This window comes from Neomonachus schauinslandi, chromosome 3 (genome assembly GCF_002201575.2).
Source record: "Neomonachus schauinslandi chromosome 3, ASM220157v2, whole genome shotgun sequence".
Classification (NCBI taxonomy): domain Eukaryota; kingdom Metazoa; phylum Chordata; class Mammalia; order Carnivora; family Phocidae; genus Neomonachus; species Neomonachus schauinslandi.
The window spans coordinates 57,939,955-58,228,312 of record NC_058405.1 but is presented as its reverse complement, the minus strand read 5'-3'; the positions used below and the strand labels follow the sequence as shown (position 1 = coordinate 58,228,312).

Sequence of the window (288,358 nt, the reverse complement as noted above, 5' to 3'; positions counted from 1 at the left end):
GAGAGAGCGCATGAGAGGGGGGAGGTCAGAGGGAGAAGCAGACTCCCCGCTGAGCAGGGAGCCGGATTCGGGACTCAATCCTGGGACTCCAGGATCACGACCTGAGCCGAAGGCAGTCGCTTAACCAACTGAGCCACCCAGGCACCCTGATTTCTTAATTTAGATAAAAATAGAGATATTCTATAAGCTTCTTCCCAACTGCTCTAGAGGTTAGATTTGTTACAGGAAATTTCCTCTTCTATATTTTGGGACTATACCTGTTGAATCCTCTGTTCTGATCATTCTTGCTATAATCACATCTTAACAAAAGTTCTCCATTAGCAATAGGATTTATGGTGGAAACTGGAGAAAGTCTATGCTAGGTCTTATTGTTTTTTATCATTTAGAAATCATCTAAGTACCTTTCAGAAGTCCTAAGGGAACTTCAGGACCTTTAAAAAGTATTTTAAAAGATATATATATATATATATATATTTTTTTTTTTTTTTAAAGATTTGATTTATTTATTTGACAGAGAGAGACACAGCGAGAGAGGGAACACAAGCAGGGCGCGTGGGAGAGGGAGAAGCAGGCTTCCCGCAGAACAGGGAACCTGATGCAGGGCTCAATCCCAGGACCCTGGGATCATGACCTGAGCCAAAGGCAGACACTTAATGACTGAGCCACCCAGGCGCCCCAAAAGGTATATTTAAGGTATTAAAGTTATTTTAAAAATACCTAAATCTTAAAATACTAATTTGTAAAGGAGTATTATACTTTTAGAGAAAGAATTACTATAGAAGTTGATTTGTAAATTATGCATTACATTCTGTATGAAAGTGGTTTTCTATAACTTTGCTCTTTAAATTGTGACTCTTAAAATGCCTTAAATACAAAATAGTCTGGATAAAGGAAAAAGGTGGCAGGAGAACTCGAGTGTTTGAATTAGAAACAGTTCCTGTCTAATGAACCGACTCTAAACTTGTTTAATGATGGATTTTAGCTTTGGTGGTGGTGATCAGAGGAAAAGCCTTTTCCTGAACAGAAAAATTAAGTCAGTGGATTTTTTATGCAGACTCAGTATTATGCAGCTTTACCACAAGGAGAGGAAGGAGACAGCTGATCAGGGTATAAGAAAAGGTGACTTAAAGCCTTTTTGGATTAGGCATCAACCGGTCTTAAGAGGTTGGTTTATCCAGACAGTCAAGCCCAGGAGAATTGGCACAAACAATCCAAAATGAGAGTAAACCAACCATGGATTAATGCTTATGTTTAGGTCTCTTAATGAAGTATGGAAGCATATTTGAGGAGCTAAAGGGCATGTAATCAGTGTAATTTGATTCCACCTTTATTAAGCATTTTATGGTACAGAAATAAGGCATGATCTGTGCTCTCAAGAGTTTCACAATCTAGTGAGATATAAAAATCACAAATAGTAAAAGGAAGGTATGTTTAGTAATAACCCCACCTTATCTCACTACCTTCCTTAGTCTGACCATCTTCTCCCTTAGATACTTTCAAAGGAGTTCCCTCTAATTAAACTTTTCAAATAAAAAACCCAAGCTGTCCTTTCAATTACGTTTACGTTACTTTTTATATTAAAAGGCCAAAGGGTAACTGTTTTAGGGGAAAAGCTTGTCTTAGGCAATGCCATGCATGTAAGACTCCTGCCCTGCTTATAACCTACAAAGTCAAGTAAATGCAAGCCTCTTTCTGGGTTTTAATGGACTATCCTGTGATAATAGACATAAATGTCTGCCAACTACAGCAACTGTAATAAAAACACCTAGACATTCTGGAAGGATGTTTTCCCAATGAATGACAAAGGCCAGACCAAACAACACCGACATGGTCCCTGTGGGTTGTCATCTCAGTCTATCTGGCGGTGCTACTTTTTGGCAAGTCACTTAAACGTTGAACCTGTGTCCTCATTTAAAAACCAATGTAAAAGCATTCAGCTTACCTCATAGGAACAGCTAGTAACAGTAGTTGTGAAGCATTTTACCAAAACCCACTCAGGTCAACGTTAAGTGTAGTGAAGTGGAATAAATTATTGCACATTATAAAGCCGTAGTGCATTTTACTAAAACCTACCAAGGCCAACAGAAGTGCAGTGTAATACAAAAAATTATTAAATTAGTAAAGGGATAGTGCGGTTGTTCCAAAAGACCTTGGTCCCAAGGTAACTCAGGACAAATCACTCATTATTTCAGCATTCGTATTAGGAGCGTATAGGACTTCGGCCCCACAGCAGTGAGGTGAAAAGCAGGGGGAAACCGTGTGAAGACCGGATTTGAGCTTCCTGATGGAGGGACCACCACAAGAATAAGCAGAGACAGGCGAGGGGACACGGACCGCAGAAAAGGTTGCCCACAGCACCATACACTCGCCTCACCCTTCCGAGTCAGGCATCTCCAAATTCTCAAGCCTCTGGGGCCCAGAATCCTGGAGAAAGTGGGGGTGTCCCACAGGACGGAGATGGGCCCAGCGGGCGAGGCGGGGCGCAGTCCTGGGGTTCGCTCCGAGAAGAGGGGGAGTCGGCGGGCAAGGGGCGGGGGCGGCAGTGGGCAGCCGGGCGAGAGGAGGAGGGGCGAGGCGCCGTCGCCGGCCCCCTCCCCTCGAGTGCGCTCCCCTCCCTTCCCATCCCCGGCCTGGCACCCGAGCGCAACCCGCTGAGACCGGGCGGCTTCAGGGGGAGGCGCCAACTCGTCGCTGCGCCGGGCCCCCGACCGAGCAGTAACGGCGACCTAGAGGGCGGAGCGGATGCGGCTCGGGCCTGCGCTGAGGTAAGGGTACAGGATGGCGTAGGAAGTCAGGAGGGGACGCCGGACTCGAAGCCGGCCACTCTCAGATTCCCCCCCCAACGGGCCATTTCTCCCCGCCCTCTCAGTCCGAGCTCCGGGACGCAGCGACGGCTGACGAGCAGCCCCCGGGGGTTACACCCCCGCCCCGGCCTAGGGCCGAGGCGTCGCCGCGCGTGCGCAAACCCGCTGGCGGGGGCTGGGCGCGCGACTCTGGGATTGTTTCCCCCCTCCCCCAAGGCCGCGGGCCCAGGCGGCGCTGCGCGTGCGCGAGCCTCCTGGCGGATGTGGTGCGTTGGACGAGGGTCGCGGCTCGCCTCGACACCCCGGAGGCTTCCGCGCCTCCCGCATGCGAGGCAGGGCGTCGCCCCGGGTTGCGGGGGTGGCGCCTGCCTCAGAGTTACTCTTTCTGTCTCCATTCTATGCTCCGCGTAGGCTGCTGCTGTTTTCATTTCGGCCGCCTCGACCCGAGGCTGGTGTCCTGAAAACCCACTCACCTAGCTCCCGGCCCCGAACCTGCTCGCTAGCTCAGTATGATGACATCGACCTTGGGTCCTGCTGTCGAGGGACAGCACAGAAAGTTTGGCTAAGCTAGGTGAAGCTGCTGTGGAGGGATGGGAGGAATCGCCGTAAACCTTTAAGCAGGAGGTATTGCTCTGCTCAGTCCCGGAAATGGAGGTTTTCAGACGCTGAAAACTTTCCAAGTGCTCCGCCTTGGCTTGCGTTGTAAGGCGAGTTCAGAGCGAACTTTTTGTTTTTGTTCTTTGGGAAGTTACATAAAATGTCGGAGCAGTGCGAGTCCAGGACTGTCACAAAATGCATGTCATGGAGTTGCCTCCTACCGCTCTTGGCGACTTAGCTTTAGAGCTGAATAAACGTGGTAGAGTTCACAAACTGCTTTGGGACGACGCTCTTTCCCCCAGACTTAGAATGGCCGTCACTGTTTAATGTTTATTGAGCCTCCTGGCTTTGCACCCTTCTAGTACCAAGTTCAAACTTGGCTTTACATCTTCCTGCGCAGTGGTACTTAGTTCAAGTCAGTTTGGTGACTCCTGAGGCTACTTGGAGCAGTTTTTAACAATGTCATTACTGTGCTTTGTAATCTTCTATGATGTGCTGATACAGACATTTGTGGGCTGGAATAGAAGAAGCACTTACTATCAGAAAATCTGAGTACTCTAGCTGAAAGGTAACCTCTATTTCCCGGGGCATTAGGCCGTATATATATATGTTATTAAGTAGCAGGTAAAGGCAATTGGAATGATACATTCTTGCACACCCCGCTTCCACCATGCTGGCCTCATTGGGCTTGCTGGGCTTACCAAGTGTTCCTACACCCTAGGGGCTAGACATTTGCTATTTCCTCTATGCTCAAAGTTCATTTCCCCCCTCCACCCATATATGTATGGCACCTACCTTAATCCAAGGCTCAAAACAATTGCCATCACTTCAGAGAGGTGACTCATGTCATTTAAAATAGCCACTGCTTTCTCTTTCCAACCTCTTACCCTGTTGTCTTTAGCTTTTTAGCACTTATCACTGTCTGATAATACGTATTTGTATGTGTATGCTCTGTCTCCCGCATATTCAGAGCACAGTAGATATTTGTTAACTGTATAAATGAAACTGAAATCTGACTCCAGAAATATTTTGTTCTGAATTCTCAATGTGGAGTCACTCATTCATTCAATAAATATTGAGTGATTACTTTCCATCAGGTTCTGTTCGGGTATTTAGGATATGTCAGTGAACAAGATAGACAGAGATCCCTTCCCTCTGGAGCTTACATTCTAGAAAAGAATGATTGACAGTAAACATATTTGTTTATCGTTTAGAAAATTATAAGAGCTATGAAAAATGAAAAAGAAGAGCAGAGAAAGAGGCCTGAGAGTACAGGTGTGGGTTGCAATGGTTATGGTTATGGTGCGTCTGAAGGATAAACTGAAGGTGATGTTCAAGACAGAGAACTTGGTTTTCAAATTATCTTTCTGGGAGAAAATGTTCCTTGCCATTCTCCACTATAAATTTGATGGGGGCCCACAGCATGACCATTGTGACAAATAAAACCTTATTTTGTAGTATATAGGTAAAACATTTTTTTTTCCAAATTGGGTTCAAATTATTCAGAATTTTACAGTTTAACCTCATACATCAAATGAAGAGACTGGGCTCTTAAGTGGAAGAGACTAACCAAATGAATACTACAGATGGGTTGAGAAAAAGTGTATATTTTCTGCATGTATTACTGTACTCTGCAATTGCTTCTTAATGTCTCTCTGACTGTGATTAGTGAATTTTTTTTTTTAAGATTTTATTTATTTGACAGAGAGAGAGAGTACAAGCAGGGGGAGCGGCACACAGAGGGAGAGGGAGAAGCAGGCTCAATCCCAGAACCCTGGGATCATGACCTGAGCTGAAGGCAGCGCTTAACCAACTGAGCCACCCAGGTGCCCCTTGAAGTTGTTTTCTAAGAGTGGTCAATTGCTTTTCTTTATTTGAAACTATGTTGAAAGTTCACCTGGTATGATGTCATGTGATAAGGTATTAAATTATTGCTGTTAGAGATTTCTGAATAAACCAGACAAGACTTAGAGAAAGAGGCTGATAGAGAGGAAGAGTTTTAGAAAGTAAAGTGTGTCTTTTGGGCCCTTTACTTAAGTAGATTACAAACACTATGTTTAAATATCAAAACTATTAATCTGGTACTATAAATATAAGGTACCTATGGGGTTTGCCTAAGCCTTTAGGAGTTTGTCATATTTAATTTTGGTTTTATCACTTGGTTAAAGTGAAATTAAAATGCCCCTAAGATGCCACTACTTTTGAGGTTTACTGGAGTTGAATTCGTATAAATCAAAATTGACCAGACAAGAGAGATTTGAGACCAGGAGTGGAATTATCAGGGTAGAAGAATGACATCAAAGACTCCTGTTTGAAGCTGAAAATAGAGGACTACATGGGGATATTTACTTCAAAGGAGCAGATAGTTTGCATCTCTGAAAGGGATATTTATAGTATCCTTCGGTGGAAGGCAGATATCCTTCTCACTTTCATTATCCTGAAGGAATATGTGTCTAGTTCACATGGTGATCCCATCTTAACAATATAAGAGTCTTTAGGAAATTTAAGGCATAATAGTTTTTTTCAACATATATCTGACACTGAAGTGTGTGTGTTATGTGTCATCAGGCTTGCTAATCTAACCTGAGCTAATATCTATTATGTATATCTCTCCTTGGAAGACATTTTGAGCTAACAAGTACCAGTGGATGACAGAAAGTAAGTAAATCATAAATAGTGGTCACATTATAATATGTTCTATATTACACTGAATGTTTATGATACTGAACAAAATGAATCCCAAATGGAAATGAGCCAAGGCTAAGAAAGCCTACCATGCTGAAGGAATGTTTATGTTGTGGGACAAAGATCTTTCACAATTAGGATTTTATTTCATAGGCATGTTAGGATTTTTTTTTTTAATTGTACTAGATCTATAAGGACCTAAATTTCAAATGGATTTACAAATTTCTCAAGTACTAACTCATTTTAGCTAGCTTAACAACATAAAAACATTCGTATAGTTTATGTTGATAATTTTTCATATTTGAAAAAGGTACTTTTGCTGTGTGTGTTTGAAAAGGCTAACTTTGATGAGCTCAGTAATCTCTTCAAACTAATACAAGTTTGCTTGGGACTGAAGATCTGCCTCATCTCTCTTGATGAAATTTGGAAACCTTTTTACGAACATAATTAAAATAGCAATGATGTTTCTGTGTTCTAAGTCAGTTTGATGCTTATCATAAACCTGGCAATATCATTTCCTTTGAGGTTGTACCTTTGTTTTAGTTGTGCTTTTAGTTTTTCAGTTTTGTCCATCCTGTTTATAATTGTGCCACATTAGTTAGCAGCTGTGTAGGTATTCTACTGTTATTTGTAGTAGGCTTATGACCTCTCATTCAAGTAGAGGTAAATTATGGCTATCATCCTTTTTCACAAGTGATAATTGGGATCATGTTTTCTTATATTTTTATCATTCATAACTTACAGATGACATACCACTTAATGGTTCAGCTAGCATATAGTTGGGAATCATCATTACCCCATTGACGGTTACTTGGTCTGGAGTTCATTAACACACTGGTGCTGCAAACTGTGCTGGCATCCTAAAAGACATTAGTTTTCTTTAATGTCCTATTTCTTTGTTTATAAAAGCATCATCAACTGTATTGCCCAGATCAGAGAATTTGTTAAAAGCAATGAGTTCTATATTGCAAGAAAACTTTTTTATATATTATATTTTTCAAGCATAGTTTTAGAGTTGACCTCATATTATTAAGTTGAATTAATTATATATATTTATATATAATAATGTATTTTTATATAATAATGTAATATAGTAATATAATGTATAATAATATAATAAAATAATATTTACATATACTATATTTATATACAATAATATAATATATATATAACACTGGGTTTTCTTTGCAGAAATTACTATTTTTTTCCACTTCAGGGATTACTTTTGAAGAATGGTTATTAGCATTTAGAAGTTCCTGGTTAATTGCAAAATATCAGTTTCCATGGAAAATGCTTTGTTCTCATAGATATAGGGTGTCTAACTTATTAGATCTTAAGGCCCACAAGTGCTGTTGTGTTGGGGTAATGTTGACACAAGCCCCTGGGAGATGGATATCTTTTTGCTCCACATTATTTTGTTTTCTCTTTTATGTAAATTTGCTTTCAGCTTAGTACCTACTGCAGGCACCAAATCAACATTTGTTGAATAAATTAGGCAAATGAATGTATGTCCTATAATCAGCTTAACTCTTTATTTGGGTCAGAGGTATTACCAAGTAATATGACACATTATCCTACTAGCAAACACACTGATTAACATTGATTACCAACAATAATATGTAGAGGCTGCTTATTATATACGTTGTGTAGGAAACTGAATTATTTGACTTGTTCTTTGAGAGGATTAAGAATTGATATGTTTATCATGTTCAGTTATCAAAAGACTGCTTCTTATCCACCAGTCTCCAACTGTGTAGCTATTAAGAGTGGAGGGGAAACTCTCAAAATACAATCTGTAAGATTAAGGAGTTATCTGTTCCAAACAGGGGAAATAAATTGCTGAACTGTGCAAGTTTAAGAAAACAGATACAATAGGAAATGTTGAGGGGGGGTGGTCAAATGGTGGTGTAGGAAGATCCTGAGCTGACCTCCTCCCACAGACCTACCAAATCTACAGCTACATATGGAAAAATTCCCTCTGAAAAAGACCTGAGAACTAGCTGAATAGCTACTTCACAACAGAACAGTGAAAGGGCCACATATGGATGGTTTCACCAAAAACCCAACTGCCAGAGCGGCAACCCACAGTTGGGAAGAATCTCACAAATCTGGAACTTCCTTGATGAATGAGGGGTTTATACTCCACATCAGGCACCCCAACCCCTGGGACGTGCAATGAAGAGATGAGCTCCCCAAACATCTAGCTTTGAAAACCAATCACATCCAGGAGACCCAAAAGGCTGTAGAGAACTGAGATATTTCTCTTAAAGGGCTTGTGTGCAGACTCACTTGCCCTGGGAACCAGCACAAAAGCAGCAGTTTGAAAAGTGCCTAGACTATATGTGAAGAAGATTTGTTTTCTAACCTTAAAGCATCTGCTGGATACAACAGGCAGGGGACTGTTGGGACTCTCCCTGGGGACAGAGGTGCTGGTGGGTGCCATTTTTGCACTCTTCTTCTACTGTGATACCATGGGTAGGCATGCTTGTGTTCCTGGGTTCCATAGGACTATAATGAATGGAGAAACAGTTCATGGTAGGCTGTTACCCTCAGGGCACTGTGCAGACAGCAGACTAAAACACACCGCCAGTCTATTTGTGAAAAAAGCCTATTTACTTGTCCTGGCACTTCAGCCCAAGGGGCAGACTTCAGGTCTGCCACACATCTAGAGGCTACAAAGGTGCTCTCAAGGAATATAGCCTGGGGGATGCCATCTTTCTGCCTTCCCTCAGCCTCTCTACAAATCGCAAGGACCTCTCAGAAAGGAGCTTATACACTGGTCTGAAGCCCCAATTTTTGCAACTGTCACCCAGGGGACACTGCCAGATTGCCTGTCTAGAGGTCAACAGGGTCTATGCTTGTGGTCTCAAAGTAATAGTCAAAAGATGTTCACCAAACTTGGAAGAAGAATGAATGAATACAGTGAGAACTTCAACAAAGAGAATATATAAGAAAGTACCAACTGAAGCCATGGAACTGAAGAATACAATAACTGAACTGAAAAATATTCTTGAGGGTGTTCAACAGCAGACTAGATGAAGCAGAAGAAATGATTGGTGGGTGATGAAGAAGACAGGGCAGTGGAACTCACTCAGAGCAATAAAAAGGAAAAAGAGAATTTTAAAAAAATGAAGCTAGCTTAAGGAACCTATGGGACAACATAAAGTGGAACAACAGTAGCATTGTAAGGGTCCCAGAAGGAGAAAAGAGAGAGAAAGGGTTAGAAAATCATACAGAGATTAAACAACATGCTATTGACCAATGGGTCAATCGAAAAAATCAAAGAAGAAATAAAAAAATACCTTGAGACAAATGAAAATGGAACTATAACTTACAGAATCTATATGATTCAGCAAAAGTAGTTGTAAGAGGGAAGTTTATAGGGATTCAGGCCTACCTAAAGAAATAAGAAAATTCTCAAATAATTTAACTTTATCCTTAAAAGAAGCTAGAAAAAGAGCAAACAAAACCAAAGGTAGTAGAAGGAAGGAAATGACAAAGATCAGAGTGGAAATGAAACAGACTAAAAAGGTAATAGAGGGGCGCCTGGGTGGCTCAGATGGTTAAGCGTCTGCCTTCGGCTCAGGTCATGATCCCAGAGTCCTGGGATCGAGTCCCGCATCAGGCTCCCTGCTCCTTGGGAGCCTGCTTCTCCCTCTGCCTCTCTCTCTCTCTCTCTCTCATGAATAAATAAATAAAAAATAAAATCTTTAAAAAAAAATATTAAAAAAAAAGATAATAGAAAAGATCAATGAAACTAAAAGCTAGTTCTTCGAAAAGATAAACAAAATTGACCAACCTTTAGCTAGACTCACCAAGGAAAAAAAATAGAGAGTTCAAATAAAATCAGAAATGAAAGAGCAGTTACATCCAAAAAGCATTGCCAAGACCAATGTCAGAAGGCTTACAGCGTATGTTTTCTTCTAGTTTTATGGTTTCAAGTCTTACATTCTAGTCTTTAATCCATTTTGAGTTGATTTTTGTGTATGCTTAAGATGAGTAGTCTAGTTTCATTCTTTCACATGTAGCTATTCAGTTTTCCCAACCCTGTTTATTAAAGAGGCTGTCCTAATTCCCATTGTATATTCTTGCATCCTGTGTTGTAAATTAGTTGAACATATATGCATAGGTTTATTTCTGGGCTCTCTATTCTCTTCCATTGATCGAGGTGTCTGTTCTTATACCAATAATCAGTTACAACTGACACCACAAATACAATGGATCATAAGAGACTACTATGTATCAGACTCTAAAAGCAAAAATAAACAAGTGGGACTACATCAAACTAAAAAGCAAAGGAAACCATCAACAAAACGAAAAGGCAGCCTACAGAATGGGAGAAAATATTTGCAAATCATATATCCAATAAGGAGTTAGTATTCAAAAAATATAAAGAACTCCTACGACTCAATAGCAAATAAACAAACAATCTAATTAAAAATGGGCAGAGGATCTGAATAGACATTTTTCCAAAGGAGACGTCCAGATGGCCAACAGGCATGGGAAAAGATGCTCAACATCACTAATCATCAGGGAAATGCAAGTCAAAACCACAATGAGATGTCATGTCACACCTGTTAGACTAGCTGTTATCAGTATGCCAAGAAATAACAGGTGTTGGCAAGGTTGTGAAGAAAAGGGAACCCTTGTGCATTATTTGTGGGAATGTCAGTTGGTGCAGCCACTATGGAAAACAGAGTTGTCTCAAAAAATTGCAATCACATATGATCCAGTAATTCCATCTCTGGGTATTTACTGAAAGGAAATAAAAACAGTAATCTGAAAAGATATATTCACCCCTATGTTCATTGCAGCATTATTTACAATAGGCAACATATAGAACAACCTAAATGTCCACAGATGGATGGATAAAGAAGGTGTGGTATATATACACAATGGAATATTACTCAGCTGTAAAAAAGAATGAGATCTTGCCATTTATGACAACATGGATGGACCTAGAGGTCACTATGCTAAGTGAAGTAAATCAGAGAAAGGCAACTACTGTATGATTTCACTTATATGTGGAATCTAAGAAACAAAAAAAACGAAAGTCATGGATATGGAGAATAGAATGGTGGTTGCCAAGAGTGAGCGGGTTGGGGGGGAAGGATGAAATGGGTGAAGGGGCTTGGGAGGTACAGACTTCAAGGTATGAAATGAATAGGTCAAGGAGATGTGGTGTGCTGCATGCTAACTATAGTCAACAGTATTGTAGGTGCATATTTGAATGTTGCCAGGAGAGTAGATCTTGAAAGTTCTCATCACAAGAAAGAAAAAGAAAAAAAATTTTTTTTAAGATTTTATCTATTTGTCAGAGAGAGAGAGAGCACAAGCAGGGGGAGGGGCAGAGGCAGAGGGAGAAGTAGGCTCCCTGCTGAGCAAGGACCCCAATGCAGGACTCGATCCCATGACCCTAGGATCATGACCTGAGCTGAAGGCAGACGCTTAACTGACTGAGCCACCCAGGTGTGCCTCCTTTTCAAGTTTTTGTTTAAATTCCAGTAGTTATCACAGTGTAATATTATTTTCAGGTGTAGAATTTAGTGATTCATCACTTACATATAACACCCGGTGCTCATCACAAGTGCCTTCCTTAATATCCAGCACCTATTTAACTGCATCCCACCGCCCATCTCCCCTCCAGCAACTCTCTCTGTTCTCTATAGTTAAGAATCTGTTTTCAGGGGCGCCTGAGTGGCTCAGTTGGTTAAGCGACTGCCTTCGGCTCGGGTCATGATCCTGGAGTCCCGGGATCGAGTCCCACATCGGGCTCCCTGCTCGGCAGGGAGTCTGCTTCTCCCTCTGACCTTCCCAACCCTCCCCCCTCTCATGCTCGCTCTCTGTCTCTCTCTCTCAAATAAATAAATAAAATCTTAAAAAAAAAAAGAATCTGTTTTTAGGTTTGCCTCTCCTTTTCTCCCCGCTGTGCTCATCTGTTTTGTTTCTTCAAATCTACATATGCGTGAAATCGTATTGGTATTTGTTTTTCTCTGACTGACTTATTTTGCTTAGCATAATACTCTCTAGCTCCATCCACATCATTGCAAATGGCAAGATTTCATCCTTTTTATGGCTGAGTCATATTCCATTGCATATATATACCACCCATTCTTTATTCTTTCATCAGTTGATGGACATTTGGACTCTTTCCATAGTTTGGCTATTGTAGATAATGCTGCTATAAACACTGGGGAGGATGTATCCCTTCGAATCAGTATTTTTGTATCTTTGGGTAAATACCTAGTAGTGCAATTGCTGGATTATTGTAAGCAATTTTAGACCAGAAGTAGAAAACACATTTTTGCCATTCTAATATGATAATAGTAAACTTTTTTCTATTATGGATATTCTTCCATGACATTTAAGATACTATGTCTATGTTATTTATTTGTTATTTTCTTTGGTATTGGTAAAATTTTATGTTTCTGATGGCAAAAGAAATTATGGTTTATGAGTTGTGATTATCAAGCCTTATTGAATTATTATGTCCATGGTCAAGGCAATATTAGAATGGATGTATTATGATTCCCAAATTGTGTTTTCTTTAACACTGGGTAACCTTGGGGCACCTGGGTGGCTCAGTTGGTTGAGCGTCTGCCTTTGGCTCAGGTCATGATCCCAGGGGCCTGGGATCCAGCCCCTTGTTGGGCTCCCTGCTCAGAGGGGAGTCTGCCTCCCCCTCTACCTCTGCCCCTACCCCTGCTTGTGCACGCATTCTCTCTCTCTCTCTCTCAAATAAATAAATAAAATCTTTTTAAAAAATTGGGTAACCTTATTCTCCTGTACTCAGATGATTAATATAATTTAAGCTTAACATTTTGAAAACTGTCTTGTCAGATGGAAAAGTGAAATCATACCAATTCATTAAAGAATTACATGGAAAATTTTATCTTTAGCATCGCCTTCATCCCAACTTTCCTAAAAGGGTGCCTGCGTGGCTCAGTTGGTTGAACGTCTGCCTTCGGCTCAGGTCATGATCCCCGGGTCCTGGGATCAAGTCCTGCATTGGGCTCCCTGCTCAATGGGGAACCCGCTTCTCCTCTCCCTCTGCCTGCAACTCTGCCTACTTGTGATCCCTCCCTCTCTCTCTCTTTTTCTCTCTCTCTCAAATAAATAAAATCTTAAAAAAAAAACCAGTTTGCTGTGGAAAAAAAGTCCCATCAAAGTCCAGCCATCTATATCTATATCTATATCTACATCTATATCTATATCTATCTATGTCAGTGTCCACAACACATTAAAATAGTATTGCTTTCTGCATGCTTTTAAACTTTACCCAATAGTATTGTTTTTTGCATGTTTTAAACTTTATCAAATTAGATCAAATAATTTATCAAATAGTGTATCATATGTATCATTCTGTGACTTAGTGATTTTTGGCTAAAATTATTTTGGAGATTTATCTGAGTTGATTCTGCATAATTTATTTTAATTGCTGTACGGTATGCACATACCACAGCTTATAAATTCTGTTGATGAATCCTGTTGATCAATTCTGTTTGCTATTTCTAGTTTTTTGCCATTGCAAACAATTGCATATATGCTCCAGAGTTCGTCTAGGCCAGCATTGTCCAAGCTATAAGGCATGACTTACTAGTGATCTTGAAATTATTTTAGTGGGTTGAGACCAACATTTTCTTTTAAAAATGAAATAGGAAAGGATAAAATAGGATAGAGTAGGGGGAGAATAGAATAGAGTAAGATAGAAAAAATAGAAAAGAAGATATCCCTAAGTACCTCATATAATAAGGGTAAGAATTATTTTGTGAGACTTTGTTTCAGGTACATATATGTATCAAAAAAAGATTGAGTGAAAGACACTGCTCTGGCCTAAATATTGTTAAGTTGCTCTTTAAAGTGATTATACCAGTTTACGTTTCTTACAGCAGTATGAGTGTGCTATTTGATCTGCATCCTCACTAACACTAGGAATTGTCCCCCTTTAATTTTGCAGAGGTGATGGGTGAGATCTATCTCACTGTGATTGCATTTCCATGGTGAATTTGAGCATCTTTTAATATGTTTATTAATTGTTTCTGTGAATTACCTTGTCTTTTGTCCATTTCTAAATTGGATTGTTTTTTCCTTACTGATTTTTAGGTATTCTTTATCTATTCTGGATGCAAATCCTTTGCAAGCCATCAGTTATATGTGTTGAAAATACCTTCTCCTGTTCTGTGGCATGTGTTTTCCTTTGTTCATTTCATCTTTTAGTATGCCATATTTTTAAAAAAGTTTTAATGTAGTAAATTTTCTTTGTGGTTTATGCTTTTGTGTCTTATTTAAGAAATCTTTCCCTGCCCTAAGAGTCGCAAAGATGTTTTCTATACTTTCTTCCAAAAGTTTTAAAGTTTTGCTTTTTTCACAGTCCAGATGGCTTCCCTTGCGTTTTCTATGTTGACATACTACAAATTAAACTTTTTTTAGTCTGTGTTTTTTCTCGTATGTTACAGTGTCCAAATTGTTGAAGCATGGTCTCAAAACTTACAAGTGTAATATCTAAAGGTTATATTTTACAATATTAACTTTTTAATAATTGAGCACCTCTACTGCTGACTTTTTAATAATAGAGCTAATACAATTTTTGAACTATATACTTCTCAGATAAATAATGGCTTGTTAAAGTTGCAAGATGGTATATTCTTTATCTTCTCTGTTTTTCTCTAATAGAATTCATGTATTTATGTTTTTCAGTCACATTAACTTTATCCTAGAAGACAATCTTACAAGGATCTAGAAGGAACAGGATTAAAGATGACTGAACACAGGGCTCCAGAAATTTAAAACAATCAGGTACAAAATTTTTGGATGAAACATTCCCAATCAGGCAGTACATAATAAAACTGGAACATGCACAGGAAAACTTAAAATATCCCTGCAATACAGGGGAGGGTCCAGGAGAGGAGTTTTGAAATCGTCCTGGGTTCAAATACTGGCCCTAACCCTGACTGGTTGGTGATGGTTGGTCAAGTTTTGGAAACATGTCCATAAAATGGAGGCAATGATTGTGTCTGTTTCTTTTGGCTATTATAAAGTTTAATAATATAAGGAACTTAATACCTGGTACAGGGTAACTCTTTATTTTAACTGTTATTATTGTTGCTACTGTTATTTAGAATTCATGGATGTGGTATTCTGTATGTATATTGTGGATTTTTAAGAAGTACAAACAGGGTTCTAGAGGGGAGGGGGGTGGGGGGATGGGTTAGCCTGGTGATGGGTATTAAGGAGGGCACGTATTGAATGGAGCACTGGGTGTTACACGCAAACAATGAATCATGGAACACTACATCAAAAACTAATGATGTAAAGGTGATTAATATAACATAATAAAAAAAAATAACACCTAAAAAAAAAAGAACTATATATTGATATACTACTATAACATTGATAATAGTAATAGCCTGGTGAGGGGCGCCTGGGTGGCTCAGTCAGTTAAACATCTGAGTCTTGATTTTGGCTCAGGTATGATCTCAAGTTTGTGAGATCGAGCCCCACATTGGGCTCCGTGCTCAGCACACACAGTCTGCTTAAGATTCTCTCCCTCTCCCTTTGCCCCTCCTACCTTCCCGCTGCTCACACACGCTCTCTCTCTCAAAATAATAGTAATAATAGTCTGGTGAAATCCATGTAGATCACAAGAGAAGCTAATTATAATCCTTACATATATTCCATAAACTATTCCTCAAGTGGTGCAAATTGGAGAAGCTAGTTTTCTCTATTATGTTTGATCACATTGAAATAATGTTAGAAAAAAAAAATCCAACTACTTTCCATAATGCTAGAGAATTCAACAATTTTTTTCATGGTACTGTACAATAGTAATTATTCTTGAATAATTTTTAAATCTTCAACAACATTCTGACCAATAAAAATGAAATTATGCTAATCTTATGTTTAGTCTTAATTGAATTTTATAAATGTTATTTTTTGAAATATGGTAATTTCAATATGCCATTCATGCAATTATGTCTTAACTTGATTAGTGAAATAGAATGGCCTATGTTCCACCATTCTAATTTTTAAAGAGTTACTGTACTTGAAATTGATCAAAGACACCAAAAAAAGCTATTTATTTTCCTCCTTAAAAAAACCAGGCTATTTAGCTGATTAAAAAAAAAAATCTCTGTTAACTGATAAGGAGTGATTTCCAGGAGATATTGTTAAGTGAAAAAAAAAAAAGCAAATTGCCAGAGTATATAAAATATGCTATTTTTCGTATAAGGAGGAATGGGGAAATAAAAACACAGACACGTATCTGCTTATTTTTGCAAAAAGAAACAGGAAGAATAAACCAGAAACCAGTAAAATTGGTTACCTACAATGGTAGAGGGATGGGATGGGGAACAACCCAGGATTGCTGTTCTAGGATCTCAGTGTATGAGCAGGATTTCCCTTCTCCTAGGAACAAAAGTGGCCTCCATTACAACGAGGGGCAGTGACATTTCCTCTTTGGTCCCTTTTCCTCCTCTTATTTATTTCCCTTTTTTTTCTTGCCTTTGACTTCCCTTCCTCTAATTTTTTTCCTCTCCTCTTCTTTCTCTTTTCCCTCTCTCCTCTTTTTATTTCTTGTTCTAGTAAACCTGAGGTAAATGTGGAAAATGTTCCAGTTAGGATGAAACAAAAAGAAAAGAACCTCGGTGCAGGCACTCTCCAATACACAAAAAGCTGTATTCAAAGAATGCTTTCAACCGATATATATAGTCTTGTGTTCTTCTCTGAGCCGTATCCTGCGGTGGTTATAACAGTGAATGAGTCATGGTTGCCTCTCTTAAACAGCTTGCAAATTAATAGAGAAGACAGATCGCGTAGGAATAAGTGTCACATGAAATTATTTTTCCATATTGGCAACTAGATCAAGTTTTGTAAGTTTATAAGTGAGAAAAGTCTGTTTCTTTTAAAAACAAGTATCTTTTCCAAACATTAGAAATAATGATTTTGGGGGTGCCTGGGTGGCTCAGTTGGTTAATTAACCGACTCTTGATTCTGGCTCAGGTCATGATCTTTGGTTGGTGAGATCGAGCCCCGCCTCAGGCTCCACACTCAGTGTGCAGTCTGGTTTTGAGATTCTGTCCCTCTCCCTCTTCCCTTCCCTCTGCTCACACTCTCTAAATAAATAAATAAATAATTAAAAAAAATAATGATTTGTATCAATTGCCATAGTTTGAGCTATAATTATTCTGAATATGTGATTATTCCTTGTATTCTGAGAGACCTTTTTATAGCTGAGGAGAACAAAATTTTACCAGTATCCTCAAGGGCATATAAAACATTGATAAGGAACACTGTTAAGACTTCACCTTATTTTGATTATTGTTTTTATCTGTCTATTATAAGGTTCTAACTGCTTGTAGATAACATCAGATAAAATGTTCTGATGTTAGCCCTTGAAATGTGGATTATATTTGAGTAAATAGAACCCAAACTAATAAGTCAGAAATATCAACATTATTAAATATAATTTCATTCAATTGCTTTTGGGAGGAGAGAGAATATTTATTTATATTTATTTTTAGTGATGAGATAGTTAACTATGTAATGATTGAACCACAGTGCAGATCTGCCCTGCGAGAAATATTAAAGGGGGTCCTTTGATCGAAGCGAGAGCCCATGCTACATATCTTTTGATAGAGTTGCTTCTGCTGTTACTTTTATGTGGTAGAAAGTAGTCATTGTGGAGATGGTTAATTAAGGCGAGAACACTGAGTACTATTGGTGCATACTTGGTGGCTGTTGTTGCAGGTTTGTTGCTAAGGTCTAGGATAAACAAAGCCATATTCATTCTTCATCCTTTCATTTTTTCATTCATTCCTCCTTATTTTTTCCCCCCAGCTTAGCAAATCATATACTCTTCAGTGGAGCTGAGAACTGCTAAGTCTGCTCTTCACAGTGATTTGGAACTTTCCAATCCCAGGGAAAATTTGACCAAGGTCTAAAATTTATTTTTTCTTACCTATGGTAGGTCAACTATAAAATGAAAATTTTCTACTTATTTCCTTACAGATTTAAGAATCTTCCTTTATCCTGGGATGACTTTTCCAGACCTTTGCAGGAGGAGTCCCATAGGAGACCATATGATAGTTCCAGAACAGTTAAAACACCTTTTGGGTTTTATAGCTATTAACTCTCAGGCCCAAACTTTAATTCCCTTATCTTCCCTTCACCATATTTGGGCTTAGCTTATTTTCTCTGTTAATTGGAAGTAAAATCATTTTAACCTGCCTAGTTGCATTAGACATACGGGATCCTGATTTTACCACATACTTTTTCCTTAGGGGACTGCACAGGACTGAGTCCATATGGAAGAAGAGCTTTCCCTTTCCTATGGAGAAAGTGGCAAGGTTAGAAAAAAAATCATGCCTTTGGGGCATGTGTTTTCTGTTGCATGAAATATGTATCAAACATCTACTGGTCACCCAACAGGAAGATCAGTGAGATAGTATCTGTCTTTGAGGGGCTCAAAATGTAGTGCCTCAGATGCAAACAGATAATTATTGTGGGTATATAGAATGCTAAAGGGGCCAGCAGAAAGCTGTGGTATTATCTGAGGGGTAGAGCAGGGTTCCAGAGATGGTGCTGTTGGAGCTGGATGAGGAGTACAGACCATCCCTACTTTCACAGATAATACCGTCCTGCAGAAGGGTCTGAGTTGATCAATGTTTATTTCATTCCCAGAGATTTAACAAAATTATAAAATACCTAATCTTAGATGACATATTCTTAAATCATCATTGATATTCTTTAACTTATTCCTTTTCCATCACAGCTCAACATTACAGTCAACCAGCTTAAGTCCGATGTGTCCAACTGTGTTAAAAGTTTCACATCTTTCAGCATGCACATTGATTTCCATCTTGTGTTAATTTTATTAAATTGACACACTATCTGTTCTTCATTACTAAGAGCTTAATATTAACTGCCACTATTAATTTTCATTTTTCTGTTTTCTGCTGTTTTTTAAATAAAGTATGGTCAAAACACAACAAAAGATGTAAATAATTATATGATCAAAGCACAATAAAAGATGTAAATAATTATACAAAGCCAGCATAATGTACAAAGATGCAAAACTTCTGAAACCAAACCATAGTATTACCATGTGAGCCCTTATAGGAAAATACAAAAGTAGCTTGCAAAAGTAATACATAGAACTTGAGAATCTTCTAAAATGTTAATAGAAAAATTCCTAATTTTTCCCGGAAAGAACAAATTTAGTAAAATAAAAGAAATAGACTAACAGAATTAGTGATGAAATGACTATTAGATATAAAGCGTTACATTGCCAGAAAGTCCTGCAAAGGCAAGGTGTTGGTGGGTTTCTTTAAATAGTTTTTTTGTTAGTCATTGTTGTTAGCCCAACAGGTAATTTTGTTACCTGTTGTTAGCCCAACAGGTAATTTTGGTTCTATTTCTACATGCTGTATTTTAAACTTAATTGTGACAACTTAGTTGTCTAGAGTTAAGTGAAGTATCATAATCTGTTCAATTCTTCCTTTGGCTGGAGAGACAGAGGTATATAGGCAGGACATACTCAAAGGAGTAATAAAATGCATCTTGGTCTCTAATTTTATGGAGCTGTGTTTCCTTAATTATATTTTCCTTGAGCTAATATTAAAATTTCACCACTTTGCATTTCGCAAACAGACGCCAGTGAAAGATGAGGGAGGGGGGCTGGATGGAAAGGAAAGGAAAGGAAAGCCGGCCAGGAATAGTTACCGCCTATATAGTAGGAGTACGTGCAGGAAGGAGGGCTACCTGGGCCAAATTAGGACTGAATTCTAGGGACACGATCTTGATGACTTCTCGTGTATGCTGTCAAGCTCTCACTCCCTGGTAGTGCTTTCCCCCCATGCAGATGTTTCTGTTGCCCGCCCTTGGCTCTTGCTCAGCCGGTCCCTTACGTAACAGTTGGGCACAAAGGTGGTTGGGCTCCTTCTGCAGAGTTGCTGTCATGCAGGGTGGATGCTTCACCTACAGGTGCTGTGTGTGAATTCTCTGCTACCTGCGCTCCTGTTATATAGACAAAGTATACATATGCGTACAGTGTATGTACGTGTTTACAATATATATAATGTGTACAGCTATACACACTCATGAGTGCATTGCAGAGAAACATTTTTCTTCTGAGAACAAAGATGCTACAATTCCTTGAGACTGATATGAAATATTTACCTCAGAAGAGTGTAAATGTGTGCCTTTCATAAATTAAGTCATAAGTTCCTCCATGAGATAACTCTCCCACAAGACTTAGAAAAGAAGAATTTTTGATGATTGACCTCCAGGAGCCAGCCTTCTGACAGACATTTAAGAGCAGTGTAGTCACACCTCCCTTGTACCCAAGGTTATATTGTAAGTATTTGTTTTTTATTAAATTGTGAGCTCCTTGAAGGGAGTGATTATGTTTCACTTTTATACCTTTAGTATCTTGCCCTCAATACATGTTCAATGATACTGTCACACCTGATGTTCTTTTGACTAGTGACATCCTTTAACAGATGTATGAATTCAGGTAACACTTCAACACACACACACACACACACACACACACACACGAATCCCAGGGGTTAGTAGAGTCCTGGGGTGGGTACTAGAGGTTTGGTACAGGTGAGCCAGGAAGAAAGTTCAGAACTAATGATTTGTAGACAGGTGTTTAGGAGCTTATTGGATTTACAACCTGATTCTAGGCATCTAAGAAACCACTTGATTTTTGTAGCAGGGCAGGTTGAAATCCAAAAATCTGCTTGAAAGGAAAAAATGAGATAGGAGTGCTTATTTTCTCTTTGTATATTGCTGTCCGCTCTGTTCGTGGAAGGTAACCCACAGTGTGTATTATTGCCCTGTTCGTCAAGGACTGGATGAGAACAGCAAAAGCCCTGCAATTGTAAATTAGATCTACCAGTGGTATAACTTTTTATGTGAACTTTTTTTCTCTGCAACATGTGATGTGTGGAAAGCAGGCTTTAGACGCAAGTGATCTTGGGGGATTACTTAGTCTTTCTGTGCCTCAGTTTTCTTGTAATTAAAATGAGGATAGCAATATCTATGCCCTACAATTGTGAAGATTAGAAATAATATGTAAGAATTCTTTTAACTAGCACATTAGCTCATCTATAAATATTTGATGCCACATCCCAAACATTGTTCTTTTTGAAATTTATAGACTTAAATAGGAAAAAAAATTAAAATGCAGACCCCAGAGAAGATAAGATTCCTTCAGGATAGAAGGAGGTACGTAATTTACAGTAGAAGCTTAGACTAAAAGCTAACATAACGAGAGATTCTGCCCTTAGCTCTGTAGTGGCCTTGAGTGCTGCCCCAAAGATAACAGAGGACTTCATTCTCCAGGCAGGGTCCTAAAACTTGAGTGGCATGCTGAGGGACGGTGACTGGCTTTGGCATCAGGGGAGCTCATCCTGGTTCAGGCGCTGACATTAACTCAGGATGATGCTGTGAGCAGTTACAAGCTGCCTACCCTCTGTATTACTTTCTTAGGGCTGCCTTTAAAAAGTACCACAAACTGTGTGGCTTAAAGCAATAGAAATTTATTCTTTTACAGTTCTGGAGACTAGAAGTCTGAAAGTAAGGTGTTAGCAGGGCCATGCTTTCTGAAGGATCTAGGGAAGAAGGCTTCCTTTCTTCTTCCCAACTTCTGGAGGCTCCTGTCAGTCCTTGGTGTTCATGGCCCTGGAGGTGGATTGCTCTAGTCTCTGCCTCCATGACCACATGGGCTCCTTCGCATGGTGTGTTGCTTAATATGATGTGTCAGCTTGAGTGGGCCACTGGTGCCAGATTACACACTGCTTCTGGGTGTGTCTGTGAGGGTGTTTCCAGATGAGAGGAGCTTTTGATTTGGGGAACTCAGTAAATGGTTTGCCCTCCCCAGTGTGGGTAGGCATCATCCAAGCTGTTAAGGAACTGAATAGAACAAAAGGTGGAGGAAGGAGGAATTCATCCCTTTTTTTCCTGTTTCACCGATTGATAGCGGTCATTTTACTTCATCTTTTCCTGCCCTCAGACTGAGATGTACATCACTGTCTCCCCTGGTTCTCAGGCCTTTAGACTCACTACATTATGCTACCAGCTCTCCTGGGTCTCCAGCTTGCAGATGCAGATCATGGGACTTCTGAGTCTCCATCATCTTGTGAGCCAAGTCATTATAGTGTGTGTGTGTGTGTGTGTGTGTGTGTGTGTACACACAGAGTTACTTGACTCCCAAAGTGGGTGCGACAAATATGCTTTCAGGTCTGTAGAAAATAAGTAGCTAGTCCAATCAGCTTTCTACCAGAACTCTTTCTTGGTAAGGTTGACTTAATAGCTGATAGGAAAGATAGGCCTTAGAAAATCCTTTGCTCCTTTAAATTAAGCAGGAGTATGGTGATTAAGAGAAAGGGCCAGACATGCCATTTGAAAGACATATTGGCTGTTTATGCATCTTATTTTAATCCTCACATTTTTGAAAGCTGGGAAGCACGTATGAAAAATGTTTCCAGGATAGCAAATAAATAAAAGCTCTCTTTAAAACAGCTTTACAGTGTCCACATTGCTTGCTCTTATGAGAGCACAGGTGCTTATGGTCTTAATGTTCACTCTTATGGGTTTAAATGTGTTCCCCCAGCCCCAATTTATATGTTGAAATCCTAACCCCCAAAGTTTGGGTTATTAGAAGGGGGGGGACTTTGGGAAGTGCTTAAGTCATGAGGGTGGAACCCTCATGAATGGGATCAGTGCTTTATAAAAGGGTCTCCAGAGAGATCCCTAGCCCCTCCCCCCGCCCCATGAGGACATGGTGAGAAGGCGATGGCTATGAAGCAGGAAGGGGGCCCTCATCAGAACACGAGCATATTGGTGCTTTGATCTTGGATTCCCAGTCTGCGGGACTGTGAGAAGTAAATTTTTGCTGTTTATAAGCCACCCAGTCTGGCATCTGTTAGAGCAGCCCAAATGCACTAAGATGCCCCAGTACCTCAGAAGGTGACCTTATTTGGAAATGGGGTCATTGCAGATGTGATTAGTTAAGATGGGGTTATTATGGTGAGTTCTAATCCAGTATGATTGGTGTCCTTATGAAAAGGGGCAATTTGGGCCCAGATGCAGACATGCATAGAGCGAGATGATGTGAAGACACAAGAAGACGGTACCTTGATTTTGAACTCCTAGCCTCCAGAACTGTGAGAAAATAAATTTCTTTGGTGTAAGCCACTCACCTTGTGGTACTTTGCTATGGCAGCCCTAGCAAACAAATACGTACTTTCTGGGTGTATATTCCTACCAATCCCCAAACCTGAGTGGGGGGCTGGTGGTGAGGGAAGCCACTAACTGCTCCACTGATGGTCAGAACAGACCCCAGAACCGGAACTCCTGGACCGGTTCCTTGGTGTCACCTTTAGCATTGTTCTTTTCCAAGAACGCATTTCATCAAGACTCAGGCGGCTGAGGAAATCGCAGTGCTCTCTCTCTCTCCGTTTTTCCTGCCTTTCCAACCAGCCTAGTTTCCAGAGCTACGTTTAAGACATAGCCAGCACTGAAAGTACAGAGGTCAGCCTTAGACGATTCTTGTGGCCCTGAGGAAAATGAGCAGGTGAGATCTGATCCCAGCCGGGGTCTCTGGCCCTTGGTTGCTGTGAGAGCAGGACTGAAGCAGTGGGCTTGTCAAGACAGTTCCCGTAGCTGTGAGGGGCCTCTCGAAAATAGAGCCGGCCCTCCCTGAGCCGGTGCTGACTTCCACAGAAGGAAAAGGGGAAGGAAAAAAGAAGCATTTTTTAATTAATAGTCTTAATGTATATATTTATATACACACACACACATATTTTTAAATTTTATTTATTTGTTTATTTATTTTTCCTTTTCAGCCAGTACAGGCTACTCTATCATCTTTGAAGATGTTAGATGTGGGAAAGTGGCCAATTTTCTCCCTTTGTTCTGAGGAAGAATTGCAGTTAATTCGTCAGGCCTGTGTCTTTGGCAGTGCTGGAAATGAAGTTTTGTATACTACAGTAAATGATGAGGTAAATTTTGAAGAAAAAATTCAGCCACTTACAGTAATGGATTTGCTAAGCTGAAGATCTTGGGGGGAACCAAGGAATTAAGATCTTAAGAAAAGCATGGAGGGTAGATTCTTATATGTTATATAATGTTACACAATGAAGCAATGATTATGGGTTTGTCAGAAATAGAAGTGCTCCAACTAACAGTGGTCTTTCCCACAGATTTTTGTGCTTGGCACAAACTGCTCTGGTTGTTTGGGATTAGGTGACGTCCAGAGTACCATCGAACCTCGGAGACTGGATTCTTTAAGTGGCAAAAAAATAGCCTGCCTCAGCTATGGGAGTGGCCCCCATATTGTCCTTGCAACAACAGGTAACTTAGGGACACAGGGTAGAATTTTAGCCACTGCCTTATTTATTGAGAAACAAGACTTAGGACCACCCCTTAAATCGAGAACATACTTTTTGATTGGGTAGGAGTCTCGCTCTGCCCTGTGAACTTGACTCTACTTTGGACAACAGGAAATATGAACCTATCTGGATATCAGAGTAAGATAATGGAGCGGATGGAATTTAGCAATTATTGGCACTTTTGATGTGAGAATGACAGGGCTGTAAGCCCCGTAAGCCCCTTTTATACTTTATACTTTAAAAGTTGAACTATTTTGCATTAAAATGCTGAATTCACTCTGGACTTTCTGAACCTGAGATCCCTGATCTATGAAATAAGACACTAGTGCTAAAGTCCAAGATGCCCTCTAACTCCTAGCACTCTGGGATTCTGACCATCAACAGTGACTGATGGCTATATTTGGTATTAGTAGTATAAGGAATTAAATACTTTCATGGCTATTTCATGAATTCACACTAATAGGATGTTATAATTAAATCATACCTTAGAGTTTTCCTTAAGCTGGGTATTCATTTTATTAGTATTCTTTGAACTGAAAATAAAGTTTATAAATGAAAATATAAATTTTCGGGAATTTTGGTTGCCAGTAATAGGCTAGATTTTTTTGGACCACTTCTTCACTGGAAAGAACTAAAAATTCTAGATAAAATATTTAATTTTTTTTTCATTGAGGCATCAAAGCACTGACAAGGCAGAGAGGAATTATTGGATCATATTTAAGAGAAAGTGTGAACTAAGGTTAAAGGGGAACTTAGAGCTAGTTTTGCCTTAAGGGCATCTCCCTCTCCAATTAAATGGAGTTGTGGTTTGATGTACTCATGAGGTAGAAGGGATCATGAGTCAGAGACCTAACATGTTATGCTAGGTCCACAAAGGGCTACAATCTAGGGGCAAGGATGGGCTAGCTCTCCCATCTCTAAAGCCCTGGAAAGAAAAATCCTTGGCTGTGAGCAAAGCAAGGAGGAACAAAGCAAGGAGGAACAAAGAAAACCTCTCCCCAAAGGGTTGTAATCATGGATTTGTATTACAGTTCACATCAGACTGGGCGGTCCAAGAAATCTCAAGCCTTGGATTTATTAAAGAAGTAACTTTAAGTGCCTTAATGGCATCACAGAAATTAATGCAGGTACTTTCTAGAGGAAGGTACCTTCACTTCATCCTAGGACCGAGGAAATATGATGCCAATGAAAAATGAGTGTTCAGTGACAATTAGTAGCACATAGTCAAAGATAACCAGGTACATGAGGAAACAAGGCACCATGAATAAGAACCAGCAAAAAAAAAAAAAAAAAAAAAAAGCAAAAACTGACTACTAAGTATCAGATATTAGAATTATCAGATACCAGTTACAAGATGACTATATTTACTGTGTTTGAAAAAGTACAAAATGAGCTTGAAGATACCTGCAGAGATCAAAGAAGATTTGAAAAAGAACCAAATAAACAATATGATTATCAAAATGAAAAACTCAGTGGGCAAGTTTTATAGCAGTTTAGACGCATCAAAAGAAAATTAATAAACTGGAAGATTAGAAGAAATTATCTGGAATGTAACACAAAGAGATAATATAGTAGAAAATACAGACAAAAGGAGTATATACTATATGATTCCATTTATTTAAAGTTCGAGAACAGGAAAAACTGAATTCTCTTATTCAAGATTATATATGGGGAACTTTTGGAGTGAGCATCAGGTTGTATTTCTTGACCTGAGTGGTAGTACATGGGTATGTGCTTTATAATTATTTATAAAACTGCATATATATTTATGAACTTTTCTGAATATGTATTATACTACACAATAAATAATATAATAACAATTTTAAAATTAACTTGATGATCATTTTATAGATAAGAAAATAGGCCCAGAGAAGTTAAATGATCTTACAGTCTTTTGACTTTCCATCTGATGTTTCTTCCTATTACTCTTAGTAGCATTTTTCTGCTCTTTATTAAAAACCTATCATCCAGCTATTATAATTGCATCCATTTAAATTTCATCTTGTTGCTTTGAGATAGAAAATAGTTTATATTTTCCAAATGTATTCTTTTGTAGAATGAGTTTGGTGCTTTTGCACGTGAATTTTTAGTTTTCATTCATGGAGGTGTGCAATATATATGTTCATATAATAAAGTAGCTGTTTTGAAAGCTGGTTGTATTTCTTTTTATTTTCAGAAGGAGAAGTCTTTACCTGGGGTCATAATGCTTATAGCCAGCTGGGCAATGGGACAACTAATCATGGTTTAGTGCCCTGTCATATTTCTACTAATCTGTCAAACAAACAAGTCACTGAAGTTGCCTGTGGGTCTTACCATTCTTTGGTGCTAACATCTGATGGAGAGGTGAGAATAATTAGCATAAATCTCATTGATTTTTTTCAGTAAGATTATATAAATTTTTATAGCAGTCTTAGAAATATGATCGTTTGATTAAAATAACCATCTTCCTCAAATTCAGTCTTATTCGTGTTAGCAATTCATAGACCTGGTGGTTATATCATGAAGTGTACCTTTATGTAGTAGGGATTTCTGTAACTGCAAGATTTAAAAGGCTGTAATGTTCCTTCTATATTGCTATACTCAAGGGTTTTATTTACAAAAAGAAAAATCCCAAAATGCTGGAAAACATGGCTAAGGTAAAGTTGATATTTTAATAATATTATGTGATATCTGAACAGAATTATTGCTATTTGTGTAGATAATACTGATAACCTAATTTTATCAAGTAATGCATTTTGTAGGAATGAATTTTATAAAAACTTCTCTGCCTGTGGTGTGAGAATTTATGCATATCCAGCACTTTGAGAGCAAAGATGAGACACTGTAAGTCAGTCCATGTTAGTGTCCATTTGAGACACTTTATAAGTTAGCGTGTTTCATTTTTTAATTCCCAGGTATTTGCCTGGGGTTATAACAACTCTGGGCAGGTAGGATCTGGATCAACAGCCAATCAGCCGATCCCTCGAAGAGTCACGGGCTGCTTACAGAATAAAGTAGTTGTGAACATAGCATGTGGGCAGATGTGTTCAATGGCAGTGGTGAACACTGGGGAGGTAAGAAAGTTGTTTCGTGGGCGCCTGGGTGGCTCAGTTGGTTGGGCGACTGCCTTCGGCTCAGGTCATGATCCTGGAGTCCCGGAATCGAGTCCCGCATTGGGCTTCCTGCTCGGCAGGGAGTCTGCTTCTCCCTCTGACCCTCCTCCCTCTCATGCTCTCTGTCTCTCATTCTCTCTGTCTCAAATAAATAAATAAAATCTTAAAAAAAAAATCTAAAAAAAGAAAGTGGTTTCGTATGTTGTTTAAAAAACCCGTTTGCCTTACCAGTGTGATACTGACATGTCATGTTTCTCAACAGAGAGCTCGCTTGCTTCTGTGTTTCATGGGCACTGAGTCTCTGGTTTTCCTTCAGATCTATGTCTGGGGTTACAATGGAAATGGGCAGCTTGGACTCGGCAGTAGTGGCAACCAGCCAACTCCCTGTAGAATAGCAGCTCTGCAAGGCATTCGTGTCCAGCGGGTATGTCCACAATCGTTTGTATGTGCCTGTTTTTAAGTCTTTAGTGGCAAAGATACCAATGGACGCAGTTTTCTTGGCAGATGAAAAGTTTAGCTGCTTGTTGTTTTCTTCACTGAAGTAAAGGCTAAAGCTCTATTTCCCTGAATTAAGTTGTAGATGTTCATCAGGAAATTTATGTTTCTAGGCCACTCTCATACATAGCTGTTGGAATGTAAATTGTTACGATCTTTTCCAGGGAAACTTTGGCAGTATATATCAAGAGCCTTGAAAATATTTATACCCTTTGTTCTATAATTTTATTCCTAGGGTATTATCCTAAGGAACCAAAATGGAAGACACTTACAGAACTATTGGAGAAGATATAACAAAAGAAGAAAGAGAGAAAGAAAAAAAAAATGCTAAAACTTCAATAAATAAATAATAGATGTAGCATAATTTATCTAATCAAATAAGTTAATGGTTAAATAAATTATACTAAATCTGTATGAATGGAAATGATGTTTACAAAAGATTTTTAATGATATGGAAATAGTGCTATGTGATGTCAAGTAAAAATAAAGATACAGACGTGGTGCATGGAGACATGATACATATCCCTATATCTATATAGAAGTGGAAAAATAATCCTGATCTTGAGATTACTTTCATATTTATACTTTTCTACATTTTTTCAACATTGAACATGTTTTACTTTTACAATAAAAAAGAAAAAAAATTCTTAAAAAGTGAAAGTGTGTTCCATATTCACTCCACACCCTTGATCTCTGTGAGCATGATGAATGCCATATTAAAGCTGAACAAACCAGACTCATGTCACCATGACTCATGTTGAAATTACTGCAGTTTTGGCCCCACATAGGCTAAGCTAGTTCTGGGCAAGTACTGGTTACCTTAATGTTTTGCCTCTCTGAGCAGGCTGCCTCTTCTTTTTTTTTTTTTGCATCTTTGATTCTTAACCTATCTTGTGAAAGCATATTTGCAGGCCTAAGTGGATTTGGTTTTTCTCTATCCAGGTTGCCTGTGGCTACGCACACACATTAGTGTTAACAGATGAAGGCCAAGTGTATGCTTGGGGTGCAAATTCTTATGGCCAGTTGGGCATTGGCAATAAAAGTAACCAGTCCTATCCTGCGCCTATCTTCATGGAAAAGGACAGGTAATATGTGCATTTTCAAAATAACTTGCATGTTCTTTAGTGATAAACAGAACGTAGACATGATATAGAATTGTGGGGAACTTGCTGCTAATATTAGAATATTCTTTCATGAGAACATTCATTTCTTTTTAAAATTGGCTTTTGGAGGCACCTGAGTGGCTCGGTTGAGCAGCCGACTCTTATTTTCAGCTTGGGTCATGATCTCAGGGTCCTGGGATCAAGCCCGTCATCGGGCTCCGCGCTCAGTGGGGAGTCTGCTTGAGGATTCTCTCTCCCTCTGCCCCTCCCCACACTCATGCTCGCTCTCTCTCTAAAATAAATAAATCAGTCTTTTAAAAATAAATAAAATAAAATTGGCTTTTGAACTGTTGGGGAGTTTGTATGTTAAATATTCTACTTTCACTTACTCATATTTCAGCTACTCTACACTAACCACAAGGACTAAACCTCCAACAACTATCCTACTTTATTCTTCTCCCTCACAAATTACCTTTTCCTCCTCCTTACTGTTTTCGGTTTTATATTCTTAAGAGGAAGTTGAATAACACTTGAGGTCAATCTTCTGTGGCTTAGGAAAATGAAATCTCAATAGGGGTAGGGTATAAAGCTATTCACTCAGCTACTTATAAAATGTGCCAGTTGAAAGGATAGGACTGTCTCATTATTTTAGCTCCTAAGCTATCACTATGGGGACATGTAAAATGGTTAGAAAATTAAGACTTAGTTTTGCCCACTTCTTTACAAGGTTGTGTTAAGTAATTTGCTAATTAAAAAAATCCAAAATTTTTCCCCAAATTATCCTACTATTTCTGAAAGCCTTTTGAGTGTCTCAAACATGGCTATATCACTGCCTTTTCATTCTACATTTTTAAAATTATTTCATTAGTCTTTCTGTTAAACCAGGGTTGTAATCATTGTAGAAATTACTATATTTCCTTTTTTATTGTGCATATTAATTTTTGTTAAATCTGATTTTAAAGTAAATATATGGACACATAGATTATCTTGCATTTTTATACAATTCTTTTATATTTTCCTGTTGGAATATTTAACAATGAAAGTGAAGAACAAGATTGTCAGTTTCAACCCACTTGTTTTCATTTGAGTGTTATAAGCTTGGCTAATTTTATTTAACCTGTGTCAAATAGGTTAAAAAAAAGACCTGTTTTTGGTTTCTTTCCCCAAAATCTTAGGATAAGACCCTGGACCTCTTAAGGCCTGGGGAGGAGGAGAGGGACTGGAGGCCAGAACCTGTGGGTGTGGATACATGCACACAGCCATGCTATTTGCATTTCCCTTCAAGGTAGCTCAGAGCTACTCAGTGGAAAGAGAAGGGACAGTCTTGAGGCTTTGAACAATCACAAAACTGCCTCAGTTTAGCAAATCCAGTCAGTAGGGACGTTTAGTATTTAGACACACAACAAAGAAGTGTTAAAGAATCAAGTAAAGGTGTCATGGAAATAAGAACAACATATTTGTATGGCACTTTACCATTTTTCTGGTGCTGTCACACTTCACATACATTTTAACTCATCTGCAACTGGACTTGCCAAATCCACTGCTATCTGCCCACCGGCAACTTGCCCCACGTTGCACTGCCAGTCCCCGATCACCCCAGAATGAGCGCCACGTCTTCTGACTCTAGTCACGCTGGGCCAATTATAGGGCAGCGTGGTGGGGGAGGCAGGAGATGCAGAAAAGCAGGGCATGGGAGTTATGGAGTGTCAGCTCCTTACCTGGTACTTGAGAGTACTGCTTTTTTGTCTATTTTAAAAACTCAATTTTTAAAAAAAATCTTTTTGACTTTTTTCAAGTTTTGAATTATAAATGTAAAAAAAAAACGTGGAAATAGCTACACACTTGCATGCTCACTGTAGTCCACATAATCATTATTTGGGCTCTAAATATCATGGATGAATGTTTTGAAGGAGATATTCCTGCTTTTCTCTTTTCCATGCCTGAATTCGCTGTGGTCATCCCTGAGTTTGCAGGCTCTCCACCACACGAATATTGCAAGGGAGGAATTTGTAAGTCTGCTGGGACTTGTTTTGCACGTACCCACCCTTTTCAGTGGCTGAAATTTGCAGATATGTTATGACTTATCTCTCAAGAACTCACTTCTGACTCTTTGGGACCCATTTCATGGAAGTCTGACTAATTAGAAACAAAAGGATTGAATTTAGGGTGGGGTGGATCTCCAGGTCCTGGTTACCTATTCACAGAAGTGGAAAGTGAAAATCTGTCTACATTGGATCCTTTGCTCAAATGACAGCCCAAGGAAAACCTTTTAAAATTTTTCCCACAGAGTTCTACTTCTGATGAAGAATGCTAATAACATTTGTTAGCAATTTATGTTCACATAAAAGTAATTTTAATGACTAAAGTGATTCTCTTCTCTCTAATCCAGTCGTTCCCAATCTTTCTGAAGTCTCAGTACTTGGATTTATCAGCATTTGTCTTTGTTCCTGAAGTTTCATAAAAGCATATTTGAAGTTAAACTGATTTAAAGCTAACTTTGCCTTGTGTTTCTGTGAATTTTGTGACACCTTGTGACAATTGGTAATATGTTGGCCTCTTACAAAGCCAGGCTTGGGAGTCACTGCTCTGGACCCTTATTACCATTCTTTGTTCTCCTCCCTTCTCGCTCACAAGTCACCTTTTGTCTCTCCTCATTGTTTTCTGTTTTACATGCTTCCTCACTCTCTGCATTTTCATTTCTAGTACCACACCCATTAAGCTGCGTTCGTTGGGGATCATTCTGGGGAGGTGACACAAAACTCATTTATTAGGAACGTGTAGTACCTTCTTGTCATTGCACGGGGCTGCAAACTAAAATGTGAAATATGCCAGACATCCTGCCAGTGAAGGTTAGCTCAGTTCACAGTCACCATCTGTTGCATATTAGACTGGAAAATCTGAGCTTCGGAATTTGCTTCTTGGTGTGAATCAGATTTAAGAACAGATGACCTTGGGCCACAGCAGGAAGCCTTGGCAGTTGGTTGGGTCCCACGCTTAGACCTGAAGGCTCCCTCTAAACTGTCTCCACTCTTGTTCCTGTAGCAGCTGCTGCCGTCAGCCAAGCCCGTGCCCCACCCCTGACTTCCCGTGTGCTGCTAGGTGCTCCAGGTAAACGTCACGAGGCCGTGTGTAGGGAAGGCCAGCGCTCCACAGCCTTCCGCATCCCAACCCCTTTGCCGGGTCTGTTCCACCCTTTCTCCACGAAGCCGTGTTCCTGCCTCTTGTAAGGGCAAAGGCCGCTCCCGTTCCATGGAGGCTCATAAAGATATTCCAGAAGCGAATGTAGGAATTAAATTATTCTGGTTTTCTGATGTTGGGTAGAAGGACACTGCTGTGTTTCCATCAGTTACATTTTTCATAGAACATTACCAGGGAAAAGAGATTTTAAGTGGTCTCCCAGAGTTCCTGCAGCCACTGGTAAACACTTGAGTCACCAGAAGAAACTGGTTTTGAATGTGCCCTGTGCTGGGTAGCTGATTTCATTTACTCTTCACCACAAGGCTGTGAAATGACTGCTACCTTGTCTTCTGCTCTCCTCACTTCTTTTTTTTTTTAAGATGATAAAATGATGATAAGAGTCTAAGTAACTTGGCCTCCACAGGCTGCTGTCTGACCCCCTGCCCATTGCATCAAGCCACGTAAAATGAAGTATGTTGCTGCCCTCACGTTTGGTGTAACATGTGAGGGTAGATGGTAATAGTAGATGCCCTTTCTTTGAATAAACATATTTACTCTATTTCCTTCCCCTTTTTTCTTTATTTGTTGAAAAGAGAAGCCAAATAGGATTGGCCATTTTCCCTGTGTGGGCAAGGAAGTTTCTTTTGTAAAGCCCATAGTGGAAGTTTGGGCCCATTCATTGACTTAACCATGCAGGTAGGAAAGGTGTCACTACCTGAACTGAACATTGGGAATGTGCAGTCTCTATATGAGGGAGGCTTTGCCACTGAAAACACTTAGCAGTAATTCTGTTAAGAAGCCTCTACTGGTAGCTGCTATTTGTACACCAGGCACTGTGCTGGGTGTTTGACATTTTATCATTTAATTCTCACGTACTAGCCTTGCAGTGTGATGAAACTGAGGCTCCTAGAGGCTCGGGAACATTCCCACGGTCACATGGCCTAGTGGTAGAGCTAGGATGAGCCCTTAGTTCTGTTTGACTCCGGCGTCCAGGCTCTTCACCGTGGCATATCGTACATAGCCTCGTTTCTAGTACTCCTGTTTTCAAGAGCTGGGAGCTGCCCTTGAATAAATCAGTGAAATTGCTTGGGCCACACATGAAAACAATACATTTGGAGGCAAGCCATCTCCAGCTTGTATGATGACCATCTTCCCTCCTTGGCTGGGAAACATCCAATTAAAACAGGTGGTGGAGGGATGTCTCCATCCTTCAATTGCTAGCCTGTCAGTGGGGTCTTACACCCCTCAGTTGCTCTGTGTTGTTGAGTCTTTCCCAATTAGTCAATAAAATGACCTATAAATTGCTTAGGAAGACACCATATTAAGGAGAGAAACACACTTAGAGAGAAATAAGCCAGTGATTCAGCCTGCCAACAACTTATAATCTAGCTGAAGAGGTAAGACATACATCCCAGAGAGGATAAGGGCCAGGCTGGAGTGGTGTAGACAGGATGTGCTTCAAGAGCTCAGGTGAATGAGAGACCTCTTAGTTTGGGGCTATTTGAGCTGGGCCTTGAAAGATGGGCAGGATTTCTAAGGCAGAGAGAAAGGAAAGAACATTCTTAAACAAGGGACTTTAACTGTGAGTAAGAATATTGAGGGGCAGTGAGTACATCTGTGTGTTGGAACACAGGGTATGTAGGCAAATGTGATTTGAAAGAGGGCTAGATTATGGAAGGTGTTAATGCCACATGTCTGGATTTTATCTTGTGGGAAGCCACTGAGAGTTTGAAAGTACTGATGAGAATGGTGTTTTCGGAGGATTGTTAACCTGCCAGCCTTGTGCAGTTTGGTTCAGAAAAGAGAGAGTCTAAGGCAGGGAGACAAAGGAGGCCGTTACTTTGGTCCAGATATGGGGTGTGCCTTACCTAGGGTGGTGGCAGATGGGAGAAATTACAAAGAGAGAATCTATATGATTTGTCAACTGGATATTCTGAAAAAAAGTGGTTAAGTGAGAAGGGAGAAGAAGTCAAAGATGACTGTGAAGTTCTGAGCCTAAGTCACTAAGGATGGTGGTATATAGTATGGTCTGCTATGACAAAATCAGGATGGCGACCTCACTTAGGGTAAACTAGTTCGCTATGTTTCCTGAATCTGTACAGTGGTTTATACTTAGAGAAAATTAATTAGTTCCAAATCAACAAAAACAGAGTTTTCCATTAGAGAAGTATACAGACAACTACCCCCGTGGCCATCATGAACTTACCGGGCTAGGGTCTAGCATATGTCAGTTTCTGAAATCTGCTCTCTTGGGCTCTTGAAGATAGAGTCCAGTGACTCAGGACTATTGACCTTACTGTTTGTAGTGCGAGTTGGGGTGGCCCACAGCATGTTCCATCTAACACTAAAATTGGTGAAATTTTGATGAAAATATTTCTCGATATTGGGTCAAGACCTGCATTAAGTAGCAAGTCTTTTTTACGTACTTAAGTCCTGTTTTAAGAAAAAAAAAAATTAGATCACTGTTTGGTTAATTTGTTCATTTTGGTCTCTCCCCTTGGATTGTACTTGCATTTCACAATGGGACGGTACTTATTTTTGGAGGCCTACTGGCTAGAAGTGGTAATAACAAGCAGATCTTCATGACTTGCGCCGTTGAAGGATAGCTAAAATGTAAAGAACTGATTGGTGCCTGAAAATTTAGGAGATTGTCTTCTGTTGTTTTTTTTAAATCAGTTAAGGCGAAGGGAAGGAGAAATCAACTTGTTTCTTCTCCCGTTTGCCGCGTTCACTTGGTCTTTCTTTGTGAACTTAGAATTATAGAGATCGCGGCCTGCCACTCGGTGCACACGTCAGCGGCCAAGACCCAGGGCGGGCACGTGTACATGTGGGGCCAGTGCCGGGGCCAGTCGGTGATCCTGCCCCACCTCACCCACTTCTCCGGCACCGACGACGTGTTCGCCTGCTTTGCCACGCCTGCCGTCTCGTGGCGCCTCCTGTCCGTGGGTGAGCAGTCTTCGTCCCTTTGGGTGTGGGCCTGATGCTAGGAAGGCAGGGCTGGTGCTTTCTGTTGTGATAGTAAGGACTTTTTTAGGTGCGGTATCATACAATTGATTTCTGTCTAATGGGCTCCTGTGAAAGGAAGCTAATTTGATGCATTAATTTTTCCTGAAAGAAAGCAACATCACATACTACATTAAAAGCAATTTTATTTGACTGCTTTTAATTTTCCTGGGAAACGATATCATTCATTTTTAGCCAGTCTGTTTACTGAAACATGCAAAGATTTCATTGAGTAGAGCCCTTTGGGGCTTTTTAGTTGTTGGGTTTGCCAGATTTACAAGCAGATGTGTGTGAGGCTCTTATCCTTGACGATAGAGATGTGAAAATCCGTATTTAGGGGAAAAAAGCATTGCTCCGTTGGTCATGTATTTCGGGTATTTTCATGAGAGTCCACAGAGCAGTGCTGTATTCTGGCCTGCTTTTCTCTGTGTCTGTAGTTAACCCTAGAAACATTTGGTGTTCCTCTCTCAGAACCCGACGACCACCTTACTGTGGCCGAGTCGCTCAAGAGGGAATTTGACAACCCCAACACGGCCGACCTGAAGTTCCTGGTGGATGGAAAGTACATTTATGCACATAAAGTCCTTCTCAAAATTAGGTAAGGAATCATTGATTTTGAGAATTGAAATAAATACATTCATATGTTCTAGGTGTTCACAGAACTATGCTAAGTAAGGCTGATTTTGCCCTACGAGCATACCGTGCAGCCAGGGAGACACGGTATGCGTGGCACGAGAAATGAGAACTAACGGGGGCCGGTGTAGTGAGAGCCCGTGGCGGGGGGGTGGAGGGGGCATCAGGGAATGAGAACTCTCAGCTTCCGTAGAGACCTTGCAGGTGGTCTGTGCACCTTGGTGTTGGGCAGCCAGCTGAAGCTCGGCGAGCGTGTTCTGGGCTTTGAGTACCGCGTGGGCTGCTTCCACAGAAGGGGCCTTCCCCGCCTAGGAACTGAGCTTTGTCACCCCCCTCATCAGTTGTGGGATAGTGAACTTTGAGATGCTCGGAAAAAAGAAGGTGAGGCTTTTGCAGGACAACAGAGTCTGGGGTAAAGTTAACACAGATGACAAAAATCAGATTTATTGATGTATTAATTTCTGAGCCAATGAGCTGCATCCATTTGAAGTGCGCAGTTTGAGGAGCTTTGACATATATATTTATGCCTGTGAAACCACTGCCCTAAATCAAGATACAGAATGTTTCTGTCACCCCTCAAAGGTCCCTCATGCCCCACGCCTGGGGCAAGCACTGATCTTTCAGTCACTCTAGATCAGTTAGCATTTTCTAAAACTTTGTTAATGGAATTCATTTCATTTAAATGGAAAAGTGTGATCTTTTGTGCCTGGCTTCTTTCTCCTAGCATAACGATTTTAAAAATCATGTTGTTGTGTACCAGATACTTAAATCCTGCTACAGTGAATCATAAACGCAGCACAGTATTTTAGTCTCGCCTCCCAGCATTTGTTCACTCTTGTGATAGCTCGAAAACCCACCTGGAAGGGGGGAGTGGTTAGTGTGCTAGGGCTCCTGTAACAAAGTGCCACACGCTGAGTGACCTCAACAACAGACACGTATTCTTCCCCAGTTCTGGAGGCCGAAGTCCACGGCCCAGCGGTTGTCAGGGTGCGTTTCTCCTAAGGGAGACTTCATGCCCGTCCTCCAACTTTGGAGGGTTTGCTGGCAGTCTTCGGCATTCCCCCGCTTGGGGCAGGGTCTCCCCAGTCTTTCCGTGGGGCCCTCCCTGTGTGCATGTCTGTGTCCAAATTCCCCATTTTTATAAGGACACCAGTCATACCGCATTAGGCTCACCCTAATGACCCTCATTTTAACTTGATGACTTCTGTAAAGGCCCTTCCTCCAAATACTGTTAGATTCTGAGGTTAGGGCATCAACCTATGAATCTGGGGGCGGGGGGGACACCACTCAACCTAGAGGAGGAGGTAAAGAAACGAAATTACTCAGCGTTCATGAAAATAACCCCACCTGATTGCCCTCAGTGCCACTCAGCGGCCGTGGCGCGGGAAAGTGGCCTGGGAGGCCGGCCCTGTGTTCGGCCTGCACGCGGGGAGGGGGGGGGCGCCCTGCTATGGCGGGTCCGCGCCTGCAGCCTCGTCCCGTAAGTGCTGGTGAGTGAGCTCTCCAGCCAGCAAAGGAAGCGAGGGGTCAGGACAGGGAGACGAAGGTGTGCAGCTGGAAGCTCATGCTGCGCGGTGCTTCTCGTTGTCCGTCCCCTCTGTGAGCCCCACGAGGACGTGTCTTGGGGGGGGCTCTGCTCCCGCCGGGAGCGAGGGCCCCACGGGCTTCTCTCTTCCTTCAGGTGTGAGCATTTTCGTTCTTCTCTGGGAGACAACGAGGATGATATCGTAGAAATGAGTGAATTTTCGTATCCTGTTTACCGGGCCTTCCTGGAATACCTGTACACGGACAGCATCAGCCTTTCCCCCGAGGAGGCAGTAGGTAATGGCCCCGGAGCTTTCCCGGCCGGCGGCAGCGTGCGCGGGAGCCGGCCGCGGAAGGGGCTGTGCGGGCGGCCACGGCCGTAGTTCTCTTGCTGGGCGTCAGACCCAGCCCTTTTCCCTTGTTACTGCTTCGTCCGCGGGGTGGCTGGGTAGCTGTCACCCCGCCAGCGCTGTGGAGGGGCTGCCATTCCCCCGGAACTAGTGTACGTCAGTAACGCCCGTGACTGTCCGGGACCTGCTGCCTTCCGGTGTTTGCAGCAGAGACCAGATAAAATGCACGCGGTAATAGTAAGCCCTGCTGCGCTCCAGAGCCAGGAATTTCCCTCCACACGGCTCTGGGGCCGAACGCTGTGGGCATTCTGGGGCCCCCTGTCCTGAAGCTGGTGTGGGGCATAAAAAGCAATACAGGTTATCAAACAGGCGCAGAGTGAAAACCGTCCTACGTCTCAGGTGACCGCCGTCAGCAGTATTGTTGGCCAGAGGCACAGAGAATTAAAGAATTACTTCTGTAAGGACTTAAAGAGTTCAGCCCTCAAATTTTTAAATGAAATACTCATTTCACGTGTATACATCCAGTATCACTTTGTACCTGAGATCAGCATTTAATTTTCCTCAGGTAAACAGAAATGTGACTTCTGAAGTTTTATAGTTTGCCGTCCTTTCTTCCACGAATGTTTTAGTGCCCAGGCCCTGTGCGTGCCACAGCTCTGGCCTTACCCTGGGGAGCTGGTATTCGGATGAGCGCCAGTCCTAAACGAATCAATCCAGGCGGTCAGTGAGGAGGGCTGGGAGGGCCTCCAAGAGGAAGTGTGGAGCAGAGAGCTGGGGCAAGCAAGAGCGAGCGAGCAGTACCCAAGGGAAGAGCCTTCCAAACACGGGAAGCAGTGAGTGCAGAGGTCTGAGACAGGAACGGATTGGGCATGTGGAGGAGGAGGGAGGGAGGCGGGGGCGTGAGGGAAGTCACGCTCACTGTGGTAAGTATTAGGTCAGGCAGCAGGATGTGGGCAAGAACACGCCCTTGGAGGCCATGGTGAAGTGCTTGTTTTTTTCTTGGTATGATGGAAAGCCTTGGAAGGTTTTGAGCATGAGGCTTCTGTTATTTAGGATTTGCTTTAACAGCAACATTTAAAAAAAATTTTGGTTTAAACAGGATAGTTTCTCATTCACACAGGGAGACAGTGCAGGGCATCCCTACGTGTGGCTCCTGCCCTCATGGTCCAAGACTGTGTTTGCATTACCTGCGGCAGGCTGGAGGAAGGGACCACGAGGAAGGGGCAACGGGTAAATCCCAGTGTCTCTTAAGGCAGGGTCCTGGAAGTTCCACTTATTCCAAACCATGGACCAGAGATGGCCAAGGACAGAACCCCAGCCGCATGAGAGGTTGGGGAAAGTGGTCCTGGAAAAAAAGGGAGAATGGATCTGTGTGGATATGGGGGGCGGGGGAAGCGAGGCAACTTCTACAGTAGGAGTGATGTGATGTGTTTTATTTTTTTATTTCAGTTTTTTAATTTAAATTCTAGTTAGTTAACATATATGGTAAGATTGGTTTCAGGTGTAGAATTTAGTGATTCATCACTTACGTGTAACACCCAGTGCTCGTCACAACAAATGTCCTCCTTAATGCCCATCACCCATTTAGCCCATTCCCCGCCCACCTCCCCTCCAGTAACCTTCAGTTTGTTCTCTAGAGTTAGGAGTCTTTTTTGGGATGCCTGGGTGGCTCAGTCAGTTAAGCATCTGCCTTCGGCTCAGGTCATGATCCCAAGGCCCTGGGCTCGAGCCCCGCATCAGGCTCCCTGCTCAGCGGGGAGCCTGCTTCTCCCTCTCCCACTCCCCCTGCTTGTGCTCTGTCTCTCTATCTCTCAAATAAATAAATTAAATCTTAGAGAGCATGGGGAGGGGCAGAGGGAGAGAGAGAATCCTCAAGGAGACTCCCCACTGAGCACATGCCTGACACAGGGCTCAATCCCAGGACCCTGAGATCATGACCTAAGTCAAAATCAAGAGTCGGCCACTTAACCAACTGAACCACCTAGTTGCCTATAGTTAAGAGTCTCTTATGGTTTGCTTCCCTCTTCTTTTTTCCCCTTCCCCTATTTGTTTTGTTTCTTAAATTTCACATATGAGTGAAATCATACGGTATTTGTCTTTTTCTGACTGACTTATTTCACTTAGCATGGTATGCTCTAGCTCTATCCACGTCATTGCAAATGGCTAGATTTCATTCTTTTTGATGGCTGAGCAATATTCTATCTTCTTTATCCATTCATCAGTTGAGGGACATTTGGGCTCACTCCATAGTTTGGCTATTGTGATAGTGCTGCTGTAAACATTGGGGTGCATGTACCCCTTTGAATCTGTATTTTTGTGTCCTTTGGGGTAAATACCTTGTAGTGCAATGGCTGGGTTATAGGGTAGCTCTATTTTTAACTTTTTGAGGAATCTCCGTATTGTTTCCACAGTGGCTGCACCAGTTTGCATTCCCACCAGCAGTGCAAGAATGTTCCCCTTTCTCTGCATCCTCGCCAACATCTGTTGTTACCTCTGTTAATTTTAGCCATTCTGACAAGTGTCAGGTGGTATCTCATTATGGTTTTGATTTGCATTTCCCTGATGCTGAGTGATGTTGAGCATCTTTTCATGTTAAAAGACCAGTAATTATGATGGTTCAGGTGCAAGGTGGCTATACCCTGGGTTAAGGTGGCGTAGCAATGGAGGTGTTGAGAAGAGATCACATTCTGGATATATTTTAAAGATGAAGCTGATGGGATTTGCTCACGGATGGCACGTGGGGTGTGAGGAAAAGAGAGAAGGATCACTGCTCTAAGGTATTTGGCCTGAGTAGCTGGGTTAATGGAAATATCATTCACTTAAGATGAGGAAGATGGAAAGCAACAGGTTTTGCCCTTGAGTTTGAAAAGTCAAAGGAGTTTGAGTTGCTTCTTAGACATCTGCATGGCAGTTCTTTTTATAGGCCCACTCCCAACATTTGCAGGGCCCTGGGTGGGAGTCCAGATAAAGGCCCTTGTACATTTGTATAAAAATTCAAAGTTATATGTTTCAGTTGAAATATGTTCAATCCTCATACTTTGAAAAATATACCTTTATTGAGAACTGAAAGGCCAGGCTGGAGTTTTAGTTGGAATTGAGGATTTTAGGACTCCTTAGAGTTCCTCGCAGGAATGCACAGGAAGCACAGACCTCAGGCCTCCAGCTTGCGGCCGGCCATCTTTCTTTACCCACTACCAGCTACACCCTGCATTGCAAGGGGTGTGTGGGCCTCCCAGCCGGCACATACAAGCTCCATCCACCCCCGTCCTGCTGGGGCTGGGCATCTGTGCATATCCACATATGTGGCCTCAGGGCCAATTAGATAGGGAATTCCAGAGTCCCCTGTGATCCCAGTGTGGTCTAGGAGTAGGTGCGTGGCTCCCTGGCCACTGTGGGGAGGGTTGTGCCTGGAGGAGGTGCAGATCCGGGCTGTTTTGAGCTGGGGCTCAGGACAGCGTCTTTTCTGAGGGCAGCATTTCTGTGATTCTGAAGCTCAGGAGGGTGTGGGGCTATAGATAGGAGTTTGGGAGTTTTGGAGAACTGACCAAAAACAATTGAGCCATCATAGCTCTCAAGATTTCAAAAGATTTCAATTCCTCCATGGGGTGATAGGCCCTTCTTCTATAATTTTGATAGTATTGGTCATGTTACAATGAAAACAAGCTTCCAGCCCAGGCCTCCCACATGCACACAACTTAGTAGCAGAGAGATGGAGAAACAGTTGATGTTGTCAGATTGATGAAATCCTGGCTCTTTGTGCTTTAGGCCTCTGTGAAGCACCTTGCACGAAAGGTTAGCCTGCAGTAGATGTGACCCTTTTCTATAGAGGATACAGCTAAGCTTTTGATCAGGCGGCAAGCCAGGCCTGAGTGTAGACCTAGCAAGTGTGGCTCTCTGAGAGCGGGCACTGCCGGTCTCCTGCTGCTTCGTCCCATTCACGCGGGGGCAGGAGGAGCCTCCAGTATTTCTGGCCAGGCCTCCTAGCCAAACACCACGCCTTTCATAATGACAAAGTATTTCTGGCGTTCTTTATACTGATTAACAAATGCTCTCATGGAGATTTAGAGAGCCATATCCCTGGCTTACATAGGTTTCTCTCTCTGCGGTGACTGATGTGAAAGTAGGCGACAGAGAATACAGCAGGAATCATCAGTATGTATTAGATGGCATTTTAAGCTGGGGGGCAGGGGGTTGGTGCTGGAGGTCACTGAGGATTGAACCCTGGGGCGCTCAAACATTGGGAAGTTAGGAAGAATGGCCCAGCCAAGAGACTGAAGAGAATTAGGGAGAGGAAAAACAGCAGCAAGTAACACAGTGTTTCAAGAAGATGAGTGTCACCAACCACATGGAACTGTGTGTAAATGTTGAGTGAGACGGAACTGGAGAACAACCCCTTGGGTCTGGCTCCATGGAAGCATTGATGGCATCGGGGCGTCGAGGGGATGGGATTCTGCTGGAATGGCTTCGGGGGAGAATGGGAAATGAGAACATGGAGGCAGCAGACAGAGAGGATGTTTCCCAGGTTTGCAGAGAAATGGGGGAGACGGATGGGAGGCACCCCATGTATCTATGAAAGGTTTCTCTTTTTTCTTCCGTAAAATTATGGGCACTGTTTAAGCATGTGCATGTGCTGAGGGAAATGACCCAGGAGGACAGGTCATAATGCAGGGGGAGGGACAATCCCAGCAGCCTTTCTAGGAAAAATATTCAGGCCATTTTCACTGTGCGCCTGCTTTTCCGCGGCTGCTCATTTGCGGGTTGTGTTTGCTCGGTTCGGCCGCATTCCCAGGTGGAGCCACGCTCAGGATGGAAGTCAGCGTGAGTCTGAACATACACGGCTCTTCCCCAAGGCTTATGTTCAAGTATGCTCTCTGAAGCGTGGAGCAAGTTGAAGCAGGATGCTTGAAATCACTCCCCCTAATAAACATCTCTTCCCACCAGGGTTGCTAGATTTGGCTACATTTTATAGAGAAAATCGTTTGAAAAAGCTCTGCCAGCAAACTATCAAGCAAGGAATCTGTGAGGAGAATGCCATCGCTCTGCTTTCAGCTGCCGTGAAGTACGATGCTCAGGTCAGCAAAGCATGCTTTCGACTAGCTGACCTTCTGGGAAAATGTTAGGTGTTTACCTCATACATTAAACTCGAATCAACTCTAAGAGATTAAAGATTTAATGTAAACAAGTGAAGTAACCAGAAGTACCAGAAAAAGTGAACATTTATATATTGTTAGGGTAGCTCTCCCAGGCAGAAGCCATAGAGGAAAGGATTGATAGATCTGATTTCAGAAAGAAAAAAAAAGTCTATACACCAAAAATGCCACCGAGAAAATTAGAAAGTAAATGATACACTGGGGAAAATATCTGCAACATATCATGAAGCACGTTTACCATAGTTAATGCAGAATTCTTGGAAAACAAAAAGAAAACATGACAGTTTGATGGAAATAAATGGACCAAGAACAAAATGGGCTTATGAATAAATGGAAAATATAAGTGAAAACAAGGTATAATTGTTCACCTGTGACACGGGGAAACATAATCTTAAGAGATAATGCAGGCTCAGCATGATGGATGTTCTCCTGAACAGCCGCTGAGGGTGTGAACTGGGGCAGTCGTGTCAGGGGTCATCGGTACCAAGTGTACTGAGAGCTTTAAAGGGGCAGTTCTTGGGCGCCTGGGTGGCTCAGTTGGTTAAGTGACTGCCTTCGGCTCAGGTCATGATCCTGGAGTCCCTGGATCGAGTCCCGCATCGGGCTCCCTGCTCGGCAGGGAGTCTGCTTCTCCCTCTGACCCTCCCCCCTCTCATGTGCTCTCTCTCATTCTCTCTCTCTCAAATAAATAAGTAAAATCTTTAAAAAAAAAAAAGGGGGGGGGGTGCAGTTCTTTAAGGAATTCCCTTGTAGGAATTTATCGTAAGGAAGTGATCATGGATTCGGACAGAGACTTAGCTTCAAAGATGTTTATTGCAGCACTGTTTATAATTTTGAAAAATTAGAAAAAGCCAACAGGAACAGTGGAGGATTGTTTCAACTGTAGAATGTTAATACTATGAAATTATACAGCTACTCACAATGTATTAATTGAAAAATGATGCCCCTATTTTTGTTTTTTATTATAAGTAGCTGAATTTAAAAAGACTGAGATTCATTATCGACATAGAGAAAAAAGACTGTCAAAGGCCATCTTTGAATGGTGGGATTATGGATGATTTTTATTTCCTATCTTTGCTTGTTTTTTTTCTGAACTTTCTACAGTGACCGTGTATTGTTTTGATAATAAAGAAAGGAAAACCTGTCTTAGAGCTAAATCTTTAGGAAGCAGGCCATACTTCTTGGAGTCGATTTCCTTCTGTTATTAGGATATCCTCTCCTTTGGTCAAAAAACAGGAACATTTAGTCGTGGGCAGAAAAAAGCTTATAACTTCTTTTCTGCTTATATAAATAAATATGCTTATTAAAGAAAATTTGGAAAACATAAAAAGGAGGAGGAAGAAGATGACTCATCAGCCAGAGAACATTAACATTTTCATACAGCTCCTTCTGTTCTTCCCTAGGTCACATGATGTAGATTTCTCTAAACTGGATTTTTTTCACTTAACATTTAAAAAAAATCTTAACCCACCTTGAAACCTTCACATTTAAAAGCATAGTGAATGTCTTTCATCAACCTAATCATACACTGGGCCCGAAAACATGCACAATGCTTCATGGCTAGGCATCGCCTCTGCAGTCTTTCCTCAAGTTTCTTGAAGTCACGGGGGGAGTCCTGGGGGCTGGCAGGCTCTCTCCCAAGTGATGAGGTAGTGGGCACACGGTGTTTCCACCTGAACTAGGCTTCATTTTCAAGACTTCCTCATAGTCCCTATTTATGTGAATTATCTGTGTGGTTACCTTCCGGCCCTCTGTCTTCTAGAAAGTGAGCTCCTTGAGGAATGGCAGGGACCTTGTTTCGCTCACAACCTTACGCCTAGTGCCGAGGGTATGCCTAACACAGAGTGGAAACCCTTTTCAGGCAGAAACCTTTCAGCTCCTCCAGGAGAATATAAAAGTGGAGTATTTTAACAAATACTGCAAACGGAATGAACAATGCAAATACTGTCTCAAGAGGAAGGTACAGAATTCATACACATCGTGCCTATCTCTGAGAAGAAAAAGATTCTTTGCGTGGGCTGGCATGGAGGAACTTGGATATTTTACTCTGTGTTATTTAAATTTTTACATGCATAGATTCACATTAGCTGCACAGTTTTAGAATTGTTCTTTAGGTATTGCTCTACCAACATTTCTTCCTCTTGGCTCTCAAATCCTTTTTCCTTCCTGTGTCTTAGGAGTTTTCATGCGATGTTGCATTGCATTGGGATATACAAATTTGTTAAAACATTTTTTGTTGTTATTCCTAGGATTTAGAAGAATTCTGCTTCAGGTTTTGCATAAACCATTTGACTGTAGTAACACAGACTTCAGGCTTTGCAGAAATGGACCATGATCTTCTCAAGAACTTTATCAGCAAAGCAAGCAGAGTTGGAGCCTTTAAAAATTGATCCTCACCTGCAAGAAATAATTTTTAGCATTTCCATTTTCCCCGCAAAAGCCAGAGGATAACTTCTCCTTAATAGTATTTATGACGAGCTACCCTTGGCTGAATACTTACGTTCTGTCAAAAGAAGGTGGTGGTCAGACGTCTGCCCCATCAGCTGAAGTCTGAAGTTGCCGGTAGAAAGCAGTCAGTGCTCTGATCAGATGTGACTAAGCCCAAGGGAAAAAAACTGAAACGTCTTATTTACCATTTCCTCTTTCGAGTCACTTAAGTCGGACACTTTTGGTACATTGGTCTAAGTATATGCTATTCTAGCCAAATTTTCATTCTTTCAAAAGCTGGTATCACACAGAGAGCTTGACAAGGAATGCTGTCATAACATATTGTCAGCATCCAGCATGGCGCCTTCCATACTCGGTAGGCACTCAGTTAATTTCTTAGAAATCTGAAGTATGCCCTTAGAACAGCTTTATTTGTGGGATACTGGATGAAGGGATAACTTGCACAAAAACAAATTTGAAATAGCCTGTAACTAGTGAGGTTCATATTCTTCTGGTAACTGGTTCTGAGTCATAGTGACTAACTATGAGCATTAATTAAAGTCCACAGACAGCCTTGGCAATTAACTGTCAGAGTCCCAAGGGCTAATTTTAATTTTCTGTTTACTCTGAGTCATTAATTTCTCATATGGGATTATTGAATATGAAGTCCTGTCTCTGAATGAATGTTATTTCTGGGCTCATCTGCTTTACATAATTGCATTATGTCTTTCCCTTTTGTGTTAAGAGAGATTTGCCTGTGTAAGTAAAAATGATTACGCGTTTCTCTTGTAGTTGACTTTTATGTCACTATAAAACAGTTCTCTTAACCTGGCACAGAATAATTATAAAGTGCTAGCTGAAAAGGATCTCACACTTAAATTTCATGGACAGCATTAACAAGAATGAGATAAATTTATACTTTTTAGATCAAAACAAGTTACCCAACTGTAAGAGAGAAACTGGAACGGGATGTAGGATGTAGTGTCAGATTCCTCTAATACGTGGTTTCACAATATGATACGTGTTTCACAATATATTATGTAAAGAAAACTCTTTTGGAATTAGAAACCTTGTTCTGATGCTGAACTATTTGATAATAAAGTGCTTATTTGCAGATAATAGGACAAATGTGTGGTTTTTTAATCCCTAAGCAGCAGCAAAATTATATCAACCTGACATCACTTACAAAAACCCATTTGATAAAAGCTTATTTTTGGAAGCAGCTACTCAGATAAGGTATCATAGCAAAGCCCACCCTAAAACATAAATGGCACATAACATAATTACTGTTCATATTATTAAACATGACTGCTCTTTATTGGTGAGGTCACTTTTGTTTCTGTTTTGTTTTATTTTTATTTTTTTATTTTTTTAAAGATTTTATTTATTTATTTGACAGAGAGACACAGCGAAAGAGGGAACACGAGCAGGGGGAGTGGGAGAGGGAGAAGCAGGCTTCCCGCGGAGCAGGGAGCCCGATGCGGGGCTCGATCCCAGGACCCTGGGATCATGATCTGAGCTGAAGGCAGACGCTCAGCGACTGAGCCACCCAGGCGTCCCTTGTTTTTGTTTTTTAAAGATTTTATTTGAAAGAGAGCACCCATGGACGCACAAGCGGGTGGAGAGGCAGAGGAGAGGGAGAAACAGACTCCCCACTAAGCAGGGAGCCTGACCACATGGGGCTCGAGCCCAGGACCCCAGGATCATGACCTGAGCCGAAGGCAGACACTTAACTGACTGGGCCACCCAGAACCCCCCGGTGAGGTCACTTTTGAATCCTTAGTTCCTTTTTATCTGTTTTTGCAGACCTTAGCTGGTAGGGGCAAAGTGGCCTGGATGTCTCTAGTTCTAAATCAGAATCCTGTTTTTAGAATTATGTAGTCTTATTCAGTTATTTGTTATTTTAAGTCAGCCATATATACCATTTGTTTTCATTATTTGCTAGATGTGCTATTTTATCTACCAGAGAAACATTCCGACGTGGGACTGGCCACAGCTATCCGCTCGGGCTGTTGGACAGCTGCAGGCTGCGTTGCTGACGCTGCCCTGCTCAGCCTCCTGTGCCACTGACTGATGCCTTTCCATCCTTATGAGCTCTTCCGAAACCTCTTCCTTTCTTGTCTATTTCTGACAGGGTCTTCTGAAGCTTCTTGATGCCTCTTTCTTTTATAAAATCATTTCACGTAAAAATTGGAACACTCGGGGCGTCTGGGTGGCTCAGTTAGTTAAGCATCTGCCTTCGGCTCAGGTCATGGTCCCAGGGTCCCGGGATCGAGTCCCGCATCGGGCTCCCTGCTCGGCGGGGAGTCTGCTTCTCCCTCTCCCCCTGCTCTTCCCCCTGCTCGTGCTCTCTGTCAAATAAATAAATAAAATTTTAGAAAAAAAATTGGAACACTCAAAGGGAACAGCTAAGGTTATTTAGGCATGAGAAATGGCCTGCCCTTTCCTGAACACCACAGAGTCAATAGCCATGCTTCCAGAGTACCAGTTCCTCAAAAGGGCTGGATGGACTTTTACCCAGATTTTCTAAGCTTTGCTATGTGTAGATTTGCACTGCTATATCTCTCCATTCTTATCTCTGTGTACAATAGAATGATCTATGGAACTTTTACAAAATACAGATTTAAGGATTCTAATTCAGTACATTTAAAAAACTCCCCAAGTAATTTTGATGTTTAGCCAAGTATGAAAGCCACTATTTAACCCTTAAAATCTGGGACTCCACACAAGAAAGGGCTAATTAGGCCAGCTGAGAGATGACAGATGAGTCCCATGGATACATCCCTGAAAAATACATTCCTTTCTCTCTGGTCTTTGAGGATAGGCTTGCCATCAGCACTCCTATATGAAGGATCACAACACTTTCTTTCTAACAGATGAGTGTTTGTAGAGCCCCAGAAACCTTGCTGTTCAGTTAGGGATACGTGAGGGAAAAGGTACATTTTTCATCATAATGACACTGCATCAGAGATTAACGAATTCTTTATCTTACATAAATTCATCTTAGGGTTTTCTATCCTCAAGTTCTGTTTCCTCTCTGCTCACACAAGGAAGTTCAATGATTTAGTGCTTCTGGTATAATTCCAATACAGCTTACACAGAGAAGGGTTAAGGTTTTATAGAAATACCGTCACCCGCTGATAGAGGTTTGTGAAGATATCATTTAATGCTTTTTAAAACTAAAGGTTAATGGGGGCGCCTGGGTGGCTCAGTCGTTGGGCGTCTGCCTTCGGCTCGGGTCATGATCTCAGGGTCCTGGGATCGAGCCCCACATCGGGCTCCCTGCTCCACGGAGAGCCTGCTTCTCCCTCTCCCACTCCCCCTGCTTGTGTTCCCTCTCTCGCTGTGTCTCTCTCTGTCAAATACATAAAATATTAAAAAAACAAAAAAACCCTAAAGGTTAATGTTCTTCAGCTGAGACCTGAAGAAATTGCCAGTCATTCTGGACCAAACATGGTTTCTATTTAGAGGCAGGATTCCTGAGCGGTGATAATGAAAAGAAACAACGATAAACTACATAGTCTTGTCTTTCTTGTTTTGGGTGTCTTTGGTCTATCTTATTAGCCCTCCCCATGATAATATTACAACAGACGGTGAGGGAAAATTGCCAAGAAAAATGAAAAATCATACCTGTTATTTTTAATTCAGTCTTTGCCAAAGCATAAACACATAAACCATACTGATTTCCTCTCACTCAATTCTGTTGAAATGACATTTTCTGTTGAGGAAATAAGTGAGATTGGTCTGTGGCATAAATTTAACTTTCATATTAAATTGTCATTATCTTATATGCCAGCGCTAGTATATAAGTATACCCCCAAAATAACAAACACAGAAGAAGATTCCCGAGAATACCCAGCTTCATATTAAAAGAGCTTGTTTTAATTCCGTTCAGACAGGATACTGCATTACCAAGATATATTTCTATCTTACATGCTATACTTGTGGTAGAAATTTGTTATTTCTAAAGGCAAAGTTTCCTGTTGTCCTGTAAAATACGTATTTAGTCCAAAGGAAAATTCTACTGAATGAATCATTACTAATGCCATGGACACCAGCCCAAAAATGAGGAACAAAAAGATGCTTTGACGGGCAAGTTTCTTTGAAATCATCCAGATGGCAATAGAACTAGTAGATAGGGTTTTTCTCCCATTTGCACCTGAAAACTGTAATGAGGAGTAAATAAATAAATGAATTTGAACTTGTCCTTTTTCCTATAAAGAGCTTTAACTGCTAGAATGCTAAATCTCTGGAAGTGATTAATTTTCTATCATCCAGACTAAAAACTGGTAGTGTCATAAAGGCTGCTTGATTTTGCCTTGCCCTAAGAGATGCATTTCATGTAAGATCCCCACCCAACAAAAATACAGTCTGCTGAGGTATGCTTGCTGCTTTTCCGGCCCTAAGCTCTTTGCTTTGCTTCCTTCAGAAACAAACAGGCTACCGTTCTGGGAGGAGACAATTTCACTTTCCACCCTGTTTTTGAGAAATCATATTACTTAAACTCGAGGTATTACCTTATCTGACACCCTTGGTACCAGATAGGTTTCATACTTTTTTTTGGAGTTTAGTACCTATGGTACATACCGCATAATATGTAATACCTGAGTAGGGCCTAGGTTAGATTCCCAAAATCAATGTATTAATATTTTTGTAGTGAAACAAGAATATTCCTACTAAATGGGATAAAGGCTGTAAACAGCTCTATGTCAGTTTAGATACGCTTTTGATGCACGTTGACTTTTGTCACCAAATACACAGACCACTTGGGTTTTTAAGCTTTTTAGATTTCAGAATTGCAGATAAAAGACTGTGGACTCATGATATCTATATCTATATGGGATGTTTGGGAGGAAACGCCTTTAATACATACGCTTTGCGGGGTGTCTGGGTGGCTCAGTCGTTGGGCGTCTGCCTTCTGCTCAGGTCATGATCCCAGGGTCCTGGGATCGAGCCCCACATCGGGCTCCCTGCTCTGCGGGAAGCCTGCTTCTCCCTCTCCCACTCCCCCTGCTTGTGTTCCCTCTCTCGCTGTCTCCCTCTCTGTCAAATAAATAAAATCTTTAAAAAAAAATATACACCACACACACACACACACACACTTTGCATGAGATGAACAGATTCTTGCTTCCCCACTCCTTGTCTCACAACTGTCTCTGTTTCTCGGACGTGCTATTATCGTTCCTCAAGCACACAGGCATATTGCTACCTCCAAGCACTGGCTTTTCTGCTCTGTGGACTGTTTTCCCGTCATTGTACGACTTACTCCCTGGCCTTTTCCAGGCTTTGCTCAAAGGTCATCTCAGGAAGTCTCTCCCTGACCACCCTATTTTACATTCTTAAATTCCTTTCCGATCAGCACTCCCTATCCTTCTTGATATGTTTTTCTGCACAGCGCTTAATACAATCAGACACACTATTGTTTATTCACTTGCTCCCTCCCTGTCCCTGAAACTACAATTAGATGGGAAGCTCCACAGAGATAGGGATCTTAGGTTTATTTACCCATTGCTGTATCCCTCGCATTTAGAGCTGTGCCTGGAACATGGTAGGTACTCAGTACATGACATATTAAAAGAGGAAGAGAATATTTATTATTTGTTTCCATATACTTGGAAAAATATGCAAAATACATTCTTTTTTTTTTTTTTTTTTGACTACATAGGGGCTTCTTCTAGGTGCTAGAGCTCTGAGATCAGCCAAACTGATGCTTCCCATCTGAGGAGGGAGGTTGATGCAGGGATGAGTAGACAGGCAATAGGCATATTAAGGCAGATCTAACATTAGCGGTAGCAGCTGGTTATGCCCATACCCAGTGTTCAAGAAAGATTAATGCCTAATATTGGCAAAAAGAATGAGCTATTTGGAAGTCTAATGTATGTTCATCTAAAATAATTACCATAGAGTATGTGCTCAAAAATTGTTGAATTAATCAATGAATGTGAAAGTCCTTTCTGCAGAATCATGAATGCAATTTCTGTTTTATGAATGTATCCTTTGAGACATATTTAATAAATAAGCCTTATAATTCTATCTGAAAAAAAAAAGAGGCATGTTAAGGCAATTTCTGATGGTGATAAACACTGTTACACTTTTGAAGGAGAGTAACATGATGATACAGAGTAAGGGTTTTAGCTTGTGTGGTCAAGGCAGGCCTCTGAGCTGATGAGCCCTGAAAGACTGGAAGGAACCACCTATGCAAACGTATGGGGGAAGAGCACTCCAGACAGAAGGAACAGCAAGTAGAAAAGCCTGAGGTAGGGAGAGGGTTGTGAGGAAAGGTCAGCATGGCGAACGCACAGTGAGCAGGGAGAAAGTAGCATGAGAGGAGGATGCAGAAGCAGAGAGAGGACACTTCCCAGGCCATGGTAAGGAGTATGAATACCTGAGTAGCAATGTGAATCCATTTATATTTTAAAGGGATCATTTTTGCTCTTAAGCTGAAAGGTAAAGAGGAAAGAGGGAACATGGAGACCAGTTAGACATCTAAAACACTGGTCTCAACAAAAGCAGGTAAATGACTAATCTTAGGGTTTGGGCTTGACCAAGTAAGTGGTTGGTAAAATTGGGAAAGACTAGGGCAGAAACAAGGTACTTTTGTTTGATTTTGGTTTCTATTTTGAGAATTCAGGGGGTGAGGGAAGAGAGTGAGACTCAAGAGTTCTCTTGGCTATGAGGGCTCTGACCTCCATGAAGAGGTCAGACTGGGAAATAAATTTGGGGATCATCAGCATATGAAGCCAATTAAAGGTTAAGAATGGATGAGACACCAGGAGAGAACTCAGATATAGAGGAGAATATTAAGGCACTTGATACAAAGAATACATCAGACCATTAAGACTCTTAGCAACTAATTTATTTTAAAATAGACAAACTATTAACTGTAGAAAATAGTTACATAGCAATTTTAAATGTACAGTTTTAACCAATACAAAAAAGCGATAAAGCAGTATCTGAAGCCTTATGTAAGAAATCTCAATACAGGATCTCTGAAGTTTCTAAAATTCTGGCACTAACTCTAACATGAGCTTTCATTAGCAAAAAATCCAGAAATATGGTAGCCCTTGACCTAAAAGCTAACTGATTTTTATGATATTCATGCAAAAATTAATGAGGAAATGGGAGAAAGCTTCCTAGTGCCTTGTTATAACTGCCAAAAATAAGTTTGAAACTTAACTGAGCACAAAATAAAATTTCATTTTCTAACAAGACCAGATTTCTTTTTAAAAAGAACTCTGAGTTTAGACAAAGTGATTTTCCTAAAAGCTAGCTGATGCTACCTTAAATATCACCTACTTTAAATTATACCATCTCTAAATAAGTTAATCACACAAGATAGTTTAAATACACCTTTAGGTGTCAGGGGAAAGCGCCTCTTTTTCTAACACCGCTGTTTTCATTTGAAGCTTTTGCACAAAACCAGATAGAAACATGAATGCCTAACCCAAAGACCTTTGATTACTTGCAATTTTCGAGTAGAAATGATGTGGCTTTGAATATGCCAGTGTTAGACCATACTGACTTAAAAAAATAAAAGATAAATAGACAACTGCCAGTTCAAAAGATACATGGAAGACATGTACAATTCCAGAGAAAACACCCCTTCCCAAATTTAGGAGGGCAGAATAATTGCTGAGATGCAATTAGACAAACCTCTAAGAAAGAAAAATTAAGGCTCCTATAGTTAACAGTCTGTTTGTAGAATAAAATTGTTTTGTATCTTGATTCTTCAGGACCCAGAAACATTAGAAAGTGCACTTGGGATATACTGTCTTAGGGCCCTCTCTAGCAAAGCTCTAGCTGAACACTTGATTTTCCAAGTACTAGATGGTTACTTCCTGAATTCAGTGATCTGAATGGTATAAAAACCAAGAGTACTATTAATAACCCTCATTTTTAAAGCATGAGTTGGATGAAGAAAAGAATCAATAAATTCTTACAAGTCCTGAGGTATGAAATCTGTATCAGTAGTATGACAACATCATTTGTTTATACTTTGTTTTCTGCTTGTGTTTAAAAACTAAAATTTATAAAACAAGCACACAGTACATCAGATTCCATTAGTAAACTAAAATCTAATGTGTAAAAATTAGTGATTTTTTTTTCTAGTTTCTAATATCTGTTTTAGCAGAAGAGTTCAGGATCATTTGGGTGAAGGGGGAGTAGTCAGCCAAATTGCATTTGGAAGACAGGACACATATTCTAAGGGCGTTCGTGTTAAATTAAAAAAAATATATAAATATAAATTAATAAAAATAATAGCAAACATCACATACATGCCACAAGAAAAGACAAAGTACTCAAATAGGCCTGGGTTGTTCGGACCGCCACTCCCAGGGCATCCTCCCCATTTGTAGAGCAGAGCAATTATACTTTGGAAATGGAAACATCCACTACAAATTTAAATGGCAGTATTTACACAAGATTTTTAATCTTGTGCAATAACAAGTATATTCTACTGACTACGACATTGCAAGTGGCTTAGGAATCCCCTGCACGCACACCACACGCAAGCCCGTGTGCACACTGGATATCCACCAGAAGAGCTGAAGATAGGTATTCAATGAGGCCGTAAACAGAACCTGGGAGAGTCACACAGTGGGATCTGTGAGAGACCATGAGGCCAGAGGTGTACTCGGTGCCCACGGGGGTCATAGGACCCTCATTTTTCTTCCCTGTTTGAGGTATCCATGCTATCGTTCATTTTCTGCTTCTGCATTCGTGTTCGGGTAGATGCTGGAAAGAGGATGAAGAAATGTCAATAGCACTGATGGCGCTAGGTAAGTTGACAAAGGGCTGCCATAAAGGTTACTCTTGTGCCAAATCGAAGGAGTTCAGGGCCTGGCAAAGCAGTGGCTTCCAAATTTTTCATCATGAATTCTTTTCCAAGCATGTACCACTAAACTTGTCTGTGTATATGCATACCATTTATGTTTGTGTCTAAATTATAAAACACACATAGCCCAAACAAACACGAACAACAGATGAGATAAAAATAGAGATTCTAGTATTTTCTCTATGTACCCAAAAGGCGGCCTCATATACTCCCAGGTGTGCCCAACTTTGCAGACCACTGCTGCAGAGATGCTGAGGTTGAGTTTGGCCCTGGGGCAGAGCAGAATGCCGGACTGGCCCAGAATGGTCCTCTGAAGGGAGTGGTACTCTTCCGAACGCAAGCAATCCCCTTGTGCTTGGGGATGCCTTGCAAAGCCATCAGTTCACGGCTCACTTAATTTCGACGGGAACATCGTATAAGTACAGTATTAATTACAACATAGACAAAATCAGAAAACTTCTTTTAAGTTATTTAAAAATTCTTAACTTGACTTTAGTGGTAGGCAGAAGCTCCTCATTTCAAAGTAGCACAAATTCACACTTGGAAAAGAAAGCAAAGACGAATTCTAAGTCTTCCCCCTCTGCCCAATCTAGCACTGTGGGACGGCCGTTTTTGAATGCCATCCTTTGAGGAAAAGTGAAGAATTCCTTAGCCCTAGGGGTTTAAACTCCTGCTGCTTCCCTCCAGTTTGCAGCCGCATCCAGGCCCTGAACTCCAGCCAGGCATCGGCATCGGGAATTCACCTTGCGGCCGGCCAAGTGCGATGCAAGCTGGAAAATGTACCCATCACAGCAACTGAACTCTTCTCTAAGAAAACATACATATTTCTACAGCTTTCTGCTCCTTGTAAAATGCATATTTGTGAGCTTCAAAATGCTTCCAAATGTTTTCAAGGCCTCATTCTGGTCAGAAACGTTCTATTTTCACGTTCTGAGCAGCAATGCCACAACTACTTCAGGGTTGAAACAGAAGTGGATCAGTTGGTGTAAAATCCAAACAGAGATTCGTTATAACCAAAACATGTAAACTCTTGGTATAGTTAGTGTTAATTGTTCTCTTCAAAATAATATACATAGGAATGGTTTAAAAAAATCAAAAGCATTCTTTTAAATACTTTATACTTTAAATACTTAGTATTTAGGGGCACATGTTTAGAGAAGCCCCTTTTTAAAAAGTCACATTTCAACTGGTATTGTTCTTACTGATAAGTCTTATGACCTAGGAATAACAGTTTTAAATCTTATTATCTCCAAAGTACTTGTCTTCTTTCCCAGGGCCAGCTATTTTTCCCGTCGGTGGGTCTGGCAGCAGATGATCAGGAAACATCAGGAAAAGTCACACTCGCTACCACAGCTCAGTCCCTGGGACAGCCCCGGGGGTGGTCAGTATATGTCTGCCTTCTTCTTAAAGTACTTTCCATCTATTCTACCTGGGTTAATCTTGTATCGTCTTGGAGTAGCTTGGGATAGAATCCCATTTTCTGCGTAACTTGGAAAATGATTTGGCAATGATCTGGAGCTCTTTATCAAAATTCTGATTTCCCGTAATGGAAAACTTTTGTTTGACATTGTTTTAAAACTTGCAAACAAGAGAAGTTCAATAACAGAATAAAAAATTATTCTTCAAATAAGGATGATGATGTTCCTATATGCTAATTTTATAAAACCTTTCCCTATATCCAACACTTCTAAAGAGTTCCTCATCATAGTTTTGCTCTACTGAGGTATTTCTAACCACAGCCATTCATGCTGAAAATGTGGTTTCACTTCTTAGTATTCCTGCACTAGAGATTTTAGAGAGGGTAAAGGTGACCTTCATTTTGCATGATACATTTAATCCACAAATGTCTGTGGGTAAAGAGTACATTCTTGATTGGATTACATTTTAAGTGCATAAACGAGTGTGCTAATTTAGGGAATTATATGTATTTATTCCTTTAAAAAAGCAAAGGCTTTTTGCAATACAAACAATGGTTTCATTTATGTAGGGTGAAATGGTAAGTACTTACTCATTTCTGCCAGTTTCTGTTGAAATTTGGATTCCCCTGGGAGATGTTTACTGCAGATTTAAGAAAGGGAAGATATTTCATATGTATATGTATAAATGGAAAACTCAAATTTTCAATAACTATGGTGGTTCCAATGACTTATTTTATACTCTTAGCGAGTAGCTTTTAATTTCAGAGGTTTATAAACCATCTAAAATACAAACCATCACAAAGTTATAATCTTTTGCATTTTGTCAGTGATTCTTATAAAACACCGTAGTTTTTTTCAAGAGTAAGCATTTAAAAATCTAATGTTAATCATAACAAAATTTTATTAATGACTTTATTTTAAAAAGATTAAAAAATATCAGATTGTTAATATCTGATATGTTCGATGAATTTCAGGAGATAGTATATGATTTAATGGTGTTAAGCTTGGGATATATTCCTATTTTTTTGAGCAATCTTCACAATTTCCAAATAAAATTGGTATAAAAGGGTTTGGTGGAAGTTAGGAGCAGAGCTGGCACTCTGGCTTCTCCATGGGACCAGCTCAGCTACTGAAAAACATTCAACAGCTGTTCCTACCTTCCATCTGCTTCATCTGATCCTTCAATATCAAAGCGTAGTTTTTTCAGTGGTTTAGGAGGGTTGCTGCCTTCAGCACTTCTTTTGAGCACACGGTCGCTGTTACACACCATCTGATTTATTTTCTGGAACTTCTCAGAAGTCTACAAATTACAGAATTATTTATTTTAAATCATTAATACCAGCATTTTGTAGTTAGCAACCCTTAATTGTAGTTTGAGGGGTATCAAAAATCAGGCAGAGGTAATATCTGCATTTTAATTTTCTGCTTCATTGCACCAAATGAGATATGGAAAAATCTTAGAATCAGTATAACTACACCTAACTCTGCCCCAATTAAATATCTCCCTGTCTCTCCCTATGAGGCTCCTTCCCTTCCTCCAACAACTCTGACTACCACTCTAAAAATTCTGGTTCCTCATTTTTGGAACTCACCCACACACAAAACCAGGGCTACTTCTCAGAAGCATGTAAAGTTGGAATGGCTTTCTAGAACCTTGTGGGTTTTGTTTGTTTGTTTGAGGGCATAACCAGAAAGAATATCACCAGAATCTAATAAGAAGTGAAATGTCTAGTCAATCATAATTTTGGACTCACTTTATGGATATTACGTTGACAAGTCATATAGTTTATATATTTTAAACCATTACTGATACAGTATTTATTGAAATGCTAATTCATAGTTTTTTAAATCAAATATCAAAAGATTTCGAGTCATTATTACTAGAGATGATTTGAGATTTATATATCTTGAGGGAGAATCTTGTCACAGCAAAGTAAAGAAAGCTTTGGTAATAAATACCAAAGAGGACACAATACCTTATTTCATCCAAGGACAAGCACATGGAAAAATTCTATTTCTTATTTATCTACTTTAGAACTGGAGTGAGGGGGTTACCTCAGGGATGTGTATGAGTATGTTCATCTGAACTAAAAAGTGAAACCAGACTATTGGTAGAAATTAGGTCCGATTTGACTGACTGATTTGACAGTGAGATTTAGCTTTACTAATTAAGCTTTCTTTTCCAAAAGTTAAATGAGGCAATTTTCTTTTAAGATTTTATTTACTTATTTATTTTAGAGAGAGACTGTGTGTGCTCATGAGCAGGAGGAGGCGTAGAGGGAGCCAGAGAGAGAGAATCTCAAGCAGATTCCAAGCTGAGTGTAGAGCCCGATGCAGGACTCAATCTCACAACCTTGAGATCAGGACCTGAGTGGAAATCAAGAGTCAGATGCTCAACTGACTGAGCCACTCAGGTGCCCCTAAATGAGGTAATTTTCTAAAAATTAAATGCAGGGGTGCCTGGGTGGCTCAGTCGTTAAGTGTCTGCCTTTGGCTCAGGTCACGATCCGGGGTCCTGGGATCGAGCCCCACATTGGCCTCCCTGCTCGGCAGGAAGCCTGCTTCTCCCTCTCCTACTCCCCCTGCTTGTGTTCCCTATCTCGCTGTGTCTCTGTCAAATAAATAAATAAAATCTTTAAAAAAAAATTAAAAAATTAAAATTAAATGCAAAAGCAGGTTTTGATGGAAATAAGTTTAGAGCACATATATAATATGAAACTAGATTCCTGTGTATGTATTAAATTTATGATAAGATTTTTAGTTATCAGCTTTAAAATATGTAAGTTCATATAAAATTTTCTCAATTCTTTTAGAGGTTATTTCAAGCAGAAAAGTTTGAGGACCACTACTCTACATGTATCCAGATCCAACCCTACTTACGTGGTTCCACATGTCCTTTGTGAAGCCTGACAGCTGCAGCCTACCTTGAGCTAAATGTCACAGCATTTACTATTTGTAACATACATTTTAACACCCAGTCTTTTAGTATACAAACTATTATCTTTCTCTAGTTATATTTGGGGCAGTGGGGTAGGCAGACTCTAGAATGGGTCTCACTAATCCTCACCTCCTAGTTTTTACATTCGTGCAATCCTCTCTTCCCCGAGAGTGTAGGTTGGACCTAGTGTGACCTGCTTCTGACAAAAGTAGGACAAATGTGATAGAACATCACTTCCAATATTAGTTACAAAAAGACTGTGATTGCCATTGTGCTCTATACGTCCCTCTTTCCCTCTCTCTCTTCTTGTTCTGAGGGAAGCAAGATGCCATTTGTGAGTAATGAGTGGCTCCATGTAGAGGCTCAAGTGACAAGGAACTGATGGCTTAGAAAAATATATGTAACGTATTATATAATCTCAAAGGATGTTTAGAAAACCACTTTGAAATTCACCAATTAGGAGTATAACTTGAAATTAAATCTGATTTGAAAATAAGTCTGCTATCGATCTATCTTCTAAATTCTATGCAACATGCCTTGCTGAGGTGTTTGCATAATAGTATTTGTCAATTCAAGTTACAGAAATTTGCACTTTCTTTTATGGTTACAGTGTATGCCCTTATATTTCATAGAAAGAAAATACTCACCCCAAATGATTCACCAATGGATACTAAGATTCTGTCAAGATAAAAATACAGATTAGTAATGAAGATCATATATAACTGTGCAGAGATGAACATATATCATTCTGAGCTATTAGAAATACCAAATCAAAGGTCTGCTCTACCCTAGAACCACAACAAAATTACAGTCATTAGGGCCTTATTCTAACAGTGCTAATCTAATCAGACACTGAGCTGGTCTCTTAGATTTTTAAAGAATTACATGTCTGAAAGAACGTATTCTGCCACCGTCCGCATTTAAAGAAGGTAAAGGAAAATTTTAAGTTTACCCATACTTAATTCTTCGTAAATCAATGGGTAAGTAATCAATTAAAATTTCACATTTCCTCGTTAAAAACTCACATAACAATTAGCAAAAAATTAGAGTATTAATAATCAGAATTCTAATTAAGATCTCTACTGATATATAGTAAAGTCTACTTATCATATATCCTAGAATCGGAAATCTATTATTCTGCTTGTCCTTGTTTGAACCATATAATTTATGTTCTTTTGTTTTTATTTGAGTATAGCTGACACACAATGTTACATTAGTTTCAGGTGTACAACAGAGTGATTCAACAAGTTTATACATTACGCTGTGCTCGCCACAGTGTAGCCACCATCTGCCACCATACATCACGACTGCAGGATCACTGACCATTATCACTAGTATCACTACTCATTATGTTGTACCTCTTATTGCCCATGACTTATTCATTCCGTAACAGGAAGCCTGTATCTCCCACTAACCTTCACCCATATTGTCCATCCTACCCTGCCCTCTGGCAACCATCAGTTTGTTCTTCGTATTCATAGGTCTGATTGTGGTTTTTGTTTATTCTTTTTTAAGTCATACGGTATTTGTTTTTCTCTGACTTATTTCACTTAGTGTTATATCCTCTAGGTCCATTCATGTTGTCTCCAATGGCGTGCTCTTATACTTTTTAATGATTGCATAATATCCCCTTTTATATATGTGTATATATATTTAGTGGCTGCATAGTATTCCCTTGTATGTATGTGTATGTATATATATCTAGATATATATATCACATCTTCCTTATTCATTCATTCATCAGTGGACACTCAGGTTGCTTCCATATCTTAAATACTGGAAATAATGCTGCAGTAAACATAGGGGTGCATATATCTTTTCAAATTATTGTTTTCACTTTCTTTGGGTAAATACCCAATGGTGGAATTATTGTATCATATGGTATTTGTATTTTTAAGTTTTTGAAGAACCTCCACAGTTTTTTATAGTTGGCTGCACCAATTTATATTCCCACCAACAGTGTATGAGGGTTCCTTTTTCTCCACATCCTCACAAACACTTATCTCGCCTTTTTATTCTAGTCATTCTATAGGTGTGATATCTCACTATGGTTTTGATTTGCATTCCCCTGCTGATTAGTGATTTTGAGCATCTTTTTATGTGTCCATTGGCATCCATATGTCGTCTTTGGAAAAATGTCTATTCAGATCTTCTGCTCACATTTTAATTGGATTGTTTATTTGCTATTGCGTTATAGGAGTTCTTTATAAATTTTGAAAATTAACTCCTTATCAGATATGTGGTTTGCAAATACTTTCTCCCATTCATTAGGTTGCCTTTTCATTTTGATGATAGTTTCCTTTGCTTTTCAGAAGGTTTTTATTTTGATGTAGTTCTACTTGTTTATTTTTGCTTTTGTTTCCCTTGCCTTAGAAGACATACCTAGAAAAAATGTTGCCATGGCTGATGTCAGAGAAATTACTGCCTATGATCTCTTCTAACAGTCTTATGATTTCTGGTCTCACATTTAGGTCTTTAATCCATTTTGAGTTTATTTTCGTGTATGGTATTAAAAGATGGTCCATTTTCATTCTTTTACATGTAGATGTCCAGTGTTCCCAGCACCATTTAGTAAAGAGACTATCTTTCCCCCCTTCTCCTTTGGCATAGATTAATTGACCATATAATCATCAGTTTATTTCTGGGCTCTCTATTCTGTTCCATTGATCTGTGGTTATTTTTGTGCCACTACCATGCTCTTTTGATTACTACAACTCTGAGGTATATCGTGAAACCTGGGGTAACCTCCAGTTTTGTTCTTCTTTTTCAAGATTGCTTTGGCTATCTGGGGTCTTTTGTGGTTTCATACAAATTTTAATATTATTTGTTCTAGTTTGTGAAAAATGTTGTTGGTATTTTGATAGGGATTGCATTGAATCTGTAGATTGCTTTGGGAAACATGGACCTTTTAGCAATATTAAGTCTTCCAATCCATGAACATGGAATATCTTTGCATTTGTTTGTGTCATCTTCAATTTCTTTCATCAATGTTTTAGAGTTTTCAGATACAGGTCTTTTGCCTCTTTGGTTAAGTTTATTCCTAGGTATTTTATTCTTTTTGGTGCAATTGTAAATGGTGGTGTTTTCTTAATTTCTCTTTCTGCTACTTCAGTATTAGTGTATAGAAATGCAATAGATTTCTGTACATTAATTTTGTATCCTGAAACTTTACTGAATTCATTTATTCTAGTAGTTTTTGGGTGGAGTCTTCAGGATTTTCTATGTATAGTATCATGTCATCTGTAAATAGTGACAGTTTAACTTCTTCTTGACCAATATGGATGCCTCTCATTCTTTTTTCTTCTCTGATTGCTATGGGTAGGACTTTCAGTACTATGTTAAATAAAAGTGGTAAGAGTAAAAATCCTTGTCTTATTTCTGATCTTAAGGAAAAAGCTCTCAGTTTTTCACCATGATGTTATCATGTGGGATATATGTTGATAAGCTATGGGTTTTTATTATCTTGAGGTAAGTTCCCTGTAAACCTGCTTTGTTGAGTTTTTATCATGAATGATGCTGAGTTTTGTCAAATGCTTTTTCTACATCTATTGAGATGATCATATAATTTTTTATCCTTCGTTTTGTTGATGTGGTGTATTACACTGACTGATTTGTGAATATCGAACCACCCTTGCACCCCTGGAATAAATCCCACCTGCTCATGGTGAATGATATTTTTGATATATTGTTGAATGCAGTCTGCTAATATTTTGTTGAGGATCTTTCCACCTATGTTTATCAGGGATACTGGCCTGTAGTTTTCTTTCTTTCTTTTTTTGGGGGGGGGTATTTGTCTGGTTTTGGTATCAGGGTAATGCTGGCCTTATAAATGCATTTGGAAGCTTTCCCTCCTCTTCTATTTTTTGGAATAGTTTGAGGAGAATAAGTATTAATTCTTTTTTAAATGTCTGGTAGAATTCACCTGTGAATGCATCTGCCTGAACATTTATTTTTTTATTACTGATTCAATTTCATTACTAAAAATCAGTCTGTTCAGGTTTTCTATTTCTTCCTGATTCAGTTTTGGAAAATTCTATATTTCTAGAAATTTATCCATTTCTTCTAGGTTGTCCAATTTGTTGGCATACAATTTTTTGTAGTAGTCTCTTATAATCCTTTGTAATTCTGTGATGTCAATTGTTACTTCTCTTTCCTTTCCAATTTTATCTGGGTCCTTTCTCTTTTTTTCTTGATGAGTCTAGCTAAAGGATAACCAATTTTGTTTATCTTTTCAAAGAGCCAGCTCTTGGTTTCATTAATTTTTTTCTACTATTTTTTTAGTCTCTATGTCATTCATTTCTGTTCTGATCTTTAATTATTTCCTTTCTTCTACTCAACTTGGGCTTTGTTTTTCTTTTTCTGGTTCCTGTTGGTGTAAGGTTATGTTATTTGAACTTTTTCTTGTTTCTTGAGATGGGCTGTATTGCTATATATTTCCCTCTTAGAACTGCTTTCACTGCATCCCAAAGATTTTGGACCATTTTGTTTTCATTTTCATTTCTCTCCATGAATTTTTTGTTTCTTTTTTGATTGCTTTGTTGGCCCACTGGTTGTTTAGTATCATGTTGTTTAATCTCCACATGCTTGTGATTTTTCCAGTTTTTTTTTTTTTTTTTTTTTTTTTTTTTTTTTTTTTTTTTTTTTTTTATTCATGAGAGACAGAGCGAGAGAGAAAGGCAGAGGGAGAAGCAGACTCCCAAGGAGCAGGGAGCCCGATGCGGGACTCGATCCCAGGACTCTGGGATCATGACCTGAGCCGAAGGCAGACGCCTAACCATCTGAGCCACCCAGGCGCCCTTGATTTTTCCAGTTTTTTTCTTGTGATTTATTTCTAGTTTCATACTGCTTGATTGGAAAAGATGCATGGCATGATTTCAATCTTCTTAAATTTATTGAAGCTTGTTTTGTGTCCTCATATGTGATCCTTTCTGGAGAATGTTCCATGTGCACTTGAGAATAATGTGTATTCTGTTGTTTTTGAATTGAATGTGCTATATATATCTGTTATGTCCATCTGCTGCAAAGTGTCATTCAAAGACACTGTTTCCTTATGGATTTCCTGCCTGAATGATCTATCCATTGATGTAAGTGGGGTGTTAAAGTCCCTTACTATTATTGTATTACCATCAATTTCTCTCTTTATATCCATTAATATGTGCTTTATGAATTCAGGTGCTCTAGTGTTTGGTATGGAGATCCTTACAAGTGTTACATCGTGTTGGATTGCTCCCTTTATCATTATGTAATACCCTTCTTTGTCTCTAGTTACAGTCTTTGTTACAGTCTTTGTTTTAAAGTCTATTTTGGAGTTGCACCCGGCCCAACAACTCCTCATGGTGGTGGCGGCTGCTTGGGCCCGGCGTGGTGGTGACTGAGCTGCGAGCCTGGCAGGGCGTGCGCTGAGCCCTGGTCCCGCCTCCGAGTCCCCCCTGCTGGCTTCGTAGCCCTGATGCTGCGTGGGTGCTGAGCCCACCCTGGCCGGGACGATGGTGAAGTATTTCCTGGGCCAGAGCATGCTCCGGAGTTCCTGGGACCAAGTGTTCGCTGCCTTCTGGCGGCGGTACCCGAATCCCTATAACAAACATGTCTTGACGGAAGACACAGTGCACCAGGAGGTGACCCCGGACCAGAAACTCCTGTCCCGGCGTGTCCTGACCAAGACCAATAGGATGCCCCACTGGGCCGAGGGACTGTTTCCTGCCCATGTTGCTCACTCGGGGTACATCCTGGAGGATTTTATTGTGGACCCGCAGAACCAGACCATGTCCACCTTCATCTGGTTCATCAACCACGCCGGGCTGATGGTTGTGGAGGAACGATGTGTGTACCGTGTGAACGCTGATAACAGCAGCTGGACCGCAATCCGCCCAGAAGCCTGGGTCTCCTCTAGCTTATCTGGTGTCTCCTGAGCTGCCCAGGAATTTGGTCTTGCCGGGTTTAAAAGCAATATGGCCAAGACTATGAAGGGCCTTGAGTACATCTTGGCCAAGCTGCAAGGTGAGGCCCCTTCCAAAACCCTCGTTGAGACAGCCAAGGAAGCCAGGAGAAGGTGGAGGAGACGGCACCGGCAGCCACAGAGAAGGCCAAAGACCTTGCCAGCAAGGCGGCCAGCAAGCGGCAGTGACAGCCCCTGCAGCAGCACTGTGTGGAGCCAGCCCAGGCCCTGGTGCAGGACGCCTGGCCACCCGGCACAAGTCCCTCTGCCCTTCCCCCCTTGTACTTCATTATTAAAAGTCAATTTCCAATAAATAAATAAATAGACAAATAAATAAGTCTATTTTGTCTGATGTAAGTGTTGCTACCCTAGCTTTTTTTTTTTTTTGCGCTTCCATTTGCATGGTAAATGTTTTTCCATCCTTTTACTTTCAGTCTGTATGTGTCTTTATGTCTAAGGTGAGTTTCTTGTAGGCAGCATATAGGAGGGTCTTGTATTTTTATACATTCCACCACCCTATATCTTTTGACTGGAGCATTTAGGCCATTTACATTTAAAGTTATTATTGATAGGTGTGTACTCAATGCCATTTTGTTCCTTGTTTTCTGGTTGTTTTTGTAGTTATTCTCTGTTCCTTTCCTTTTCTCTTGCTCTTTTTCTTTGGGATTGATGAGTTTCTAGAGTTTGTTTGACTATCTTTCTCTTTATTTTTTGTGTATATATCATAGATTTTGAATTTGTGGTTGCCATGAGTGAACCATATAATTGTTTTTAATAATAAAGCTGAAAAACAGCATTAGCCTCACATAACAAGGATATGATCATATGCACACGGAACTAGTAGATATATTTTATTGTACTCCAATTCCTTGATAAGTGGACATCATTCTATATATATTTGATAAAGCAGAATATCTAAATATGCTGGATAAATAGAATGTTAAGATGCTCTCTTAATGCCTGATCAATGACTTATCAAGATTTTGAGAATATGATTTTTTTTGCTAAAGAACCTCAACCGAGAAGTGGTTTCACTAAGTTTGGCAAGTAGCCATCATTGTAAGCATAATATGGATCAATTATCATTACCTAAGTACACATTTTCATGTGGCAATATGGGACTGTGTAAATAAAATATACATGGTGTATTATCTTAGCAACTTAGAATGTAAGTTGTAGATATCGTACACAGATACTATAAGAACACCAAATAAAAGATGGTACAGGGGTGCGCAAGAAGATTTATATCACTTGCCAATTATTTTCTACTTTATCTCTTCCTGTAGAGTTTCAAATTTTTACCATGAGTGCGCATTATTTATATAATTAAACACCCCACACAAATGTTTTCTAAAAGGCTAATATCTCCCCTTGTCCCTGTTTTTCTTGCCCATTAAGTATAACTCTATGAGCTGACAATTTGAGGAGATGAGACATTAACTGTACTAGCTAATCTGCCTACCACTCTGTACAAATAAGGTCAGTTTCAAACAGCCCATGATAACATATAATAAGTCAATGGAAGCACTTCAAAGCCACAAAGCACTTGTGGTTGGATGTGGAAGATAATATAATGATTTGTAGTTGCACAGAACCTTTCATCTAGGAATTTAAAACAGCTGATTCATACTCATCATCTCCCTAATCCACAGCACCCTTCCGAAGTAGACATGACACCTGCCCTAGGTAATGTAAGGAAGCTGCAGGCAGAATTAGGATGGACTTCTAAAGACTTAATTTACAGTCATCTACATTTAATCAGTCATCTACATTTTTATAACAAAGCAAGATGAACAGGTTCACAGGGTTTACAGGACATTCAATAAAACTACAGAATAAAAATTCTTAACCAAAAGTAATCTACTTTGCTTAGCAGACTGGCTGCTTACAAAAAATATGAAAGTGATTTTAAACCTACTACAAAAATTGTCCTTTGTTCACAAAAGAACAGACCCTAGCGACCAGGAAAGTTGAGGACTAAATTTGTAAACCCACTTAAGTAAAAAGATCATTTTTCTTTCCTGCCAAATTCCTGTCATGTCACTTAATATAAATAAATATTTTTTAAGTGAAGAAAGCTTTATATTTTTGTGCTTGGATCAAAATAACCCTCTTACTCTTTGCCCCTTCCCTAAGGAGAAAACACAAACCTTGATCTTGGAGTCATTTTTGTTGGCGTTGGCACACCTTCTGAAATTTTATATGGATTCTTCAGGGGTGATATATAGATGTTCCCCCCAGGAATCCGTAAAGGTGAACTAGAAAACTTGTAAGGGCTTCGAGGAATGTGAGGTATTGGTGACAAGGTAGGGGGCTAGGGCAAAAACAAAAAGTAGATTATTTTTTTAATGTTTTAGTAAGATCCATTTTATAATTAGATTTTCCCAATCAAAGGATACTTCCAACATACCCTGGTAGAAGCATACTGCAAAATATTTGTTTTCAGTCTCTGCATGAAGACCGAGTTATAGAATACTATAATGGAATCATACTCCTCTTCTCTGATCAAAACACGTTTGAATGTCTGAGAAAGAAGAATAAAAACACCTGTTAAATGAAAATCTCTTTACATTTTCTTTTTTAATAGATCATATTATTTTTTAACAGTAAGAATCACATATTACACAGGAAAAAATAATCTGAAACAGTCTTCTTAGGTTTGGATTATAGCTGCACTACCAGAAGTGAAATGTCACAGATTTTTTTTAAGTATATATACATGTAAAAATTTATTACAAATATCCTGTTTATTGCAAGGATGCAGTATTCCTTATTAACTTTATAATATGAATTTGGATATTAAAGTGCTTTACCTTTCTAATTCCATTTAGTTACAAATAATTAACCAGTAATACAAAGGTAAAAAAATTGATACGTGAATTTACATAAAAAGGTCAGAATATATGATCTAATTAATGACTTACGTTATCCATATTATAGATATGGATATATCAAAAAAAAATCTTACCATGGAAGATTACCTACCTCCTGAACAGCATGAGGAAGATCCTTGTATGCCGTTACAATGATTTTGAATTTAAGGTCTATATTCTTCACCTTGCATATGCCATACATGGAACACATCATAATCTAGTAAATTAATGTGATATAAAAATATCAGAATTTTGTTACATAGTTGTGCTCTAAAAAGTACTGTTATCTTTCTTTTAGTTTCAGAAAATGGAAATTTAAGTTCCTACAGGATTATCTTTTCCCATCCTGAGCTCAGTTTGAAAGGTGATGTGAAGTGTTTAACCCAAATTGTGTTTAAAGAACAAAATGCAAAAGTCAAATCTTGATTATCAGAACTGATCATCTGGTTTGTAAATAACCCTAACTTTGACCCCTGTTCCTTAGATTCTTCCCAGAAAAGCTGAAACTGGAATCAGTTAACTGTGTAAGTAGCACTTAAAAAAAAGCCAGTTGTGTCAAAGGTTCAAACTATCAGATAAAATAATATTGAATATACTTGGCGATGGTGGTAAGGGGCTTGGAAGGGGGCAGGAGAGAGTCTTTGTATTGTAGGTAATGTTCTTGATTTGGATGCAGGTTATAGAGATGAGTTCAGTTGATGAATTTGCATTAAGATGTATCCTTATGATAAATGGATGTTTTTATATGCATGTTATATTTCAATAAAGAGATTATTTTTAATGTAAAAATAAGATTTGAAATGATTCCCTACAAATTGAAAAAAATCAAACTTTCTTCATTTGTATGAATTTTATAGCCAAATTTAAGTACTCATATCTCTGCAACATTCTTGCTCATATCTACTATTGCCAAGAATATCTACTCATCATCCCTTGCTCAGCACCCTACCAGCCCCAATTCTACTATTCTTCCCATTCAGAACACCATCTAGTATCTTTTTTGCTAACTCACATTTTTTTCCTACTTCAGTTCTTTTCCTAAGGTACCTCTCTGCAAAAATCTTGATTTCAGATACTTAATCTCTTTAGAAATCCTTAGCACTATATTCTTTCTATATTGTAGAAAAGTATAAGGCAATGAGTGCCTACTTTTAAAAATCCAACCTACTAGAATTTATACATCCAAATATACTCTTGTAAAATATACATATTTGGAGGTTATACCCTTATACACTAATTCACTGCTGAAAATAACATTCTTTTTTTTTTTTTAAAGATTTTATTTATTTATTTATTAGAGAGCGAGCGAGAGAGAAACAGCATGAGAGGGGGGAGGGTCAGAGGGAGAAGGAGGCTCCCCGCCGAGCCGGGAACCCGATGTGGGGCTCGATCCCAGGACTCCGGGATCATGACCCGAGCCAAAGGCAGTCACTCAACCGACTGAGCCACCCAGGCGCCCCTGAAAATAACATTCTTATTGGGAACATTACTACTGACCTTACAGTAATAAAGGGATTGTAAGGGAACTTTATGAACAACTGCATACCAACAAAACAGATAACTAAGATGGAACGGAAAATTTTAAGAAAAGACACAAACCACCAAAACTTACTAAAGAAGAAACAGAAAATATGAACTTGAATTAATAATCCAAAACTATCTGCAAACAAAAGTCCAGGCCCAGACAGCTTCACTGGTGAATTCTACCAAACCTTTAAAAAAGAATCAATACCAATTCTTCACAAACTCTTCTGAAATTAGAAGAGGGAACACTTCCCAATTAATTCTGTGAGGATAGTAGTACTCTGATATTAAAACCAGACATCAGAGGAAAATTACCATTATCTCTTATGATTATAGATGTAAACATCTTTAACAGAAACAAGCTGAATCCAGCAGCACATCAAATGTATTATATACTATGACCAAACAGGATTCATTCCCGAAATGCAAGGTTGGTTTAACATCTGAAAATCAATTAATGTAATATACCACTTATCAATACAATAAAAGGGGAAAAACTACAATGATCATCTCAATAGATACAGAAAAAGCATCTGACAAAATTCAACTGCCATTTTCATGATAAAAACAACTAGGAATAGATGGGAGCTTTCTCTACTTGATAAAGGGCATATACAAAAACTCCAGAGCTAACGATACATTTAATGGTGAAAGACTGAATGCTTTCCCCCAAGACCAGGAACAAGACAAGGATGCCCCTTCTTACCACTTTCATTCAACATTGTTTTGGAGGTTCTACACCAGAGCAATTTGACAAGTATATGAAATAACAGTCATCTAGATTGAAAAGGAAAAAGTGAAACTATCTCTATTTGAAGATAATATGATCTTATATATTGGAAATCTTAAGGAATCCACTAAAAACTATTAGAACTGATAAACTACTTCAACAAAACTGCAGGATAACAAGATCAATATATGAAAATTAATTGTATTTCTACACCCTTGTAATGAATAATGCAAACAAGAAATTAAATAAACAATTCCATTTACGATAGTGTTAAAAGGAATAAAATACTGAGGCATATAAATTTAATATAACAAGTACAAGACTATAACTCTGAAAATTTTAAAACATAACTGAAAAAAATTAAAGAACATCTAAATAAATGGAAAGACATCGTATCACACGTGCATGGGCTAGAATACTTAATATTGTTAAGATAAGAGAGCTCCTCAAATTGATCTATGATTCAGTATAATCCCTATCAAAATCCCAGTTGGCTTCTTTGCAGAAATTGACAAGTTGATCCTAAAATTCATATGGAAATGCAAGCTTCAGAATAGTACAACAAATCTTGAAGAAGAGCAAAATTTCTTCCCTATTTCTTCTTTTTTTAAAAGATGTATCTATTTACTTATTTTAGGGAGAAAGGGCGCACACAAGAGTGTGTGTGCGAGTGGGGGAGGGGCAGAGGGAGCGGGAGAGAATCTCAAGCAGACTCCCTGCTGAGCATGGAGCCCCAAGTGGGGCTCCATCTCATGACCCTGAGATCATGACCTGAGCTGAAATCAAGAGTCAGATGCTTAACTGACTGAGCCACCCAGGCGCCCCCACACTTCCATATTCCAAAATTTACTACAAAGTTACAGTAATTAAGACAGTGTTGCACCGGCATAAGAGGAGACATATCGATCAATGGAGTACAATTAAGAAACCAGAAATGAACTTTTACACATATACAGTTTGTTGATTTTTGACAACTGTCAACAGAGAAAGAAAAGACTTTTTAAGAAATGGTGCTGGAACAAGTAGTATTCACATACCAAAGAGTGAAGTTAGGCCCCCTATCTCACACCATACACAAAAATTAACTCAAAATCAATCAAAATGTAAATGTAAGAGCTAAAAGTATAAAACTCTTGGAGAAAAACAAGGATAAATATTCATATCTCTGATTTGGCAATGGTTTCTTAGGTATACACCAAAAGCAGCAGTAACAAAAGAAAAAAATAAACAGAACATGATCAAAATTAAAAACTTTTGTGCCTCAAAGGACACCATCAAGGAAGTGGAAAGACAACTCAGAGAACTGGAGAAAACATTTGCAAATCATATAAAATAAGGGACTTTTATGTAGATTACATAAAGAACACTTATAACTCAATAATAAATACACAACTCAATTTAAAAATATGCAAATGATCTGAGTAGATATTTCTCTGAAGAAGATATATAAATGGCCAATAAGCACATGAAAAGATTCTCAATCATTATCATTAGCCATCAGGGAAATTCAAATTAAAACCATAAAGAGATACCACTCTATACTAGGATGATTATAATCAAAAAAGCAAATAAGACGCTGGTGAGAATGTGGAGAAACTGGAAACTCATACGCTGCTGGTAGAAATGCAGAATGGTGTGGATATATTGGAAAACAATCTGGCCAGTCCTCAAAGGTTAGACATAGAGTTATCATATGACCTGGCAATTCTACTTCTAGGTATATATCCAAGAGAACTGGAAACATATATCCACACAAAACTTGTACATAAATGTTCATAGCAACATTATTCATAATAGCCAAAAAGAAGAAAACAAATGTACACCAAATGATGAACAGATAAATATGATGTGGTATATCCATACAATGTAATATTATTTGGCAATAAAAGAAATGAAGTACTGATACAAGCTATAACACAGATGAACAATGAAAACATTACACACTAAGTTAAAGAAGCCAGGCACAAAAGACAACATATTATATCATTCCATTTATATAAAATGTCCCGAAACAGACAAATCTACAGACATATAAAGATCAGTGTTGCCTGGGTCTGGAGGAAGTAGGGGAACAGGAGGTGAGTGTTGAAGGGTATGGCATTTCTTTTTGGCATGATAAAAATGTTTTAAAAGTGATTTTGGTGATGGTTGCACAACTCTATGAATATACTAAAAACCACTGGATTATACACTTTATATGGGTAACGTGTATGGTATGTGAGTTTTATCTCAATAAGCTGTTACCAAAAAAATACTATTATTCTGAGTACAGAGAAGAAAAAGGAAGATATGAGAGATCATTCTCTGTAAATTAAGTCATTCGTTAGTTTGTTCATTCATTCATTCAATAGGCACTGTTTTAGATCAACTTGTTCTTAAGTCTCATGCTTTTTCCATACTAACATGAAATCTAGTTTACCACAAAACATAAAACCCCCAATAAACAGTTTTTCAATGATTTTTGTAAATAAGATCTTTTATGTCATTCAACAAGTTACTGAAATACTCTCAAGCTCTAAAGCTCTAAGAATTACAGCAAAATTATAAAAGGTGGCCAACAAATGCATATATATTAAGTCTGCTAAATTGATCTAGCTTCTCATTTGAATCTAATCTTTTAAGAAATCAGTACACAGTTAACAAATAAGTAGGAGAAGAGAGGTGAAGTGCATTATTTTCTTACCTGATCCAAATGCCTGTCTTTCATGAGTTCATACTCATTTTGCAGTGTGTGCTGAAAAAGGGTCCAGATGATGTGTTCTAGTTCTGGGTGGTCAGACAGCAGGCGTGCACACAGGGTATTTAGTCGAAGATATGCTAGTCGGTACACTGCAGAGATAAGGGGAATTAGTCACGTTTATTTTCATTTTGAATTACAAGTGGATTTTTCAAAATATTAAATTGTTATAACCACAATGCCATTAAGCAGCATTTTGTTTTTTTGTTTTTTTCAAGTTTTTATTTAAAAGTCCAGTTAGTTAACATACAGTGTAATATTAGTTTCAGGTGTAGAATTTAGTGATTCATCATTTCCATACAACACCCGGTGCTCATCACAAGTGCCCTCCTTAATCCCCATCACCTATTTCACCCACCTCCCGCTCTGGTAACCATCAGTTTGCTCTCCATAGGTAAGAGTCTGTCTCTTGGTTTTCCCTTTTTTCTTCCCCTATGTTCATCTGTTTTGTTTCTCCAATTTCACATATGAGTGAGATCATATCGTATTTGTCTTTCTCTGACTGACTAATTTCACCTAGCATAATACTCTAGCTCCATTCACATCATTGTAAATGGCAAGATTTCATTCATTTTTATGGCTGGGTAATATTCCATTACATATTTATACCGCATCTTTCTTACCTATTCATCAATCAATGGACACTTGGTCTGTTTCTATAGTTTGGCTATTGTAGATAATGCTGCTATATACACTGGGGTGCATGTATCCCTTCAAATTAGTATTTTTGTATCCTTTGGGTAAATACCTAGTTGTGCAATTGCTGGATTGCAGGGTAGCTCTATTTTTAACTTTTTGAGGAACCTTCATACTGTTTTCTAGGGGTGACTGCACCAGTTTGCATTCCCACCAATAGTAAACAGCATTTTAACAGTAACCTCACCTCTACCACTATTTTCTTTAAGAATAAATAATCCCTAGTCTTAGTACAGAGCTAGGTATGTAGAAGGCAAAATAATACTTGAATACTACCATAAGATTTATTTAGAAAGTCTATAAAAATACTACTGGGATATAGGTCTGGAGAAAAGGAATCCACAAAATTTAATTTTTTTCCATCTACTTTAAATATAATGACTCTTGTTTTAAATGTACCTTTCAAAGACTTGCATAAAGTAATCAGAATTTTTTAGTGAACTATCCCAGTGGTTCTCACTTTAGCATGCATCAGATTTGCTTTGAAGTTTTATTAAAATAAGGATTTTTTTTTTTTTTTTGCACTTCATCCTAGAGTTTCTGATTGACTAGTTCTAAGATGGGTCCTAAACAAAAATTTTCCTTTCTACAACTTTCCAGGTAAGGTGGATTCTGCTGGTTGAGGACCACACTCTGGAAACACTGCTCTAACTTAAGAGTTTTCATACAACATGCCTGTAAAACTCAGTATATTTCTGACTTGAATAAAATGAGAAAAAAGATTTCTCACAGAGGAATCTGGCCTTTCATGTCCCTTCAGAGAGCTTCAGTGGGTGTGCACCTGCACATACAGCTGACTCTTAGACAACATGGGTTTGAACTAAGAGGGTCCACTTATACATGGATTTTTTTTTCGATAAATACAGGACAGTACTATAAATGTATTTTCCTTATGATTTTCTTAATAACATTTTCTTCTCTCTGGCTTACTTTATTGTAAGGGGTATAGTATATAATACATATAACATAAAATATGTGTTAATCAATTGTTTACGCTGTTGGTAAGGCTTCTAGTCAACAGTAGGCTATTAGTAAAGTTTCTGGGGAGTCAAAAAGTTTTATGTGGATTTTTGACTGCATGTGGGGATCAAAATGCCTAATCCCCACACTGTTCAAGGGTCAGCTGTATATACACATACACCCCTGCTCCACCTCATACACACATAATCAGAGAAGGCTGCACAACCTAATTACCAGGAAATGTGCCTACATTAGACTACAGCACACTGTACAATCTTAACTCTACATACACACCTGCACAGCAAGAGTAATGTCAGGGGTAAATATTTCCAAACATAAATTTGAAAGCCCGACAAAAGCAGCGGCAGCAACAATAACAACACCTGAGTGCTAACTATGTGCTAGGCACTGTTTGAAGCATTTTATGTATTAATTCATTTAATTAACTCAAAAACCTTATAAGGTAGATTATTATCATTACAAAATAGATTATTATTATTATCATTTCCACTTTATAGATGAAGAAAACTGAGGCATAGAGATATTAAGTGACTTTGCCAAAGTCACACCTAGTAAGCAGAGGAGCCATGATTTGAACCCAGTCACAGCCAGGTTCCAGAGTCCTTCTTCTTGAAAATAATCACCTACTAACCTTTCTTGTAAAAAAGTGAAAGGGAGGTAGATTTCAATGGCTTCTGAGTCTGGAAGGCTGAGGTTGCTTGTGCCTCTGTGTTTGCAGTAGAATTTACACGTATAGTTGATCCTTTTTTCTTTGGGGATCTTACAGGAGAAAGATACCTAGACATATTCAAAGAAAAAACCTTCATTTGAAGTTCCCTAACAGTCTCTCTCTCTCTCTCTGCTTCTCTCTCTCTCTCTCTCACACACACACACACACACAGATATACACATGCATCCGAACATATCTATTTAATCTGTTTTTCTATACCAAATTCCTTCTCTCAGCAAACGATTTTTTAAAATTTTTATTTAAATTCTAGTTATTTAACATACGGTGCAGTACTGGTTTCAGGAGTAGAATTCAGTGACTCATCACTTACATACAACACCCAGTGCTCATCACAATAAGTGCCCTCTTTAATGCCCATCACCCATCTAGCCCATTCCCCACCCACCACCCTCCATCACCCCTCAGTTTGTTCTCAATTGTTAAGAGTCTCTTATGGTTTGTTTCCTCTCTCTCTCTCTCTTTTTTTTTTACCTCTTCCCTATGTTCATCTGTTTTGTTTCTTAATTCTACATATGAGTGAGATCATATGGCATTTGTCTTTCTCTGACTGACTTATTTTGCTTAGCATAATACACTCTAGTTCCATGTCACTGCAATTGGCAAGATTTCATTCTTTGTTTTATGACTGCATAATATTCCATTGTATATATTTACACCACATCATCTTTATCCATGCATCAATGGATGCACATTTGGGCTCTTTCCATAGGTTGGCTGCTGTTGATAGTGCTGCATGTGCCTCTTCATATCTCCATTTTTGTGTCCTTTGGGTAAATACCTAGCAGTGCAATTGCCGGATCATAGGTAGTTCTATTTGTAACTTTCTGAGGAACCTCTGTACTGTTTGCTAGAGTGGCTGTACCAGTTTCAGCAAGCTATTTAAACACAAGCTGGAAAAGATACAGCCTAATAGGAAAACTAAGCTTGTCATTATCATTTCTAACTATTTTAATGAATGGTTGTTTCTGAGAGTTACTGATTTATTGATAAAAAGATAGCTGCACACGTATATATGTTCAACTTTAATAATTATAGTGAGATTGAGATCATAAAATAACTCCAGGTTAAAAGAATAAGTTATTGATACCAAAATAGTATTGTCATATTTCTGATTTTCCTCTTAAAAATGTTTCATTGATAACTGTGGTTCATATATATGATAAAACAAATACCACCTAGTACAGAATTCTAGTATTCAGATACATTGTCAGGAAGATTTACACCTATATACTAAATATATCAGACATAAATCAACACAGAGATATTAATAAATATTCTCTCTCAATTTCTGACATTCTACCACTCTTGTGTTGCTTTTTATAGGATAATCCCGATCTACTCTCTAATTTTGTCTTAGTAGTTGAGAAATAATTCTAAGCAGGAAGGAGGATTTGTTACTTTACTGTGGATGTTTCTACTACATGTAGGAATCACCATTAAAAGTAATCTTTTAAGTACCAGGGTCTAGTCTACTTCCAATCTTGGATTTCCCTTCAATTCACTAATTCACAATATTGTAGACAAACTTAACTTGGATAGGAGTTGGTCTCCCTGGAGTTCTAGGTACAAATATTCAACAACCTATAGAACATCACTGCTTGAATCTCAAACTTAAGAAGGCCAAAGGGGAGCTCTTGATTTCTTCCCTCTGTTTTTCCCAGCTCAATAAACGACTCCACATTACATCCAGTTACTTAAATCTAAAACCTAGGAGTTATTTTTAATTTCTCCCTTTTCCCAATTCCTCAAACTCAATGCAAAGCCAAGTCTTACTAAATCTTCCTCTAAAATACATCCTAGATCATTCCATTTCTTTCTATCTCTACTGACATATCTTAGACCAAGTCACTTACATGTCTCACTTGGACTACTAAAACTCTCCAAATTGGTCTTCCTACTTCTTCCCTGTCCTCCTCCAAACCCACCTGCACTTCAAATAGCAGCCAGAAAATTGCCCTTTAAAAATACATAGTATAGCAAGCTGCACCATTACTTAAAACCTTAATGCTTTCCCATTGCTCTGCTAAAATCCAAACCCTTTCCTATGGCCCATGGGAATCTAAAGGGTCTGGCCTCAGTTTGCCTCTCCAAACTCGTCTTGTACCCCCAAACTCCTCTTACTCACTTTAACCCCAGCCACACTGGGATTCTTTCTGTTCCTTGGACCAGCTAAGTTTGATCTGCCTTAGGGCCACTGTACTTGCTGTTTGCTCTGCCTGGAATGTACATGATGCAGATGTGTGCCTCGCCAGCATCCACTTGTCCCTGAGGTCTCAGGTCAAATACCACTTTATAAGAAAAAGCTTCCCTAAACATTCCTACACTCTCAGTTTCTCTCACATCACTTTATTTCCATTATAGTACTTAGTATACTCTCTTTTTTCTTTTAAGTAATCTCTACTCCCAACATGGGGCTTGAACTCATAACCCCAAGATCAAGAGTCGCATGCTCTACTGACTGAGCCAACCAGATGCCCAAATTTAGTATACTCTAAAAACACATCATGTATTAGTTTATTTCCCCCATAATATAAGCGCTATGAGGGGAAGAACCTAGTTCATCTTACTCGCCTTTTATTCCCAGTGCCTAGAAAACGTCCTGGCACTTAAGAAAAAGATAAGGCTTGACTTATTTATATTAGTGCATAACCTAGCAAACAAATTTATATGTGAAGGCAGAGGCACCATATGTTAGAAATACTTTGGGTACAAGTTAGCATGGAAAGGACATCTCTGGAAAACAGTCCCTGAACTAATCATAGGACATTATAATGTCAATTCCTAGACAGAACTAAATAGAAACAATAGTAGGCACATTTCTATGAAAGGCATAGTACCTGGAATATTTAAGAACATGAGTTTTGCTGTCAGACTGCTTGGGTTTGATTTCTGTTAACTTTTGGCAAGTTACCTTATCTCTCTAATTCCTATTTTACAGATAACTGAGGCTGATAGCAGAATCTACTACCTTACAGGGCTGTTATGAAGATTAAATGGAAAAAAAAAAAAATCTCGAGTACTTAGGCAACTGTCCAGCACACAGTGAACCTTCAATAAATATTAGCTATTTGCTTTCTTCTTCCATCATCATCAGCATCATCATGTACTTATCAACTGATTTAGTCTCATATCCCACCCTAGTTCCTGTGCCTATCGCCCATCCTATGCTTTACCCCAAATGCACTGATCTGTACTCCCTGAAAATGTTTCCTGCTTTCCTGGCCTTACACTTTGGAATTCATGCCATTTCTGACTCTTGGAACACTTTGTGTCTCCTCTCTCCTCTCCAGTTTCCATACAGAAATCCTATTTTCCATCTTTTAGGCCTAACTAAATTGCCATCTCCACCATGAAAACTATCCTCCTTATAGCAACCCTGAGTGATCTCAGCTGCACTCTGTACCACTTTATCTGATCTTTATTTGGGTCATGTGCCTTATATTCCTGCTTCTTCAAAGCAAGACCGATATCTTATTCAAAATTCTATTCCCTACAGTTTCTATATAGGATCTTGCATTATACCATGCTCAAAACCTAGTTGCAGGTTGAATGAAGAGCATAACATACATTCTACTTACATATCTGCTGCAGTGTGATTACTCTGGAGAGGAAGGTTGAGAGCACAAGCAGATTCAAGGTGATCAGCTGGTCCTTCTCGGTCTTTTGCTTGTTTAATCAGATCAAATAAAGGTGAATCCTACATGAAACCAGATGACATTAAACCCACATTGGTAAGTATGATTTTCCCATGTATTTATCAAAATCGTATTTTCTGACATGGTGAGCACTACAGATTTAGTTACAATTGACAGCAGCAATTCAGAATCCAGATGAGATCCTTTTCTCCACTGTGAAAATACCAATCTCCCTACAAGAATATCAAGCATATCACACACCTTTGGTTTTACCAGTGAAATCTACCAATCATTCAAAGAACAGATAATTCCACTTTTACTCAAACTCTTCTGAGAATGGAAAAAGTCGAAACATTCTTGATCTCATTTTATGGGGCTAGTACAACAGTGCTATGAAAACTTGTCAAGGACATCAAAAAGGAAATTATAGCCCATTCTCACTCATGAACAGAGATATAAAAATCCTAAACAAGAAATAAGAGCAACCCAAATCAGCAGTGTCAAAAAGAGAATATATCATTACCAAAGTTGAGTTTATCCATGTTGCAAAACTGGTTCAACATGAAAAAATCTATAATGCAATTCACCTCGCTAATAAGTAAGTCAAAGGTGAAAAATCTTATCAAAATCAATGAAGGAATAAGTTCTCATTTTAAAACCCATTTGGAATGGAATGGAATGGAATGGAATGGAATGGAATGGAAAGGAAAGGAAAGGAAAGGAAAGGAAAGGAAAGGAAAGGAAAGGAAAGGAAAGGAAAGGAAAGGAAAGGAAAGGAAAGGAAAGGAAAGGAAAGGAAAGGAAAGGAAAGGAAAGGAAAGGAAAGGAAAGGAAAGGAAAGGAAAGGAAAGGAAAGGAAAGGAAAGGAAAGGAAAGGAAAGGAAAGGAAAGGAAAGGAAAGGAAAGGAAAGGAAAGGAAAGGAAAGGAAAGGAAAGGAAAGGAAAGGAAAGGAAAGGAAAGGAAAGGAAAGGAAAGGAAAGGAAAGGAAAGGAAAGGAAAGGAAAGGAAAGGAAAGGAAAGGAAAGGAAAGGAAGAGAAAGAGCGAACTTAATTCAACCAGGAATGGCAAGGTACTTCCTAATTTGATAAATGGCATATACAAACATACCAAAACCCATAGCAAACAATGTAATGGTGAAACATTACAAGCATTGCCCTTAAAAAATCAGAGACAACAAAAGGATGCCTATTATCAATCTTTCTATTCAACACTGTACGTGAGGTTCCAGCTAGCTCAAAAAGGAAAAGAAATACAAGATTAAAGTATTAAATGAAAAAAATGACAATACCATTATTCACAATATGAAAAATAATTACACTTCTATATATCAAGCAAAAAGTTTGAAAGTATCTAATTTTTAAAATATCATTTACAAAAACATAAGACCAGCAGTAAAAGTCACTAAAATACTGATTCAAAATTTATAATTTTCTGGAGGCGACAGCTTACAAGTTCATAAAAAGGGGGCCCTTACACGTTTTACTTTTTTATTTTTTTAAAGATGTTATTTATTTGACAGAGAGAGACACAGCGAGAGAGGGAACACAAGCAGGGGGAGTGGGAGAAGCAGGCTTCCTGCTGAGCAGAGAGCCTGATGTGGGGCTCGGTCCCAGGACCCTGGGATCATGACCTGAGCTGAAGGCAGATGCTTAACGACTGAGGCACCCAGGCGCCCCTGTTTTACTTTTTTAATCCATGAACTAAGAACAACAAGAAAACAGACAGATTGCCAAGATACTGGGTTTATATCAAAAGGGAAAGTGGCACAACAGTAAGTAAATATACAAAGCAATGTAGAAAATAAGTAGATTTTGTAAAAATATTAAGAACAGTCCATTCAATGAAGTGTTGAAAAACTTAGCAATCTGAAAGGAAGAGATCATTATACTTTCACAATATATAGAAAATGAATTACTTATATTAAAAAACAAAATATAAAAATCATTAGAAATAAATACAGTATCTTTACAACTTCTTGATAAGGAAGGACTTTGTGGGTTTGATCAAAACCCAGAAATGATAAAGAAAAAAAATTTCTGTTTGACTAAAACCACAATAAACTAAGTTAAGCTAAATCTTTAAAAAATAAACAGTATTGGAGTTTTTTCTATAACCCCCATAATGTAATTTTTTAAAAGATTTTTTATTTATTTTTGTGAGAGAGAATGAATGGGGGCGGGGGGCAGAGGCAGAAGCACACTCCCCACTAAACAGGGAGCCTGATGTGAGACTTGATCCCAGGACCCTGGGATCATGACCTGAGCAGAAGGCAGACGGTTAACTGACTGAGACGCCCAGGCGCCATATAATGTAATTTTTATTATCAAGTAATTCTTTCCTATTCTTTCCTTTCATTAAGGGCACTCTGAAGTGCAATCTAAGTAAGCGCTTTCATCGGAGTAAAGTAATGCTAACAACACCAGCTAATGCATGGATGTCATAGTCAGTGTTTTACATTTTCTAGGTACTGACAAATTATATACAAAATTATAGATGCTCTTCAACAGACGAATGAATAAAGAAGATGTGTTCCATATACAATGGAATAATACTCAGCCATCAGAAAGGATGAATACCCAACTTTTACATCAATGTGGATGGGACTGGAGGAGATTATGCTAAGTGAAATAAGTCAAGCAGAGAAAGTTAATTATCATATGGTTTCACTTATTTGTGGAACATAAGGAATAGCATGGAGGACATTAGGAGAAGGAAGGGAAAAATGAAGGGGAGGAAATTGGAGGGAGAGATGAACCATGAGAGACTATGGACTCCGAGACTCCAAACTGGAGGTTTTAGAGGGGATGGGGGTGGGGGGATGGGTTAGCCCGGTGATGGGTATTAAGGAGGGCACGTACTGCATGGAGCACTGGGTGTTATACGAAAACAACAGATCGTGGATCACCACATCAAAAACTAATGATGTATTGTATGGTGACTAACAACATAATAAAAAAATATTTAACTAAAATAGTGTGGGTGTAAATCCACATATATTCAGCAAAAGTGGCCTATTTCCATTTTTCTCTCTATGACATTTTAAGAGACCCTAAGGCTCACAAAGAAGGAAAAAATGAAACAAGATGAAACCAGAGAGGGAGACAAACCATAAGCGACTCTTAATCTCAGGAAACAAACTGAGGGTTGCTGGAGTGGAGGGGGTAGGAGGGATGGGGTGGCTGGGTGATGGACACTAGGGAGGGTATGTGTTGTGGGGAGCTGTGAATTGTGTAAGACTGATGAATCACAGACCTGTACCCCTGAAACAAATAATACATTATATGTTCATTAAAAAAATTAAAAAAAAAAAGACAAAAAATGCAAGTAAACCTGACCCTTTATAGGATTTAGGTATGCTACTAATCAGGCATTTTACTTCCTCTTCAGATTAGCCTCCTCCAAGGATTAAGGTAGCATTTTTTACCAATAGTCTATGTTTCACTCAAGTATCACTTTTATTACTTCATCTCCCCCAACCCAAGTAGTCACACAGATCTATAGATGTAAGTTTATGATAATGAGTATGTCATGATAATGGGAGGAAGTATAGTGCCGTGGACAGGTGTGAGACTCTGGAGCCACATGACATGGGTTCACATCCTGGCCCTTACTGGTTGCATGACTTTGAACAACTTGCTTAACTTCATTATGACCCTCTTTTCTCAACTGTAAAGTGTAGATACTAACGACAATACTTAAATCACAATATTGTGAGAATTAAGTGAATTAATAAATGTGTTAAGCATTTACAACAGAGCCGGGCACAGAGTAAGTGTTATGTAAACATTTGAAATTATTATAACATTTGAAATTATTATGGTTAAGTTCTTACTTAATACATCTAAATAAATGCCTTTATACAAAGGACAATGTATCTGTTCAAATGTATGAAGGTCCACCTCATATATTCATACATTCCATCCATCCACCCAATATTTGTTGTCTACTCTGTAAGACGCTCTATGGTAGAAAGTAATAATTATAAACAATCCTCTGATTGCCAGATATCAATGGACTTGAAGAATCATTTCAGAGGCATCTGTCCTCTTCCACCTGTAACTCAACTTGTTCAATTGATGTCTATGTGTAAAATAAACTTTAACAATCCTCTACCACCAAAAAACTGCTGCTCTTTTCTAGTTTTTCCCATATCATTATCGTTCCTTATATACAGTTGTCCAAAGAAAAAAGGAGTCATCTTTACTCTTTCCCTTGAACTCCACTATCCAATCCTGGGAAGTCATGTTGCTCTAACTTCAAAATACATCCCAAATCTAACTTCTCATCATCTCTAACATTACTATAGTCTAAGCCATTACTATCTCTTGTCTACACTACCACAAAGGCATCTTCCAACTGGTTCTCATACTTCCACTCTTGCTGCCTCTCAGTTCTTCCCAATAAAGCTGATAAACTACTCCCCATGCCCTCCCCACTACTCAAAACCCTCCAATGACTTCCCATCTACACTAGAATAAATCCAAACTCTTTATCCTGGCTTACTAAGCCAGGGCCCCTTGAGATCTGGCCCCCCCTCAGGCCTCACTTTCTACTATTTTCCTCCTTACTTACTCCTGCCATACTGGTAATCTTTCTGTTCCTTGAACACAGCATGATTTTCCCTGTCTCAGTTTCTGTATTTACTGTTTCCTCTGTCTGCAATGCTCTTTACCAGAGCTTCCCATGACTCAACCCACTCCATTATTCACGCTGTCTCCTCAAATAGCATCTCCTCGGCAACGCCTTCTCTGAACATCCTGTCCAAGACAGTCATAATTCCCACTTTACTACTATTCCCAACTTTGCTCTATTTTCTTCACAGTACTGATCACTATCTGAAATCGTATTATGTATTCATTTGTTTACTTGTTTATTAACTGTCTCCTTCAGTTATCTTGTTCACAACAGTATCCCCAATGTCTACAACTGCCTACACACAGTAGGGACTCAATAAACATTTGTTGAATAAATGAAAAAAGTGAGTAGGCAAAAGTGTTCAAAGTCCTTTGAGGTTAATTCCACTTTAATATATACCCTAGATCCTTTAAAAATAAAATATTTACCTACTCCTTTCCCCCATCTTTTTCCTGTAAGCATTAGTCAAACACATATGTATGTGTACCTTAAACAAAGAAAATAAAAACATGAAAATTATTTCAGAATGCCTATTATTTAGAAGACATTTTTTTCAAAGTGAAGTACAGTGGAGCACTTAGGCAACCTACAGCAAAACTAAAAATTAGTTTTGTCTGTAAAAACCATATCCACTAAACATCAAACATTTACTGAATACTTCCTATGTACCAGGAACAGATACGGCTCCTCCCCACATGGTGCTCAGAGTCCAACGGGAAGAGGCAGACAATAAACAAACAAGGAAATAAGTAGGTAATGACAGATTCAGAAAAATTCTATGAAACGACCGAATTTCTTATGAAGAATACAAATGGAGACCCTCAGGGGTGGTTCCAGGAAGATGTATGTGAGAAGGTAACATGGACGCTAAGACTTGAAGGAAGAAAAAGAGGCTGTGCTTTGAGAGGACCAAGAAGCAGAGTCTCCCAAAATGAAAGAAAATGTGCTGAGAAACTGGTGTTATTTTAGGAAATAAAAAGAGGCTACTGGTACTGAAGTGGTGGTGCAGTAATGGAGAGGCTGCTAGAGAAAAAGGACAATAGCTGCCTGATGATCCAAAATTATAAAGACCATGCTTAAAAGTTTGAATAATCTAAGAGAAATGGGACATCTATTACAATAGCAACTATATTTTAGGATAGAGATTTTTCTTGTCATAAATCACTACTATGGAAATAGCTAGTTCAACTGTGTCTTGCTTCCTATTATATACATTCCTAGCCTAGAATTGGGGTTTTACAAATATTTGCTGAATAACTAAATGATTTATTGTTTGCTTTCAGGAATGTATTCCAGGTGATAGAGGTCACCATTACCCATACTGCCTTAGCCCTGTTTCAAGTGGCAGAATTTCCCATCGATTTCCAACCGCCTAGCTCCAACATGCATGAAGAATGTACCAGGCAGGTTTAGTACCAAGTCCAGTGAGAGCAAGTCGTATGCATATAACTCAGGAATTAATGCAACTGACCTGAAATTTAAAACAGAAAAGCCTACTATTCACTAACTTACTTAAGTCCTTAGCTTCACTGTAAGCAGAACTGAAAATATGAAATTACCAGTATACTCTGGGTTATTTTTATTTCAGCAGTAGCATGCTATCAACCAAAATGTCTTTCAGCCTATCTTCTCTCCAAGAGAAAAATGTGTATAAGCAGTATAAAACAGGGCCAGGATTAGAGTACAGCAAGAGAGGTGCCTTGGATGCAAAATTTAAGGAGGCATTCACTTGTACTTGCATTGACTCTACTATGAAATTTGCCCTTTGGGGCACTGAACACTAAACTGATAATGAAAGTTAGTTAATTTAAGATCCATTTGGCAAAACGGAATGAGATATCACTTTTATGGTTTGCTTAGATGAGAATTAAAGCACTTTCAATTTACAAAGTTAATTCAAATGTATTATCTCATGTAATCCCCAAAATAAATCTGTGAATTAAGTGTTATCATTATTCATTTTATGGATCACAAAGCTTAACTATTTTAGTAAATTATGACTGCATACTATTTACTATGTTATGCACTAAAATTATTTGCAGAGTGTAGGATAGTAACATCGAGGTTTATAAATATAAAAACCAAAACTCTCTTAAGCTATTTTTTAAAAATAAAGAAGGAATAGAGCAGCTTCCTAGAACAAGTATTAGAGTATGACTTACAAAAAACATTTTATTAATTTAACTATTGTTTTCCATCTTTATCCAAAGAATATACTGAAAAAGAAATCTATACTAACATCTGTTATTAACAATAGCTATCGTTTAGTAAATGCTTACTGCATGTACACATTAATTTTCACAAAATCCTATGGGTATACTATCCCCACTTGAGAGACAGAGAAAATAAGGCTAACAAAAGGATTTGAACTTAGGCAGCCAGCCTCCAGAGTCTGAGCTCTTATCCACTGACTATACTATAATTTTCATTAATTTCTTAGTATAAAAGACAGTGGCAATAAAACAAGTGCATGAATTAATTTTACCAAGGCTAATCCTGGTATTACACACTATTAAATAAAGTGAAATGTGCCCGATAATCATTCTTCTAGCAGAAAACAACACAAAGTCATACTTATTTAATCAGAGATGACTATCTACAACTTTCACAATATTTGCTTAACATAATTATGTAATTTACCAAGCAGTGAGAGCTTATATAAAATATTAGTTTCCTTTCCAGGGTAACTGTTTGGTATAATAAATACCAAAACAATACAATGATGAACTATGAATCAAATTTTGACAAAGTTAGATAATTTATATTATAATCAGTTTGAGCAATGTTTAGTTAGAAGCACTGTTTTTGAAAAACATGTGTGTTAAATATTAGAAATTATGCAAAAGAGGCCCAAAATTCTAACTAGATTTTCATTAAAAGTGATCATTTAAAGCAATTTTTTAAGTCTCTCAAAATAGCAATCCCTTTGTTAAATTATAGACTAAAAGCAGATATTTTTAAGAACCTGAAAACTTTAAGGTAGTAATATTATTACATCAATTATATACAACTTTACACACACAAATATTTCAAACAACTATGTACCCTAAAATGTATTTTTAACCAACTGAGCCACCCAGGCGCCCCTAAAATGTATTTTTAAAAGTATTTTCTCAATTGATATCTTCATCAACTTTTTCAAAAACAATGAAAAGTATATCAATTTGGGTAGATCCTCTTTTCCTTATTTCAAATTAAGTTATTTTGTGGTATTGGATATTATTTAAAGTCTTTTTTAAAAATGTAATTCACAAAATATATTATATTTTGCACTTGTATTAATTTTAAAATACTGTTTAAAAAAAGGAATTCCCAACTCAAAATTAGCCAAGAATTCTAAAACTGGGTTAGGGTTTACTTGAAGATGTTTGACATATTTGCTCTGGGTAGGCAGCTCCAAGGGCGATGGCAAAATTTATGCAATTCAACTAAGATAGTCATTTTTCTAAATGAAATATTACAGGAGTTAAAAGTCCACTCCCATCAGTACTAGCTTCAATAGCCACAGCAAGTATATCCGATGAGAGCGTCCTCTCTTCTAACAATCATGATACAATCGTGTTGCAGAGTCATTATTTGTATAATTTACCCTAAATGTTGTGGGAAAGTCACTGTTCCTAATCCAAAGAAGAGATCTTATTCTAACTGAAAGTATAAGAAAATCTATAATGAATATTTGCAAAATGAATAAAAATTCCTACAGTAGGCAGAATTAATATTATAAAGGGAACCAATACAGTGTGAGAAATGGACATTAAAAGAGGAATAGGGTATGAAAGCTTATGAAAGGAAACTAGCATGTCTGAATATGATGAAAATATCAAGGATGTTTTGTCAAACTTGGAAGGAGTAGAGGGTTATGACTGAGCAGAAAAGCACAAGACCGATGGATGAGAGTTCAAAGGTGAGGAATAAACACTTGCCATGCTGAAGTGAGGAATCATCAATTATCTATTAATAATGCTGATGATAAGCATTTGTAAAAAAGTAAAAAGAACAAAAACACATACCCTATGATTAAATAATCATAAGAAAAGTCATTTTTCTCAAATAATTCCTGCCTTAACCAGGGCCTCTCTACCAGAGAACCAAAATCACCAGATTTTTACCTTTGGGAATCTAATTAGTACCCTTTACCTATTTACATTATTCCATGACAGCAAATATTGCAGCAGGTTTAACCTATTCATAGTGCCAAAGTTTTGTGTCAAAAATTATTTAATGACTAGACACTAAATTGCTTTCAAGAAAATAAAACAAACTTAGAAACTTAAGCCAACATTATTGAGGAATTTCACTGGTCTTGGGCTTTGCTGCTTCCACCTCTAGATGGACATACTCTTGAGTTCTCAGAATTTCATAATCCTTAAAGTTTCCAATCTCAAACTGAACTAGATCTGAGTCAGTAGGAATAGGCCTATTGGCTTGGGTCTAGGCTCCTTGCAAACAGTTTTTATTGATATGAACATTTACTATTTCTACACCTGCTCTGGCTTTGGAAATCCCTTGGCCATTCTTGTCCTGAAGCCTTAAAATAAGGGTTGGCCAAATATGGACACAACACTAATGACAGGTAAAGTTAACGTAAGGTTCTAAGGGCACAGTTTAGTTTCAGCACATCAGTATAGCCATGCCAACTTAATTTTTGTACTTAATTTCAATGAAAAAAATCTACAAAGTAACTAGGAAATAGTAAAACTGATTGTTAAACTATTATACTAGAGGCGCCTGGGTGGCTCAGTTGTTAAGCGTCTGCCTTCGGCTCAGGTCATGATCCTGGGGTCCTGGGATCAAGCCCCGCATCGGGCTCCCTGCTCTGCGGGAAGCCTGCTTCTCCCTCTCCCATTCCCCCTGCTTGTGTTCCCTCTCTCGCTGTGTCTCTCTCTGTCAAATAAATAAAATCTTAAAAAAAAAAAAAAAGAATTTGAATCCTATTAAAAAAAAAACTATTATACTAAAATCTGTACATTCAAACAAGCACTGTTAAATGGTGTGGTATGTCTTTAAGTGTAATAAGAGTTCAGAATCTCCACTCATTAATTTCAAGTCTAGACCATCAATGGCCTAGATTATCCCTAGAATGACTCAGTTATATTTTATAAGGTAAACTTTTACTTTCTGATACAGCTTCTAACTTAGCTGGAAGGCAGCATATGTCAGAGTCCCCACGGAAGCTTTATTTAACACACAGGTTAGATTTCTCCTCAACCCCTAAAATGCTGATAATGTCAGGAAGGGGTAATATCTACATTTTAAAAAAAGCTCCTCAGCAGATCTTAATGCAATCCCGCCATTCTAGCTCCCTCCCACCTGATCCCTGCCATGTCTCCTTATATTTATCTCTCCCTGCCACCTCTTTAAGAACTAACTTTAGTTTTCTAATTCTGACAAAAATTTCTAAAAACTGACTCACTCTTTCTTAAATAGCAATACTATTTTTAACAACTCCATTTCTTGCCTTCTTGGGTTTCAAAAGGCATCCTTTCAACCAGTCCCTAAATTCTATTTTCTAGAATACTAATGACCCAGGTAAATTTGAGATCAGTCAGATATAAAAGTGTAGTCTCTGTGGTGAAACTCAGAAATTCCCTAAATCATAACATAGTCACTGACAGAAGACTTTTGGTTCTCATTTTCCCAACATTTGGGCTAAAGTGATGATAAGGTAAGAAGACAGAATATTAGAAACATTTACATTAACTTTGTGAGAACTAATTTTTTTTAAAATATTTTATTTATTTGACAGAGAGAGAGCACAAGCAGGGGGAGCAGGCAGAGGGAGAGGGAGAAGCAGGCTTCCCGCTGAGCAAGGAGCCCGATGTGGGGCTCGATCCCCGGGACCCCAGGATCCTGACCTGAGCCGAAGGCAGACGCCCAACTGACTGAGCCACCCAGGCGCCCCTTTAAGAACTAATTTTTAATGCCAGACCCACAGCAAAAATTTGGTATTGTCTAGTGAGGGTACCACACTGTAAAGTAGAACAAGAACTGTGATCTTTCTTCCATTGTGTCTTATCTTGATAACTATAATTAATGATTCAAAGTCATTACCACATACTTCATAATAATATTTTACTTCCTTCACTACCAAAATAATGTCTTCTTGATCCTCTCAATTCAAAAATACTTACTGAGCATCTACTGTATGCCAAGTTCTATGCAAAATATTTTATAAACATTATCTCATGTAATCCTCATAGTAAATCTATAAAATGCATCCTATTATTATCCCCATTTTATAGATAAAGAACCTGAAACATGGAAGTTAAGAAATCTGCCCCATGTCTTATGGCTAATGAATGGTGGAGCAGGGATTTAAACCAAAGTCTGTTTCAAGAGCATGTGCTGTTAGCTCCTACACTACATTGTAAACCAGGTTCATTTGCTCATTTTCTCTTCATTCTTTGTGCCTACTGTCATGTTTTTAGCTGTGTTTCCATGGCGTTGTCTCCCCCTACAATTAGCTCTACTCCCCACAATTCCATCTACAATTCATTCATTCATTCCACAAATACTCACATTCTATGACAGGCACTATAGCCACTGAGAAGAATATAACATTAATGATAGTACCTACCACATGGGGTTGTTGTGAGAATTAAATAAACTACACAAAGGGTTTGATACAGTACATGGCACATAATAAGCATTCCCTAATTCTGCCCTCGAAGAGTTTATAAATTTACCAAATGCCAGGCTAGCACCAAGAACTTTATTTATATTATTTCATTCCCACAACAAACTCTAGGAGGAAGGTACTATTTTTTATGTCATTTTACAACTGAAGAAAGGTATGCTAAGATTAAGTTGCCCAAAGGCACAGTTAGTAAGTGGTGGATCCAGGATTTGGCCACAAGTTTTTTTACTCCAGTGCCCAGGTTTTTGATCCTTATGCTACAGTCTCTAGTCTAATGAAGGAAACAGGTAAGTAAATAAAAAACAGCAATCCAGAGCAGTAAGTTCCATAATCAAAGGATACACAGGGTATATACACTGGAAATCAAGAGAAGGACATCGAATCCAGATTAGGTACATTAGGGGAAAACTTCCTAGAAGAAGGTTAAGCCTGATTTGAGTCCTACAGATAGAAGTCATTTCAAGTGGAAAGCAGAACAGACAGCTCAGAAACAAGAGAAAATATGGCCCTAGAGAAACTTCACGTAGCTCCCATAAAATAAGGAAAATAATACTCCCTCATAGGGCTGGTTGTTATAACAATTAGATGATAAGTATATAAAGTACTCAGAATGGCACCAGGGGGGTAAGTCTTCAAGACTGAGATGATTCATTCCATAAAGCTAAAACATAGATTTTATAACAAGGAAACAGCAGGGGATTAAACTAATTAAAGGATTTTAAGCAGGTGACTAGCAGGGTCCAGATGGGACTTTTAGATAGCTCTAAAATAAAATCCCAGTTCCTAGCCTAGCACATAATGGATACGCAAATATTTCTAGGATGTTATACAACATAGCCATATCAAGCGTTAAATTAAAATACAGCAAAGCACCAAGAAGAGAAGTGATATGATTTGCTTTCTAATTGACATTAAATATCACAAGTGGCAGCCAGCCTCCAAGATCACCCCAATAATCCCTACCACTGGGTTATTTATATCCTTGTGAAGACCCCTCCTATATTGTTAGACTGTCTGGTCAATGGCATATGGCAGAAGTGACAGCATGTCACTTCTGACTTAGCTTATAAAAAACCTGCAGTTTTAGGCTCCCGGAAGTCCCATGGAGAGAGGTCCACATGGCAAACAAAGGAAGCCTCTGGCTAACAACCAGTGAGTGAACTGGGAAGTAGATTCTCCAACTCCAGCAAAGCCTTCAGCTGACTGCATCTTTAGTTGACAACTTGAGGGTCTCTCCTGAGTGAACACGAACCAAAACCACACACAGTTAAGCCACTCCCAGATTTCTGACCTTCAGAAACTGGGTGATATAACAAACTTTAATTATTTTTTTATTAAATATTTTATTTATTTATTTGTCAGAGAAAGCATGCACACAAGCAGGGGGAGCAGCAGGCGAAGGCAGAGGGAGAAGCAGGCTCCCCGCTGAGTCCCAATGTGGGGCTCCATCCCAGGACCCTGGGATCATGACCTGAGCCGAAGGCAGATGCTTAACTGACTGAGCCACAGGCACCCCCAAATTTTAGTTATTTTAAGTTGCCACATCTTGGGGTAATTTCTTACACAGCAAATAGATAATTAATATAGCAACTGATTTTTTTAGAAGACTATAAAGAAAATATTTAGTGGAGGGATGCCTGGGTGGCTCAGATGGTTAAGCGTCTGCCTTTGGCTCAGGTCATGATCCCGGGGTCCTGGGATCGAGTCCCGTGTCAAGCTCCCTGCTCAGCGGGGAGCCTGCTTCTCCCTCTGCCTCTGCCTCTTTCTCTGTCTCTCATGAATAAATAAAATCTTTAAAAAAAAGAAAATATTTAGTGGAATACTGAACTTTTGAAAATTATGTATTTATATCTGTAGCACTATGTCCAGGACTGTGAGACCAGTTTTTCTCTTGGACTCAGGCAAGCTGTCTCATGTCATTACTTATCTACTTAAATTAACTGTGAGCATGATCACTCTCTGGACAACACTTCACTATGCTTTGCCACTTAATCTTGTGAAGGAAACCAGACTCAACCAGCAAGATTAGTACAAATCCCACTGAATAAATAATATGCATAGAAAAAGTAGAAGCTCTAAGTCTATTCTATATGATATTTCATAATTAACATACATTTCTAGAGCAAGTATGAACTTTTCCAGAGAGTCAAGGACTTAAATAAAGGCTATCAAGTCAAGGTGTTCCTAAAAGAGATTCTGATTATCCGAGTAAGCACAAGGTCTCTAGTGCTAGTAGAAAGAAAAATAATTGCTATTGTTTTCTGGGTATTTTAAGGAATATTACTGGACCTATGTTACAGGAAATGTTTTTGTACTATCCTAAGCCAAATCACTGTAAGATCATTTTACCCTGCAAAAGGAAACTCGAATACAAAATAGATAATCTAGGGCAGGCCTTGACCTTTCTGACAGTTCTCATTTTACTTTACTACTTTTTTAATACTGATATTCCTCAGGATCTTCTTGCCAATATATATATATGCTGGTTGAGCCACTATCACAGCTTTAATTATAGCTATATTTCTCCTAAATCTACATTTCTGACTAAAGATACTTACTCAAGTTCCAGATCCATTATTTCCAGCTAGATATCTCAGACCTCCACATTGATAAGGCAAACATTTTGTGGCAAACATGTCAAAGATTCACTTGTTCAAACATTAACATGAACTCATTACCCTCATCACCAATCAGCTATGACTCCTTCAATATCTTCTTTGGTTAACTGTGTTATCAACCACCTAACCACCGGCAGTACAAATCTTGGAATTATCCTCAGTTCTATCCAGCCTCCTAAGTTTTGGAGATTTATCCTTTTACTTTTAACATACATATATCTTTATACTTAAAACTGGTGTCTTGTAAATAGCACAGAGTTGGGTCTTTCTTTTTTTTTTTTTTTTTTAAAGATTTTATTTATTTATTTGAGAGAGAGAGAATGAGAGAGAGAGAGCACATGAGAGGGGGGAGGGTCAGAGGCAGAAGCAGGCTCCCTGCCGAGCAGGGAGCCCGATGTGGGACTCGATCCCGGGACTCCAGGATCATGACCTGAGCCGAAGGCAGTCGCTTAACCAACTGAGCCACCCAGGCGCCCGGGTCTTTCTTTTTTAACCACTTTGACAATCTTTGCCTTTTTATTGGGGTGCTAAGACCATTTATATTTAATGCAGTTACTGATAATGGGTTAGTTTAAATACTACATCTATTTGTTCCATCATCTTCTTTATTCCCTTCTTGACAAAGGTGCAAAAGCAAATCAATGGAAAAAGGATAGGCTTTACAACAAATAATGCTTGAAAATATCTGTAAGCCCAAATAAAAGAACCCTGACCTAAATCTCAAAACTTGTACAAAACTAAACTAAAAATTGGGTGCCTGGGAGGCTCAGTTGGTGAAGCATGGGACTCTTGACTCTCAGGGTTGTGAGTTCAAGCCCCATGTTGGCTGTAGAGATTACTTAAAAAATAAAATCTTTACAAAAGATTTTTAAAAAATTAAAAATGGATCATGTATTTAAATATAAAATGTGAAGCTATAAAACTTTAAAAAAAAAGCATAGGGGAAAATCTTTGGGATCTTAAACTTGACACCACAGGCAGGATCCATAAAAGAAAAATTGATAAATTAGGCTTCATCAAAATTTAAAGCTTTGGCTATGAGAAAGACCGTAGAAGAGGATAAAAAAAGAAGCTATAGACTAGAAGAAATTATTTGTAAGCCACATTTCCAATAATAGACTAGTGCCAAATATATAAAGAACTTGCGAAACTCAATGGTAATAAAACGAACAATCCAATTAGAAAATGAGCAAAGATATTAGAAGACATTTCACCAAAGAGGAAATACAGATCACAAATAAACACAGAAAAAGATATTCAATATCATTAGCCATCATCCTAATGGGAAATGTAAAGTATAAACTCCATAAGCTATCCCTACACTGTCGGAATGGCTAAAATAAAAAAAAGTGACAATCTCAAATGATGGCAAGGATATAGAGAAACTGGAGCCCTCATATATTGCTGGTGGGAATTTAAAATGGTACAACCACTCTAGAATATACTCTGGCAGTCTGATTAAATAAATCACACAATAACCATACAATTCTGCAATTGTACTCTTTGGGTATTTATCCCAAAGAAATGAAAACTCAAGGTCATATAAAACCTGTGCACAAAGTTCACAGCAGCTTTACTTGTGATACTTAGAAACTGGAATCAGCCCAGATATTCTTCAATACAAGCATGGTTAAAGAAATTGTAGTACATTCACACTATGAAATATTATTTATTTTTTTTAAAGATTTATTTATTTATTTGAGAGAGCAAGAATGAGAGAGAGAGAGAGAGTACATGAGAGGGGGTAGGGTTAGAGGGAGAAGCAGGCTCCTCGCCGAGCAGGGAGCCCGATGCGGGACTCGATCCAGGGACTCCAGGATCATGACCTGAGCCGAAGGCAGTCGCTTAACCAACTGAGCCACCGCGCCCCACACTATGAAATATTAATCAGCAATAAAAAAGTACAAAATATTGATACATGTAATATCTTAAATGTATCTCTAGAAAATTTGGCTGAGTGGAAAAAAAAAAAAAGATAACCCTAAAAAGATAATAGTATTTGATTCCATTTCTGTTACATTTTGAAATAACAAAATCTTAGAAATAGAAGGCAGATTAATAGTGACCAGGTGTTAAGGACAGGCATGAGAGGCTGGAAGGATGTGGGTTTAGTGCTTTGTATGATGGGTGCAGTTCCTTATATGATACAACTGTTCAATTTCTTAACTGTAGTGGTAGATATATGAACCTATGCACATTGTCCCCAGGTCAGGCTGTCAGGTGTCTCTTAGTTGGGGGTGGGGGGTGGGGAGGTGGAGGGTGGACTCTCTTAACTGGTGTCCCTCTACAGCCCTGCTGTCTCTAAGGCAAGGAAGGGAAGTCTTGGGACAGGCTGTGTCCCTTCTGCTGATTCCATTTGCTGCTCCAAGCCTCCTGGTGAGGAAAGGGAATCTTAGGAGTCTTGGGCTTGTGGTAATAGCACTTGAAGCAAAATGGTTAATGCTATTTCCAGACATTGCTAACAGAGCAATGGTGTAATAACCTATCTAAAAAATCCACTTTTTCATTATTAAGACTGAATCGCAAAACAGATTCACTGAAGTAGAGAACTGAATCTTAAGATTTCAATTTATAGTATGGCCAAATGCAAAGTATTTTTATTAAAAAGATTATTTCTTCTAATTATCACTATTTTAAGAACATATTTTCAAGTAACCTTTAAATAAATATGGAGGTAACAGATAAAAGTTTTAAGACATGCTCCTTCTCAAGAAGAAACTAATTCAAAGGTGATGAATAAAACAAATCTTAATAAACCAAACTATCCACTTCTCTAGTTCAGCTGAAAATTTTCTCAAAGATATCAGTGTTTTGTAATGCACAGTATAGCTACTAAAAAGAAAAAGATACATTTTCATTAACAGCAAAACAGTTTTATCAAATAAGAATTAAGCTTTGATAGTGTTTCTGACTAGTAATTTTAAATGGTTTACATAAAGTCTGTCTTCTGTGGCATACTTATTTAAGGCTCATTTGGTGGCAGAAATTCTTGGACCAAAAATTTTTGCTAGATTCATCCCAGCAGGTATACTACTTTGAGGTAGTCCCTGAAAAAGCCTTCTCTATATTAGAAAGCAAGACAGCAGAATCTCAACTCTTTCCTTCAGATTGTATCTATCTTAGATAAGAATTTTATTGCTTCTGACCAACAATTGTTTTTAAATTTACAAAGTAGTAAATATAAAATGACTTTCAGTGTTTTAAAACATCAAAGTACATTCTCCTATTTTCTCATTAACCCACATATACTTATATAAACAGAAAAACACATATGCAGGGGCGCCTGGGTGGCTCAGTCGTTAAGCATCTGCCTTAGGCTCAGGTCATGATCCCAGGGTCCTGGGATCGAGCCCCGCATCGGGCTCCCTGCTCAGTGGGAAGCCTGCTTCTCCCTCTCCCACTCCCCCTGCTTGTGTTCCCTCTCTCGCTGTGTCTCTCTCTGTCAAATAAATAAAATCTTAAAAAAAAAAAAAAAGAAAAGCACATATGCATTTTTTTAAAAAGCTTAAAGTCTAAAAAGTTAATCTATTCCTAAAAGGTTCCATTTCTGATATGTCATAATGGAAGGTACCAAGGCTTTAGTAGTTTATATGTATGTTCGTGTCAGAAATTAGCTTATTTTTCATATTGTTTAAAATGGATGGTGGCTAAAATCATTTTGAAAAATTATGGTAAGATAGTTTAAAAGATACAGTAGAAAATGTTCTTATCTAGTAGAAAATGTTTTTATCTAATAGGACATATGAAGAAAAAGCAGTGTTCCCTTCTAAACCTTAAAGATACTATTCTCTGATTTCAGCTATGTAAGTATAATAGCAAAGACTTAAATTAAACCTCGATCTTGGGGCACCTGCCTGGCTCAGTTGGTGGATCATGCGACTCTTGATCTCAGGGTTGTGAGTTCAAGGCCAACCTTGCGTGTAGAGATTACTTAAAAATAAAATCTTAAAAAAAAAAAAAAAAACCAAAAACCTAGAACCTAAGTATTCATTGACGGAATGGATGAAGGAAATGTGCTGTATATAGAATATTATTCAGTCATAAAAGAGAAGAAAATCTTGCCATTTGCAACAGTATGGATAGACCTTAAGGGCATTATGCCAAGTGAAGTAAGTCAGAGCAAAACAAATACAGTATGCTCTCACTTATATGTGGAATTAAAAAAAAACAAAACAAAACACTAGGCTCATAGATACAGAGAACAGACATGAATCCCAGAAGGGTGGAGGGTAGGGCGAAATGGATAAAGAGATCAAAAGGTACAAAATTCCAGTTTATTTTAAAATAAATAAGTCATGGGGAGGTAATGTACAGCATGGTGACTACAGTTAATAATATTGTATATTTGAAAGTTGCTAAGATAGCAAATCTTAAAAGTTCTCATCACAAGAAAAGTTTTGTAATTATGTATGTTGATGAACATTAATTATACTTCTTGTGGTAATCATTTCACAATATATACAAATATTGAATCATTACATTGTACAACTAAAACTAATATAATGTTATATGTCAATTATATCTCAATAAAAAGCTTCTGTACAGCAAAGGAAACAATCAACAAAACTAAGGCAACCTACAGAACGGGAGAAGATATTTGCAAACAACATATCTGATAAAGGGTTAGTATCCAAAATCCATGAAGAACTTATAGAACTCAACACACAGCACATGAATAATCCAATTTAAAAACGGGCAGAAGACATGAATAGACATTTTTCCAAGGACATCATACAGATGGCTAACAGACACATGAAAAGATGCTCAACATCACTCATCATCAGGGAAATGCAAATCAAAACTGCACTGAGATATCACCTCACACCTGTCAGAATGGCTAAAAACACCACCACCAGAAACAACAGGTGATGGCGAGGATGTGGAGAAAGGGGAAATTTCCTGCACTGTGTGGCAGGAATGCAAACTGGTGCAGCCATTCTGGAAAACAGCATGGAGGTTCCTCAGAAAGTTAAAAACAGAACTACCCTACGATTAAGCAATTGCATTACTAGGTATTTACCCAAAGGACACAAAAATACTGAATTAAAGGGGCACATGCACCCCGATGTTTATAGCAGCATTATCATTAATAGCCAAATTATGGAAACAGCCCAAGTGTCCATGGACTGATGAATGGGTAAAGAAGAGGTGGTATATACATACAATAGAATATTATTCAGTCATAAAAAAGAACGAAATCTTGCCATTTGCAATGATATCGATGGAGCTAGAAAGTATTATACCAAGCGAAAGAAGTCAGTCAGAGAAAGACAAATACCATATGATTTCACTCATGTGTGGAATTTAAGAAACAACACAAATGATCAAAGGGGAGAAAGGGAGCTACAAACCAAGAAACAGACTCTTAACTATAGAGAACAAACTATGGTTACCAGAGGGGAGGTGGGTGGGGAAATGAGTTAAATAGGTGATGGGGATTAAGGAGTGCACTTGTTATGATGAGCACTGAGCAATGTATGGAAGTGTTGAATCACTACATTGTACACCTAAAACTAATATGACACTATATGTTAACTAACTGGAATTTAAATAAAACTTTAATATGTACATACATATATTTTTAGGGGCGCCTGGGTGGCTCAGATAGTTAAACATCTGCCTTCGGCTCAGGTCATGATCCCAGGGTCCTGGGATGGAGTCCCATATCAGGCTCCTGGCTCAGCGGGGAGCCTGCTTCTCCCTCTCCCTCTGCCTCTCCCCCTGCTCATGTTCTCTCTCTCTGTATCTCTCTGTCTCAAATGAATAAATAAAATCTAAAAAATCTAAAAAAATAAAATCTAAAAAAGTATACATATATGTATTTTTTTAAAAAACTAGAAAGTGACAGACAGCTGATTTATTACAGCAGGAGAATTGTGTTACCTTTTCTCCTTCTAATTTTTTTCTATTACTCTTTAAGAATCTTAATATCTTTCCTACATTATAAACAATAAATTTATTCTTAGGAAAAATTATTGAAAAACCAGCCTCATGGAATGATGTCATATGTGCCTAAAAACTGATTGAGTTGTGTCAAAGAAAAGTGAAGTCACGGTTCCAAAAATGAGCAGGGCTAGGTAACAAGTTGTGTCAGAACACAAGAGTAAGGAAAAGAGTTGGCTCCTTGAAGGACTGACACAGAATCTAAAGGTGGATCCAAAATAGGATACCATGTTATGATGGAGAAAAGATAACTGTAATATATAAGTACTTTTAAGATCCCAGATGCTCATTCAGGCATATGTAGGGTAGATAATTAACAGAAGTCAAGGAAGTCAATTGATAATAATCTGTCAGATGTCACTGCTATCAGGGAAACTGAACCCAGGAGAAAATTCAGTCCTGAGGTAATAGGGTGCTAGCCAAAGCATCAAAGAGTAAAAGATGAACCTGATGACTGCACAGGGAGGCAGAAGTCAGGGTGGGATCTGACTTGAAATGAAATTATTGGCCTGGGGCTCCTTTTAATGAAAGACAGGTACTCTCCTAGAAGTATTTAGTTTCAAGAACGCTGTCAAGTAGCCAAAACCAAACCAAACCAAACCAAGTTTATAAGGTGTCATGCAAAGCAAAAATTATAAGTAGACCTGTGGAATTTTATCAAGCTGAAATGCTGTTTGGAAATTTCCAATTGCCATGAAAATTATGGGTACAAGAACCTGGTGAGTGAAGTTACGGAAGATGAGGCTGGAAATACAAACTGGGGAGGGTGTTTTTAAAGACTGTTTATCAGTTAAGGGTTAGTCCCTGAGACATCCACATGATTCATTCCTTCACTTCTGTTCAAATGTCCCCTTATCAGCAAGCCTGTCCTAGACCACTTCCCTTTTCTTCCTAAATGTATTTTTCGTCAGAGATCTTACCACCATATGACCAATTATGTAATTACTTATTGATTGCACGTCTCCCCCAAATAAAATATAAGTAAGTTCAAGAATTTTTTTTTCCCCTGCTGTATTCCCAGCAACTGGAAGAGCCCCTGGCACACAGTTACCGCTCAGTAAATATTTGCTATTGAATAAACAAATAAATATCAGTAGATCCAAGATTAAAGATAACATAAGAAGGAAAAAAATTCAAATGTGCCTATCTTATTTCCCTATCTATATAACCAGGACAACAATCCAGCAACTGTTCTTTGGTCTGGCTGAAGCAGTCCACTTTTAACTAAAAACAACAACAAAAAGCTGGGCTTTAAAAGGGGCCCTTTTGTAGAGTCAGTCCTTCCGGTCTTTTGTTTCTAACCTTTCTGTGAGGCAGTACTGGTGACATCTGGTATTGATAGGAAACACTCAAGTTTTCCAAGAATGTGAAGTCAGTTGATTAAAATAATCACACCAGCAAACCAATAAAAGAAGCGATCATGGAAATTTCCTTCTGGGAATGGATTACCCTGGTTTAGAATCTTACTGATTAATTCTTCCATATACCTTGAGTATCAGTATCTGTTAAAAGAGCCTGTCTCTTTAAATTCTAGTTAAGAGCAAAACATCTGCACAAGTGCAGATTAATTTAAATGTATTTGAAATAATGTTCATAGAACTAGATCTTAAAAATCTGTCATCTGTAAGGAAGAAAAAGAAAACAAGGAATCTAAATTATGTATACTCATTTTTATTTTGAAGGCCAAAGCTTTAAAAAATAAAGATATTAATCTGGGTATCAAAAACTGCAAGTCACTTTTAAGTTAAGAGAAAAAATTATATTCTTGTTCAGATCTTTTTCCCTTTTTTTTTAATGGATTGTTAATTTTCATTAGCTTTATTCTTTTTTTTTTTTATTAAGTAAACTCTATGCCCAACATGAAGTGTGAACTCACAACCCCAAGAATCCCATACTCTCCTGAATGATCCAGGTGCCCACCATTATTTTATTATTATATGAAGTGCAATATGATAAACTGACATTTTCTTCCTACTCTACGTATTCCAGCAACAAAACTGTTTAGTCAAATGTATCTTTTCCTTTAAAACTGAAGACTTCATATAATACTTAGAAAGTCTCTACTACTCTACTGTTATTTTTAAGTACACTCAGTTTTTTCCCAGAAGTTTATGGAGTCTTTTTTTTTTCTTTAAGAGTCTTTTTTTACGTTTAAATACTTGATCTAGTTGGCATTTATTTTGGTATAAAAAGTTAAAGTCCATGGGCGCCTGGGTGGCTCAGATGGTTAAGCGTCTGCCTTTGGCTCAGGTCATGATCCCAGGATCCTGGGATTGAGTCCCGCATCGGGCTCCCTGCTCAGCGGGCAGCCTGCTTCTTCCCCTCCCTCTGCTTCTCCCCCCGCTCATGCTCTCTCTCTCTCTGTATCTCTGTGTCTCGAATGAATTAAAAAAAAAAAAAAATCTTAAAAAAAAAGTTAAAGTCCAGGGGAGCCTGGATGGCTCAGTCAGTTAAGCATCTGACTTCGGCTCAGGTCACGATCTCAGGGTCCTGGGATAGAGTCCCAGGTCATCATGCTCCCTGCTGAGTGGGGAGTCCACTTGCCCCACTCCCCCTGACTCTTCCCCCTCTCCTGCTCTCTCTCAAATAAATAAAATCTTAAAAAAAAAAAAAAGTTAAAGTACACTTCTTTCTCTTTTTAAATTACTTCCCTGATGACCCATTGAGCATTTACTGAACTATCCATATTTTTCTCTACTGATTTGAAGTGCTAATGTATTTCCCCAGGTTCATAATCTATTTCTGGGCTCAAATTCACTCAGAACTAAAGAATTGCAAATTAAATGAGATACCACTTTTGACCTATTAATTAAGGAAGGGCTTAAAAGGCTCATAATAATCTGGTTTAGAGGAGGGTGTGAGGAAATAGGTATTACTGATAGGAACATGAATGGGAAGGAAAGACAAAATTTTGGGAAGTAAAATCACTAGGTTATACTATATATGTATATTACACTACATGTAATACACAACATATACACACTATATATATATATATATGTATATATACATATATATGTGTGTGTGTGTGTGTGTGTACACACACCATTTTATTCAGGACATTCACCGAAAATCTACTGGGATTTTTAGTGAAATAGCATTAAACTTATAGATTTGTCCCAGTAAAACTGCATGTCACATATTCAGGTATTCTTCTATGGCCTTCATTAAAGTTTTGGGTCTTTTGTTTTCATCTAGATCCTGTTTTTTCCCCAATTACATTTATTCTTAAGGTATTTTATACTATTTGCTGTCCTAAGTGGAATCTTTTATCCATTAAATTTTCCAGTTGATTATTGCTGATGCAGGAATTGTCTTATTTAATGAGAGTGACACCAGTTAATCAAAAAAGCTGGGGGGGGCCTGGGTGGCTCAGTCGGTTATGTGTCTGCCTTCAGCTCAGGTCATGATCCCAGGGTCCTGGTACCAAGACTGCTTCCCTGCCCCGGCTCATGCTCGCTCTCTTCAAATAAATAAATAAAATCGAACCACATCAACAATGCGTGTCTATTATCACTATGTATAGAGTAAGAACATAAAGACTCTTGCAGAGCAATCTGAGAATACAGAATCAATCCTTCTAGTTTCTTATGACAACCCCTATGAACTTTTACAGATGTGCACATCTAACTCAACGATGTATCTTCAGCAACTTGCCTCTGAGTCACTCCAAAGCACCAAACTTGGTTTCCCTAAAACGCAATTTCATTATTGGGAACAAAAGAACTCAGGTGTATCAAACAGCAGCTTTCTGGCCACAAGCATTTAGATTTTCAGGAGCATCCTAAAAGAGCAATCCTTTCCTATCTCCATACTTCAGTAATGGATAAAGTCAACAAATGATTACTGAAATAAACTAAAGAGCACTGGATTTCTAATAATAAACACTGCTGGAAAATGTTAAATTTACTATTCACAGGAAATCCTTTTTCTAATTATTTAAAAGAAACAGAAATATTTCCTTCTTACCCATATAAAATTTGGTGCGTACTTTGTCCAATTCCAAACTTTTTAAAAAAATCAATATAGATGAAGCTAAAAGTGAAGGATTAAGATTTTAATCTACTCTAAGAGGTTAAGCTAAATTTGTCATAATTTTAGACTATAATCATTCCCCACAAAGTCTACATAGCTTACACATATAAAAACAAAGTTCTTCTCTGCTTAACATTCACCTAAGCTACGAACCAAGGTTCTTATTTTGTGTTAAGGAATAGCAGGAAAACATGACTAGACATCAAGGAACTAGAATAGTAGTTCTAGCCCCCCCTGCACTCATTCAATTGCATTCTCTAACTTAACAACAAAGTACAAGGAACTGGGTTGGGTACTTAATAGTGAGGACCTGGTTTCTAGTTCTGGCTTCATGATTCTCCATCATTTAATCACTTATATAATTCTAGACAAACCACAACTTCTCTGAATTTCACTTTCTTGGAGACAATAATATATGTTCTTTGTATCATTTAAAATTAGTATGAAGATTAAATTAGAAATGTAAGGTCTGAAAAGGATTCTAAAGATCTAGTTCAATATTCTTCTTTTACAAATATATAATAATAGAGAAGTTAAATTATTTGCTCAATGTCACATTAATTTTTAGTAGCACAGCCGGAATTACGAGTCTAGGTCCCTTAACACCTAGATTGGTTTTTTTACACTATATCTTCCTGCTTCTAAAGTAGGTGAAAGACTTTTAAAAACCACAACCAACCTATAATCTTCCTCAACTGTTTTTTATAACCAAATTAACCCCTATGCCCCAAGCATACTTTGGATGTGATGAATTAACTTCTCCTCTAGAAATTTAGAGTGGAACTAATTATGTAGCATTCTTGAGAAAATTGAGAAAACTGTCACTCAAATCATTTTATGTGTTTTTGGTTGAAAAAGACAACATGACTATACTGATAGTACTATACTAAGACATTATTACCAGGCATGGCTCTAGCCTTCAAGACTTTAAATTTCAAACTCTTATTCAACTTTAAAGGCTTGCCTTCTTGAGACATTACCTCCTCTGAAGGCACTTTAACCAACGTGGTTGACTCTCAACTCCATTTTGTATAAACATCTATTGTTATACTCTGTACTGCAATTATTTCTTTGTTTTTTTAATCTTAACTGAATTGAATGAATATGTCTTAAAAGGAAGACAGACTAAATACTATGGAAGCATAGAAAAAAACTGATGAAATTGAGAGGTCTCCATAAAAAATGTGATAGGATTTTAAGAGGCAGAGATGAAGGAGTCGGAGCAGGCAGAGATAGGAAAAAAGGAAGAAGGGACAACTCAAAGTGTTGGCAGTGATAAATATATTTACTCAAGTTTTAAGTCTTACACCACAACATTCCTGTTCCTCTTAATTTCATTTACCCTCTTTGCTTGAACCTGCTTCAACTACCATTCCCATCTACTTTTACTTTGCTATAAATCATCATTCATCACCCTAAAAATCTTTCTTCTACTTCCACCCAACCCTACAAGCTGGTTCAACCCTCTGAACTTGGGTAGATGACTCATGCTCGAGTAAAGAGTAACAAAAATTGCTAAGTGTTTGCAATAATGATGGAAAGGTAAAATACTTTCAAATTATATCAACACATAGTAATACTAAATTTGTTTAATTAAAATATCTTTTTATATAAAATAATATATTCTATTGACATAAATTATAAATGTTCATTTCTCAAATTGAAAGTTTTGTTCATGTCTGAACTTAAAAAATTTATCCTAATAGGCTTCAGAAGATTCTAAAGTGAGAAAACTTTTCTTTTTTTAAAGATTTTATTTATTTATTTGAGACAGAGAATGAGAGACAGAGAGCATGAGAGGGAGGAGGGTCAGAGGGAGAAGCAGACTCCCTGCCGAGCAGGGAGCCCGATGCGGGACTCGATCCTGGGACTCCAGGATCATGACCTGAGCTGAAGGCAGTCGCTTAACCAACTGAGCCACCCAGGCGCCCGAGAAAACTTTTTTAATAAGTATAAATTTGAGATGGGAGAGAATGTTTAAGAGTCACATCTCATCACAACAAAAATTTGCTGCATTCAAAACAAAGTAAGTTTAGAGTATTATTCTTACATTTTAAAATTTCACTATTCCACACTTTATTTTGAACTTGAACAACTTTATTTCAGTTTAAGTTTCACACACACTCCCATCCAATTGTTTTATAAATCTCATATTCTCAATGTTATTTTAGGTACAAATCCAATTATGGCCATCAAAACTTTTTTTTTTTTAAAGATTTTATTTATTTATTTGAGAGAGAGAGAACGAGAGAGAACACATGAGAGGGGGGAGGGTCAGAGGAAGAAGCAGACTCCCCGCCGAGCGGGGAGCCCGAAGTGGGACTCGATCCAGGGACTCCAGGATCATGACCTGAGCCGAAGGCAGTCGCTTAACCAACTGAGCCACCCAGGCGCCCATGGCCATCAAAACTTCTAATGAGAAATCACTTTAGAGTTTTGATCAATTTTATAATAAAAACATGGCATCTTATTGTGCTTTGGAAAGAAAAATTTTTATTTATTTATTTTTAAATATTTATTTATTTGAGAGAGAGAGAGAGCAGGGGAGGGGCAGAATGAGAGAGCGAGAATCTTAAGCAGACTCCCCACTGAGAGCGGAGCCTGAGGCAGGGCTCCATCTCAGGACCCTGAGATCACGACCTGAACTGAAATCAAGAGTCGGACACTTAACTGACTGAGCCCCCCAGGCACCCAGAAAAATCTTTTAAAGAAGAATTCTATAGAAATACAAAGTAAAGTCTTTTTCAATGTTAAATCTTTACAGTATAACAAAATGTTAACAAAATTCCCCTTATGAGACTCTTGGCTTAAGCAAAGAATATTTCTTGTACATATTTCTTGTACAACCTGTTTTCAAAATTAGAAATCCTTAAACATAAAAAATGAAAAGTGACTCCTTGATTTGTTATATGTGAGAGTGAAAAAAACCAAACTAGCAGCTTAAGCATTCAAAGTATTAAAAGAATCAGAATCAGATACAGAAGCAGGAAGGGACCTCTTAGCAGTCAAACCCCCTCAATTTATAGCCAAGGAGCCAGAACCTTAGGAAGTTCAAATGACTGCATAACAAGCTTCTCTGATTCTTTGCCTGTGCGCTTTACACAACACTTTCACACTTCCCTATCAAAATGAAAAAAATTACAGATTTACATTTTATTGCCTACATACACAATTCTGTACTTCATTCATAAAGAACCTGCACTAGCAAACAGTCTTTTTCCTTCTAGTCTATCCATAGAGAAAAACTTTCAAAATATTTCAGAGATTTCCAGATATTTCAAGAAGTAGCTTACAGGACTTGCTAATCCCTCACTTCTTTAGATCCATGGTCTCTTACCTGTTCTTAGTCACAGAATCTCATCAAAGCCATGGCCCCAGTCCTCAGGGGAATGAGTAAAACAGGAGTTTTAGAGATGTCAAGGTCTTTAGGTGGAGATCCCTTGCACTAAACTATCAAACTGTCCTCAGCATTAAACCAGAATTACCACATATATTTGGACTATATTAATCTACCAACATATGTTTCTCAGAACCATAATTTGACATTGGGTACTCTTCTTAAATTGAGGGCCAATGAGAAATGGCATATGTTCTGCCACTAGAAAACAACCTCCTATGGTCATTTAATGGTTCACCTGTAAAGATTCACAATGTATTTCTGAGATAAAGCAAAGAAAAGTTTCTCCCTTGACACTCTGGAATGTTTTCTTTCATTAAATGAAAGCAACATAATCCACCAAGTTCTCCTTTTCTGCCTTGCATCAATTGCAGTAGCTTCTCTTAGCCTAGATTTTTCAAACATCATTATTTCACATATTGCCCCCTTCCCACCCTTCTCTCTCCCCACCTAACACTTGGCTTTTATTCTTTTGCTAATGTGTAATGGATTTGTGTTTTAAGACTTTTTTGCCTTTTGCAAACTTTTATTGTGTTCAAAATGAATAATTTTTAGAATAATGAAAATGACTAATATATAGAATAATTTCTCACATTTAAACTTTTTTTTAAGGTTTTTATTTTTTTGACAGAGAGATAGAGAGAACAAGTAGGCAGAGCGGCAGGCAGAGGGAGAGGGAGAAGCAGGCTCCCCGCTGAGCAGGGAGCCGACACGGGGCTTGATCCCAGCACCCTGGGATCATGACCTGAGCCGAAGGCAGCCGCTTAACCGACTGAGCCACCCAGGTGCCCCACATTAAAACTTTTTAACTGTTCTATACTTTCTTTTTAAACTTTTAAAGTTTAGGTATAATTTACATTCAATAAAACACTAAAATCTTAAATGTTTATTAGTTCTATCAGTTATGACAATTTTAAAATTATCATTTGCTTTATATTCTTTTTGGAAGCAAGAAGTATAAATGAATAAATAGTTGATTCATTCATGAGTTGGTCTGTGACAGGCTAGCAGGGGGGGAAATGGAAAAGGGTGGGACTGGAAATAAGAAGACAAGGCATTATAACAACCATACAGGTAAGAGTGACAGGGTTACCCCAGAAAGGTGGCAGTGAGAATTAAAGGGGGACAAGATAAATATGATACTGCTATCAAGGTCAGGAAATAACCATTATAAAAATGAAGAGACAGTAAGAATGGCTGAGGAGCACACTTAACACATTATTTGTTTATAGTGGGTGTCCAGTAAATATTTATTTCTTCATCCAACAAACTATTATGAGCCTATTTTTGAATCAGGCATAAAAAAGTCAGATTCTTACCTCCTCAATATCAGAGCTGTAGCAGAAATTTAGTCAAGATCTCACAAGTTCCCCAAATCTTTAAACCTCTAATAGTTAACTAACAGAAGACTCTCTCTCAACCTGATAAAAAACGAGTTACACAACTAAATGATTTATACTATTATTGTAGTGAATAAAAAAACATCTACTTTATAGACTAGCTGGCTATTTACGTGGCTTCTTGATAAAATTAAAATTTGGAAAGTGAAGACTCACAAAATGAGAGTCACTAAATTTCAAATCAGTGGTACATGTTTTTTCAGGACCCTAGAAAGCCCCACTCAAGAAATAAGTTGATTCACAGACTTAACTTTCAGAAATGTACAAATCTCCTATTAAAATAAGTTTGGACTGAGGCTATCAAATACAAAGCACCTATTAAATATACTCAATTCCCTATATTTATTTAACTCCCTTTGTAAGCAGTTACTATATCTTTCAAATCTTAACCTAAGGTATTTTCAAGGTATCTAATTTCACTTTGATTCCTTAATTAGAAGTCAAATTAAGTATCTTGAAAAATCCAGCATTTAATAATCTTCTCTGAAGCAGATGGCCCCTCTGCTATTGCTCTTTTCCTTAACAGAAACAGTTTTCAACAAAAGTAAAGTTTATTACTATGATTCATTCATCAGCAAACATGTATCACTAACAGGGTCAAAACCTATGTAAGAATTAAAAATACAAACATATACTAATATACTGATAATAACAAAAAGCTTAATTCAACAAATAGTGATCTATAAGCATGAATAACTCAAACATGAAAAACTAGAAATGAATAGTTAAGTGAATAACAAGTCCAGTGAATAACAACATCAATATGTGGAAGAATATTCTCATGCAGAATTAATACATTTTACCTCTTTGTTTGAGACAATGCCATATTAAAATGAAAGCAGAAGTAAACAAGGTCAGGGCATATGACTGCTTATTATTTTATTTAATGATGACTAAAGAGATTATCAATTTAATAGATTACTAAGAAACTATAGTAGAAAATTTTTCTCAATAAGAATACAAGCTTATTAACTACTCCTTATTTCATTACTATTCACCTACCTTCTAATATGAACACTTACACATGCTACCTCTTTTTCATACCAGAGTGATACACAAAGAATTCAACCCTTTAACGTTTAAGTTTATTGATTATAAATAATACTCATTTTTTGGTGTCACTTGATTAAATTTCCCAGTCAAAACAATAAAAAAAAGAATATAATTTAGGCAGGATTCATCAACAAACAACAGAAGTTGCTAAACTTAATTTTATAATGAAAAAGGTATAAAATCAGCATAAAACATATTACTGCAACATATTACTTTTAAATTAGTTAGGTAATTTAGGAAGGAAAAACAAATCACTCTTAAATTCCCTAAATTTCCCTAATAGATACTTCGAAAGACAGAGTTTTGGCCCAAACTGAACCAAACTAGAAAACAGCAACAGTAAACTGTAACTAGATCTAGCTCTCTCTGAAAAATGGTAATTGAGAACAAGAAAAACATGTATGTGTCCAGTGGTATTGTGAATCCTCGAGGAAGTAACATCTATATTCAATTACCTCCATCCTGCACATACTTTATTCTTCCAAGTTCTTTGTACTTTAAAAAAATGAGTATCCCTTAAATATAAATATATTCCGAAACAACTCATAGGAGCTTTTAAATGAAAACAAAATCTGAACCATACATAGTTAATGTCATATTAAGAGGGGTAAGAGGCAGGCTGAGGGTAATGAAAATAAAATTATGAACCTAAAATTTAGCCAAGTAGTATAGCTTTTATTCTCCAAAACTTATTTCAATCAATTTAGGGGGAAAAAAAGTTTGTTTAAAAAAATGCAACTTAGTTCTGTGCGTAAGTAAGATTAATACCACACCAAACATGAACATTCTTGAATTTATTGTTTGGTGAAAGTAATTTAAAAATCGAAAGTGCTCTAAAATATTAACTCAATTTTATAGGAAAGAGGAAAGAATGTTAGAAAATTGTTTATCAAAAATGGAAGAGATGCAGGATTGGAGCCATTCACAATCATACCAATTAAATCTTGATGTGCAATTATGGCAAACAGAAGCCAGGAGTGGCAAAATTACCACTGGTCAGTCAAGTATTTTTTACGCCTAAAGATTAAATTTCTCTTTTTCATAAGTCATTAAACAGTTTTTTCAATGCTATATTAAGATACCACAATTTCAATTTATACACACTCATATACATTTTATTTCTTTAAAAAAATTCGTATTCCAAACACAAAAGCAATCAAATAAGAGAAAAACAGGCTTAATACTGATTTCTTATTACCAAATAGAAATAAAAGAAAGGAAAGAAGATGGCCAAAATCCCAGAAGCAATTCCGCATAAAAAGAGTTAAAGGGCAAAGGCTCAGCTCAACAGCCAGTGACCATTTGCAAGCCTCCTAGGTATATTCCCAGCAGACACATTATCAGATTAAAGGCACAGTAAACAAACGGGGCTGAAACCTTTCTTTGTCCAAGCCCAGCCTCTTCTTCCTGTGATGTCATACTACAAATCTAGCAAGCCTTTCTTTTCCACATCAGAGAAAGCCCATCTCACAATACATCTGGCAACGGAGGAAAAGGCTTCAATTCAGCAAGAGCTAACACGCTTAGGAATTTATTTCGGAAACTTTAAAAGACTCTTCTGCTTACCACCATCTGGAATCCACTGCAGGAATACCAAAAAGGAAAACTTCATTTCAAAGAAGCAAGAAGTGAGACCAAACTGGGAATGTTTAAGTCTCTGAAAACTCTGCACTGAAAGCAAAAAAAGACTACTACCTTCATCTTAAATATATTGGAGCGTAGAGAAACTTCAATTTTGGAATATTCATCTTGACTACTGAAATACAAGTTTACCAGATGAGTAGTTTTCTTCCCATCTCAGAACACAGCTTTTCTTTAAATTTATAATCCAATAGCTTGGCTTCACTGACTACATTTTTCAAAAGTTGTTCGTCAGTTACCTAAACCCTGGATTCACGAATTTTCGGATTAGAAAATGAGAATATTTTCCTGTTGAAGAACCAAGCGGAAACTTTACAACAACGAATTTCATGTTTCTTATCGAGATTTCAAAGAAAAAGGAAATATTTATAAATCTATCCAAAGATACAAAGAATTTGCAAATACTCTGGAGGGTATAAAGTCACAATCTGAATACCAAAGAAGACTGCAGCTGACAAAAGGACTTCAATTCTGTAAACTGGACGTGCCTTTATAATGGTAAGCAGTAACAGCTCCAATTGCTCCTATGATGACTCCTTTAAGTACACTTTGTACGGGTGCATGTTTAGTATGGTGTTTGTGCTTGGGTTAATATCCAACTGTGTTGCCATATACATTTTCATCTGCACCCTCAAAGTGAGAAATGAAACCACAACATACATGATTAACTTGGCAATGTCAGACTTGCTTTTTGTTTTTACTTTACCCTTCAGGATTTTTTACTTTGCAACACAGAACTGGCCGTTTGGAGATGTACTTTGTAAAATCTCAGTGATGCTGTTTTATACCAACATGTATGGAAGCATTCTGTTCTTAACCTGTATTAGCGTGGATCGGTTTCTGGCAATTGTCTACCCATTTAAGTCAAAGACTTTAAGAACCAAACGAAATGCAAAACTCATGTGCATTGCTGTGTGGCTAACTGTGATAGGAGGAAGTGCACCAGCAGTATTTTTTCAGTCCACCAACTCTCTGGGGAACAATTCCTCAGAAGCCTGCTTTGAAAAATTTCCAGAAGCTACATGGAAAACGTATCTCTCAAGGATTGTAATTTTCATCGAAATAGTGGGATTTTTTATTCCTCTAATTTTAAACGTAACTTGTTCTAGTGTGGTGCTAAGAACTTTAAATAAACCTGTTACATTAAGTAGAAGCAAAATAAACAAAACTAAAGTTTTAAGAATGATTTTTGTACATTTGGTCATATTCTGCTTCTGTTTTGTGCCTTACAATATCAATCTTATTTTATATTCTCTTATGAGAACACAAACATTTGTAAATTGCTCAGCAGTGGCAGCCGTAAGGACCATGTACCCAATCACTCTCTGCATTGCTGTTTCAAACTGTTGCTTTGACCCTATAGTTTACTACTTCACGTCAGAAACGATTCAGAATTCAATAAAAATGAAAAACTGGTCTGCTAGGAAAAGTGACTTCAGATTCTCTGAAGTTCACAGCACGGAGAACTTTATTCAACATAACCTACAGACCTTAAAAAGTAAGATATTTGACAGTGAATCTACAATATAAGCTGCCTGAAATGAAACCGCTGGGACTATACTGGGAACCTCTAAGTTCCTTCAACTGTGAGAAGTGTTTTCTTGGACAACTATTTCTCCACCTCTGAAAGAAAATAAACACGTGGACATTTTAAAGTTAATAGTATAAAAAATTGTATTCGATGTGTTAAACATTAAAATGTATTCTATTCTTGTATACACACCATTTTATTTTTCTGAGCCATTTTGACCTCTACCTTCCTCTTCATTAAAAAATCCCTAAAAGACTTGTTCAGAGTCTAAAAGTGACTATGATTTAAATCATGTGGTGACCATGTGTGCTGTTTAATTTCTTAGCAATTTTAAACTAAATGATTTATAGCAATTAAATGTTTTATGTATTTAATATTTTTATTCAACATATCTAATTTCTATTTCAATTTGAATTGGAACTACTAATCATGTTTCTTGAACTATAACATAAATGAGAAAGGAGAATAATTTGAAATAACAAGTGGTTTTGGAGTGTTCTTTGAAAAAAATAGCTAAAAATGTCTTCTCTAGAATAACAACACACTATTTGGGGATATCGAGCAGTTACAGATAATATTCAGGCTTTTGTCTTTGTAGGCAATTCATAAGAAGCATGTGCTATCTAACCATGTAGTATGTATACTTTAAAATTATTATTTTGATCTATTTTCTGGATATAACAGCGCTCAATTTCAAAATAATATATGCCACCAAAATTGAGAGGGAAGAAACTAACAAAATGCTGTTTTGCTAGGTACATTTAAAAAAAAAAAAACTACTTGGAGGTACATTTCAAAGGTATATTTTGTCACAATAAGTAACCTGTATGTGTATTTTAAGTCAGAAATACCACAGATAGTAAGATAGTGAAATACAAGACTTGGTGCTTAGAAAGTGATCAGTAAATACATTACTTCCCTTCTCTCTTTTGACCATTTAAAGTCAAATATTGAACAGCTGAAAATATTATTTCCAGTAGGCAAAATGTTAATGTACATCAAAATAATTTATAAAGTAAAAACATAGTTCCTTATGTAAAAAGCACCAAAACTACAGGGTCAAATAACTCAGTACAACTACATTTTCATTTTCTTAAACACAGAAAAGGTATCGATTTGAGCTATAATTTAGTAGATGTTAAGTACCAACTACACTAAAACGTTTTCATTTTCCAACATATTTTCTTTCAAATTCAAGCAGTTCTCCAAAGTTAACTAAAAAAGAATGCTTTTTATTTGAGAAAAATGACATAATTAAATTCAGCATTCAATGTATTTGATTTTTACATCTAATCTTTCAAGTCCTGAACACAACTTTGGACAAATACTCTTTTTTTTTAAATCGATAAAAGTTTATTAAGTGAAGATACAGAAGAAGCTCTCAAGAGTGAGAGGGGTCCCAACAGGGTTGTCGTGGACAACTACTCTTAATTTAAATTTGATTTTTGCTGTTCTCTGGGCTTGGGCTACAATGATTTCAGACAAATCATAGTCATTTGCTAGAGAAGTAATCTATTTTCAATAAAATAACTGGGGGATTTTCTTTAGGTAGCCATGGTTTCCTTTAGATAAACCAAAGGCAAAATAAATCCTTCAAGTCTTCAATTTGCCCTGTAGTACACCTTTATTTGATATCACTCTTCAGAAAATAAATATACCTACTCTTGAAAAGCAACTAAGAACTTAATGATGTGGAAAAAAGGGGTGAGAGTTTGTAACTGAGATTTCTCAGAACTTTCCTTGGCTTAAAGATCTGTGAGCAAGATCTCAAAGTATGACTATTACTTTAAAATACAAGCAAAACAGTCATTAGATATTTGTTTTTACTGTGATTACTGGAGACATTTTTGTTGCCCTCTTGTCAACAGAAAGATGAATCAAAAGTTTTGTAAGATTTTTCACAAAGTAATAGCTAACAGATAATGAATACTAGTTTTATCTTCTAGAACTTCAAATCCTGGGTAAAGCTTAACTACATGGACAGAAAGTGTACTAAAGTTATTTTCCTTTGTTAGCACTGCATGTTATGGTAAATTACATACTCAAAATTTTCTCTTTCTTCTTTCCCCAGAAAGCCTCTTGAGAACTCTTGAGAGTTTTACTTTTTTTACTTTAAAGTGATAGTACCAAGCCCTCCCTCCCAAAAAACTATGCCCTCTGTTTTTAACATCTTTGTAAAAGAGTAGATGATTTAACTAATCTTCTGTTCCACATTAACGCCCTTCAGAGGAACAGAAGATGAGAACATTTTTAAGGTGTGGAAAACAGTTCCCCAGGATCCTAATAACTGGTTCTAAACTCAGAAATGACCTTTTCTGAGAAAATAACAACTAAGTAACTAGTTTATTAAAAGAATATATGAAAATATATGTGCTGTACATAATACATGTACAAAAAATTTAAAGAAACTGGAGACACTACATCAAGGAGTTTTGACTTTATATTCTACATTCAAAATACTGAAAGTAAATTTGAGGTATAAATCTTATAGATACTGGTATCATAAAGATTAGTCACTCAGTTGAGGAATATAAAATATAATAAAAAACTTCATATAAAATTTCATATCCCCAACTGAGAAGCATTTAATTCACGACTCATATCTAACGCAACTGCTTTTTGGTTCTGTAATTTTGGACCCCTAATGAATGAACCAGATAAATGATCTCTTGTCAGTATATTAAGTTACTATTGCCTAACAGAATCTTCACTACCTCTCAACACCCAAACTTTTTTAGTACTTACATGTCAATCCAACCCCAGATGCAAGTAAGGGAAGATACAACTTGGTGCTCTTAGTTGTGAATAAATATATAGAAAATTTTATAAAGTGCTTACTAATGGATGAATCTTAACATAATCCTAAGGTAAAATGTTTTTAAAAAGCTCTGTTGGGCTGGGCTGGAAATCAAATTATCCATTTATAACATGATCTCCAAGAAATAAATTCTAAATTAAAAGGAACTAATGGACAAACATAAGGACACAAAACATCTTTAAATAGACCAGAGTATTTAATGGTCAACAATATTACTTAATTACATTTTCCAGAAATCAACATATACACTTCCCTAAAATCACAAATTCTTAATTACCTATATAATCCCTTTCTTCATCCTTTTTACCTGATGCCTGTTACCCATTTTCTGACCGTCAATTTTACAAAAAAAACAAAGAATTATCAATTAAACAGGGCAATAGATCAGGATAATAAAATAGTATGAAATTAACTCTAGGCCAACTACTCTATCAAGTCTTTCCCCTTCCTCCTGCTCTCAAAAAAGATTTACTTCAATAACTCCTTAAAAGGATACAAAATTATCTCTCATCACACTGTGATTCAAGTGCTGAAAAACAGAATCCAAGACACAGGACCCCAGAAACAGAGATAATTCATGAATTTAATAACCACTTTTCAACTCAAACCTTACTTTACTCATATAGAATCAACTCATCAACTAATTTTTGAAAATAATTAAAATTTAAGTAAAGAGTAAGAATGAGAAACAAGTACGTGTTATATACTTAAAGCCAAGTTATAGTTAAAAGCCACAGGGTGAATGTGCTACGTTCTATTAACCTTCCCATCAAAATGACTTCTGGTAAATTCACAATTTAAAACTAAAAGAGCCTATAGGTCATCTTAACTGAAGAATTAAAGGGCTAAGTAACTTGCATAAGGTCACAGAACAAGTTAAGGTAGAGCCAGGATAAGAACTTGGTCTTTTTTTTTTGTTTTTTTTTTTTTAAAGATTTATTTATTTATTTATTTGAGAGAGAGAATGAGAGAAAGCACATGAGAGGGGGGAGGGTCAGAGGGAGAAGCAGACTCCCTGCCGAGCAGGGAGCCCGATGCGGGACTCGATCCCGGGACTCCAGGATCATGACCTGAGCCGAAGGCAGTCGCTTAACCAACTGAGCCACCCAGGCGCCCTTTTTTTTGTTTTTGACTCATCCATTTCTTTAATGGTGGCCAGGGAAGTAGCACATGCAAAGGCCCTTGGGAGAGAACTTGGTATACTGAAAGAACTAAAACAAAGCTAAAGTGGTTGGAGATATAGGGCTGAGACCTTACATGTACTTATAGTCCATAATAAAGTCATATTAAGATCTGAGGAGATATGGAAAGCCCTGAAGAATTTCCAGTTAGGAGAGACATGATAGATTTGCATTTCAAAAAGATTCCTCTGATTACAGAGTAGAGATGCATTTGTCTTCAGCAAAAAGAAAACAATCACAATAAGAGATTACTTATTCAATTTAAACTTAAAGAGCTGTTCTAATCCTTTATGTTCTTTCTCCCTTATTAAAATGGCCTTTCTTTTTTGAAATGATGCTGATGAAAGATAGGAAGAATATTTTAATGTCATCACTTTGTAAAATTAAACGAGCGACCCTTGTAGAGAAATTGGTACATTCATACACTGCTGATGGGAACAGAAAACGGTATGATCCTTATGGATGGGAATTTGGCAATATCACACACACACATTTACTCTTTGAGCCAGCACTCTCATTTCTAGGTATGTACCCTGAAGACATAATTTCAATAATGTAAAAACATATGTACAAGGTGCAGCACTATTTGAAACTGTAAATATTGGAAACTACCTAGAAGTCCAAGCATAGAAGACTGGTTGAATAAATTGCAGCACATACACAATGTAGTACCATGCAGCTGTAATAAAGAATGAGAAAGAGCTCTATGAACTGATATGCTCAGATTTCCAGAAAGTGTTAAGTAAAAAAAGTAGCAATACATATGGTAGGCTATCTTTGGTATAACAAAAGGCAAAATAAAACAGCATACATATATTTGCTTATTTTTACCAAAAGAAACACAAGAAAGATAAACCAAAAAGCAAGGAAGAGGGGTGAGGAACAGCATAGAAAGGATATTGAAGGTTATGACACTTATCTGAGTGTAAGACTTTGGGAAACATGTTAATGTTATGTATCAGGAATCAGAAACTCTTTTCTTCAAGGGTCAGATAGTGAGTATCTTAGGCCTACAGACTATATGGTCCTGTTGAAACTTCTCAACTCTGCCTTATAGCACAAAAGCAACCACAGACAATACATAAGTGAATGAGTGTGGCTGTGTTCCAATGAAACTACAGAATTAGGTGGTTGGTCTGTGAGTTGTATGTGCCACTTCTTGTTCCACATAGTCAAAAATCTAAAGCCAACAAGGATGAGAAAGAAAAAAACAAACCCAATCTAGAACTACATCCATATTAGTACATGGCAGGTAATAGCTCTCAATCACCTGTTGAATGAATGAACCTTAAAATTTTAATAAAAGGGGGAACAGGGTTTGGGGGGGGGGGGGGGGGGGGGGGGCGCCTTGAGCTCACAACCCCGAAATCATGACCTGAGCTGAAATCAAGCATCAGATGCTTAACCGACTGAGCCACCCAGGTACCGCACCCCCTTCACTCCCCCTCCTTCCTTTAAATAACCATTGTCACCATTGTTACCATGTGATATTGGGACTACTACAATTACATTCTCAGCCTGCTTCCTTTTTTTTTTTTAAAGCTTTATTTATTTATTTGAGAGAGGGAGAACACAGAGTGAGAGGGAGACTCAGACGCCCCGCTGAACAGAGAGCCCCACACAGGGCTTGACCCTAGGACCCCGAGATCACAACCCAATCAGAAGGCAGACGCCCAACAGACTGAGCCACCCGGGCACCCCCTCAGCCTGCTTCCTGCTTTCTTCCCTTCAACCATGCAGGACAGGTCAACCAGATTTACCTATTAAATCACCACTTTAAACCAGTCACTTAATGCCCAGTTTTGGGGGGGTTTTTGGGGTTTCTTTTTTTTTTTGAGAGAGAGAGAGGGAGAGGTGGGGGGAGGGACAGAGCAGGCTCCACGCCCAGCACAGAGCGTGAAGTGGGGCTCGATCTCACAACCTGAGATCACGACTGGAGCTGAAATCAAGAGTTGGCGGCCTAACAGACTGAGCCACCCATGCGCCCCTGTCCAGTTTTAAAAGTTGTCAGATTCTCCATTGCCTGAAAGGGAAAGTCCAGTTTCAAAGTTCAACATTCTCCAAAATACAGCCCTGACCTCTTGATTTTTTGGTTTATCTCTCCCAAATAAGATTCCTCTACTCCTGGTTGGTCTACTACACGTCCTGTGTTCATAACTCTCATTTTATTGACTCTAGACATTTAGGCACATGACACACTACTTGCCCCACCCCCCCCCCCGTCAATAAAACTCACTGTTCCCCTCTTCTCTGGTCAAATTGTTTTCATCCTCCAAGGGCCAGTTCAACTCCTAAACAAAATCTTCTTTGATAATGCTTATTGTCTATACCATGTTTTTTTTTTAACTGCCTTTGTTAGTTATCTTTTTATCTTCCTGATACCTCAAGCTCCCTGAGGAAAGGGATTATGTTCTGTACTTCTTTGTATTCTTCATAGCGTCTAACATAGGTTGAAATAGAGGAAGTAGAGATTGGAAGGAAAGGGCTTAAGAGTTAAGAACAAATTAAATATTATTTACCCACCAGACTGAAGATTAATTTTTTTCCCTTTTTCTATTTTTATTTTAATTTCAGTATAGTTAACATACAGTGTTGTATCGGTTTCAGGTATACAATGAAGTGATTTGAAGATTTTTTTTTAAAGATTTATTTATTATAGAGAGAGAGGGAATCCTTAAGCAGATTTCCCACTGAGCGCAGAGCCCCACGTGAGATTTATTCCCAGGACCCTGAGATCATGACCTGAGCTGAAATCAAGAACTGGCCACTTAACTGAGCCACCCAGGTGCCCCTGAAGATTAATTTTTAATAACTAATATGTATTTACTTATATAGTACCTACTCTGGGTATTTATCAATGTAGTTCTAATAAATATCCTATACTTACACACAAAAATGTAAAGAAAATAAAGACTGCCTCTTGTATCATCAAACCTATGTATGGTACACTTAATTCGTCAAAAGCCCAAGGAAGAGAGACAAATTTTCCTTTGTCAATACTACTCTGTGACACAAGAATTCATCTCTTGCAGTTATCACCCTAAACTTAATTTACCTTAAACGTTACTACTGAATTCCCGCCTTTAGATGAGATTATAGAATTACTGAAAGAAACCACTGTGTTCTTTAAGACATTCTTCATGTAACTATGGATTTCTTTTTTGGAACAACAATTTTCTAGGCCTGTTGTATCCTAGAATTTTTCCCACTTTTTTCTCTCCGCACTCCTGTTTAACTCTTAAATCCCACAATTTCTCCTTTCTTGGATTTCTTTTTTACTTTGCTAAATCATATTCTCTAGTAATTTTATTTCAAAAAGGATAGTCAAGAGATAAACATTCTGCATCCCTCGATGTCTGAGAATTGTTCCATTTTACCCTCCTGTTTGACATGTAGGTTAGATACAAAATTCTATGTTATCAGATACCCAGTACTCCTGCTAAGGACTTTGATGCTGATCTGGATCTTATTCCACTGTAAATAACTTACTTTTTTCTTGCTGGAAGCTTTTATCATTTTCTCACTACCTTTGGAATTCTGCAATTTTCACCAAGATGTATCCATATTCATTTATCCTGCTTGGACCTATGAACCCTTTCCACTGGAAGCCTCCTGGCTTTGAAAAAAAATTTTTTTTTTTAATCTGGTCTTTCTTTTGGGGATGGATATTGAACTGAGGTTACCCAAAATTAGGGCAATATAACCTTGCAGCGTACTAGTTTGATGCATTTTCTTCTTAAGCAGAATTACCTTTCCTAGCTCATTTTTTTCTTCAAGTCTGTTATAGAAGTCTACAGATTTACCTAATTTACCTAACTTACCTAATTTATAGATTTGCCTACTTTTCTGCTCTGCTTCTCTTATAGACCCAGCAGGAAGCTGTAGGTACCGTGTGTGTGTGTGTGTGTGTGTGTACAAAAGCTGGGATGGGGCCAGGCATGTATATGTATAGTGCACTGCACAAAAGCACAGGGCTTCGGCATAAATGCTGCATACCAAATCAGGGGTGCCTGTTTCCAGAGGGGCATCTTTTTCTAATTCATTAGTAAAGAGGAATATACATTTTCCTGATTCTTACAGGCTGGCATGAACTGAGGTGGGGGACTGGTCCAAATGTTTCATGGACCGATGTTCTCAAAATGTAGTGGCCAGACCGGCAACATCAGCGTTGCCTAGAAACATGTTGGAAATATAAATTCTTGGACCCTACCCTAAAAACTTTGGGGTTGCGCCCAGCAATCTGTAACCTGTGTGTTAACAAGCCCTCCAGGTCATTTTGATGCATGCTCAAGTTCCAGAGCTACTGGCAGACAGCACTTTAAAAAAATTCTCCTGAAGTATTACTGCCTTACTCTCTATATCTGCTACTCTGAGCTTGGAGGCTAAGACTCCCACTTCCACCAGAGCCCTTTCCTGTGTGTATTCAGAGCTGTGGTTTTCTCTATTTTGTTGTATCCTTCAATATACCCCTCATTTACTTTTTATCCTCAAACCTGAATCAACCCCTCAACTTCCCTCCATAGTTTTTCTACTTTATAGTCTCAGTATTGCAGGATTTCACCCCCACATGTGCTTTTTATTTTTCTTTTCTGTAACTTCTGGAGGGGTTTTGGGGGAGGAAGGAGGTAAAGGTGTGTGGTCAGTTTGCTATTTTGAACCAGAAATATTCTCATTTTTAAAAGCAATTGCACACGTGATGTGATGAGCACTGGGTGTTATGCACAACTAATGAATTGTTGAACACTACATCTGAAACTGATGGTGTACTATATGTTGACTAATTGAAATAAAAATAAATAAATAAAAAATGAAAGCGACTGCACAGTATAAATTACACAAGAAAACATTATACTACTTAAACCCTTTTACTGCTGCTGAAAAATAATATGCAAAGGGCTTTTTCATCAAAACAAAGCAAATCCATTAATTATGAACAACATAACTTTTAATTTATTTTCTTTAAAAATGCTAATATTTTAAACTATTTAACAAATTATTGTTAGCTCATATTTTAATAGGTCATAAAAACCTATGAATCACTTTATTATAAATCTTTATTTTAAAAATAAAGAACTTTTATTTCATTACATGAGTGTAAAATAGTCACACTGGACTAAATTTAGGCTTTCCGGGGAAAAGATTTTATGTATAATGAAAAGAAGTAGTTTATTTAAATAAAAATGAATACTAAAACAGCACTAAAAATTATACCTTTGGCTTATATGTCACATATGTGATTTTTGCTGATAGCCAACATAACTGGTTTTAAAACTGTTGGGCAAAAATTGCTATATTTTGTGTTGTGGTCTTATAAGTCCTTTTTAAACTGAAACACATAATTTTGATATAAAGAGAAGGGAAAAATATGGCCATGTATTAAAAAATCAAAAGGGACAATTATAAATAGTTTGTCTGTAAGAGATTATAGAAAAAGTTGTTGTTGTTCAAACAGAAATAATTATAAAGGTCAAGTATATCATTTTTGCATTATCATGGCAATCTCCATCCACCCATGCCATTTATTCTTCACTTGAAACTGGACTGTGGAAAAGTTTATTTTCAGAAGATCTTGTTTAAATATGTGAGTTAGATCCTGGTTTAAAAGTACATAGTACTGAAAGTTTCCAGTATGCCTATTACAAAGACAATGCAAAACTTTATATTTTTAAGGCCAAGTTTATATTTTTAAGAGTTCAGTACTGGATTAGGAAATCCTATGTTCATTTTTGTTTAGGACTCATGTATTGGTAAGAGAGGAGTCATTTTACTTTTCCACCTTTCTTATTTTTACTGTTTAAAAGAAAAAAACCAAAATGAAAAAATTTAAGATATAAAAATTAGTGTTACTTAATATGCAAATGAAAAACTTTTAGATAATTATCTTAAAACACAGAAAGAGTAAGGATAATGATCAGATAGTAATAAAAATAAATTTTTATTAATTTATTAGTAAAGATAAAAATGACCAGATATTAAACTCCAAAAAGGAAATGAACTTAAATAAAAGATAGCAAGACAGATTTCTGTTAGTCTTTGGAGAATTCTTAAAGAGTATAATCAAATCTTAAAGAGAAATTATGTTATATTTTAACAGAGGCAAGAAACACTGAAACTTAGTAAGAAGAATAAAAAGTTTTTTGAAAGAGAAGCAAATCCAGCTGTTTCCTATTCTACATCTCCTTATCAGTTCTAAATCCACACTTACAGGAAGATACCATAAATACTTCTGATATTTGGCTATTTCTGACATTAGTGGAAAATATGAAGAACCAATCAGTAAATTAATAAAACCACACACACACAAAGGTCACTGACATGCATTCTGAAGCAGACTAGGTTGTGACCATTCAGGGTTTTAAGAACATGCCATAAATATTTGGAAAAGATAAATATCAAAAAGTCGGTTCTTTTTATTATGAAAAGTAACAGAACTTAATTAAATGATTTAGGAACAACTGCCCCAGAGTGTTTCTAAAATTTTACTAAACTCATTATTAATAATAGCTTCTTATTTTGCTGGAGGAATTTAGAAACTATATTGATTAAAATAGATATTTCATAAGATACTTTTACTTTTTGTTTCTTTCACATCCAGATTCCAGAACCGTTCCTCACTACTAGAGTTAGGATTTAACTACGAGTTTAGAGACTGAAAATTCTAAGATTATACTCAAGCAATTTCCTAACATCAAGACCTTGTAGAAGACCCTCTGAACAAGAGTACAATTGCTTCCATTTCCACAGGTTAATAAGCACAGAGGATCTTTCTGAGCTTTTCTTCTACAATTGCTATCTCCCTTCTTGTTTGTACTTGAATAATGAACTAACATTGCCCTCGGGTAATTACTGACATGAGTCATAACTAAAGCAATATAACAAATTCCAACTGCCGCATAAGAGTGAACACTACCCACATTTAACAATGCTGGAGTTCAGTTACACCTTTCTCCCCCTGAACTTCTTCCATTTTGAAAAGGCAATGGGGGAGGGGAGAGCCTCAGGAGAAAAGTTCTACATACTTCTAGTAAGCGAGGATAAACAGATCCAATACTGCTTAACCGTATTCTCAGTTCTCTGTTCTTAAGAAATCACTGTACAGAAGAAAGGGAATGAAGGAACTAACAATTGTTCTATTTCGAAAATGTACCATTCTCATAAGTGTTCATTTATTCCTCACAATAACTCTGAAAGGTAAATACTATTATCCCCATTTTACACACAAGGAAACTTGAGATGCAGAGACATGACTTGTTCATAATCACACCAAGGCAAGTTACATAGTATCTCTGAACCTCAGCTTTTCCTACCCGTAAAACAGGGATAGCATTATTTGCCTTCTGTGAAAACTAACTGAGATCTGGTAACTCAAAGCCCAGGTGCCTCCTGCGGCAGCACAGCGACACAGAGAAAGATACAAACAGAGATAAAGCAGGAATAAAGAAACCAGTCACAACACTGCATATATCCAGTAGTAAGCTAATATACACCACGAGGCAGCACAGAGGTTAAGAACACCATCTCTGGAACCAGATAGCCCAAGTTAAAATTCTGGCTCTACCATCAACTTAAGTTTTGTGGACCTGCAATACAACAAATTCCACCTGCAGTATAACAGCAAACACTGCTCACATTTAACAGTGCTGGAGTTACACCTTTACAAGGAAAAGGTTCTCGATTTCTCTGTGCTTCAGTTTCTTCCCCTATGAAATGGTGATGATGACAGCATCTATTTCACAGAGTTTGCGAAGTAAAGGAGTTAACATAGTTCAGTACTTTCCACAGTGCCTGTAACAGCACACGTGCAGAAGTATGATCTATTATGATTTCTACACTGAAACGTTACATGCACAAGTGAGGACCATTTTGATGCAGGTCTGTATGATGATCAGGAAAGACTCCAAAGAATGAAGCCAGTGATGAGCTTTGTAAAAGCACTGCTTCCTACAGCAAGTTTCTAGGAGCTACACCTAAGGGACATTTCTGAGTTGTTGATTTTTTTTTTTTTAACATCCCTAGATTTCTTTAGTCCCTTGTGCAAATTCATGAATAAGGAAAACATATATAATATGGACAATAGGGGAGGAGAAAGGGAGACATGAACGGACAAGTCTCCACAGTGAACTCTACCAATTACTCATGTGTGTCAGAGTGTTCTAAAGATTAAAGAAGGAGGAAATGCACAGAGAAAAGAACAGACTAAACAGTCAAACATGGCATGCAAGGTTGAGTGAAGGTTTAGATAAGGAAAAGATTTTATATTTAAAACCACAAATAGATCTGGATCAAGAACTCAGGCTGATATCAGCATTTAGTTCAGGAGAAGACTTGGATTAATTTATAATAGTCATCTCAGTTACTCTGGGTTTTCCATTTATTGTTTTTTAACATATGAGGAACCATATAAAAAACCATTTTAATGCTTCATTGATTCTTAACAATTATGAAGAAATGGAATTATTTTACTAAACTGAGCTTATATTCTTAGATCTTTTAAAATAATCATCTATTCATATTTCAGTGGATAATTATTCATATAAACTAAGTTATTATCCTTATTTTTGTTTGTGCTTTTCTGAATATCTGTATTTTTAAATTTTTCTCTAGACAAGCCCACTAGTAGAAAACAAGGATACTATCAAAAATTTTATTTCTATGATATTGCCTTTCCTTACTTTCCCTTTTCAGGCTCTACATTTTTTCATTTATAGAAGACTTTAGGCATACCTGGGCTCTTCTTTTTTTTTTTTTTTTTTAAAAATTTTTTTTTTTTTTTCATGATAGAGAGAGAGAGAGAGAGAAACAGAGGGAGAAGCAGGCTCCCAAGGAGCAGGGAGCCTGATGCGGGACTCGATCCCAGGACCCTGGGATCATGACCTGAGCCGAAGGCAGACGCTTAACCATCTGAGCCACCCAGGTGCCCAACCTGGGCTCTTCTATTAAAAACTGAGAGAAAACTCAGTTCTAACATTTCAGTCTATGAAAACAGTCCTAGCTTTAAAATTCAGTTCATTTTTATCCCTCCCTTCAATCTACTTGAGGTTGTCAATTCAAACACCTAATTTAATTAATCCTAAATTATTGTGGGTTCTAAAAATATGTATTATATTAAAATCTCATTTCTGAGAGTTGTGTGAATCAAACACATATGCACACTAGTACTTTCTCTTAAAATATAATTTGCTCTTTTTTGTAAAGTCTTCTTTTAATCTTTTCTTCCTAAAGGATACAGTAGACCAATAATGACAGTGCACTGCTCAAAGGAGCAAGTCCACAAATGGTACTCTCTTCCCTTCCTTTATGAACTGGCTTCTAGGCAAAACACTTATCTTGTTACTCAAGATAAAAAATATATATATTGTATTTTCACTTAGAATAAAATTATTTATACTGTTGCCTTTTATAATGTACCACATGCTTGACTACATGTTATAGTGGTAATAAAAACAGTGTGAATCAACAGAAATAATATGGCACAATGGGAGCACTTTACTAGATGAACATGGAATTTGGAATCAAACCAGTCTCGGTTCAAATGCCAACTGGGTGACCTTAGACAAATTACTTAACCTTTCCAAGCCTGTTTCCACTTTTATAAAATGAAAATAGTTTTAACAACTTCAAAGGATTATTGTGAGAATTAAATTAGACAAATACTTTTGGTGTACACACACACACTTCATTTTTAATTAGTGCATAAAATTAACTGGTACATTTGTATAATATTTCATTTACTAATAGAACTAGCTTTCCAGGGGCACCTGGGTGGCTCAGTTGTTGAGCATCTGCCTTCGGCTCAGGTCATGATCCCGGGGTCCTGGGATCAAGCCCCACATCAAGCTCCCTGCTCAGTGAGAAGCCTGCTTCCCCCTCTCCTACTCCCCCTGCTTGTGTTCCCTCTCTCGCTGTCTCTCTTTCTGTCAAATAAATAAATAAAATCTTAAAAAAAAAAAAAAGCTTTTAAAAAAAAGAACTAGCTTTCCATTTTTAACAAGGTTAAAAGCTCTAACTTAAAAAAAAAAAACCTTTAAGATTAAATTAGTCTTAAATTAGTACTCATCTACCATTGCCAAAGCTGGGCCATAATTTCCCCCAATGTGTCTAATTCCAGGTTTTCCTACTTCTGTGTCTTTCCACATTTTTACATCTGTTGCAAGTCTTTTCCTATCTACATACGATCATTCCCTCCTCTGACCCTTGTGGCTTATCTTATTTCATAATATATTACAGTAATTTACTTTTCCACCAGGTACCAAGCTCCTTTAAGACTAGGGACCATTTCCCATGTTATTATTTTTTTTTAATCTTTTTTTTTTTTTTAGATTTTTATTTATTTATTCATGAGAGACAGAGAGAGAGAGAGAGAAGCAGGCTCCCAAGGAGCAGGGAGCCCGATGCGGGACTCGATTCCAGGACCCTGGGATCATGACCTGAGCCTAAGGCAGACGCTTAACCATCTGAGCCACCCAGGCACCCTCCCATGTTATTATATATCTCACAAGGACAAGTACAATTCCTTTAAAATATCTGATGTACAGAATACCAGGTATGGCCCAAAGAGAACAGGGAAAAATTGAGCTAAAGGAGAACAGGGTAATGAGACCTCTGTGTAACCTTTTTATGAAAGAATCTTCCTTTAATATTTTATAAATTGTGAAGCAATCTAAAGGAATATGATCTACACTCAGTATTGGCAAGTAATTCTTAACATTTAAATAGTTTTGTAGAAACATAAAATATTTGAACTAGAAGAACTCAAATCTTTTGTTCTATTTCAGTTTACAAAGCAAGAAACTAAGACAAAAACATTAACTTGCACACGAAAGAGTCAGGACCTAAAGCCAGGTCTTCTGATTCCACATTCCACATTAGGCAGGCTATCTGTCACTGGATAAATGTGGTTTGCTCCACAAATGAAAGAACTCTCTGGCTATAGTAAGTGTATGAGGAATAGTGGAAATGAGGCCAGGAAGGGCCAGATTCCACAACCAGAGAAAAGAGGTTAAATTTTTTTGAATGGCATCAGGGAGCTATTGTACGTTCTTGAACAGGAACATGGCATAAACATTTAGAAATATTAACTTGGCACCAACGTTTAAATGAGGATAGTGGCAAAGCTGGGAGATCAAACAGGAGCCTAAATGTAAATGAAAATAAGATTAAAAAAAATAATAAAATAAATCTAAGAGACACGTATATTTTTTTTTCTTTAAATTGTAAGGCTCTGTATCTAACTATAGAAAAAAGGAGGAAAGAATACTCAGCGTTCAAGCCTGAGTAACTTGAAAAGTAATGTAAAGACATAGATATTGGTAAGCAAAGTTGTATTTAGAACAAAAAAAAATTTTTTCAGTTTTGATTAATGAAGTCAAGTCTCCTAAATCTTAAGAAGCTACTAGTTAGTTATGGGAGTTAAGGGCAAGAAATTAGGAACACACTGGGTCAGAGTGAGAAAGGTTAAAGCCTTAGCTATACTTTCAGAAAGAATCATATTTTTAAAAATTAAAACAGGAGCTCCTGGATGGTTAGTGTCTGCCTTCTGCTCGGGTCATGATCTCAGAGTCCTGGAATCGAGCCCCGCATCGGGCTCCCTGCTCAGAGTGGAGTCTGCTTCTCCTGCTTCTCCCTCTACCACTCCCTTGCTTGTTCTCTCTCTCTGTCTCAAATAAATAAAATCCTTTAAAAAAAATTAAAAGGTTTTCTCTTGCTGGCAAAAAAGTAAATATACGGTTATTTTAAATAACTCATGAAGAGCTTTTAAAAACCCAACATAAAATATTTTCCTTTATAATAGCATGGCTACTGTATAAATACAATATATGGCATTATATTATTTCATCCTCCTTACCCATATTCTTAGAAAAGTGTTATATATGACTTAATCATTATCTTACAGTTCACTCACTTTCCTGAGACACAGCTCCCAGTAAAATGTAACTTTTTTAAAAAAACAATGTCTCATGGTAGATACTAAAACCTTTCTGTAAAGTGCACCAGAGGTTAATGATCTACCATACAAATATAGAACAGATATCCTTTTTGGCTTTTTCAAAGCCACAGGCTTTTCTGCCTTTTGTGTTCACTTCCTGTCAAATGTGGCATTTCAAAAGGACACCAAAAAAGCTTAAAAATTTGTTTATAAGTTTGTCATCAAATTAGAGGGCTCTAAATATATAAGCTATTCATTATAACTGTGCTGATATGTAAAACAGGTCTTCATTTCAAATTTGGAAAAATAATAAAAGAGAAATGTTTTTAATCTTGTCTATGTAAAAGTGCTGAAGGAAGAAATTTGCTAATGTTTGGTGACTACAGAAAGGTAGTATGATAGAATCCATTTTAATGAGTCAGCTATATTTAACAACAATTAAAGGATACTCAACTTTCTTGTGACTTACTAAAATTAAAACAATAGTTAATAACTAGTACTTCTATGATCTCCATATAATAAGTACCCCTCTAAAACAGTATTAGTCAGAAGATATGATGCATTTAATATAGGAAAACAGAAATAAAATATTTAGGGTATCCTAAATATTCCTTAAATATACATATTTATAAAAATTTTATCAGTAAATACTATGCATAACTCTTTCAGCCATGATGATGAAAGAACAAATAGGACTTGTCTTAAACAACTAAAAAGTTGAACAACATAAATGAAAGAATAGATTTCTGCATTGAACAACAGGTAGCAAAGGACAGTAATCCCTGAGAAAAAGAAAACAAATGGTAAACCCAACCACTGCCTCAGTTTACTGCATGGAGAGAGTTCCCAGGCTACAGGCAAAGAGAAGAAATTGAAATAAAGCCCAATGGTCTTCCTGGCAGAAAAAACAGAGTTCAGAATTCAAGAAAGCCAAGGTAGCTAAATTTAGCTGCACAAAATACCAGAGAGGATAGAGTTACACAGAAAAGAAAAGAGTTGCAAAGAGAGAGCTCCAGAGATCTACAGAGGGTAACGCTCAAGTCTTCAGGGGAGAACCCATCAGAGCATACAAGCTACCCAGAGCCAAAGAAAAACCACTGGAAAAAGCAGAACCATTCCAGAAGCTGACACGGGGCCAAGAAGAGCTCTGATTTCCACGAGCCAGAGTGAAAAAACCTTTTACTACATGGAACATCAGGTAGAGTACTCAGAAGGGTGTTATAGATTAGCCATAGATTAAAGACTGCATGGGCTTGGTCTAAAAACAACAACAAAAGTCTTGAAAAGGATCAAATTATTTCCAAGAAACCAAATTGTGTACCAAAACACAACTGAAGCATACTGAAAGGAATATGAAAATATCCAGGATTCCATAAGGTAAAAATCACAATGTCTGGCACCTGATAAAAAAATTACAAGGCAGACCAAAAAAGGAAAAAAAAAAAAACAAAAAAGGAGAAGTATCAGTCAATAGAAACAGACCTAAAAACACAAAGATGTTAGAATTCATAGACAGGGACTTTAAAACTGTTATTATAACTATATTCCATATGTTCAAGAAGGTAAAGGAAAGCCCAAACATGTTTTTCCCCCAAACATGTTAAAGAGAGATACAGAAGACATAAAAAAGGATTCAAATAAAACTTTTTAAAAATGATAAATATAGAGGGGCGCCTGGGTGGCTCAGTTGGTTAAGCGACTGCCTTTGGCTCAGGTCATGATCCTGGAGTCCCGGGATCGAGTCCCGCATCGGGCTCCCTGCTCAGCGGGGAGTCTGCTTCTCCCTCTGACCCTCCCCCTTCTCATGCTCTAGCTCATTCTCTCTCTCAAATAAATAAATAAAATCTTTAAAAAAAATGATAAATATAGTGTCTAAGATTAAAAATGCAGTAAATAGAAAAATAATAGCAGATTAGACATTTCGGAGGAAAAAATTAGTGAACTTGACGACATAGCTATAGAAACTATCTAAAATGAAACAAAGAAAAATACCTGGGGAATAAACAAAAACAGAGTATCAGTGAGCTGTGGGACAACTTCAAGTCACCTAGTATATTTATGACTGGAATCCCTGAAGGGAGAGGTAGGAGGAGTCAACTAAAATATTTTAAGAAAATAATAGACAAAAATTTCCAAATTTGATGAAACCTATAAAGTCCACATATCCATAATCCTTCTGATGTATTGTTGAATGTAGCTTGCTAATTTTTTGTTGAGGATTTTTGCATCTATGTTTATCAGGGATATTGGCCTATAGTTTTCTTTTTTTGTAGTGTCTTTGTCTGGTTTTGGTATCAGGATAATACTAGACTCATAGAATGCATTTGGAAGCTTTCCTTCCTCTTCTGTTTTTTGGAATAGTTTAAGAATATTCTCTCTTTAAGTGCTTATCTCTTAAGCATTATCTCTTTAAGTGTTTAATGGAATTCACCTGTGAATCTCTCTGGTCCTGGACTTTTATTTTTTGGTAGTTTTTTGGTTATTGGTTCAATCTCATTACTAGTAATTGATTTGTTCAGATGACATGATACTATATATATACAAAATCCTAAAGACTCCACTAAAAAACTAGCAGAATAAATGAATTAAAGTTGCAGGATACAAATTAATACCAAGAAACTGGATGCATTCCTATACACTTGTATAACAAAGCTGCAGAGAGAGAAATTAAGAAAACAATCCCATTTAAAATTGTACCAAAAGAATAAAATACCTTGGTATGAACTTAACCAAGGAGGTGAAAGATCTGTATCTGAAAACTATAAAACACTGATGCTGCCTATAGGAAACCTACTTTAAGTATAAAGTCACAAATAGGTTAAAAGTAGAAAAATGGGAAAAAATATGCCAAGCTAATATTAATGAAAAGAAAGCTGGAATGGTTTTACTAATCAGACAAAGCAGTTTTCAGAGCAAAGAATAGTAGGAGGGACAAAGAGGGTCATTTCATAATAACTAAGGAGTAGATTAATCAAGAAGACATTACAATTCTCATTGTTTATGCACCTAAATTCTATATGTAAGACAATGAACTAGGTATTGTGAAAAACGTTTTTTAAAAAGTTAGGAGCTTTTCTTTTCAGGAACTCTCTAACCCTCTGCCCCTCCTAGAACCTCTTATCTCAGAGTCACTTCCATCAAGCATTGAAGACTTTGGTCCCTAGTCCACATTCCTCCTCTCTACCACATGTCCTGGGTGACTTCATCTCTCACTCAGCCTCTTGGTTCCTTGACCACCTCATTTCCAATGGTCTTCACCTCCATTCCAAATCATTCATGTGCTCCCAAGATTATTTCTTAGAATACAGTAAACTATCCAAAATGTTCTAGCTCTGGAATATAAAGTTGAAATCTCTTACTCTCTATTAAATTTCATTAAAAGCTGTTTCTTAAGGGGCGCCTGAGTGGCTCAGATGGTTGAACGTCTGCCTTTGGCTCAGGTCATGATCTCCAGGTCCCGGGATTGAGCCCCAAGTTGGGCTCCCAGCTCAGCGGGGAGTCTGCTTCTGCCTCTCCCTCTTGTGCTCTGCTTGTGCTCTCTCTCTGTCTCTCTCAAATGAATGAAATCTTTAAATAAATAAACAAATAAATAAAAGCTGTTTCTTTCTTTTTTTAAAAGATTTTATTTATTTGAGAGAGAGAGAGAGAAGGGGGGGTGGAGCAGAGGGAGAGAGAGAGAGAAGCAGACTCCCACTGAGCAAGGAGCCTGATGCGGGGCTCTAACCCAGGACCCAGAGATCCTAATGTGAGCCAAAGGCAGTTGCTTAACCCGATTGAGCCACCCAGGCGCCCCAATAAAAGCTGTTTCTTAAAACTTCGACTTTGTTCATCAGTCTCCTCCTATGTCCTCTATGCAACTGAAACTACAACCATACCACTTTAATCACTCTGACTAACTTCCTCATCTTATTTGCCCCATTATCACTCGACTGCATCTGTGTAGGCAAAGCCCAAAATCCTGGGTCAATCTAGCTGTTCATTTTTTCTAATCTTACAACTGGCTGCTAGGTGATGCTGGAAAAAATAATGCCACCACAAAGAATGGGAGTGGCACTACAAATTTAAAATTTATACCTTCAACATTTCCTTCAGTGCTGCTAGGCAATCCTTGTATCTTTCATCACTCAGTTCTATTATTCTCCTCAGCAACAATTTAAAATTGTGACCACTCTCCTCAAACTTCTGACTACACCACTTTGCACTCCCTACCCCAACCCATCAACCCACCTTCAGCAAATTACCTCAGCTCTATTTTATAAAAAAAAAATAAATAAATAAAAGCCATACGATGGAAAGTTCCTCATTTTTCTGCCATGGCACCCACATACCTTACTTGTAACTGCTTCCATTCTTTCCATTTGCCACACAATATTTCCCATCCCACCTTGCCTCTCCTCAAACAAGAGATGACATCTATTCAAGGGAACCCCTTGAATCTGGACAGGCCCTGTGACTGCTCTCACCAATAAAACAGAGCTTCCAGCTATAGTCCTTTCAGAAGCCTTTTGGAAGCCAGCTGCTATGTAAGATGCATGAGTATCCTGAAACCAAAATGCTATGCGATGCATAGCTTCTCATATGAGAAGGCCAGGAGGATGAGATGCCACCTAGAGTAGGAAGGGAAGGAAAGAAAAGGTGACCATGTAATGAGGGGAAGCGAGGGGCCAGATTTGTGAATGAAGAAACATCGTGGAGAGGCGCCTGGGTGGCTCAACTGGTTGGGCATTGGACTCTTGATTTCAGCTCAGGTCACGTTATTAGGGTTGTGAGATTGAGCCCCATGTTGGCCTCCACACTGGGCGTGGAGCCTGCTTAGGATTCTCTCTCTTTCCCTCTGCCCCCAACCTCTCCCTCTCTAAAAAGGCAAAAAAGAAAAAATAGAAGCATCATGGAAGTAGATCTTGTCCCTGACACCACACAGTCAAGGATGAACTGCCTAGTCAAGCTCTTCCCAAATCCCTGACCCACAGAATCATGAGCAAAATAAAATGGTTGTTTTAAGCCACTAATGTGTCATCCTGCAACACAGAACACTCATAATGGCTCTTTTCCATCCACATTTAATCCTACCTTTCCCATCTTAAAAAATAATCTTCCCTCCACCTCACACACTTGGCAGCTATATCTTTATTTCCCTTCACAGACAAGACTCCAGTAAAAAGCTATCCACAATCACTGTCTCCACTTTATCCCTCATTCACATCTCATCAAAATCCCACAGCAATCTATTCCTGCCTCCACTACTTCTATATAACAGTCCTTGCTACCATCACCAGTGGCTTCCTTGTTGACCCTCTTAATATGCTGGGTAATTTTAGAATTGTATCCTGGACATCATAAATGTTAAGTTGTAAAGATTTCTGGATTCCGTTATTTTTTTTCTCAAATAGGCAAAAGCATGTAATTATTTTCACTGACTTGGATCTGTAAACTTTTTATTTGGGCAGCAGCTCCTGTCTCAGTTCAGATCTTCTTTCATTAAGCTGTTAATCCATTACACTGCAATAATTCAGTTTTCACACAGAGAAGTGGGTAGACAGGATTTGTCCACTCTCTTCAGTAGCCAAGGTTTCCCCAGCTTCTGTTTTCTTCGTTGGCCCCGGCCAGAAAGCCTGCAGTTTTCTTCTCACTTGCACCCCCCCTCCTTGTCCTATTTCACTTGCCCACTTAGCCCTGGGCTAAAAGCTTCCTTCCCAGGCTCTGAGCTTCTCTTCTCTCCTGAAGAGTCTGTCTACTCTTCCTGTCCAGAGATTTCAGGCAGTTGCTTTCCAAATCATGTAGAGGTTTTATAACTGTCTTTTTTGAGGGGAGTCATATGGTTGGGTCTTCTTCCACCATCACCAGATGCATAGGTCCCTCACAGGTTTTTGAGTTAGCATGATGATACTTGCATTTTAAAAAAGATTTCTCTGGTTGCTGCCAGAGAAATAGTCTTAAGGTAGTTAGAGATGCAGGGAGATCAATAGGAAGAGTCCACAATATTCCCGGGAAGAGAGACCATTTAGAAAATAAAGTACCTAGTGTATCTTGGTTTATTAAGCTTTTTTTTTTTTGAGAAAAATCTAATGAATTTTGAATATATTAAAAGTAAGATCCAAATCTCACTTCATTATCTGCTGGCATTATAAACCCCTTAACAGATTTAAAAGGCATGAACATCTGGAAGTCATTTAATCTAACCCTTAGGTATGGTTTGTTCTGAATCACCTCTAATTCCCTTAAATTTCCAGGGAACAAGATTTCACCAGGTTTTTCAATAGATTGTTTATTTAGCATTTTATACTTATATATTGCCTGTTAATCTCTCTGGGACCAAAACAAAGAAAGGTGTGCTTTTTCCTTCAAGTTACTCTATTCTTGATTTATTATTTCTCAAGATTGTGAAGCAAAGATGCTGGAACCCTTCCCCATGCAACCATTAAAAACACGATGATGTTCTTTCTTTTATTAAATTATTGGGAAGAAAAAGTAAGTAGTACCTCACTTGATATTTCCCTAGATAAACAATACTGTTTGAATCTACAGTTTAATGAAAAATTCTTATTGTGATACAGAATCAAAAGACTTAAAGTTTGCTCTGATTCTTGATCTGGGTGCTGGTAACAGGAGTGTGTTCAATTTATGAAAAATTCATCAAACTATAAACTTGTAATACATACTTTTCTGTATATATGTTATACTTCAGTTAAAAAAAAAGGTTTGTGAAAGCTCAAATATATCTATGGTATGTACCTTCTCTAAAATGTCAATTATTCTCTTAGGAAAAATTCACAGTATTTTATTTGTGTGGTATGACTTATCTTCACACTTAACCTATTCCCTTAATGATTAAAAAAGTAAAAATTTTAAAAGTAAAAAAAGTTTTTAAAAGTTCAAACATTAAAAATATATGACAATAAAAATCATCTATAATTTTATCCTCTAGAGATAGTAGAGGTTTATGACTTCCACATCCTATTAATAAATTAAAATTTCTCCTGACTTTGGACATGTCACTTTTTCTCCAAAAATTCTCAAAAATAAAGGGATATTGTTTAGAATCCTAGAACACCAGTAATTGAACTAAACAGGCTTGAGCACAAGCAACTCATAAACAGTAAATTTCTATTTCCTCCACAATTTTTACAGCCCACATCTTTTCTGTATCTTCACAATGTCTACCCCAATGCAAGCCATGCTGTAGACGTGTACTGATGGGGAAAAAAATAATTCTCTAAAAGAAATAAAAACAGTCACTTTCATTTGATACAGCAATGTCTTGATTTCAATGTCTAGAAGGAGAGGGCACATGAGCCTCTGAACAGTACTTCTTATTATATTTATTTATCTACTGATTCATTTTTGTCATTCTCATTTAATCCCCCAGAAATCTCCTAGATTTCTAAACATGTCTTTTCTTATAAAGTAGAAGCTCCTGTATAATGGAGTCACATTAAATTCAATTACAGCAATGCCACCGCTTCCTGTCAACTTCCCCTACTTCTCTCCTGTTCTGTCTATTCTGTTCACACAACACTGCAAGCACTGCAATAACTAAGAAATAAGTTATCTCTTAGCCATTAAGTTTTTAAAACATTAAAAAATTAAAACTAAGGGTTACATGTACAGATTAGAATTCTAGTGTAACTAAAGTCTTAATGTTTTCATTGCCATTTCTATATACTGTCATAAATGAAAAAGTGATATGCTTAGCATGCAACACAGTTTCAAAAGAAACCAACTCTATATTAATCTACAAATCTGATGAGTCACAATTACCCAACTATGCAGATTTAAAAAGCATAACACAGAAGAACTTCAAATAAGTATTTTACTATTACTACATAGAAAATGCCATCTTTATGAAACAAAAGCCTTATCAATAGCTTATATGCTATAAATAGAATACCTAGAGAATATGATTTGTGCTCCTATAATGCTATGGACAATAACTGAACTATAGTGCAGATTTTTGGACTATCTTTAATGATAGAACAAAAAGAAATACAAGTAAATTGAACCAGAAAACTGTACTTTGTTAAATCACCTAAATAGCATAATCCCAATTTTTACCATTTTGTTGGAATTTAATAGCATTTAAATTTTCAAACATGACACCTCTATTTTAGATATACTGCTCAAATACTTTAAGGAATTCTGCTTTGTTTTAAAGTGCCATGTTTTCATTAAAGCTATTCCTAAATAAATCATTGTATCAGATGGTCTGGGGAGCCCAAGTAAAAGAAAACTCCATTTTAATATTTCACTTAACTCTTGGGCTATACACTGAAATTGCATTATTCATTAAATTGCATATGTGCTCTTGAGGTAAATTTTAACAAATACCTCTCACTAACAGATAACTGTTATCCATTTGCATATTAATATCTTTAATTATTTTAGCTAGTTACTTACAGAGAGCCATGCAAGTGATTCCATGATTCGATGTTCACATCGTTCTAAATGTTTTATCATTTCTCTGGTCAAGTTGGCTTCTGCTTTGATAAAACTTTCAATCACTTTGTAAAAATCAAAGGCTTTTAAATTAAGTACATTCAGAATCCATGGGAAGGACAAATCTGTTCCAGTATCAAGATTCTGAGATGTACTTCCTAAAAATGAAAGAAAAAATGTAACTTAGGTATGAAATGTTAAGCCTTGAATTACGTATTTTCAGTTTGGAAGGTTTTATCAAACAAAAACTTTAAAACAGCAGAAAAGCTAAACAAAAATTTTTATTTAAAGCAGATTTTTTTTTTAATTTTGTTTTTTAAATTTATTTTAAGTATTTGTCTCCATGCCCAACATGGGACTTGAATTCACAACCATGAGATGGAAAGTTGTGTGCTCTACTGACTGAGCCAGTCAGGCATCCCTAGAGCAGAAATTTTTCCATAGACTCGTAGGAAATAGGCTTCTAAATTCTGAGTGTATGTGCACATATGTTTTTCCTAAATAGAGGGCTCATGCTTATATCAAATTTTCAAAGGTTAAATACTCTAAACTTATATCAGAAACAGGTTTAATATCTAAGCAGCAATGCATTAGCATATCCATTTTCACAGTCTCATTAATCCCGGATGTGGAGAGGGAAGGACTCTTTAAGATTTTGCTAATTTGGTTAGAAAATGGTTACTCTTTTAAATGTGCATTTTTTGGTTATTAATGAGGATTCATAGTTTTCCATACATGTTTCTCTTTTATTGTGTATTTGTATCCTTAGGTAAATTTTCTTTGTTTTTGCAAACAAAACTTCTTATATTTGTTAACATTATTTGCAAAACAATACTATATGTCTAAAATTATATTTAAAAGAAAATACCATGAGTGGCCTCTGTTCTGTTTATCTGGTAGACTCTAGCTCTAACCTTTGGTTTCATGACCACAGAATCTATAGCAGTGTTTCCATATAGGTAAATGCTACTTGTTAGCACTCCTTTGGTAATTTACAATCTCCTGTCTTGGAAGGGATTTCAATAGGTTCATTTCCTAGACTCAGGATAGCCAAGAATAAGAGCCTAGTGAAGTACTATTTCCATGATGACCTGAAATGGTTCAGATAATAACCCATTTAAATGATTTATGGAGACTACTTACATTCTTCAGTATATATTGACCTATATTATGCATACTCCACCCCCCCCCCAAAAAACACATCACACCTTAGATAAGTTTTTTTTAACTTTAAATTGAACTAAAATGTTTATTTACTAAAATTTAACTTACTGCTATATGTAGCCATTACAACCTCAAGAGCGCATGCCAATAAAGACATATGAAAGATGTTGTCATTCAGGAGTTTGCTAAAGGAAAAGAAAAGAATGATTTTGAAACATTTACTTTTATAAAAAAGAAGGAATTGTTTTACTAAAACTAAAGAATTTACCTAAAATTTTGAATGGATAATCGTTCTTCTTCCTAAAACAGATAAAAAAATGTTTAGCTGATGCCTTTTTTGTGTCAGCATTGAATTTTTTTTTTCTATTATGTTCTTTTTAACTTACTGATTTAAGCATGGATTCCATTACTCGGTAATACAATCGGACTCCAAGTTTGTATCGCTACAAAGAAAAAAAAATTAGATTCCGCTACTTTAGAAAATCACAATTATTAATTTTTAAGGAGGTTTCTCTTAAAAACATATTTCTGATAATTTTTAGGAATATGAATACCAAGAGATCACAAAAGCTAGCTTGTCTAAAACTCAAGACTTCCATATAAAATGATGGTTAATATTCCCAATAAATTATCAAGAGGGAAGGTCCAGTACTTGGTTTTCCTTTTCCTTCATTCCACTCCAGTCTACAACATTCAAGACACACACACACACACAGAGGATATGTTATACACCTGATACTTACTAACCATTTTACATACTAACGTAATACTTCTTGCAGCCTAGGAAATATTTTCAAGATAACTCTCCAGGATAGAGAATAGTCTGTCCATAAAACTGGCAAAGGCAAAAATTGAACCCAACTGATCTTATCAGCAAAAAGTTTTAACCAAATAAATAATTCCCATTAGTTCAAAGAATAACCAAATTTTAGATAGGCACACACAAACCATATTCCTTCATTCAAATTATAAGCATAAGTTTCATATACAACCAAAAAGACTTCTAAATACTATTATTTAAAACATGGTTAGCATCAAAATATAACCTCACTACACTGAAATAAATGTATATAGTAGATAAGAGTTTTCAAACATATTTTTATATGTTATCTCACTAATTCCACACAACAAAGCAGAACAAATATAGAAACTTGAATCTCAGAGAAGTTAAATGACAGCTCATAAATGATAGAACCAAATATAAACCCAGGGTTCTGATTCAAAGCCCATACTTTTACCCAATGTATAGGTTTTAGATTTTCTGAAATAATAATAGTAATAGTAAAATTAACATCACTCAATAATATCACCGATAAATAGCATGTATATGATCCCATTTATCTAAGTATATGCATTCATGAATATTCATATATACAGAAGCCAAAGAATATATACAAAAAATTTAATAGCATCAAAGATTTTAATTTTCTTGTACTTATATTTTTTAAATGTCTACATTTTTTCTAAAACTTTCTATACATGTTTACTTTTGGTTTCTGTAATGGTGTAAGGGGCATTTTCTTATAAAGTTTTTCATAAACAGCAGCATACACAGGCAGCTGAGATACAGAATCTACTAATATAGGACCAATACTATCATAATACCTTTATAATTTGGAAAGATATTTCATTTGAGGTTATTTACCATATAGTGACACTAATCAAAATAAACTCATTACCTGTGATCCAATTTCCATACATCCCTGTCCCACAGCTTTAGCAAATTTCTCTTTAAAGATGTATCCAATATCCTTCACTCTTTTCAGGATACTTTCCTTTGGATTCACTGTGCAGTTCTTTAAAGAGGAAAAATATAAATCAATGTTGAGGATATTGTTTAATCAGAATTAACATTTTCTGTCCTATAAGATATAACTTTTCACTTTCAATTATTTATACCATGGAAATACCTCCACAAAAACTAGGTAAACATGACTACTGAAAATAAGAAGAACATAAAGAATTCCATTTTAGGATGTTAGTGACCAAAAAATACTAAAGTACAAATAAAAAACCCTTTTATCTGAATTTTCTGCTGCTAAGTTAAAGAACAGATTTGTTAGCCTTTCCACCCACCAAAAAAAGTCTCATAGATATTAGAAACTAATACCATGGAAATGCAAAGGATCATAATTGACTGCTATGAACAATTATACACCAACAAACTAGAAAACCTAAAAGAAAAGGATAGATTCTTAGAAACATACAGCCTACCAAATCTGAACCATGAAGAAACAGAAAATATGAACAGATTGATTGCTAGTAAGGAGAGTGAATCAATAATCAAAAACGTCCCAAGAAACAAAAGTCAGACAGCTTCACTGATAAATTTTACCAAATATTCAAAAAAGAATAATAAAACTTCTCAAAGTCCTCCAAAAATAGAAGAGGAGGGAACACTTTCAAACACACAAAGCTAGCATTACCCTGAAATCAAAACCAGACCAGGACATCACAAGAAAAGAAAATTATAAGCCAATATCCCTGATGAATGTAAATGCAAAATCCTCAACAAACTATTAGCAAACCAAATTCAACCATGCATTAAAGAATCATATACCACAATCAGGTGGGATTTATTCCAGAGATGCCAGGATGGTTCAACACTCACAAATCAATGTGATACATTAACAAAATGAAGGATAAAAATCCTATGATCATCTCAATATGATCATCTCAATAGATGCAGAAAACACTTGACAAAATTCAACATCCATTTATGATAAAAACTCTCCAACAAAGCGGGTATAGAGGGAATATACTTCAACATAATAAAGGCCATATATGATAAGCCCACAGCTAATATCATAGTCAACAGTGAAAAGCTGACAGATTGTCCTGTTAGATCAGAAACAAGACAAAGATGCCCATTCTCCCCTTATTCAACATAGTATTGAAAGTCCTAGCCAGAGCAAGAAAATGCTCTGGCTTTCTTTTTGGCAAGAAAATGAAGAGGCATCCAAATTGGAAAGGGAGAAATAAAACTGTGTCTATTGACACAGGACATATTATATATAAAAAACCCTAAAGACTCCATCAAAAAATTGTTAGAATAAACTAGTTCAGTAAAGTTGCAGGATACAAAATCAATATACAGAAATCAGGTTTGTTTCTATGCACTAATAATGAACTAACAAGAGAAATTAAGAATACAATCCCAGGTGGCGCCTGGGTGGCTCAGTCATTAGGCATCTGCCTTCAGCTCAGGTCATGATCCCAGGGTCCTGGGGTCGAGCCCCGCATTGGGCTCCCTGCTCCATGGGAAGCCTGCTTCTCCCTCTGCTGCTCCCCCTGCTTGTGTTCCCTCTCTCCCTGCCTTTCTCTCTGTCAAATAAATAGATAAAATCTTAAAAAAAAAAATACAATCCCATTTACAATTGCACCTAAAAGAATAAAATACCTAGGAATAAATTAAAGTAAGGAGGTGAAAAACCTGTACATGGAAAATTATAAGGCACTGATGAAAGAAACTGAAGAAGATAGAAATAAATGCAAAGATATCCCATGCTCATAGATTGGAAGGATTAATATTGTTAAAAATGTCCATACTACCCAAAGCAATCTATAGATTCAATGTAATCCCTATCAAAATTCCAATGGCTTTTACACAGAAATAAAACAAACAATCCAAAAATTTGTATGCAACAAAAGATTCCAAATAGCTAAAGCAATCTTGAGAGAGAACAAAGCTAGAGGCATCATACTACCTGATTTCAAACTATATTACAAAGCTACGGTAATCAAAACAGTATGGTATTGGCACAAAACAGACACACAGATTGGTGGGATAGAATAGAGAGCCCAAAAAGAAACTCAAGAATACAGTCAATTGATTTGTGACGAAGGAGGCAAGAATATACAATGGGAAAAGGACAGTCTCTTCAATAAACAGTGCTGGGGAAACTGGACAGCCACATGAAAAAGAATGAAATGACCATATCTTACATAATATACAAAAATGAACTCAATGTGAATTAAAAACCTAAATGTAAGACCTGAAACCATAAAACTCCTAGAAGAAAACACAGGAGATAAGCTCCTTGACATTGGTCTTCAAGATCTGATTTTCTGAATCTAACACCAAAAGTAAAAGCAACAAAAGCAAAAATAAACAATTGGGACTATATCAAAATAAAAAAATTCTGCACAGGGAAGAAAACCACCAATAAAACAAAAAGGAACTAACAAAATGTTGTATGTCAATTATACTCCAACAAAAAAAACCTAAAAATGAAACAATTATAACAACACCACTACTAAGCCTACTGAATGAAAGAAGATATTTGCAAATCATATATTCAATAAGGGGTTAATATTCAAAATACATAAAGAACTCACACAACTCAACAAATAACCTGATTTTTAAAAAAAGGCAGAGAGGGCGCCTGGGTGGCTCAGTTGGTTAAAAAAAGGCAGAGGACCTGAATAGACATTCTTCCAAAGAAGACATACAGATGGTCCACTAACACATGAAAAGATGTTCAAAATCACTAATCATCAGGGAAATGGAAATCACAATGAAATACCACCTTAGAACTGTCAGAAATGGCTAGAATTATAAAGACAAGAAATAAACGAGTGTTGACAAGGATATGGAGAAAAGGGAGGCTCATGCACTGTTGGTGGGGATTGTAAATTGGTACAGTTACTATGAAAAACAGTACAGAAGTTCCTCAGAAAATTAAAAACAGTACTATATGATCCAGCAATTCCACTTCTGGGTATTTATCTGAAGGAAACAAAAACACTAACTCAAAAAGATATCTATACCCCATTCTCAGTGCAGCATTATTTACAATAGCCAAGACATGGAAACAGCCTAAGTGTCCATTGATGGATGAATGGATAATGCACACACACGTGTGTGTGTGTGTGTGTGTGTGTATAAAATAGAAGGTTATTCATCCACAAAAAAGAATGAAATCTTGCCATTTGTGACATGTATGGACTGTCAGGGCATTACGCCAAGTGAAATAAATCAGACAGAGAAAGCCAAATACCGTAAGATCATACTTATATGTGGACTCCGGAAGAAAAAAAAAAAAACCAGCCACAAATACCAAGCTCATAGATACAGAAAACAGACTTATATTGCCAGATCAGGGGATAGGGGTGGGCAAAATGGGTGAAGGCTGTAAGGAGTTACAAACTTACAGTTATAAAATAAGTAAGTCATGAAGATGTAATATACAGCATGATGACTGTAACTAATAATACTGTATTATATATTTGAAAGTTGCTAACAGAGTAAATCTTAAAAGTCCTCATCATAAGAAATCGGAGGGGTAGACGAACCATGAGAGACGATGGACTCTGAAAAACAAACTGAGGGTTCTAGAGGGGAGGGGGGTGGGAGGATGGGTTAGCCTGGTGATGGGTATTGAGGAGGGCACGTTCTGCATGGAGCACTGGGTGTTATGCACAAACAATGAATCATGGAACACTTCATCTAAAACTAATGATGTAATGTATGGGGATTAACATAACAATAAAAAATTTAAAAAAAAAATTCTAATTTCTAATGTATGATGATGTGTTAACCAGACTTACTATGGTGATTATTTTGCAGTATATACAAATATCAAGTCATATGTTGTATAACTGAAACTAACAAAATATTGTATGTCAATTATACTCCAACAAAAAAAAACTAAAAATGAAACAATTATAACAACACCACTATTAAAATAAAGAATCTCTTATATTCTCATAAATTATCTTCAATTAAGAGTTATATTGGGATGTACATTACCCTAAAAATACAAATAATAAAAAAATACAAATAAAAATAATAAATAATAATAATAAAACTAAGATTGGAGATTGGTAGCATTTCCTAATTTAAAACTGTGCTTTCAAAGAATTAAGAATTATTTTATCATTTAGATACCTTTTCAGAAACACATGATTAAGAAATGGTTACAAAAGAAGTTTCAATACATGTATCATATGGGGTGGGACTATATTTAATAATTAAAATACATCACAAGATGATTACTAAAATGCATATTATGATATATTAAAATACTCTGTAACTGATATTGTAATCTATTAAAAATCAAAAAACTGATTCCTTTCAGCTACAACCAAAGATTGACTTTATTTTTATAATCTTTATAGATCAAATACATTCAAAATACTATAAACTTTCCAAAACTAAGATTAAGTATAATTTTCTTTGAAATGTGAACACTGTTATTCAAAAATTTCACATCCTATAAAATCAATAATTCTGTCTTCCTAAAAGAAAACAGCACAGATATCACAGAAACAGTAACAAAGAAGCACCTCCTGTCATAAAGTCATTGTTACCAAAACATCCATTTATTTATTTTTTTTAAATTTTTTTATTTTTTTAATTTTTTTTATTCTTATGTTAATCCCCATACATTACATCATTAGTTTTAGATGAAGTGTTCCATGATTCATTGTTTGTGCATAACACCCAGTGCTCCATGCAGAATGTGCCCTCCTCAATACCTACCACCAGGCTAACCCATCCTCCCACCCCCCTCCCCTCTAGAACCCTGTTTGTTTTTCAGAGTCCATCGTCTCTCATGGTTCATCTACCCCTCCGATTTCCCCCGCTTCATTCTTCCCCTCCCGCTACCTTCTTCTTCTTCTCTTTTTTCCTTAACATATATTGCATTATTTGTTTCAGAGGTACAGATCTGAGATTCAACAGTCTTGCACAATTCACAGCACTTACCAGAGCACATACCCTCCCCAGTGTCTATCACCCAGTCACCCCATCCCTCCCACCCCATCCCCCACTCCAGCAACCCTCAGTTTGTTTCCTGCAATTAAGAATTCCTCATATCAGTGAGATCATATGATACATGTCTTTCTCTGTTTGACTTATTTCACTCAACATAATACCCTCCAGTTCCATCCACGTCGTTGCAAATGGCAAGATCTCATTCCTTTTGATGGCTGCATAATATTCCATTGTATATATATACCACATCTTCTTTATCCATTCATCTGTCGATGGACATCTTGGCTCTTTCTACAGTTTGGCTATTGTGGACATTGCTGCTATAAACATCGGGGTGCACGTACCCTTTCGGATCCCTACATTTGTATCTTTGGGGTAAATACCCAGTAGTGCAATTGCTGGATCATATGGTAGCTCTATTTTCAACTTTTTGAGGAACCTCCATACAGTTTTCCAGAGTGGCTGCACCAGCTTGCATTCCCACCAACAGTGCGGAGGGAATTTCTCCGCATCCCCGCCAACAACAAGACAGAAGAAAGAGAAATTAAGGAGTCGATCCCATTTACAATTGCACCCAAAACCATAAGATACCTAGGAATAAATCTAACCAAAGAGACAAAGGATCTGTACTCAGAAAACTATAAAGTACTCATGAAAGAAATTGAGGAAGACACAAAGAAATGGAAAAACGTTCCATGCTCATGGATTGGAAGAACAAATATTGTGAAGATGTCAATGCTACCTAGAGCAATCTACACATTCAATGCAATCCCCATCAAAATACCATCCACTTTTTTCAAAGAAATGGAACAAATAATCCTAAAATTTGTATGGAACCAGAAAAGACCCCGCATAGCCAGAGGAATGTTGAAAAAGAAAAGCAAAGCCGGCGGCATCACAATTCCGGACTTCCAGCTCTATTACAAAGCTGTCATCATCAAGACAGCATGGTACTGGCACAAAAACAGACACATAGATCAATGGAACAGAATAGAGAGCCCAGAAATGGACCCTCAACTCTATGGTCAACTCATCTTTGACAAAGCAGGAAAGAATGTCCAATGGAATAAAGACAGTCTCTTCAACAAATGGTGTTGGGAAAATTGGATAGCCACATGCAGAAGAATGAAACTGGACCATTTCCTTACACCACACACAAAAACAGACTCAAAATGGTTGAAAGACCTCAATGTGAGACAGGAGTCCATCAAAATCCTAAAGGAGAACACGGGCAACAACCTCTTCAACCTCAGCCGAAGCAACTTCTTCCTAGAAACATCGCCAAAGGCAAGGGAAGCAAGGGCAAAAATGAACTATTGGGACTTCATCAAGATAAAAAGCTTTTGCAAAGCAAAGGAAACAGTCAACAAAACCAAAAGACAACCAACAGAATGGGAGAAGATATTTGCAAATGACATATCAGATAAAGGGCTAGTATCCAAAATCTATAAAGAACTCATCAAACTCAACACCCAAAGAACAAAAAATCCAATCAAGAAATGGGCAGAAGACATGAACAGACATTTTTCCAAAGAAGACATCCAAATGGCCAACAGACACATGAAAAAGTGCTCAATATCGCTCGGCATCAGGGAAATCCAAATCAAAACTTCAATGAGATACCACCTCTCACACCAGTCAGAATGGCTAAAATTAACAAGTCAGGAAACAAAACATCCATTTAAATGTCTACAGCTTCTAAGATTTTACTTACAGAAGAAAAGATGGCATTAATTTTAGAAATAAAGAAACCTGAACAAAAAAGTAAACTCAAAGAAAAACTTACTGATCTTCCAGACATGCCCACTCTCTAGATAAAGCAATTTGCAGTCTATGTAAAACTGTAGTTAAGCTTCATTTAATGTTAAACTTCACACTGAGCTCCAGAGAATGCCTTTGAGGCAGAATTTTTTGCCAAACTAAAGTAGTTCAAAATAAAAAAAAGAGCTCCTATATACTCAAAATGTTGTAGGAAATAATCAAAATTATATTTGAGAAGAGAGATTATGGGGGCAGTGTTGGGGGGGGGAGAGAAAGAGAGGAAAACAAACTATAAGAGACTTTTAGAGTATTAAAGAGGGCACTTGTTGTGATGAGCACTGGGTGTTGTATGTAAGTGATGAATCACTGCATTCTACTCCTGAAACCAATATTACACTATATGTTAACTAACTAGAATTTAAATTAAAACTTGAAATTAAAAAAAAAGAGACAGAGAGAAGAGAGAGATTATCATTCTTACAACTTCTATCATTATCCCTTCTAAAAGTGCTAAGTAACTGAGTAGCCATGTTTGAGAAATAATGTTGTGCTACAGATAATCCATAAATAAAAGTAACTTCATGCAATTTGGACAAACAAAATCAGTTCTGAGCCAAAACAATTATGAATATGATGACAGAAATTACTTTGCTAATTCCTGGGAGGCATATAAGCAAGAAGATGAGAACAGAATATGACAAAGCCACAGGGAGGTTATGATATTAAGTAAAATGTTAACTACACAAAATACAGAGTTACTGGAATAAGCCAAATTTTAATAATTCTCCTGGCCTTATCCATGGATGAGCATTTCAGTGAGTCCTGACCCTCATTTGAATTTAAATAAGGAGTGAAGAAACAAGCAAGTAACACAGATGCCAGTTTTCACGATCTCCTTCTCGCTCCCTTGTTCGTCTAGCAGTGAGTGGCCCTTCAGATGTCAAACTCGGGTCTACAGGAGTTGTAAAATGCACACAAGTCCAGGCAAGAAATGTAAATAAAAATGGGCTAAATATAGGATAAAAAAGACTGTAGAGATATGACAAATGTTAAATCCTAATATCACATTCAAAGAAAAGATCGAAAAAGCAGACAGAAAAGATATATAACAAAGCAATGGTTAGATTCACAGATTTTTTTTTTAAAGACTTTATTTATTTATTTGAGAGAGAGAGAGAGAGAGCACAAGAGGGGTAGGGTCAGAGGGAGAAGCAGATTCCCTGCTGAGCAGGGAGCCCGATGAGAGACTCGATCCTGAGACTCCAGGATCATGACCTGAGCCGAAGGCAGTCGCTTAACCAACTGAGCCACCCAGGAGTCCAGATTCACAGATTTCTTAAATAGCAACAGGGAGAACCAGGAATAGTAAAGTATTATCTACAAATATCTAAGAGAAAGTAAACATCAATCTAGAACTGAAGATTCAGCTAAACTATCTTACAAAAAGTAAGAGTAAAGATACTTTAAGACAAAAAACAAGACAAAAACCTTGTTAGTTCACCCCAAACTAACCCTCACTAAAGGAATTATTAAAGTATGTATCTGAAGAAGAAAGAAAATGAAATCAGAAATGAGGTCTAAGTTGCAAGAAAGAATGATGAGCAAGGCAAAGAGCAAACATGCAAAAAATCTAAAAATAACACACCAAAATAATACAATACTACCAAGATCTAATTTGGAGGGTTCAAAAAAGCAAGAAGTAAGGTAACAGACCAGAACATTTGGGTTGGGAGATACTTAAAAAAATTCTCAGTATTTTAACTTTTAATTTCAAATTTCTTTTTCAAGATAACACAAACATAACATTTTATTTATGGCTTACATTAAAATAGGAAATCAGATTTTCTGATGGTTGATCACTTGCTGAATTTAAGATCATCATTAATTGTTGGATAGTATTCATAACAGTCCTAGAGAGAAAAAAAAAAGGAAGAAATATTAAGCAATGAAGGAAAATAAACAAAATGCACCTATTTCACAAGTTAAATGAATCTTTCAAACTCACTACATCCTGTTTATCTTTAAGAAGTTCTCTGAAATAAGATTTTACAAAACCCTTAGTATACTGTTGCTTACAAGGAATTACATTTTTTTCTGTCATTTTTTTTAAATTAACATACAGCATATTATTGGTTTCAGAAGTACAGGTCTGTGATTCATCAGTCTTATATAATATGCAGTGTTCATTGCATCACATTCCCTCCTTAATGTCCATCACCCCTTAATGTCCATTACCCCATCCTCCTACCCACCTCCCCTCCAGCAACCCTCAGTTTGTTTCCTACGATGAAGAGTCTCTTATGGTTTGTCTCCCTCTCTGGTTTCGGCTTGTTTTATTTTTTCCTCTCTTCCCCTATAATCCTCTGTTTTGTTTCTTAAATTTCACATATCAGTGAGATCCTATGATAATTGTCTTTCTCTGATTGACTTATTTTGCTTAGAATACCCTCTAGTTCCATCCACATAGTTGCAAAAGGGAATTACATTTTATTTAAACCTTTAAGAAAGAACATATTCATAATCACTAAGTTTATAATTGAAGAACCAATATATTTATTTACTAAAACTGCATTTCAATAAAACATTAATTGGACAAATTAATGATATTTTAATAAGAAAACATATAAACTGGTATCAAAATGACAATTTTTAAAGAAAACATTATTACAATCAAATATTAAAGTTTTTCAAATAAAAATGGTAGGATATATTGTAATTCAAATGAAGAAGCATGTGACTTTCCTTTATAGAAGTCTTCAGATGAAAGCATACATAATTTTAGAAGTCTACACTGTTAAAGCATAAAATTGGGTCAGTCCCTTAAGATTTCTTTAATTCTATAATTGTGTGTGTGTGTGTATGTGTGTGTTGTATAGTAAATACTAATGTTCCAATTTTGGAGTAGCAGTACATTGCTATTGTAGGTACTGTTTATTGATACAAAGAACTATAGAATGTTTATGGCTGAAAGATTCCTTAAATATTATTTAGCAAACATGTTCAGTGAGCATTTTCTTTTTCATTTTTGTAACCTCAGGAAGAATTAGAACCGATGTCATTTGCTCAGTTTGGAAAAAGAACTTGTCTTTAAGTCTTTTAATCTCTTTTGGTGAAAGTTTCCATTTAGGAAAAAAGATGACAAACATCCCTGATTTTTTTTTTATCTTCCTTATTATTACACCAAACTATTATACCTCTCTCAACTGATATTTATACTTCCTCACCTTTCAAATATTATTGCTTCTAAAACTTGTACATCTTCTAATCCACTTAAGCCCACTATGCCTAAAGCCACAAATAACTAGCGGCTAATACCAAAAGATCTTTCTCAATTGTTCCGATACTTGATTTCCTTGAAGTACGTGACACTCAAACACCTGCTTTTTCCTGAAATTCCCTCCATCCCCTGGCTTTTTTGGCTTCATTCTCTGGGCAGCCTTCTCGTTCTTTTTAACTTCTATCTAGTATTTAAATGCTAGCATTCTGGGTGTTATATGCAACTAATGAATCATTGAACACTACCTCAAAAACTAATGATGTACTATATGTTGGCTAATTGAACTAAGTAAATAAATAAATAAATGCTAGCATTCTTTAGGGCTCAGCCCTTAGCCAGCCATTCTTGCTATTATACCTTTACTTCAGGCAAACTCATCTATTTTTATGGTATTAACTTCCCCAGATGATTCTCAAATCTGTAAGATCCTTATATCCCACTACTTACTACTTCTTCATGTCCCATAAATGCCTCATGAGTAATATTCTAAGTATGAATTCATCAAATATTTATCAAACCTGTTCTTGTTCCTTCATTCCAACTGCCTACTCTTGGTTCAGATCCTCAGCATTTCTCAACTGAATTACTGCAATAGAGCAGTCCAGGGATTTTGACTCACTATGTGTATGGTAGTAGGGTCTAGGCATCTGTAGTTTGGAAAAAAAGCTCCTCAGGTTACTCTAATTTCCACCCTTGGTTAAGAACCACTATGACAGATTTACAGGTCTAATTCTCACCATGTCCTCCTTAGTCCATCCCCTCAAAAACTCCTACCACATAAACTTTCAAAAATCAACTCTAATTTTATCCTTACCCCTATTTAACACCCATATATAGCCCAAATCATGCACAAGCTAAAGTCCAAACTTACGGGTATGGCATATTAGGCCCTTCAGGATCTAGTATCCCTCCTCTCCTGCCATTTCATCTTCCCATTTAGTGAGTCAATAGAGAGCTGCTAATAGTTCCCCAGACACAGCATGTTGTGTTTTCTACTCCCATGCCCTTGCACATGCTATTCCTACTCCCTAAAATGTGTTCTCCTGTGTCACAGACTTGCATGTTTCAAAATTCAGTTCAATAAAGTCCCTTTATTAAGTCCTTTCTGTGCCATCTCATTAGTTTGTCAAAAGTTTATTACTATACTTTACACTTATACAGAAATGTATCTTTATATGTCTGCATAGTCATTTGAAAAATATTACTGATTTCCCACTATGTACCAAATATTACCCTAGGTCCTAATTACTAAATGGTGAACAAAAAAGCCATGGGCCACATGGTATCAAACTTAAAGGCTATTACGGGTATTGGCAAAAACAAGGAAACATACAAATTAATTTTTAATTACAAATTGTGATATACACTATGAAGAAATAGAACAGGATACTATGAGAAAGAATAAAGGAAATTACTTCAGAGAGAAATCTTTTAAAAAGTAATATTTGTGCTGAACCTGAAGGAAGAGTAGCTGTTGGTAATTCAGAAGCGAAAAAAAAGAAGGAAGAGTTTCAAGAAGAGGGAAAAGCAAGTGTGAAAGTCCTCAAGTACAAAAGAGCCTCAAGCATTCAGGAAACTGGCTAGTACATAATGAGCAGGAAAACAAGATGAGGTTAGAAAGGCAACAGAAGCTGGATCATGTAAGGTTTTGTAGGAACTGTGAAGGAATGTATATTTCAAATGCAACAGGAAGCAGTCAAAAGGTTGGACAGCAGGGTGAACATGATCTGACTTACATTTCTAGAATATTATTCTGGGGTTCTCTGGAGAAAACAGTTGGTGGTGGGGATAGAGGAACAGTGAGGAGAGTAGACGCAGCAAGATCAGTTAGTAGGCTACTGCAAAAAATCCAAAATAAAGAGGAGGAGATCCTGGACAAAGGTGGTGAGAGTCCAAATGGAGGACAGGAGATAGACTAGAGATATTTCAAAGGTAGATTCAATAAGACTTAATAGCAGGTTAGATGTGGGAAGTGAGGAAAAGGACAGAAAAATGGTTTCAGTCCTTCTAAGTTGTATGCAGAGCAAAGGGTGATGATATATTTTTTTCCTTTTTTATTTACTGAGATGAAACACATTCCCATTCTAGGTTCTACTCCTTAAGGACAGACAGAACTAGGTTTAATAATCATGTCCTCAGCAACTAGTAAAATACCTGGCAGGCAAAGAGCACTCAATATATATTTGTTGCATGTATACATAAATATGTAACAGACCAGATGAACAAACTCATAAGGCACTGAATAAATAATTATAATGAAAATCAAAAGTAAGAAAATTCATACCTAACTGGAGTCTGTGGAAGAATCACATTCATCTCTTCATCAGAGTTACTTTTTCGGGGTGTTCTCTGCATTTCAAAACTAAATAATGATAAGCAAAGTCATTCAGATTGAAAATGCACAATTTGTGTTTTATGAGTCAAAAGAGCAGTATATTACTTGTTGCCTTCATATCATCATACAAAATGGTAAGTCAATAACAGAAGTGATAGGAAACAGATGATCCAAAAGCTGCTTAAATAAATAAAATTTTATGTTCTTCACCATTGTTTTTCAGTTGGGTTTCTTCTACTAAGTTTATGAAAAACAGGTGCACCAATCATTAACAATTTTTTAAAAGTAAAAGTTAGATGCTATCTCTAGATGTTAGATGGTATTATGAACCGAGCTGTTCAGTGTTTAAAAATATCAAAGCTCAAGTTTTTCAATCATTATGCCTTCCAAAAACTTTACTTTGACTTAAATAAAATTTGAAACATTTTATTTGCATTTAACCTGTAAGTTATATATATTTTCAGCTAAATATTAAAAGATATCATGCTAAAGACATAAAATAAACATACTTACAATCATTCAAATTTTTTGCAATTACTCTCAATCTACTTTAGAATTCTACATGATAATTCAAGAGAATATACTTTTGTATTAACATTTAAAAAAAAAAAAAAAAACAAAAAAAGTAATAGCAGATGAAAGGGTAGGAAAAAGAGAGACCACTACTTAAGTAAACTAATTACTTCAACAATTTTCTTTTAGTGCACGTTTTAAAATTAAATTCAGCTTAATAAAAAAAAAATAGTTGCTAGAGATGACAATTCACATTAAATCTCTATTTGTATATTATATGCTTAGAATACTATTTACCTTATTATTAGCTTTATAGAAAGGCACTTGAAGTAACATTATAAATGATATTTAAAGATCATGAAGTTAAATAAAGACCTATTTAATCTATCTATATTAAAATCAATCTATAGCAAAAGCATCTCAACAAACAAAATTAGACCATGTACAATACCTGTCTACAGGATCAGCCTGAAGAGTTTTATCATGATCTAGAAATAATCTTGCATCAAGATCTTTGTTTTTAAGGTAAATCTCTTCATATTGTTTAGAGAGACTTTCCACCTCAAAAGAAAAAAAAATTCTGATGATTATCCTTTTCATATCATTACATCTCTCAGTTCACAGAAGTACAGATTTAAAGACTCTTTGTACATACACTTCATTTTCTAATATACAGAGTCCACATGCAATAAAAATAAAGCATATCTAAAAGTGAAAAATTCCTATTTTTAACTCTAATTTTAAACTGATTTTATGCATGCATCCCGTTCATTAGAATTTTATGTAGACAATGATCACCAATAACACAAAACAGTAGGTATTATTATATAATTGCCAAGATCCTCCAAACATCCCCTACATCCCTCACTTCTAATCTTCCACTATGCTTATCAATATAAAAATATTTTTCAAACATAACAAATCCTCTTGATTATATATTCTCCCTACCTTTTCTAAATTGTTTGATGTACTCTAACTCCCTTTAGTTAAGTGTCTTGGACAAGAGTATTAGCTCAATTTAATTAGCCCAATTAACACATTTGCACAATGTATTCCTAATCTCAGATACTTCTTCATTTGCTAGAATCTGTAATTCTTTTACAAGTTCTGATTCATAATTTTCTAATCATAATTTAAAAACCAATGCCCAACAGACAACTACCTGGCATGACTTCTGCTATGACTTTAAAGTCTGAGGGTTTCTAACCTGAGAGAACTAAAATCACATTTCAAAAGGAGTGGCAGGAAGAAATCCAGTTCAATGTAAATTTTTTGTCTGTCTAAGTTTTTTAGGTAAAACAGTCATTCACATTGATTAAGTTTAATCATTGTTCCTGCCCGATCTTAGTGAGGCACTAGTTATCAATCATTTATTTTATGAATTTACCAATTCATAAAAGGTATGAAATTTTTGAAATAAACATTTTTCACCTGAAAAAGATAAAGTTACAACATAGTCATTAAACTAAAAAAACTTAATCTTTGTCACAATATATTAACACTAGAATGAGAGTGTTAACTGACATTAGTGCTATATGAAAAATGCTGGGGTAAATGTAAGGTTTATCTTAAGATTTCTATTAAAACCAAATAACATAACATAATAAAATTAAATTAAATTTTAAAAAAACCAAAATCCTTTCTAAAGGAAGAAAAATTACAATGCGTGTCCAAGATTCTTTAGAGTTGTGAACAGCCTATTTTTTGGTACATCAGTTAATAAGAAAACTCGGTAATACAATATTTGGCCCCTTTTCTTGCCTCTCTAGTCTATCTTACCAGTCTTCTGTCCTGCATCCCCATCCTAATGAATTAGTTGGAGTTCACTGAACAGACCACACCATCACATATCACTGTCCCTTTGAATCTGTCATTTCTAACACTGGAAATGCCATTTCTCAAAGCTTACTCAGCTCAGAAATCACACCTCTACACAGTTTTCCACAAAACCAATCTGCCCCACTTTGGATTAGGTGGCCCTCCTCTGAGATACCACAGCAACTTGTTCATACTTCTACCAGACACCTGCAGATTCCTGTAGTGTTCTCTTTCTTTGTTTTTCTCCCACTAACACCTTAATGACAGTGACTGTCAGTTAAATCTCTTATGGATAATATCTAGCGCAACGCGTGGAATATATTAAGCACTCAATAAATAACTGTTGGATGAGTAAGTTTATTAATTCAAGGACTAGTCACCAATTTGGGTCACAGAATCAGCAAACTAGCTATCTGATTTCATGTCTTTTGGTCTTGGTAACTAATGCCAGGTACTTCTAAAACATTGCTTTATCCCTGAGTACTTGTTCTTCATTTATCTAAGCATCCTTTTCTCCACATATTTCATCTTCCCACATAAAATTCTCAGTTGTTCTGTTCTCATTGAAGAGCAAGACATTTGAGGCAAGATGTGAAAAGAAACAGATAGATGGATGGCACACCACTAAGGTAAAACATTTCTGCAATATAATCATAGCTGTTTCAACTGAATTTATTTTAAATGAGGTAGTTTAAAATATTCAAAAGAGATGCTCCACAATACAGTAATGCCAATCATGTTGATGGCATCAATCCATGGATCCTATGCTTAAGGATGCATAGCAAATGAGAATCAAATTTGATTGTGCATATTTAGTTATATTTAAATATAATGGCATTCAGAAATTCAAAAGCCTACATTTTGATTTTTGAAAAATTTTAGTACAAATCAATTTTTAGTGCAAATTACAAATGCTGCTTATTTATACATCTGAATATATATTCAAAAAATCTTTTTTAAAGATTTTATTTATTTGACAGAGAGAGACACAGCGAGAGAGGGAACACAAGCAGGGGGAATGGGAGAGGGAGAAGCAGGCTTCCCGCAGAGCAGGGAGCCCGATGCGGGGCTCGATCCCAGGACCCCAGGATCATGACCTGAGCCGAAGGCAGACGCTTAACGACTGAGCCACCCAGGCGCCCCAATACATTAACTTTTTATTAATTAAGTTTTCTTTCAGATTACCTCTGGAAGTCCATTAGAAGCTACAATTCCAAGAGAATTCATAAAAGGTATGAAATTTTTGAAATAAACATTTTTCACCTGAAAAAGATAAAGTTACAACATAGCCATTAAACTAAAAAAACTTAACCTTTGTCAGAATATATTAACACTAGAATGAAAGTGTTAACTGACATTTTGATCAGTGACTTACATTCAACCTAGTGATACTTATTTATAATTATTCAATTATTTACTTTTTAATTTATGTGAGGCAGATTTTAAGTCTTAGAATGGTAGTAGAGAACTATTAACGAAATAGGATTTACAAGAAGAAAACTCATTGAAACCAACTTCAATATTCTACATTTAACAGATGATGAAAAGATGGTTCAAAAAAATTAAGCAACTTGACCAAAGTTACACAGCTAGGAAGTGGAGGAAAGGGCAGCGCTGGAATTAAAACCCAAGCTATCATTACAGTCAAGACTCTTCTCTATACTGTTTCTGATTTCTCCGTACAGCATATTTTTTAGGCCACTTCACACTCACCATCTGATAGCTAGCTAAGGAAATATCAAGTCAATTATTTTAGCAAAAATTCAAGAGAATAGCCTGTTTTTACAAGAAAATAATTTCACACACATAAAGAATACCCAGTAATTCAATTAAAAGTCAAATAACAATATTTTGTAAAATGATGCAGTTTCATACCAAAGCACCTTACATTTATTTAACATGGATAATAAAGACTGTAATCAGGAAACCTGGAGGCATATTCCTGCCTGTTCTACACTTGCAATGTTACAAAATTTTAAACAACTTACTTATTTAACTTTTCCAAATTTGAAGTCTACATTTATTAAGGTGGAAATAATATCAGTTCATATCTTCTTCAAAGTAAGTTGCAAGAATTAGGCTTCTGTAACTTATTAATTTTGTTTTCTAATTAACTCCCATTGAACTGGAGTATTTATAAAGTAGGTAGTTCTAGCTAACCATTTAGTGTTAATTAACCAATAATTACATAGCCGTTAATGTAACCAACCAATAGTTATATAACCAAAAATGCTATATCTAAATAACCAAGTGTTAATTAATGTCAATTACTACCATAGTTTTTAATCAGCTATACTTTAAAAATAATTCCTATAAATATTCTAAATTACAAAAGGAGTTATTTAAAATGAAAAAAAATTTTAATGACTTATTCCTGATTTTAGAAATGAAATCTTATAAGTAGTTCTGAAACCCAGAGAATTAACAACCAGGAATTAGAAAACTGCATTTATGTATATTCATTATCTTGAGGGACTTAGCAATAGACTGGATTAAAAAAAATATTTCAACTACATTTGTGAGCTTATTAGCAAAGATTATTTGTGATTCTAGAAAAGTAAAAAAGTAAACCTATATGTATAAGGCTGATACATCTACAACCACAGGTGTGTATCTATCTGTTTTGAAACTGACAAAAGCCACAGTGCTGACATAAGATATCCTGATAAATCACTCCAACGCTTCTTAAACTAGATTTTGAGATCATACTCCATTCCCTCCCAGAGCTGACAGAGAAATTTCAAAGATGCAACATTTCACACAGCTATCTGGTGGCAGTGAACTGTGGACAAAGCAACAGCATAGTGCACTGAAAGCAGCAACTGGTAGCAGATTTCCCAGAGTCTAGCCCTGTTAGTTTAGCTATCAATCTCTGGAAGTTCATTTACTCATTACGAAAAGGAGGCTGAGTACATTATTCCTAAGACCCCTTCCAATCCCAAAAGTCCACATTCTATGACCAAGATAAACAATCCCAGGGTGTTCATGTGTATTCTCTACCAGCCACTAACATCTGGTGTAATATTTGGAAAGAGCGGATAGGATGAACAGAAATTTAATGCTGATATTACTTATCATTAAACCAAAACACCAGGGTTTTCTTAGGGTATTTTAAAACATTAGGAGTTATCAGTAACCACAGAGGAATCAAAGAACAAATTCATTTGAAAAATACTGCCATAAAGATGTACCTTTTCAGTGATTCCTGAGTAAGGGAGCTGCTCTCTTTAAAATCAAAGTAACTGAACATGAAAAATAAATTTTTTCTAAATATTTTGCTGCAAAAGAATTGGCACTAAGTACAAAAGCAAGCTTGTCATGAAAGAAGTATAGACTGTTAGGAAGAACTTACATCTAAATCTACTTCATTTTAAAGAAATCATGAAGTTAAATTACCTCATCTATATTACATTCATGTTCTTTACAGAGAACTTCAATAATTCTTGTATCATTTTCTAGTTGTTTTGCTATCCGTGCACTCCTGTTCTGACCTCGCCTTGGTGTTCGAGGTGAACCATTAAAAGGTATTACAGCTGTTTCTGTAAAAATGGTAAATTAGATAAGAACAATTGCACATTCCACTGTATAAAATAATGAAGTATTCTAACTTGGGAGATGAGAAATAATTTTAGTAACATGCTGCTTTTATTTATTAGGCTTCATTAAAAGGCTAACAGTTACATCTATTTATTGATTATCTATTTTAAGTTATGTACTGATAACAGTTTTTGCTATTAGGCAAATATGGAGAAGGCAAGGGAAACAGCCAACTTATAAACTAATTCTAAATGTATCCTACTCAGTCTGTAAGGGGAAAAAATGTTTTCTATCTTAAAGAGTCTTAAAAAAAACTATTTATGGATTCAACTGCTAGACAAATTATAAAAGTAAATAAATTTTAAAAGTTTAAGCAAATACCATAGTAAATAATGCTTTTTTTAAAAAAAGTATATAAATATTATGTGATAAAGGGTGATTCAAAAAAAATCTCCTGTATTATTTTGAGCATTCCCAATTCAAACTGAAAATGAATTCAGCTATTAAAGAGATAACAGATGACTAAGTATGAAAAGTATTAATTGCCTCCAGGCCTGACCAACAATTTACAAGAAATTGAGAGAATACAGGAACATGTTAAACTATACAACAGGACGTAATCAGAAAAAATTAAACCACGAGAAACCCCACAGAATAAACCACCTAATTATTTAATAAATAAATTATAAGGAAAAAAAGAGAAAGACAAATGGAGAAGGAAGTTTTTTAAAAGTCTCGAAAGTATATCAAGCAATCATAAGATATAGATCTTATTTAGATTCTGATTTAGTCAACCTGTAAAAAAAAGTTTTAAAATCACTTTTATAAGACAATTAAAAATCTGAACACTTACTAGATATTTGGTGGTATTAGGTTAAGAAACTATTAAGTGATTTTTAAGTGTGACAATGGTAGTCATTATGCTTTTTAAAAAGATACTTACTAAAATTTGTAAGGATGAAATGGTATGCAAAGATGTGCTTCAAAATAATATAGTTGATGCAACTGGGCAGTAGATGGGGCTATAGATGGACCATAAGTTATATGTTGAAGTAGGTAATTTAAGTACATGGGGCTTATTATACTACTGTCTACTTTTGTATTCACTTGAAATTCTCCATAATAAAAAGTTAATTTGAAGTTTACCTTACTCAGTAAATTTATCACCTCATCCTGGTTTCTCTTTAACATAACACTTAGAAAATTAAAATGTACTTTCAAATAATCCGAAAGAACAATACCTGTCAACTAAAGTAACATCCTACATCAATTTATTAAACTTATAATACTGAAAAAAAGTGAAGAAAAAACATATAATCTTTACAGATTCAGAATTTTAAAAAATATATTTGTTTTCTATTTTTTTCTCCTGTTCCATATGTGGTTTCTGCTACTGACCTTTTTCTGTCAAATGATGTTCAACACATTTTAAAAATTCTGCTCCAGACTTCATTTTCCATGAAGTTATTGTTCAAAAAGATTAATTAGGCTTCAGCTTTTCAGGCACTTCCAACAACACTGAGACTTCCATGTTTTGATCTGTCCTCTATTATTTTTAGTATTATTAATACTTTAATCATTTTAGGACCAAGGAATCAGTTCAGCCTTAGGTAAGTTTACATTTTTCTGTGATATAATAAGTGATTTTGAAATTCTACTCTTGATGCCACCTCTTAAAAGAAGCAATTCCATTCTAAAAGGAATATACTCATCTTTGCTTAATGCTATCTATTTCAGCAAGGATTATTTTTTTATTTTTTACGTTTAATTTTTTTTAGCAACATTTACTTTCATTTAAGAACACTTCCCACCTCATCACCCACTGAGGTAGATCAATTACAACTCATATGCAAAAAAAAATTAGTCACATAATAATCATAGCATCCAATAATACAAATTAGGTAATCTCCTCCAGCAGAATGGGCCACTCTTTCTCAAGAAGTTTCATTCATATCTGTGCCTTACCTCTTAACTTTCTCTTTACTGGGAATATGCTACCCCAACTTCCCCTAATACTCAAATGCTATCTACTCTTCAATACTCCGTTCAAATCCACCTCTTTTACATGGTCTTCCTTGGTCTTCCCCAGCTAAAAATCTTTCTTGCTTCCTGAACTCTCATAGCATTTACTGTATTTTGGCCCAGACCACTTAGAAAGTGGCCATATACTGCTTACTTGCTTACTTGTTTTATCTCTTCTTCTATATCCTGTAATACTTGAGGGCAGAGTCCATGTCTGATTTATTTTTTATCATTCCTTCAGCTCTAGAACCATGTTTTGGTCCTAGTTGACATTAAATAAACAACTGTTGGGTAATGATGTAGGAGATGCATAAATTATTTAAAATACTTACTATATGGTTCTTTAAGCAATGCAGGAGGTGAGAGTTTAATAAAATAGTCAAGGACACAGAGCATTAACTGAAATGAGATGACGAGATCATCCTCCATTTGTAACACTTCCCCTGAAAATAAAATAGGTTTACAATGTAAAGTAACAGATCAGAGACTGAGATTGAGATCTTTAAATCAGGGAAAATTGTGGGTATGGGCATATGCATATACTGATTTATTCAAGAATAAAGGCATGTTAAAGAACTTAATTTTTTTTTGTTTTGCAAAAACTCGGATTTGAAATATATAAAAATATAAATAAAAGTACATGAAGTTACGAAATAAATGAAGTATAAGTCTACCATGAGATTTTGACATCTAGCAATTATTATTATAGTCCATTCCCTACATCTAAATTCATTTTGTTTTTTGCTTTTTTAAACTTATTTCCAGTTTTGGTAAGAGCTATAGAATTTATTACTTCTGAAAATAATTTTGAAGTATGCTACATGGTAATCTTTAATTCTATTTATTTATGAAACCTCACATATTTTCAATTTTAACCCCCTTATAAAATATTACCACAAACAAAGCCATTAATAACAAAATTAACATATCACTGAAGTCATCTATAAAGTAATTATTTAGCATAAAATCTTAAAAAGTTAATACAGTAAATATACAACTGGAGAGCTGTGAGGAAATGAATGCATATAATAAATACCTGAGGAAAAAAATAGTGTAGCTATATAAATCATAATCAAATATAGCTATATTTGCTTGTTGCTCTAGAAGTTTAATTTGGCTCACTTTCTATCTTCTTGGTATCTGACTGCTAAACCATTATTAATCCCAACAAATACTGAAGGTATAGAAACTATGTGAAAAAGCAGATAACCCTGCATCTGGCAGGTTTTTTAGATCCATAGGTATAGTGCAAACATATGTTTGTAACAGACTTAGAAGCTATTAAGAAATGCCATACAAGTAAAGAATGATATCAAGGATTTACAGTTAAAAGTAGTAAGGTGAAGTCAGATCAAAGAATTCTCCTCCAATACCCAATAAAATAAAAGGAAAAACTGTACTGGCTAAGTGTCAGTACCAACACCAAATTTAAGAGATATTGACTCAGAGTATCCTCATCTCTTCCTCTTCTGACTTGGAGGGAGGAGAAATTGCTGATGATGGGATAAGGGCAAAACAGGAAATAAACGATAACTAACTTTCTTTTGTTGTTGTTTGGGGGGGGGTTGGTTTTGTTTTTTGTTATTTTTTTTGATAGCTAACTTTCTGACAAACACAGAGATTCCGGTGTGCTATGCTGAACTGGAAATCAATATGAATCTCAACACAATCCCATTATGGAAACAGGATGCAATTATCACTACAGTGTTCTGTTTTAGAGTTCATTCTAACAAAAATCTCAGAACAACAAAGACTCATATCATTCCAGATGAATTCTCCACTTTCTCCCTCACCCCCTAAAACTAAAAGTAAGTAAAATAAAAAGCCCGTATTCATATTGTAGCTCTTTGGGGAACACAACTAGCCAAAGATAAAATGCAAAGAGAGTGTAAAGAGATTTATTCACACTACATCAGAGAAAAGAGAACATCACACACCAACCACATCAGAGAAATTGCGTTGCCCACATAAAGTCCTAGTAACATGGGGAGGGGAGAGAGGATGAGAAGCACAGAGATTATGCAAACATACAACAGAAAAGAAAAAAGAAAAGAAAAAATAGAGTCACAACATAAGAAGAGAAAAAGTCAGAGAGAGAACACAATCTAGAAGATAATCTATGAAAAGAAAATGCCCTACAACTCCTTGCACTAAGAAATAAAAAACAAATTATATAAAAACAACAACAAAAAGCTAAGGAAAAAGTGAGGACAGAATAACACCATTACAAACATAGTTTACACAAACAATGAATCATGGAACACTACATCAAAAACTAATGATGTCCTGTATGGTGACAAATATAACATCATAATAATAAAAAAACATAGTTTAGCTCAAAACAGAAGACTTGAGACAAAAACAGTTAGTAAATAAGAAAAGACGAAAGATCAAAATAAGACAAGAAAAGAAAGTAAATATGGAGGACAAAAATAATCCAACATAAGACAGTTAAGTTTCTGGGGCGCCTGGGTGGCTCAGTTGGTTAAGCATCTGCCTTTGCCTCAGGTCATGGTCCCAGGGTCCTGGGATGGAACCCCGCATTGGGCTCCCTGCTCAGCGGGGAGCCTGCTTCTCCCTCTCCTTCTGCCTGCCACCCCCCTGCTTGTGCTCTCTCTCTGTGTCAAATAAATAAAATCTTCAAAAAAAATTTTAAAAAAAGATAGTTAAGTTCCTGAAACACAACAGAATAGAATACCTAACTGAATAGAATAACATTTAAAAATTTGTGTGTTAAGACGTCTTTCAAATGAAGAGCAGAACCTTCAGTTTAAAAAGAGATACAGTGTCAGAAGAAAAACTAATATGAAATAATAAAAATCAAGAGATATTCTAGTTAAAGTATTGAACCTCAAATTTAAAAAAAAAATCAAGTATTCAAAAGTAAATGGGGGGGGGAAATTAAAGCTAGTCTCCTATTTCTCAACAGCATTGTTCAATGCCAGAAAACAGTGTCCTGAGGAAAACAAGTATGACACAAGAATAGCATAGACAGCCCAGTGGTCCTTCAAGTATAAAGACTATGTGCATGATTCATAAACATGACAAACATAGGGAATATAGTGCCAAAAAGCCTTTTTTGAAAAATTCCTTCTTGGTAAAAGCCAGCCAGCTAAGGATAAATCAAAATAAAGAACTCAGAAATGGAGAAGTTATAACAGGAATGACAATAAGCTTAGAATCCACTGACATACAGAAGTGAGACTAAACAAGTAATTATAATTACAGAATGAAATATAAATGTTATGATCTTTGATAATGTAATGATAATACAATGAGCAAATCTGAAAGTGATGGATGGGGAGATGACAGGAAGAGTGGTAATACTGTACTAACATCCTTTTCCTTCAAAGAAGATTTATATTGCTTTAAATCAAAACACAAAGTAAAATAAAGATTCTAAGCTTAATTTTTTAACAGTGCTTTTTCATAATCTTAGAGAAATATTTTAGGAAATAATACTGCTTACGTGACAAAAATTTATCTAAATTTAAGCAACTCCTCCCATTTCTCTTGTTTATTTTCTTCTGTAAAGTTTGAGTAAAACTAATTTGTATGTTTACTACATGTTACACTATAATATCCTATTTTTAAAAAATTAGATCTGTTTGTGCATGCACATATCTCCAATCTTTTTTATCAGGTTCTATGCATAAAAATATACCTGAAATAACAATCATATAATTTTAATGATTATTTATTTATTTATGGGTAGGCTTGGGGTAATTTTTCTACATTTTTCTTTGCATTTGCTGTATTATTTGAATTCTGTATCATGAATATGTACCATATTTATAAAAATAGTAATATTATTCTTTTAAAAAAAGGAAGGAAGAAGGATTTTCAAAGGATATTAGAAACAGAAATGAAATGAGACATTTCCAAAGTTGCTTCCAGTGCCAGAATTACAAGAACTTGCTAACAGGTAACAAGCCACACAGAGAACTGGTGAGTGTGGGGGAATAACATTAAATTGAATAAAAAATTTTGAACCTAGTCCAAAAGAATTATTACATTTGAAACATTAACATGTAACAAACATAATGACTTTACCTTTAGCTAGTAAAAATGTGATCCAAGAAACTTTTAGCACCAACACAGAGTTTATTTCAGTAGATATCCTAGTAAACAAATAGAAACCAGAAAAAAAATTTTATACTGACAGTTCTCCAAATATCTCTTCTTTTTCCTTATTTTAAATTATAGGCCTAAATTGACTGCATAAGAGAATACAATCCATTTTAAATGGACAATTTACAAAGTAACTCAATTTGTCTCAATTCAGTTAGTGTTTTTACCAAGATATTTATATTTAGCCCATAGAGTAGTATATATTTTGTAAAGGAAATATTTAATATTTCAATTATAATCTAAAAATATGCACAGAAGTGGTATACTATGATGTACTTGGTTTCCAATTACTTAATACTTTTCTGTTCCTTGCTTTCTAATTAAAATCAACACTAAAGCAGAAAAATAGAGGTTTGGATGACTACCAATTTAACACTATGCCTTGATAACCTGTTGATATTAATAACTGGAATAGATTAATATAACTAATAAACACATAATTTCCCTTTATATCAATCATCTTCAATACCACTAGTTCAGTGGGGCAGAAAATCTCATATACTACTCATTCTGTTTCCAAAGAAAATCTCTAGAGTTCTTTCATGGGTATACGGTTGGAGCATGTATCATACATTTAAAAAAATAATTTGGAAATTTTAATATATACTGTCACATTTACTCTTACACAAAAACTATGTTCTTGGTCTTAATCAAGTTAATAAAATGCCAATATTAGACAATAACAGACACTCAAAAAAGATTAACTCAGTGAATTTGCATTTTTCCCAGAACTGGTGATATGTTGCACTGAATCTACTTCCACCCTATTAGCTCTCCTTGTAGTAAAGGGCACATATTTCATACCATTTTCTTTGTGAGAAGATAAATAATCTGCATAGGGTTTAAATCTATGAACTTAATTTATGAAGAGCATGCTATAATCAATCAAACTAACCCTGGCATTATCAACATGTTTGGGATTCTTCCAGAAAAATTTTTTAAAAAACCAGAAAGATAAAAATAACTTGCTCTGAACTACTTACAAACTGCTGGGTTGTGCCAAATATATAAGTTCACATGTCCTAAAAGGAAGAAATAATTATATTAACATTATGGCTTTTTTTTTAAAGTCATTTTAAATTTTTTTTCATGATTTAGAAATCAATTTTACCATGCTTTTTTCATATTATTTCAAGAAGTATACATTTTAGGGGTGCCTGGGTGGCTCAGTTGAGTGTCCAACTTTTGGTTTTGGCTCAGGTCCTGATCTCAGGGTTGTTGGATGGAGCCCCACACTGGGCTCCAAGCTCAGTAGGGAGTCTGCTTGAGATTCTCTCCCTTTCCTTCTGCCCCCCCGCCCGCTCATGTGCACACTCTCTCCAAAATAAATCTTAAAAAAAAAAAAAGTATACATTTTAAAGACAAAAAAATATAGCATTATTTTAAAAAGTTAAAGTAAATTTTTCCAATACATGGCATTTCACATATCACTGTAATATCTAATTACAAAAGGACTGGATTCCATATGTGCATTTGTAACTCAGAATACATTTTGTAATTAAATCTTGATCTAGTTAGAATCCCAGATCAGGTCATAAAAGCTTACTTAACTATTAGCCTCACTAAAATAACTCAACTTAAAAGTACTATAAAACCTATTTGTTGGGGCGCCTGGGTGGCTCAGCCAGTTAAGCATCTGCCTTCAGATCAGGTCATGATCCCAAGTCCTGGGGTCGAGCCCCATGTCGGGCTCTCTGCTCAGTGGGGAGTCTGCTTCTCCCTCTCCCTGCCACTCTGCCTTCTTGTGCTCTCTTTCTCTGTCAAATAAATAAATAAAATCTTAAAAAACAAACAAAAAAAAAAACTGTTTGTTTAGGACAATGGAGGAGTTAGCATCTCCACAGACCTGCTTCCCAGTATAATAACTATAATTGGTTGAAATTATTTAAGAAATCATTTAATGTCTCTGGAAATTCTCCTAAGGGCATACAGCAAAAAAAGGAAACATTTTTTCAAGAAAATGTACTAACTCCTGGCAAAAACAAAAATAGCCTGTGGAATTCAAAGCAAAACTCACTTCCTCCTCTCCAGTTCAGCATCATAAAGCTCTACCTTGGGCAGGTGCAGCCAAGACACAGGACTCCCTCTCTCCCCAGCTCCCAGCCTAGGACTATCACTCTGGGAAAGGAAGGTGACTGGCATCTCTAATCATCCCAAACTTTGTGCTGTAGAAAGTCTATCCCAGGCAAGAGGAGCTGAGGGGTCTGGGGCTCCCTTCCTCCACTTAGCCCCCACTCATAGTGCAAAAGTTCTCTTCCAGGCACAGCAGATCAATACTGGGGCCTTGACTTCTCTTACCCCAGTTAGTTCACAGGACAGAGGTTTCAGACATTAAAGGCAATCTGAGAAGACCAGGGACTATTACCTCTTCTCAGTGATACTTTTTTTCTTTTTCTTTTTTCTTTTTTTTTAGAGAGAGAGAGAGAGAGAATATGTACAGAGGGAGAGGGAGAAGCAGACTCCCCGCTGAGCAGGGAGCCCTATGCAGGGCTTGATCCCAGGACGCTGGGATCATGACCCGAGCCAAAGGCAGATGTCTAACTGACTGAGCCACCAAGGTGCCCCCTTTTTAAGTTTTGGGGGTTTTTTTGAGAGAGACAGTGGCGTGTGCATGTGCACAGGGACAGAGGAGCAGAGGGAGAGGAGAGAGAGAATCCTAAGCAAGCTCCATGCTCAGCTCAGTGCAGAGCCAGACATGGGGTTTGATCTCATGACTGTGAGATCATGACCTGAGCTGAAACCAAGAGTCGGCCATTTAACCGACTGAGCCACCCAGACACCCCCTCAGTGATACTCTTAAAGCAAAGGTGACATTCCAAAAGAAGAGGACACTGTCCCCATTCTGACCTCCCGAGCAGTGGCACAGAAATGATGTCCAGGGGAGAGGCAAGTCTTAAGAAAAAAGAATTTTTTTTTTTTAATTCAAGAGAGAGACACAAAGCAAGAATGGAGAGTGGGGAGGAAGAGCAGAGGTAGAAGGGAGGAGAGCTGAACATGGAGCCCTACGCGAGGCCCAATCCCAGGACCCCGATATCATGACCTGAGCCGAAGTCAGACACTTAACAACTGAGCCATCCAGGCACCCCAAGAAAAAAGAGTTCTGAAGCTCTCCCCAAGGTAATAACTATATTTGGAACACAGTGTGGGGACTTTCAAGGCTAAGTGCTATTGAAAACAATGGAAATTTTGGTGGTGAGAAAGTTAAGAGGAGGCTAGCAGTTCTATGAAAGCAACAAGCTAAATTCTAGACCACCTAAGAAAGAACCAGGAGAATAAACAGCTAAGAAGAGCTCTCCTGGCAAAAGAACAAGCCTCAAGGTTGACCTCAAAGCCTATTCTTGCAAAGGGAGCCAAATTTAATTGGATCAGACTGTGAAGCAATTTCAGATGTGGGGTATTGTCAAAAAGAGCAAAACAGTCAGCAATTAGTGGAAGGTAACAGCTAGGTATTAACAAGAGATCAGGGTACAAGACTGTCAAAGAGAACCCCTTGAAAATGACTCACCTCAGAGTGACTGCCACATGCCCAATGGCTACAATGAAGAGCAATATCAGAGGCTACACACTATGGGATAAATAGACTTCACTGAAATAATACAGCTAGGCCACTAAACAAAAAACCACAACAGAAAGCCCCAAGAGAAAGGAGAATCAGTATCTAGAGTTACTACGGTGTTATCAAAAATGTTCAGTTTTCAAAAATAACTGAAATATGCAAAGAAGTAGGAAAGTATGACCTCTACATGGGAAAAAAGCAGGCAAAAACAAAAAACAAAACAAAACAAAAAACTGCACTCGAGAGAACCCAGGTGCTAGACTCAACAGAGAAAGACTACAAAGGAGCTACTGTAAATATGTCCAAAGAACTAAAGGTAACCATGCTTAAGGAAGAAAGAAAGGTATTCTGACATTGTCTCATCCAATAGAGAATATCAATAAAGAGAAATTATCTGAAAAGAACCAAATGGAAATTTGAGTTGAAAAGTGCAAGAACCAAAATGAAAAATTCACTAGATGAGCTAAACAGTAGATCTGAGCTGGCATAAGAAGTAAACACTAACTTGAAGATAGGTCAAAAGAGATTATGTTGAATGAAGAACGAAGAGGAGAAAAAAAGAAAAATGAAGAGGTTCACAGAAATGTGGTATACCAAAAAATATACCAATACATGTGTAATGTGAGTACCAGAAAGAGAGCTGGGGATGGGGGTGGGGAGTGGAAAGAGCAGAAAAAATATTTAAAGAATTAGCTGAAAACTTCCCAAATCTGATGAAAAACATTAATCTACACATCCAAAAAATATAAACTCCAAGTAGGATGCATATAAAGAAATCCACACCAGATATATCACAGTAAAACTGTTTAAAGACAAAGAGAAAATGAGGAAAGCAACAAGAGAAAAATGATGTAGTATGTATAAAGGAACCCAATAACATTAACAGCTGACTTCTCATGAAACAGTGAAGATCAGAAAGCAGTAGGATTACATATTAAAAGTGTTGAAAGAAAAAAAAAGTTAACCAAGAATCACATCCAGCAAAACTATCTTTCAAAAGTGAAGATGAGAGGTGCCTGGGTGGCTTAGTCAGTTAAGCATCTGCCTTCAACTCAGGTCACAATCCCGGAGTTCCGGGATCGAGCCCCACATCAGGCTCCCTGCTCAGCGGAGAGCCTGCTTCTCCCATCCCTCACCCAGCTCATGCTCTCTCTCTCAAATAAAAAAAATAAAAATAAAAAAGATGTGGCTATGCCCTTTAAAAAAAAAAAGTGAAGATGAAATAACGACATTCCCAAACAATAACAGAGAATTTGCTGATAACAGACTCACTTTACAAGAAATACTAAAAGAAGTTCTTCAGGCTGAAAACAAGTAACCCAAGACTAATTCATATCCACATGAAAAAACAAAGAGCACTGGAAAAGGTAATTACGTTATTACAATAGTATAACTGAGTATTTCTTCTCCTTTCTTCTAATTAATGTAAAAGGCGATTGTATAACATGGTACGTATATAATTATATTTTTGAACCTATTACATATAGGAATGTGATGTATTTGACAATAACAGCACAAAGGAGGTGGGTGAAATCAAAGCTGTATTGGAGTAAACAAATGACACTAGATGGTAAACCAAATCCATGGGAACAAATGAAGAGAACAAGAAATGGTAACAAGACAAGGTAATAAACTGTATAAATATACACTCACTTTCCTCTATACTCTCAACTACTTTAAAAGACATACAATACAATGTTTATAAACCAATGAATGGATAGACAAAATGTGGTAAATCATACACAATGGTTTACTCCATAATAAAGAGTAACAAAGTATTGGAACTCCATAATACTCCATAATAAAGAGTAACAAAGTATGGAAACATGCTACAATATGGATGATCCATGAAAATATGCTAAGGAAAGAGGCTAGTCACAAAAACTATGTAAATAAAAAATTTATGTTAGAAAATTACTATCTTGGGAGCACCTGGGTGGCTCAGTTGGTTAAGCATTTGCCTCTGGCTTGGGTCGTGATCCTGGGGTCCTGGGAGAGAGCCCCACATTGGGCTCCCTGCTCAGTGGAGAGTCTGCTTCTCTCTCTCCCCCTACCCCTCCACCCCACTTGTGCTCTCTCTCTCGCTCACTGTCTCTCAAATAAATACATAAAATCTTTAAAAAAAAAAGAAAATTACTATCTTATAATAAAAAAGCAGATAGTATCAAGAAAGAATTTTTATAATTATAGAAAAGATGTTTAATGTCTGATGCACTTTTAAATTATTTTGTAACTTAATGTAACTCATGATAAAATGCTATCATACAGTGAAAGGTAATTGCATTCAATATAAATCTGTGCTCATATGGTAGCCACAAGCACTTGCAGCTACTGAACACCTAAAATGTGGCTAGTGCAAATGTTGTGCTATAAATGTAAATTACACACCAAAGTATTCAAAAATATTTAGTATGAGAAAAAGAATGTGAAATATTTCATTAATAACTTTTGTATTAGTTTCATGTTCTTATTAAAATATAACTCATATAACATAAAATTAATTTTAAAGTGTATAAATCCAGTAATTTTTAGTATATTTACTTTGTTTTACAACCATTACTATCTAATTCCAGATATCTCCATCACCCCCATAACAAACCCCGTACCTATCAGCAGTACTCCCCATGCCTGGCAATCACTATACATTCTGTCTTGGACTTTTGTGTACTTTATATGGACTTTTATGTCTAGCTTCTTTCACTTAGCTTAATGCTTTCAAGGTTCATCCATGTTATAGTATATAATAGTATTTTATTCCCGTTTATGAATAATAATCCACTTTTTGGCTATTATGAATAATGTTGCTATGAACATCAGCGCACAAATTTTTGTGTGAATGATACGTGTTGAAATATTTGGGGATATATGGGTTAAATAAAATGTTATAATTAATTTCACTTGTTTCAACTTTTTGTCATGTAGCTACCAGAATATTTAAAATTCATGGCTTACATTATTATATTTCTCTGTGACAGCATTAATGAAGCTAAAAATAACTTTAAAAGCTACCATTTATCAGCCATCAAAAAGAATGAAATTTTGCCAATTGCAATGACATGGTTGGAGCTAGAGAGTATTATGCTAAGCAGAATACGTCAGTCAGAGAAAGACAAACACCATATGATTTCACTCATATGTGGAATTTAAGAAACAAAACAGATGAACATAGGGGAAGGGAAATAAAAAAAAGAGAGAGGGAAGCAAATCATATGAGACTCAACAATAGAGAGCAAACAGAGGGTTGCTGGAGGGGTGGGGGATGGGCTAGATGGATGATGGGCACTTGTGATGAGCACTGGGTGTTACATGTAAGTGATGAATCACTAAATTCTACCAATAGGAAACCAATATTATACTACATGTTAACTAACTAGAATTTAAATAAAAACTTAAAAAGCTACCGTTTATTACACACTTAGTATGTGCTAGAAGGTGAGCTAACCAGTAACACTGTCTTACTTAATTCTCACAATTACCCTACAAGGAAAGTATTACTGGCTATATTTTAGATTGAAATTGAGGTTGAGAGAGGTTAAGTAACTTTTCCTAGCTCACACAGTCAGTAAATGACTAAAGTAATATTCATACTTAGATCTGTTTAGCTTTTTTAAAGTGACCATAATCACTATGGCATATTGCCACATATATATATATATATATACACACACACATACAGTCTGCTCTGAAATAAACAGGCTTTGATATCACAGTTAATTTTCCTAATTGCTCTTCAGTAAAAGGTACAAATAAGATACAAAAAACTCTGCCAATCCACTTTAAGGCCAATAAACACTAAATTATCTAATATATCTAGTTAATAAAAATTCTAAATCCCTTTTACAAAGGCCTGAGTGATCTTTTAAGGTGAGATCTGACTGTCATTCCCAGCTTAAAATCCTGCAATGACTCCATTGTCTGCTGGGCAAAGTCCAAGCTCACTATCGGTCTGATCCCTTCCTACCTTTCAGCCATCAGCAATATCAAAGTACACCATGCTACTGCTTTGCCTTTGGACACATGCTAATCACTCTGCCTGGGAAGCGCAGTCCCAGTTCCTACACATTTTGCTTGGTGAATTTATCCTTAAACCCGTTCAGACATTGCCTTCTCCTATAGTTTTTACTTGATCAAAAGTACCCCACAACTACCCTTCTTGCCCTTAAACATACACAATATTTTGCCCACTATGAAATTTCTACTTCCCACACATAATCCTCTACAATACAGCATCACATGCATCATTGCACTTTTTTTATTAAAAAATATAATTTAGTTACTACATTTACTATAATCATAGTATCATTAGATTTTGTATCCCCAGCACCTAACTTATAGCTGAGTACTAACAGCCACTTAGTTAATGCTTGTTGTAGTTTCTTAATTTATTTGCAGTAAACAGCTGATAGCTAGCCTAAAGTTTCTTTTTTTTTTTTAAAGATTTTATTTATTTATTTGAGAGAGAGAATGAGAGAGAGAGAGAGAGAGCATGAGAGGGGGAGGGTCAGAGGGAGAAGCAGACTCCCTGCCGAGCAGGGAGCCCGATGCGGGACTCGATTCTGGGACTCCAGGATCATGACCTGAGCCGAAGGCAGTCGCTTAACCAACTGAGCCACCCAGGCGCCCATAGCCTAAAGTTTCTTAAAGAATATTCTACAAACACTATTTCCAGAAGTTAATTGATGTTAAATACATATAAACATATATTAGTAGTCTAATCATTTAGGAAACGATAAACTCAACAGATTCAACATGTTTTCTTATACAGGACTTTTAAGAACCCTGGGTTGTGAATGTACAGTCTGACTCTTTAAGGTGGGTATAGTGTGTAAATTTTCCCAAACTGGGCCAGAAATTTTTTTGTTTTATGAACATTCCTGGAGGGGCACCTGGCTGGCTCAGTTGGTAGAACATGTGGCTCTTGATCTCTGGGTAAAGAGTTCAAGCCCCACGTTGGGTATAGAGCTTACTTAAGAAAAACAAAAAACAAAATGAAAACATTTGTGGAAAGTTTACTATGTTTATTATAGGTTCTGGACTCAGCACTGCCTGCATTATCTCATTTAATACATTAAAAAACGTAACAGGGTAGGCACCATTATCAACTCGTTTGTACTCTAGAAATTTAAGCACTAAAGTTGGGTAACTCACTTGTCCAAGATCACACAGTACATGTTGGAGCCCAGAGTAGAATACAAATCTGTCTGACTCAAAAGATTCCATTCTCTTCAACATTAAACTGTACTAGAGCCTCTCTTTTTTGGTAGGGCATCATACCAGACTACTATTGTAGAGAAAATTTTTGTGAACTCTGACCTTGAACCCTACTTACTAATCTGAAATAGCCAGTGTTTTACAAAAACTGGCCTAAAGGAAAAACATAGGGCATGGGAGGTAGGAAGAACTCAAATACTTCAGAATTATCCATATAATATTCCACTTTCTAACTTTCCTTTCTAACTTCCTTTAGCCCCCACAAGAATCATAAATACAATGTATCACTAGAAGGTATGAAGGGTAAAGGAAAGAGGTAAAACAGAAATAAATATCCAAATAGATTTCTGATCTCAGATAGTGAAGCAAAAAACCTAGAAGTATCTAATTAAAATTATTATAGCAGGAAAAAAAATCAGGACTGCACTCCAAATCATTCTCACTAAAATTCTGTATCTAGAAATAACCTGATAATTATAGATTTTGAGGTACTAGTCTTTACAGAATAGATTTTTTTTAAAATATTGACCTAGAGAAGTTTTTGCTTAATTTATTATACCGGTAACACATCCTCTTTAGAAATGCAAGTTACTCATACAAAACCTTGGTTAACATTTTGGTACTTCTTTTTCAGCTACTATCATTCAGTACATTAGTGTTAATACATAACTTCATTCAATACATACAACTTCTTTCTGCAGTTATAATCACAGTACATCCTGCTTTATTTATTTAACATTAGAAGCATTTTTCTCATATTGTTTTATTCCTCATCAAATTTTTTTTTTTTTTTTAAGATTTTATTTATTTATTTGAGACAGAGAGAATGAGAGACAGAGAGCATGAGAGGGAGGAGGGTCAGAGGGAGAAGCAGACTCCCTGCTGAGCAGGGAGCCCGATGCGGGACTCGATCCCGGGACTCCAGGATCATGACCTGAGCCGAAGGCAGTCACTTAACCAACTGAGCCACCCAGGCGCCCTCCTCATCAAATTTTATATTTACTTAATATTAGAAGCATTTTTGCATATTGTTAATATTCCTCAGCAAATTTTATTTTACATTTATAATATTTAGTGTTTAGATTATATTTATATCTTACTCTTTATTTCAGTCATGCATAAATAGGTTGTTTCCAGCTTTTCGTTGGCTTAAATAATATTGTGATAAAAATTTCTAAAGCTTTTTTGTATTTAAGATAACGTTCTTAGGATAAGTTCCAAGATATGAGTTAAAAGGCCATAAACAACTTTAAGGGACAGAAGCATTCAGAAAAGTCCCAGTTAGGTTAAAAAAGAAAAAAAAAAAGAAAAAATTATATATACCATATATAATTTACATAAAATATCCAAAAGAAAGAAATATTCTAAATATGAAAACTAGTTATCTCCAGTATTAAAATTTAGGGTGATTCATATTTTATTTATGCTCTTCTGTGTTTTCCAAGTGCTTTATAGTCTACATTCCTTGTACAAATTTTTATTATAATACAAAAAATCCCTTTTTTCTTGTGCAAATAGATTTTACTTTATTCAAGAAAAGACAAAAGAAAATAATGATGGCCAATGCAACCTTATTACAATTAAAAACGAGGAGCAAGAAAAATTCCTTTAAAAGCCATAGGTCAATCTTGATTTTTCTCTCCACTTTTCTTATCCTCTATCACACCTCTGAAGTTTTAGTGACATACCAACCAAAAAGAAGGAAAGGGAAAACAGAAGCATCCTTCTGAGAAGATGCTTCTTTCCAGCACTATCTCCATACTCATTCTCCCCAAAATACTCTTCCCTCTCCCTTTACAACTATTTGTTTAGCTAAAATATTAACTTTCATATATTCTCACCAAGTGAAATGAGCCCCACAATGAACAGAGTAACAGCCACATGCCAGATGTGGCATTTTACCAGTGGCAGTGGCGACGTGGATGATAAGTGCATTAAAAACCCAAGTTTATCTGAATTTCATCTTTCTCCCAGTTAAAAGGAATGAAAAGTCTCCGTTTACACCACTGAGAATACAAATCATAGCTTGGTAGTATAGGTCATGTACACCTTGTACTCCCAGTATGTTTTTCTCTTTCTAAACTAAATAACACCATTAGGAAGAAGCTTAAATTTAGGTCACTCTCCCATTGAGAACTGAAAGTCTCTGGCAGAGAAGACTAAAGTCTTAAAGTTTGTTAAAACAAATGAGAAATATGAAAGGACAGTATAACAATTTTGGAGGAAACATTCATAATGCATATGACTGAATAAAAAAGAAAGCTAAGAACCTATGAAAAAAAACTAACAGCAAAGGGGACAAATCTACGGGGTAATACCTAATAACTTTACTAAATATAGTTCCCAGATGGAATCTAATCATCACCAGTAACATGCAAAACTGGGGTGTAATCCTAATAAAATTTTTACTTTACCTTTCTAATTTGCTGTAGAGCGCACACAATACATTATACTTCTTTAACAGTCTTGACATAGCATTATCAACTTTGGTACTGGTATCAATTTCTTTTAGTAAATCAAAGAATTTGCAGACACTACAAAGAAAGGAATAGAAAAAAGTGAATCTGTAACTGAAAAAATTCATTTTATTTCATTTTCAAAGCATAGACATTTCAATTCAAAAGTTTATTAGCTCCATACCAAATCACTATTATATTCTTTGGAAGGAATTACTTTTTGCATTTTATTAGTTTGAAGAGTAAAAATCAACTAGCTTCAACCTACAGCCCTATATGTATATACCCATGCCTACATCTATTTATACCAAAAAAAGGGTTGTTATGATAGACATATACATACATATTTATTTCTACACCTACCTATATGTTTTGAAAACTGTAAGTTCACATCCATTTATCCAATTCCAACATAAAACCACATGGTTTATTCTAATGTTTCCCTTTTCAAATTTATAACTCTTCTTTGATAGTGAGAAAGCTGGGATCCACTTATCTTTATTTACTCACTTAGTCAATCGCCCTGCATGTAACTACCTTCCATCTCCAAAGTTACCCACTCTCCCACATGGGCACTCTCCTCTCCTGCTCAGACTGACTCCCCATCCTAGACTGCCCTGACCCCTCCACATGGACATATTCTTCACCCTAGTAGGGTTCTGACTCCCCAGCCCAGACTGCACTCGCTTCACATGTGGTCTGGCTACCCACACACCCGGCTTGATCTCTGACACTGCACACCAAGCAGCCCATATCAGGACCCTCACCCCCAACTACATCCAGGTGAATACCCACTTGGGCTCTAACATCCTTCTCTGCACCCCATGCTCTCTCCTACCACAGATGCACATACCTACTTTCTTCACCCATCAATGGTTTTAGACTGAATTTTTGGGGAAGGGAAAAGAAAAACTGATTAAAATGTTTAGGTTGTTTAAATAATGACTTTAAATCATTCTTTATTGTTTTCTATTAAAAAATTAATCTATTTGAAATATTCATACATTAAAAAAATAGGGCACTAAACATAGCAATCATCAACTGCACCTCACACACTCATTTCTAATCAAGTTTGTCTAAGGAATTATACCAAAGCAGCTAAATGAACTCAAGGGTAGTCACGAGACCCACCCATACACTCTCCAGCAACTGAGTTAAGGCTTCATTCTAAAAAATGGGCTGGACCACTCAGACATTCATCTCAAGAACCCTAAAAATAAAAGCTTCAGCTAATGAGCAGCGAACAAAGAACCCAAGAGAAGGTCATTAAAGCACTTGTGACATAGAAGGGACTGGGGCAGCCATGATAAGCTACATGGAACAGCAAATAAAGAAGTAGAAATGATATGGAGTAGATGATCATGATGCTGCTCACAAGAGAAAAGAGAATGGAGTAAATGTCTAGATACCTTCAGAGAAAAATAATCAACCCCAGAAAAGCATTTATTCAAGAAGCACACTCAGTTCCAGTTTTTATGAGATAATATAGCAATACCTATGGAGCACCATGGAAACTGAATTGTTACTACAAAGTCACCTTTTTCTAGGGGTAACTTAAGTGAGTCTCTATTCCTTCTGCAGCCCTCCTCTGAAGGAAAGAAGAGAAGAGGGAAGGCTACAGAGATGAAAAGCAGGCATAAAGAGCCATAATTAAGACACACAAATCTAAAATAACTACTTATTCTACAGCAGTGCTCCATGGATTGATATGTTTTGTTATCTGTCCACAATTAAATAAATACAGAAATTGAGAGTAAGCATATAAAAACTTTTATGGCAATTTAACACTAATTTTATGGTGCTGAATATAATAATAAAAAGTTTGGTCCTGCGGTTAGTATAATTTTTTTTCTTTCATTTTTCTAATACTTAATTTATATTATATATTTTTTAAATGTCAGTCCATGACTTATTGAAAAAAAAGTCCTTTACCAGGGCACACTTAAGCAGCAGTGGTCTAGATACCATTCCTGGATAGTTATTAGAACAAAGAGATGACCTAAGAAAAAGTTGTAACAAATAAACTATTATATTTATTGTAGGGAGATTATTTATGACATGCCCAATTATAAGAGTTGCTCCATTCAGGAAAAAAGTTCAGGAAAAGCTTTGCCAGGAAAATTCTTTCATCTTAGAGATAAAAGATTTAATAGCCTTTCTGTCATATTTATTTAGTAGTCTAAAAAGAGCTTTATAACACTGTATTGCAGCCATCTGTTTAATTTTATCTTCCCACTGGAATGAATTTTTGAGCTCAGAGACTATTTCTCACCTCTGTATCATTAGAACCTAGCACAGTATCACAGAGCCTAGCAACTGTTTTTCTTTCCTTTCCTTTTTTTTTTTTTGCAGGGGAAGGGCATGGAGGGGTGGTCTACAGAGGGAAAGAGATCAAGACCTCATCAATACCTATGGTTAAGTTACAAGCACTGTTTCTATAAACTACTTACTTTTCCATTCGTTATAAGTTATTTAATTCTCGTAATTCTATAAAATAGCTAATAATTTTCATTTCACAGATGAGGAAACTGAAACTTAATAAAGCTAAGCAATCTGCTCTAGGTCATATAGCTTATAAAACAACAGAGACCCATTAAACCCACTCTATCTTAACTGAAACATTCATATCCTTTTCAATCCTCTAGGCCACTGAAACATCTACTGCATGAATGTATAAATTAATGTAGAAATTTACTTACATAATTTTCAGCTATATAAAAACTATTTTGACTTAGTAATTTTATGAATAAAATAAAACTGAAATCTCTGAGAGGTAAACCAACTCTAATTCAATAGGTTAAAATATGAATATACAAGGTCTTTGTTTCCACATTTTATTTAGAGGTAGTAAGAAAAAGAGTTACTGAAAAATGCAGCAATTTAATTTATCTCATATAAATAAAATAATTATGTTTAATTCTAGATGATTTTATCCAAGAAGAAACATATACTACTACCTTTCTAGTAAAATTATTTACTGTTAGATTTTGTAAATATGCTGCAAATGAAATGACTGGATGTCCCACAAAGCTGTTCAAGATAAAGTTCAGGAGTTATTGGAAACAAATTAGTAAATTCTTCTTATAAGCTTATAAGCTCAACAACAAACAATTATTGGAGTAATTATGGAAACTCAGCTGAACATACAGTCTCAAAAAATATATAATTATGCATGTATTATATGAAGCAATCTTAAACATTAATAAATGTTAACTAAATTCCTTTAAGATAGACTCACACCACTTTCATAAAAATTTTAATCTAAATAAGCCTACTTTATAAACCCTTGCTCTTTTTGTCCACTTTATCAACAGCTACAATTGAGAAAGTTCTAGAAAGTGGGAGACATGATGAAAAATTTCCCAGGACACAAACTCTACATTCTTGAGAAACTATAACATAAATACACATTCATTAAGGCTCCAAGAGAGAAGGACAGTTCACTGTTTGACCTAAGTCCTTTAAAAGTTTTATTTAATTTTAGCATTTCTCACTAGTTCTCTAAAGTCTATTAAGAGGAAAGTTCAGAAATACTTTTCTTTGATGGCAGAGGCCTATATTGATATAATACATTTTACCTGGTTTCTATGTTTTTCTGTAGCTCAGTAAAAGTGAATGGCATCTCATCTAGGTCAACTGCTGCAATAAAGATACAGATTCCCCATAGCTCCTTTTTCCTTTGAACATAACCTTCCTGGGTACAAAAAAAAAAAGATTCAAATATTTCATTAATCATTCACATACTAGATACATATTAAAATTGTATTATATGATAATATTTTTCTTATTCAACATAAACTTGTTTTTAAATCCTTATGATGGCATATACTTGAGAGCATTTAATCTACAATCAATTCTAATCAAAAACACTTAAATTTTATATTGTAAGTAAAAAAAAATTACTAGAAAGATCAAAAAGTTAAATTACAACTTACTGTGAAAAATTTAGGGGTCAGTCAGTTCTCGGAAGTAAATACTTTCATTTTAAAATAATCCAATGTTGGGGCGCCTGGGTGGCTCAGTTGGTTAAGCGACTGCCTTCGGCTCAGGTCATGATCCTGGAGCCCCGGGATCGAGTCCCGCATCGGGCTCCCTGCTCGGCAGGGAGTCTGCTTCTCCCTCTCCCGCTCCCCCCCCTCTTGTGCTCTCTCTCTCTCACTCTATCTCTCAAATAAATAAATAAAATCTTTAAAATAAATAAATAAATAAATAATCCAATGTCATTAGAACCAACTTAAAGGATTTTCGAGTCCATAACATAAATTGTTTTTAAAAAAAACAAGGCTACTTTCTTACATGATTATCCTCCTTTTGCCCTGATTCACTCTTGTTTTTTAAAGACATTTATTTTTAGAGAGAGAGAAAGAGAGAGAAAGCTCACGTGTGTATGCACGTGAGCAGGGGGAGGAGCAGAGGGAGAGCGAGAGCGAATCCTCAAGCAGACTCCCTGCTGATTGCAGAGCCTGACCTGGACTTAATCCCAGGACCCTGAGATCATGACCTGAGCCAAAATCAAGAGTCGACTGCTTAACTCACTGAGTCACACCTAGGCACCCCTGATTCACTCATTTTTTAATCAGTCTATGGACTCAAGTATTTTTTAACCTTGTGAAATTTATATCCCTCAGTGCCATAATTGCCTTCTTTGTGAGGTGGAAATAATAATACATATCTCACTTGGTAAGAATTAAATGAGATTATACATATAAGGTCCTTAGCATAATGCCTGACATATAATTAGTACTTGATGAGTGATGGCCATGATTATCATTAGAATATTTTTTCATTATCATTAGAATACCTTTTCCCCTAAAAATATGTATTAATTTCTAGATATGTAAGTTTTGTAGGTAAAATTTGATTACATTAAGTTGAAAACAAAAGACACCAAATTATCTGATATTCTATTACAAAACTTGGACTATTTGCTTACTCTTAGTTGGAGGTTACAATAGAGCTGAGAAGTATGTGATGCAAATTTACATTGTTTTGAAATCTCAGTTATATACAAGCTTTAAGAAAAGAATTATTCTGGGGCTCCTGGGAGGCTCAGTCAGTTAAGCGGCCAACTCTTGGTTTCAGCTCAGGTCATGATGTCAGGGTCTGCACTCAGCAGGATTCTCTCTCTCTCTCTCTCTCTCTCTGCGCCGCACCCCCGCCCCCACCAGCTCACAATCTCTCTCTCAAATAAATAAATCTTCTAAAAATTATTCTGGATTATCAAATTTTTAAAAGATTTTTATTTGTTTATTTGTCAGAGAGAGAGAGCACAAGCAGGGGGAGTGGCAGGCAGAGGGAGAAGCAGGCTCCCCATCAAGCAAGGAGCCCAATGCGGGACTCAATTCCAGGACCCTGGGATCATGACCTGAGCCTAAGGCAAATGCTTAACCAACTGAGCCACCCAGGCGTCCCTGGATTATCAAATTTTACTGATAATAAAAAGTTTATCATTATCCAACTCTAAACTTTTCCATGATTTTAGCTACTTGGAAAATAAATATTTTTTATTAAGTTTTTATTTTAATTCCAGTATAGCTAACATACAATGTTATATTACTTTCAGGTATACAATATAGTGATTCAACACTTCCATACATCACCCTGTGCTAATCACGACAAGCGCACTCCTTAATCTCCGTCACCTATTTCACCCATCCCTCCACCCACTTCCCCTCTGGTAGCCATCAGTTTGTTCTCTTTAGTTAAGGGTGTGTTTCTTGGTTGTCTCTCTTTTTTTCCTTTGCCTGTTTGTTTTGTTTCTTAAATTCCACAATATGCAGAAATCTGTTGCATTTCTATACAAATCTTTTAAAACTTACAACTATACATCCACTAAAATGATTAAATTAAAAAGACTGACAATATCAAAGGTTAGTGAGGATGTAGAGCAAGGAATATTCAAACATTGCTGGTGAACATGTAAAATGGTACAACCATTCTGAAAAACAAGTTTGGCCAGTTCTTATAAAGTTAAGTATATACTTTCCATAACACTTAGCAATACCACTCCCAGATATTTATACCCAAAAGAAATGGAAGCTTTGTACATGAATATTAATAGCAGCTTCAATCATAAAAACCAAAAACTAGAAACAACCCAATATCCAAAAACAGGTGAACAGATAAACTCTGGTATATCCATACAATGGAATGTTATTCAACAATAAAAAGGGAAAGTACTAATAAACACAACATAGATAAATCTCAAAATTATTTCATGGAGAAAAAGAAGCCAGAGAAAACAGGGTATATCCTGTGTACTGTGTGATTCCTCTCCTACAAAATTCTAGAAAAGGCAAAATTAATCTTTAATGGCAAAAAGTAGATCAGTGGCTGTCTAGGGACAGGAATGGAGGTATCTGGGGAATGACTACAAAGGAGGAGAAAACTTTCTGGAGTAACCAAAAATTTCTATATCTTAATTAATGGTGGTAATTGCATGGTTGAATGCATTTGTTAAAACTTATTGACCTATTCATTCAAAATTGGTTGACTTTAGTGTCCGTAAAATATGCTTCAATAAATTTGATTTTTGAAACCATATTATATATTTATTATTTCTGAAAATGAACAAAGTATACATAGCTTGATTATTATAATGACTAGTAAGTATATTATATTTTAATAAAATGAACATCGACTTTTGTATGTGTTTATATTAATATGGTCAATTTCTCAGAAACTAAGAGGTAAAAGGCTGTTTGTCCCTATAATAAATAGCCCCCACACTACATTACTTTTTGAATTTTTGTGCTTATTTCGTATGTTTTTGGTTTGCTTCCTTGCTCACAGGCTATCACCTGTTAAACCTAACTGCTCTCAGTGTGTCTACTTTCAGGAACTATAGCATTTTTTTTAACTGTTTTAAAGGTTGAGAAAGGAAGTAACTACAGTTATTAAAATGGAGAACATTGCTTATTCATATTTTAAAAACAACAGATTTTATTAGGACATAGTGAACACAGTTCAACACAAGCTCATTTGAAATGATAAAATGCCTAAATGAAATGTTGTATAAATAGGTTCTGATTTTTAAGGACCTAAGGAAATTTCCTATGAGCAAAACGTATGACCGTTATTTCAGATGATTTATAAAGCTTGCTATTTTTGCTGTTGTTGTTCTAGCTGCATTCCAATTAACTCTTTTTTGGATAAAGTGCTTTTTCTTCTTGATACACATTTATCTATGGAAGAAAAATAAATGTTCCTTCTAAACTTCAGCCTACTAAGTATTAAATATGTCAGAGGGAACCAGGTTACAGATGAGATCAACCGGATTATTCATTTACAAGCAAATATTTTTATGTATCTATGGAAAGGAAATGATCATTTTCCAACTAGGAGAGTCCTAGAAGTAGACTTTCTAGACACACACACACACACACACACACACACACACACACACACACAGGAACGGCTTGTAGTTTAGTTGTAACCAATAACATTGACTTGGTCTGATCTTATACCTGGTTGCCACCAAGATTTGCTAGATGGAAAAAATTTACAAAACCAGAAAGATTAGAATCAACTATAAAATCCTACTCTATAATTACTTTGTTCACTTTTTAAAACAGCAGATTTTATTAGGACATAGACAACACAATTTAACACAAAGTCATTTGATATGATAAATGCTTAAATGAAAAACATCAGTCTAATCACTAAAATACACTAATTTAAAAATCATCTTTATCTTCATATAGGCTTCTTTGTACCTTCCTATGTTTTTTTAACACTTTGCAAAATTTGAGATCTCTAATAATTTTTCAAGAAATACGCATTATACAACTGTCACGGTTATGACTCTGGGGAATACAGTGGTGAAAACAAAAACAAAAACAAAAATTCCGTATCTTCCTGGAACTTACACTCTTTTATTTAAGAACATGGATTTTGGTGTCAAACACTCAAGAGTTTGAATACATACTCGAGTTGTGTTAACTGTGGGCAACTTGTTTAAATCCAATTAAACCTCAGTTTCTACTAAAATAGGAATGACAATAATAGTGTCTAATCCTAGAATCACCACAAAAATTAGCAGTGAGGATGCTCTTAAGTAATCAGCTTGGTGCCTGGCATTGTACCTACTGAATCAGAATTAATTAGCAGCAGTAGCACCACTATTATCAGTGAATCTAGCGCTCATTCCACTACACCATAGCTGTCTCAGCGCCTCTCACTATCTGATCGTCTCCCTACCATAAATATCCATCCTTGGGAATAAAGGATTCGTGTGTGTGTGTTTAGGAAATCAGGTCTATTGACCCCCAGCCCCAGGCAATCACTGATCTGATTTTAATTCCTTTTCCAGAATGTCATACCAATGGAATCATATGGTCTGTAGTCTTTTTTGTCAGGCTTCTTTCACTTAGCATAATGTTTGGGAGGATTCATCTATACTATTATATCTGTTAGTATTTATTCCGTTTAATTTCTGAATGTACTCCATTGTATGAATATACCACAATTTGTTTATCCATTCTAACAGTTGAATACACTGCTATAAATAATGCTACTACCCCTAACCCTAAATATCCAAGTACAGGTCTTTAAATAAATATAGGTTTTCATTTCTTGGGCAAATACCTAGTTTGGGAATAGCTAAGTTCTATGTTAAAAGTCAGTTTAAGTTTATAAAAAACTAACAAACTGTTATTCCAATGTTTGTTGCTTGTTTTCTAGCCATCCTAATAGGTGTGTAGTGGTACATTTTCCCACGGACTAATGACATTGACTATTTTTTCAAATCTTACTTAACATCTGTGTCCTTTCCAATCTTTTGTCACTTTTCTATTCAGTTGTTTGTCTTATTAAGCTGTAAGAATTATTCATACATTCTGGATTCAAATTCTTTGATAGGTGTTTTGCAAAAATTTTCACCTCGTCTGTGACTTGTATTTTTACTTTCTCAAACAATATATTTCAAAAAGCATAAGTTTTTCATTTTAATGAAGCTCAATTTATTTTTTTTCTTTTATGGATCATGCTTTCAGTGGTATGATCTTTGAAATCTCTGCTTAACCAAAGGTCACAAAGATTTCCTATGTCATCTTCTACAAGTTTAGGTCTCTAATTTGAGTTAATTTTTATAAGTGGTGCAAGCAAGGTAGGCATCAAAGTTCATTTATTGTACATGAATATCCATCCAGTTGCTCCAACATCACTTGTTGAAAGGAACATCCTTCCTGCTCTGAATTACCTTCAAATCTGTGTGTACAAAGACTGAGCATATATGTGTGGATTCTATTTCTGGATCCTCTGATCTGCTCCACTGACTGGCCTTTCTTTTCACCAATACTACAATATCTTGATTAATGTGGTTTTATATGTTTTGTTCTTTTTTAGTTTGGTTCAGGATTTTTCTATCTGAAAAGGTCACCTGATTCACCTCTCATTGTGCAGATTAAGAAATTAAAGACTAGAACTGAGACTTGCACAATATAGCCAGTCAATGCCACAGACCTAAAACCCAAGTTTCCTAACACTCAATTTAGTATTGCTCCATTTCTTCGAGAATATTTCTTTATTACATTTCTACATTGATGTTCCTAACATTTTCACTATTGAAATCCTTAGTCTCATCACCCCACCAAGAGTTCTGTATTCTGAACTATTTTACTATTCTGTATTCTTAATTTCTATTTTATTGAGAAGCTTAAAGAATCACAATACTTAAAGCCTCAACATTCTTCTCCACATCAAATACTTTCTAATTACCATATCTTGCAGTCTTCTTTAAAATGTCTCTGCATCCTCATCTCTAAATTTGTCTTCTCTTCTGATTTTTACAAATGGACATTCTCCTCCTCTCAAATTAACAACTCTAATGCCTTTCTACCTCCGATTTTCAATCTCACTGCCTCTCATCTCCTTCAAGACCTGGCAGCTTATTCATTACTCCCTCTATCTTTTGTAATTTCTCTAACAGTTTCCCTTCTAAAAGCTTCTTTCTCTTTAAAATAAGCCTATATCACCTTAAAAACAAAAAATAACCTATATTTCTATCTCTGGACCTTATCAAGCTACTATCCTCCCTCCACATACAAACCTTTCATTTGCTCACTATTCACACACACACTCACCATATACACTCTCACAGGACATACATAGTACACCCACTGAACACATACTCTCAGTATTATACTGAGGCTATTCTCTATCTAGGCCTTCAAAGATCTTTTCTTAACAAACTAAATGGCCTTTTTTTTTGGGTTTCAACCACAAAGACCTCTAAGTAGCATTTGACACTATTGCAATGAAACTTTTTCCCTTAGCTTTTAAAACACTCTAATATCCTCATTCTCATTTCTTTCTCTCTCACAACTTTTTCAGTGTTTCCTAACGCCAAAGACTTTTTTCCACCACATTGTTTTTCTCAGCAATCTCATTTACTTCCACAGCAACCCCTACCACCTCTATACAAATGATTAGCGTATCTTACCCTGCTTTCCAGCCCTGATTGTTTTCTCAAGATCCACAGCTTTTCTTTTTTTTTTTTTTTTTAAGGTTTTTTATTTATTTATGTCAGAGAGAGAGAGAGAACAGCAGGGGGACTGGCAGGCAGAGGGAGAAGCAGGCTCCCCACTGAGCAAGGAGCCCGATGTGGGACTCGATCTCAGGACCCTGAGATCATGACCTGAGCCAAAGGCAGACGCTTAACTGACTGAGCCACCCAGGCATCCCCACAGCTTATTTTCCAATGGCAATTTACAACCTAAAATCTGTAACCGATGTGTTTTCTTAAAAACTTAGTTGAGAATTATGAAAAGGGCTTAGAAGAGGACCTTAAAAATGGTTAAAACAGAGAAAAATTATTTGTACCCAGCCAAAAGAATTACCAAAAAGAAATGGTAAAACATGAAGAAAATAAATGGGCAAGGACAAGAACAAGCACTCTGCAAAAGAAAAAATGGTCCTTTCTAACAAACATATTTTGAAAAGACTGAACCTCAAAATAGTACCAACTGAAAGACATTTTGATAATATGCATGAAGATCCTTAAGAGTTCAGTTTTATATCTAAGAATTTATACAACAAAAATATCTGGAGAGTTGAATCAAGATTTAGTGTAATAAATCGCCAGAGGCAAGGGAAACAAAAGCAAAACTGAACTACTGGAACTACATCTAAATAAAAAAGCTCCTGCACAGTGCAGGAAACAATCAACAAAACTAAAAGGCAGCCTATGGAATGAGAGAAGATATTTGCAAACAACATATCTGATGAAGGGTTAGTATCTAAAATCTATAAAGAACTTACTAAACTCGACATCCAAAAACCAAATAATCCAGTTAAAAAATGGGCAGAAGACACGAATGACACTTTTCCAAAGAAGACATCCAGATGGCTAACAGACACATGAAAAGATGCCCAACATCACTCATCCTCAGGAAAATACAAACCAAAACTATGATGAGATACACACCTGTCAGAATGGCTAAAATCAACAACACAAGAAACAATAGGTGTTGGTGAGGATGCAGAGAAAGGGGAAACCTCTTGCACTGTTTGTGGGAATATAAACTGGTGTAGCCACTCTGGAAAACAGCATGGAGGTTCCTCAAAAAGTTAAAAATAGAACTACCCTATGAGCCAGTAATTGCCCTACTAGTTATTTACCCGAAGGATACAAAAATACAGATTCGAAGGGGTACATGCACCCTGATGTTTATAGCAGCATTATTAACAATAGCCAAACTATGGAGAGCCCAAATGTCCATCAACTGATGAATGGATAAAGATGTGGTGTGTGTATACAAACACAAACACACACACACACACACACACACACACACACACACACACACTGGAATATTATTCAGCCATCAAAAAGAATGAAATCTTGCCATTTGTGACAACATGGATGGAGCTAGAGTGCATTATGCTAAGCGAAATCAGTCAGAGAAAGACAAACACCACATGATCTCACTCATATGTGGAATTTAAGAAAGAAAACAGATGAACATATTGGAAGGGAGAAAAAAGGAGAGTGGGAAACAAATGATAAGAGACTCTTAACAACTATAGAGAACCAACAGGGTTGATGGAGGGAGGTGGGTGGGAATGGGCTAGATGGGTGATAGGTATTAAAGAGGGCACTTGTGGGGCACCTGGGTGGCTCGGTTAAGCGGCTGCCTTTGGCTCAGGTCATGATCCCAGGGTCCTGGGGTCGAGCCCCGCATCGGGCTCCCTGCTCAGTGGAGAGCCTGCTTCTCCCTTTCCCTCTGCCTGCAGCTCTGCCTACTTGTGCTATCTCTCTGTCAAATAAATAAATTAAAAAAAAAAATCTTTAAAGAGGGCACTTGTTGTGATGAGCACTGGGTGTTGTATGTAAGTGAATCACTGAATTCTACTCCTGAAAGGAATATTGCACTGTATATTAAATAACTAAAATTTAAATAAAAATTACAAAAAACAGATTTAGTGTAATAGAGTTTAAAGAATTATTTGTAAGAGCAAAATCAGTGGGGAAAACCTAAATATCTTAAAGTAGAATATTTAAATTGTGATGCAGCTCTATCACACAATGATATAAAACCCTTAAAATATTTCAAAGATTATAAGGACATGGGAAAATATCAAAGATATGTTAAGAGAAAAAAAAAACCACCAAAATACAAAATTCTGAGTATATTTTGATCACAATTGGGTGAAATTTTTTAAAAAGGGAAAGCAAAAACATATCAAAATGTTAATATCTCTATGTGGTAGGATTACAAATGGTTTTCTTTTTCTTCATTAATCCTAGATACATTTTCTTAAAATTCCTTACAATTATAGTAGGAAAAGTCAACCAATAAATAAAAAAGTGCTAGGGGCACCTGGGTGGCTCTGTCAGTTAAGCATCTGCCTTCGGCTCAGGTCATGATCTCAGGGTCCTGGGATCGAGCCCTACATGGGGCTCCCTGCTCAGAGGGGTGCCTGCTTCTCCCTCTGCCTCTGCCTGCTGCTCTGCCTACTTGTGATTCCTCTCTCTCTGTCTGTCAAATAAATAAATAAAATCTTTAAAAATAAATAAGTGCTAAATTTATACAAAGCAATAAAGAGAAATATTAGGAATACTAATGAGAAAAATCTTAAAGATTTTAAAACATTAATTACATATATTATAGTTTAAATCAAAATCTACAATCAACACTTGAAGAGGCTACATATTAAGGTAGCATTTAGGTTAGTTCACTTGAACCACCCTAATGATAACCCCCAATTGATGATGACATGTATTTGCTGCTTTAAAATGCACTAACTTACAGAAGAGCTCCACCATGTGGTAACACAAATCATCTTGGAGGCATCCGAAAATTACCTTACCTATCATAACTCAACATTAATTTAAATTCAATTTTAGAAGTTTAAAATACTAGCCATGACCAAGATGAAAATAACCATAAGAAATATGCTTTTGGGTGCCTGGGTGGCTCAGTCAGTTAAGCATCTAACTTCGGCTCAGGTCATGATCTCAGCTCCTGAGATCAGGGGGGTTTAGGCTCACACTCAGCAGGGAGTCTGCTACTCCCTCTCCTTCTGCCCATCCCCCTGCTACAGTGTGCTCGTGCCTTCTCTCTCTCTCTCTCTCAAAGAAAGAAATGAAATATTTTGTAAAAAAGAAATATGCTTTCTAACTCACAGTCAGTAGGACACATCCTTACTCTTGACTCACAGGATTGTAATGAGTGATTAACAATAAGGTTACAAATTAAATGTATTATAGGAATATATTAGAGGAATAGAGGGGATAAGAGCTGTCTTTATCTTCTACTCTTGGATTTCCTCCCTCACCAAGGTTATATGTAGGAACCAAAGGGATAACAGACTAATGTGTCAGAAAATCCCACTTCCCTCACTTGTGTAATATTGGCTGATAGCAGTTAGTGTTAAAAACATTCTTTGATGTACTCAGAAGAAGTAAAAGTCAAGAGTGGCATAGCCAAGAAAAGGAATACAAAAGCTAAGCTTACTTGTACTCAATCACATTTTTGATACAACACACAGGAGTAACCAACAGGTGAATCAGCCATACAGTTACTCAATGCCCTTGTGAGGAGAGAGTTGACTCCACTACTAGAAAAATAAGTACCTAGCAAGTTCAGATTTACCTGGCCCACTGTACAAGAGATGGGGCTCCCTCCCTTAAGAACTTCTACACAACTCAGTGGGTAGCAATATCTAAACACTTAACTGAACTGTGACTTACTTATTTATTTGTCCATATCCCAAGTAGTCTGTAAATATCTAGAAGGTAAAACAGTTATGCCTAATTCATTGCTGTACCCCCAAGTGCTTAGTAAAGTATCCAGCACTAACTTGGTGTTAAATGTGTATTTTTTTTAAAAGCAGTACTAATAGCTATACCCCAATATAGAATAGAACAGCTTTTTTTCTCCTTTAGTATGCTCAGAAAAACAAGCAGCAATTCAATCACCAATACAAAGTATGACGTAAGACAACTGGTTCTACTATAGCTTCTTCAACTCCCATTCACACACTGGTAACAACTAATGAGTATGAGCAAGAGTGACTCACACAAAGAAATGATAACTGACGTGGAACTTAGTTTCTGGTCAAGCTGTCTGCTTAGTTTATTGGGTCAAAGGCCCAAAGATGATCCACCTAAGAAGATATAACCATATAGGAGAGAAAACTGCCACCAAACCCAAATAGCCACTAAATAATCGGCTTTTCTGTAAAAGATCTATGAAACTGATATCTACCATTCTTAGAAACAAGGTTGAAAAACATTGAGGAGAGAGGTCATTCCTACAACTCAAATTGAATTATATGGATAAAAGGTATCTCCCAAAGTTTGCATGCCAACTCCTTCTACCAATATTGCATATACTACTTAAAAAAAGGAAAATATCAATAATGAATAAATGAGTTGGCATTAGAATAAAAGAATCCCAGATTGGAAGGGAACCGAAAGAAATCACTGATCATCAAAGTGCTGTGGTCTGGGAGTTTCTAGGATTCCAAGTCATAAAATGATAATCTGGCAAATCTTCCAAAATTTAAAAAAATTTAAGAAAACCCATATGTTTACTTACAATAAAGCCTCAGTTAATAAAATAGCTATCCAGTTACACAATGCCCTTGTGAGGAAGGCACTTGTTAGAATGGGCATTTGTTACTCTTGTAAGAATTCAATGTAGCACAGTAACACAATTTACCTTTATGTTGATAAAAAGCATTGGCTGTCGGCTTTTATGTCTTGAATAAAACTAAGAAAAATAAACTTAATAAAAAAAAGTTTGGTAGACTTTCTGAAACAGAGCCAAGGTGGGGGAAGCTAATAATGAATGTTTGGTGGCTTTGAGTGCAATATGATTCAGATTCAAGTTACCTTAAAAAATAGTTTGTACAATGAGAAAATTAAGGCACATATAAAAGAGATAAATTAAAACAGGAATAGTATTAAGAATGTTTGATAAAATAATTCACTTCAAAACTCTCCTAAATACCTAGGTCTCATATAAACTTGATTATCTGTTTATAGTTGAATATAAAGCAGATAGGAATAACTACCAATCAGGCGCCTGGGTGGCTCAGCCGTTAAGCATCTGCCTTCAGCTCAGGTCATGATCCCAGGGTCCTGGGATCAAGCCCCACGTCAGGCTCCCTGCTCAGTGGGAAGCCTCCTTCTCCCTCTCCCACTCCCCCTGCTTGTGTTCCCTCTCTCGCTCTCTTTCTGTCAAATAAATAAATAAAATCTTAAAAAAAAAACAACTACCAATCTGAACATCAATAATCATGAATATCAAGCCTTTAAAATTACGATGAATATAAATACGAAAAAATATTAATTCACTGACAGATTATTTAACCATTTATTTCAAAGCAACACCTGTTGACAACCTAGCACACCTGGAAGCCCATAACAATCTCAATAGTCATTTCAACCCTATGAAAGAGTATTTGATGTATCCTTCTAGTATCTATTCCTAATAGATACGTGGGATGAAATTCAGATCTGGCTCTATGTTTGTGGGGAATTGGAGGGCGTGTAATTTTTTTAAAAGATTTATTCATTTGAGAGAGAGAGGAGAGCACAAGTGTGAGGGTCAGAGGGAGAGAGAATCTGAAGCAGACGCCAAGCTGAGCGCAAAGCCCCATGTGGAGCTCGATCTCACAACACTGAGATCACGACCCCAGCCAAAACCAAGAGCTAATGGCTTAACTGACTGAGCCACTCAGGCACCCTGTGGGGGGGGGGGGTAATTTTTTAGAAAGAAATACATTATGGCTGTTTTTCAATAATTTGTATCCCAAAATATAATAGAAAGGATTTTTAAAAAAAAATCTTAACAAAACTATATATAATAAAATTAAGGAAAAATCTAAAATATATGGATAAAGAACTTGGGCACTTTGGGGAAGTGTAATTCTGAACATTATTCTCTTATTTATTTAATTATCAATAAATATTTATTAAATGCCTACAGCAACAAGCACTATTTTAACTGCTAGGAATACATCAGTAAACAAAATAAGCATTCCTCTTTCCTGAAGCTGACACTTTAGGGGGAGGAGAAAGACAATAAACAAAAATAAGTATAAATAAGTAAACTATATACTATGTTATAAAAATAGCAGAGTAAAGTGGATAGAGAATTTGAGGGAGAATAAGGGCAGATTACAGTATTAAACAGGGTGGTAGATCTCACTGGAAAAGTGAGATCTGAGCAAAGACTTTCATTCTATGAACAAAGACATAATCTATTAAATTTTGACCCAGTGGTTAGACTTCTAGAAATCTATACTACAGAAGTCTTCTTACTTGTGCATTAAATGTGGCTATAAAGATATTCACTGCAGTGGTTTGTAGTATAGAATATTCAAAAATAAACCAAATCTTTATCAGAGAGGAGTACATATGTAAATTATATGTCCATACAATGGAAAATACATCCACTAAAAGTATCAAGCTAAACACAGAGGGTGAGGTGCTCTTCAAGATACACTGCTACATGAAAAAAGCAAGGTGCAGAACAATGCAAAAACTAGAAACTTCTATTAGTTGCTTCTGGAGGGAAAAAGTATGTGTCTGCGGGATAGGAATGAGAGAAACTTCACTGTTTAATTTTTATTTCTCTTGAATATTGAACCATGTGAATCTATTGCCTACTCCAATAATAATAAATAGTAATTATTTATTTACACTTTTAAAACAATTCATAAGACCTCAATTAGGTAAGACAAAAATCTTTATATCTATGTGGTGAGGTGGAAGGAGGGAGGATTGGAGGTAGAGAATGAATGAAAACTTATCAATGGTTATTTCTAAAGAGGTAGAAATAGAAAGAATGGATATTCATTTTTATTACTATAAAATATGATTTCTTAAAAAGAAGTATATTTGAGTTTTGAATATATATTTTTTTCTCTGGAACTTTGAAAGCAAAATATAAAAATGATGATAAAAAAATAACAGGAAAAATGTTAGTATCTGGAAAACTGCACGCTATAATGCCTTGGATGTTAGCATCCAAAATAGTAAATAATCAATTAGAAGATTCACAGTGACCACAAAATTAATTAGTTCTCAGAAGAAGCCTAGCTGCTCTTCATTCAGAGATGAAGGTTAAATTCCTTGCGTGGGTCCTTAGGAAGAAGAAAACACACTGCAGTAAACAATATTGGCCAACAGTGAAAACTTTCATGAAGGAAAAGCAATTTAAAAGCAGGCAGCCCAATTATTTACTATTATAATAATTACACTATATATAATTATATACTAGACCTATCTATTTCATGATGAAAGTTCACAATTAACTTTAATAATGTTATCTGATATACATATTAAATATAAAGCATTAAATGGTGGAAAAAATAGGAAAGAAACAGTTTAGGAAAGAGAATAGAAAAGTGAAGAAAATCAATGAAACCAAAAACTGTTTTTTTTTTTAAGAGATCACCAAAATAGAGAAACTTTTAGTTTGACTGACCAAGACAAAAGAAGGCTTAAATCAGTTAAAGTTAAGAATGAAGTAAGGACATAAAGACCAACCTTACAGAAATAAAAAGAATTATAACATGAATGCTTATAACAGATGAAATGGACAAATTCCTTAAGAGAAACAAACTACCAAAACTGACTCAAAAAGAAACAATCTGAATAAACCTATAGCAAGAGATTGAATAGTAATTTTAGAACTTCCCAGAGAGAAAAGTCCAGGCCCAGATGGCTTCACTGGTGAATTCTACGAAACATTTAAAGAGAAATTAATAACAATTCATCAAACTCCTCCATAAAAACCGCTTAGGAGGGAAGATTTCCCAACTCACTCTGTGAGAAGCCAGTATTATCCTGATACTGAAATCAGACAAAGACATCATAAGGAAAGAAAACAGAGATAAAATCTCCTATGAGTATATGCCAAAAATCCTCAACAAAATACTATCAAACCAAATTCACAAACATATAAAAAAGATTATACACCATGATCAAGTAGGACCTATCCTAGAAATGCAATGCTGGTTTAAGATCTGAAAATCAATTAAAGTAATACCAATAAGAGAGGAAAAAAAACACATCATTATATTAATAAGCACAGAAAATCATTTGACAAAATCCAAAATCATCTGATAAAAACACTTAATGCAAGAGGAAGAAAAGGGAACGCTCTTTCTCTCTCTAAAAATAAACAAACAAACAACTTGTCTAGCATTAAATATTCACTAGGGAGAAGGAGAAGATCATAAAATACACCATTTTACATACAGAGAAACAAAGATTTGGATGGTAGCAGACTTATCTTTGGAAACAATGCAAGCTAGAACATAATGGGACTTGGGGAAAAAAAGCCAAGCTACAGTTTTTTAAAATTTTTTTCTTTATTTATTTGAGAGAGAGAGTGAGAGAGAGAGAGCGAACACAAGCAGGGGGAAAAGCAGAGAGAGAGAGGGAGAAGCAGACTCCCCACTGAGCAGGGAGCCTGACTCATGGCTCAATCCCAAAACTCCGGGACCATGACCTGAGCCAAAGGCAGTTGCTTAACCAATTCAGCCACCCAGGTTTCCCCCAAGCTACAATCTTTTAACCATGAAAATATCTTTTAAAAACTAAGGCAAGGGGCACCTGGGTGGCTCAGTCAGCTGGGTGGCTGCCTTCAGCTCAGGTCATGATCTGAGAATCCTGGGATTGAGCCCCACATCAGGCTCTCTGCTCAGTGGGGAGTCTGCTTCTCCCTCTACTTCTCCCCCAGCTTGTGCACTCATTCTCTCTCAAATAAATAAATAAAATCTTAAAAAAAAAAAAAACTAAGGCAAAATAAAGACTTTCAGATGTGTGAATGCTGACAGAACTCATTATCAGACCTGCACTGTAGAAAATGTTAAGGAAATGTTTCCTTCAAGGAAGGAAAGTGATGCCAGATGGAAATCTAGACCTTTATAAAAGAATGAAGAACACTGGAAATGATAGCTACATGGCTAATAAAAAGACTTTTTTAAATTATTATTTAGATTTCTTTAAAAAATAATTGTTTAAAGCAAAAATAATAACACTATACTATGGGGTTTCTATCACATGTACAAGTAAAATGTATGACAATAGGATAAAAGCCATGAGGGAAGAAATGAAAGTATACTGACATGGTTTTTATATTGTACATTCAGTAATATAATATCATTTAAAAACGGACTGTGAAGTTTCAAATATATCTATAAACCCTGAAAGAATGACTAAAATAACACAAAAGTTATAGCTTACAAGCCAACAAATGACAAAAAAGGAATCATAAAAAAATAGTCAATCCAAACAAAGGCATAAAAAGAGGGAAAAGCAACAAAGAAAAGATGAGGCAAGTAGAAACAAATAGCAAGGTGGTAGATTCAAGCCCACCATTTCAAAAATCACATTAAATGTCAAAAGTCTAAAAACCCTAATTAAGAGGCAAAGACTGACCCAACTATATGTTGCCTATAAGAAACCCACTTTAAATACAGTTGACCCTTGAACAACATGGGAGTTAGGGCTGCTGACCCCTATGAAATTGAAAATCTTTGTGGGGCACCTAGGTGGCTCAGTCAGTTAAGCATCCGACTCTTGATTTCAGCTCAGGTCATTTATCTCAGGGTTGTGAGATGGAGCCCCACATTGGGCTCCATGCTGGGCTTGGAGACTGCTTAAAATTCTCTCTCTCCCTCCCTTCTCTCCCTGCCCCCATATCTCTCTCAAGAAGAAAAGAAAAAAAGAAAGGAAGGAAGGACGAACTAAAGAAAACCCATGTATAATTTTGATTCCCCTAAAACTTAACTAATAGCCTACTGTTGACCAGAAGCCTTACCGATAATATGCACAGTTGATTAACATAGATTTTGTATGTTACATGTATTATATATTGTATTCTTACAATAAAGTTAGCTAGATAAAAGAAAATGTTACTTAGAAAATCATAATGAAGAGAAAATACATTTACAGTACTGTACTATATTTACTGAAAAAAAAATCCGGGTGCCTGAGTGGCTCAGTCTGTTAGGCATCTGCCTTTGGCTTGGGTCGTGGTCCTGGGGTCGGGATCAAGTCCTGCATTGGGCTCCCTGCTTGGCGGGGGTCTGCTTCTCCCTCTGCCCATCAACCCACTCTCGTGCTCTCTCTCTCTCAAATGAATAAATAAAATCTTTAAAAAAAAAAATCCATGTATAGTGGACCCACCCACTTCAAACCCATGTTGTGCAAGGGTCAACTGAATAAAGATACAAAGAGGTTAAAAGTAAAAGGATTTTTTTTAAAAGGTATATGATACAAAATATTTATCAAAAGAAAGCTTAGTGTCTATATTAATATTAGAAAAAGATTTCAGAGCAAAAAACATGAGGGATAAGGAGATCATTTCATCATGCATTATATTAATAATACATGATACATACCATGTAAGATACAATAGTGAAGTTTACTAAAATAATATTAAGGTATAATAAAGTATAATAATAAAAGAATATTATAAACAATTTTACACCAATTCAACAAGTTAGACTGACCCATTCCTTGAAAAAACCACACTGCCCAAGCTCGCCAAAGAAGTAAGAAAACCAAAGAAAAAAAAAAAAAGGACGCCTGGGTGGCTCAGTCTGTTAAGCTCAGGTCATGATCCCAGGAGCCCTGCATCAGGGGCTCCTGCTCAGCAGGGAGCCCATTTCTCCCTCTGCTGCTCCCCCCTGCTTGTGCACATGCCCACGCTCTCTCTCTCTGGCAAATAAATAAAATCTTTAAAAAAAAAAAAGTAAGAAAACTGAATTTCCCATATCTATTAAAGAAATTGAAATTGTAGTTAAAAACTTTCCCACACAAAAAAAAACCCTCGAGGCCCAGATGGCTTTACCAAACATTTAACAAAGAAATGATACCAATTTTACACAAACTCTACAAAAAAATTAGAGAACAAAATATTTCCCAACTCATTCTATAAGGCCAGCATTATTCTGTCACAAAATCTAACAAAAATTGAAGAAAAAAAAAAAACACTAAAAAAAACCCATAACCAAAAAGAGAAAACTAAAGACCCAATATCCCTCATGAATATATATGCAAAAATTCTTAACAAAAGTTTAACAAATCAAATCCAACAATATATGAAAGGGATACTGTATCATGATCAAGTGGAATTTATCCAGGAATGGAAAATTGCTTTAACAGTCAATATTACTCATCACATCAACAGTCTAAAAAAGGAAAAATATGATCACCACAATAGATGCAGAAAAAGCATTTCATAAAATCCAACATTTATTTGATACAATAAAAAAAAAATCTCTGCAAACTGGGAATAGAAGGAAAATTCCTTAAACTGAAAAAGGACATCTAAGAAAAACCTACTCTTAACATTACACTTAATGGTAAAAGACAAAATGATTTCTCCCTAAGAGTAGGAATTCTTACCACTTCTATTCAACACTGTATTGAAATTTTAGCCAGTGCAACAGGCAAGGGAAAAAAAGCAAAAGGTTATAAAGGAAGAAATAAAGCTGTCATTATTCACATATAACATAATTGTGTACATAGAAAGCCTATGGAAACTCAAAATGGGCAAAAAACATTAAAAACAATACACTGATGATGATAAACAATGGCAAATAAGCACATTTAGAAGACCTTCAGCAACTATGGACTTTGGGGGATAATGATGTGTCAGAGTAGGTTCATCAACTGTAACAAATGTAGCACTCTTGTGGCAATGTTGATAACGGAAAAGGTTAATCCTGTGGGGGCAGAGGGTATATAGAAACTCTCTGTACCTTCTGCTCAATTTTGCTGTGAACCTAAAACTATTCTAAAAAGAAAAGTCTATTTTAAAAAATATTCTGTATCACTAACCATCAGAAAACTGTGAATTCAAACCCCAATGAGATATCACTACATACCAAGAAGAATGGCTAATTTAAAAAAATAGTACCACCACCAAATGTTGGCAAAGACGCAAGGAACCTGAATCACCCATATATTGATGGTAGGAATATAAAATGGTACAGCTGGAACAAAGTTTCGCAGCTCTTAAAAAATTAAACACATATGACCATACCATATGACCAGCAATTGCACTCCCCCAGAAAAATGAAAACTGATATCTACACAAAAACCTATACACAAATGTTCACAGCAGCTGTATTCCTAACAGCTAAAACATACAAATGAGGCAGACATCTTTCAATGAGTGAATGGTTAAACAAACTGCGGTCCAGTCATGCCATAGAATACTACTGAACAACAACAACAAAAAATTGCAATGGGCTGAACTGTGCCCCCTCCCCAACTCCTGAAAACTCATATGCTGAAGTCCTAACTCTAAGTATCCAAAAATGTGACTGTTTTTGAAGATAGGGCCTCACAGAGGTACAATAAAGTGAGGATATTTGGTGAGCCCTAATCCAATCTGATTAATGTCCTTATAAGAACAGGAAATTTGGACACAAAAAACACACCAAGGATGTGTGCACATAGGAAAAGCATTCCAGAGCGCAAGGAGAAGGTGGCGATCTGCAAGCCAAACAGAGAAGTCCCAGAAGAAACAACCTGCTGACATCTCAACTTGGACTTCTAGTCTCCAGAAATATGACAAAATTTATTTCTGTTGTTTAAGCCACCCAGTCTGTAGTATTTTGTTACGGCAGCCCTAACAAACTAATATATTGATATACAATTTCAATGACTCTTCAGGGAATTACTCCAAGTGAAAAAGCCAATCCCAAAGGTTAAATACTGTACGATCCCACTTAGATAACATTCTTGAAATTATAAAATATGTCATATTATTATTGAATAAAGATCTTATTAAATATCTATGTATAGCCAACCTGGTCTACTGATACTGTCAACATAATATTTGGAAAGATGATTACAATCATTGGTCATCTTTGGAGAATCTTACAGAACAAATGTGTTAGTTTAAAAACTAGTCAATAAAAGCAAAGCATAAAGTACTTATCCTTCCTTTCCTGAATGAACTATACTTTAGAATAAGAACAGTTAATGAGGGGCGCGTGTTAGTTTAAAAACTAGTCAATAAAAGCAAAGCATAAAGCACTTATCTTTCCTTTCCTGAATGAACTATATTTTAGAATAAGAACAGTTAATGAGGGGCGCCTGGGTGGCTCAGTCATTGAGCGTCTGCCTTCGGCTCAGGTTGTGATCCCGGGGTCCTGGGATCAAGCCCCGCATCGGGCTCCCTGCTCCTCGGGAAGCCTGCTTCTCCCTCTCCCACTCCCCCTGCTTGTATTCCCTCTCGCTGTGTCTCTCTCTGTCAAATAAATAAATAAATAAATCTTTAAAAAAAAAAAAAAAGAACAGTTAATGAAGAAAAGTTTCTCTCAATTATTACAACTAATAATTGAAAGAGGAATGATAAAGTTATCAGATTACCATTTAGCAACCCCCATGGATCCAGTCAATGGTCAACAGTAATCACTTATAACAAAAAAAGAGACATAACAAGATGTTTGCCTCCCAATGGGCATTCACAAAAATATCTCTGAACTGTACCACCTCTGTATTTCCAGAAAATACAGAGAATTAGACAAATATGTTAAACAATGAAGGATGCAACCTGCAAAATACACACTGTAGGAAATTCTACAGAATAAACCATCCAGTTTCTTCAACAAATAAATTTTAAGAAAAGAAAGGGATGGGGGACAGAAGTAGAAGGTAAAATCTATAGATTAAGAGATTTAAGACACAAGTCAACCAATTACAATATATGAACCTTATTTGAATCCTGATTATAACATGTGAAAAAATTTTATGAAATTGAAAAATTTTGAACCCTGGATATTTGATAATAAAAAACTGTCATTGGGGGCGCCTGGGTGGCTCAGTCAGTTAAACGTCCAACTCTTGATTTCAGCTCAGGTCATGACGTCAGGGTCATGAGATCGAGCCCAGCAGCAGGCTCTGCACTGAGCATGGAGCCTGCTTAAGATTCTCTCTCTCCCTCTTCCTTTGCCCCCCCCCCCCATGCATGTGCACACACTCTCTCTCATAAATAAATAAATAAATAAATAAATAAATAAATAAATAAAATATTCTGTTGTTTTTTTTTAAGGTTATTAAAAAAAAGAACCTTTTGCAAAGGAGAAGTTATTTGCAAAAGAAGGACTTCAGCTCTGCATGAAGAGGTTTCATACGACTGTAGTACTGTGTAACTTACATGGAATACCTAGTATTACTCCAATTCCAAACTATTCCTTTCAACTATCTTCCTACACATAATGACCCATATCACAAAAACAAATGCCTCTATCAAGGGCAATATATTTCAAAGCTCTTGAATATATATACATACACAAAACCCTAAGAGGTTGACATTCAGATGTCATTTCTGCTTTACAGATAAGCAAACTGAGACTTGGAGAATTCACCAATTTACCTAAAATCCTATAGCTAAAATGCAACTACTATAATCAAAAGTGTCCTGCCTCCAGGTCCAAGGCCTTTTCCATTCACCCATGCAGTCATTTAAGATGCAGAAAGAAAATCAAAATTCTAACAACTGATTCACTGTAAGTCACAACATGAACAGCACTCCTGGCCAATTTCTTAATGAAAAGTCCCTTATTTATATGCTATATGCAGTATGAACACAATCTAATATAATGACAGCAATTACATATTACACGCTTATTAAACATTTATGCGAAAAGGGAAAAACACTTTTCTAGACAAAATACCACAAACCTTTCCTTAAATTTTAGAAAAAGTACCACATCAGAATCATTACACATACATTTATAAATTCAACTATTTTCAAGGTTGCTTTGGCTATTTGGGGCCTTTTGTGGTTCCATACAAATTTAAGGATTGTTTGTTCTAAGCTCTGTGAAAAATGCTGTTGGTATTTTGATAGGAATTGCATTAAATGTATAGATTGCTTTGAGTAGTAAAGACATTTTAACAATATTTGTTCTTCCAAGCCATAAGAATGGAATGTCTTTCCATTTCTTGGGGTCATCTTCAAATTCTCTCATCAGTGTTTTATAGTTTTCAGAATACAGGTCTTTCACCTCTTTGGTTAGGTTTATTCCTAGGTATTGTTTTTGGTGCAACTGTAAATGGAACCAGTTCCTTAATTTCTCTTTCTGCTGTTTCATTATTGGTGTATAGAAATGCAACAGATTTCTGTATGTTGATTTTGAATCTTGAGATTTTACTAAATTCATACATTAGTTCTAGCAGTCTTTTAGGTTTTCTATATAGAGTACCATGTCATCTGCGAATAGTGAAAGTTTTACTCCTTCTTTCCTGATTTGGATGTCTCTTATTTCTTTCTGTTGTCTGACAGCTGTGGCTAGGACTTCCAGTAGTGACAGTGGTGAGAGTGGACATCCCTGTCTTGTTCCTGACTGTAGAGAAAAAGCTCTGTTTTTCCCCATTGAGGATGATATTAGCTGTGGGTTTTTCTTATATGCCTTGATTATGTTGAGGTTATGTTCCTTCTAAACCTACTTTGTTCAGGATTTTTATCATGAATGGATATTGTACTTTGTAAAATGGGTTTTTTTAATCTATTGAAATAATCATATGGTTTTGATTCCATCTTAAAAAACAAAGCTGGAGGCATCACAATTCCAGATTTCAAGTTATATTACAAAGCTGTAGTGATCAAAACACTATGGTACCAGCACAAAAATAGACACAAAAATCAATGGAACAGAAAACACAGAAATGAACCCACAACTATATAGTCAGTTAATCTTCAACAAAGCAGGAAATAATATCCAATGGGAAAAAAGGCTCTTCAACAAATGGGTCTTGGGAAAACTGGACAGCAACATGCCAAAGATGAAACTGGACCACTTTCCTACACCAAACACAAAAATCAACTGAAAATGGATTAGACACCTAAATGTGAGACCTGAAACCATAAAAATCCTAGAATAGAATGCAGACAGTAACGTCTGATACTGGCCATAGCAACTTCTTTCTAGATATGTCTCCTGAGGCAAGGGAAACAAAAGCAAAAATAAACTATCAGGACTTGATCAAAATAAAAAGCTTCTGCACAGCAAAGGAAACAACAAAACTAAAAGGCAACCTACGGAATGGGAGAAGTTATTTGCAAATGACATATCAGATAAAGGGTCAGTATCCAAAATATATGAAGAACTTATAAAACACCCCCCAAAATTAATAACCCAATTAAAAATGGGCAGAAGACATGAACAGACATTTTTCCAAAGAAGACATACAGATGGCCAACAGATACATGACAGGACGCTTAATCACTCATCATCAAGGAAATACACATTAAACCTACAATGAGATACCACCTCACATCCGTTAAAATGGCTAAAATCAACAACACAAGAAATAACAGGCATTGGCGAGCATGTAGAGAAAAGGGAACCCTCTTGCACTGTTTGTGGGAATACAAACTGGTGTAGCCACTCTGGATAACAGTATGGAGGTTCCTCAAAAAGTTAAAAATAGAACTTCCCTATGATCCAGTAATTGCACTAGTAGGTATTTATCCAAAGAATACAAAAATACTAATTCAAAGGGATACCCCAATGTTTATAGCAGCATTATCTATAATAGCCAAATTACAGAAATAGCCCAAGTGTCCACTGACTGATAAGCAGATAAAGAAGATGTGGAATTTATACAATAGAATATTAGTCCCACCATAAAAAAGAACGAAATCTTGCCATCTGCAATGACATAATGCAGCTAGAGAATATTATGCTAAGCAAAATGAGTCAGTCTGAGAAAGACAAATACCATGTAATTTCACTCATTGTGGAATTTAAGAAACAAAACAAATGATCATAAGGGAAAAAAGAGAGAGGGGCAAACCAAGAAACAGACTCTTAACTACAGAGAACAAACTGATGGTTACCAGATGGGAGGTGGGTGGGGGAATGGGTGATATAGGTGATGGGGATTAAGGAAGGTACTTGCTGTGATGAGCACCTGGTGTTGTATGGAAGTACTGAATCACTATACTGTACATCTGAAACTAACATTACACTGTATATTAACTAACTGAAATTTAAATAATTTTTAAAAATTCAAGGATTTTAACTGATTCTTAACTTCTCCTAAAAAATTATATTAATATAAAATTTTCCAGGGTAGTTCTTAAGTCAAATTATTCTGGTTGCATGATCTAATATAGGCATTCATTTACACTAATAAGTGCTTTATGTGCATGAAGTTATTTAATCCACACTATTAACTCCAAGATCCAGAAATTATTGTTAGTCATTTTTACAAATAACAAAAGTGAGGCTTGGAGATTTTAGGTAACTTGTTTAAGATCATGGAGCTAGTAAATGGTAGAACTGAGACTTCAGTCAGTCTGTCTGATGACAAATCCTTGCTCTTAACCCACCCTCTATTCCAATAAACATCAACTACTTTCAGTTGCCAAAAAAGAGTTCCCTTAGTTACTACATTTTTCTTCTTGTTTAAAAGAAGATAGCCAACTGTTATCTAGAATAGCTAGAATGGAATAGCTGCATCAGAAATGGGTTCATTTGTCATAACATTCACTTCTCTGCACAAGCTCTGTCACATTCTCCCTTAGAAATGATTGTATAATCAGAGGTTAAATTCTCAGGCCAACCCTCAAAAACTTGACTATCATTTAAAATAATATTTCTAGGTAAACATCTGGTAATTATAATAGGACAATACCACATCCTCCTCTGTCATACACCCCTGCAAAAAACAGGTACCCAATATCCCAAAGATAACATGAAATTCCTTCCTTGTCTTCCTCCAGCACACAACCAAGGATGATTTCACATCCCCTAGTCCCATCATGAGCTCCATTAGGAAAGGAGATTTAAACTGTGCCAGTTACTATGGAAGGTAAGGACAAAGCCAGGATAAAAGCATAGAATAAGAAAGTAGTAACATTTATTCATACTTGTAGTCAAGTCTGAAGACACTATTACTGTTACAGTTCAGTACAAAAACAGTTTTGTGTGAACTAGCCTGGAAGCCTAACTACTATATTGTACTTACAAAGAGATTGGGAACATAACCCACTCATAAATTGGAAACTACCAATATTCCCCAATACTCTCCATAATCTGCTGCTCCTTCCCAACTTTCTGAAAACTAAAAGCCTAGCATTTGTGAGCAAGAGGTGAAGGAGCTATGACTCCCTGTAACTGCATATGCACAAAAAAAGCTTTGTACATGAAGTACCCAAATCAGTGGAAGTACAGATGCTTTGGGAAGATAATACCAAAGTCATTCATCCAAGATACTTCAGTATTCCTCCCTTTTTAGTAAGGAGTTCCAGATTATGTTCAGGTCTTTGAAACTGGATTCATTTTCTCTTTTTTATTACCAGAGGTTATGCACTGAATGCTTGTGTCCCCCAAAATCATATGCTTAAAGCCTAATGCCCAATGTAAAGGTATTAGGAGTTGTGGCCTTTAGGAAGTGATTAGGTCATGAGGGCTCTGTCCTCATGATTGGGACCAGTGTCCTTATAAAAGAAGCCTGAGAAAACTCCCACCCCTTCCGACTTGTAAAGCCAATGACAAGGTGCTATCTATGAAGGAGGAAGAGAGCCCTCACACAGACACAGGAATCTGCCAACACCATGATCTTGGACTTCCTGGCCTCCTGAACTGTAAGAAATAAACTTCTGTTGTTTATAAGCTACCCAGTCTGTGGTATTTTGTTAAAATAGTCCAAATGGACTAAGATACTAGAATTTTTTTTAATGGTTTTAAACATTTTTATGGGATGTACATTAACATATTTTGCTGTGTTAATCTGATCAGTAAAAACAAACAGACATGTACGATAATACAATGCTAAAAAGAAAGTAAATTCATTAAAAGTGTCTGTCTGGAGTGTAATTTAACAATAATTCCCAAAAGATTTATAGATGTTCATAGCTGTTGACTCAGTAATTCAACTTGTAAAAATGTATTCTAATAATCAGATTCATTCATTAATTTATTTAACAAACTATCAAGGACTTACCTTGTGCCAGGCATTATTCTTATGAATAAAGATGTTTATCACATCATATTACAGTGCCAAAAAGTTGTGGGGAAAAAATGTCCAATAATAGTAAGAGTTTTAGCAAATTAAAATATACCTAATGTATAAAATATTATAGTACCATTGGAAACATTATCAAATACCAAAAAAATATTTAACAACATAATAAAATACTCATAAAAAAAGAAAAAAAATTTAAAACAAGATACAAAACTATTATATGTAACTATATATAATTACATGTATGATCCCAAATCTGTGTTTTAAATGACCAAGCCAGGGACCTTGATCGAGTTACTTAACCTCACTCTATTTCAGTATCTTCTAAAACATCAAGATTTTACACTTTACATGTAAAATAAAGATTTTTTATTTCATATCTCAATGGACTGTTGAATGAGTTATTTTTTTAAATGCTTATAATATTCCCCCAGTACATAGAAAGCACTAGTAATTATTTGCTGGTGTTATTGGTAGTAGTAACATTACATATACACACATATATTTATGCAAAGAAAAAAAGGAAAGAAATATATCAAATGCTATCAAAGATTCTAAATTATAACAAAACTAATTCTGAAACAATCAGGAATTCTGAACACTACATATTATGAGATACTAAAAATTATAAGGTATGGCTTTGTTTTTTAAAAAGTCTTTGTATCAGAGTGAAGTATGTATGAATAAAATATGATAGCTAAGATTTGCTTTAAAATACTTTGGAGGGGTTTACCCTTGGAGATTTTTAAAAATTTTTAATGCTATCAGATGTATGTTATTTACCTCTGTGTAACAAAATTATTACTTGCTTTTCTTTTATGTTTTTCTATTTTCCAAATTATCTAGAGTAATTCAAAATTATTTTTCAAATGAGAAAATTTTGGGGGCGCCTGGGTGGCTCAGTCGGTTTAGTGTCCAACTCTTGGGTTTTGGCTCAGGTCATGATCTCAGGGTCCTCAGATCGAGCCCTACATTGGGCTCTGTGCTCAGCAGAGTCTGCTTAAGATTCTCTGTCTCCTTCTCAGGGTTTTAGAGGGGAGGGGGGTGGGGGGAATGGGTTAGCTCGGTGATGGGTATTAAGGAGGGCACGTATTAAATGGAGCACTGGGTGTCATACGCAAACAATGAATCATGGAACACTACATCAAAAACTAATGATGTAATGTATGGTGACTAACATAATAAAATAAAATTTAAAAAAAAAAAAAAAAGATTCTCTGTCTCCCTCCCACTCTGCCCCTCCCTGTGCTCAGGCTCTCTCTCTCTCCCTCTAACATAAATAAATAAAATTTTCTTTAAAAAAAAATAAAATGAGAAATTTTTTTCAAAAAATGTTAAGGAAATCCTTACCAATACTCCATCCACAGACGAAACTTTCTCCCAAGTTAACCAAGCTCTTTCTCTGACATGATCTGGTATCTTTAATTTCTGACATAATGCAGTAAAATCAGGTTCTTCGGTTTCTTCAAACACAAGCCTACCAGATAAAAATAGACATATAATAGGGATATACTTACAAATCAAACTAATTAAGTAAACATTTCTTTCAATGGTTTGCATATAACAGCGCTGTTCTGAAAAAAAAAAAGCATCACTAAATACTTTAAAATCTTATTTATCTTTGAAAAAAATTACAGGTAGAATTTAAACATGTTTATCTTTTTCATAGTCTTTCCAACAAAAATACAACACAGTGAAAGATGTTTGCTGGCCTGGTGAATCACATACAGTTCAAAAAGCAAAACAGTTTTGTAAAAGTAAGTATGATAGCTAAAGCTGTATAGGAAAATTGGGATGACAATAACAGCACAAAGAAGAAAGCCCATATATAACATTACAGAATCAATTTAGTATCAGCGACTTTGCTAAAATGCAGTCTACAACTTATCAATGTCTCACATAATCTCCACCTACTAGCATTTCTTACATGATGATTAACTTAACATAAATTACTGCTATGCTTATTTCAGCCTTTTCTCTTTGATCCTCCTTACCCAAGATAGGTAGTCAATAAATTCTTGTTGGCTAGTTCCTTTTCATTCATTTAATGTCTATCTCACACCTAATAATAATAATATGAGGAATACTTAATAATTTTTGAGTATTTACTCTAGTCCTGTCTGTACAAAGCACTTTAGGTGCATAGTTTCAGTGGAATCCACACATCAGCCTATTAGATAAGTATTCTTATTATCCTTGTTTTACAGATAAGTACCAAATCAGAGAAGTTAAAGTACTCACTCGAGGTCATGGCCAGTAAGTGGGAAACCCAACAGTTTAATTTAATTTAATTTTTAATCCATGCCTTTGACCACTATTCCAGACTGCCAACCCTCTTTCAAAACATAATTAACTTTTGATTATGTCAACAATGAAGGTGAAGTGCTGTTCCTAGTGAAGGTTTTCCTTCCAACTTCACCACTTAGGCCAGATATAACGCAACAGAAAGAAGATCTCAACTGTCAAGGCAGAAACAGACTCTGTCACTGAAAGTGCAGGTGGAGTGGGCCCTGAATCCATCCCTAAGCAAGTTGCTAGGCTTCGGATTGCCTGTCACTAGTTTTTACCCTTGCTAAGCAGCTAATCTACAGAGTTCAACTGCCCATACTAGTAAAACCTTTTGTGGGTATTGATACTCAAGAGTAGAGTGTATCTTGTATGCTTTTGACTTACAGGAGATTTTTTGATAGTTCCATCATTTAAAAGTATGTAACATAATGTTGGGGTGGGGAAGAAAGGCATTCTTTTCCCCGGTGATGGCCATAATTTCAGTATTTCTGGGTTACCCTATAATAACTGGATAACATGGAATTCTTTAGAGTAGATTTACTGCTTTTTCCAAATGAAAAATTTCAAGTATTGGATACATCAGACCTTAATCAGAAATTAAATTTGTCTTCTCCCAGAACATCCTAGACTTTTTTTTTTCGTGAGTGTGATTTTTAACTCACACACAAGACAATCCATTTAAACATATGTATTTTTAATAGCCTTTCACAGGCCATCCCAAAAGCCCATTCCAATTTTTTACAATTTGTCTGAACTCTGTTAGTGCCTGGCAAGTTGAAAGAATAGGACTTGGTAATGGGCTAGAACAGGGGAGGAAGAGGTGAGGGACTGAAAGGAATCCCATTCCTCCGAAATCGTTATGTAGTCTCAAGGTAGAACCAGTACTGACAATAATAATGGCAATCATACTCTTTCAATCTTAGATTCTTAACTATAAAGTATCACAATCAAGAAAAATAGGAATGTTGCAATGAAATAAATACCCCCCGTCATGTTCGACTTCATTATCATGGACTCGCCTAAAGTTAGATACCACTTGGGGGAAAAAAAAGTTTCATGTGAGCACAAGAACATCACTAATTTTGTACCCCCCCCAAAAAAAATGAGAGGACACAAGGTTGTTTCCTGGCTCAAAGGCAAAATGAAAGAAATAATGAAAAATGCTTAAGATTAATAATATACAAGAGTTTTATCCGACGGGAATAAAAGAAAAAGTTGAGAAACTTTTAAGCATTTAGACTAAACGTCTTACAAAACTTTTCCCCATACACCAGTTCCTCTCAAGAGTTATGTTCCTTCCAGTAACTACCGATGGCTCTTAATATAAGGGAGCGCCACAAAAACACCTCAGCCGATTATCCTGGGGGCAACTGACACGCAGGACCCTGGACTTCACGTCCGATGGCTTTCCTGGTTGGCCTCTCCCAGGACTGGGCTTCAGATGCAGTGCACGCCCGGAGGAAAACACTTTCAGCTGTTGCATCGCAGAACACCAAAACAGAAAGTCAAACGACCACCTAAATACTACAGATCTCAACAGGAGACAAACTCTCCAGCAGACACTAGTCAGTCCTTTTTCTTTTTTGCCTTTGATGGGGCCTCTAAATCACCCGCCGCCTGCAAGCCTTTCCGCCTAGAGGAGGGAAGGCGGCACCTGTCACTTTGCTCAGGGACCCGAGCCCCACCCGCCCGACACCTGTCAAGCTGGAGCCGAGACCCTCCCCGGCTTCCCTCCCCTCGCTCCCGAACCCAGAGCCCTGTCACCCTCCTCCAGGCGCTCCGCGGTGGTGGGGGACACGGGAGGACCCTCCTCCCGCCCGGAGGCGGCCGCCGGCGGAGACGCGCCCCCGCCTAGACGCCGGGGCGCCCGCCCCGACGCACTCTCGGGGCGCCCTTCTCTCGTGCCGGCCGCCGCGGTTCTGCTCGCTCACCTGGGCAGAGGCAGGTCTTCGGGGCCACTGTCCTGCTCGGGGTCCTCCTCAGGAAGGGGCGGTGGCGGCGGGGGTTCGGCGGCGGCTGCGGCGGCGGCAGCGGCGGCGGCAGCGGCGGCGGCGGCTGCTGCTCTCCGGGGGGTTTTGGGCGGCATGACTCCCCCCCAGGGCAGGAGCCAGTGAATGGTGGCGAAGAGCCGGGGAAGGAGGACGCGCGCACGTCGGGGCACGCCCCGTCCTCTCCCGACTCCCGTTACAAAAATAATTTGAACGTCCCCTGAGAAAAACCGGACGAGCCCTCCCCCGCCCGGCAACGGAGCCCCGCGTCCAACCGCGGGAAAACGTCACTTCCGCCCGCGGCGTCACGTCCGCGAGGCTCCCGGGCCCGCCGGCATCGGGAGGGAACCGGGGTGCCGAGCGGTGCGCCGGGCGGGGACGCGAGGTCGAGCGGGCTGGGCGTGGACCCCCGGCCTGGGCCAAGGCACCCTCCCTGAGGCAGCCGCCGCCGCCCGGACGTATCTCGGCTCCAAACTCTCCTTTTCAGGCCTGGGTGCCGGTAACGGGGCACCGCACGGTCTGGCGGGTGAGATTGGGCCCCATTTTTATCTGTGGGCTGATCTGGGGCTGCAGTTCAGGCCCCGCGGGGAATATCGAGCGTGAGCACCCTGGGCGGTCACGCCCCTCTCCCTCCGTGGGCGGTGCCCTCCCTCTCTAGCACGCTTCTCCCGCCCAATCCGTTGGGCAGAATCGGCCAAAACAAAAACAAACGTTTGTAGAGCACCTAACAGAAAGTGAATTTTGACGATCACTGGGAGATATAAGGTGTAGAACAATTACTGGCCTTTTAGGGTCACTGTTCACAGAAGGGGAGTGGGGGAGTGGGTAAAGAACAAATTATAGTGTGATAAATGTTTTAATAGCGGTGTCAAAACGGGAGGCACCAACGAAACGTCTAAGGCACATCTTCAGAGAAGCGGTGGCGGCTCAATAGAAGTTTGCCAGGCACACCTAACATGTAAGGAGGGCTTACTATGTACCAGGGATTGTGCTGGCCATTTTAACTATCTTAATCCTGGGTCCTGGGGTCTATTACCCGCCCCCCACCCCGTCCTGTAGTGCTCACTGCTCAGCGGGAAGCCTGCTTCTCCCTCCGCCTGCAGCTCCCCTTGCTTGTGCTCTCTCTCTGTCAAATGAATAAATAAAATCTTTAAAAAAAAAAAATGCACCAAGAAAAGAGGAGCATGCGCAAAGGTACAAAGACCTCAGAGAAGAGCTTGCTGGAAGAGCTTCTACCATCCAACATTGGTTTAGAAGCTACGTGTCTTCTCTCGTAATATTTACTATAATAATAGACTGTCTAGTATGAATACATGTTTTCCTCTCTTTGGCAGACCCAGCGGATTGCTCTGTCAGAACTTCCCAACTGAGGCACTGTGAATAAAATGTAGTTGTGTTCTTATGTGAACCCCCTTATCCTTGGAAGAGCTGACCAGGGTTGAGACAGCAGGAGCCTTCAGTCAAGTCAGGGTTGCAAACCTCTTGGGTTTATCTTAGCCAGTTGTACAGTGGATTACCATTTTCTGTATATACCATGATATGTATGTCAGGATGTGAAAAGAGTTGGCAGTCACTGGCCTACTCAACAGCCAGTCTTGCCTAAGTTCAGAAGCCATCTGTTGGGGGCCAAAAGTTTGTCAGGAAGTAGGGCCCAAACCCAGCCCCAGCTCCAGAGAATGAACAGCATCAAATTGGTAATCCTCTTCACCTTGCCAGGGATTAGTGTAGGTAGGAGCTCAGGATGTAGTTTTGGTCTTTGCAAGATCGAAGATTGTCTGCTGGCAGCCTGATAAAATCAGATACAGAGCTGACACGGTTCTTCTACCTTTACCTATTATCATGAGAATGTGACACTGAAACAGTCGCAGCAGCCATTGTGACTTCAGGCAAGCTGACCTGAGGATAAGGCAGAAATGTTAATGATGTTACAGTAGTAATATCAAAAACATCTGCATCCTCCGTGACAAATGAGTCTCTGATTTGACCCACCCTGGAGCTGACCTCAACTGAGCTGGGGTTTTCAGTTGTTTACACCAGAAAGCATTATGACTAATAATATGCATCCTATGAGCCCCTTCAGGGTAGAGACCAAATCTTAGGCTTTGTTGTAGCCTTATAGTAGCCAGCAGGGTTAGGCACCCAGGAAATGCTTGTTTGCTAACAGTAGAGAGGCCAGGAGAGCAGAGGAAAGTTCTGGGAACTGAAGTAAACTCTGTATGTAGATCTGACTTTCTTTAAAACCAGTTTATCAACCTCTGGATTTACCACAGTTGTGATAAATCAAAGACAGATTTCTCAATTTACAAAAGGTTGTATGTCTTTACCATGGATTAATTTAACTATGTTTCTCTACTATATTTAAAATCCTTACACACAACTCAGGAACATTGTGTCGATCAGAAGTTTTATATCTCCCACATGGCTTTCTGTTGCACAACCAAAGAAATATTAGAAATTCTGCAGATTTGGACGCCTGGGTGGCTCAGTTGGTTAAGCGACTGCCTTCGGCTCAGGTCATGATCCTGGAGTCCCTGGATCGAGTCCCACATCGGGCTCCCTGCTGGGCGGGGAGTCTGCTTCTCCCTCTGACCCTCCCCCCTCTCATGTGCTCTCTCTCATTCTCTCTCTCTCTCAAATAAATAAATAAAATCTTTAAAAAAAAAAAAAGAAATTCTGCAGATTCTTAAAAGATGCTTTTCCTGATCTTCCTCCAACAGTGAAATCACTCTTTTAAAGGTTACCTATGTCCTACTTGTTCATTCAATGACTTCTTTCTGATCTTCATTCTACTTGACCTTTCTTGCAATTAACACAGTTAACCACTTCCTCTTTCTTAAAACTTCCCTAGTTTTCCACAAATCCGTGGTTTCCTTTTCTTCCTCCTCCTCCCTTCTGTTCCTTTGTAAACTCCTCACTGGTTCTTCTCCGACTTCAGTGCAGGTTCCCTAGAGCAGCATGACTCAAAGTGTGTTCTTTAGACCACTGCCAGTTTGCTTATATCTTATCCACAAGGAAATAAGCACAGAAATTAAGAGTAAGTGCTTAGCCGCGTTGATAGCGATTTAATATTTCAGCTATATCCGGGCACATGATCTTTGAACACCTCTCATTAAACAGAATATGGAACAGTTCAGGTGTTTCGCAACTTGTGTGGTTGCAGGTGGCATGACTGTGTCCTTGTCCTGTGCAGTAGGACCACGTTATTAGGAGTAAAATCTTAAGGTTAGTTTGTTAATTGTAACCCCAAAGTGAATACAAATCTATGAAAGTGTACATATCTGTTTACTTTTCTAACTTGTTATATTGACAGTCATTTTAATTTTTAATCAAGCCTGTTTTTTGAAATTCATAGCTACATTAGGGAAGTAAAATTTGTATTATTTGTTTTTAACCCTAAATTATAGATGGTGAAGTAAGCCTTACTGTCCTGTTTTGTCCAGAAAAGACACGTCAGTAGTATGTTAGTAATAATAGTAGTAAACCAAACAATGACCAGAGAAGTGATTCTAAAGAATTAAAGATCCAAGTGTTTTTACTAATTTTATTCAGAAGTGTCATCCCCCTTCTATTGAGTTCATAGCCAAAACTCATAGTAAAGTACTAAAACTGTAACTGACTGATGAAGGAATAAGGCCATCAAAATTCAGTAGTATTCACATATAAAATATAAAGAAACTAATTATGAGTTTGATAAAACATTTGGAATTTTTATTTTCCATGCAAATAATCTCCACACATAGGGAATTCATGGATCCAGAATCCATTTCTTTAACTGAAGGGTACTTTAAATGTAACTATAACTTAGTAGGACAAATTTTTGGAACTGATAAAGAATTGATACTATTACTGATAAGGAAGATGAATTTTGAAACAAGCATTATTTGTTCCATTTTGGGTAAAAATTAAAAGGGAATGTCCTGAGCTTGCTGAAATTGTTTTAAAATCATTTCCATTCCCTTAAACATATCTTTGAGAGACTAATTTCTCTACTATGAGTGTTACTGAGTAAAACATAGAAACAGTTTAGATACATAATATCTCCTGCTAGAGGCATTGTCAGCAATCCAACCTAATTTAGGTAGTTTAACACAAGAAACACATTCATTTGTCATGTTAAAATCTAACTACTGACAAATTTAAAACATTAAATATAGCATTTAATATGGGAAAATTGTTCCTTCACTACCAACTTTTTATTTAGTTGTTATGACTCTGGAATGATAAAAAAAAAAAAACTAACCATGTATTAGCAACTCTTTATATTAATCACCTATATGCACACTTTCAGTGAACAAAGTAGTTTTTGTAGTTTCTTCTTTTATGCTATGTAATTTTTTGTTCTTTGATTTTGAAACGTAATTTTATATCTGTTGAAAATACTAAAAAATGTGAGTTTGGAATTGGTGTGCCTTTTTGTTTTCATTTCATTTTTCAAGTATTTTTAAAGGTTTTATTTTGCAGAAGTATTAATTCATGAAATTAAAAAGAAAAGAAAGGTCCTTCACAGATAGTGTGAGATAACAGTGGCCTAAAAGATTCTCACCTCTCCTCTCATTTTCCTCTATTTAATTTCCATGATTTAAATCACCTCCATATATGTATGTTCTTAGATTCTTTCAGATTTCAAAAAACAGAGATCCACTTAATCAGGATTGTTGATTAGTTTAGGGGGGAAAGTGAAAGAGACAAAAAACTAAAAAATAAGAGTCCCTCCTGCTACATTCATGTACTTTGTCATCCATCCAATAGCTGGCTCCCATCCTTCCTGCCTCTGTGAACGTTGTTAGTCTTCATCTCTTTATAATTTTCTCCTGCCACAATGACCCCCTCTCCATGTCACTAATTCACATTCCTCAGGAGAGAGAATATGATTGTTTCCCCTCCTAAACTGTAATTTACATTAGCAGGACCAGATAACATAATTGGCATGACCCAGTGCAAAATGAAAATATAAGGCCCCTTTTTCACAAATTTTTGAGATTTTCAAGATAGTGAGTGTGGAACATTAAACGAAGCACAATGCCTTTCTAAATGGAGTCTTATAAAACTGCACAGCTCACCTGCCCATAAAGCCAGCCATGTCCATGACAGTACATCTATATCTGTTCTGCTAACTAGGGTGTCCGCATGCCTAGCATGAGCCCATGACACTGAGCAATCAATTGGGCTTGATACCAAGTGGTACTAGTTTGGGACTATATCATTGTTTTAGTTTCTCCTCCTTCCCTGCCCACTCCCCTTTGCCTTCACTCCTATCTCTCTCAAATTGCACTCAGTCTCTATCTTCTAGAGAACCAAAGCTAAAAGACTTGGCTCCAAAGTGTCCTGAAGACATTCAGGATGGGATATCAGAGTTGGCTTAATCACTGGTCTTACAGCAATAAAGACCGAAGCATGGTACGTGGGTAGTAAGTGGGGCCACACAGTGGTATCATAATTACTAAGCCTCCCCACCTGTGACCAAACAGGATGCAGTGCACCTAGAAGGTAGAGCATTGGAATGTGTAGAGGCTGTGATGCTTGAGCAGTATGGCAATAATAATTGTAGGGATTGGGATGGATTCTGTTACTGGAATTGTATACTTTGTAAAAGAAAATGATACCTCAGGTAGTCAGCTGTCACCTTAAGGCACACTGAGAAGGGCAGAAGGCTTCCATTGGCAGTTTTTTAAAAGATTGTGATTTTGATGTAAATTATATTTGCTTTTGTCTTTCTTGCTGAAGGAGACATATCCAGAAAAATGTTGCTAAGGCCAATATCCAAGAGATTACTACCTATGGTTTTCATCTAAGAGTTTGACGGTTCCAGGTCTTACATTTAGGTTTTACTGCATTTTGAGTTTATTTTTGAGTATGGTTTAAGAAAGTGGTTCAGTTCAACCATTTTTTTTTTTTTTTGGATGTAGCTTTCCAGTTTTCCCAGCACCATTTATTGAAGAGACTGTCTTTTACCCATTGTATATTCTTGCCTCCTTTGTTGTAGATTAATTGACCATATAAATTGTAGACTAACTGATCATTAAATGACCACAGATAATTGACCATACAGATTTTATTACTGGCCTTTGTGTTCTGTTCCACTGATCTGTCTATTTTTGTGCCGGTACCAAACAGTTTTCATTACTATAGCTTTGTAGTATAGCTTGAAATCTGAGATTGTGATACCTCCATCTTTGTTCTTCTTTCTCCAGATTGCTTTGGTTATTTGAAGTCTTTTCTGGGTACATACCCATTTTAGGATTACTTATTTTAATTCTGTGAAAAATACTATTGGTATTTTGATAGAGATTGCATTGAATCTGTAGATTGCTTTGGATAGCATGGACATTTTAACAATATTAATTCTTCCAATCCATGAGCATAGTACATCTTTCCATTTGTTTGTGTGGTCTTCAGTGTCTTTCATCAGTGTTTCAGATACAGGTCTTTCACCTCTTTGGTTAGTTTATTTGTAGGTATTTTATTCTTTTTGATGCAATTGTAAATGGGATTTACAATTTGTTTTGTTAATTTCTCTTTCTGCTTCATTATTAGTGCATAGAAACAACAGATTTCTGTATATTAATTTTGTATCTCATAACTTCACTGAATTCATTTATCAGTTCTAATAGTTTTTTTGGTGCGGTCTTTAGGCTTTTCTATGTATAGAAAACCCTAAAACCTTTTTCTTTGGGAATCTAAAACACAAAACAAACAAAAAACCAGAAACAGACTCATTAATATAGAGAACAAACTAGTTATTGCCCAAGGGAAGAAGTGTGGGGTGATGGCAACATAGGTGAATGGTGGCAGTGATAAAAGCATTGCATGGGCCAGAAAATAGGGACTCCTCAGTAACTCTGATCCATCTAGATTAATGGCCATTGCTGAATTCCCAACTTGCCACTTGTAGATACCGAAACTGAGCCTTTAATATGCCATTACTTTTTGAGAAGACCAGTCGGCCACTTGATGGCAGATTGATTACATTGGACCCCTTCTACCTTGGAGGAAGCACTAATGCATCCTTATCAGAACTGGTACCTAATCTAGGTATGAATTTGCTTTCCTTGTCCTCAGTGCCTCTGCCAGCACCAATATTCAAGAATTTATGGAAGCCTGATATATTGACATGGTTTCTCTCATAATAATGGCTCAGACCAGAGAATATATTTTATGACAGAAAAGGGGAAACAACAAACAGAGGCCCACAGTCTTAACCATGTAACTCATCTATATTAGCTAGATTTTTTTGCATAGCAAAATATTCCAGACAGTGCAGAGTTGGGGAATGCCCTCCAAGATACAGTATATGCACTGAACCAACAGCTAATATATAGTACTATGTCCCCCTGTGACTAGAAATAGGGGTGCAAGAAAAAAAGAGTGGAGGTAGGATTAACCGCTTGTAGTGGAAGGATGCTGTTGGTGCTTTGCTTAAGTGTCCTTTACCTACTCGCACACTCATCCCTCAGCTGCTATTAGTATAGACTGAGAATTGTCCTTAGCCAAATGGGAGCTGCCTCATCCATGACATCTACCCCCGTCCCTGCCCCACTGCTGACAGACATTGGCCCATGATAGACTGACATGAGGGTACAAAAGAATAGAGGAGAGAGACATGAAGATTATCAATTATGACCTTGATATTATCTTCATCAGCAGGGACTTTACCTTGTTTCGTTAACCTTCTTGCCTTAAGTCTTTCCATGGTGGTTGGATATCATCTTGAACAGGACTCTGTGATGAAATGAACCTGTTCGTTCCCCCTTAGGGAGGAAGTGAAGGATCTACTCACAAAAACTGATGCTTCTATTGTAGTATGGGGTGAATATGATGGGAAGCATGAATGAAAATGAGTGGTGAAAAAGATGCATTTTATTAAACACTGTACTCAGATGCTCTTGGCCTCACCAGCCCCAGGGCCATTAGCCACTTGTTTTGTCCCAGACAACATTGTGATAGCCAATACCTGTTGGACTATGCTATTGTGGCAACAGACTTCACATTAGCACAACTTGATGGTTAGCTCACTTTATAACCGAACAGTACTGCGTCTCACCTCCTGCCCTGGAGTTTTTCTGTTGGTAAAAGACAAATGAGATGCTGCAGGACTTGTCAGTGCCTACACATGAACAACCCAGAAATGTGTGGGATTCAACGTCCATGAGGAAAAATTTTGACAAGGGGGTCTAGCAGATAAATTCTCTGTCTTCTTCTCAGAAGTTTGTTCTGGGATAAGGGTCATTTATATTACCTCTTGAAAGATGCTCCCATGAGACTGAGCAATTAATTGCATTTCATACTGAGTGATGGCAAGTTCATAGAAGAAGCAGTGGAGTGCATATACATATAGAAAATGGGCACAAAGGATGAATAACAATGCAAAGATTGTTTCTCCTCATTAATTTTATTTTTACACAATAAATCTAGGTTTGTATAATTGTACTATGTATGATGTTTAGTAATAAGAAAAAATGATATGATTTGTAATTTAAAAATGTAATTTAAAAATGTATACAATCACTGTTGTGAAGTTCTTACATTATATGTAAAGTATATGCAGTATATGCATAATATCAATTCATCAGAGATGCATATTATAATCACTATACCAAACAGCCTCCAAAAAACTGAAAGAAGATATAATTGAAAAGCAAATAGGCTTCAACTGAAAGGCAGTACTAATCAGGCTGGATAAAAAAGTAAGACATAATGATATGCTATTTACAAGAGATTTACTTTAAACACAAAGACATGACTAAATTAAAGTGATGGACATAAACTGCCATGCAAACACTAATCATAAGAAAGTTAGAGTACCTAGGACTTACAGTACTCTGTTAAATAACAGTGGTGAGAATGGACATCCCTGTCATGTTCCTGACCGTAGAGGAAAAGCTCTTGGTTTTTCCCCATTGAGGAGGATATTAGCTGTGGGTTTTTCATAGATGACCTTGATTATGTTGAGGTATGTTCCCTCTAGCCCTACTTGGTTGAGGGTTTTTACCATGAATGAAATATTGTACTTTGTCAAATGCTTTTTTTTTTTTTTTTTTTTTTTGCATCTATTGAAAGGATCATATGGTTCTTATCCTTTCTTTGGTTAGTGTGGTGTATCAAGTTGATTGATTTGTCAAGTTGATTGATTTGTGAATATCGAACCACCCTTGAAGCCCAGGAATAAATCCCACTTGATCATAGTGAATGATTCTTTTAATGTACTGTTGGATTCAGTTTGCTGGTATTTTATTGAGGATTTTTGCATCCATGTTCAGGGATGTTGGCCTGTAGTTCTCTTTTTTAGTAGAGTCTTTATTTGGTTTTGGTATCAGAGTAATGCTGGCCTCATAGAATGAATTTGGAAGTTTTCCTTCCATTTCTATTTTTTGGAACAGTTTGAGAAGAATAGGTATTAACTCTTCCTTAAATGTTTGGTGGAATTCACCTGTGAAGCCATATGGCCCTGGAATTTGCTTGTTGGGAGATTTTTTATTATCGATTCTATTTCTTTGCTGGTTATTGGTCTGTTCAAGTTTTTTATTTCTTCCTTGAATTGTAAGTATTCTTTATGTGTTCTAGATATATGATTTGCAAACATTTTTTCCCATTTTAAAATTGTCTTTCCACTCTCTTGTGTTTCTTAAAGCACAAAAGTTTAATTTTTATCAAGCCCAATTAATTTTGTTTTGTTGCTTGTGTTTGTGGTGGCTTAGCTAAGAAATCAATCAGTGCCTAGAGCAAGATCATAAGGTTTTATTCTGTTTTCCTCTGAGAGTTTTGTAGTTTAGCTCTTACACTTAGGTCTTTGATTCATATGAGCTGATCTTTGTCTATAATGTGAAGGAAGAGTCCAACTTCATTCTTTTGTATGTGGATACTAGCTGTCACACCACCATTTGTGGAAAAGAATGTTTGTTTGTTTGTTTGTTTGTTTTCTATATTGAATTGTCTTGGCACCCTTGTTGAAAATCAGTTGACCAGAAATGTGTTTATTTCAGTTCTGTTCTACTGATCTATGTGTTTATCCACGTCTGTACCACACTATCTTGATTACTGTAGTTCTGTAGTAAGTTTTAAAGTAGGAAAATGTGAGTGCTCCAACTTTCTTCCTTATTTTTGAAGAATTCTTTGATGATTCTGAAATTTCATTTACATATGAATTTTAGATCTGCTTGTAAATTTCTGCAAAAAAGCCAGTTGAGATATAATAGGGATTGCTTTGACATGTAGGTCAGTTTGGGGAATATTTCCATCTTAACTTTGCCATAGTAAGTCATATGACGCATAAACATGAAATGTCTTTCCATTTAATGAGGCTTCTTTATTTTCTTTAAGCAATGTCTTATAGTTTTCAAAATATAAGTATTACACTATTTAGTTAAATTCATTTATAAGTATTTTATTCTTTTGGTACTATTGCAAATGGACTTGTTTTCCTTATTTTATTCTTTTTTTTTTTTTTTTTATTTAACAGAGAGAGACACAGCGAGAGAGGGAACACAAGCAGGGGGTGTGGGAGAGGGAGAGGGAGAAGCAGGCTTCCCACTGAGCAGGGAGCCTGACGTGGGGCTCCATCCCAGGACCCTGGGATCATGGCCTGAGCTGAAGGCAGACGCTTAAGGGCTGAGCCACCCAGGCGCCCTTTTCCTATTTTATTCTTAGCTTGTTCATTGTTTTTAAGGAATTTCCTAGGACTTTTTTTTTTAATATACAAGATCATATCATTTGAAAATAGAGATCATTTTACTTCTTCCTTTCCAATCTGGATGCCTTTTATTTTATTTTCTTGCCTAACTTCCCAGGTTAGAACCTTCAATACAATGTTGAAGAGAAGTGGTGAGAACAAACACCCTTGTCTTGTTTCTGTTCCTTAGCAGAACACATCCAGTCTTTTACTGGTAAGTGTCATGTTCTCTGGGGGGATTTTCACAGAAGCTCTTATTAGGTTGAGTAATTTTCTTTCTATTCCTAATTTGTTGAGTATTTTTGTCATGAAAGGGTAATAGATTTAGTCAGATGCTTTTTCTGTATCTATTGAGATAATTGTGTGGTTTTTCCCCTCCAGGATATGATACAGTATATTATATCAATGAATTTTTAACTCATTTAAAACTTTATTAATTTTTAATTTTTTTTCATTGATTTTTTTTTTCTTGATCAGTCTAAGTAGGGCTTTATCGCCTCCATTGTTCTTTTATAAGAACCAAATTTTAGTTACACTGATTTTCCCTGAACTAATAAGTGGATTCATTTTCTATTTTATTGATTTTCCTTAAATTTATTGTTTCCTTTTTTCAGCTTCCTTCAGATTAAGTTACTCTTTTTCTTCTTTTGCTTTGTAAGGTGGAAGCTTCAATAATTTAAGTTGTAAGCATTTTAGATAAATCCCCTTTTAGGCACTGATTCAGCTGCTGTATCTCACAAATATGAGAGGGTTTAATATGTTGTATTTTTATTAACATTCAGTTCAAAATATTTCATTTTCCTTGTGATTTCTTCTTTGGGTCATGACCTATTTTAAAATGTACCATTTACTTGTTTTATCAATTAGTGAAAGAGGAATATTCTCACCAGGACAGCACTAAGCATCACAGAAAAATTGGTGAATCAAAGTTCATCAAAGTTAAAACTATCTGCTCATCAAAGGACACTGCTAAGAAAAAAACCTAGGCAAGATGTAGACAGAGAGAAAATATTTGTAATACATATATCTATCAGAGGATCTTTATCCAAAATATATAAGGAACTTCTCCAACTCAATAATAAAAAGACAAACAAACAACACAATGTTTTAAATGGGCAAAATACATGATATATGGGGCGCCTGGTTGGCTCAGTTGGTTAAGCGACTGCCTTCGGCTCAGGTCATGATCCTGGAGTCCCTGGATCGAGTCCCGCATCGGGCTCCCTGCTCGGCAGGGAGTCTGCTTCTCCCTCTGCCCCTCCCCCCTCTCATGTGCTCTCTCTCATTCTCTCTCTCTCAAATAAGTAAATAAAATCTTTAAAAAAAAAAAAAAAAAAAATACATGATATATGTTTGGCCAATAAGCCCATGGAGAAATGTTTAGTATCATTAGACATTAAAGAAGTACAAATTAAAACCACAATGGAAATAAAAGGCACAGCATAGGGAATATAGTCAGTTATATTATAATAGTGTTATATTGTGACAGATGGTAGCTACATTTGTGATGAGCATAGCGTAATATATAAACTTGTCAAATCACTATGTTGTAAGCCTGAAACTAACATTGTGTGTCAGCTATACTCACAAAATAAAATAAAATAAAAATAAACCACAGTGGCATATTCTACAACAACTGGAATGGCTAAAATTAAATATATGGCAACACCAAATGTTGATAAAGATGTGAAGCAACCAAAACTCTCATTCATTTATGTTGGGAGTATGTGGTACACATACTCTTAAGGTGGCCCTCTTTAATCCCCACCTTCTGGTACTCATGCCCTATGTGATCCCTCCCCTTGAGCATGAGTGGGACTTACATTAAAATATGGCAAAGGTAATGGGATGTATATGATTAAATATATTTGATTACATGATTACATTTTATAAGATTGTAGCACTCACCTTGCTGGAGTCTCTTGCTCCTTTGCTGGCTTTGAGGAAACAACTGCCCACCTGAAAGAGCCCCACGTGGAAAGGAACTGCTAGCCTCTCTAGCAGCTGAGGGCAACCACCAGCCAAGAGCCAGCAAGAAATTGAAGTCCTCAATCGCACAGCACAAGTAAATGAATTCTGCCAACAACCACATGAGTCTGGAATCGTGTCCTTCCCCAGTTAAGCCTCCATATGAGAACCCAGTTTGGGTCAACACTTTGATTACAGCCTTGCAAAGGATTGGCTAAGCTATGCCCAGTATCCTGATCCAAACTGGAAGATAATAAATGTGTTTTGCTTTATGCTATTAAATTTGTGGTAATATTGTTAGGCAGCAGTAGATAACTAACACTGACCATAAAATGTTACAGCCTCTTTGGGAAACGGTTTGACATTTTCTTATAACATTGAACACACTCCAACTACATGACCCAGAAATTCCACACTCAAGAGAAACATAAGTCCACAAAATAAACAAGAATATTCACAACAACTTCATTCAAAATAGCAAAAACAAAAATCAGAAAAAACAAATTTCCATCAATATAAAAGTAGAAAAAGAAATTATGGTATATTGATACAATACAATGAATACTACTCAGCAACAAAATGGAATAAACTTTTGATAGACACAAAACATGAATGAATCTCAAAACATTATGTTAAGGTAAAGAAGCCCAGACACGAAAGAGTATAAACTATGTGATCCCACTTATATGAAGTCCTAGGACAAGCGAACCTAATCTATGGCAAAAGAAATTGAACCAGTGGTCGCCTCTGGGAGTTAAGGGCAGGGGTTTACTTAGAAAGGGTATGAGATAACTTTCTATAGTGATGAACGCGTTCTCTATCTTGATGAGGTGTAGATTACACGGGTGAATGCATTTATCAAAACACCTTTGTGCACATAAGATCTGTGCTTATCGCTATATATAAATTATACTTTGTTATAAAAAAATTAAAGGACAAGAGAAATACTTGCTTGGTAAGGGACAGCATATGTCTCAAGCCAAATTACCCCATGATTCTTACAAAGATAAAGAGAAAAGCATAAAACATCTGCCATGTGTAATCTGTAACAACACAAGTTTCCAGAGGAAAAGGCACTTCTGCATGGTTCTCTCTCCGTTGATCTTTGTGCCTGGAGCTTCACTGACTCAATCCACCCCGAGAAGACCATGCCACCCAATGAATGCTGTGAACTCTATATCCTATATTTAATCAGTAAGTAGTCATAATATGACCCAAAACAAACAGGCTATTGATAAAACAGGTTATTGATAAAATAACTTTATCAACCTTACCACACAGCTACTTCAAACACGATTTGATTTTCACCAATTATCAGAGATTTTACTTATTTCAAAATAATATTTGTTGTGGTGCTCTGCCAAGCAATGTAGGGAGATTGAATTATCAAAAAACCTATGAGTTCAAAACTGTCAAGGATATGAAAAACAAGAAAAGTCTGAGAAACCATCACAGTCTAAGGAGCCTAAGGAGAAATAACAACTAAATGTAATTTTGGTTCCTGGATGGGATCCTGGAACAGAAAACATTAGGTTAAAAACTATAGAAGTCTGAATAAAGTACGGACCTCATTAATCATAATTTGTGAATATTGGTGTATCATACTATACTAATGTAAGTTTTTTTTTGAGAGAGTGAGAGAGCACAAACAGTGGGGAGGAGCAGAGGGAGAGGCAGAAGCAGGCGCCCCGCTCAGCAGGTAGCACAACGCAGGGCTTGATCCTGGGACTCCAGGATCATGACCTGAGCTGAAGGTAGACACTTAACCAACTGAGCTACCCAGGCGTCCCGTAAGATGTTAATTATAGGGGAAATTGTGTGCAGAAGGAGAGGGAATACATGGGAACTCTACTATTTTCTCAATTTTTCTGTAGATATAAAACTTCTCTAAAAATAGAATCTTTTTTTTTTTTTTAAAGACCTATGAAAACAAGCTGAATGTAAATGGTAGGATCTGGGAAGCATACTAACAACTAAGAGAGGACAGATTTAAAACATGGGTGGGAAGAAAAGGGGCAGCACCCTAGGAACAGTCTAGGTGGTTTTCAATCTGTCTCTCTTACTTCATGTCTCTACAACGCTCCTCTCCTCCAAATAGCTGCCTCAAATGTAATCAGTGTCAACCAACCTCTCTTCTGGCAGCTGCTATTGTTTCTATTTTCACTCCCTGCCAATCTGGACATGGGACATCTATAAGTTTCCCCATAGAAATTACTGGAAAAAAAATATTAATGAGAAACGTGGTTGCTTTTGATGATTTTGTGGGGAACATGGAAAAGGCATTTATGTTGAACACAGCAAACAATTTTAAAATCACCCTTAAATTGGATATTTATAAGGATATCATTGGGACAATGGGGGAAATTTGAATATGCACTAAGTATTAGATATTGTATTATATCAAGTTTAAGTTCCTGAGTGGGATAATTGTATTGTGGTCATATAGGAGAATGGCCTTATTCTCAGGAGACACATACTGAAGTATTTAGTGGTGGAGTTTCATGATGTCCCACAAACAACTTTCACATGGTTCAGGAAAAAAAAAATATATATATATATATATACATATATATGTACATTTCTCTCTGTATCTACTTTTTTATCTGCCTATCTGTATACAAAATGTCAATACACACATTTATGAGTATATGCTCTGTCCCTTTGTATACGTGTCTATGTATATGTAAGGGGTACACCAGTGTTTATTGTACAGTTCTTGCAACTTTTCTAAAGCTTTGGTATTTTTCAAAATAAAACGTTTGTGGGAATCTCCCTTAACATATCAGTCCTTTGACATCCCCCTTTGGCTCCCCAGTACCAGACATCTCTAACACCCCTTCTCCAATACTGCTCCATCTTTGATGGCTCTGGAGTTTTACACAAGATTTATCTTTCTCTCCCACTTCAAATATATTTCCTCTCTATTTATGCAAAGCATTTACCTTTCCTTGGCTTCTACACCCAAATTCACAATCCTAAACCCATCAAAATGTTCAGTGAAACCCAGAGGGCTCTAGTTGATTGGGCCTACACTCCTGAGAAGACAGTCTAGTGACCATCGTGTGCAACCAAGCTGTGTTTTTGAGATTTCGTCCCCACCCTAGGTAGCATAACAAAATATTCCTACCAAACACGACTTCAAAAGAATTCTGGGGAATGGAATTTTCATCTCATTTCACAACTAAAGGACTCCAACACTGTACTAAATCAAAAAGATTGCTGCTATTTCAGACTTTTCTGCATGTATCTGAGGCGAGATTTAAAGCCTACTCTTAATTCCCAGCTTTCAGAGTACTGACAAAGATTTTCGCCCATAAGTGCGAAACTTCCAGAGATGTCAGAAAGGAAGAACAACCAGTTGAACTAATATTCAGGGGCTTTCATGGTAAGGACAATAACTAAGAAGGATTTCTAGTGGTTGAAAGATTAACTCCTGGTTCCTAAAGCCCCAATTACTATGGTTTCTCCCTTTCTCTCTCTCTCTCTCTCTTTTTTTTTTTTAACTGAAGTATAGTTGACACACAATGTTACATTAGTTTCAGGTGTACAACATAGTGATTTGACAAGTGTATACATTATGCTCACCACATTGTAGTAACTATCCGTCACCATACGATGCTATTACAATATCGTTGACTATATTCCCTGTGCTATACCTTTTATATCTATGATTTATTCATTCCATAACTAGAAGCCTGTATCTCCCACTCCCCTTTACTCATTTGGTCCATCCCCTCAGCCCCTTCCCAATTTCCATTAATTTCTCTTATTGAAGGCATGAGAAGTGATTGTCCTATTCTGTAAGTACAGGGCAGTGTACCTTATACTAATCGTTAAGTAGATCTCGAAGCTAAATGAGCAAGAAACTCTACAGCTAAGCATAAGTAAACAGAGTTTGATGTCATTACTAAATTTCCAGCATGATATCTGGGTTTGTCTTTGATGCCCATATAACTCCTTTCCTCCTTTTTCTCTTCTGGACCACTTTATTCCAGTAAGCCTGGTGTCCTTGTGTTGAACTGTTTGTTCAGAGATCCCAGAATAGCACCCGTCAGCTCCATGTGCCTTCTCCACCTGCATTATCTCTCCCCATTGTCTCCTCCACCACAAAATGATGCCCCACATCGGGCAGTTTTGTACAAATCTCTTTCATGTGCACTGACTCCGTTCTCTCAGTAATTCAATGGGATGTATTTTATTAAAACCCTTTTTACAGTTGAAGAAAAGGAAGTTCAAATAGGTTAAGGTATTGTCCAAAGTCACACATATATTAAACAGCAAAGCCAGAAATTAAATCTGGGTTGTGATATTAAACCTAACATTGTTTTTTCTATACCTCATATAACATTATGGTTTAAGTATCCTAGGTTAGTAGTAGTCTAGGTTAAAGTATCCTTAGTGAATATGCTAGAAAAACAGAAAATCCCATGAATTCAGAATGAATATCATAATGAGAACAAAAGAGATGTTCGATATTCATTTGCCTATTTTTTTTTCTTTTTCTCTTAATTCCCCTTCCTTCTCCTCCCATTAGAAAGCGAATCCTTTCACAACAACCCTCCTACCTCCTTTCTTCTTCCCCCAAACACCCTATTTTCTCCTGCTAGTTCAAAACTAGGCAAGGGGTTGGCTATGAATTAAAGAAACATTCTGTTCACATAATAATATGTGAATGCAGGATATTAGCATTTCAAAAGAGGTTTGTGTTTTGGTTTCACTTTCAGCTCACAGCCCCAGCTGTGTAAGAAACAGTAAGTTTATTTTCCTCTAACTTATTTTCTATTTAGAGCCCCTGCCCTCTAAGTGGTAAAAATTTAAATTTAGTCAATATATACCAAAGGGATACATTTAATTTCTGGGGTGCTTATGGAGTGTTAAAGCACTGGGAGATGTGGTGTCTGGTCCTTGACTGCCTGTCCTCATCTTCATTTAGCCACTTATCCTGTTTCATATTTTTTTACATACAGGGGACTGCTGAGCCAACCCCATGATCCCATTACAAAGGCCCCTATAGGTTTGACAACTACCCTTTTAACTTCTATACAGACTCTGAGGTATACCAAAATTCATTCCATTGCCAAGCCGGGTCTTAGAAATTGGGGTGCAGTGGGGTGCACTCAGGCCATAGAACCATCTGTCTGCTTGTAGGCCACATTGTGACACATGGGATTCTGAAAGCTGTCCCAGACTCATATGTGCCACACGGCCCTTTAGTCCCTGAGATCTTGGGTTTCCTTGAACTTCTATCTAAGATCACATCTAGATTGTGTCTCCTTTCAGTTCCCACAAACTTACCTGGTGCTTCTGTTAGTTTGTTCCTCCCCAGTGGGGTAAGATCAGTTCCCTCTTCAGTGATCCACTAGGATAAGTTCTCCTCTTGTTCATTTGCCATCTGGACTTGACCTTTCCTCTCAACCCAGAGAATCTTTAGTCTGGAGTCAGGAAGCTTTTCTCTGATTCATATTACCTTCTTCTACATGATTGCAAATGCTTTAAGTCCTCCTCACAGGGTTTATGAAATTCAATGAGATAATTTAAAAAAAATGTTAATCATATATGAGTTAAAGTTGGCCATAATAGAATGTTTAAGCCACAAGGACTTTTTAATCCAAAGTAGATTGTGAAAATAGTTTTCCATTAAGAAGATAATTTCTGACTCTGTCTTCTTTCTGGTTATGAACAGTAACTTACTTTCACAGTTAACATGGCTTTTATTTCAACTAGCTAGAATGCAGGTTTACCTTGTTGCTTACAGTCTTCATTTTCCTTTGTCGTGGGACATGAAATATAATTACAGAATGTACAATTTTGTAATAACTTCTAAGGATTAGTTCATTTTCTTTTCCTTTTCAATTTAACTTCTCTTTCTGAAAACAATTGGGAGAAATGTGCTAAGTACTTTTTATGTACCGATACGGGTTGGGGAGAATATAAAGCAGAAGACCCATAAACTCTCCCCTCAAATAGCTTATGATCTTTTCAGAAAACAAAATCTAAACATAAGTGAAAAGTTAAATGGCCAGAAAAGAGTTTGAGTGAAACATGTGCTGTTAGAAAATAATTCCAAATGGTGTGAAGTTTTTATTAAGATCCTTAGGAAATGAGACTTTTGAGAAATTTGTGAATCTCAAAGAAGGGTTATGTTATTATCTGACTAATATTATTTTTTAACAGAACAAGGCCAACTAATAGATCTCACTAAATAAATAAGGTGAAAAAACATTTTTGTAGAATTCAAGAAGCCAGAGTTCTAAAGCCACCTTTGCCAGTTATACGCTGTGTCAAAGTTGTGTGCATATCCGTGTGTGTGTGTGGGGGGGGGGTGTCCACACTTGTCTGGTGAGTATTTTAGGTGAGCCAGAGGGGAAAAGAGAGAGACTGAAGGAGAAGAAACTGGAGGTGAATCCAGGTGTCTACTCCTGCAGCTGTCATAGAGAATATCTGCATGTCACATAGAAGGAAAAAAATTCTTAGCTGTCACACATGTGACAGACCTACTGAAAGTGCTTGAAGTTACTGAACTACATCTGTACTCACCAGCTGGTGGAGCCTATGATAGAAACATTCCATTTTTATTTTCATTAATTTAGTCATTTAGTCAGTATTTATCAAGCCCCCACCATGTGGGTACTCAGGATCTAGGGGAAACCTTTATAGACATAGATTCTGCCTTCATGAAGCTTACAAGCCAATTAGGAGGAAGACTTTCAAGATTACTCAGACATATAATTACAAACCAGGAAGGAATGGGATGTAGAGCTATAAAGGGAATAATGGGGGAGTGCATCTGCTCTGGGGCTTCAAGGACAGCTTCCCTGAGCAAGTGACATTTGAACTGAGCTTGGAAAGATGAGTGGGAATCAGTAAGTTAAAGAGTCAAAGAGAACAGCATATGGAAAAGCTCAAGGCAGGAGGGAGCATGGCATTTGAGGAACTAAAAGAAAACGAGCATGGCATAGGAAGAAGGTAGCACGAGGTGGGACTGGAGAGACTGTCAAGGGCAAGGGTATACAGGTGAGACAGGAAAGGGCTTTCAATAAAGGAAAGACACAATGAGATTTCCTGATTGCCATGTGGAGAATTGAAAAGAGGAAAACGTGGACAGGAGAAGACCACTTAGGAGGCCATTGCAATTCTGCCTGATGTGATAAGAAGATCCTTGTGTTCTCATCCGGACTTCCAACCCCAAGGTATGGAGTATGGAACTCACCAGGAGAAAGCTCTTCGGGGGATCCTCCTGACACCAGGTCAGTCCTTATATTCACTAGCAGGCAGTCTTGCAGGACAACAAAGTCCCCTGGTGCACCCAAATCTCTGATGAACTGTGTGGGATGTGAGAGTTCTGCTTATGGATTGTAGGGAACACAGTGCTTAAGATGAAATGGTTAGAAATAAGACAGGGGGGCGCCTGGGTGGCTCAGTTGGTTAAGCGACTGCCTTCGGCTCAGGTCATGATCCTGGAGTCCCTGGATCGAGTCCCGCATTGGGCTCCCTGCTCGGCAGGGAGTCTGCTTCTCCCTCTGACCCTCCCCCCTCTCATGTGCTCACTCTCTCTCATTCTCTCTCTCTCAAATAAATAAATAAAATCTTAAAAAAAAAAAAAAGAAATAAGACAGGGACTCTTGCAGGTGGAGCTGAGACCATATGATAGAGACAGAGCTGGGCCTCCTCTGGGAGATGGTGCTGGGCTCTACTCACTCAATCCTGGGTGTCAGGTTTAGGGGATAGAATCCTTGGAGATGGAGGAGTAGGGATGTCAGTCTTGAGTACTTGAGATCCCTAAATAAAGGAAACTTGAACTGATATCAAACTTTCCCTCTAGTTGGTTTCATTGCCTGTTTAAGTTGGGGGAGTTACTGTCACTGCTGTGGATGGGATCCATGAATTACTACTGAAATTAGTCATATAGTAAAGTTTGTGCCAACCTCTGTTAGGGTGCAGATAGAAGTTATAGAATGCTGGTGAGTGGAACTATGGACTATTTAGCAGTTCTGGTGGATCACTGAACTCCTAAGAAACCTAAGAAAAGTGCTCCATCAGGGGCTGTAGTTCTGTTCTTAGGGAGCCAACAATCTTCCTTTCACTCCAACAGAAGACTGATTGTATGTGAGGTTTTGGCCACAGCTGTAGGATACAGGGCCACATGTTAGCTAAATAAAGGATTCTGGGAGTATTCAACTGCTCAGTACTCTCCATAGGGTTTAGCTCTTAGTAGATCAGCCAGGAAGCCTTGTGTCAAAACCATGGAGCCTGTGGACAAGTCTTTTTTTGTGCTAAAGAGATTTTCCAGCATGTAGGGCACTTAGATATGTGATTAGATTCTCCAGTTTCATCCAGAAGAAACCTGGGAGTTAGCTTCCTAGCAAGAAGCAGGAGCTGACAGCATGGAAAGCAGGTATTATAGACAGAAGCAAGTGGAAAGTGCAGTCTGTTATCCAAGAAGCAGAAGAGACAAGTACTACAGAACAAGGGGTCAATAATTAACACAAAACTATTTCAATTCCCCATAGCCTACCCCCTAGATTCAACTGAATTAACCACTTTAAACCACCAGCTGTTTTGAAAAATTAAAGAGATCTACTTAGTAGGTTTTTGGGTAAAACCCAAAATCTAGAAAAGAGATCAACACATTTTTAACATCCCACTTGTTACTGAGGGCTCAATTAGATTTAAAACCAAGAAGGGGGATGGAGTAGATGACACAATGAACTCTTCTTTCCAATTTCCTTCCCTGGGTTCTTTCAAGGTTCTTTAGTATTCCCTCGTATGTACCACATTTGAATCAACTTTTATATTTATGTATTTAAATGGCCTTTCATTTAGCTTTCTACCCCATAAGTCAATGCTAATTTTTAAGAATCTCTGTAATTGCTTTTTTATTTATTTTTTGGCAAATGTCCAGCCTGCAAAATTTTAGTTAGAGGCTAGAGGGAGATAAAGGACCTTTAAATTTTTCCGTCCACAAAGACCATGAATTGATTTGCAGCTATATGACTCCTGATTCAACGATTGTCTGACAAATAGCATAAATAAGTACATGCATAATTGTAGGAAACATCAATTGATTGCATATTTCTGTGTTTGATTTTTAGATTACACATCTGTTTTTTAAAATAAATCTTAGTAGGATTAAGGTAATAGCACATGCTCTATTATTTTTTAATTTGATAAAAGTTACCCAATTTTTCCTAAATCCTCAAAGCTATATGGCAATGGTTCTCAAAGTATAGTCCTGGACCAGCAGCATCAGCACTACTTGGGAATTATTAGAAATGCAAATTCTCAGGCTCCACATCAGACCTACTGAATCAGAAACTCTGGGGGTAGTCTGTGTTTTAACAAATTTTCCGGAATGAACTCTAAGTAGAATAAATACAAAAAGACCCACACACCAAGACATCAAAATGCTGAAAGCCAAAAACAGAGCAAATCTTGAAGGCAGCAAGAAAAAATGACTCATCACATACAAGAGAATCTCAATAAGAGGGGCGCCTGGGTGGCTCAGCCAGTTAAGCATCTGCCTTTGGCTCAGGTCATGATCCCAGGGTCCTGGGATCAAGCCCCACATCATCGGGCTCCCTTCTCAGTGGGAAGCCTGCTTCTCCCTCTCCCACTCCTCCTGCTTGTGTTCCCTCTCTTGTTGTGTCTCTGTCAAATAAATAAAAAATAAAATCTTTAAAAAAAATAAAATAAAAAATAAAACTGGGGTGAATCTTAAAAAAAAAAAGAGAATCTCAATAAGATTAACAACTGATTGAAAACCAGCTGGTAGTGGATGACATATTCAAAGTGCTGAAAGAAAAAAAAATGTGAGCCTAGGATCTTATATCCAGCAAAATTATCTGTCCAATGTGGAGATGAATTAATGATAATTCTAGATAAATAAAAACAGAGAGAATTCCTTGCTAAAAAGACCACCATAGAAGAAATACTAAGGAACGTCTTCAGGCTGAAAGGAAGTGACAACAGACAGTAATTAAAATCCACACAGAAAAACAAAAAGTACCAGCAAAGAGAATTATCTCTTTTCCCTTTTTCTCTTAACTGAGTTAAAAGTAATTTCATAAAACAATATGTATATGAATATATTGTTGAGTCTATAACATATAGAAATATAATACACTTGACAGTGACATCACAGAGGAGGTGGGTAGGAGCAAAGCCATATGGGAGTAAAGAAATGACACCAGCTGGAACTAGAATCCACAAGAATAAATGAAAAGAACCAGAAACAGTAAATGAGAGCTTCTCTAAAAGACATAAAACTATATGAAGTAATGATTATAACAATGTACCACTGAATTTGTAACATACATAATAAATGTTTAATAATAATAGCACAAATGGGAGAACAAATCAAACTTTGTAAGAGTAATGTCTTATATCTTTATATGTTTTATAGAACTAGAATTAAGCTAGTGTATATTTTAAGTAGATTCTAACAGGATATATAAAGTAAACTCTAGACCTACTACTGAGAAAAAGTGAAAAAAAAATTAAAGGAATTAAAATGTTACACTAGAAAATATACATTAAATGCAAAAGAAAGCAGTAAAAGAGGAACAGAAGAAGAAAAAAGACATGAGATGTATAGAAAACAAAAATAAAATGGCAGATGTAAATCCAACTATATTGATAATGATACTAAATGTGAATGGATTAAACTCCACTAGTCAAAGGCAGAGACTGCTAGATCAGATAAAAATCAAAATTCAACTATACCCTGTCCACAAGACACTTTCAATTCAAAATACAAATAGGCTGAAAGTAAAAGGGTAGAAAAAGATATATCATGCAAACAACAACCATGGGAATGCTGGAGTGATTATGTTAATATCAGACAAAAGAGACTTTAACCAAAATTATTTACTATTGATAAAAAGGACAATTTTGTAATGATAAAAGGGTCAATCTATCAGGAAGATGTAGTAATTATAAACCTGTACACTTCTAATAGCAGAACCCCAAAATTCATGAAGCAAAAACTGACAGAACTATAGGGAGAAATAATCAATTCAACAATAATTGTTGAAGTCTTCAATACCCCACTTTCAGTATAAATAGAACAACTAGATAGAGGCTCAGCATGGAAATAGACTTGAAGAACTCTATAAACCAACTAGTTCTACAGACATCTATAGAACACATATTCTTCTCCGGAACACACAGAACATTCTTCAGAACAGATCATACTCTAGGCCATGCTACAAACTCATTAAATTTAGAATAACTGAAATCACATAAACTATGTTCTCCAACCACAATAGAATGAAAATAGAAATCAGTACAGAATGAAATTGAAGATGCTAAAATTAAACAACAACCATCAAAGAAGAAATCATATAACCAATCAAAGAAGAAATCATAAGAAAAATTAGAAAATACCTTAAAATGATTGAAAATGAAAACATGTCATACCAAAATTTATGGAATGCAGCAAAAGCTGTGATTAAAGGGAAACTTATAGCTTTAAATGCCTATATTTTAAAAAGAAGAAGAAGAAAAAAAAAAAAAAGAAAGAAAAATCTGAAACCAAAACCTAAACTTCCACTTTCAGATATTGGAAAAGAACAAATGAAACCTCAAGCATGCATTAGCCACAAGGGAAATACAAATCAAAGTCACAATAAAACATCACTTTTTTCTTCTTCTGTTCCTCTTTTACTGCTTTCTGTTTTACTGCTTTTTGTTTTCTATACATCTCATGTCTTTTTTCTTCTTCTGTTCCTCTTTTACTGCTTTCTTTTGCATTTAATGTTGGCTATAATGTTCACATAATGTAATGATGGCTATAATACAAAAGTCAGATAATAACAAGTGTTAGGGAGGATGTGGAGAAATTGGAACCCTTGTGCAATGCTGGTGGAAATATAAAATGATACAGCTGCTATGGATAACATTCTGGCAGTTCCTCAGAAAGTTAAACATAGTTAACCCTATGGCCCAGAAATTCAACTCCTAGGTATATAACCTAGGGAAATGAAGACATATATTTATGCAAAACCTTATACACAAATGCTCATAGAAGCATTGTTCATAAAAGGCAAAATTGGAAACAACCCAAATGTCCATCAACTGATGAATAGATACATAAAATCTGGTATAACCACAATGGAATATTTTTGAGTAATAAAAAGGGATGAAGTACCAATAGATACGACATGGATGAACTTTGAAAACATTATGCTAAGTGAAAGAAGCCAAACACAAAATAACACATATGATTCCATTTATGTAAAATATACAGATTAGGCAAATCCATAGAGATGGAAAGTAGATTAGTGTTTATCTAGAGCTAGGAGGGCAGTTGGGGGAAAATGAGAACTGACTACTAATGTATACAAGGTTTCTTTTTGGCATAATGAAAATGTTCTAAAATTTATTATTTTGCCACAAGGGATGCATAACTGTGAATATGCTAAAAACTGCTGAATTTTATGATGTGTGTGAATTGTATGATATGTGAATTATAGCTCAACAAAGCTGCTACTTGAAAGTTGGACAAGTTTAGCAATTTAACTGTACATTCCTAGTGAGATATACTTTAGGAACAAGGAAACTAAGAAAATATTTTGTGAACTGTTTTCAATAATCATACTGTTGATAGTAGTGTTGCTATTGTTTATGCTGAGGTGTGTGTGTGCATTGTGGGTGGTACTTGGCCTTTTCATCCTTATGTTAGTCATAAACCTCTACCTACCTGGTAACGTTCTTTCTTTTAAAGTATATCTAGGGACGCCTGGGTGGCTCAGTCGGTTAAGCGTCTGCCTTGGGCTCAGGTCATGATCCCAGGGTCCTGGGAGTGAGTCCTGCATCAGGCTTCTTGCTCAGTGGGGAGCCTGCTTCTCTCTCTACCTGCCACTCCCCCTGCTTGTCTGCTCTCTCTCTCTCTCTGACAACTAAATAAATTAAAATCTTCCTTAAAAAAAGAACTCCTATAACATAAAAACAAAAACCAAGCAACCTGTTTAAAAACTGGGCAAAAGGACTTGAATAGGCATCTCTCAAAGAAGATATACAAATGGCCAACAAACATGAAAAGATGCTCATCATTAGTCACTAGGGAAATGCAAATCACAACCACAATGAGATACCTACCACCTTACACCCATTAGTATGGCTACTAATAAAACAAACAAAAACCCGTAAGTAACAGAAAATAGCAAGAGTTGTCAACATTGTGGAGAAATTGGAACTCTTGTGCACTGTTGCAGGGAATGTAAAATGGTATGCCCTTAAGGAAAATGGTGTGGTCGTTCCTTAAAGTAAAATTAAAATAGAGTTACCATATTATCCAGTAATTCCACTTCTGGGTATACATCCAGAAAAACTGAAAGCAGGTATCAAAAATATATCTGTACATCATGTTCAAAGAAGCATTACATAGCAACCAAGAGGTGAAAGCAACCCAACTGTCCAACAAGATGACTAGATTAAAAAAAAAAAAAAAAGTGGTATATACACACAAGAGAATATTATTCAGCCTTAAAAAGGAATGAGATTCTGACACATACTACAACATGGAAAAACTTTGAGAACATTATGCTGAGTGCAATAAGGCAGTCACAAAAGGATACATACAGTATGACTGCACTAATATGAGGTACTTAGGGTGATCAAATTCATGGAGACAGAAAGTAGAACGGTGGTTGCTGTTTCAGTTTGGCAAAATACAAAGAGTTCTGGAGATGGGTGGTGGTGATGATCATACAACAGTGTGAAGGTACTTAACACTCCTGAACTATACATGTAAAAATGGTGAAGGTAGTAAACTTTATGTTATGTGTATTTTACCACAGTTAAATTTAAAAGAATTTTTTTAATTTAAAAAAGGATTTCATAAGCGGCCAACTGCAATGTATGGATACTGATTCATACTGATTCAAACATACAAACTTAAAAATAAAAGAAACAAAAACATTTATGAGACACGGGGAAATTTCAACTGTAACTGTGTATTTAATGGATTAAGTTATTTTTGTCCATTTGTTAGATGTGATAGTGTGGTGGTCTTTTTTTTTTTTTTTTTAAAGTCCATGTTTTTTAGAGATAAATACTAAAATATTTGTGGATAAAATAATTTGATGTCTGGAATTTGCTTTAATATAGTCAGGGCTGGGGAGTAGATAGGAACAAACTAGATTGGTTATCCTTTGATAATTGTGAGGTTAATTGATGGGTACATGAGAGTTTCTTTTCCTCCATTATGTATTTTTTAAAGACTTCTTTAGCTTGAATGTGAATGGTATCTTTCTTCTTATTTTTTACTAGTTTATATTTTACTATTATTCTTTACTAGTGGCTATGCATATATATAGGAAGGATACTACATTTATACCAATTTATTGTCAGCCCACAATGACATGCTTGTTTTCAACCTTGTCTAGCAAATCTGTTCCCTTCTGTCAAGTACCATGGAACTAAATAGTTCCCTGCATTCCAGTTGCTTAGAAGCCAGAATAAATAGCCATATACCACATGGCACCATCAGTCCCTGTATGCAGTCCAGAAATATCATCAGAAAATGGATGACTAATGCATGTCTGTCTGCTGAAGGATATCCTGTAAGCCACAAAGTGTCAAAAACCTGTGTACTGATTATTGCCCTACAAACAGGACAGCACTGGAGACTCTGAGACTGATTTTTAGGTTAAATTTATCCATGAAGGAAACAGAGAGGCAATGTTTATACAAAATGGTAGGAAACTGGATACTAAACACATCATCTAGCTGCTTTAAACCATTGTCCCTAGGGCTTATTACTCAGTGAACAATTAGCTCTTTCCTGCCATTTATTTCTAACTCTTACGTATGCATTTTAAGTTAGCATGGTGAAAGATTTTGCTTCAGTTTTCCCTAACGAGTTTTACATATTTGTACTTTTCTATATGCAAATATTTCTACCTTAAAAAAAGCATGACCAGTAATATTACAAACAAGTTTATTATTTTCCTACTTTTATTTTGGAATTAAACCTATTCAGTGGCTCTAAAAGATACATTTATTTAAACTTTTCCTGCAGAGGATTAAAGAAACTCTAGAAAATATAATCATGCCCTTCTTTCTTTTTTTTTTTTAAGTGAAAAATCTCCCCTTATTATACACTAAAAGACTTGACAAGAATGCTCATAGCAGCATTACTTATAATATTTAAAACTGCAGATAATTCAAATGTCCATTGACAGAATGGATAAATGGAATATTATCATGCCCTTATTTCAAATGTGTTTTCTCTCCCTGTCTGAAGTCCCTCTTTGTACCCCAGCCCTCAGCTCTCACAATAGTAGGAAACCATTCTTGGCACGTGTTTTTATGACTGTAGGACGTGCTTCTGAGTCTGGTAAAATCAGTACCCACCCCAAGTATAACGAAAAGATTGTTGAAACATTTCCTTTGGTTCATCCAGGGAAATTTCCTCAATATGGGATAAACTCACACAATGGCAATATATAACTGAAGGTCAAAGATGTTGAGTTCAACTCATACCTTGATATCAAAGTAATTGAGTTACCTGAGGAAAGGCACTGAACCCATTAGGGCTTTGGACTTTTCATTACATATTGAGAATGTTCTAGAAGATGATCTTTAAAATACCTTCCAGTTCTAAAATTCTGTGCTTCTTTGAATTAACTCATGCAATGAAGAATTGATATGACACAGGATTTATGGATAATCTAAAACCCTAACTCCTCCATCATAGGTTTTTGTCCTCTTTTGCATTCCTTTACGTACTTGAAGTTAAAGACTCTAAGTGCCAGTATCGCAAGAAAAGATAAATAGTAAAGATGAAGTAGAACATGGAAAACTTGCAAAACTATTTTTTAATCTCTGAAAAATGGAGAACTTTCTCTATTTTATTTTTTTATTATGTTCAGTTAGCCACTGTATAATACATAATTAGTCCTTGATGCAGTGTTCAAAGATTCATTAGTTAAGTATAACACCCAGTGCTCATCACAGCATGTGCCCTACTTTATTTTCATACATTTAAATGAGTTTGCCTTGTTGACTATCAAATAAAATCTCTCAAGCTTTTAAGCAACTATGAAGTTTTTTCATGACCATCAAGTACATTCTTAACCGATTAGATAGAATGCTCCTATTTGACCAGTTCCACAAAACTCAGGAAGAAAATTAGTGTTAGGACTTTGGATTTGGAATTAAAAGACTTCAAGACTCTTTGAACTCAAAGACTTCAAGAGGTCTGAGTCTCCATTTCCTCTTTTATAAAATGGGAATATAATACCTTTCTGACAAGGTCATGGTGAATATAAGTAAAAACTAATGTAAAAGCAACTGCTACATAGCATATGCTGAAATTGAACCCTTCCTCCCTGTCTTCCTTCTTTCTAGTATCACAAAAATGTAACAGGCACCCCAAAATATTTGTTAACTAAAGGACTTACTGGATGGTATTTTAAAAGGCAGCATAAGTCCAATAAGGGAGAGAAAGGAGAAAGTTTCAAGATTAATCAACCAAAACAGAAGAAACCAGGAAAGACATATACCAAATGTAAACAGTAGTCTTTAGAATGTAGGAATACTCTTGCTTTTTATTTTCTTCTTGATTGTTCTCTGTATTTTTCAAATTTTCTACAGTAAATATGTTATATTCAGAATTAAGAATTTTAAATAAAATTATATAAATCTAGCTGAACCCATTAAGCAAGCTTAATATCACTTTCTACTAATGTGATGCAATAGGAAGGTTAAAGCATAGCCAATGAGTACTGTTGCCTAAATCAATCAATCAATCAATCACCTGAATTGATTCCTCCTCCAGATCTAACTATCAATTTATAGGAAATACAGGGGATACAGGAAAATTTTTGAATGACATCATAGAAAATCAGAAAAATCCAAAATTTAGGGAATTCTATAAGACACATGACCCAACTTTTCAATCAGTAAATGGTAGAAGGGTGAAGGAGAGATGAACTCATAAATAAAATAGACTTAAGGGATATAACAACCAAATGCAAAGTGTGTAGGTTGCTTGAATCCCAATTCAAACAAACCAGCTTTGTATAAAAAGCCATTTTGAGCCAACTGAGGAAATCTGAACATGGATTTAGATGTCTACTAGGTAATAAAAAGAATTGATGTTAACTCTGTTGAGTATGGGGTTAAGAGTATTGGGATTTTATTTAAAAAAAAAGACACATGAACTGCACTAATTAAGGGTGAAATGATATGTTTGAGAGCTGCTTTAAAATACTCCAACAGAAATAAAAATAAAATCCCAGACACCTGGGATTTTAACAGTCATTCCAGGAAACCCATGGCTTCTGGTAAAGTATAATTCACAGAAGGGAACTTATATTTTCTGGCAAAGGATTGTCTCTTTATGAGAAACAGATAAATATATTACACCCACCTTGTCTTAGACTGTTTTAAGTAAATGGTATTGACAAGAGTCATCTGTCTGTGATCAACTAGAGCTGGCCCTCCTTATCCTTGGCCAAACCCCTATGCCTAGACTTGATCTAAACCAAACTTGTCCATTTTTATTTATTTATTTTTAATTTATTTAAATTCAATTAATTAACATATAGTGTATTACTAGTTTCAGAGGTAAGAGTTCAGTGATTCATTAGTTGTATACAATACCCAGTGCTTATTACATCCTCCTTAATGCCCATCACCAAGTTACCTCATCCCCCCACCTGCTCCCCTCCAGCATCCCTCAGTTTGTTTCCTGAAATTAAGAGCCTCTTATGGTTTGTCTCCCTCTCTGGTTTTGTCTTGTTTTATTTTTCCCTTCCTTCTGCTATGCTCCTCTGCCTTGTTTCTTAAATTCCACGTATCAGTGAAATCACATAATTGTTTTTCTCTGCTTGACGTACTGTGCTTAGCATAATACACTCTAGTTCCATCCACTTCATTGCAAATGGCAAGATTTCATTTTTTGATGACTGCATAATATTCCAGTGTGTGTGTGTGTGTATCTCACCTCTTCTTTATCCATTCATCTGTTAATGGACATCTGGGCTCTTTCCATAGTTTGGCTATTGTGGATATTGCTGTTATAAATATTGGGGTATCCCTTTGGATCACTACATTTGCATCTTTGGGGTAAGTACCTAGTAGTGCAATTGCTGGGTCGTAGGGTAGCTCTATTTTTAACTTTTTGAGGAACCTCCATAGTGTTTTCCAGAGTAGCAGCACCAGCCTCTTTTCCCACCAACAGTGAAAGAGGGTTCCCCTTTCTCCGCATCCTTGCCAACATTTGTCATTTCCTGACTTGTTCATTTTAGCCATTCTGACTGGTGTGAGGTGGTATCTCATTGTAGTTTTGATTTGTATTTCCCTGATGCTGAGTGATGTTGAGCACTTTTTCATGTGTCTGTGGCCATTTGGATGTCTTCTTTGGAGAACTGTCTGTTCATGTCTTCTGCCCACTTCTTGATTGGATTATTTGGTTTTTTGGGTGTTGAGTTTGGTAAGTTCTTTATAGATTTTGGATACTAACCCTTTATCTGATAAAACATTTGCAAATATCTTCTCCCATTCTGTAGGCTGTCTTTTGGTTTTGTCAACTGTTTCTTTTGCTGTGCAAAAGCTTTTTATCTTGATTAAGTCCCAATAGCTCATTTTTGCCTTTGTTTCCCTTCCTTTGGAGACATGTCTACCAGAAGTTGCTGCAGCTGAGGTCAAAGAGGTTTCTGCCTGTATTCTCCTCTAGGATTTTGATGGATTCCTGTCTCACATTTAGGTCTTTCATCCATTTTGAGTCTATTTTTGTGTGTGGTGTAAGAAAATGGTCCAGTTTCATTCTTCTGCATGTGGCTGTCCAGTTTTCCCAACACCATTTGCTGAAGAGACGGTGTTTTTTCCATTGGACATTCTTTCCTGCTTTGTTGAAGATTAGTTGACCATAGAGTTGAGCATCCATTTCTGGGTTCTCTATTCTGTTCCATTGATCTATGTGTCTGTTTTTGTGCCAGTACCATACTGTCTTGATGATTACAGCTTTGTAATAGAGTTGGAAGTCCGGAATTGTGATGCCGCCGGCTTTGGTTTTCTTTTTCAACATTCCTCTGGCTATTTGGGATCTTTTCTGGTTCCATACAAATTTTAGGATTATTTGTTCCATTTCTTTGAAAAAAGTTGATGGTATTTTGATAGGGATTGCACTGAATGTTTATATTGCTCTAGGTAGCATTGACATTTTCACAATATTTGTTCTTCTAATCCATGAGCACAGAACGTTTTTCCTTTTCTTTCTGTCTTCCTCAATTTCTTTTATGAGTGTTCTATAGTTTTCTGAGTACAGATCCTTTACCTCTTTGGTTAGGTTTATTCCTAGGTACCTTATGATTTTTGGTACAATTGTAAGTGGGATTGAATCCTTGATTTCTCTTTTCTTCTGTTTCATTGATAGTGTATAGAAATGCATCTGATTTCTGTGCATTGATTTTATATCATGCCACTTTGCTGAATTCCTGTATGAGTTCTAGCAATTTTGGAGTGGAGTATTTTGGGTTTTCGACATAGAGTATCATGTCATCTGCAAAGAGTAAGTTTGACTTCTTTGCTGATTTGGATGTCTTTTATTTCCTTTTGTTGTCTGATTGCTGAGGCTAGGACTTCTAGTACCACGCTGAACAACAGTGGTGAGAATGGACATCCCTGTTGTGTTCCTGACCTTAGGGGAAAAGCTGTCAGGTTTTCACCATTGAGAATGTTATTCACTGTGGGCTTTTCATATATGGCTTTTATGATATTGAGGTGTGTTCCTTCTATCCCCACACTGTGAAGAGTTTTAATCAAGAAAGGATGCTGTACTTTGTCAAATGCTTTTTCTGCATCTATTGAGAGGATCATATGGTTCTTGTCCTTTCTTTTATTAATGTAGTGTATCACATTGATTGATTTGTAGATGTTGAACCACGCTTGCAGCCTAGGAATAAATCCCACTTGGTCATGGTGAATAATCTTTTTAATGTACTGTTGGATCCCATTGGCTAGTATCTTGGTGAGAATTTTGGCATCCATGTTCATCAGGGATATTGATCTGTAATTCTCCTTTTTGGTGTGGTCTTTGTCTGGTTTGGGGATCAAGGTAATGCTGGCCTCATAGAATGAATTTGAAAGTTTTCCTTCCATTTCTATTTTTTTTTTAAAGATTTTATTTATTTATTTATTTGAGAGAGAGAGAGAGAGAAACAGCATGAGAGGGGAGAGGGTCAGAGGGAGAAGCAGGCTCCCCGCTGAGCCGGGAGCCCGATATGGGACTCGATCCCAGGACTCCAGGACCATGACCTGAGCCGAAGGCAGTCGCTTAACCAACTGAGCCACGCAGGCGCCCCCATTTCTATTTTTTAAACAGCTTCGGAAGAATAGATTTTAAATCTTCTTTAAATGTTTGGTAGAATTCCTCCGGGAGGCCATCCGGCCCTGGAGTCTTCCTTGTTGGGAGCTTTTTGATTACTGCTTCAATTTTCTTTCTAGTTGTAAGTCTGTTCAGGTTTTCTACTTCTTCCTGTTTCAGTTTTGGTAGTTTATATGTCTCTAGGAATGCATCAATTTCTTCCAGATTGACTAATTTGTTGGCATATAGTTGCTCATAATATGTCCTTATAATTGTATTTCTTTGGTGTTGGTTGTGATCTCTCCTCTTTCATTCACGATTTTATTTATTTGGGTCCTTTCTCTTTTCTTTTTAATAAGTCTGGCTAGGGGTTTATCAATCTTATTAATTCTTTCAAAGAACCAGCTCCTAGTTTCGTTGATCTGTTCTACTGTTCTTTTGGTTTCTATCTCATTGATTTCTGCTCTAATCTTTTATTATTTTTCTTCTCCTGCTGGGTTTAGGCTTTATTTGCTGTTCTTTCTCCAGCTCCTTTAGGTGTAAGGTTAGGTTTAAGACCTTTTGTGTTTGTGTGTTTGAGACCTTTCTTGTTTCTTGAGAAAGGCTTGTATTGCTATATACTTCCCTCTTAGGACTGCCTTTGCTGCATCCCAAGGTTGTAAACTGTTGTTTTCATTCTCATTTGTTTCTATGAATTTTTTAAATTCTTCTTTAATTTCCTGATTGACCCATTCATTCTTTAGTAGGATGCTCTTTAGCTTCCATGTATTTGAGCTCCTTCCAAATTTCCTCTTGTGACTGCGTTCAAGTTTCAAAGCACTGTGGTCTGAAAATATGGAGGGAATGATCCCAATCTTTTGGTACCAGTTGAGACCTGACTGATGACCCAGTATGTGATCTGTTCAAGAAAATGTTCCCTGTGCACTTGAGAAGAATGTGTCTTCTGTTGCTTTAGGATGCAATGCTCTGAATATATCTGTGAAGTCCATCTGGTCCAGTGTGTCATTCAAAGCCCTTGTTTCCTTGTTGATCTTCTGCTTAGATGATCTGTCCATTGTTGTGAGTGGGGTGTTAAAGTCCCTTACTATTATTGTATTATTATCAATGTATTTCTTTAATTTTGGTTTATATAATTGGCTGCTCCCATGTTAGGGGCATAAATATTTACAACTGTTAGATCTTCTTGTTGGATAGACCCTTTAAGTATGATATAGTGTCCTTACTCATCTCTTATTAGTCTTCGGTTTAAAATCTAATTTGTCTGGGGTGCCTGGGTGGCTCAGTCAGTTAAGCATCTACCTTTTGCTCAGGTCATGATTCCAGGGTCCTGAGATTGAGCCCCATGTTGGGCTCCCTGCTCATCGGGGGTGGGGGGTGTCCCACTTCTCCCTCTCCCTCTGCCCCTCCCCCCCACTCATGTTCTCTCTCTCTCCCTCTGTCTCAAATAAATAAAAAAATCTTTAAAAAAATAAATAAAATCTAATTTGTCTGATATAAGGATTGCTACCCCAGCTTTCTTTTGATGTCCATCAGCATGATAAATTGTTTTCCACCCCCTCACTTTCAATCTGGAGGTGTCTTTGAGTCTAAAATGAGTCTCTTGCAGATAGCATATTGATGGCTCTTGCTTTTTTATCCCATCTGTTACCCTTGTCATTTGATTGGGGCATTTAGCCCATTTACATTCAGAGTAACTATTAAAAGATATGAATTTAGTGCCTTTGTATTACCTGTAAAGTGACTGTTTCTGTATATTGTCTCTGCTCCTTTCTGGTCTATGTTACTTTGGGGCTCTCTCTTTGCTTAAAGGATTCCTTTTAATATTTGTTACAGGGCTGGTTTAGTTATCACAAATTCTTTTAGTTTCTGTTTGTCCTGGATGCTCTTAATCTCTCCAATTTTGAATGACATCCTAGCTGGATAAAGTATTCTTCGTTTCTTACTTTTCTCATTTAGCATCCTAAATACATCATGTCAGTCCTTTCTGGCCTGCCAGGGCTCTGTGGATAGGTCTGCTGCCAGTCTGATGTTTCTACCCTGCAGGTTATGGAATTGTCCTGAGCTGCTTTCAGGATTTTCTCTTTGTCTCTGAAATTTCAAACTTCACTATTATATGTTGAAGTGTTGACCCATTTTTATTGATTTGGGGGTGGGGGGGCTCCTCTGTGCCTCCTGGACTTGAATGCCTGTTTCCTTCTCCAGATGAGAGAAGTTCTCAGCTATAATTTGCTGCAATATACCTTCTGCCTCCCCCCTTTTTCCTCTTCCTCTGGGACCCCAATTATTCTAGTATTGTTTCACCTATGGTATCGCTGATCTCTTGAGTCCTCCCCTCATGATCCAATAGTTTATCTCCCTTTTCCTCAGTTTATTCCCCATAATTTTTTTAAAAGATTTTTTCCATTCAATTGTGATAGAGCACAAGCAGGGAGAGCGGCAGGCAGAGGGAGAAGCAGGCTCCCCATTGAGCAAGGAGACCGATGCGGGACTTGATCCCAGGACCCTGGGATCATGACCTGAGCTGAAGGCAGACGCTTAACTGACTGAGGCACCCAGGCATACCTATTCTCCATAATTTTACCTTCTAGATCACTGATTCTCTCTTCTGCTTCACTTATCCTACCAGTAAGGGCCTCCATTTTTTACTTCATCTCATTAATAGCCATTTTTATTTCGACCTGATTATAGTTCTTTTATTTCTCCAGAATGGGATCCTTTTGTATCTTCTGTGCTTTTTTCAAGCCCAGCTAGTATCTTTATAATCATTATTCTGAACTCTAGTTCAGACCTTTTACTTATATCCACACTAATTAGGTCCCTGGCAGTCAGTACTGCCTCCTGTTCTCTCTTTTGAGGTGAGTTTCCATCTTGTCATTCTTGCAAAAAGTGGTCGCTTTTCTATTTGTAGAATTGCAACAATTCTTTTCTTAGAACTCTGGTTGAGTTCACAGGTGTTCAGGATGATTTGATAGCTATCTAACTGAATTCCAGGGACCAGATGAACCTAGGGCCCCTACTCCTCCGCCATCTTCCTCTCTACCTTTGGAGAGAAGCAACTACTGATGTTAAAGCTGGTTTTCCCACAGAATCTCCAGAAAAATGCCAAGCTAAGAGTTACCAAATACAAAGATGAATCAACAACCAGATGAAGAGATGCATAGAGCCAGGTCTGGGGAAAAGGTGCAGAGCTTCCATGCCCCCTCCAGGGGTGCCACTGTCCCTACTCTTCCACACATTTACCAACCAGGGAGCTCCTGGAGCTAGTCCTTTTGGGTTTTATGGAGTCTTCATCGCATAATCCTAAACCAAACTTGTTTAATTTAGTCATTCACAGGAACCGCATTAATTTTTTACTTTGCAGATTGTTTTTTTCTATATGTGTCTTCTTTAAAAGCTGATTACTGTGTTTTCCATAGTTATCATTTCTGATCAGAATTTGGTGTGGAATGCCCTTGTTCTTGCAAGAGCCATAGTAGCCATCTTCCTGACCATGGCATGGTTTTGAATATTTGGGGAGGATGATACAAGATTCACAACCCTCCCAGGCACAAGCCCCACCCTCCACTACAAACCGAGCTGACATACAGATACTCAGTTCAATATTATGTCAGTATCAAATATTCCCTCAAAATCTGCAAAACAAATTTTAGTTATTTCCATATTATGAAAAGAGATGATGTATAAAAGTTTAGTCAGTCAACATTCAACTGGAAGCAATGAGACTTACAGAGAGTCAAGCTTATTTATTATTCTCCTTTCAACCACTACCCTTGGGCAGACAGAAATTGCGAACTCCTTTAGGGTAGAGCTTAGTCCTGTAATCTGCATATATGGTTGCTCAATGAATATTACTTATTGATCACCAGGGAGTTGGATTTTCTCGGTCATCTAGTACAAAGTATTTTACTATGGAAACAATGTTGACTTTTTTTTTTTTTAAAGATTTTATTTATTTATTTGACAGAGAGGGAACACAAGCAGGGGGAGTGGGGAGAGGGAGAAGCAGGCTCCCCGCCGAGCAGGGAACCCAATGCGGGGCTCGATCCCAGAACCCTGGGGTCATGACCTGAGCCGAAGGCAGATGCTTAATGACTGAGCCACCCAGGTGCCCCCAATGTTGACTTTTTGAAAAAATAGATCACAATTAGGATTACATATTTAAGGTATCTGATATTCTAAACACTTGATAAAATTATTTATTGGAATGAATTGATAAGAATCTACAATTTCTATTTCAAGTCTCTGTACCATTCACACCACCCAGACCCCAAAATGCAGACTTTCAAAGAAGCAGGCCCTTTCTCAAAATGTTATTTCTAAGAGGTCTTTACTTGTGAATCAATCTGAATTTCAATCCAGTCTTTGCCATCTTTTATTCTCCAGTGTGATTCAGCATTATCACATTCAAGAGATCCCTGTATTAGAGGGAATTTGAACTTCAGATATTAATACAAGAATAGATTTTTTTTTCCTACTCCAGCTACTAAACACACAATTCCCAATTCCCTTTAACATGGCAACAAAACTTGTACCAAACCTGAGGTGTATGCAACTTGCATTCCCGTGGCCATAAATTAAAGAATCTGAAACTAAAAGTAAAGAGAAAAGCAAAAAGGGAAGTTTGGTTTGGTTTGACATTAGTAGCCACTTAAATCTATAGAATGATGCCAATTTTTTAGAAGGAGACTACATAAAACCATGTTAAATACATTGAACAAAATTAATTCAGTAAATATTTACTAAGTATTATGTGTCAGGTGCTATTCTATTAACAAAAAGTCCGTGTTCTCAGGGAACTTACATTTTACTTGGAGAGACAGACAATAAACAAGCACGAAAAATAAGTATGTAATATGTCAGATGATATGCACCCTGGAGAAAATAAGGCATTGTGGTAGGTTATGGCCAAGAGGGCCCGTATGGGGGCAGACTGCAAAACTCTTAGACCCTACTGGAGTGCAGGTATAGATAATGGGAGATTGTCAAAGCCACAAGGACACCCAGCTACGAGGCCTTGTTGATCAGGCTCACTGTGCAGCAGAATAAGATAGTACAGGTTGTTTCTGGTTGTTGAACAGCTGCAAGGAAGTGAAGGCACGAGGCAGAGCCCACAGTTCTAGGCTTCTCTACCCCGGTGAACATCTCACTCCATGTGGGGGCTGTGGAGACCATCAAATCCCAGAGGAGACTCCATGAGAAAACAAGGGAGGCTTTGAGAAAGTATCCTCACTTTGTTCTTCTTTGCATTGGGTAGTAGCTGTTTCAGGAAACTTGAGCCAAGTTCTCACCAGCATTTCTGCCCATCTCAAACCTGAAGCAGTCTTCAAGGTCTGGCCTGGGTGGGGTTAAGTAAGAATATAATACAAACAGAAACAGTTGGCTTTGGGGCTGGAGGTGGGACATTACAAAGGTGATCAGGGAAGACCTATTGAATGAAGCGACAGTGCGTCCAGACAAGAACAGAGTAACGCGGTGTGCCTTGGGATATAGGCTAGAGGGGAGTGGGATTCCTGACCCAGAAACAAGTACAATGCCTAAGGCAGGATTGCTCTTGGTCAGTGCAAAGGAAAGTGAGACTGCTGTCCCAGAAACAAGTACAATGCCTAAGGCAGGATTGCTCTTGGTCAGTGTAAAGGAAAGTGAGACTGCTGTGTGACTGGAGAGGGGCAGGAAAGGGGGAGAGTGGTCAGAGAGATGTGAGGAGAGGTTCTGGGAGGCCAGATTACTTATGGCCTTGTAGACCATCGCCAAGAAACTTTGGTTTTTATTCTGAATGGGAATGCTGGGTTTTGAGCAGGGTGAGCTGATGTGACCGAGAGTGAAAAAGGATCCCACACCAGCTGTTTAGAATAGGCTCTAGGGGCCAAAGATGGTGGCTATGGCACCAATCCGAACAAGAGATGATAGTGGCTTTGACTAGCATGTTAGCATTAGGAAGAGTGAGACGTGCATCCCTAATAATCTGCATTTTGAAGACAGAGTGCACCAGATTCGCTGATGGATTCCATGTGATGTTTATGAAAAAGAGAGGAAATCAAGGATGAGACCACATTTTCAGGCTGAGCAACTGAAAAAAAGAGTTGAGATGAGAAAGCCATAGGTTTAGGGAAGGAAATCAAGTTTGGCTTTGAATACAGTATCTGACTACTGGACCAGGAAAAGGGGGATTTCAAAAGATAGCAACCTATATTTTATAAGGGATCTAAATGAGAAGTTATCCAAATTGTAGAAGTTTGTTTGAAGGGTTAAGTTACATATCTGGCTTGGCCTTCAATTCTAAAACAATGGGAAACTAGGGCGCCTGGGTGGCTCAGTCGGTTAAACGTCTGCTTTCGACTCAGGTCATGATCCCAGGGTCCTGGGATCGAGCCCCACATCGGGCTCCCTGCTCAGCGGGAAGCCTGCTTCTCCTTCTCCCTCTGCTGCTCTCCCTGCTTGTGCTCTCTTGCTCTCTCTTTCAAATAAATAAGTAAATAAATAAAATCTTTAAAAAAAAATAAATAAATCTTTAAAAAAATAAAAAATGAAACAATGGGAAATTGATATTGGTATGTTTTTAGTGTTTTAAGTTAATGACTACAAATCTAATCATAGGGGCCTGCTATATTTTCATGGTATTTATTATACTTTACCCACTCCCCCTCTCATAAAGATGAGGTTTACAATAAAGATGCTTTCACAATAAAATCATTAAACAAAGATTTTCAAACATGAGCTGTCCACCAAGAATTGCACACGAATGTTCAAAACAACTTTATTCATAATAGCCAAATATTGGAAACAACTGAAATATCCATCTGCAGGAGAAATGATCAACAAATTGGAAGTATATTTAAGAGCGAAATACTACTCAGTAATTAAAAAGAACTACTGATTCAAGTAACAGCACAGAATGTCAAAAATGTTGAGTGGAAAAAGCCAGACTAAAATGATTCAAGTAAAGTTCAAGAACAGCCAAAAACTGATCTATGGTCACAGAAACCAGAAAGTAGTTGCAACAGAGTGGACACTGAGTGCAAAGGGACACAAGCAAACTTTCTGGGGTGATGAAAATGTTCTGATCATTGTTAACACTGACATTTAAAATGTTAAAACTCATTGAACACATGTGCATTTTCTATCTAAAATATGCAACAAAACATAAGCCATCTACTGAAAAGGTTATATACAGGAAAACCTAGGCTAAAAGCAATTAATCTAATTGAGCAGAGTTTTGTTCTGAGTTTCCCAGCCACCAAGGCAAAAGGGAAACAAACTGCTTGGCTCTATTATCTAATATTAGTGTGTATCAGAAGAGAAAAAAATTTTTCCTAACACCAACTTTAAGAGTGTTTGGATAAGAAACACTAGATATTACGTAATACTTTCACTAGGACTTTTATAAAAGCAGAACCATTTTTGGTTCACTTTTATTTCCATCAGTCCTCAATAAAAGTCAAGAGGATAATACTAAGTTATGATTCTATGAAGGCATTTCTACAGGGAGTTAAAGGAAGGTATTCACAGTTTTCTAGAGTGCCCTACCTGCAGGGATAGAATCTGGACTCATTCCCAAGGAATACAGGATTCTCAGATTTCCCATGCCTACCTTCCTGCATGCCTCAGCTGGGTTTGTGACAGGAGTTGGGTATCAGATAATTAGGGGCTGACTAAATTCTCTGCAATATTCTCTGGAGCTGATTAAAATTAGATATATGGGGTTTAGCTACTGAACTTGTATTTGGCTAATTATATGTTTTGTTATAAAAAAAATGTTCTAAGAAACCATCATATTCATGCCCAAATGGAAAACTATGCCTAGCTTTACTGAATCAGGGGCTTAATGGATGCCTTTATCCCTGGTATTCAAGAAACTTCTGAGTATCCTTCCGAGCTTCCCAGCAGGGGTGTAACTGACAAATTAGGCAATACTTTGTTGGGTAGGACTCCCTACTTTTAAGTCACTTAGCATCTGTGGCCCCACCCAACAAATACAAATAACCTATCTCCAGTCCTGTGACAACTAAGTAGTGTGCCTACATTTTTACTTTTATTTATTTACTTTTTGGCCTACATTTAAAAACTCAGTTCTACCTCCCTTTTGGTAATCACTAGGCCTAAAAGAATGTTGGTATCCTTTTGAAGATGGAAGAATCTGGCCTCAAATTCCATGGAAGGACATGGCGTGGGAAAAGACAATCTTGGTTTGAAACATTTGAGGATAAATAGTATCAGTTATCACTTCCATCCTATGAAAACCTTAATATGGCCCCCACAGCACATTTTATTTAGAACAAGCCTGTGTCTGCACAGTGAGCCAGCCAGGATGAAGTAGCCTCCAAGTAAAACCCTCATCAGCTGAATGAATTGATCCACAAAATGTAGCTCATTCATTATTAATTGAATGGTCCATTCAAATGCTGAAGATCCTCTGCCAAAAAATATTTTGGCTTTAATGAAGTTGATGTTGAACTGTTTTTGTTTTCCTAGCTACAGCTGACCAAGAAATTATTCTTTCATTCAATGTTAGACCTATTATGTGCCAGATAGAGGACACAATGGTGCATGAGCTTTGCTAGTAAGTCTAATGAAAGGTTTCAGGAGACAAGTAATAAAGTAACATGGGAGTTAAAAGAAATAGAGAAGTATGGAAGTCTCTCTAAGGGAATGTTTAATCTGAGAGCTGAAGAATGAGTGGGAGTTAACTCAATGTTTTGTTTGTGGGAATGGGGGTGGGGACAGGCAGAGAGAAGACAGTTTCAGGGAGGGCCATCAGTTTACATGAAAGCCAGGGCAGAAAGAAGTTAGGAAACAGTTAAGTGGTCAACAGAAGTTCAGGCAGGGCAGAATTTTGGGCTTGGAAAGAGATTTTGTCCCCAAGTGCAGCAGAACACTCATGAACACTTATAAAAAAAACATAATCAGATTTATATTTAAATCAACTCACTCAGATCCAGAGTGAGAAAGCCAGCAAAGATTATGGAAGAGACATATAGACAACTGGTTGGGAACGGCTGTACTATCCAGAATAAAGCTGACTACAGGCAAGACTAGGGTGGTACAGAAGGAGTGTTTAATTTTAGATAATGAAAAGCTCCAACTATGTGCCAGCCATCCTATATATATGTTGAGGAGTCTAGTGGGGGAAATATATTAATCAAAGGAGCAAGAATGACAAAATATAAAAAACAGAACCTTTCCTAATGCTTCAAGAAAGGTTTCTCTTGAGGAAAGCACATCTGAACTAAGTTCTGCAAGATGACTAGAAGCCAACTGAAGGGCACAGTGAGGAACGGATGGGAATAAATTTCAAGGGAGGGAAAATTGCATTTTTCAAGAAACGAATGTAGCCATTGTGGTAGAATGCAAAGAACAAAAAGGAGTGCTAAAAAGTGAGGCTGGAGAGGTGGGCTGGGACTAGATCATGCAGATTAAGTAATTTGGTCTTTATCTTAAGAGCCAGGGGAAGCCATGAAAGTGCTTTAAGCAGGGGATGTGATAAAGAAAACATCAAATTTGTGTTTTGAAACCTGTGGTGGCTGCAGCATAAAGAATGGACTGTAGGGGGCACAGAAGTGGATATGGTTAAGTGGGTTACATACACCATGACTACAGAAGACCAACCAGAAGACGTTGGGAGGTGGATGACTTAGAGGCTGTGCAGAGTACGGAGTTTCCGGCCTGGGCTTCTCACACAGTTCATGACACGTAAGACCACATCATCTGACCAGAGGAAGGCATTTTCTTCTTCTTACTCACTAGGGTAAGAACCAGGTCATCTAAAAATTATGTTACACATTAAACTATTAACAATGGTCTCCCTTGGAAAATGGGACTGGAGAGGAGGATGGGAGAAAGAGGAGGGCATTCGTTTTTTACCATCAACACTTCCGTGTGATTTTGTACAATGAAAATATGAATACAAATAGAAGTTTAAAAAAATATATAGAAATCCCATCAGATTTACAAATGTAAGCAGGAAAGAGCTAGGACTATCTTGCCTTAATGCCATTTAGGAATGGAAATTAAGAAAAAAAAAGAGAGAACACAAATTACTAATATCAGAAATAAAAGAGGAGGTTATCACTATACATCCCATGGAAATTAAAAGGGTAATAAAGGATAACTATGAACAAGTAGGTCTGTGCCCACAAATTTGGGCAGAAGAAATGGACCAATTCCTTGAAAGACACAATCTGCCAAAACTCACACAAGAAGAATGAGATTATCGGAATGGGCCAATAACTATTAAAGAAATGGAATCAGTAATTAACCTTCTGAAACACAAAGCACCATACCGAGATAGGTTCACTGTGAATTCTATCAAACATTTAAGGAAGAAATTATACCAATCCTCTACAATCTCCTTCAGAGGACAGAAGCAGAGGCAATACTTCCCAACTCATTCTATGAGGCCAGCATTACCAAATACCCAAACCAGACAAAGATGTTACAAGAAAACTACAGTCCAAATCTCTCCCTTGAACATAGATTGAACAAAATATTGGTAAATCAAACCCAAAAAAGTATAAAAAGAATTATACATCATGATCAAGTGAGATTTAGCCCAGATACTCAAGGCTGGTTCAGCATTCAAAACTCAATTAATGTAATCCACCACCATCAACAGACTAAAAAAGAAAAATCACGTGATCTTAACAGATGGAGAAAAAGCATTTGACCAATTCCAATACCCATTCATGATAAAAACTCTCAGTGAGCCAGGAGTAGAGAGGAACTTCCTCAACTTGATAAAGACTATCTACAAAAACCTACAGCTAACATCACACTTAGTGGTGAGAAACTAGAAGCTTTCCCACTCTCAAGTACAGGGCAAAGATGTTGCCTGACAGCACTTCTCAAAATCATACTGGAAGTCCTTATTAATACAAGAAGACAAGAATAGGAAATAAAAAGTATAGACGGGGAAGAAAAAAAAAGAGATTAAAAATAGCATAACAAGTATGAGGATAAAAGTAGAAATAAGTATCAGAATTAACAGTTAAAAGAATCTGATCTGGGCATAGGGAAGGAGATGGGAGACTGCCTTTTTTTTTTTAAGTTCCTTCTGATAGTACTTGATTTCTATTTGCATCGATTACTTGAATAATTTTTTGAAAAGCAAATGAAAAAGGAAAAACTGCAAGAACAGATGGAAATAATCATGGATATGTATATAAAAGCTTATTAAAAGGAACACATCTCAGTGTTTTTAATGGCAAAAATGTCTTAAAATTACCAAAATGTCCAATAAGAGAGAACTCATTAAAAAATTATGGTATATCTACAATAAATATAATGCAGCCTTTAAAATGTAGAATTTTCAATGATATGGGAAAAGTGTTTATGATGTATAAGTGGAGGGAAAAGACTATAAAACAGTAAAGAAATGTTAAGAAGTCAAGTGTACATACCCAAATAACCAAAACAATACTAAGTTCCTGGTAGGGAATAAACAACTTCTGTTCTCCTTGTGCTTTTATCTGTCTTCCAAATCCACCAAGAACATGTCACTATTGTAGTAAGATAACAAGTTCTAAACACACACACACAAAATTTTGTTATGATGATTTCTATGTTACGGAACCGTGGATGATCTTTATTTGCTATTTTTTTCATTCCTTTGTTCATTCATTCGAACTGACCTTGGTGGTAAAGACAATGCTGTATGTGCAGTAAATCCTTATGGTTCTTTTTATTTACACACAGGACAACTACATTTCTCCATCTTCCTTACCACTGGCCTGGGGTCATATGGCTGGGCTCCGGTCAGTGGAAAAGGAGAGAAATGATGTATGCCTATCTGTCAGGTCCAGCCATAAAACCCTGCAGGATCTACCACTCTAGCTCCTCTCCTTCCACAGAAGATTTGAGGAGTCAAAGCTGACACTGTTACAAGATAGAGAAATCTGGATCCCTGGAAGGCTGGAGCATTCCTGCCACAATGGAGTATGAGAGAAGCAGATAAACTCCTACTCTCTGAAGCCGCAGGGATGTTGGGGGTTGTTACAAGCAATTCACCTTTCCTAACTAATAGAGCATTACTATTATCTGTGGGAAAACAGAAACTAAAATGGTCCTTCCAAAATATAAACCTTCAACAGCAGCTCATGATCTACTGAAGTCCTCGAGATGGCATACAAGGTCCTCCATAACCTGGCTCCATGCGCCTCATATCCCAAATATCTCATTGTCTCTCCTGAACGCTCCCAAAGTTCCTGGACCTGTTCTTCCCCATCACAGTACTGATCACAACCGTATTATAATTAGGTATCTATTCACCAGTTCCTTTCCCTAGATTGTGAGTCTCCCCTAAGGCAACAGCTGTCTTTCGTCTTCACAGATGTATCTTCAACGCTTAACGCTACGTGCTGGGCATGTAAAGGATGCTAGTAAGTATCTGCTGAATAAATAACGTTTTCTTAAATGTTCATAGCCCCCCCAAAAAAAAAAAACATTAAATTTTAGAACGTGGAAGGTAGAGAAAAACAATTCTCATTTTATCAGGATATATTTTCTTCTAAAATAAATTCTCAACCTCTGAATATCTGACTCGCCTAAAGCTCTTACAATATTACTGAAATAAAACCAGGAGCCAGGAATTAAATGCCTTTTTAGACTAGAACTGGTTCCTAGACCAAGTTGTTTATGGGTTTGTGAAACTAAAAATTCTAACTTCCTAAATTCAGAATTGAAATTTTTTGGTCTTGAATTTACACTGAAATTACTTATATATATATACATATATATATTTTTTAAGATTTATTTATTTTATAGAGAGCGCACAAGTAGGGAGAGGGGCATAAGGGGAGGGAGGGAGAGGGAGGGAGAGAAGCAGACTTCGCATTGAGACTCTGTATTGAGCCCGACATGGGGCCCAATCCTATGACCCCAATATCACAACCTGAGTCAAAATCAAGGAGTCAGGGGGCTCAACCAACTGAGCCACCCAGGCACCCCAAAATTATCTTAGATATTTTAATGGTGGTGGATTCTAAATTATTTCAGATAGGAAGTAACCTTGGAAATCTAAGAATCACCACTGTAACTTGAAATGCCTCATTTTTGAGAGAGACATTCACAGAAAAACAATATATTATGCTCCTTGGAAACTTTAGGGTTAATAATAGCCCTTCCATTAACTACAAAAACATTAGTTTAAATGTATTACACAGCATCTGTCTAGGTTGAGTCTTAGATGTTACTTCAATAGTACCCACGAAGAATATAACTTACTGTAAAAGTTTGTTTTTATTTTTAGAAAAATCTACAATTTTACCCACTGCATATAGTGAACTGAATTTTTAAGAAATACTTTTTTTACATGGCTTATCTTAAGATATAAAGAACCAAATAACTCTTTGGTTTTGTTATATGGGAAAAACAACACACAGTCCTTTAGTCAAACAACTTTGTGATATTTATATTCCATTGCACAGATATGGGTTATACAAATTAGTAACACAAGTTATTTCTTCAATTCCAAACATTTTCTAAAATATTATTACAGCAGATGTCTAGGATATTAAAACATCAAGGTGGAAATCATACTCTAAATAGTTAAATATGACTGAAAATACTGCACATTTTAATTAGAGGAAAATTAAAATGTGTACTCAAATGCTCTAACAAACTAAGTAGCAGGGCAGCTAACAACTACTAGTAAGTCACTGTGGTCCATTTTTACGTATGCATATATATGATTATTCTTTAGATAACCCCTCCTCTGGAAAATGCATAATTCAAACGTAAAAATCTGGATAAATGATTTAAAGAAATTTAAATTCGTCCTAACACATAAGATCTATGGTGAAGTGTATCATTATCTATGACTTCATACAACTACTAATTCAAGATAAAAGACACCACACTTGGAAAGAAGAAAAGATTTTTAAAAGGTAATGGTTTTAATTGAATTAATGAGATGAAAAGAGAGTGAAGCCCTGTTTGCTACTTACATGAAAGAAGATCTTAAAAAATAATCACTGCACAAAATACAAAGGGTGGGGTTATGCTGCAATATTAAATTTTTCTCCCGTAATGTTTTTCTTGACTGTTCAAGGACAAATTACAGTTTCCACAGCAAATTTGTTTTCAAAATGCCGAATTGTAACACAATTGCTGACTTCACGTTTCTGAATACCTGTTTGGGAGGGAAAATTTTTTAAATTTCTGGTTCTTTAATAATTCATACTTATCATCATAGTTATTATTAATACATATAAAAATATTTTACTCTATATTCCATGAACTTCTATAGTTGGATTTTTTAACACTGGAGAAGATAATTTTTCTCTCTTGTCTAAACTAAGTATCTTAACAGATCTTAGTAACCAATAATAATGCCACATATAAATTTATGACCTTGAAGGTACTGGAAATATTTCTATCTTGACTGTGATGGTAATTTGTTGAAACTAAGAACTGCACACTAAAGAGGGTGAATTGCATTATATGTGTAAGTGTGGCTTTTTTTTAAAAAAAAAAAAAAGATCAACTATAAAGGAAATGAAAGGAAATGGGGAGATACTGTCATTCTTGTTTTTCAGGTAAAAAACAAAAAAGTTAAATGATTTGGCAAAGCTACATTACTTATGTCAATGCTCTCAATTCTTCAGCCAAATCCCCTGCTAATTACCCTGACTCCGACTGTCTTCAATGTGATCCAAAAGGCAAACTCTCTGTTTAGAACCCAGGCCCCTGAGCACACACCTGCAGAGCTTCTCTAGAGACCGTCTGTACAAGAACAACTCTTGCACAGTGTGACTGAACCAAAGTGGTGGGATGGAAGGCTGGACTGGGTGACTACATGCAAAGTAAGGTAACAGCATCTCAGGGCATTGACACTTCACATTCACCTAATTCTCTCTATCTAAAAAGAGTGGATTTAGAAATTTAGAGGATTCTCTGGAAATCTAGAAATACTACATAGTGATACAGTATGGTTTTACTTTCTTACTCGTGGCAAGCATATTGAGAACAATACCGGCTTACATCTAAATCTAGTTCAATACAATGAAGTGAAACAACAAACTTTTCTGCCAGGATTTTAATGGTAAAAAGTATTACCTCTGATGGTTTCTCTGCGTTGCAGTTTGTAAGTTTCCTTGTCATGGCACAGTCGGTAAATAAAGAAACCCAGGTGATCGACGTTTTCAATGCGATCAGTGATAACCATGTGTTCGTGAATCAGATAGGACTGAGGCAAATAGGTTCCAGCCTACATTTGGAAGATATATTATATGAATACCTCAAAGCATACACTGAACAGATGAGGAAAGGCATGGAACAGAGGTTGGCAAACTACTGCCCAACATCTGTTTTCATTAATAAAATTGTATTGCAGTACAGTCATGCCCATCTGTTTACATACAATCCATGAGTTGAATGGTTTGCAACACAGATCTTATTTCTTTTTTTTTTTTTTTAAAGATTTTATTTATTTATTTGACAGAGAGATAGAGCGAGAACACAAGTAGGCAGAGGGAGAGGGAGAAGCAGGCTCCCCGCAGAGTGGGGAGCCCAATGCGGGACTCGATCCCAGGACGCTGGGATCATGACCTGAGCTGAAGGCAGCCGCTTAACCGACTGAGCCACCCAGGCGCCCCAGATCTTATTTCTTGAAAGCCTACTATTTATTATCAGGCCTGTTAGGAAAACTTAGATACTAATTTAAGAGACTGTATATTTTATTTCAAAATATAAAATAAGGAAAAAACCCAAAACCACGGGTCTTAATTCCTCTTTATAAAACTCTTGGCTATATTTCCAGTAAGGTGGGCACTTAAAGGGCTAATATCTCAACTAGGAATTCTAAGATGCTTTAGCAGCAGCATTATTAGTAAGAAATATTTGAAAAGGGGTGCCTGGGTGGCTCAGTCGGTTAAGCATCTGCCTTCGGCTCAGGTCATGACCCCAGGGTCCTGGGATCTCTGCTCAGTGGGAAGCCTGCTTCTCCCTCTCCCCCTCCGCCTGCTGCTTCCCTTGCTTGTGCGCTCTCTGTGTCAAATAAATAAAATCTTTAAAATATTTGAACATCAGGACACCTGGATGGCTCAGTCGTTAAGCGTCTGCCTTCGGCTCAGGTCATGATCCCAGGGTCCTGGGATCGAGCCCCACATCGGGCTCTCTGCTCTGCAGGGAGCCTGCTTCTCCCTCTGCCTGTCTCTCATGAATAAATAAAATCTTTAAAAAAATAAAATATTTGAACATCTTATACCTTTATGTTAATAAGTAACTCCAGCAGGTTTCTTGGTGGCATAACAATGGAAGTGTTCAGTGGAATCACATAGCACTTATCCAGATTAAGATCTAAATAGGCTGTGAGTTTCTAGAAAGAGAAAGATACATTTTCATTAGATTAATATTTGTAACACAGGCAGCACCTGCAGTTTTAAGAATAATTTGTACAATTAAAATGGGTTGGCTTCAGAATATGTCTATCACTTGCATTTAACAAATGAAGTATTTGGTGGGATAGGAACAGAAGGTAGTAATGAGAGGAAAAATTACTGCTGCTAGTAAACAAAATTCTTATCAGGGGTTTGCTTCTATAAATGATTATCAATAAACTATTAAAATAAATTGCAAATAGTCTAACATCTGATCGAGATAGTCCGTTCTCTCACTTTTAAGCCCTAACACCCTCCAACATATCCATCCATGTAAAAATTTAATTTCTCTCATATGCATCTAGAATGGTACTAGTTACTACCATCCTTAGAAAAACTGAAATAACAGTCAATTAAATGATTTTCTGTGTTCTTGTGGTTCAGATGGGAGACTATGGTTAGAGAAAGACTGTCTCACAGGATGGCTTTGAGGATTAAAATGAGTTAAATCAAACCATGTAAACACTTAGATTTCTAAGAGCTCAGTGTTAGTTATTACCTACTGTTTGCTTTGGATAGGCTTATTATCTTGAAGTACATAATTTTTTAAACTACTTTATAAACATTCATCAGATGTATTTATCAGGCATGAAATACTTGCAAAGCTAACTTCAGTGATATGCCCGAATGTTCCAACTGGCCAACTTACATACAGGTGCAAAATCCACAGATAATACGTAAACTTCTAATTTCAGAATCCTGGCTTAAGAAAACAAAACATTCTTAGGACAAAAATTATTGGGGCGATTTAAATATCAGCTAGATATTAAATAATACTATATTATCATGTTCATTTTCTTAGATGTAATAGTGATATAGGAGTTACGTAGAAGAGACAACAGTTCAAGTATGCAGGGGTCAAGTGTCAAATAGGAGAAAAAGAAATTAAGAAAATATGGTAAAATTTTGGAAGTAGGTGGAGGATTTGTGACAGTCACTATTTTCTCACTTCATCTTTCCTGCCTTGCATAACAATATTGAATCCTAGAGGGAAATGTAGAATGAGAACTTAAAAACTGATTAACGAAATGATGCAGAATGAAAAAGCCACACAGAAATAGGACCATGAATCACCTCTTATCTAAGAACACAGGGCGTGTAAGAAATAGTACCGATTTACTAGCAAAGGAACAGAAGCCAGAAGGTGAGCCCAACATCAAATGCTGGACAGTTTATAAGGCAGAAGAAATCAGCAAATACTGAAATTAAAAATGTAAAAAGCTTCAATTGAAGAAGTTGCATTTTTTTTTTCTTTTTACAGTTCCAGGCACCTGGCTCACCTTGTTAAAGTCATGAACAATGTTGGCAGGATCACTATCTGCAAATTCTGGGACAGGTACACTGATGAATTCAACCTCTTCTTCCTCAAAGATCTTAATATTTTCCTCAATTGTCTGGTAGCGAGCAGCCGGGGCATCTGCAGAAGGCTCGTTTAAGATGACATCATCTTTGATATACTTTATTCCACAGTAGTACACGTCATCAGGCTATAGAGAGTTTAAACACTATTTCAGCAATTCAGTGGGAGACAGGTTCTTAAATGTAAGCATTACTTAAGCTGCCACTGCTATCTAAATAGCATTTTGCTTGCAAACTCTTACTTTTAGATGACAAGTCAGACAGTTTAATTACAGAGTTAACATATTCCTTAAGATGGGGTTTTGAAGTATTTTGAAAAAATGGTTTCAGAAGGAGAAAAGCAGCTCATTTTTTCCTTTACTTTTTACAGTCGACAAAAACAGCATTTAAAGCAATTATTCATCTGGTGACAAGTAAATCTGAAGAAATACCTGTAGGCATTATTTTTATAAAAGAATATATTCAGAAATGAATAATGTTTTTTTCTGAAAGATGCTTTTAAGACTTTTTGATGTGGTTCACTGATTAAATGATTTTTCTCTTGTTAGCCAAAAAAGGGATAGTTTTTCTGTAATTTTTACAGGAATACTAGTTGTGATTTTTTTCCTTTAAATATATTACAATCAAGTGGAAAACAGCAGATTACAGCAACCATAATAAAGATTGTTTTTTAAAAGCATACATATGGGCTATGAGTATATAACAAAACATTAAGGCAAAGATATTATTTCTGGATGGTGGAATTACAAATTGTTTTTTTATATATCAAATACATTTCTTGTAAAAAAACTGCATTAAAAAAGATGACTAGTGGGGCGCCTGGTTGGCTTAGTCAGTTGGACGTCTGCCTTAGGCTCAGGTCATGATCTCAGGGTCCTGGGACTGAGTCCCGTGCCAGGCTCCCTGCTCTGCAGGGAGTCAGCTTCTCCCTCTGCCCCTTCCCCTGCTCATACTCTCTCTCTCTCTCAAATAAATAAAATATATTTTTTTTTAAATGATGACTAGTATTTCAGTAATGTCTATCAACATGCAAATGAGCATGAAATGTATATTTCCTCTGACAATATTTCATTATTTTAATAAAATCTATTTGTCAACAGTTTCTCCAAATTTTAAAATGTTAAAAAAATAATAAACCTACTAAATTATTGTCAAGAGAAGTATTATCACAAAACAGAGATCATAAATCATGATTTTCATCAGAAGAAAAATCCATCTTAGCCCACTGGGATTACGGATTACTATTAAACACTCTTAAGTTATAAAATGACGTTCATCCCAAATTACTTCAACATCACTGCTGAAGTTACACAATCCTTAAAGAGAAACCAAAGGCTTGGGAAAGAGGCAGAGAGACATGGTGCCAGTGAACTCAGTGTCCAGGAGTAAAGGCAAATTGTAGATGAGTCCAAACTGGCTATCAAGTTAAGAGGCCATCAATATGACAACATTTGATGTTGTCTGATGTTATTTATTCAATTGGCCAATTAATAATACTGTTAACTTAGCTACTTGTTAGAGTAGGAAAATGAAGGTTAGTCAATTTTGAAAAATCATCCAATAATCCATCCTCTTTAGTCAGCAACATTTCAAAACAACATTATTCTGCTTTTAGTGCTGTCCAATAGGCTCAGCAAACTTATGTTCAGATTTTTAAACACAACTTTAAAATAGGACCACACCCTGGCCAAAGGCCACGGACAAAAAATGCAGGCTTAGAACAAATTTGGGCCAATTTTCTAATATGCATGAAGGAAAGGGCCAAAAAGTCCTTAGCATTTTCCTACTTACTTGAAGTGCAAAATATTTGTACAGGTATGCTCCTCCTAGAATGACACCTGCAAGCATAAATGCTAGTCCAAAGCACATGCACCAACACCAGGCTCTTCTTTGGCCAACTGGTACCACTTCATCTGGGTCCTAAAATATGAAAAAAGACCCAACAACGGTCAATATTGTATCTCCCGTCAGAACCACAGAAAGGTCAGGATTCAAAGAAGCCTAAAAAGGATTATCATTTTATAAACAAAGATAATAAAGACCAATGGACTCAGGTCTCTAATCAAAATTAACCCAGGAATTATTAAATGGTGGTGCCGGGATTCACCACAATGTCTCTTGAGCTGAGCCATCAATCTCTTAGGAGAGTTTTGCCTTCTTCTCTCAACACCTTTGCTACTCATACCCCCAGAACAATAACATACTACATAATTTCTATTTTCTGTGCACAACTTTGGTGATTAAGATATCTCCTAACATTTAAAAATTCAGAAAAGGCCACAACACAACTTTGCCAGGCAGTATTACAGTGCTGAGCCTTATATACAACCTCAGTGTATATTACATCATATTATAAAATTATGTTATTAGCCTGCTACAGGTAGTTCATTATTTCATAGCAGGTATCAAACCACTCCTAACAATACACAAGAAAAAGTAACAGGAAAATAAGGGACAGAACAAATAATATGAAACAAATTCTTTAAACAATTGGAGTCTTGAAATAATCCTATAATTTTACTGCCCAACCCTAAAAAACACATCCCAGTTTGACAAAGGTCATTTTTAAGATAGAAGCAATAGAAAAATGAGGAAAGATTAAACAGGAAAAAAACCTTGTAAAGTCAAGAGACATACAATTAGTTAGAATTTTGATTTTGATCCACTCCAGGAAATAATTTAGCCTTAGAATGTCAAATGGGGTCACAATATTCAGTCCTTTAAATACTCCCATTGCCCTTCTAACTCACACTACTCTGTCACTTCAGATTTACATCTCATTTCTGATTTGTACCCAGTATCACATCAAAGAGCTGACAAATGAGATTAGCTGCTCCTGTTATCTAACTCATGGCTCAAGATATATTGTACAGACAGCAAAAGAAAGGCTCCAATTGACTTGAAAACAACGTAATAAAAGATGTTCTAGTTAGTAGTATGTATGTACAGCCTCTCGAGTATAGGACTCTGATCTTTGCTTGGAAAACTCAATATAGGATGAATTAAGGGAGAATCGCTTCTCGGCCTTTTGACTAAGATCAAGTAGATTTGATCCACACCTCTACAGATAAATAGGATATAAATGAAAAGGAAGAAAACTTGTTATCAACAATGCTGGATATGGTCGAAGCAAGAATATAGTTAAGAAAGAATGAAAGCTAAGGTTACGTTTTCAGTGCTAAGATGAGGAATTTCAACTTGATACTACTGAGAAAAAGCCCAATCCCAGATGTCCCAAACAGCCAAGAACACTTTAGAGCTAGACAGTGTGCGACTAGGTTAACTGAGGTTTTAAACACAGAATTTAATACTGTAGAACAAATGCCTTTTAACTTAATGATCAGATCAGACACTGTGAGGGCATTTACACTTTGCTGTAGTAGGTGATCTTGCCAATGTACTGTACACATACTTAAGACAAGGGTACTACAAAGCAGTATGTAAAAAGAATAAGCCTAGAGTAATTTATCAAGTCATCTAAGATATTCCATCTTTAAACAGAAAGTTACAAGAATTCCATGGAGTCATAAAGTCATAGTAGTATGAAACTTGAATGATTAAAGTCTAGTATTTTGCTTGAGCCCTTGTCTGATATAAATACCTAAGGAGATAAGAAACAGTTCCTAGCATAATTAATTTTAGGGTGGAGGCAGGGTGGGGGGGATGGAGATGACAGATGGAAACAGTCATTTCCAAACATTTGGTATCAGCTGCTAAGACAGTCAAATGTGCATACAACACCCACCCTGTTTGGCAGACTCCCTTCTCTAGTAGCACATAAATGAATATCCAAAGACCATGGGCAGACACTTATAAAAAAAAAAATATGCAGCCCCAACTGTCAAATTGATGCAAGTTTCCAGGCCTTTTAATATGTCATTTTTAACTGGTCAGCAAATTTCAAGAACAAATTATAAAATGTCTACTATGTGCCAAGAGCTGTGCTAGGCACTGGTATACAGCCCCTGCCAAGAAAGAGATCATTCAGATCAGCCTGGAAAATAAATACACAAAGAGAACATGAACATGATATGGACTCTTAACAGAAGAATGTAGAGCACAGAACAAGGGATAGTGTTTGGAGTAGGTCTCCCAGAGGAGAAAATACTAGAGTGGAATGTTGAAGGACAAATGCTCATTACCCACACAGAAGAGAGAGTTAAAGGGCATTATACTGAAGGCAAATAATGAATAAAATCATGGAACCAGAATGCATGACATCTCCAAGGGCCACATGTGCTATGGCTGGCGTGCCCAATATGTGGGGAGGGTACAAGAAATAAAAATGGAGTGTTAACTGGGGCAGATCACAAAGGGCCTTTATATACCATGCTACGGAGTTCAAATTCTCATGTTTATATACCATGCTACAGAGTTCAAATTCTCATGTTCATTCAAAAATCACACTTCTGGACAGTGACAATTTAAAAAATTAAATTTCTCTAAGAATTTAATTTATAAAATGCTTCACTTATCTACAGGTCATTTGTTTGGCACTTCAACAATATGAACCATGGCTTAAGAATCAGAAACTAAGTCTTCAAATGACCACATTATAGACCCAAGTCCATGCACCACAGTCATGTACTTCCTACTTCTAAAAGAGCTATCAGAGCTCCAAAATCTATCTAATCTCTTTTTTTCTCAATTTCTAGTGATCATTTCCTACCTTGCATTAGAATAATTCACATACATATTTTCTCTCTCCCTCTTAGGCTATAAGGTTCTTGGGACTATCCATTCCTATTTATTTTGCATTACTGGTAGCTCCAAGCCAAGCTTAGTACTTGGTTGGCACTCAACAAGTATTTGATGAGTGAATGAAATTTAGATTTGTTTTTAAAGCTTGGTTACTTATTTTTTTTAATGACCCATAAAAGTTACATCAACAGCCAGCGCGATAATGAGGGGTGGGGGCAACATAAGAATTCACAACACACAACAGAGAGCGGCTATTCAGCAAGGAACAGCAGCCCTAAGTAGCCTAGTTCAACATTTGTTAGGGACCTGTTACTGGCAATATACGGTGCAAGATCCAGTGGGAAATCCAAATGTGATTAAGGCATGGCTCATGTCTTAAGTAATTTACAGTCAAAATTAACATTATTCATGACAGACAATGACATACCGTATTACAATCTGACTCATGGAGAAAGCATTAAAATAAATATATTGAAGACAAAAAAGTTTTTAATCTAAGTGATTTATTAAAAGTGTATTTTAAATGATTAACACTGGAAAGAGTAAGCTTAAAGAAAAGGCCACATATATAAGATTTAAGAAGAAAAGCCCCATGACCATCTCAAAATATGTCAAATATGCATTTGACAAACTCCCAACTCCCATTCATAATAAAATCTCTTTGCAGGGCGCCTGGGTGGCTCAGTTGGTTAAGCGACTGCCTTCGGCTCAGGTCATGATCCTGGAGCCCCAGGATCGAGTCCCACATCGGGCTCCCTGCTCAGTGGGGAGTCTGCTTCTCCCTCTCCCGCTCCCCCACTCTTGTGCTCTCTCTCTCTCTCTCTTTCTCTCTCTCATATAAATAAATAAAATCTTAAAAAAAAAATCTCTTTGCAAACTGGAAAGAAGTGGAACTCTAATATGAATAAGGGTAATAATGATCAAAAACCTACAGCAAACCTCACACTTAATGGGGGAACTTCAGACTTATAACATTAACCTTTCAAGTCAGGAATTATGAGGGTTGCCCACTAAAACGGACTCTGTTTCCATCCAACATTATACTAGAGGTCCTACCTAGTACACAAGTGACAAGCACAAGAACAGATATAAAGATTACAAAGGAGAATGCAAAACTATCATTATGTGTAAACGGTATCACTGTCTAGAAAATCTGAGAAAGTAAAGTCCAGCAAGATTGCTGAAGATCAGCAATTAAAAATCAACTGAGGGGCGCCTGGGTGGCTCAGTCGTTAAGCGTCTGCCTTCGGCTCACGTCATGATACCAGGGTCCTGGGATAGAGCCCCGCATCGGGCTCCCTGCTCGGCGGGAAGCCTGCTTCTCCCTCTCCCACTCCCCCTGCTTGTGTTCCCTCTCTCACTGCTTCTCTATCAAATAAATAAATAAAATCTTTAAAAAAAATTTTAAAAATTAAAAATAAATAAAAAATAAATCAACTGAGTCAAAGATTTATATATTAGTCATACCATCATTATTCATAATAGCCCCAAACTAGGGACAACACAAATATCCACTAAATGATGAATGGATAAATTGTGGTATATTCATACTGAATCAAAAATATGCTAAGTGAAACAAATCCGACATAAAAGATTACTTATTACATGACTCCATTTTTATGAAATTCCAGAAAAGGCAAATATAGTGACAAAAAAGCTCAGTGACTGCCATGGCCAAGAATTGGTGAAGGGGAGATTGAAGACATATAAGGAAGTTTTTTAAGATAATGGAAATGTTTCGTATCTTGATGGTGGGGGATATACAACTTTATACAATTACCATAAATTCAATCAAGTCATACACATAGAATGGGTGAATTTTATTGTGTGTAAATTATATTTCGATATAGGAAGTGAGGGGAGGAAAAAAAAAAAATCAACCGAGTTCCTATTATAGCAGGCAACAAGAAAAGTCTAACAATACCAAGTTCTAGGGAAAGTGTGGAGCAATGGGAATTGAGAACTTTCATACAGTTGGCAGGAGTTGGTACAACTGCTTGGAGAACAATTTGGCAGTATCTAATTCCACACACACACACACACACACACACACACACACACACACACACACATCCCGTATGACCCAGCAATTCCATTTCTAGGAATGTAGCCCTAGATAAAGTTTTATACATGTACATAAAGAAAAAGGTCCAATAATGATTACTGCAGAATGGTCAATAAGAAAAAAATTAGAAATAACTTCCATGTCCATCAAGTGGAGAATAAAGTATTATAGGTTCATATAATAATAATTAAAATGAAATCAACTAGCATAGTTGATTTTTAAGATGTCAGAAACGTAATGCCAAATTACAAAATGAAAAGGCAAGTTAGGTATTACCAGTATATGATATTAAAAAACGTATCAAATGGTATATGCTTATTTCATAACTAAAGGACAACAACAAAAATCAACAACAACAAAAAAGGAAAATCACTCTTGAACAAGGGCTTCGTTGCCAGCATGTATGAGTTTTCCTGGCCTAATTTAAAACAAGTCACGGACACATTTCCTCCCCTTGCACCACAATAAAACTGGTGCACCTTAAATTATGCTGATAAGGTAAAAGAGCTCCCACAGGTGCTGTACAATTATCATCTCATTAATCTTCCTAAATCTTCAAGTTTTTACCCCAGTTTATAAATGAAGACACTGACGCACACTCTGGCCTATAATCACCCCTTTACAGTAGTAGTATGGAATGACACAGGTTTTGGAAGCATTCTTGCTCTCTCACTGCACGAATTTCTGGTTCAAATCAATCTTATCATTATATGATAAAGTAAAATTACTTAACTGATTATATTTTAAGCAAAATGAAGGATAAATTCTGTTCTGGTACTTCAATTAGTTAAGAATTAGGTCGCTTCCGTCAGTTCCCTAAGAGGCTTCAGTAAATGTGCTTCCATTATCAACTTAACTTAGACAAAACACAAGGGTTTTCAGATAATTTTGATTCTGTTCCTATACTAACAAATCACTTCACATCCTCAGGCACTTCTATTTGAGCCTTTTTTATAGGATATATGAAAACACATTTCTTCCAAAGCTCTCAGATATACTATTATGCAATTATTATAGCGAATGCAATCACAAAGCTTTAGGAACCAGAATATTAAAGAGGAAAACATCTCTTAGGGTTAAAAATTTTATTAGCAAAGAATGAGAGAGAGAGAGAGAGAGAGAGAGAGAGGAAAGGAGAAAGAAGGGAGGGGAGGAGGGGAAGACAGATAGTATAAAAATGCTTTAAGTATAAAAACGAGACAAATATAGAAACGAATCAATACAATTTATTCAATTCAAAGTAGCATGAACTACTGAACCTTCAGAAACAGATTTAGTAATTTAGGAACATGTTCATTTTTTTAAAATCAAGGTTTATTCTTTTTAATTTTTTTTTTTTTTTATTTCTTTGACAGAGAGAGACACAGCGAGAGAGGGAACACAGCATTGGGAGAGGGAGAAGCAGGCTTCCCGCAGAGCAGGGAGCCCCATGCGGGGCTCGATCCCAGGACCCTGGGATCATGACCTGAGCTGAAGGCAGTCGCTTAACGACTGAGCCACCCAGGTGCCCCGAAATATGTACATTTTTAAAACACATTTGGTAATATGGATAAACATGGAGATGCACAGGCCAGCTGCCCATGGATGTGTCTGGCCTATATGCTATTTTCCAAACTATAGAATTAGCTGGCAACATTAAAAAAAATCTAATGATTCAAATTTTTTTTTCTTAAAGATTTTCATTTATTTAGTTGTGAGAGAGAGAGAGCACAAGCAGGGGGAACAGCAGCAGAGACAGAAGCAGGTTTCCCGCTGAGCAGGGAGCCCAATCCGGACTTGATCCCAGGACCCTGGGATCATGACCTGAGCCGAAGACAGACCCTTAACCGACTGAGCCACCCAAGTGCCCTGGGTGTAAGGCCCAAGTGCCTTACAAATGGGAATCAATGTTCTAGTTTTCTCAACTCCTCATAAATTTTTCTCCCCAGTTGAAGACCAGATGTACCAAATTCTTTTCTGTGTTGCTTACTTTTGAACTTTCATCTTCATTTCCTGCTATGACTGGGTATACTTCCTTCTGAGAACCTAACTTTATAAAACAACCAGTCTAACCATTCCCCGTATAAAGGACTTTCACATCTGAGTTTCAGACTGGATTAATATTCTGAATAAAAAACCTTACTGCTTTAAATGACACAAGAGGCATTCTCTTACGAACATCAAATCCGAATATGGATGGCATCAGCTAGCCGAAAGTGGTGACAGAGAAGAGGTGGTAATGGATGAACCCAGAGAAAACCATGGGCCAAGAGCTATAGGAATCCAACACCTTTTCCAGACAACTCCCAGTTCCCAGAAAAGATAAAAAGAGCAAGAATGACAGAAGGCTACTTGGTTATAATACCATCTATATTCCGGAAAAGGCAAACTACACAAAGACAAAACAGGGATGGAGTGAGAACCAGAACTACAAAGTGGTATCAAAAAAGAACATTTGGGGTGAGGAAAATATTCTGCATCTTGTCTGTGATGATTACACAACTACATTTGTCAAAATTAACACAATAATACACCTAAAAGGGCTGAATTTTCAGTATGTAAATAATACTTCAGTAAAATCAAATTCCTCTCTTTTCCCAATTTACGAGCAACAGGACAGTTTTTCCCTCAGACCCAAGTAAATGATACTAAAGAAGCTGGAGAAGATAGGAGAAGACAAACTGAAAAGACCGACAGCAAATGAAAAATGTCAGAATTTTGGAGGATGGGAAAAAGGTGGACAAGTTTAACTTCTGTCTCAATTATGTCATCCTAAATATGGATTAATAATAGCACCTACTGGGTGCCTGGGTGGCTCAGTTGGTTAAGCGACTGCCTTCAGCTCAGGTCATGATCCCAGGGTCCTGGGATCGAGTCCCGCATCGGGCTCCCTGCTCCTTGGGGAGCCTGCTTCTCCCTCTCCCACTCCCCCTGCTTGTGCTCCCTCTCTCGCTGTGTCTCTCTCTGTCAAATAAATAAATAAAATCTTTAAAAAAAAATAAATAACAGCACCTACTCACAAGGTTGTTGTAGGAACATGTAAAACATGAGAAACATTGCTTGGTACACAGTAAACAGTAAGTGCTCAATAGATGATAGTTATTATTATCCCACCACCATGTGATTTAGCTGGGAAAGTAAGCTGAAACAAGTATCCACTGGGGTTGAAGCCAATAAAAAGCAATCTACAACAGAATCCTGGAGAGGCCAACTGAAAAAGATTTATAGTACTGGAGAGGGAAATTGAATCACTTCGTGTATCAGTAAGAATTTTTTTTTTTTAAGATTTTATTTATTTATTTGAGAGAGAGAGAGAGCACATGAGAGGGGGGAGGGTCAGAGGGAAAAGCAGACTCCCTGCTGAGCAGGGAGCCCGATGTGGGACTCGATCCCGGACTCCAGGATCATGACCTGAGCCGAAGGCAGTCGCTCAACCAACTGAGCCACCCAGGTGCCCCTATCAGTAAGAATTTTATTTTTTTTTTTATTTTTTTTTTTTTTAAGATTTTTTTTATTTATTTGAGAGAGAGAGAATGAGAGACAGAGAGCAGGAGAGGGAGGAGGGTCAGAGGGAGAAGCAGACTCCCTGCCGAGCAGGGAGTCAGTAAGAATTTTAAAATAACAAACCTTGGTTATCATTTAAGATCTATTTAAAATTTTTCCAAAATGCTTTCCTAGCTATATTCTTAGAACCACAAAAGTTATGTAGGCAACGGCCCCAACAGATTACTATTATGCAGAATACCAGTGCTATCCATTTACTGTTGGTACATGTTCTATCCACCTGACTTATACATTAGCTTTCTTTCCCAACTATGGAGACATCAAAAAGACATGATCCAGCGATCTGTTCATTATTAATATCATTGATTATCAAATATATATTCTGCTATATGTAAAAACACAAGATCTATGGCTAAAAAGCTAAAATCTATAAAGACATCAAACATTTGTTGACATTTTGTCTTGTTCATTTAAATCAGTATCTGAGTTATGCTTTCTCATTTTACTTTTCAAATAAGATCGCTACTATATCTCAACTATGGTGAGAAAGTCCACATGACAAATGTTGTGTCCAGCACACAAAAAGGAAGCAGTTTTCCAAGTGCTTGGCATTATATGGATAATAAAGTTACTGCATTATTTTGTACTTGGACTAAAGAGAGGGTTAAAAACTGAGAAACTGGGGTGCCTGGCTGGCTCAGTTGGTGGGGCGTGCGACTCTTCATCCTGGGGTTGTAGGTTCAAGCCCCACGTTGGGTGTAGAGATTACTTAAAATAATATTAAATAAAAAGTGAGGGGCGCCTGGGTGGCTCAGATGGTTAAGCGTCTGCCTTCGGCTCACATCGTGATCCCAGGGTCCTGGGATCGAGTCCCGCATCGGGCTCCCTGCTCCTTGGGAGCCTGCTTCTCCCTCTCTCTGTCTCTCATGAATAAATAAATAAAATCTTAAAAAATAAATAAATAAATAAAAATAAAAAGTGAGAAATCAAGAGTAAATACAATGTCTACAAAACAGATTTTTCATTAATGTGCTTTTTTGTGAACAAATTCTACAACACACAAGCTGCAATAAACAAAAAGAAATGAAATTTTTAAGCCATTGCATAATAATTTAACTATTCTGAAAAATTATGAAATCTGAACCAAATTATTGGCATTAAATAAAATTGGCACAGGCCTAGGTTAAAAAAAAAAAAAAGTAGGTCAGAACTAAAAAAAAAAAAAAAAGAAATCTGGCTATAAATGCTTTTTGTGCTGGATCACAATTTAATCACTTTATATCATCAGGGACAAGCAGAGTATCTAACACAAAGCAGAATGTTAATATAGGAATACCTTAAACATTCTCTCTTCTTTTTTTTATATATTTTAAAGATAGCCATTAATCTTCAAGGTGTTTATTCAATCTACACTGAAGAGAACTTTCTATTTTAGGAAGTGAAATTTCAGGAGATTTTCTTCCTGCCTTTTTTTTTTTTTTTAAATAGGCTCCACGCCCAATGTGGGGCTTGAACTCAGGAACCTGAGATCAAGAGTCCCGTGCTCTACCAACTAAGCCAGCCAGGTGCCCCAGATTTTCAAACTTATATTGGTGAGAGCTAAAGGTATTGGGTAGTCAAGAGCATTATATACAACTGCTATTTATTGTTAATCATAGCCTTTACGAGAGAGCAATAAAGTGGTCAAGATAGATTTCTTCTGCCACTGGCTGAATTATGAGTTCCTATTGTTACTAATAAGAATATCAACTGTTTTCTTAGAACTTGAAGTGTGATAGGAATGTTCTACTCTATATAATTCATTTTAAAATTAAGTGTCAAGATGAGAGAGGAGAAAAAAAGCAAACTTGTTCTGGAATCATTTTTGTGTAAATCCTGGATTTTAACATCATTCAACAAGATAATTACATTCATATTCAAATATGAGTAATTCCATTTAAAATGCAGAACTCTTGATAAAAAATTCCAAGTATATTCTTCTAAAAGTGTAAAATAATTTAAATGTGAAAAGTGGTATTTTCTGTCCAAGTTTAGAATTTTTAAAGTTAGACAAAATGACTACTAGAAAAAATTCCAGTATTTTTTTTTTTTATAGATTTTATTTATTTATCTGAGAGAGAGAGAGAGCACATGAGAGGGGGGAGGGTCAGAGGGAGAAGCAGACTCCCCGCTGAGCAGGGAGCCCGACGCAGGACTCAATCCCAGGACTCCAGGATCATGACCTGAGCTGAAGGCAGTCGCTTAACCGACTGAGCTACCCAGGCACCCAAAATTCCAGTTCTTGAGATCAGAGATATCTGTCTATCCTGAACATGTAAAAAGTGCTTTGAACCTATGCCTAGCACCAACGACATGCACAATCCATAGTCAGTAGTCATTGGATCTTGCTCCCTTTTTTCACCACTCCCCAGGCTCTTGGATCCAGGGGTGTTGTGTTCTTGTGACATTTAAGTCGGTTGCGATTAATTTGGTCTACACGATTGGTTGGTCTCTCTCAGTTCTAATGGGTGCTACTTGAAGGCTGGGATGCTTAGTAATTTTTAAATTCCTAATAAAGCGTTTGCCCATGAAATGGGTGCCTCTGAATATGTGATCAGTATAGTTTTCAGAAAGAAAAGATCTACTATGGAAGGACCATGAAAAGACATTTAGTGCAATGCATCGTTTTATAGATTAAATATAATTAGACCCAGAGAAGTAAAATTATTTGGGTAGTAACTCAGAACTAGTAAGGCCTGAATATCCTCTCACTCCATGTACATCTTAGGGAAGGAAAAGCATGGGCTATTATGTCCACCACCTGACTAAATAATAGCTTATGCAAATTAACTCTGATAGTAAGTGAAGTGAGACCATGTCACAATAGGGTAATACTCATATCCAATCAGAAATGATGTAGCCTGAGTTCTGCTATGAGTTGACCTGAATTGAGCCACACTCGTGCTAAGCACTATGTGTTAACTATTACAACAGTAGTGTTATTATTATGTTTAAAAAATTAGGGGTGCCTGGGTGGCTCAGTCGGTTAAGAGGCTGCCTTCGGCTCGGGTCATGATTCCAGGGTCCTGGGATCGAGCCCCGTGTCGGGCTCCCTGCTCAGCGGGGAGTCTGCTTCTCCCTCTGCCTCTGCCTCTCCCCCTGCTTGTGCTCTCTGTCAAATAAAGAAATAAAATCTTAAAAAAATAAAATTATATGCACATGAAGCAAAAACAACAAAGGAAAATAACTCAGGCTTATAAGCATATAGGCATTTGAAAATAAATAGAAAAGTCAAGATATTAATTACAAAAATGAAACCTAAGTAGAGTAACAAAGCCACAAAGCAAAATTACAAAGTTGGTAGTGAGTTGTCTCTAAAATAACTCATGAAGGAGACAGTTTTGGTACTTTAAAGAGGGACACCAGAAGATGCTTCATGTATCTTTTCAGGCCATCCTGTATGACCTTGAAGCTAGTGCTAATATGGGGTGCCTGGCAGGCTCAGATGGAAAAGGCATGCGACTCTTGATCTTAGGGTCATGAGTTCGAGCCCCACACTGGGTGTAGAGATTACTTAAATAAATAAACATAAAAAAAAAACCTAGTGCAATAATAATAATGCAGGCAATAATGGTTTCCATTAATAGCTATTATCCAAGTCCATTTTTAATGTGAAAGGAAATATTCCAATAAATCTTTATAAAGCTATGAAGACAGAATATTTAGAAGTCCTATAATTGATTTTCAGTTAAATGGTCATGTTTACTTCTTCCTGAAAGCTCGAGAGAGTAATAATAAAGGGATAAACAGATAAATACATTTTAAGCCCGAGAATGGAAATGAATGACCTCAAACAAACTACATCAATAAAATTTTGAGAGCCAGAAGCATAAAGAAAAAAATCTTAAGCCTCTACAGGGGGAAAAAAATGGTCATGTACAAAGAACCAGGAATCAGAATGGCATCAGACCAGAAGATAATGAAATAATGCCATCGAAATGCTGAAAGAAAATTACAGCTAACCTAGAATTTTATACCCAAATCAATTACCAATTAAACGTGAGGATAGAGTAAAGATTCTCAGACATGCAAGGTTTTTTAAAAAAATTGATCTGATACTTTTTCTCAGATTCATAAAACTGCAGATCCAACACAGGATAAAGACAAAGCCAATTCAATTCCAGGATGATGATTATTATCGGGCATTTGGATAGCAATATGCCTAGATTACAACCAGTCTGGATGGTAAGACTGAAGAATGACAAATGGAATACTGCCAAGAAAAATACAAAACTTGGTAAGTTATCTAATAAGTTTGTAAATACGCAAAGGCAATTATACTGCTGTCAGAGTCTGAGGATGAATTAGCAATAAACAGAAAACTAAGCAACCCTCCTTGGCCCAAGAAACAATTATTAAATCCAGGGAAAATAAAGAGTTTTTGTATGAGAAACAACTTAAGTTTATTAAGTTATACTACATTACTCAGGTGTAAATAATGTTTATATCAATTACAATAAAAGTACAGAATATCAACTTAACCAGAAATTACTATATACCTTAAGACAGAATATGTTTGTAATATGTTAATATATAGAAAAGGCTAAATATTCACTTTCCATATTAGGAAGCCAGTAGGTGAGATCTAAAATTGCAAAAAATACAAACAAAACAAAAACCAACAGCAGCAGCATAAGCAAGTATGTAGAGTGTAAGTTTTCCAAATGTGGTCCAGGGACACCCTTTTAGGACTTATACAAGGTTAAAAGTATTCTCATAATAAAACTAAGACACTGTTTTTTCATTCTCATTCTCTGACTAGTATAAAGTTTTCCCAGAAGCTGAATGTGTGATAACACAACAGGCCGACCACAGAAGCTGATGTGAGAATCAGCTATTATTAATAGTCTTCTACTAAGCTATTCAGTAGTGTTACAAAATAAGTATTACCCTTACTCTTCTTAAAAATTTCTGGTTATTTGGAAAATTTTAGTACTCATAAAAATACCATTTACGGTAATGTTATAGGTTTATTACTGCTATTTTAAATTAATAGTCAATTTCTAATATAGTAAATATCAATAACCTACATAAATCAAAAGCTCTTTAGGATCCTCAACAATTTTTAAGAGTACTGAGTGGGGGTCCTGAGACCAGAAAGTTTGAGAACCACTGATTTATAGAAATGCGGAGCTAGAAATCATCATATATGGCTAGGCAGATTGCTCTGAGTACAAGGATGCCAGGCCAAGGAGATCAACAGAGCCAGAATCCAGTCTGTACTGTGCTCACCAAAACCGCAGAGGGCACCCTTTTTTATTCTGCAGAAAGCCTAGAAGCTAGAGTGAACCCAACTGCCTCAAATTAATCTTCAAAGATAGAAATTAGATTAGTGGTTGCCTCTAAGGGGAGAAGAGGACAGACACTAAAAGGACATGAGAACTTTCTGAGTTGATAGCAATGTTCTGTCTTGACTGGGTTGTGATTCAGGTGCATATATTTAAAATTATATAACTGTACACTCAAAATCTGCATTGTACTGTATATAATTATGGTACAATTTTTAAAAAGTGGGTTCCTCTATGATAGGGCAGGAATATTTGCATTTTAACACTAAGTATTATTTGGTAAAACCTAAAATTAAATTTACAAAATTCTCTCAACATCCTTTATGTAATGGAGAAATACCCACTTTTACATGAAAAAGGATACAACTACTGCATGCTAAGGGTTTTACGTTACAGGAAGGAATCCTCACCAGAATACCTTGTAGAGGGTGATTTAACAACAGTATTGTTATGTAACATAGGGATAAACAATAATAGTAACAGAAGTAATATTCCAAAACTAGAGTGATGAGAGGGAAAGATGGGACTTTATTATAATAGATGGGGATAGTGGAAACGCATTAACATTTAACTAGTTTCTATGCATCAGGCACTGGGAATTTCATCCCAACAATACTCTAGGGCTGGTGTCACCAGACTATTTTGCAAACGAGGGAACTGAGCCATGGGGAAGTTTCCTGACTTGTCCAAGTTACCAGACACAGTTTACAACATTAACCTTTGCCAGCAGGATCTCACCCTATCTGAAAGTGGCTTTAGGTTTGCGGCACTGGTCTATAAAAAAACCAGAAATTAAGAACTGCTCTGCTTCACTAACTTTACTTCTATCTTTAAATCTTCACTTCTAGAAATTTTTAAGATAAGTTTAATTAAAACAAGTGACATCTGCAAAGCTGAATCAAAGCCAACAGGAAAACTAGAAAGATGCTACATTTGGTCTCACATCACATGGCTGTTTAACAATCTGAGGGATGCCAAACCCTGTGACAGTTGTAGTTATAAGTAATAGTAATGGTAATAGTGATAATAGCAGCTAATGTCTCTTCTTCTTTTTTTTTTTTTAAAGAGAGCAGGGTGGTGGGATGGGGCAGGAGGAAAGGAGAGAATCTTAAGCAGGCTCCACGGCCAGCACCTGACAAGGGCTTGATCTCACTGCCCTGAGATCATGATCTGAGCCCAACTCGAGAGTCAGTGGTTTAATGGACTAAGCCACCCAGGTGCCCCTAATATCTATCGAGTCTTACTCTCACGCTATTCCAGGCATGGTGATAAACTTTTTACAGATTATCATAGTCCCCATTTTGCTGAAGGAGAAACTGAGACAGAGAGTTGAAGTAACTTACCCCACATATCACAGTAAGTGGTAGAGATAGGATTTAAACCCTAAAGTATTAAGTGCATAGTCTTGAGTTCTCAGTAAGTAGACAGTATTGCTTCCTGAACTTTCCCCCCTCTATTGAGTGAGGAGAGTGGGGCAAAAGGGAGAAACTGGTTTATTTTCCCCAACCATTTAAAAATGTAAAGATAATTCTTAGCTCATGGGCCATACAAAAACAGGCAGCAGGCCACATTTGCACACATGGGCCATAATTTGCCAACCGGACTCTTCACTGTAAAGGAGACTGAAACAGTGGCCCACGTCAGGCTGTCAGTATTCTTGCCTTGCTTGAAATTCTTGTATAAATTAGTTGTGAATATTTAAAACTCAAGTTTCAAATAAAAACCCTGATCGATCCTAGCTTGCCTTTAAAGATTGGAAAACCAAACAACCCTGGGTCCCCCTCCCCTTTTTTATTAATGAAAATGAAGAATATTCTAAATTATTTAATAGGTAAAAAGCCCAGCTTCACTAGTTCTGCTTGGGCCCAGGAAGGATGGAGTTTGCGATCTCTGCTTAAAATGTCTAGCATTGCCCTGGCTGGCTAACACTGACGGCCTGCTTGGGAAATGTTTTTCCTAGCACTAAGATGAAAGCAAGGAAAAAAATGAATTGAAGGAGAAAGTTATAAATTGAAAGATAAAAACATATAGAGTAGTGTATACAGAACAGAACTACTACAAACGTGGGCTGAGAAAATGAATTTTAAGAAATGCAGATATAGACTGATTCTAGAAATCATTTTTCCCAGCACTAAAGCTGGGTCTTCTTTTGGATGCTGCAGTGATCCAAGGAATTACTTAACAATGTAACTTACCTTTTTGGTTTTTTTCTTAAATGATTTTAAACATGATAATCATATTTAAGGCAGAGAAAACAATTCAAGATTTAAGCTTTATTCTTAACACATTCTGCAAAAACATTTTCAAAAATAATTTTGGCATTAAAACAAACTTTCAAATATACAAAAACCCATCAAAACTTAATTTCTTAAAGTATGAAAATCAACTATGTCAACAAGTTTATGCAAATATTTTAAAATCTCCAAGTATTGCATATCTAACACTGTAATTAGTGTCAATTTCCCAAAATAAATTCCCTATTTAACTCAAAATGTTCAGTTATTTATAAATTAGGCAAATTTTATTTCAACATTAATTTCTCTTCTGATACATATACACATATACATTAGCTCTAAGTCATATAATTACTACTGGAAGCTCATTAATACTAAAAGATAAAACATTAAATGAAAAATTAGAATATCCCTATCATAAAAATAATTTCATTTCTATAACTCAAGATTAAAATTCTTCTACTTAAGAATAAAGTATGTGTAGTTCACTCTACACTGAACATTCTAAAGTGTATGTTCATTCTTACTTGATTTTCCCCCAAATGGTAAAATTATAGAATTACTTCATAAAGTTCTTTCTTCCCCTCAAAAATCAATTAAAGAGCTTTAAAGAAATCGCAACTGTTGAAAGTAATTTTGTTCATTCAACTGTTGGTAACATATAAAAAGAGGATTATATTATAGCTATCTTTAAAGCTATTAAGAAGATGTATCATAAATACTAATTAAAGAATAATCACATTAAATGATTTTTTAATTATGTTCTTAGGTCATATCTGTAATAAAATTTCTAATTTTCAACTTTCACCCATCTACCTTGTAAAAACATTCACTGTTAAGGTTTATGCAAAGAAAATAAGACAGCCAGGGAATAACTTTATACATAAGCTTCTGGAAAAACTAGCTCCAGTGTTAATATTTTCTACATCCTTTGGACAAAAACCACCTCATTGAGAAATTCGGAACTGTCAAATCCTTTAACAGGCAGTAGTTATGTATGACCTGAAAAAATTCTTTGATGGCCAAGTCCTTAACTCCTTCAGTCTAAGTTCTAATAAAAATTGCCAAGTTTACCTAAAAGTTTAGGAGGATGAATTCATCAATATTGTATTTGAAAAGACAAATATTTTCTGGATCTTCCTCTACTGACACTATGGTATGAAAAGCAGTCGAAGTTGCTTTAGTTATAATCTCAATTCAGAAAGTATTTCCTTTTGGAAAAAAAATGCCTTTTAAATACACACCCCAGACAGAACAAGAGAACAAGAGAAATAAAATGTCCCAGAATTACTACTTACTACATTTTTCGATGAAGATTTAAAGCAAGTCAAGCTTTAGTAACCTCTTAAATGGCAGCGCTGAATGCCACAACATCTCACGGGCTTATGATTTTGCTAATAATATACTGGCTTCTGTTTAGTCCAAACAATGTTTAAGATGACACTGTGAAGCCCCAGGCTGGAAACTCGTCCTCCAAATGTGCAACACGCAACCTCGTCCACCCTTTGTCCACCCTCTGCAGCAGCCAACCCGCTGCACGGATACCGGTGGGGCGGGGGTCCGGGCCTGCCAAGTCACGTGGCATGCAGCAGCGGCGGGGGCGTCAATTACTTTATCTCCCAGTACTAAACCCTCACACTTCAGCTATCAATACCTTCATGGAGAACCAGAATGCAGTAACTGTGAAGTTTTTACTGGCCACTGTTTACAAACACTAAATTACACAACTAGGTAATGATACGTACTTTGAAAAGAACCAAGCTCCCAAATCCCTTCTCTAAAGGTCAACACAAATCAGTAAACCTCATCGTGTATTTTATGTTCTTCTTTATCCCCAACCCTCCCCCAAAACACCACCAAAACGCTAAATTACCAAACCCATCAGTCAGCATATATATAAATATATGCATACAGGAAATACCAGAAAGTGCAAAGAACTAGGGTCAAAAGAGCCATGCTCTAATGGGTAACTCAGAACTTAACTGGGTTAGTAGTCCTGCACTTTTCTCCCCACTTCCATCCTGCCCCATCTTCTCTCCTACGCAAGCACTTTCCTTTTCTCAACCTTTTACGTCTACAACTATGATGCAGGGTGGAGGAGGGGCAACACTATTTTTTGGCAGTACAGTTTGCAGGGATATCTATGAAGCAAATTTAAGCTTTTTTTTTTTAAATATTTTATTTATTTGTTTGATAGAGACACAGCGAGAGAGGGAACAAAAGCAGGGGGAGTGGGAGAGGGACATTTTATTTCTCTTGTTCTCTTGTTCTGTCTGGGGTGTGTATTTAAAAGGCATTTTTTTTCCAAAAGGAAATACTTTCTGAATACTCCCCGCCGAGCAGGGAGCCCGACACCGGGCTTGATCCCAGGACCCTGGGACCATGACCTGAGCTGAAGGCAGACGCCCAACGACTAAGCCACCCAGGCGCCCCCAAATTTAAGCTTTTTGAGCCCTGATACTGGGAAACGTGTTTCACAATTAGGCATTACCAAAAAAAAACAAAAACAAAAGAGGTGTTAACAACTATTGCTCTAAAGTGAGGTAACCCAAAATAAAAATTTGGTTTTATTACGTAATACCTTGGTCCATTTCTTTTCTCTTTGACCCACTGCTACTTAATACGAAGAACAATGTAACATGCTAAATAAACATGGGGAAGAAAGGGAACAGTCTGGTTAGGATGAGGAAGTAGCTGTTATTTTTCACAATTAAAACAATTTAATTCCTGACAAATATAATTATGTAATCCTAACAGCTTCAGAGAATTTTAAAACTGGAAGAGTCCTTACAGACCATGTGGTCCTCGCATTTTTACATATAAACTAAAAACTTAAGCCCAAGATCAAGCAGTTATGTAATGACAAAACAGGGACTTCTGACTCAGTCCATTAGGTATTTTCTTTGATATTTGCACATAAATAACAGCTTTCCAAAGGAAAAAATTTTAGACACAAACATAAATGAATTGCTACCTGTAACATAAAACATGCATATAATTTCAAGTTCACCTATTAAAAAACAACAGAGGTCCTACTCTTTGCTATTTCTGTATCTCTGAGCTTTGTGCCAGTTGGGACAGGCAGAGGAAGGTGCAAAATTAAGGGGAAAATGCAGGAAAAGAAGAGTAAATAGCAAGCTAGTTGAGATCATCAATAGACATGACTGTTGGGAGTTGAGAGCTACTGAAAGGCAAGACTGAAAAACAGGGCAATGGAACCGCTTTCAGAGGGTTCTCAACCTGCAATGAGAAAAGAGCTAAAGAAATAACAAGAGACAGGAGCAACACTGAAGTATTGGAATGGGTGTTACATAATACAGCTGACTGAAGTGATCAGCATTCTTGGTGGTAGACAGAGACCAGAATTCTTTGGTAGATTCTAAGGTAGTAGAATCTGCATTTTTAAACCAGAATCCAAGCTGACACCAGGGCAGGTGACCCTGAAAAAGTGTACATTTTGAGAAATAAACATCATTTGGATATTGTGGTCCAGAAGGGTTTAAAGGTACTAAAAATTTCTTCTTCAGGAGTTCTGGTCCATAACTAGCTTTACTTGATTCTCTCAACCAACCAGGCAGGCAAGGATAAGCCCCAGGCAAACACACGAAGGCTGATTCTGTGCAGAATCCAGGCAAACTCAGTGGTTACCATAAAGTCACCCCAAGGAGCTACAGCACATTATGTAATCACAGCCCAAGCGCAGATGAAGCGATCAGAAGTTCTTTCACAATATCTGTTATTGAGCAAAGTCTTCATTTACCGTTAAGTGACCGATTATTAGGATTCTACTTTTGATGTAGAGCAATATTTTGTCACTCACTGAAGAAAAGAAGTCTTTGAGCTTATAGCTAGAAAAAGAATGTCATTTTTTTTTTTTTTTAATCTGCCTATTCACCCATGACTGCTGCGTGGTTACAAAGGAATATTCTGCCCTCAGAGCTTAGTTCCAGTATTTTTATTTGGGTATGGGATCTAAGAAAACAGAAAATGCACAGAGCTACGAATGGTTACTTTTTCACATCTGCTGTGACCACAAAATTTGAGTATGGTGAAACTGTGAGAAATTCTGAGAATCTGAAAACGGGGTTAATGTTTCAGGAATGACAGAAAATGTCAAAAGTCAGATTTACAGCTGCCTAGCAAATTAATTCTGACTTTTATCCAGAGTTCCAAATCTCCTTCAATACAGATCAAGAGAAAAGCCCTCTGAAGTGACATCATCCGATGCTTTCTCCCTCTTTTTTAAAGGGAAGGAATTACATTTATTTACAGGATTTTTAAAAGACATATAATAGGATTAATTTCTATATGTATCTGAGATTGTTATGACAGGGCACTTGACAATCTATTTTAGGTACAATGAATGTTAGATAAACATAGAGCTAAGATAATAATTTGCTACTGGAATTATCCTCTGTGCATTCCAGACATTTTCTTTTAAGACCAAGACTGTTTGCAATGGATTCAGAAAAACAATACCAATACCAAAACTCTTAATCCTTTTAGGGAATCCTTTTAGCTCACTGTTCCTATTTCAAGGTAAGGCAGTCATTTAAAAATCAACCCTTGGTTTTGTTTTTAACTAGAACATTTCCAAAAAATAAGTACAGGCACGTCCAAATTAACATTACAGTATCAAATTTTTTAATAGTATATTAGTGCCATATTTTTCAACCGTAATTTTCATTAAACCGTATTAAAAAAAAACACTTATTACTCACACCTGCACACAATTATTGGGTTTTTTGAAGTTAGAAAACTTAAGTTTACCCTACTGATAACAGATCTTGAAAAATGCTAAGGAAAAAGGAAGTTGTGCAACATAAAGAACTTCTTACAGTTAATTTCTACAGGATTGAATGTTTGCAGCCTAAAGATCTCGTAGAAAATAGGCTATGAGGCTTTCCTTTTTAACTCCTGAGACAATTACAATCATATTCTAAATAAATTATTATTGTCATCCGCTAAAAGTTAGCACAATTATAGTTCCACTTCTGATTTTTAATTAGGACTAAAAAGAGGGATTTTGTAAAAATAAAGGAGAATTTTATAAGGGACGTGAACGAGTTTCTCCCGTTTAGTTTCACTTAGCGTTAAGGGGTCCTCATAAATATGCTTATATAATTTAAAAACCAGTCGTGGGTTTTACACTAACATCTACATAGTAATTACTGATCTTTACGGGGAATATTTGTTTTAATTATAAAAATAGCCAAAGCCTATTCTGAACAGATCTTCACCTCACTTTCTCCCCTCAACCGCTCCTCAGCCCCCTCTCCAGACCCCAATGTGAAGTTCACCTGCCAATACCGAAGGGCCGTGGAAAAAGAGGTAAAGAAAATGCTTTTAAAATTAAGAGGCTTGCAGCAGCTGGTCTTAGTCCAAGTGCTGTTCAGCCTAGAAACGAAAGTAGGAAGCAACGGAGGTTTAGGCTTGGAATGATGTCAGCCATTTTAGGCACATTTATACTGGGAGGAAATGCCAAACTCTGTTGTTGTTTTTGTTGTTTTGCACGTCGCCGCCGGTCTCCAGGTGGAACGAACCCAGTTCCGACCCCACGCACATTCCCCCGACTGCACAACGACCGTGAATTCGGCACAATTCTTCGATCCCTCTCTCCAGGCCTCCCAAGCCCCCGATCCCGTGTTAGGCACCGCTTCCTGCACACGCACTTTCTTACAAAGGAGAAGCTGCGGCCGGACAAAAAAGAGCAGCAGCCCCAGAAGGACAGCCTGGCTCTCCCGGGGACCCTCGCCCGTGCCCTGAGCCTCCTCAGCGCGCAGAGCCGCCTCCGGCCCCGCGCACCCCTGCCGGCCGGGCCGAGCGCCCACTCCCCCGACCTCCCCGGACCGCGGACCTTGCAGTCTACCGCGACGGCATCGGGGGGGATGATGAGTGCCTCCTCGCCGCACTTGGACTCGTCCTTCTTGGCCTCCTTCTGGGCCAGAGCCGAGTTGAACGTCACCTTCACCATGGCGCGGCCTGGGGCGCCCTCGGAGGGCGGCGGCGGGCTCGAGGCGGGGGCTGCGGGCTCCTGGCTGCGACTGCAGCCTCCTCGGCCGGCCTCCGGGCGCGGCTCAGCTACGCTTGAGCAGGGGCGAGCGGCTCCGCGGCGGCTGAGGCGGCTACTGCGGCACCGCTCCCGCAGCCTCGCAGCTCCCGGGCGAGGGCGGAGACGGCTCTCACCCCCGGGGGCGGGGTTGGAGTGGGGAGGACAAGAGGGGCGGGGCCGGAGGCGGGCGGGAGGGGCGGGGCCGGGCGCCGCGCCAGACTCTGCCCCCGCCCCAGGTCCCACGCAGGATCCAGCTGGGGTGGGACGGGCGTTCCTTGGGTGCGGGCCTGGTTTTTCCGGTTCTGAGTTCGTTTCCAGCCAGTTTAACCTCGGGGCTCAATGTTGCAGGTCTGTAACAAAATCAGGTGAACTCTCCTGGGTTTGCCGCACACAGCGGATTAGGCCGGCCCTTTCCTGCTTGCTGCCCCCACCGCAAGTCTAAAGACTGGAACTTTTGGGCGTCCACACCTCCATTTCCTCTCTATTGTGGAAGAGACCCAGTGGAGCGCAGAAATGTTTAATACGCTCTGTCCTTGTGATCTGACTTTTTATCTTCCTAGGACCTCACCCAAGGGCGTTACCTCACTCAGACTTGCCCTGTCTTCTCTCCCTCCCTCGGAAGGTCAGTAACTTCCCTGCCTACTCCCAGAGCAATTTGGAGGAAGGCTCTTGGCACATTTGTATTTTGTAAATCTCACATTCCTGAAACAAAATGTTCCAGTCTTGTGCAGATTTTAACAAAACCCACGTGCACACCGGGCTGACTTGTGATTCAAAGGCAAAGTACTCGATGATGAGTCTTTAGTTGTTTTGTGCAAAATTAAAAAATATATATATTAAGGATAAAGCAAAATTACATTTTGAAAATATTTTACTTATAACTAATGTGAGAGAGGATACTGGCCTGCAGTGTTACTGGGTTAATGATTGTGTGGCCCTTTGGACAAATGGTTGATCTTACACCCTTCTCCCACCCCACTGTGTCCTGGTTCAACCTGAGATGTGGATATACTCTAGAATGTTTCAGCTGTGTCAACTCTGACCTGGGTCAACTGTGAAGAAAGTAGGTTGTGGCTGAGGTCCTTGGAAATGTGGCTCTGCTCAAGGAAAAGGTTAGGTCTCAGACTCTGTAGAATCAGACCCGAAATTCCTGTGAAATAGTTCAAGATCTTCATATCTTTCTGATCATATGTTTCCAAAGATTATACTGGACTGAGAGAGAAACCCAATCCAGACCTTAAGTCTGCTTAGGCATTCTGAAATTTCAGTGAAAATTAAGTGTTCAATTGAGAATGGCAAAAGTTGAATTCCAGGTCTCATGAGTTCTGACCCTAGCCAGCCATATGTCTTGTGGCAACTTACTGAAATTCCCTGGGCCTCACTTGTCCAGGGACCAACTCTGCAAGGTTTACTTTGTGAACTGGCATAGTTTCATAGATTTCCTGAGACACTACAATTGGAAACTAAGGAATTCTGATAGCAAGATCTGGAGGATTATAAATGATTATACATATATCCTTCCTGCTTCTCTTGTTATGATGGAATGATGGAAAAATATTCAAGGCATTTGCACTACATAGAATTAGGGAAGAAAAGAAAACAAAATTCAGGACACTATTAAACAAATCAGGAAACTAAGGCAAAGAAAGAATGAAGGCATTTGACAGAATCAGAAATTAACACCCCCCCCCCATTTCTATTCTACAAGACTTGGAAATAAAAAACATTCATTATTTTGGGTACTAGTATCCAGCAACAGTTTAAAATCAGTTGGCAAACAGTCTGGGAATAGTCTCCTGGTTTTGTTTCCCCATTTTATCTGGTGTGTCTACAAAACAGTGTAGTGCACAACAACAGGAGAGATAATAAAGAAGCTGGATCAAAACCAAACATAGCAAATACAGTCCCATGATTTAATAAAAGATTGTCTGTTGACCCTGGAAGGAGTAGGGGAGGAGGAAAGTTTGATGACTCAACAAAAGAAAGTTAAAAACATAGTGATAGCTTACCATTGACTACTGAATGTAAAGGGGCTTCCAGAAGACCTTTATTTTCCTTTATCATGGTGATTTTGGAAGAATAAGGAGACTCTATTTTATTTTATTTTTTTAAATTTTTTATTTATTTGCGAGAGAGAGAATGAGAGACAGAGAGCATGAGAGGGAGGAGGGTCAGAGGGAGAAGCAGACTCCCTGCTGAGCAGGGAGCCCGATGTAGGACTCGATCCCGGGACTCCAGGATCATGACCTGAGTCGAAGGCAGTCGCTTAACCAACTGAGCCACCCAGGCGCCCAAGGAGACTCTATTTTAAAGGTGATCCTTGCTTTACATTTCACGTTGATGTTAGTGTTTTTCTGTTTAACCAGGAGGGAAGACAAAACAGAATCAGAGAATTAAATTCAAGAATCTTAGATCATTTGGATTTGTATGATGTGCTTGGAGACGGATTTTTTTTTTAGGTTGTTTGCATCTCCGTACTTTCAATTCATTCTCTTTCAGGCTTAGCAGGAGAATTGGAAATTTTTGCAAATTTAGGGCCCTTGGTGCGAGGACATCACTCAGTATGCCCTTTGAAATGTGCTCTTGATACTTTCTGTCTTAACCCAGTGTGTGCCTGTGGCTGGGCCTCCTGCAGCTGTCTCAGCTTTTATTTAAGAAGTATTTCTTCCAGGGGCACCTGGGTGGCTCAGTCGGTTAAGCTATTGCCTTCTGCTCAGGTCATGATCCTGGAGTCCTGGGATGGAGTTCCGCTTTGGGCTCCCTGCTCAGCGGGGAGTCTGCTTCTCCCTCTTCCGCTCCCCCCTCTTGCGCTCTCTCTCTCTCATTCTCTCTCTCAAATAAATAAATAAGAATATTAAAAAAAAAAGTATTTCTTCTAGGCAATGGTGAAGGCTTCACCTTGCCTCTCTTCAGGTATAAGCAAGCACTGTTCTTCTCTCCATAACTTTAGATAAATCTTTATTGATTCTAAATTTCTTATCTCCCAGGTTTATATTTCTTACCACCTCCCTACCTCAATACCATATATGTTTTTCAATTATTTTATTTTATACCATGTCATTGTTTTCCTTGATGAACTGACGTAATTATTTTTTTTCAGGGTTTTGTTGTTTTCTCTCAGAATCTCAGGCTGTAATATGCCTTTGGGAATTGTCCTAATAATAAATTCAGTTCTCTTGATTTGATTGACTGTGGCATTTGGGTTTTTTGTTTTGTTTCTTTTTGATGGTGGAAAGACTGGATACTCTCCACAGTCTTTTAGTTGCCATCTATTAGCTTCCCTCCTCCAAAGTATGGCTTTCCAAGTACATCCATGCTTGGGACATGTCTCTTCACATTTAAAAGAGAGGGAGAAAAAAAGAGAGAAAAGATGAGAAAAACAAGTCAAAGAGAGAGAGAGAGAAATGGCAAAAAGGCACAGAGATGGTCCAACAGGCAGAATCCACTCAAACAACCTGAACCCTAGTCTTGCTTAAACTTCACCATGCCTCATATTTTACCAGTAATACTTGAATAAGCCAAGTGTTCATAATATGACATTGAATGAGGTCTAGAATGACCTGGAGGACCTGGTGAAGTTTCATAGAGGAGACAGGATTTTAGTTGGAGGGATGGAAAAGATTTGGATGCAGAGAAAGGAAGAGAGAACAACAGCCAGAGTGAAGGAAACAGCATGAACAAGGACACCAAGACCACCTTGAGAGAGGACTGCGCGGGGGCCTCCAGTGGATACATGCTGAGTAATGTGGGGCATAACAGCAAGATAGGGAGGATAGAGCCATAAATCTCTATGTCGTGTTACAATGAGTAGTGTGGAATTTTTTTTCTGACAGAATTGCTGAAAGTTTCTGCAAATAACCTGTTCAGAACAAAACAAAACAAAAAGATTTCTCTGTAAAGATTGATTGGCACTCTGAGCGAATGAGAAAGAAGGAAACACCAAACAGAAATTTCCAGGCCATTGAAAAAAGTTTCCCTCTTTTTTTTCTTAATGCGGATAAATTAGATACATTTCTAATACTCATATGTTAGAAGAAGGGATACTGTATAAACCAACATTACTAACAACATATAATAAAGATCTTGTGTGTGTGTATAAGTCAAGCAAGGTAAAAGAAATATGCACAGAAGTTGGCTATCATAAGAAGTCTGCCTTACTCCAGTGAAATCTTACTAAGTGTCATATTGGGCTTTACCCAGGAAGGCTAGAACTTCCAGGCAAATGACATAGAAGTGTTGCTGTTATCATAGTCATTATTTTGGCAACATGGATTGTGGGAGGAGGCACTGATATTTCTCTGTCATGACTGCATATATGATCTACAACCCTCCTCCCCACCCCCACCATGCCCACAATGTGTGTATGTGTATAATCTAAACTTCAAGGCCCTGCGTCATCAAGCCAGACTTAAGTCCCCAGTGCTCTGTCCACTCTATTCTGGCTGGCTTTCAGTATAGGAATTTGCCCTCCTTCTATCTTTACCAAAATTATTATTTTAATTAGTACGGAGAAAGCAACAGTTTGCCATTTTTAATTCCATTTTGCTATAACAGAAGAGGAATAGGAAGTTAGTACTAAGAAATTTCTTTCAGTGGGTTTCTTAGATGTTTGATTAAATTTGCACACTGTTAATTCCATCTTCTTGTGCACTTCCCTAAAATGAGATAAACCCGACACACATAGTAGGGCACATATAAAAAGCACATGAAAGCAGACTCCATTTAACACCAATTTTAATTACCCCAGGATCTGATTAAAAGGCCCCATGAGATCCCTATATTTTTTTCCTTATTTTTTAATCTTTTCCCCACAGCAGAGACAAAAACAATGCTAACTTTATATGGATTCTGGTGAATTATTTAACACTGTGACGCTTTAATGAAATAAATAATATCACTTAATCCTAACTCTGAAAATATTGTTTAAAATGCAGCTACATTTGGGGCTCCTGGGTGGCTCAGTCGGTTAAGCAGCTACCTTTGGCTCAGGTCATGATCCCAGAGTCCTGAGGATGGAGCCCCACGTCGGGCTCCCTGCTCAGTGGAGAGCCTGCTTCTCCCTCTCCCTCTGCCTGCCTCTCTGCCTACTTGTGCTCTCTCTCTCTCTGTCAAATAAATAAATAAAATCTTTTAAAAAAAATAAAATGCAGCTACATTCATTAGGGGAACATATGGCAGTATACATTATCTCTCAGAAATATTTTGTAAAAACTGCTAAATAATTTTAAAAATTATTTTGTCTAGAACCTGTATGATAATGAGTGAGATAGTCTAATCAGGGTTTGATATTCCACATCTCTAAATATATTTGTATATTATACCTTATATTTCATACATACTCATTAATTACATCTAAGACATGTGCAATTAAAAAAATATATATGTGCAATTTAAATCTAAGTCAAAATAGAAGAAATGCTGGGCAGGAAATCAAAAAACAAATGTGGCTGGCTTGGGACACTTAAATTTCTGAAAACTATAAGTGTGAAGTCCCATGTTTTCAGACTTAACAGCCAGAGGACTTTGCCTTGTGTGCAAACAATGTTCTAACTAATAGAATCACAGTCCTGGAAAAAGGCTTCAAGAAGTTCTCATAGTTCTTTTTCTGCCTAGTCCAAGAACAGATTGCAATTCAACCTAATGGGAAGGTCATGCTTGTTTAGACAGACTTATTTTTAAAGGCCACTATGAAATTACCTTCCTTATGATCATTAAACAAAAATATTCAAAAATCAAAAGAAAAACTTGAATGATTTTGGTCTCCTGCAAAACTGTGGTCATTGGAACTGTGGTCAGAGATCACTAAAGTGACCTTTCCACCTTCGAACCCCAAGATACATTGCATCTGGCAGTAGTTACTA

The 288,358-nt window shown here is 37.0% G+C and overlaps 4 protein-coding genes and 1 pseudogene across 8 annotated transcripts in view; 3 read left to right on the top strand and 2 right to left on the bottom strand.

Moving 5' to 3' along the window:
* The window catches only part of RCBTB2 (RCC1 and BTB domain containing protein 2), a 55,362-nt gene extending 8,805 nt beyond the window's left edge, over positions 1-46,557 (top strand). Inside the window, exons 1-15 of one of the 5 annotated variants that reach the window (XM_021689433.1) lie at positions 3,059-3,070; positions 6,023-6,059; positions 14,784-14,882; positions 23,939-24,094; positions 24,296-24,446; positions 26,661-26,827; positions 27,379-27,537; positions 27,893-28,000; positions 29,014-29,156; positions 32,217-32,282; positions 35,107-35,297; positions 35,826-35,952; positions 37,669-37,808; positions 42,803-42,933; positions 45,261-46,557. In XM_021689433.1, coding sequence (XP_021545108.1) covers positions 23,969-24,094; positions 24,296-24,446; positions 26,661-26,827; positions 27,379-27,537; positions 27,893-28,000; positions 29,014-29,156; positions 32,217-32,282; positions 35,107-35,297; positions 35,826-35,952; positions 37,669-37,808; positions 42,803-42,933; positions 45,261-45,401 — 1,650 coding nt within the window. In that variant the 5' untranslated portion in view covers positions 3,059-3,070; positions 6,023-6,059; positions 14,784-14,882; positions 23,939-23,968 and the 3' untranslated portion in view covers positions 45,402-46,557. Of the gene's footprint in view, positions 1-3,058; positions 3,071-6,022; positions 6,060-14,783; positions 14,883-18,012; positions 18,048-18,364; positions 18,431-23,938; positions 24,095-24,295; positions 24,447-26,660; positions 26,828-27,378; positions 27,538-27,892; positions 28,001-29,013; positions 29,157-32,216; positions 32,283-35,106; positions 35,298-35,825; positions 35,953-37,668; positions 37,809-42,802; positions 42,934-45,260 lie in introns of those variants that run through there. The other 4 variants (XM_021689430.1, XM_021689431.1, XM_021689432.1 and 1 more) reach the window with 4 other exon arrangements.
* A 5,721-nt stretch (positions 46,558-52,278) lies between these two features.
* RB1 (RB transcriptional corepressor 1) lies at positions 52,279-208,071 on the bottom strand. The gene is made up of 27 exons (XM_021689426.1): positions 207,902-208,071; positions 205,032-205,158; positions 177,799-177,914; positions 174,179-174,298; positions 163,981-164,019; positions 162,920-162,987; positions 159,199-159,309; positions 156,704-156,846; positions 154,493-154,570; positions 151,941-152,050; positions 150,926-151,003; positions 147,187-147,274; positions 138,565-138,681; positions 137,272-137,328; positions 137,154-137,185; positions 136,994-137,070; positions 135,683-135,879; positions 78,415-78,533; positions 74,738-74,883; positions 72,376-72,521; positions 67,551-67,655; positions 66,976-67,089; positions 66,716-66,879; positions 59,278-59,308; positions 56,850-56,992; positions 56,283-56,332; positions 52,279-54,174 (listed from the first exon to the last, which is right to left on the bottom strand). The coding sequence occupies exons 1-27, from the start codon at positions 208,054-208,056 to the stop codon at positions 54,101-54,103; spliced, it is 2,805 nt and encodes a 934-aa protein (XP_021545101.1). The 5' UTR covers positions 208,057-208,071; the 3' UTR covers positions 52,279-54,100.
* LOC110579772 lies at positions 64,117-64,754 on the top strand (annotated as a pseudogene).
* LPAR6 (lysophosphatidic acid receptor 6) lies at positions 109,662-111,616 on the top strand. Its single transcript, XM_021689425.1, has one exon. It carries the CDS (start codon positions 110,328-110,330, stop codon positions 111,360-111,362), a length of 1,035 nt encoding a protein of 344 aa, XP_021545100.1. The 5' UTR covers positions 109,662-110,327; the 3' UTR covers positions 111,363-111,616.
* A 46,211-nt stretch (positions 208,072-254,282) lies between the features above and the next one.
* Positions 254,283-282,634, bottom strand: ITM2B (integral membrane protein 2B). The gene is made up of 6 exons (XM_021689459.2): positions 282,303-282,634; positions 260,427-260,555; positions 258,557-258,763; positions 257,105-257,215; positions 255,955-256,105; positions 254,283-255,028 (listed from the first exon to the last, which is right to left on the bottom strand). Exons 1-6 carry the CDS (start codon positions 282,417-282,419, stop codon positions 254,943-254,945), a joined length of 801 nt encoding a protein of 266 aa, XP_021545134.1. The 5' UTR covers positions 282,420-282,634; the 3' UTR covers positions 254,283-254,942.
* Between the last annotated feature and the right edge of the window lie 5,724 nt (positions 282,635-288,358).

Coding starts and splice junctions, on each gene's coding strand:
- LPAR6 (XM_021689425.1), top strand. CDS start 110,328: ATGGTAAGCAGTAACAGCTCCAATTGCTCCTATGATGACTCCTTTAAG.
- RB1 (XM_021689426.1), bottom strand. CDS start 208,056: ATGCCGCCCAAAACCCCCCGGAGAGCAGCAGCCGCCGCCGCCGCTGCC. Junction 138,682..147,186: donor ATCTGATTTCCTATTTTAAT/GTAAGCCATAAA, acceptor TCCTCTTTAAAG/AACTGCACAGTGAATCCAAA. Junction 67,090..67,550: donor TTCCTCATGCTGTTCAGGAG/GTAGGTAATCTT, acceptor CTTCTTTCTCAG/ACATTCAAACGTGTTTTGAT.
- ITM2B (XM_021689459.2), bottom strand. CDS start 282,419: ATGGTGAAGGTGACGTTCAACTCGGCTCTGGCCCAGAAGGAGGCCAAG. Junction 260,556..282,302: donor CCGTCGCGGTAGACTGCAAG/GTCCGCGGTCCG, acceptor TTCATATTTTAG/GACCCAGATGAAGTGGTACC. Junction 256,106..257,104: donor AGTTACTTATTAACATAAAG/GTATAAGATGTT, acceptor TTCCAAATGTAG/GCTGGAACCTATTTGCCTCA.